We start from the raw sequence: 270,366 nt of genomic DNA, 5'->3' as shown, positions 1-270,366 counted from the left end.
CAGGTCAACTTCATGTGAAACAAACACATATACATAGACACATGTACGTGCAGATACTTGACATGGTTCTTTTCTATTGTTCAAAGAACTGCAGATAATGTCCAATTAATGTCTTGTTCTTTTGAAGGGAGCTTTGTGTTAAGTTGTGGGTGAACATATCAGACGACACAGCAATTCTTCAAACAGCTCTTGTTTATTCACAGGCCAGAACAGAACTGAACTGAACTGAAGGGTTCAGCCAGCCTGCTTATATAGAGCTCCAGTACAACGTAACTGTAACAACTTTCTGAAACTATCCAATCACTGAACGTCACTTTCAATCCCTTCTTTGCTTATGTGGACCTGAGTGAAAACTATGTACAGTATCCCCCTGCTGGCCCAGGGTGAGAACTTCAGTACATAACACTTTGATTGCAACAGTGATCACTGAAGCTGTAGACCAAGGAAGGAGGTAAGAGAGCCCACATATTGCTTCACTCATTTTTTGCCTCTGGCTCCACACACTACAGTCATGCTGGAAAGGTCTCCCCGGCTTTGGTGAGAAGGAAGGGAGTGGAAAATGGTGCTGGAATGTCAAGTCACTGGGTATCACGTGGGGAGAGTTCTGCAGCACCCATGTCCTGCTTATGGGCTTCCCTTTGAGGCAGCTATTCTGCCACTGAGAGGATGCTGGGCTAGATCAGTCTGCTTTGGCCTGAATTAGCCACTGGGCTCTTTTTATGGTCTTAATGCTTGGCTATTTTTTACTCTACATCCATAAACTTACCATCTGAAGATCCCACCTCATGCACCTGACCAAACGGACTCTGGTGGATCAAAAGGAGTCTTTTGACTCCTGCTTCGCCCCCTGGAACTACTTTGTTTTGGGGGTGCCTTTTCAATATTTTCTAAATGCAAATTCTCAAGTCACTGTTCTTCATCTTTCATCCTGCTTCTCCAGGTCACTGGAAGTTAAAACTCAGCACAGAGTGGCAAAATTTATCTTGCATTCATTGTACATACATGTAACAGCAGGCACATTTGGATCTGGAATAATAATATTTGGATTTGATATCCTGCTTTTATCACTACCCGAAGGAGTCTCAAAGTGGCTAACATTCTCCTTTCCCTTCCTCCCCCACAACAAACACTCTGTGAGGTGAGTGGGGCTGAGAGACTTCAGAGAAGTGTGACTGGCCCAAGGTCACCCAGCAGCTGCATGTGGAGGAGCGGGGACGCGAACCCGGTTCCCCAGATTATGAATCTACCGCTCTTAACCACTACACCACACTGGCTCTCAGTAAGGAACCCCTGTATCATCTGTAAATTCATATGCTGTAGCATAGGTGGTGATAACCTATTAAATACCAATTCTGATTCCCCCATCCTCTCCAAATTGATCTCATGCAGCAGGGATTAATGTCTACTCTACATGGCTCTGCTGGCTGGGGCTGATGGGAATTGTAGTCCAAAACATTTCATGGACTGCAAATTGAGGAAGGCTAACCTATTACTTCAAATAATGCATCTCCCTCTAACCAATGCTTCCCATGGTGGGTGGTACCAACTTCTGGGAGGCTGTGGGATTATCTAGGGTGGCACTAAGAGCCAAGGGGGCAGCAGTGGAACGCTGGAGGTGTAAATGACTAACAGGCTTTGAAAACCTGATATCATTGGATCAAGTTCATAAGTTTTGTTTGATTGATTCAACTAAATAGTTTTAACTGACTTTTATATACGGTAAATGTGAAATTAATTGTTACAGCTTTGAATTGTGTTATTTTCTTTCTTAGTGGGTTGTGTAAAGTGCTAATATGAATGATGCTTTTTATAGGGTATGGGGCACTGGGGATGAGTAATGGAACCAAGAGAATGATGGCTTAAAAAGGATTGGGAACCACTGCTCTAATCCATTGGTCTTCAGATGGTGGGTGGGCCTAACCAAAGATTAGCAGTGCTTCTGCCTTGAAAACATATATTGGAAAATGAATAATTGGTTCCCTGAATGCATGCTTGGGCTAAAGGGTGGCTCCTTGGTCTCAAAAGGGTGAGGACTATTGCTCTTTTCAATGCAGGCCAGGTCACAAATCCAAAATACAGTACTGCAGGCAAAAAAGGGTGGGTTGCTCTTTTCGGTGTTGCTCTATAGTATTCATTAACATAAGGTTTAAACTGGTTTGATGCTATTTAGTTGTTTCTTATTGTCAGGCAGACTGAGGAGGGCAAACATGTTATATAAATAAATAAAACCCTCTTGCTGTTCATTAAGTGCAATTGCATCTCCCTAGTTAACGACTCGTTTTTCCTCCCTGTATTCCTCCACAGTCCTCTGGGGCTTTTCAGTTTGAAATGCTCTGCCTTATGTATATAAATGAAGGCCACCAACACAGCAGTAGGTGCAAGGATTCTTCCTTGTTGCAAACCACAGCCAGCCTGAATTTATTCAAATTCTTTAAAAAATTAACATTTCATCCCCAGTAAAGCTGAGTATGTGTGGTGGCAGCAGCAGGGGGTGGGGGATATTTCCACTCTGAGCCCCTGCTGGTTTGCCTGCTGGGTGCTCTGGTGGCCCCCCCATGATGTTGTGCAAGATGTTTATGGCATCCTTGAGAAAATTGGTGACATTATAGGAATGGGATGAGAGTGGCATCCTGTAGCTTCAAATGTTCCCTTTCTGCTCCCATCTGCCTCATTTGCACTTCAAACCTTGGCCTGCCTGGGCTTGAAGCAGGAAGCAGCAGACAGCCACAAAATTATATCCCCCTGATTTTCACCCCCACTCCTCTGCTGTTGCAGTCCAGCTGGGCTCGCATAAATGCTCTTGATGAGTTCACAAAGGACTCTATGGAACAGTTATCCACCTCCCTGCCCCCACTGCCTGCCTAGTGATGGGGTGGATGTGCCTGTGACAGACAATCCAAATTTCACCCCTGCTTCCCCTGCATGTTCACAAATATACCCCAATTCAATTCTGTTTACTTCTCTTTCCAGAAAATTGCTTCAAGCATCACAGAACAGGGAGATCAGATGAAGAGGTGGCAGGTTTCACTCTTCTCTGCTGCACACTCCCTTAGCAGACTGATATGGCCAACACGGTGCCCATGGGCACTAATGACCCCACCCATGCCTCTCTATGGTTCCCGCAAAAAGTCTCTGTATACATTCCCTGTAAAATGCACAAAGGACTATTTGCTACTCCTGTTCAGTGGCCGCCAACCCTGATGGCTATGTTCCACCTCCACTGTTGGAGGCAGTGTGCTCCAGAAAACCACAGGAGGGGGAGAACGCTGTTGCACTCAAGCCTGCCTGCCTGAACTATTCATGGCCTTGCACCGCTACGGTTAAATCAGCATGCATCATAGAATCATACCTGAAAGCCACCTCAAAAGCTAACTTTGTGCCAGCACTGGACGTTTTATTTTGGGGTGGGGTTTTTTGTATTTGTTTATTGTTGTTATTGCTGCTGCTGTTATCTCACCTTTCCTGCAAGGAGCTCAAGGTGACACATGGCTCTTTCCAGCCCCATTTCATTACAACATGACAGAAGTTAATAAAATCATGCATGGCCTAGAGAAAGTAGATAGAAATTGATGTAGGTACCACCTTTTGGTGTCCTTCTCCCTTTTCTTTCATTCAGAAGTGACAGCCATTTAGTGTTAAACCACACCCTTATGGCAACCATTTTGTGACTGACACCCGTAGCACTTTTTCAGAATTTACTATGTGATCATCCACTGGTTGATGACAGCTAGAGTAGATCCTACATCCCTATTTAGATGTGAACAGGGCAAAAACATGTCTAAGGGACACATGGTTAGCCTGCCTGGTGTCACTAGCCTTACAAGAAGGAAATGCATGGCTGTATACATACCATCCTTTTAAAGCACATTTGAATCACATTCTTTCCCTTGAAGAATTATGGGCACTGTAGCTTACCGCTCACAGAGTTACAATTCCCAGCAGCAACCCTTAACAAACTGCAGTGTCTAGAATTCTTGGAAGGAAAGTATGTGCTTTGAATGTGCTTTAAAGGCATAGTCTGTATACAGCCCTAGTTATCCATTCCCTCCCACACTGCAACCCAAAAACCCGATTCCACCCTCTCATAAAAAGGGTTTGTCTTGGGACTGTTGCCTTGTATGGTCTTTATAAGCTTCTCTGATTTTCCTGGCATTTATTATTTCTGATGCATATCCCTCTTTAAGTTGAGCAGCCTATACATCTTTTCATTGCACTTTCAGTACAATGTTCCCTGCTTGAATCTGGAGAGCCATTCCTGCCAGCCAGTGTGGACAATACTGAGCTGGATGGGCTACTGGTTTGATTCAATAACTAGGCAGATTCCTGTGATCCTAACATCACAACATTTGGGGGTCTGGAAAAACTTCTCTGTGTGGTGACTTAGACAGAAATGTGGAAACATAGAAAGCTGTCATGCTGAATTGTGACTTTTGGTCCATTTAGCCTCTGTATTGTCTACCTTGATAGGCAGCCACTTTCCAGAGTGTCAGCCAGGGGTGTGCCCAGCCTGCCGTTGATCCTAGAGTCATCCTTCCTACTCCCTAACCATAGATCACCTGAGCTGCTTACACAAAGCCCTAGTGGGCAGTCCTTGGAAAGGGCTCCAGTAACACCCCCTAGTGACACCTTCTGTCCTCTAACTGTATGGGCTCAGGTTGCTGCCACCCAGGCCCCCTAATTCCCCTTCCCCATTGAACAAAGGCGCAGCTGGGTCTCCAGCAAAGCGGGCCGCGTGAGTGCGGTCTCCCCTGTAATCTGATAGGACGTGTGCACAGTGCGTGGCGGTGAGCTGGGCTCTGTGCACAGCAAAAGGAATCTATTTTCAGCCCAAGAGCCTGATTAGGAGAGACACAGAAGCCAAAGCAATGGAATCTTCAGTGAGAGAGAGAGAGAGAGAAATCCTTCTTCCTTCATTTTCCCCAAGATACCACTGTAGCTACTATTATATGGTTTATAGCGAGACAATTATTGCCCATGACAGTAAGAGTTGGATAGATGCCAATATGATGTAGAAAAAGGAAGCTTGCGGCATTAGATAACAAGTAATTAAGGTTGTTGTTGTTTATCAGACTTCTTCAACTAACAAGCACTTACCTCAAAGAATCCTCAGAATTGCTGTTTGTTCAGGGTGATGGGAATTGCAGTTCTGTGAGGGGTTAAACTACAGTTCCTGGGGGATGTATTTTACATTTATTATGCATATGCAGTCTTAATCCACTTTTCTCCCAACCCCTAATAGTGTGACTACTATTTATTTAGAAACCCCATCATGAGTGGGCTAATGATGCGACTAACATCCATTCTGGTTTGGCCCTGGGAGGTCCGTGAGCCAGGTGTGATGGAAACAGGCGACGCTGAAGTTGGTTCCTTCTCTGTGTGCATGTTCAAAATGCAGCTCCATCAGCCAGCGGTTTGCTGCAGCAGCCATTCTTCATAGCGGGCGAGGGACTTGGACCCACTCCCATTTCTGTTGGACTACAACTCCCAGAATCCTTGACCATGCTGCAAAAAGTTCCTTACTACAAAAGGTCTGGGTTTGGGGGAGATGGCAGTGCAGGCTTTTTCTGCATGAGCCGTAATCAGTGTTAACTGTGCAACCTGCATTTCTAGGTAACTTCTACAAAGAGAAGACAAAAGGGTATAGAAAAGAGCCTCTGTACCATAAGTGTACCTGGGCAATTCCTGCTTGAGACACAAAGGGCGTCCCTTTGTGATCTGCCACGGAGTTGCAGGTGCCACGTAACTCTTCTTCTGAACCTGTAAGTAAAAAATATTTTACTGTGGCAGCACCCAGCCTTTGAGACTCCCTGCCTCTTGACATCAGGCAGGCACCTTCTCTGTTTTCTTTTCAGCACCTATTTAAAATATATTTGCATAGGCACTCCTATCCAAAACATATTTGCATAGGCACCCCTATCCAGATATGTAGAATGCTGAAATGTGTTAATCTATTTTTGTTTACTGTTGATTTCAATAATCTCTTGAATATTTATCAATACCCATTTTAAAATGTTGTCTATTGAGAGTTTTAATGTGTTGTTTTTTTTGTAAACCACTTTGAGGGGTTTTTCTCCCTGTCAAGTGGTGTATATATATTGCCATGAATTTTCTAAAATATACAATTCTTAGCTCCCATGGAGAACTCCCATCCACCTTAATTCCCTAAAACCAGCTTACCTGGAAAGGAGTGGGGAGGTGGTCACCTGAGAAGGGATTTTGATTACTTTCCTGTAAAGTGTTTAGTCATCATCACCACTCAGTGAGGCACAAGCAGAGGCAGAATGCCAAACATCTCAGGCCTCCCAAAGTACTTAACACCACTTAACTCCTGGGATAAGAGCAGAAATGGGGAGGGGGAGGAAAAGAGGAACTGGCACGTAGCTCCCACCTAGCAGGTGGTGAAGCAGGAAAGCAGATCTGCTGCCAACAAGTAAGCTAGTTAGGAACACATCTCACAAGATGGAAGAAAAAGGGATTGAGGCAATATATGCCAGGGTGACAGATTCCCAATTCACACACAGGATGGATCTGTGATAGTTCCTACACTGTCCAAGCAAGTGGCAATCTTGAAATGAAACTTAAGTCCTCAAAATACAGGAACTTGCCTTGTACTGAGTCAGACCCTTGGTCTATCTAGTTCAGTATTGTCCACGTGGACTGGCATCAGCTACCCAGCATTTCATGCAGGGAATATTCCCTGGCCCTACTTGGAGATGCTGGTGGGGATTAAACCTGGGACCTTCTGTATGCAAAGCAGCTGCTTTTCTACTAAGCTATTACTCTTCCTCAGACTGTTAAAGATGCAGCTGTTTTCATCGCATTTTCCTCCTAAACAAATATGTTTAATACTTTTTTTCTGAAAGCCTTATCCTCTTGTGGTGGTGAGTTCCATCAGTTAATTAAGCATTCTACGAAGAAACTTTTCTCAACCCTTCATGACACATTGCACCTGCCCAAATTCCTTCTTCTACACAACTGTTCAGGTGCCCTCTTACCATCCTTCACAATCAATTGCCTTGCCTTGCACAGGATTTGCTTTAACTGGAGTGGAAGGGAGCGGTTGAGGCTGAAGCACAAATAATGCACAGATTATTGCCATTTCTTCCAGACTCCCAGTAAATGGCAACGGTCTGTTGTATTAAATATATGAATCTCCCTTCCTACAAGTCTCAAGGGAATTTACACTCATACAATAAAAACAATTAAAAATGAGTTTAAAACAATAGAAAAAGACAACTAAGGATTTTAAAAGCTAATAAAAACCAAAGCAAAGACCCCCAAAAGAACAAATAAAATCTCCAAAGCTTATAAAACTGGAAAAGCTTATTGAAACAAAAATGTCTTCAATTCTTTCTGAAAAAAACAGGTGAAAAAGGTACTAAGGAAGGGGTGAAAAATGTCTGGAGAGACCATCCTGAGTCAGTTGCACTTCAGTTGACCTTCATAGAACAGAAGGGAAGCCTAGCTGCTGAATCGGGCCAAAGGGGGCCCATCTAGTCCAGCCATTCCCTCTGCCCAATTTATTTTCAAGCCCTCCAAGTTGGTGGACATTGCTTCATCTTGTGGGAGTGAAGCCTACAGTTTTAGCTATGTGCCGTGTAATAGAATCATAGAACTGTAAATTGCTTTCTTTTGTTCATCTGGAATCTTCCAACATTCAGATTCATTGGATGACCCCATTAGGTTCTAGGGAGAGAAAAAGCTCTCTGTAGAAATTCATAAGGGAAGCAAGACCATCTCAGAACAGTTCTCCTTCAGCCAGATTAAGACCGAGTCTTATCCGTGGAGCAGAGTATTGTAACTACTCTCCTGTGATCCTTTGAAACCCTTTCTTTCTGTCTGCGACCATCTATATTCTGCCCTGCGGGGATTTTCTCAGTGCTCCTGTTTGCACTGCTAGATGTGACCTTTTCATGCAGCATATATCACAAATCATAACATCCACACTTTGTTCCATGTTTTCACAAAGCCTGTGGCCCTTTTAGCAAATGCCAACAGTACCGCAGTTATTTGGTTGAGGACGCTGGTGGGAGAATGAGATTGGGACAAATCTGCTAGGTGCGTAAGGCATGCCCCTGGGAGTAAGGCAGTGTAAACATGCCCAGAGGGTGTACAAGAATACAAATGGAGGAGCATCTTTCTGGCAACACCTGTACATGATACTATCACCTGGTCAGCCAAAGTGTGGTCAAATTGGCTGTTGTTGTTGCTGGCGTTTACATAAGTCTTTGTGATTATGGGAAGGCAACCAATATCCTTTCTGCATGGCTGTTCCACCAAAAGCATATTTTTTCATCCTAAAATAACCTCGACTGAACACACAAAACAATCTGGCTAAAATTAAAACAGCCATTTGAAGCCTCCGTCTGCTGTTGCCTGAAGCTTTTTTGTCATCCTCCCCACCACCCTCTTTCCTCATTCTCCAAGGTCACTGAAACAGAAATGAACATCCGCATTTGGGCACATTGTCCTGGAGCCTAATGGACTAAGAAGGATTCCATGTGAGCCCCTGCGGCCCTGTCACCCCACACACTTGCTTTGTCTCAGACCCATGGCCTCAAACAAACCCCTTCTCTGACCCTTGTCGCTAAAGATAAAAGCCTTTTTCTAGAGTTCTCATTCAACCTCTAGCCTTACAAGCCAGGTGATAATTAGATAATTCAAAAATCTGCATTTTTCAAAGCCATTTTGTACACGCACGCACGCACGCACGCACGCACGAACATCCCAGCCCTCTGGATTCCCCTTCTGAAAGAGCATCTGTTCCTTCTGCTCAGTGGACCGGTCGGTGGGTGGGAGCACACACACGATAAGCCCGTCATCCCATCTGCTTAAAAAGGTCCACAGATGTAACTGAACTCTCCAGTGCTTTCGGTCACATGGGTAGCATTTAGAGCCTGAGGTCATAGGACGAAATTCCACTTGGGTCCTCTTCTGTGTTCTTAGCATGGTTGATGTTTAGTTGAGCCCCTTGCATGCAGCAGCTGGCCTGACCTAGCTGGGACTCAGTCATGCTTTGTGCAAAAAAAGAAGAACGTATTTGCACAAAAAAATGGCATGTGTACATTTATATGTGCAGGTGGAAATTTAGAAACAATTGCTATAATTTAAAAGTGAAAACTAAAAAGTTCCATAGACTTCACAAATCTGAAAATGCCTTTGAGATAGAAAGGTGCCATAGACTGAGTCAGACCATTGATCCACCTAGCTCAGTACTGCCTACACTGACTGGCAGAGGCTCTTCAGAGTTTCAGAGAGGAGCCATTCCCAGCCCTACCTGGAGATGCCCTTGGGGACTGAACCTGGGACCTTCTGCACACAAGACGGATACTCTACTACTGAGCTATGGCCCTTTCCTATCCTTCTCAAAGCCATTGGTCCATAAATCTATTATTCACACAGCTCAGAGGGATATGGCAGGAAGACAGGCAGCCTGGCATGACCTTATCTAATCCATTCCTCCCAACATGGGCTTCCAGCAGGGCAGAAGTAACCTTTGGAGAGATGAAGCACAGTAGCCATGGATTGGCTCCATACTGGGCTGAGGCTCTGATTGGTAGCCAGAGGGCCCTTAGCTTGTGCTGGTGTCAGCTTAGTGCCCAAAAGATGCCAATCACTGACAAGCCAGGGTGCACAAATCTAAAATGTGTGTTTGAGCAACCTCGACAAAGACCTAGCCATCTGTCTCTTCGAGCCTCAATCAAATCCCAGCCATTACATACCACCAACAAACTAGAGGCTTTTTTTTTGGGGGGGGGGTTAGACTGCAAAGGGGATGCAGCTAACAAGTATTGGTTGAAAGGGGGGGAACCCACATACCCACCTTTTCATTCTGCCTCTGAGTCGATTTGGCAGTTCAGGATTTGCACATTAGAACCCATTCGGAATCTGGTTCAGAGGGAGGAAATGTATTGAAGGAGCATCTTCTAAAATTAGGCCAAAGAAGACATTGAGCCTCAGAGGCACCCAATCCACTTTGGGGGGGGGGAGGTTTGCTTTAAAAAATATGTTTAATATTCTCAGCTCTTTCAAGACATGTTTGCACTTGAGTCAAAGGAGCTGGAAAGAGCTGTCACTTTTTCTAAGTCAGCTCTTCATCCAGGAAAAAGCAATGGCATCGGACAAAGAAATATATATTTTATTTTTAAAAACCCCAAATCTATCTTGTAGCCTTCGGTTGATGGACTCCACCAGCAGCCCTAGAGGGATGGGAGCTTGCAATGGCATCAAGGATGATTTGTGCTTGCTATCGGCAGGTCACACGCTAAGGCTGCTGGGCCCCTTGAGGAGCTGGATGTAGTTCATCACTCTAGTACTTAACTCAGGCACTGGACTGGAGGTGCCGACCTGCTGCCCCTTGGATGGCACCCTCTAGAATAGCTGGCTCTGCATCCAAGCAGTTGATGTTATATCGCATAAACTCCTGATACCCAACCAATGGGGATGCCCTAGAAGCGAGCACAGCGTTCCTTCTTGGAATGAACCCAGCTATTTTAATGGGAGATGATTTGGGCCCTGCGTTCTCCAACATCTTCTAGGTTGCCTGAAGCACAAGTTCTGTCTTCTGCTTCCAACACTATCTGTACTGTCTGGGTTTACCTTCTATCCGCCTCAAAACATCCCCCTTTCCTGCTGTATTTCCCCCCCTGCCCATCATGTGCTGATAACCAGAGATGTCATTCTGGCATTAGAGAAGCCAAAGAATCATTTTCTTTGTTCACTTTAAATCAGTTGTATGTCCCAGCACTCCCAAACCGAGTGCCTTTCAGAGGTTTTAGACCCGAACTAAGGATGGGGAGAACACCTTGGCTCAATTCACATTTAGATGTGACTCTATCAAATTTACACTTAAATCCACATTTCTCCGAATTTTGAGAGGCAGTTCTCCAACCAAATTCCTACACCTACAATTCCTGCTGTGATTCCTGCATTCTTTAGCTATGATTCCAGCATTGCAGGGGACTCGACTAGATAGCTCTTTGGATTCTTCCATCTCTACAATTCCTTGATTCTGTGATTTGATTAATGTATACAAAAATGCATATATCAGAAAGGAAGTGTGCAAGAGAGAGAGCATATAGGTTGTAGACTTATAAGAAAGGACATGTAAGTTGCTTTAAACTGTTTTTAATATTGTGTTTTAATGTTGCAGCCTGCCTTGGGACCTTCGGGTGAATGCTGGGTGATAAGAATAATAATAAAAAAGTATTGGTGAAAATAGCACACACAAAAATGTGTGTATTAGGAGAAACTTGCACTAAAATGCTGTTGAATCATTGTGAAGGCTTTTGAAAAATAATAATTGCAAACTGATATAGAAATGTTAAAAACTAAACTTGAAAATGAGATATTGGAGTGAAATTGACAATTTCACCCATCCCTAACTATAATTCCCATCAGCCCAAGCCAACATAGACTGCTCCCATAGCACACTGTATCATTTCTGGGATGCTATTGCCCTCCTGCCTCTGATGTTGGGCAGGATATGGCCTCCATCTAGATGGGTTGCAGAGAAGAGCAAAGGGAGTCACACCAGAGTCCTTGCAGCATCCTGGTGCTCTCTCCATTCCCCCCATTTGGTAAAGTTGGCCATTTTGGAAGTAAATAAGGTAAAGGTAAAGATAAAAGTGAATATCTAGCAGAGGCAGGGAATCTCTCTTATGTGCAGCCTTGCAGGGGTCGCATGCCAGAGGTAGGTGTGACCAGAAGCAAAAGTGGGAGGGGCAAGGGATGTGATTATTACCTTCTGTACAGATAGGTAAAAGTAAAGGACCCCTGACAGTTAAGTCCAGTCGCAGACGACTCTGGGATGCGGCGCTCATCTCACTTTACAGGCCAAGGGAGCTGGTGCTTGTCCACAGACAGTTTTTCCAGGTCATGTGGTCAGCATGACTAAGCTGCTTCTGGCGCAATGGAACACCAAAACCAGAGCAGCGCACGGAAACACTGTTTACCTTCCCGCCAGAGCGGTCCCGCTGGAGCGGTCCCTATTTATCTACTTGCACTTTGGGGCGTGCTTTTGAACTGCTAGGTTGGCAGGAGCTGGGACAGAGCAACGGGAGCTCACCCAGTAACGGGGATTCAAACCACCGACCTTCTGATTGGCAAGCCCAAGAGGCTCAGTGCTTTAGACCACAGTGCCACCCTTGTCCCTGGCCACCCGCATCCCTGATATGTTCCCAATAAAGTCAGTTTTCTATTCCTCCCACTCTCATATCTCCATCTTCCATCCAGACAAGCAGGAGGCATATCAGAGTTCAAGGATGCACTCCAATGACAAAAGCACTCAAGAATGCCAGAGCAGGGCCAGTGAGAAGTGTTGCTTTGGGAGACGTCAAGGGTCAGATAGAAAGGCCTGGAGGTGCACATTAGGTCCATGGGTCTAAGGTTCCCCACCCCAGGCCCAGATATAAATGTTGGAATAAGCATTGCTCTGGATATCTAGTAACAACTTGCACTCTTTCCCCTGGCTGATGATGTTATAACACCATTACTTCCCAAATCCAGTCTGATGTGCTCTTTCCTATGACTCATAAGCTTCTCTTCTTAATAGCAATCAACCTCTTCACGGTTTTTCATCGGGGGGGGGGGGGGGGAGAGGATTATCAAACTTTCTAAGTAGCTGAAGTAATTTTGCCTTGAGCCTTTGGTCTCCAGAAAAGCACTTGTGCCTAATTACCCCAAAATGGGACACCTTGTCTGTCATGTCTTCTAGTCAGCTCAAGGATGTAAGGCCGCCCTGTCAGAAGCTTCTGCGCCTCTCAGGACAGGCTAATCCTCCTCCTCTTCCTGGCGCATTAAGGTTCCTGCATAAGTAACGGCAAGAGCGCCTTTCAGCCTTGCTTTTGCATAATTCCCACAATGCAAAGCAGATTTGTTTCCCAAAATCATTAATAAGCAATAAGGAAGGGACATTATATAAGCTGTGCACTTGCTTCCCCCCCCCTTGCTTTTTTATTTAAAAAAGGAACCTCAATTCAAGTCCCTGCACAGCTAAGATGAAAGCAAATGCTGTCCAGGGAGGGACAGAGAAGAAGCAGATGAAGGATTAAGCTAAATGCCACCGTGGCTGAATTTGCATGTGATGCTTGGATAATACAACAAAGGGTACATCAAAATTCCCAGCAGGGAGGCCTGCAGGAAGGAGCCTGCGTGGTGGTGGTGCAGAGACAGACTTGTGCCAGTTTGGCTATAGAGCAGGGGTAGCCACCAGGGTGACCTCCAGATGTTGATGGACAGTAGCTATGTACACTTTACTGACTTAAACCGCAGCTAGGCTGTTCCTTTGCTGCTCGTTTGCTGGGGAAATGCATCAAAACACAGTATTCCATAAGAAATGGCAAGATGGATCTATATTATTGCTAATGTGGTGTCTATACCATTTCCCAAACCAACGGTGGGAGTGCACTAGATGCAGCATAAATGTGAGTCTGTATACAGCCTAATGCTCCCACCAGCATAGTCATGCTGGAGTAGAAATAACACTGGTCTGGTGGGAGCTATACATCTGTCCAACACATCTGGAGGGCACCAGGTTGGCAAAGGCTCAGTTAGAGAGTGGTGTGCCGCCACCAATTCCTGTTGCCACATTCCACTGCATTGCCTTTTGGTGTGGTGGCCAATGTAATAATGTAGCACCACATTGTTGTGATACAGTGTTCCTCTGGCCAGAGCAGCTGTCTTTTAAACCCTGCCACCACCAACAAAAATATTACAGTTGCTGGTGCAGTGGCTGAAAGGATTTCAGCATCGTGTATGTGCTGCCATTTCATACCATTGCCAGCTGAAACACTTTTTTGGACAGACAGAGGTAATCAGAGTCGCCTGTCATGTGGCAACCCGCCCAGGCTAGATTGCTGTAATGGCTGTCCTTGATGACTGCCCAGAAACTGTCACAATTGCTGAACTGGGACAGGTCTTTGGGACCACCATGCCACTAACAGAGCTCCGTTGGTGATTCCTGGTCAGTTTCCAAGCATATTTTAAACTATCGGTGCTTACTTTTGAAGACCTTTACAGTTTGTTTGTTTGTTTGTTTGTTTGTTTGTTTGTTTGTGTACCACTTACATGCCCAAATGCCATCTAAGACCACTGTAGCTCAGTATTCTCAAACAATGCCTGGCAGCAGGGATTCTAGACACTCCCAGCCCAACCTGGGTTTCAGGAGAAAAGGCCTAATTGCTTCCCATTTCAATCTCACCAGCACTCGATGGTAGCTCCTTGTTTAGTTCAGACTTTTTGAAAGGTTGCAGAAATATTCTGCATTTAAATTGTACATACCTTGTCCATGCCCCTAACATAAAAGAAGCACTTTAAAAAATATTAAATGCACAATCTGCAGTGCTTTTCAGCATATCCATCATTAAAGTAAATGTTTGCATGCATCTCTTATGTAATCTGTTTTTGTGCACCAGAATGTCTCCAGGATTTCAGGCAAGGTGCATTCCCAGCCTTACCTGAAGATACCACTGGGGATTGAATCTTGGACCTTCTGCATGCAGAGCAGATGCTCAGCCACTGAGCTATGGTCCTTCCCTTAAAAACAAAGAAAGATTCTAGCACTCAAGCTTCTGAATAAAGGGATGATTTAAATAGGAAGCTGTCTTATACACAGAGCAGAAGTGGCTCTCCAGGATTTCAGGCCTGGAGTCTGTCCCAGGCGTTCCTGAAGGTGCTGGGGATTGAACATGGGACCCTCTGCATGTAAAGCAGAAGCTCCACCACCAAGCTATGGCCCTTTCCCCATAGATGTTGGAGAGATAGGGCGATCCCTTCCTGTGGGTCAGCAACTGGGTGCAAAGGAGCAAGGCCTGCTAGCGTTCTGAATGAATGACAGCCGTGGCAAGTAGCATTAATGGGCTGCTGGCTTGTTCCTAAATGGAAGATATGGGGGAAGGGAGTCACCTGTCAAGACTAATTTCCCTCCTAGTTTGCAGCAGCCCAGTGGGATGAGCATTTCCTTGCTATTTTGCTCTCCCTCACATGTCTGAGCATGAGGAGGCCGCTAGGGAGGAGGAGGAGGAGGAGCAGGCAGCAGCAGCATAGAGGCACTGGGGGCCATCAGGAATAGGAGGGCAATTTAGCAAAATGATTAAATTACTGCAAACATTTATTAATAGTACCACCACTGCCACCCCCCAGCTTCAGTTTCTCTCGGCTGCTCTTTGTCAGGGAGGGGGCAGCTCACACATAAGAGCATAATAGGAGCCTGCTGAATCAGGCCAATGATCCATCTGGTTCGGTATCCTGTTCTCACAGTGGCCAACCAGATGCCTGCAGGAAACCCGCAAACAGGACCTGAGCACGAGAACTCCCTCCCTTCCTGTGGTTTCCAGCAACTGGTATTCAGAAGATTTACTGCATCTGACTAGGCATGCTAGCAGAATGCTATTCACTCTGGAAACTGGAAGTTCCATTTAAAATGGGGTGCGATTGTCATGCAAAGTAAGAGATCCAATCACAGGGAGCACAAACTCCCATCAAATCCTGCCAACTCCAAAGCCTGGGAGAATTGTGTTTAGGTCTCAATTCCTTGGTTGAAAAATGTGGGAGTCAGTCTCAAAACCCCAAATTCAGACAGATTCCAGGTCCTTTGCAACCTCCTATAGGTGGTAATTGGACCTCATTCCAGAGCTCACTTTGGAACTGAGTATTTTCTACACTGACTCCAAGGCAGGGGACATTCCCAGTTCTATCTGAAGATGCTACCAGGGATTGAACCTGGGACCTTATATGTGCAAAGTGGATGCTCTTCTCCTGAGCTGCAGCCCTTCCAGTAATCTGGGATCCCTCAGGCCCCTTTAGTTGTTTACACACTTTAGCACTGGGGCATTGCTTTGCCACAATAGCTGGAAATGGAACTGCAATAGAAATTCCAAAGACACAGAAGTTTAATGTCATGCCATAATGCTGCTGCTGCTGCTGCTGCTGCAGCAGCAGCAGCAGCAGCAGCAGCAGCAATGCCTTTCCCTGTGGCCACATCCTCTTATAGCGTTTACTTATAGATAAACCTGTTTAGCAAAGGTCCAGGGCAACTTTAATTAAAAGCTTGTTGTTTGAAGGTTCGGTCTGCTTTATTTCTCCCTATTTATCCCTGCTAGGGGATTAGTGATTATTTGCCCCCCTGGAACAGCCTCTCTCTCAGAATTGTCCCCAATGTTAGTTTGTGTTCCTGCATGTGAGGAGGTTTTAATGAAATAGTCACTTTTCATATTGAAATTGTGCTTTAAAAAGAAAAGAAAAGAAATGGGAGGAAATAAATAATTAAAGCCTTCTTACACACAGGAAGAGAAACTGAAGCTAAGGCAATTCAGAGAGAGGTAGTTCCAGCAGGCAATTCATAAGCTTTTTACTTGCAATCACACTGATGTTCTCAGTAAGAAGCAAGTAGGATAATTTTCTTTGAAGGCCCTGAAAAGCCTCAAAAACGTTTTGTGCAGCTGGAATGTTTTTGCCAGTTTGGACTGTGTGAAATGTGATAATGCCTTTTGCTTGCATGGATGAAGAACAGAGGTGTGTGAGAGTGTCTTTAGAATTTTTCATTCTGTAAAAAGGTAAGAATTGCATCCATTGCTCCACCCACTTTTGCCTCTGGCCCTGCCCACCACTGGCATGTGGCCCCCAGAAGGTTGCCCAGAAAGCAATGTGGCCCTCAAGCTGAAAAAGGTTCCGTATCCTGACCTAAAACCTTCTACAACCAATGTCATGAATATATTTTGAATCCATTTTAGGTTTCACCCCAAGAATTTGTGGACAGAGGGTGTCTTATTAATGGAGCTTCCCCCCCCCACACACACCTTGTTGGGCCAGGCCACTGCTATTGGGAGAAGAGCCATATTTTTGGTGCAGTGGTTTGGGGAGCGCCACGGAGTTGGCAAAACTGACTCATTCTATCTCAACGGCTCATTTGGGAGCTGCAGGAAGAATCTATTTATAATCAGGCCTTTCAGGTTTGATGCTTAAAAAGAAGAAGAAGGGCAGCTTCCGGTCCCACCTGCCTTAATGGAGGCAGCCCCCACGAAAGCGGGGGATTGTTGGTGAACAAAAACAAGGATGACAGAGGGTAAATCATCCTTGCAAATTCCCTCCAGGGACAGGAGAATTGGGCTTCACTCACAACAGACCAGTAAAAAGAGATTGAGAGTTGTGTGTGCTATTGGCGGAATGTAATCTAAGATAAAGTTTAATTGGGCCATAAATCTCTTGTTGGAAGGAAAAGAATTTTGGGGCTGTGATAAGAATGCTGCAGAGATTCTGGGAGCTGGAAAAGAGTATTAAATCTTCAGTGCGTTCGAAAACTGCCCACCTTTTTCTAGGCTGAGGGAAGATCTGTGACATATTTTACTAGTGAGACAGAATGGTTTCTAGCAGACTGTCACCTGTTCTGAGACACCGAAGCAAGGGACGGAGAGATAAGACCTCTGAGAAACTTTGAGATTCATTTCTGCCCCAAGCCACGATGGGAGAAAACAGCAGCTGGGAAGTGAAAGAGACAACACCATATATGGACAGTAGGAATCTCCATGGATATAACAGTTTTCACATACAGGGCAGAATAAAGATAATAGTTTGAGTTCCTCACTTAAAGTTTTATAAATTTATATATTGTAACATCACTAATGGAAATCATTAATTATGTAGCTGTTGACTAAGGGATTATTATTATAACTGATATGTAACTGACATTAATTAAGATGATGGAACACAGTGATATAAGATCAGAAATGCACCCAAACCATCATGTGGGGAGCCACTTTAACAAAAATGCATTAATTGGAAGTTGACTGGCACTTTGATAATTGTATAATTTGGGAATTAATTGCACTGGTCAACAACAAATTTGTTGTCTGCATTTTTTCAGTTGATTTAGGACAAATCTGATGCGCTGAATCCAAAAATCACATTGGTTTTGTTCAATCAGGTCAAGTTTTTGAGTTATGGCCACATGTCCTTTTTTTACATTTTTGTTCACATGTACGCTTGTGTGGAGCATTTTAGAAGAATATGGTGGGGGTAAAATGCCATGTCGAATAATTGTTTTGATTGGAAATGATTATTTTAATGACAAGAAGTATTCAGGTCCGATAGTTCTGGGTGATTATGTCGAAAAGGGATCAGTTTGAAGTCATAAAACCTCGAAATCTTCCATAAATTGGTGTTGGGGGATCAAAACTAAGTTAATGGGGCAGCCACCTCACAAAGTGTATAGGAAACTCCACCCGTGTATGCGCCTACTTATGGCATCCAGATTGAAGGAAAAAAAACATCCTCTCTGACAGTGCTCGCATCAGCTTCTTCCGCAACAGGCATCAAGAGTACCACCGTTTTTTCTCGGGAGAGAAGTACTTGGTGTACTGTGCAGATATTGCGCAGCTTCTGCTCAAGCTTGGAGTGCCACAGTATGAACCCAAAGATTGGAGATTGTTCATTTACAGCAGCAAGCGATCACTGAAATGTGTTCTGCTACACAACTGCAACCAGTTTGCCTCTATACCCCTGGCTCACTCGAGTACACTGAAGGAGAACTATGAAGCAGTGAAGTATGTGCTGGAGAAAATTGGTTATGATCAGCGTAAGTGGTTTATTTGTGTTGACCTGAAGGTGGTGAACTTTTTGTTGGGACAACAGACTGGCTTCACCAAGTACCCATGTTTTCTGTGCATGTGGGATAGTAGGGACCGTGCTCAGCATTACACGAAGAAGGACTGGCCTGTGCGGGTTGAATTGGTGCCTTGCAGAAAAAGGAACGTCATCAACGACCCTCTGGTGGACAGAGACAGAATACTCTTCCCACCGCTGCACATCAAGCTCAGCTTAATCAAGCAGTTCACCAAGGCTCTGGACAAGGATGGTGACTGCTTCACTTACTTGTGCCAGGCTTTTCCAGGATTGACCATGGAGAAGTTGAAAGCTGGCATCTTTGATGGTCCTCAGATCCGTCAGCTCATCAGAGATCCAGAGTTCGGAAACTCAATGAACGAAGTGGAACTGGAAGCGTGGAAGGCATTTGTTCTGGTAGTGAAGAACTTTCTTGGCAACAATAAGGCCAGAAACTACGCAGAACTTGTCAACAACAAGCTGACTGCTTTCAGAAACTTGGGCTGCAACATGAGCATCAAGATGCACTACCTATTTTCACATATGGACCGGTTTCCTGAGAACCTGGGTTCAATGAGTGACAAGCAGGGGGGGGGAGATTCCATCAGGACATAAAGGAGATGGAGACCAGGTATCAGGGTTGCTGGGATGCAGTCATGATGGCTGACTACTGTTGGACTCTGAAGAGAGACCTCCCTGCCACTGAGCATTCCTGGAGTTCCAAGAAATGGAAGTTCAAGCCCTGAAGTTTGAAAAATGGTGAAGCAACATGCAATTTACGTGTACTTACCTTTATCAATGCCCACCATTCAGTTTACAGTAAACCTGACCTGATGGAGAGAAACGGATGCCATTTCCTGATTCAGCAGTGCAAAAATACCCTAAATCAGTTGTAGAAATCTAGACAACATTCAAAAAGTAAAAAAAATGTTGCCCAGTGTTGTTATTGTTATAAATTGGCGATTATTGGGGGCTATATTTGAAAACTAAATTATAAAAGAGAAGACGAAGGGGTGTCTTCAACTCCAGAAGATTTGTTTTGCAGCCAAAAATAATAAGAAGGTGGAATATTCAGCCCCTTTGCCATACCGGAAGGGCAAACATACAGCCAACTCAGTGTCAGTTCCCACCCATTCCACCCTGGCAATATGAGGAATAATAATAATTCTGGCTTAATTTACTGGTGTGTGACTAGCCTTTGGGCCTCCATATGTTGCTACACTACAACTCCCATCATCCCTGACCATTGACTGTGCTGGCTGGGGCTGATGGGAGTTGAAGTCCAAAAGAATTCTTTGAGGGCCACCCCTCTTGTAAAGGAGTACAGCCAGATAACACATGTGAAGTCCTTTGAACACTTGAAAGCCCTGTACAAATGCTAAGTAATGTTAGTTTGTTTTCAATCAAAGATCAAACAAAAGAGCAAGGCATCTGCATGTATTCTTGTAACAGGAACTTCTGTCCTTGAATCCTTTGCGCATAAAATGATTGTCTACTTGAGGAAGCAACTATTTAGCTATGATCTCACAGTGCTTGTGTTCCTCTGGGCAATCTGCTCCCTTGTCCCCTCCATCCTTCTTCTCTAATGCCTCCTAGATTCAGAAGCAAGAACAGGAGGAGGCTATCTCAGCATCTGGCCATCAGCACACTTTATGACAGCAGATTCCTTAAATTAATTAAGCATTGTGTGAAGGAGGGCTCCCTTTTGTTACTTGGGAACATCTTGCCAGTCAGCTGGATGACTCATCCAAGCAGGACCCACTAAAGGTTTTTATTTTCTTTTTTAGATGCCCTGAGCAAATTATAATCTTTCCTCCCTCCTATCTTATCCTATGCTAATGAGCAGGATGATAGCAGCTGATCAAGAGTTGCCTGCGATGTGATTGTCACAATTCCATTTATGTTATCCCTTGCTTCTTCACCTCCTCTTTGAATTGCATCAGTGTGCCAGGTGGCAAGTGGAGATGAGGCCAGGAAAACTCTTCTCAGTCCAGTCCCCTGGAATTCTGGGTTTCACCCACAAGCTGTCATCATGATGCCCCAGGGTGCCACCTCTAAATGTACAGGCAGTGCTTGTCTGCAGGGTATTTTCCAGACAGCAGAGGCAGGCCCCAGAAATCTTGGCACACAGGCAGCTCCCTAACTTACCTGAGTGCTATGTAATGTTCATAGGAATATATTGCCTACTGAAGGAATGCAGGAGGAGATCCTGATCGGTTTTCTATTCACTCTTCACACCTGCAACTCTAAGAGCACTTCCAGGCTTGTTTATTGGGCACTCATCCTAATTGGTTTGCAGGTAAAATAGGCTAGCCTGACTACATAATGAGCATTCATTCTGATTTGTTTGCAGAGGGATTAGGGGGTCACATCCACACCCTAGATTTTATGCACAAGACTTCCCTAAAATAATATTGGGAACTGTAGTTTACTCTTCCTGGAGTAGCAATTAGCAGCACCCTTGAAAAACTACAGTTCCCATGATTCCTTGGTGGGGGGAGCCGTGTGTTTTACATGTAAGGTGTGTGATTGCATCAAAACAAGTGTTACTTCATACTTTCCAGGGTATTTTCTCATCACTCTCTTTGGTACAAAAAGGGACGTTTTTACTAAGAAAGCAAGTTTGTTGTGCAAGGGCTCCCAACAAACTGATTTGTCCAGTATGTCCAGTATGGTGGCAGCCTGGGAGCACCCTGAGCTAGTTGAAGCATGCTCTGATTTTGTGTAAGGCAGCCTCCTGTGATATCACTATGATGCTCCTTTCATTCCTCTTTGGTAGGCAGTTGCAGGGAAAAAATCCCCAAAGATGGTGTCTTGTCTATTTGCCCCACTCAGCTGCCCAAACTCCACTGTCTCACTTTGCCTCATGATACGACGTCCTCAGAAAATGCCTGAAGTTGCCTTCAGAAAATGCCTCAAAGTGAAGCCCATAAGCAGGACCTGAGTGCAATAGCAGCATTCTCTCTCCCTGTGATTCCCAGAATCTGGAATTCAGAGGTGTTCACTGATGGTGGAAGTAGAACCTAGCCATTGATAACCTCCTCCTCCTCCATGAGTTTGTCTAATCCTCTTTTAAAGCCGGTCATGTTGGTTGCCATCACTACGTTTGCTTTTTCATTCCTCTCTTTGGGGGTCTAGAGGTGGGGGGAGGATTTGCAGCCTACCCAATTTGCACTTCTTAAACCAATACAAGAACCAAAATGTACTTCTCATTGCGGTTCTGCAACCCCAAAAAATAATGATGCATACCAGACTGCAGATGTCTGGGGCAAATGGAGATAAAAACTACATTTACCCATGAAAACAACTTTCAAATGCATTAAGTGAGAGAGAATGGACAGATTTGTCCATTCCACTTGTGGATGCATTGAGGTTCATGCCAACCGTTCCTCTGCGTTGAGCAAACAAGACTCTTGTGTTGAGCGACCTGCACAATTTGGCTGAGGATTGAATCCCCAGTCAGGGCCACCACCATAACCTGGAGCCTGAAGGAGCTTCTGAACCCTATCAGAGACTCAGGAAGGATTTGCTCCCTGCCATTCCAGCCTTGCTCCTTTTTTTCTCTGTCACTGGGGGAAAATCCCTTTTGACAGCCCAGGCAGAGAACTTCTAATTCCTGTCTACAGCTCATTTTTTCACTTGAATCCCTCAGCTAAAGGATTTTAATGCTTGATGGATTCAACCTAAATTATTTCCGTTCCATGGCTTTGCAAAAGCCGTGTGTGCGCGTGTGTGCATGCATGCAAGGGTCAGGCAGCCGGGAGGAGGGAGGTCTTGTTTGCATGACATTCTCTGATAATTTCCCCTCTCCAAGGGAATTGCACTCTGTAGCTTGTCTCCAGAGCTCCTTCTTGATGACAGTCCCCCTTTCTTACTCCTGCCTTGGGGTCCCAGGACTTCTCAGGATCTCTCCATCAGCTTGGACAGCTTTAAAAGAGGATCAGACTAATTCATGGAAGAGGAGGCTATCAACAGCTAGTAGCCACAGTGACTATGTTCTGCCTTTGCTCTCAGAGCCAGCAAATGGCTCTGAAAACCAGTTGATGGAAGTGGAAGCCACAGGGCTGGGGGGGGGGTTGCTGTGCACAAATTCTACTTGCCAGTTTCCCACAGGCATCTGGTTGACCACTGGACTAGATGGGCCACTGGCCTGATCCAGCAAGCTTATATTTTGTTTTCATTTTGAACACGGGCTACTTGTGCTGCTCTCTGCATGTCAGGTGTTGCACTTTGGATGGTTTGCCCCAGAAAATGGCTAGGAAGCCAGATATATCAATGCCCTGAGCATTGGTGGCTGGTGCTTATAGGGTTTGGTGGTGAGGAAGGCAGGGAGATCGACAGTAGGCAGGACCATAACAGGTGGCAGGCAGAGACAACTAATTCTGGTGTTGCCCCATCCTAGCCCTCCTCCCTACTGAGTTCAACAAGGGCAACACTGATAAAAAGAAGGAAGCTGTATCCCCTTGGACTGGTTGTTAGAAGGCAGGCAGGTCTAGGCTAGTTGAGGGCAGTCTGAGGCTGGTGTGGAGCAGTGCTGCTTTAACCCTAATGGAGCAGCCTGCACCAGCTGAGCTAGGCCTGGACCTAGGTGACGCATGAAGTTGAGTGTGCCTGCCAGCAGTCATGTATGGTGACTCTCTTTAAAGGTTGATTAGCCACATTTGTGGGGCATGCTAGCACAGCCTTCTTTACCAATCTGGTGCCCTCCAGGTATGTTGGACTACAATTCCCACTAGCTTTAGCCTGCTAACTGGGGTTAATGAGACTTGTGGTTCAACACATCTAGAGAGTACCAGGCTGGGGAGAATTGGTCCAGGAACAGCTCTTTGTCATTAGATCCCAATGGAGCCTTCAGGTTCAGAGGAGTGGATCTGGGAAGCAGATGTGTACCTAGGCTCCCTTGCGCCCTTAGCAAAGAACTGTGTCAGCACCTCCGAAGCCAGGAGAGACCATGGACCAGAAAATCAAAAAGTTTGCTATTTGTTTCCTTTCACACTCTGCCAGTGACTTTCTTCACAGCCATCAGGGTTGGGTCTGCTTTGTTCTGCCTCCCCTCCTCCTCCTCCATTGGTGCATCTTTCTTCCCTTTAGCCTTCCTCCTTCCCTCCCTCCACTGCAGAATTTTCTGAACTGTGTGTCGTGACATGTTAGTGTGTCGGCTGCAGTATGTAGATGTGTTGTGCAAACGCTCCCTGCACTCCTCCCGGGGCTGGAAAGGGGTTAATTTAACCTCTGGTTTGCTAGTAAAACTGAATTACTGTGTCGCGAAATGATGCATGTCTAAAAAGTGTGTTACTAACAAGAACAGTTTGGAAAGCTCTGCTCCACTGGCTGTTTTCCCTTCTGCCTCCTTCCTCCCTCCCTTCCCTTTTCTTCTTCCATCAACTCTCATGCTACCTCCAAGCCCCACTTTTTCTAGAAAAAGAGGTGCAGGAACTTCTTGACCTTTTCTTAGGGGAGCACCTAGCCTGAGTTCCTGAGCTTCTCTTCTGGTGCTGCTGCCCTCCACCGCATCAATCATGCCAGCAATCAGATTCTTCCACTGAGGCAACCATAGGAGCTTGTGTCTTGCCCAGCTGCCCAGAAGAGCAGCCCAGGGAGCATGCAGGTTGGCTTCTAGCCACTCCAAGCCAGAGTGGAGAGACACAATTTTTGTGGCACCCACCCCCTGGGCCTATGCTCTTGGTGAGGGCCAACCTAGACAATCCCTAGGTATGCCCCTGCTGGGTGGTCTCACTACTGTGGATGAACAAAGACACAGATGCTCTGCTTGCAAGTTTTCCCAGATTGTTACCTCCACTGCTAAGAAGTGCTGACTTAGGGCTCATCCACACTTCTCTTGATTTCTAGGTGTGGGTCCGAGAGGTTTTTCTTTTGTCCTGCCACTTTCCCCTGGAAAACCCACAATTTACTGCTGAAACAGAACAAACATCGATGCACAAAAAAACTGATTGATGAGTCCTCAGATGAACTCTTGGTCTGACCTAGCAGGGCTTTCCTTATGTTCCTGTCCTGGGGGGGGGGGTATCTATGATGTCACAAGCACCCTTAAAAACCTGTTGGGTTCCTCACACTCTCGGGGCTTGTCCCAGGATCACATACCTCATCTTTAGTCAGATAATATTGGCTGTGTCTGTATTCCTGCTTTTGCTCAGAAACAGGAAAACAATTCTGACACTCAGCCTCAAACCCTGCCACTGATGCCAAAGTTTAATCCATTTAATAGCTGGAAGGATTTCTCTCCCTCTCATGCGTAAGACATTTATTAACATTCTGTTTTAATTGTCTTAGATTCAGTGATATCCGGAAAGGGGTGTCTTATATAACCTCCTTATGCACACTCAGCTTGTCAGATCTGAAGTGCCCAGGAACGGTTTTTGAGTTTGTGCGTCCTGGCTTGCTCTTTCGCATAAAGCCATGAAAAGTGTGCAAGTGTTAAGTGCTTGAGCCTGTTTCAATTTGTATTTAAAGGCCAAATCCCTTCCTCTGATGCAGAGTCTGGTTTTGGCCATCTCCTTTGCATTGCAAATGCAACCGTAGCTCATTGAGGAACAGAAGATTGCCCCAGTTTCCATGCTGCCTAGTGGTTTTGCATGCCACCCCCAAGGGTGCCTCTGGCTGTGACTAAGCATGGAGGGACCATCAGTCCATGCAGCGGAATCAGAGCCCAATGAAATGTGGAGTTTTGTGAACTGGAGCCCATCCACAGCAATGGGGGGATGATTTTTTCGGAATATGGTACCCCTTATAAAATATTCAAATGAATACTCTGATGACTGGCACCACAGGCTTAAGGCAAAACCTTAATATTCTGCTCTGGGGAGGGGGAGATGGGTAGAACTGGGGGAAACTTAATGTTTTGTTTGTATTTGGTTGGAAAGCAATAAAATGTTTTATTTAAAAAATACAGCCCAGGGGCAGCTAACATATTGCCCTCCAGATGTTAAGAAAATCAGAAGAGCCTGCTGGATCAGGCCAAGAGGGCCCATCTAGTCCAGCATCCTGTTCTCACAATAGCTACCCAGATGCTTGCAAGCATGACCCAAACACAAGAGCTTTTCCTCTTCCTGTCGTTTCCAGCAACTGGTATTCAGAAGCATTTACTGCCTCCGATGGTAGAGGCAGAGCATAGCCACTGTGGCTAGTTGGTGCCTGTCACTGCCTCCCGTAGGAGCGAGTTGCTAGACTTCATCTCCCATCAGCCTCAGCCAGCAATGCTCGCAGACTGAGACAACGGGAGTTGTAATCCAACAGCATCAGGAGGGCACCATGTTGCTTACCTCTGAGACAGCAGAGCAGCGTCTGGTCATCAGGCTAAGCAGGCACACAAGTCACTCACCTGGTTTCTTCCCCGCTATGTTGAGATGTGTCATATTTCTATTTAAATTAGAGCAACTGGGTTGTATCCAAATGTTAGTCGTACTCAGAGTAGACCCATTGGAATGAATAGAATGAACACAATCCTTTATTTCTCAATGTGCATCTATAGATATAAACCACCACGGGCACTTTTTTTATGCAAACTGGTCTCTTTTTTTCTGTAATGCATAACAGGCCTTACTATTTCCATGCTATCATTGGCTCTTGGCCATAGACCAAGAGGATATCCCTTCTTTTAAACCACATGGCTTCTTCCAAAAGGAAACTGTGGTTTATTAAAGGTGCTGGGAACAGTAGCTCCATGAAAGGTAAACTACAGTTCCTAGGATTCTTTGGGGGAAGCCATATAATTAAAAGTATGTTGTGGGGAGTCCAGTTTCATCATCTCCCGAGACGGGTGTGCTTCGCGGAGGCTCCACGGTAAATGCAGCTGCTTGAGGGGTTCTGGGGTGGATGCGGTGGCTATGCGACTCCCTCAAAGGGTATCTGAAAGGTATCTGGCAGCATCAGTGGCAGACCTATATTTTGGGGAGCTCTGAAACTTGAACTGCTGTGGGGGCCCTTTCGCAACCAGCAATCCTATGCCTTTAGGAAAATATACATGCATGATGCCTTTTTAAAAGCAATTTTTAAGAAAGCAATGTGGACTAAAGTCTCTTCTGGATTAAAGTCTCCAGGATTAGGGGCCCTGAAGCTTAAACTTCATTAGTTTCATGGTAGATCTGCCCCAGATCAGAATTGTAGAGTTGGAAGGGACCTGAAGGGTCCTCTAGTCCAGTGTTCCCCAACCTTGGGCCTCCAGCTGTTTTTGGACTACAACTCCCATCATCCCTCGCTAGCAAGACCGGTGGTCAAGGATGATGGGAATTGTAGTCCAAAAACAGCTGGAGGCCCAAGGTTGGGGAACACTGCAGTCTAGTCCAACCCCCTGCAATGCAGGAATCACAGCTAAAAAATCCCTGACAGATGGCAATGCAGGGAAAAATCTCCAGGGAGGGAAGGAGAATCAACCACCTTCCAAGGGAGTTCATTCCATTGTTCAATAGCTATTGCTGTCAAAAAGGTTTAGTCAGAATCTCCTTTCTTCTAACTCAAATCCATTGGTTCAGGTAGACCGCCCTAAGCTCTGATCCTCACAATGTCTCCAGCCAACCTTCCCCACTGGCTGGGTACAGTGAGCCCTTGGCTGCTCTCAGGCACTCTACCAGTGTAAATCACAATTTGTGTGGGGATTAAAGCCAGCACACACACAAAAGCCCCCAAGTCTTCTTTGCTGTTGGGATTATTCTCCTGTGAAGCGAAGCCTGATGTGCTGGGCAGCAGCAAATAACTCTCCAGCTGTAAATGGGCTGCACTGCAGCCTCCTCCCTGTCCCTCATTATCGTTCAGTGGGAGAGCATTCCTGTGAATGCAGAAGGTTTGGGGTTCAATCCTGGGCAACTCCAATGAAAAGGATTTCAGGCGGAGTGGGAAGGGAAGTTAAGAAAGACCTCAGAGTTTGCTTCAGAGAGCATCTGCCAGAATGAAAAATAAATATATACATACTGAACTAGATGAGCAAATCCAACCTAGTATAAGGCTACATCCATGGCAGGGCTTGCCCAGCTGAATTCATCTTTGACACCCCTTCTTCCCCCCGCCAAATATTAATAGGTCCAGTACTGACTGTGTACTTTGTGGCTCCACAGATGCAGCACTGGACACTGGCTGTCATTTCCTTGCAACTCTACTTCCATTTATTTAAGGAGAACAGGTTTCTAGCACTTAGATGACAAAGAGTTCCATGATGAAACGCTGTGGCAAAAACGGTCAGGTAAGGTGCACACTGTATTATTAATACAAACCTGCTCATCTTGCACATCGGTTGATAACAGGTTGCAGTGTCCAGCTTTTCACAGTCACAGAATCCTGTTACTGTTGTTGCTAAAGTAAAAGCGTTCCTTCCTAATAGGGCTCCTCTGCATTTAGAAGGGAGAATTTCTGTGAGTGCAGCTTCTGCGATCATTCCATCATTCAGATGAGAAAGGTAGGCCTGATATAAAATAGTATCTGTCCTCATGCTCCACCAATGCAGGAACAAAACGAGGCCTGGAAAATGTTTCAGACTTTACTTGCATCACCGTATGAACAGTCACATTAAGATTTGAGGGACACCCTTCAAGCATCCAGGGCAGCTTTACCGTAAAATCTTTTTATGGTATTTATTTATTTATTTATTTATTTATTTATTAAATTTGTATACCGCCCTTCAGCTGAAGATCACTGGCTAATTCACAACATAAAAATGTAAAATGAGAACAAACAACACTTAATGGAAATAAAAACAAAAACTAACCAATACTGGCCAGGCCACCCCAAGTGAGAGGCACTGCCAAGCAGCCTTAAAAAACTGCCTTTTGGGGAGGTGATGTTTAGGGTTCTTCATAATAGTCAATGACATAGCTAGCAAGTGTTGTATGTTGGGAGTACAACACACAGCACCAGGGCCATCCCAAATCATTCTGCTGCCTACAGTGAAGGCAAAGCTTCAGGATGGGTGGATCTGTCAATTTCAATGTCTCTCAATTTCTAATTTCTGCTTTTTAAGTTTAGTTCTCCACATTTCCCAGTTTTGTTTCAGCCCTCGTGAAAATTCACCAGTCTTTTAGTGTGAAATTGTCCCATGTTTGTATGCAATTTCCCCCAATATACACATTTTTGCTAAGCAACTTTGGTATGTTCTTTCCACTAAACTATGAATTTTTGCACACATTACTTGGCCAGAGTACTGCACCGCAAAATTCAGAGAAGTGCACAATTTGAAGCTTGGGATATTCTAATATTGTTTTAGAAAGCACAAAATGGGTAAGGTAAGATTGCCTATACATGTGAACAGAATCAGATTTCTCCCGCATCTCTAAATGAGCTGATGCTCCCATTCCACATACAGAATTCTACTTGGCTGGTGGCTGAATCTGACTTCAAGGCTGTGGAGCGATGTCCTCCTCTGTACTTGGGGGCAGTAGACTAGCTCAAAAGGTAGAGAGGAGGCTTAAATGACTTGAGTGGGGGGCAGTGGAGGGACAGCTGCTGCCCCTGCCATCTGCCCCCTGAGACAGCTCCCTTACTCTGCCTTATGGTAGGGCCAGCCCTGCACAGAAATATCCAGGCCAGCCCTACCATAAGACAGAAATGTACAGTAGGTACATCTACACACACACACACACAAACAAACACACACACATATCCCAGAATGCTAGGAAAAGCATCATTGTGCAGATCAGGCTGCTGTTAAAGGCCCAAGAGCAGGAGTAGTAAGGAAGCAAACAAAAACAGAACAAGGATGCCTGGTAGCCATTATGAGGCCCTCTAATCCTATGCTGAGCAGAACAAAATTGAAGCTGCCGCCTCTACCCAAAACAGTTACTTAAACTTTATGCAAACACTATTTGTGTGAGATGGTGTTCCTTGGGAAATGGCCCAAATTCCATGCATATGCAAATTGGCTGTACGTCCAAGTAAACTTCAAGTCATTGCTGCAGCAGCTAATTTCTTATTCATCAGTTTTGATGGCACTGTTTTGCCCTGGAGAGGATGGTAGTTTCTGCCTTTACTGTAACAAGCACCTTTAGCATCCAAGAGATTGCCAGGACAAAACCCAACTGAAATTCTCATTGCCCACGGTCTCCTTTCCTGTCTGTACAATAAGTGATCCCAATGAACAGCATCAAAACCAAATGTCTCTTCTCTTTCTGAACGATTTTGCCAAATAGCATCCCATTCACATTTAAAGTTTGCACACTCCTTTACAGGTTTTATTTTCAATTTAGCATTTCTGCTCATTTTATAAAACAAACATACTTATCTGGAAAAAAGGCAACAAACAAAAAGAAATAGAAAAATATGAAAGGATTGCATCAACTATTTGGTAGGCATTATAATATAACTATATCACTCTTGAGGTCCTCCTCTGGAGGCTCTGAGCCCTCTCTCACTCTAACTCCATGGTCATGAGTTGATGAGTGTGGTCACCTTTTTGTCCCTTGAAATGTACCTACAGCTGAAGGAGGAAGTTAGAAAAATGACATTCTTTCTCACTTCCTCTTTCATCTCTATGTAATTTTCAAGGTGCTGATTAATTCTACTGGATCTGACTTACCGAGATCCTTTGGAAAACTGAAGTGTGTGAGTGTGTGCACAAAAGTCTTTCTGTCTTTCTGTGGGAGGGTTCTCATCTGTGTGTGTGTGTGTGTGTGTGAGAGAGAGAGAGAGAGAGAGAGAGAGAGAGAGAGAGAGAGAGAGAAAGAGAGAGAGAGAAGGGGGTGTATTATATCATCTCAAATAAATATTTTGGATCTTGTGGAGAATGTGCTTGGTTAAAGACAGCATTCGGTAAACACTTTCCAGTTCTATCTAAACACAGAATTGTAGAGCTGGAAGGGACTTTCCTCAATTGACTCTTAATAGCTTTGCCATAAGTGCCTATTTGTACAATTTCCCTTCCCATTCTGTTAGGACAGGAATTTGAGCTTTCCTCCAGTGTTCCAATATCTAGCTAGCACAACACATTCTTGCTGTGACACTCATATAGCATATTCATTGGTTAACCAGCAGAATTTATTCCATAAAGCAAATCTCCCTGTTTCTGAGCACTCTCAAAGCATTTCCAATCAAGTAATGATCTTTAGCACCCTCCAGACAATCTGTTTCAAGGAACATTTTTCTCTGTGGACCTACAGTCAGTCTCAGGGCCCTTTCAAGCACTCAGTACCTAGGAAATTAAAAGTTTGAGAAGACAGCTAAAAGGGTATTGTGTGCTGAGCTGAATGACATAGCAACACAGGAAACTGCCTTGGACCAACTCAGACCATTGGTCCCTCTAGTTCAATTGGTCTACACTGACTGACAGCAGCACTCCAGGGTTTTAGGCTCGGGATGCTCTGCCACTGAGGTTGTTTTCCTCTCTCCCAGCAGCAGCTGAATGCCACCGTTGCAGACAACACAAAGGCAGATTTAACTGTAATTCCTGCATTGCAGGGGGTTGGATTAGACGACCTTTGGGGCCCCTTCCAACTCTGCTGTGATTCTATTCCTTTTCCCCCACCATCGGTTTTCTCACTGGTTCATTAAGTCAAGAGGTTTGACTTTTTTGCAGTTCAGATGAAAAGGAGGTCATGTGCATGAATCAAGGTGAAATGATCCTTCCTTGGAATCTGCCCACAAGATATTTTGGTGCCCACATGAGGTGGAAAATTCAAATGGCCCATCCTGCCTCTGGGTAATTAAAATGGGCCAAATTGCACGGGAAGTTTGCTGCATTGAAGTAAATGGCTACTGCACCCTTCTGCTTTCATTCAAGTCCCATTCAATTCAATGAGGTTTGTGGTGGAGATTTTACCCTGTGTGAATTAGCCAGATAGGGAAGGTACTATCTGAATATGAACCACATTGAAGCTGAGAAATTTCCAGCCCCTAGAACAACCCCTGCCACAATCTTGCACTACACAGGAATATTGGAAGCTGCCTTACAACACAGCATGTCATTGCTCCATGTAGCTGAGTACTGGCCACACTGACTGGCAGCAACTTTCTAGGATATCAGACAGGGGTCTCTCCCAGCCCTACCTGGAGATGCCAGGGATTAAACCTGGGAAGTTTCTGCATACAAAGCAGATGCTCTGCAGCCCCTCTTTACATTGCCCTCTGTGTGAGTGATGTAATGCTGTCCTAAGTTGCTGTACCAATGATGCCTTGTCCTGTTTTGCTGCACTAGCATCTGGATGCCATGACTTGCAACCCCACCTTAGCGGCATCAAGGGTAGGTCTTGCCTCTGACTTTGTATGACGTTACTTAATGAAATGTTTGTTCCACCTTGGGAAGCAAGCAGCGAATAAGCGTATTATGTAAGATATTAAGTGTCTTGACAATTCTGTCCAGCCAGATGGCAAATAATCCATACTCCCTCTGGAGAGGCGGTTCTTGCAGAGAGCAGTTTAGCAGTGTTAGTTTCTTTTCCTCCTTGGGCTTGTTCCTTGGTCTGGTTCAATCCAGCCAGCCAGCCACCTCTTTTGCATTCCAAAAGTATAATGTCCTTCTCCTGTTATGTGCCGATCTGAAATTAAACACGGTCTTCAGGAGGAGAGAAGCTGAGAACATAAAAAGTAAATGAGCCAACATGGGAAGTTTGACTCCCATTTATGACCTGTTTTGGACCAGGTTACAGCAGGCCCATTAAAATGAAGTCATTGCAGGAGACATTCCTTGTGCCTGGGCTGGACCTGGGCCTTGTGCTGTCAAAGAGACTGTGATCATAACCTGGAGTATAATAGAACACAGCAGGTGTCCCCAAACTGATGGTTGTGCTCTGCCTCCATGGTCACAGGCAAAAACACTTCTGAATATCAGTTGCTGGAGATCACAGGAAGCGAGGGTTGCTGTTGTGCTCAGATCTTGTTTGTAGTCTTCCTAGAAGAGGCATCTGGTTGCCTATTGTGATAGCTCAGTTAGTAGAACATGAGACTCTTAATCTCAGAATTGTGGGTCTGAGCCCCATGTTGAACAAAAGATTCCTGCATTGCAGAGGGTTGGACTAGATGGTCCCTATGGTTAGACCCTTGTGGTCCCTTCCAGCTCTATGGTTCCTTGATTCTATGGACTTGATGAACCTTTGGCCTGATCCAGCAGGGCTCTTATGTTCTAGTGGCAGAGCATGTGCTTTGTATGCCATTAGCCCAGCCAACATGACCAATAGTCAGGGTCACAGGAGGAGTTCAGCAACATGTGCAGGGTAGCAGGTGTTCCAGCCCTGTGATAAAGTATCAGTGGGTTGGTTAATCTACCACGGCCTCCTTGATGTAGCCTTCCTCCTGGGAAGGAGTGTTGCCCATCTGCTGCCAGTGGAACTTTTTGCTGTATTGATCCCCGGAGGGCTTTCCAAAGCCAATGTCTCGTTCCTATTTCTGCCTCAGTGATTTCTTCTCTATTAATAAGGCAACTGCTTTCAACCCTGATGAGGTTTCCAGCTGGAAAGTAAAGCTTCCTTGAAGCAATTACTACTTGGAATCTGAAACATTGCTAGATCTAGCTTGGCACTGACTGCATCAGCCTTCCCCAACTTGGTGTCCTTCACGTACCTTGGATGACAACTCCCAGCAGCCCCAGCCTGCATGGATCTATGATGCTGGGGCTGATGGGAATTGTAATTTAAAACCTATGGTGGGCCCCAGGTTAGGGGAGGCCAGACTATGTTATATCGCTGGACCTCACCTACCATGTAAGATGTGGGAATAGCCACCAGCTTTGATGATAACTTCAACAGCAAAATGGAACCTCTCTCTTCAGAGGCAGTCTATGTTTCTGAAGTCTGGGCATCAGAAGCAAAAAGCCTGGAAAGGAGGTCATTTTCATATCATGCTGGAGGGCTTCCTGGTGGTGTGGTGTATGGTCCAAAGGACCTACACTCAATTTGAGTCTCAGATGGTTCCCCTGACATAAAAATAGCTGGCAGGGAAGCTAACTCCACCAGGGAGAGATTATCTGCCTGGATGTTTGTCAATAAGGTACATGAGAATGACAAGGGTGGAAAAGGGTGTGACCTTTGGCTGCTGATATTGGGTATCTACCTGGACAGTTTCCACATTTACTTTTGCACAAGAGAATCCAATTACATGTTAATACCCTTTCCCCAACCCCTGAGGGATAGTTAACCCAAGATTGATTACACTACAGAACTTGAGAACTTGATGAGATGTTCCCAGTCAGGCATCTTGGGCTTCACAATGGATCTGAGCCAGATCACCTGACCTAATGAATTTACAAGTAGACACCGTTGCAGAATAGCTACAGGAAGGGTGGGGAACATCCAGCCCATGGGCCAAATATTACCCTCCAGTCTCCTCTGGCTGGCTCTCAGGATTCCCTCCAAACCACATCCCCTCCCCCTGGGTTACACCAACATTGTCCCTGTTCTGCACCCTCCTAGAATGCCTTTCCTTGATGGGGATGTGGCCTCCATGAAGTGCAATAATGCCTCCTGCTTGCGTGATTGTTGCTAATTATTTTTTACTATTAATTTCATTTTTCACTCACCCTTCATTCTAAGATCCCAGGGCAGTTTACAATAATTTCAAGAATTTAGCACAGGTAAAAGAAGTTACAGGCACAGAAACAGAGGCTGTCCTGAAAACACACCTCTCAGGTGTCAAAGGCTAGAGTAAAGAGGTGCCTCTTCAGCATCCCCCAAAAGCCGTAAAGTGAAGGTGCCAGATGCACCTCTGTGGGGAGAAGGGAGTTTTACAACTTAGGGGCTGCCACAGAGAATGTCCTCTTCCGAGCCAACACCCTCTTAACTTCTGAGGATGGTTGAACTACCAAGAAGGCCTCCTCTGTTGATCTTAACTTCTAAGAGGATTTCTCCAGAAGGAGGCAGTCTCTCAGATATTTGTTGCCAAAGTTATTTAGAGCATAAAGCACTAATGTGAACACTTTGAATAGGGCCCAGAGCTCAGGGGGTTGCATAACCAGTTGGAGGATGAAGAGATGTGTGTGGAGGGGAGGGAATGGATGTAAAGAACTTTTGACTTTTGCTTGACTGGAATGTGGCCAAGTGTGCAAAGATAACAGCCGTGTCTGTTGCTCTGCCTGATTTTGTTGCTAGCTCAGATCACCACTGGTTGTCTAGGCTGTCCTTATCAATCACGAGGAGGTTCTCAGCTATTTCCAGCCTAGGACTGGATTTGAAAACCTGTACTTGCCAACCCAGTCCCCTCTAGATGTTTTGGACTACAACTCCCATGGGGGGGGGGACCAGGTTGGCAAAAGCTCCTGTGCCTCACCTTGAGCTCCATGATGACTGTCATAAATGAATGTCAGTGCAGGCCCCCTTCGGACTGAATGTGGGGGGTGCTCACAGAACAGGGTGGCAGTCACACCGGTGGGGCTTGTGCCTGAGGATGTCCCACTCAGTTTTGACCCAGGACTCTGAGGCCTCCCACCCTGATGCTCTCTGTGACATCCACATTCTGTTTCCTGAGCTGATCATAGGGAAGCAGGACAGGCAGGCTTCAGGATACACCTCACCCCTGTGGATGCCAAGAGTACTTATTTATCTCTCCTAGAGCAATAGAATGGTCTTGTGACAAGGGTGCCATTCTTGGGACCCTTTAAATCTGGCTGTGCCAAGCGACAGGCCCCCCCTCCATCAGGGCGCTGTTGCTGCTGCCATTCTCCTCCTCCTTCTCCTCCTCCTCTGCTGGAGCTCTCCAAAGTGCCTGTCTGCCTTCATTCCCCATCTACGAGTTCATGCTCTGGTCCAGGGTGAGCCTGGCGTTGAAAGTTGGCTGACTCCACAGGTGAGGAAGCGAGGAGAGGGGGGAGGAGGGAGGGGATCCGGTGTCTGCTAAGGCGGGGAGTGAGGGGGAAGCTTTGGTGCATCTTTTGGCAAAGGTCTCCCCACCCTCCGCACTACTCCTGTTTGGGAAGTGAGGGTCGCCTTCCTTCCTCCCTCCCTCCTCGCCTCTTTCCTTCCCAAGGCCAGCGCTGCGCCTTCATCCCGCCGCCGGCGCGGCGCTTCCCACCCACTGCCGGGGCTCCCGCGGGGTTCGGGGAGCCGATGCGGCGGTCGGAGGGAGGGAGGGAGGCTGCGGCTACTGCGGCGGCGGCTCTGCGGGGCGAGGAGCTTCACCTGCGGCTCTGCCTGGCGTAGCCTCTTCTCTCCATTCACGGCTGCTGCTGCTGGCGCTGTCCGCGGGCGGTGGTGCTGAAGTGCGGCGGCGGCAGCTTCGCAGGCGCTTCACCTGCGGCGGCGGTTGTGCCTGGCGGCGCCTCTGCTACTATTACTGCTGCTGCTCCGGGCGCTGTCCGAGGGCTGTGGTGCTGAAGTGCGGCGGCGGCAGTCGCCTCCAGCTCAGGAGCTTCCCCAGGCGTGGGGCGGTGGTGGGGGGGAAAGAAGATATAAAGACGCGTCCCCCCCACCTCCTCCTCCTCCTCTCTACCCCCTCCCTCCCGGCTTCCTCCTCCTCCCGGCGGCTTAAGAGATGCTGGTCCGCTGAGCGGCGGCGGCGCCGACCATGAGTTCCTCCTCGGTGCGCAAGAGCGAGTCCAAGACGTCCTTACTGCGGACGGGCGGCGGCGGGAGCGGCAGGCGGGCGCCCAGCGAGCCGCAGCCGCGCAGCTCCGGGGGCCGCACGGAAGGCAGCCCCGAGCCCAGCGCCAGGAGGCCCCTGTGCCACCCAGGAGCCGGCGCCACAGTCTCCTCCAACGGCAGCTTGAAGAGGTACCAGCAGCAGCAGAATCGCCTGGGGGAGCCCGACGAGGCGGAGGCGGCTCCGCGGAGACGCGGGAGCGGCCGGGCGCGCGGCTCCTCTCGGAGTGCCAGCCAGGAGGCGGAGAGCGACGGGGTAGCGACGGCGGGTCGGGGGCAGGACTTGGGCGGCAAACGAGCCAGCCGAGAGTCCCTCCAGCTGCCCGACGGAGCGTCCCCCAAAGGCACATCCGGCGGTGGCAGCAGCAAGAGCTCCGCCGCCTCCAAACCCGGCGCGGAAGTCGACCCACTCTTCCACCAGCTCCACCCCATCCTCAGCTCGGTCTTTGGCCAGGTAAGGGGCCCTTCGTCCCTCCTCTAACTCCGCTGCCCCCTCCTTGCCACTCCTCTCTTTCCTGCGCTTCCTTTTGGGACGGGATGCGGGGTTGGGGAGGAGAGAGCTCGGAAACTTCTGGCTGGAAATGCGCTGCTTCGGGGCTGCCTGGCAGGAAACTCCAGCGGAGCTATGCTGGAAGGGAAGGAGGGGGCGAGAGGGGGCGAAAACAGACGCCGGAGCTGCTTCCCTTCCTCCTCCCTGCAAAGCCCCCACTCCAAATTCTCCTGGAGTCCTCCCTGTGCACTTTTCCCCAGGTTCTCAGGAGGAAGCAACCGCCGGGTCAGAAGTGTGCGTGCGCGAGAGCACCGGTAAAGTGATGCAAGGCAACCGCCGGGTGAGAGGTTTGAGCGCGGGAGAGCACCGGTAAAGTGAGGCAGGGCTAAGCAGCTAGTCCTCAGGAGTCGCCAGGGAAAGGAAGTGGGTCGGGCAGACATTGGCAGGGACCAACAAGCCACCTAAAGCAATCCCCGTGGAAAAGAAGCTGGTGAAGAGCAAAAGAACGCAGCAAACGGGAAGGGGTCGTGCTCAGCGGTTTGGTGTGTGTATGTGTGCGAATTGTGCCTGAGCGCACCCCTGTGTGTTGGGTATCGGCCCCGAAGCTTTGGGGTCAAGTGAACCTGTCTTTCTGAATGAGAGGAGAGACACGGCTTATGCTTCAGTCCTCTGTGTTGCTGGGGCGGGCTGAAGGTTGGAAAGACTGTAAGTGCAAAGACGGTGAATTAGTGAAACAGTTAAAAATAATACATTAAAAAAATATGCAATAGACACTAAGCAAACCTAAGGATGGGTTGCCTATCCCTTTATTTGTCTTTTGAGCTCCTGTAGCTGACCTTCGAATATTGGGTTTGATTTTAACACGTCCACTGGTGACCATTTTCACATAGATGCACCTTGAAGGTGAGAAAACCTCCCTTGCTTCTTTTTTCTGGGTGTTCCACTTGTGAAAACTGTCTCAGGACCAAGTCTGGGTTGGGTGCCAGCGGCACAGGATGACACCTATGCAAGCTATGCAAGGCTTCGCCAACCTGGTGCTCTTCAGATGTTTTCGATGACAACTCCTGTGAGCTCCAGCCAGTATGGACATACTGATGGGAGTTGTAGTCCTAAACATCTGGAGGATGCCCCGTTGGCAAAGTAAGAGGAGGCCCAGTTGAACAGGAAGGTCTCTTGCACAAGTCCCATTGAAATGAACAGGGGATGCTTGTGCAAGAGAACCTCAGCAACTTCCATCTCTATCTCTTTCTCTGCCACCTTTTAATAGTGCTGATAATCTTCTCCCTGCAGGTGGCCCCTGTATCTTTCCACCCAGAAAGGTTTGACATTTAAGTTTACGGGAGTGACAAATGCCAATTCCAGCCATTTAACTGACCCTTTTTAAACATGCATTTTTATTTTGATGCGTCAGCCAAATAAAAGAGCACCAGAATTAGGCATGGTGGAGAGAGCGGGACAGGGAGTGTTTGCTTCAGTTGCTAAATTGTGCTCTGGGTCCAATCCCACACTGCCACTCGCAAAACATTTGGTTGATAACAGCTCTCTCTGCATGAGTATTTTTTTAAAAGTCCTTTTTATCCAGGTCTGAAGTCTTCAGACAGTCAGGATTTTAAACTGAGCAGGATGCATAGAATGGTTTGTTTGTTTGTTTATTGTTAGTTATTTATTGTTAGATTTCTTTCAAGGAGGTCAGGGTGACATACACTGTTCTCCTCCTCTTCATTTTATGCTCCTAACAACCCTGTGAGATAAGTTAGGCTGGCTCTTGATGCTGTTGTGTCAAGTTGGTGGCGTCCAAGTGTTCTTGCTGGGAATGAATCCTCCCTATGTTATGGAGAGGCTAAAGAGAGAGGGATTGTCTCTAACCTGTCCCTTTCTGCAGCCTATCTGTAGGGATGGAGCAGGAAGGGGCAGGAAGACTGCTCCATAAGATGCTCCCTCCCAGAAGTATTCTAGCAAGCTCTTCACCAACTGGCTGCTCTTCAGATGTTTTGGACTACAACCTCCATCAGCCCCAGCCAGCACAGCTGGGAGTTGTAGGCTGAAACATCTGGAGGTCCTTAGGATGGCAAAGGCAGGTCCAAATTAAATTCCTGAAAACTCTGAAAAAGAGGGAGGTGGAAGGAGGAGTTAATTTCTTTCCTTCACAATAAGGAAGAAAATTAATTTTACGGTTTGTTTATTTATCTATCACATTTATATCCCACGTTTTCTCCAAGGAGCTCAAGGGTTCTCTTCCTCCCCAACATATCCTCACAAGAACTCCATGAGTTAGGTTAGGCTGAGAGATGGTAACTGGCCCAAGGTCACCCTGGGAGTTTGCTGGCTGCGTGGGGATCTGAACCCTGGTCTTCCACGTCCTAGTTCAACAATGTAACCAGTATGCCACCACTGGCTCCCCTCCGGGGAGAGAGAGAAGCATTAACACCCCCAACTGTTCTGCTCAGGTTTCATACAACCTCTGTCAACCTATCTCAATATTGGTGGGGCTACAGTTTGTAACTTTTAACCAACCAGTCCTGACTTGGTGCTCTTCAGACATTTTGGACTACAGCTCCCATCAGCCCCAGACAACACACTGTCCTAGCACAAGCAGTCCATGAAACCAAAGTGAGGATTTTTGAAATGCAAGGAGAGAGGGATTTGGCTCTCCAACGGTGCATTGTATCACAAGCCCAACCTGTATTTCTCATGCAGCCGGGGACTGGGAAGAGGAGATGACAGACTAGGAGTTGGGGGTGTCTCCAGGGAGATGCAGAGTAAGTGCATCTAAAGCTCTGTGTGACACAGTTTGTCTTCTTTGGGGAAGCACCTCATACATTAGATTGGCGGTGTGTGCGGTAATGTCTGCAGGAGCAGTTTTCCCAATCTATGCGCTCTCCTTGAAGTGTGCTCTTCGGAGTACCATTTGGTGGAAAGGCAGGACACCATTTTTTCAGACAAACTAGGGGGAACTGTAGCTTGATGGTGGAGCATCTGCTGTGCATGCAGAACGTCCCAGGTTTAATCCCTGGCATATCTAGGTAGGGTTTTAGTGACGAGATTCTGGAGGCAAGCAATTGGGGAGGCTGTTCAGACCTTACTTGTGGACTTCCCAAGAGCATAAGACCACCAGAAGAGTATGCTGGATCAGGCCAGTGGCCCATCTGCCCAGTGCCGGATTTAGGGTTGTGTGAGCTGTTCCCCTGCACAGGGCACTGAGCCAAAGAGATGCAAAATTGAGATACATTCGGGGGCACCAAATGTTGGCCTCACACAGGGCACTGTACAGTGGTACCCCGCAAGACGAACGCCTCGCGAGACGAAAAACTCGCAAAACGAAAGGTTTTTTCGTTTTCGAGTTGCCTCGCAAGACGAATTTCCCTATGGGCTTGCTTCGCAAAACGAAGCTTCCCCCGGGGACAGCGGGTCTTCTCTTTTGAAGCAAGGGGCTGGGGGGAGATAGCGATCTCCCTGCAGCCCCTTGCTGCAAAAGACGTCAGGGGGAAGCGGGGAAGCGAAGCGCTTCGCTTCCCGCTGCCCCCGAACCTCTTCTGAAGCAAGGGGCTGGGGGGAGATAGCGATCTCCCTGCAGCCCCTTGCTGCAAAAGACGTCCGGGGGGAGCGGGAAGCGAAGCGCTTCGCTTCCCGCTGCCCCCGAACCTCTTCTGAAGCAAGGGGCTGGGGGGAGATAGCGATCTCCCTGCAGCCCCTTGCTGCAAAAGACGTCCGGGGGAAGCGGGAAGCGAAGCGCTTCGCTTCCCGCTGCCCCCGAACCTCTTCTGAAGCAAGGGGCTGGGGGGAGATAGCGATCTCCCTGCAGCCCCTTGCTGCAAAAGACGTCCGGGGGAAGCGGGAAGCGAAGCGCTTCTTCCCCGCTTCCCCCGGACGTCTTTTGCAAGGGGCTGCGGGGAGATCGCTTCTCCCGGTGCTCCGAAGCCGGGCGGGGGGCAGGGGACACCTCCCGCCACCGCGGGGACACCTTTTGAAGGCAGGCGGGGGGGGGAGCAAAGACTTTCGCCCCCCACCCGCCTTCAGAAGAGGTCCAGGACCTCTTCTGAAGGCTGGCGGGGGGCAAAAGTCTTTGTCCCCCCTGCCTGCCTTCCCAGGGGCTTTTAAATCGCCCCGGACAGCGGAGAAGTCCTCCGCTGTCCGGGGCGATTTTAAAATGCCGCCCACCAGCATTTTAAGATCGCCCGGACAGCGGAGAAGTCCTCCGCTGTCCCGGGGTTTTTTAAAATGCTGGGGGTGGGAAGAAAAGCCCTTGTCCCCCCCCCAGCCTTCAGAAGAGGTCCGGGGACAGACTGTCCCCGGACCTGGTCTGAAGGCGGTTTCCCTAGGAACGCATTAATTGATTTTCAATGCATTCCTATGGGAAACCGTGCATCGCAAGACGAAAAAACCGCAAGACGAAGAGATTTGCGGAACGAATTAATTTCGTCTTGCGAGGCACCACTGTATTACGAAAGATTACCAAAGTCTGCCCCTACTCTAGTCCAGCATCCTGTTCTACCAGTGGCCAACCAGATGCCCCCAAAAGAAAGCCTAGGAGGGGAACCTGAGCGCAACAGCCCTCTCCCCTCTGTGGTTTTCAGCAACTGGTATTCAGAAGCATTACTGCCTCTGACAGTGAAGGCAGAACATAACCATCAAGGTTTATAGCCATTTGGAGCCTTATCCTCCTTATGTTTATCACTAAGCAAAGTTAAAAAAAACAACAGAACTAAGTTTTTTAAAACAGAGGGGAAGAAGATCAGGGGCCCAGGAGAAAACACCCAGGGCTCATGCAATCCCCTAGCAACCCTAACACAGGAGGAACCAGCAGGTTCATGACGGCAGAACTGGAGCAAGTAGGGTGGTTAACTGTCCATCCGCATGCACTTCCCCCATACACAGAGTTATGGAGATGTGAAATGGTTGCCTGGAGGAGTTTGTGGAGAGGAGTACTGAGCACCTCAGGGGGTGCCTTAATGATCAGGATTGCAGAGTGCCAGTCTCCTCTTATTACATGTGTTATGTCAAGGAGAGAAACCATACCAGCTGGCAAACTGGTCCCCCTCCCTGCATCAGTCTTGTAGGAAGATAGGAAGCTGTCTTATATCACTGTGTACTGGTTCACTCAGCTCAGTAATGCCTTGCCTGCCTCAGAGGTAGGGAACCTGTGACCCTCCAGGTATTGCTAGACTCCCATCCGCTCCAGTCAGCATAGCTTTTTTGTTTCGTTTCACTAGATTGAAATACTGCTTGGTTCTAAAAAGTCCTCAAAGCACTTTACAAAGAGAACAAAACAATGAAATTGTTAGTAAAAAAAATAATTCAAAAATAATTTAAATCAGTGATAAGCTAAAAACCAGGTTAAAGCACACGTCAACATTCTACATCTTTTGGATAGGCTTTGACTAAACAAAAAATTGTCTAAACAAAAATGCTTTTAGCAGGCACAGAAAGAGTACAGTGAAGGCACCTGCCTCGTGTCAATAGGCAGGGAGTTCCAAAGGGTAAGCGCTGCCATATGAAATGATGGAGTTCTTACAAATGCAGAATGGGTATCATATGGCACCCATAGTAATGCTCATTCTGCTGATTAAAGTGGATGAGAGGCCACATGTGGGGAAAGGTTATCTCATAGTCCTGGTCCCAAGTTGTTAAGTGTCTTGAACTTGGCCTGGTAGCAAATCAGCAACCAGTGCAGATCTCTGAGCACAAATGTTATATGTTGACAGGGTCTCCTGACAGCAGTCATGCTGCAGCATTCTGCACCAACTGCAGCTTCCAGATCAAATGCAAAGCAAGCCCCACTTAGAGCATATTGCAGTTCAGTAGAACCTCGGGTTACGTACTGTCCTCCTTACGAACGCTTTGGGTAACGAGCTCTGCTAACCCGAAAGTAGATGCTCCTGGTTGCAAACTTTGTCCCGGGATGCAAGCAGAAGTCACGTGCCGATGGTGCGGCGGCAGTGGGAGGTCCCATTAGTGAAAGCACGCCTCATGTTAAAAATGGTTTCGGGTTAAGAATGGACCTCTGGAACGGATTAAATTCGTAACTGGAGGTACCACTGTAATCTAATCTTAAAGTAACCAGTACATGAACTACTGTGGCCAAGCTTTCCCAGTCCAGGAACGATTGTAGGACTTTACCAGTTGGAGCTGGTAAAAGGCACTTCTAGCCACTGAGGCTACCTGGGCTTTCAGTAACAAAGATGGGTCCAGAATCACCCCCAGACTCCAAACCTTCTCCTTCAGAGGTAGGCAGTTGACCAGTTTCTCAGACACAGGAACCACACATCCACAGTGTCCCTATCTTGCCAAGATTCAAGCTCATTTTGTTTGTCCTCATCCATCTAACCACTGCATTCAGGCACTGGTCCAGAGGGCTGCACAGCCTCTCCCAGTTCAGATGTTATGGAGAAATAGAGCTGATGGCACCTTGCCCCAAGATTCCTAATGACCACTCCCAGTGGCTTCATATAGATATTAAATAGCATTGGAGATAAGATAGTGCTCTGCGGCACCCCATTAACGTAACTACCCAGGAGGTGAGAAGCACTCACCTAATGCTAGTCTCTTGATTTGGTCCTGGAGTTAGGATTGGACCCATTGTAACTGATTCCCTCCACATGGATATTGAGGTCACTCAAGACAATCATCCTGAAATCCAACAATACCCCAGAGACTACCTTGGACAGCCCAATCAGGGATACTGCTGGGCAACAGGGCAATAAATAGACCAGGAGCATACCCAAGTGGTCTCTCTAAGACCCTCTAAGTCAGCCTTTCTCAACCTGTGGATCCCCAAATGTTGTTGAACTACAACTCCCATCACCCCTAGCTAGCAAGGCCAGAGCTCAGGGATGATGGGAGTTGTAGTCCAACAACATCTGGGGACCCACAGATTGAGAACCGCTGCTCTAAGTCCAAGATCAATAAGTTTTCTGGCAAAGGAGTTGGTGGTAATATGGACAATAGCAAGCCTCACCCTCACCCTTGAACCCCTAGTCTAGACTGGTAGATGAACATGGTCTTAATTATGGACCCATCCATCAGGGATGGTCAGGGATGAGGGGATCTGTAGTCTAGCAACATCTGGATGGCTACAGTTTCCTAACATTTGGCCTATAGTGACCAGCAGCCCTTCAGATAGGGCGTCTCTCCTAGCCCTACATGAGGATTGAACCTGGGGGGTCTTCTGTATGCAGAGCAGATGCTGTGCCCCTGATCATGCAGATGACTCTTAGTGAGCAAAATGGGCGGTTTCTTCCTTTCTATAAAAGCTCTACAGAAAAGAACTCCTTGAAGCACACATAAGTCCCGCTACTCTTAGCATCAAAATACATCACAGCCCAATAGTGTACCTCTCCCCATCTGAGGAGAGGAGGGAGCCCAGCTCCTCCTGTTAGTTCTGCAACAGTATGTTCCGCCATTGAGTGGAACGCCCCAAGCTGGAGGGGTGATTTCACACAGTGTGCTATCGAAGCAGTGCGAAGTGTCCCTGAGCTGGAGAAGAGGGCGTCCCAAGGAGAAAAGAAGAGGCTCACAGTGCAGGCAACAGGAGACAGAGTGAGGCATCTCATCAGTGCTGCAGTGGTTGTCTCAATAATGGGCTTTCTGAGACGCTTGGCCAAGCTGACAGTCCTGGCACAGCTCTCTCTCTCTCTTTGCAGCGGAGCAATACCAGGGGGGGAGGTGGGGGGGGGAACAGATGCTCTGTCATTGTGCCTGAGCACCAGCCGCAGTGTCGCATTAGGCTAATGACAGGTTAGGGTGTGGGTGTGGTGGAGCATAATTGCTTAATATTAGCAAAGGGCCTTGGTGGAGGTGGACCCAGATGCTGGCATTATGATATGTGAGACGTGCACAGCAAGCTGAAGTGGCCCTCACAGGAGCTAAAGTGAAGCTGCTGGTTCCCAGGTTTGGGGTGTATCAGGAGATGGGCCAATCTGACTGATGGGGTGCAATCCACTGGGAAATGTCTGTCACAGGCCCCGCTTTGGAGGCCTAGGCAGTGATGTTCTGAACACCAGTTGCTGGAATCCACAGGAGGGGAGAATGCTTTTGTCCATGAGTCCTGCTAGGGGGCTTTTGAATAGGGGCATCTGGCTGGCCACCATAAGAACAAGATGAGCCATTTGCTTGATCCTAATTTGTATTTTCTGAAATAATACACAAATCGAAACACAGCCACCCTTTAAAACCTTTACTTCTCCACATGTCACAGTGCAGTTCTCCAGCCAAGTGATGTGAGCAAAAATGCATATACTGGCATAAAGTATGCATATAATTGCATATATTAGGGGAAATTGCATTAAAAAATGCATTATATCCCGGGAAGCTACTTTGAAAATGTGTATATTAAGAGAAATTGAAACTAAAATGCTGGTGAATTTTCATGAGCAACTTAAAAAATAAATAAATCTCAAGCTGATGTGGATATGTGGAGAACTGAATCTAAGATTTAAAAATAAGCACGTTGGAGACACAAAAATCTACAAATTTGTTGATTCCCAGCACCAAGGTCCAAAGGGGGCACTTCCTGTGGACAGCTGAATTGCCAGCTATTGTGGTGATTTTGTTTTATAGAAATTTGTTTTTTGCTTGTTTATAAAATATATTTGTATATGAAATATACCGTATTTTTCGCTCTATTGGACGCACCGGACCACAGGACGCACCTAGTTTTTAGAGGCGGAAATCAAGGAAAAAAATATTATCCCCCCCCCAGCCCCAAAGAGCAACGGACAGGCTGCATGCAGCCTGTCCACTTCTCCCAGAGCTTCTCGGGGCTGCGGGGGAAGCCCGGGTTACCCCCCCCCCAGCCCCAAAGAGCAAAGAAGCCAAGACAGCGCACGGGATCCATGGCCGCGCAACCTCTCCAGCCAGGAGCTAAACCTCTCCAGTGCAGCTAAAGAAGACAAGGCAGCAAGCGCGATCCATCCCGCTCACTGCCTTGGCTTCTTCTTTAGCCTTGCACAGCATCTTTAGTCTTGCGCAATGGGATGGATTGCACCCGCTGTCCACCGGGGCTGGACTAGATGACTCCTGGGGTTCCCTTCCAACCCTGCAATTCTATGACCTCGGAAGGTGTTTGGGGTCTCCACCACTGGAGGCTTTTAAGCAGCGGTTGGGGGACCATCTGCCTGGCGTTCTTTAGCTGTGATTCCTACATTGTGAGGGGGCTGGGCTAGATGACCCTTGGGTGGCCCTCCCAACTCTATACAGTCCTACAGTTCTGCGGCAGGAGATCCACAGCCACTTCACACAATGCCCACTCCCAATTTGTACCCCCCTACCTGCCACACTTCCCCCACCCCACTTAAGCTGAGGGAATTCCTGCCCAGAGAAACTCCCAGCAATCAAGGAGGAGGAATCCGCTGCAGCCGTGAGCAGCGGTGGATCCATGGTCCCCTTCCTTCTCTCCTCCGTAGTTGCTTTGAAGCAGGAAAGTGGGAGAGGAGCTGCTTACACGAGTGTAAGCTGCTCCCCTCCCACTTTGCTGCTTCAAAGCAATCACGGAGGAGGGAATCCGCTGAAGCCTCCAGCAGGGGAGGATCCATGGTCCCCTTCCTTCCCTCCTCCGTGGTTGCTTTGAAGGAGGAAAGTGGGAGAGGAGCTGCTTACACGAGTGTAAGCTGCTCCCCTCCCACTTTGCTGCTTCAAAGCAATCACGGAGGAGGGAATCCGCTGAAGCCTCCAGCAGGGGAGGATCCATGGTCCCCTTCCTTCCCTCCTCCGTGGTTGCTTTGAAGGAGGAAAGTGGGAGAGGAGCTGCTTACACGAGTGTAAGCTGCTCCCCTCCCACTTTGCTGCTTCAAAGCAATCACGGAGGAGGGAATCCGCTGAAGCCTCCAGCAGGGGAGGATCCATGGTCCCCTTCCTTCCCTCCTCCGTGGTTGCCTTGAAGGAGGAAAGTGGGAGAGGAGCTGCTTACACGAGTGTAAGCTGCTCCCCTCCCACTTTGCTGCTTCAAAGGGAGCCCGGGAGGAGGGAATCTGCTGCAGCCTCGAGCAGCGAAGAGGATCCATGGGTCCCCTCTTTCCTTCCTCCGTGGTTGTTTTGAAGCAGGAAAGTGGGAGAGGAGCTGCTTACACGAGTGTAAACTGCCCCCCTCCCACTTTCCTGCTTCAAAGCAATTACGGAGGAGGAATCCGAAAGTGGGAGAGGAGCTGCTTACACGAGTGTAAGCTGCTCCCCTCCCACTTTGCTGCTTCAAAGGGAGCCCGGGAGGAGGGAATCTGCTGCAGCCTCGAGCAGCGAAGAGGATCCATGGGTCCCCTCTTTCCCTCCTCCGTGGTTGCTTTGAAGAAGGAAAGTGGGAGAGGAGCTGCTTACACGAGTGTAAGCTGCTCCCCTCCCACATTGCCGCTTCAAAGCAATCACGGAGGAGGGAATCCGCTGAAGCCTCCAGCAGCGAAGAGGATCCATGGTCCCCTTCCTTCCCTCCTCCGTGGTTGCTTTGAAGCAGGAAAGTGGGAGAAGAGCTGCTTACACGAGTGTAAGCTGCTCCCCTCCCACATTGCCGCTTCAAAGGGAGCCCGGGAGGAGGGAATCTGCTGCAGCTTCCCCCACCTCCCGCAGAAGCCGTGCGCTCTTTAAAGGGGCTGTGCGACTTCTCCTGGCTTTTCTGGGAGGTGGGGGAATTCCCCCACCTCGGAGAAAAGCCCGCAGGAGCCGCGCAGCCTTTAAAGAGGGTGCCGCTCTTGGGGGCTTTTCCCCCAGGAGGGAGAAGGGACTGCTGCAGCCAGTCACTCCCTTCTCCCTCCTAGAGAAAAGCCCGCAGGAGCGCACGAAGCTTGTGTGCGGCTCTTGAGGGCTTTTCCCGCCTGCCTCCCCCCTGCATTCGCTCCATAGGACGCACACACATTTTCCCTTGCTTTTTAGGAGGGAAAAAGTGCGTCCTATGGTGCGAAAAATACGGTACAAAATATATTCATAGTAGATGAAATCTGTTTACAGCACTAAAAACATAAAACCATAGAGTTAAAAACATACAACAATTAATTATTATGGAAGGCTATATTCTTAATCGTAATTTAAAAAGGGCCGAGGAAGTGGGGGGGGGGGGCTGACTACTTTTTATCATTTGATTTAGGAGGGGAAGTTTTGATAGCAGAGTTTCGAATTCAAAATAACTATCTTATGTCAGTAGAAATCAAAATTGAATTAGGAGCATTTCTTTTCTGTATAAATAAATATCTAACTCCCTCCTACTAATAGTATGTCGCTGACCACCAATGTTTAGTCAGGTTGAACATCCCTACTAGAGCAGATCAGCCATAAATTCCCCATAGCATTTGTACTTTTTAGTGCACATTTTAATGCCTCAGTTGTAGCAACTGCAGAGGGTCTCTTGGTACTTTTACGCTTAGACTCAGAAGATATTTTCCTAACCTCACATTGTTCTTTGGACAAGATGATGCACGCACAGAGCCTGAAACTGTTGCAACCAACATAATTTATATGTTCTTCACAAGAGTCCTCTAGACATATCTAAGGGTCAATATGCTTATTTGAACAAGCATGCTGGAAGTGCTATCAATCACATTATAGTCTCTCCTTCATTATTCACTTTTGTAGGGGACAGGGGTGGCGCTGTGGTCTAAACCACTGAGCCTCTTGGGCTTGCCAATTGGAAGGCAAGCGGTTCAAATCCCCGCGACGGAGTGAGCTCCCGTTGCTCTGTCCCAGCTCCTGTCAACCTAGCAGTTCAAAAGCATGCCAATGCAAGTAGATAAATAGGTACCACTTCAGTAGGAAGGTAAATGGTGTTTCCGTGCCCTCTGGCACTTGTCACGGTCCTCCATGCACCAGAAGTGGTTTAGTCATGCTGGCCACATAACCTGGAAATCTGTCTGTGGACAAACGCCGGCTCCCTTGGCCTGAAAGCGAGATGAGTACCGGAACTCCATAGTTGCCTTTGACTGGCCTTAACCCTCCAGGGGTCTTTTACCTTTACCTTTACATTTTTATTCACTTTTGTGAACACTTTTGAAGTGCTAGAACAAACAGAAAGCAACTGCTTTCCAATATCAGTGATCCTATGTCCTTTAACAGAAAACATACTAGCTACCAGGGCATGACAAACTTGAGTCAACTTTTTGTGAGCAAATCTCCAAATTTTGTTGATGTCTTCCATCAAATTGTCACAGAACCCAGGCCCTATTTGATAGCTTATATAATTAATAACAACGCAAAGACAACACGCCTTGACTGGTTTGATGGTCAGTGCAAAGTAGCTAAGAAAGTTCTGGTTAAAGCAATTAGGGATTTGCATAAGAATTCATCAGAGACTTCCACAGAAAATGTGATCAAACATAGATTGGAATACAAGACTCTGCTCAAAAGCAAGAAAGCTGAATATATGAAAACCCAGTGGCAGGAACTGGGACTAGCAGTAATGGAAAATAAGGAAGACAGATTCTGGGAACTGGTGGCCCAGAGTTTAAATGAAGTGAGATCATTACAAGAAGCCTCAATTCCTCCCTTTAATTGTGTTAAATGTTTCTCCAACATATTTGGTGGCCAATATTTGGCCACCTCATGAGAAGAGAAGACTCCCTGGAAAAGACCCTGATGTTGGGAAAGATTGAGGGCACAAGGAGAAGGAGACGACAGAGGACGAGATGGTTGGACAGTGTTCTCGAAGCTACGAACATGAGTTTGACCAAGCTGGAAGACAGAAGTGCCTGGCGTGCTCTGGTCCATGGGGCCACGAAGAGTCGGACACGACTAAATGACTAAACAACAACAACAACAACAACAAAATCTGGGCAAACATATGTACCAGCAGTGTTTAAGTATTTCTCAAACCTACCTGATTGGCAACCTGGAGAAGATATTCTTCCACCTGAGCTCTATAAAGAATACATGGAATCATGGAAGTCTATCCTGGCTGGCTTATTTACCACCATAAACCACACAGGCCAAATGTCCTCTGGGTGAAAATTGAGTATTATTTTCCTGATTTATAAGAAAGGAGATAGGAAGAATCCAGAAAACTATCAGCCAATTAGCTGGTTAGACACTTCCTCAAAGCTATAGGCATGGTATCTCCGTCAAAATTATCAAACTAGTTGCAAAATAGCAACATTATTCGTGAAGAACAAGTGGGATTCAGAGGAGGGCACAGCATCAATGATCGATGTTTTACTCTTAACCACAAGGAAATAAACTAAGAACATTAAGAATTATCCTTATGTAGCCTTTATTGAGTTTTCTGCAGCATTCGACTACTAATTGAAATAGACAGGGAGAAATTTCGAATTGCTAACATTGACTACAGAATTCTGCTGTTCATCCACGAACTATACAGCAATACAAAAAAGAGGTTTAAATGATGGCATGACTGATGCTTTTAAAATGTCATAAGGAGTGAAGCAAGGTTGCATTCTGGCTCCCACTCTTTTTAACTTTTATAGCAATGATTTGGGGAAATATTTAGCCAATGCAAGCTCCACCTCTCCAGTAATTAGGAACAGATAGATCTCCTTGTTGATGTATGCAGATTAATTAGTTCTCCTCTCTCTTTCTTGATTGGGCCTCAAAAATCTCTTGAGGGGTGTTTAGCACATACTGTAAACAGGAAATCCTATCTATAAATTACTCTTAAGACCAAGATTATGATTTTTGGCAAAGACAGTCCTAGGTATAAGTGATGTTTTAGATCAGCAAGCTATTGAACAAACTTACTCATTTAGATACCTGGTTGTACACTTTAGTTAAAGCCGTTCTTGGAAGTATCATATGGAAGCAGTGAAAGTTAAAGCATAGAAAACCATGGGGCATTGATGAAGTTCTTTTACAATAAAGGAGGGCAGTTGATTAAACCTGCCATAAATATATTTGGTAGGAAAGTGCTTATTCAAATGCTCTAAGGTTTTGCAGTCTGGGGCTCTGATTTGAACTCCAGTAAAGTTTCAGAAACTGTGCAGAATATATTATATCTAACTAACTAACTATAGTCTACCATCAGGAATATCAGAAGCTCTTCTTCATACATAATCCTCATGGCCAACAATTAAGGCAAGAGCGGACAGTGCTCCTTTAAAGTATATTTTAAAATTTGCTACTATGCCTATTGAGAGTTTTCCTGTGCTGTATGGACTTGGGTGATAACCAGCTCTGGAAAGCAGCTTGTCAAGGTGTTTTAGAAATGAGCTTTGCTTTGACATTGAATAAGTGTCAGTTAAGGAATTGGCTTTTCTGGACAGAATCCAGGAGTGACCTATAACTAAACTGGAAACACCAGATTTCCCCCTTGGCATCACTTTTGAGAAGAGAGCATTTTAGAGTATGACCAAACTCTGACCAGTTTCCTTAAGAACTGCATTTATTGCACTGTGTTTCCAAGTGATGACCACTGCATTCTTGGAAGGCTACTACAGCAAGGTCCCATAAGCAGACAGCCTTTGTATTTGTGGTCAACCGCAGGTGAAAGACTTCACTCATTATCTGTTAGCCTTAAATAAAGACTCCAGAGATTGCTTTCTGAAACCTTTGTGCACACAAGCAAGCAGGCAGAGCCCGAAAGAAATGGTTCAATTTCTTTTGAGTGGCAATAATAGCTTTGTAACACACATGCATTGGCTGCAAAAAAACAAAACAAAAATGCAGGCAAAACAAAACAACCATGGCAAAAGGAGTTAGATAAAAAATATATACATTGATGTGGTGATTCAGAGATTTAATTTGACATCAAGCTGGATTTGAGTTTGTTGGTGTCTCTGGTAACTTCTCTCTCTTACACCATGGATGTTGGCAAATTGCATTTTAAAAAGGCAAAATAGTATTAGAATTGGAGCTGTCAGAGATGCACAAGAGAAGCTGTGTTTTAATGCTCAGAATCTTACCAATATTTTTTTTTATGTTTTGCCTGTATGTTCTGAATTATTTTATTAATACTATTGCTTAATACAAGTTTGTCATGGCCTTTGTCTCTAGAACAATAAACTTATGAACTGAACTTTGTACTCAGAATAGAAAGGTTTTAATTGCTATCTAAACAAGGATGTGGCCTCAATAATTGGCAAAGATTGTTAAATGGTAAAAGCCATGCCTATGAAGATGACTTTGCTCACTACATTTCCAACATACTTCATCAGGCTCACAGAACTTCATAAAAATGCCAGATGCAGAGAGCGCTTGACATCTCTGGAAAAAGGGGATGTGTGTGTGTTCGTGTGTGTGTAAATAATTAATTCCTTTGCAAATGAGGAATTCCAGTGTGGTTTGAGCAGACTGCTTTATGTCTCCCCCAAATCTCTTTGAAGCCAGGGACCTTTTAAAAAACACACAATGCACAGCGTGATGTGAAGCCAGCCTGTTGGTCATAACATCAACAGCTGCTCCAGATGGACTGGAAATGCTATTGGCTGCTGACGCCAGACCCTTGCAGAAAGTGCTCCAGTGTTCTGCAAAGAATCAAATGTGCTTCAATCTGCCTTTGGGGTCAGATTGCACTTCCCAGCAGCAGCAGTGTGGGGGATCTTTGCTATGTCATTGCCATAACATTGAGAAGAAGAAAAACTCTGTCATGACTCTCAGATTTGGCCCCTTTGTGGAAGATTCAGGCGGCAATGAAACAAGGCTGCTGCATTCAGAGGATGATCCTCAGTGCTTCCCCCTTGGTTCCCCTGAGGAGGGAGCTATTCTGCCTTTCTCAGACTTGGGAGGTATTTCCACACCTGCTATGGTGCAGAGGTCAGCCCACAGTTGAACTATGGAACTCGCTCACACAGGAGGTAGTGATGGCCACCAACTTAGGTGGCCTTAAAAGAGGATTAGACAAATTCATGGTGGACAAGGCTATCAGTGGCTACTAGCCACAATGGCTATGCTCTGCCTCCACAGTTGGAGGCAGTAATGTTTCTGAATATCAGTCGCTGGAAACCACAGGAGGGGAGGGGGCTCTTGTGTCCAGGCCCTGCTTGCAGAGTTCCCTTTGGCTTATCTGCTTGGCCAGTGAGAGAACAGGATACCTAACTAGATGGATCATTGGCTGGATCCAGAAGGCTCTTCTTATGTCTGCAGAAACAGATAAGGTCTCCTACACATGGCACAAACAGCTCCCCAAGGAAGTGGGTCATAGGAATGTAAACCTTACACAATGTCAAAAGCTTACTCCATCCAGTTCAAATTGCCTACAACGACTAGCAGCAGTGATCAAGGATTTCAGGTTGGGTGTCTCCTAGCCCGACGGGCACTGAACCTGAGGCCTTCATGTAAAACAGGTGCTGTGCTATAGGAATCTGCCTTCTACTGAGTTGGACCTTTCGTCCATCTAGCTCAGGATTGTCTACAGTGATTGGCAGGGGACGTTCTCAGCCCTACCTGGGGATTGAACCTGGGACCTTCTGCATCCAAAGCAGAAGCCGTACCACTGATCAATGAGCCTTCTTCTTGAGGTCAGCTGCGGCACAGGGCTTGCTAGCCTACTAAGTCCTCTGATGGAATGTTTCCTCGAATTCTATTTATTTATTTAAAAACATTTACAAACCACTTAATATTTAAAAAGCACAACGCAAAAAGTATAAACATAGAATAAAAATACAGTATAAAGCCACTAGAACATGTGTAAAAGCATATAAATGGGGTTTTTTTGTCTGCCTGGATGGAGGAAAGGGAGGTGCTCTCTCTCTCTCTCTCTCTCTCTCTCTCTCTCTCTCTGTGTGTGTGTGTGTGTGTGTGTGTGTGTGTCAGAGAGAGAGAGAGAGAACTAGCTTATTGTACAAAGGTAAAATTTGCATCAGTTGCTCCACCCACTTTTGCCTCTGACTCCACCCACCACTGGCATGTGGCCCCCTGGGAGGTTGCCTAGGAGTGAATGTGGCCCTTGGGCTGAAAAAGGTTCCTCAGCCCTGTTCTACACTGACTGGCATCAGCTTTCCAGAGTTTCAAGCAAACACCCTTTCACAACCCTACTTGGAGATGCAGAGGACAGAGGGATGGACCCTGAGACCTTCTGCATGCAAAGAAGATGCTCTTCCACTGAGCTGGGAGCCTTCCCCAAAAGTCTTCCCCAAGTTTATTACGGCATCAGCTTTTTGTGGACCAGAGCCCACTTTGTCAGAGGCATGACGTAGGGAGTGCAGATGTTCAGATTCTTTGATAAGGGGGGGTGGACCGATCAGACAGCCTCGGAAGGCAAGGAATGGTGGCCAATGAGTCACATTCTCCAGGCAGAGCTCAGACAAGATTGGAAAGAACGGAGTGACCCAGCCCAAGTAGCAGCCGCTGGGTCGCAATAAATCAGCAGAGCAAGGAAACAAAAAACAACGGGAGCATTAAAACCCGAAAGAGGACAGCAATTTCCTCTAGTGAGCCATGAAATATGGATTCCAAGTAGCAAATGTGCTGATACGATACGATACGATACAATAATCTTTATTGTCATTTTCTCCATAGAACCCTCATCACCCTGAATTACAGCTCCCATAATTATTTGGGGGAAGCCATGCCTGTCTAAAGTGTATCATAGTGCTTTAAATATATGGTGTGAATGTGGCTTTAGCTGGTTCCACCAGTCATTGACTCTGCCTCTGTCTGCCATTGGCTCTGGCTCCATCTACTGTTGGACTCCATGCCTTCTGCTCTACCAGGGCACTGGCCGCCACAGGCTGACGCACTGAAGTCCCAGAATAAACCAGCAGAGAGTCCTCAGTTGCCCCTTTTGGCATCCTCAGAGGCACTGGTCCTTAATAGAACTCCCAAGCAGAGTTGCCACCTTCTTGTCCTTCTGGACTGCACTGCCTCCCTCTCTGATTGCTTATTCACAACTTTACCAAGATGCACTGAATCTACCAGAAATCACTGGTGGCTGTGTGGCAGAGCACATGTTACGCATGCAGAAGGTCCCAGGTTTTATTCCCAGTTACTCCAGTTAGCAGGGCTGGGAAATACCTGCCTGCATGAACTCCTGGAAGCCAGTCAGATCAGACAGTCCTGAGGTAGACTGACCAATGATTTGGTGGAAGGCAGTTTCCTATGTTTACGGGTGACTCAGGAAGCTGAACAGTGTCTGCCGGCCACTACAGCTGCAACTGGCCTCATGGCTTGGAAATTTGATTTTATCACACCAGTTCTACATAATTTGCAGAAGGCTAGAGATCTGGGTACCTTGGGGGCTGCCTTTTCCTTGCACGCTCTGATTGACATCTGAGGCCCGGCTTCAAATCCCTCAGCAGGCAAGGGTGGAGTCAACTATGGGCAGAGCTTTGTCTGCTGCATCTCCTACCCTATGGAACGCTTTCCCAGGTGAGGTCTGTCAGGCCCCATTGCCACTGAGAAACTTTCAGTTAATTGTGTCATTTTTTTCTGGTTCAGCTCAGTGTTATTTTTGTGCCGCTGCAATTTGTTAAACAGGTTGGATAATGTTAACTTAAATAGGAGCCTTGGAGCTGCAATGTGTTGACATCTCAGTGCATATCTTGTCCTCATATTTTCTCTCTCTTTTTTTGGCAAAGAAATGAAAAGGAAGCAATTGCTTTCTTCCGCAAAGCTTCTGATTTCTGTAAATAAATTAAAAGGGAGCAATTGCTATATTCTGTAAAGCTTCTGATTTTGCTTTAAAACATCTATGTTTTTATTATGTATAATATTATGAATAAAATAAAAAAATAAAACTAAAGCCTAGGTGGAGCTTAAAAACATTTTTAAGGGGTTATGTTTGTTTTGCTTGGTTTATTGTTATGAGCGTCTCTTAGCTGCCATGAGTCTCTTTGGGAAAATAGGGTAGAAAAACTGAAATAAAATAACCAAAGGCACACTGTTACAGAAGAGAGTGTGTGGTGGCGGTGGTGGCAGCTGAATTTGGCTTCTGCAAGCCTGTTACAAGATACACACAGAGGTTTCTTCTGCTACATGATCTCCAGACCTGAGAAGGTAGTCAAACTCAGACCCGGAGCAAACCCCTTTGTAATTAGTTCAGATTCTCAGCTACTGCTTAAAATGACTCATACGGCTAGAGGCCTTGCTGCTGCTGCTCCTCCTCATGTTCTGTGCACACATTTCTACAAGTCAGGATCTGAGCATCTGCTTCTGTCAGCCACCATCCATTTCTCTCATCCTTATGGGCACCAGTTCAGAGGAAGCACTCGCGCCAGCGATGCCATGGTGGCACCAACCATTCCAGATCTGCCTTCAGGGACTCATGTGCCCCAGAGGTCTGAGGGTATGCTATCTCTCCCTATTTCTCTTTTGCCCTTCTCTCTTCTCCCAGGCCCATTTTCTTGTCGGTGCTGTGATAAGATAGGAAACCACTTACATGAAGTAGGAAAGGAAACGCCATCTCAGGCTGGCAAATGCTGTGGGTGGATGTAGCTCCGTCGTAGAGCACGTGGGCTGCAGCTCCAGTTACAAATGTTGGGAGATGTAGGAGAGGCAAGAGGAAGGACTTCTTGACACGGTGCATAGTTCAGTTGTGGAATTTGCTTAAAGAGGAGGCAGTGATGGCCACAAACCTGAATGGCTTTAAAAGAGGGTTAGACAAATTCATCTTGATGGCTACTAGCCATGGAGGCTATTGTTCTACTTCTACTGTGAGAGCCACTAAATGCCTCCAAATGCTGGTTGCTGGAAGCCACAGGAGGTGAGAGTGCTGGGGAGCTCAGGTCCTGCTTATAGGCTTCCCATTGAGGGGTCTAGTTTGCCACTGTGAGAAAAGGATGCTGGATTAGATGGGCCACTAGCCTGATCTGGCAGGCTCTTCTCGTGTTCTTATACAAGGTTCTCAGGCTCTAGGAACTTGGGCTCAAACTTTTTCGGCAGCCCCGTATATAAATACTTCAGCCACTTAGTTCTGGCTTCATGGTGTATGCAAGGCTTTGGGTTCCAGGGTCAATTACAGATGGCTCTCAATTTCAAGTATAGAGCTGGGAGAAAGCAAGGGGAAGAGCCATAGCTCAGTGGTAGAGCATCTGTTCTGTGTGCAGAAGGTCCTTGGTTCAGCCCCTGGTGTCTCCAGATAGGACTGGGAAAGACACCTGTCTGAAACCCTGGATAGCTGCTGCCAGTCAGTGTAGAGAAAATGGACCCCAGTGTTCTTACTTGGTATAAGGCAGCTTTGTATGTTTCTGTGATACAGAAAGAATCCCCAAAGATAGAAAGTCTAATTTTGTTGAGTAATCCTCTGCTTTTCAGCAGATTCATGAACTGATTAAATTCACATCAATTTGCACATTTAAACACCCATGTAGGCTCTGTTTTCAACTACTAGAGGATTTGTGAGATAAATGATGATGTTGTATAAGCAAAAGCTGCCGTGTATTACTAGAGGGGAAGGGCATCCTTCATACTGGCATATTCTATTTCCTTTCACCAAAACCCAAAGAGCCCCCAAATGCAAACACTTAGCTTACATCACCCTCAGCCACTACCAATTAATCAACCAAAAATTTAAGTTGATTAACTTGCTGGTGAAACTGTTCAAAGCCTAGTGTAAAATATTGGTTTTGTCCGTCCCCCTTACAGTGTGTGTGTGTGTGTGTGTGTGTGTGTGTGTGTGTGTGTGAGAGAGAGAGAGAGAGAGAGAGAGAGAGAGAGAGAGGGTGGGGAATGAATCCCCCAAAAGTTGGAGGGGTAGGGTCATTCCACACCTGTCCGTATCTGTGTGATGCAGGCCCTGCTCAAGGAGAGTTTTGCCAAACCTCTCAAGAAGCCCTGCACTGGTGGTGGATGTGTTCTGTTCATCTGTTTTCTTGCACTCAATTTGCTCAGGCCCTTCTTAGCGCCTCTAAGTGGATTGCGCTCCTCCCAGCTGTCTTCTCTGGGCATCGAAATGCTCAGTGTTTGAGGGGATAGAACAGAGCACTGTGGCAGTCTCTGAGCACTGAGGGCAAAGGTAGAAACTGACTTCTTGTGGGGGCTTCTTTGCTCTTCATCCTCCCTCCAATGAGTCAAACCAGATTCCTCCTCCTCCTCCTATCCTGAGTGGTGGGAGGGATCAGAACTTTAATCTGATGTAGATTATATCCATCCACCCCCTCCCTCCTTCTCTTCCTCTTTCTTTCCTTTTCTCCCTCCTTCCCTCTCTGCTGCTGCTCCCCTCCTTTCCTTTCCCTTCCCTTCCTGCTTCATCTCTTCAAAGAAGTGAGCATAAAGTTAACAAGCAGAAAGAAAGAGAGGGAGGGAAGGAAGGAGATGAATGAGTGAAGGAAGGGAAGAAGAAGAGAGCTCTCAGAAGAGAGGCGCCCTGCCACTTGTGCCCAGTGGAGCTCTAGATTTGACTGCTGCCGCCTCTCTCCCTTTGCTCCTAAGGACTGCCTTTCATGGAATCAATTGCCCGCTTCCCTTTCTAAGCCTGTCTCCCGGAAAGGCAGCTTCAGCATATTATGGGCAACTGTGTGAAGTCTCCACTGAGAAACCTCTCAAAAAAGGTACGTTTCCCCCTACTGCTTAGATGTGCGCTGCTTGGGTCGCCATCCCAGCATCTTTGGGACAGGGTGACCACTTGGTGTCGCTTAAACAGGTAGGGAGGGCTGGTGGGAAGCAGGTGGAGATGTGTCTCCCAAACTCCCCACCTAAAGTTGGTCATCGGTCGGGCAGCGCAGAGGCTGAGAACAGTCACTTGTGGGTGTTTGTGTGCATGAAAGCATGATCCCGTCCATGTGCAGTTGTGTGTCGACACAGAGGTATGTGCAGTTGTGGGCACCTGTTTGCAAAACATGGGGCATGAGGCACTAGGAAGCACTCCAGCACAAGCTGCATATAAATGATCAGGAGATGCTCCTCTTGGTATAGGTGCCATTAATTGCCTTGAGAATTGTGCAGGAGATCCTTTCGGGATTGTTGTGCCCAGTGCCTTTTTTCTGGGGGGACGCATACCCCTAAACGTTTTGTGAATCTAAGTTTGGCCTCATTGAGGGACAGTATTTCAATACTAGTAGGAAAATGAGTGTATCCCTAAATATTTTTTAAGAAAAAAGCACTGGTTGTGCCCCTTGTTGGTTGATTACAAGTGTGTTCACGTTTCTGTACCTAAACATAGTAGCATAACAGATGTTTTGTACAAAGCTACCAACTGAAGCATCTTTCTATGGGTGTAGGTTCACTTGTGGCTTTGTGCATAGATGTGCAGAGTGCAAATCCATTAGTGCATATTCTTCATTAGGGACACAACTAAAGGGTGTCGAGTTTGCGGTGCATTTTGTTTCAGCCACAAGCACATATCCTGGATAGGTTGTCCCCCGTGCTTCCATGAGGGTCTGTGATCTGTCATCCCTGTTGAAACAAAGATTTTAGGATATTGCTAGCAGCTACTGCACTCTGGGACAGGGGAAGATGTGACTTCCTTCCCAAATCCCCCTCTGCCCTTCCCCAGTTTTCTGTTGGGAGGTGGGTCCAGCCGCTGTTTCTTCAGCCCCACCTTCTGCATTAATGTAGGTCAGCCCTTCCGGCAGTTATGTGCCAGTCCTCACTTACCCTGGAAGAATCACTTCCATGGTAAACAACAATGACCTTTAAAGCATGAAATGGACTGGATTTTGCATCGTTTAGAGTGCACATTTTCCTATGTGCTGCTTCACACCCCCTTTTCTCTGAGGCCTTGTCCTGTCTCCCCCATCCATGAGGGTAAGTTGCTGGGCCTTTTCTGGGATACTTTGTACCCTTTGGAATTATTTGTTGGGGGAAAGCCATAACGTTAATTTCAGCACACTGTCGATGCTTTTTTAAAAACACGTTTTTGAGTAGTTAATCATAACTGGCTGTTGATGCTGCTGTTAAGTTCTGTGTTTATAACTCGGCTGAGGGTTTCAGTGGGTGTTTTCGTCTATAGCGAAGTGTTTGGATTTTAGCTGCGTGATCAGTTGTGCTCAAGGTTCTTCTCTCTCCCCCCCCCCCATACATTCTTATTGAATCTTCCTGTGATTTTCTGCTGTAATCACTTCAAGTAACTTTTGGCAGAGAATGCAACAGATAGGCTTTATAAATAAAACCAGCAATACAGCAGAGCACCCACATAGCATTTACTGATTCCCCGCTTCCCCTTCCATTTCTATGCTCTGGCAAAAAGGTATATTCGTGGAAATAAGTAACACACACACCCTGCGACTGAACTGTGACTGGAGTTCAACCTGGAAGGTGGCCACACATTTGCCCAATAATACAACCAGGCACTTCCAACTTGTGGCATCAGTGGCAGTGCGTGAACAGTAGCCATCTGTTAGTAATTGGATGATGCTGGTGATACAGGGAAGGGCCATAGCTCTATGGCAGAGCACCCACTTTGCATGCAGAAAGTCCCAGGTTCAATTCCTGGCAGCATCTCTAGGTAGGGCCAGGAAAGGTTCCCTGCCACCCAGCGAGGACAATACTGGTCTCTGTATAAAACAGCTTCCTGTGTTCTTAACGACAAGTGGAGCAAGGGATTATTGAAACAGAAGGGAAAAGTGAAGTGAGCCCACCCTGTAAGCAGATGCAGATATTTGCGCAGGTTCAAAAGGGTGTGAGTTTGTGGGATTGTGCAGATGGTGCTTGGGATGAACGTCTGTGCTCCTCTGCATGTATCTGTGCGCACATTGATCCAGTTATGCACAGTGACGTAGCCACACATATGGACAGATGCTCACATCTATGCCCCACACCTATCTCTGTGGGGTGGCCTTCTCCTCTATGAACACATGTCTGTCCTGGCATGTGTTTAAGCTTCCCCCACATATGTGCTCCTGGTATGTAAATGTCTGTGTTTCAGATCCCTCCCTCTCCCAGGTGGTTTGTGTGAGTGTTGGCATTCAGCCAGTGGACTGCTTTACGTTGAAGTGCTCAGAATAGTTTGTGGACACAGCAGCAGCAGCAGCAGTAGCAGTAGCAGTGTAGCGCTAACATGGGTGGCTGTTGAGCTGGCAATGGAGCTGATTCCCCACCATTGCAAACTTCAGAATAAACTTCTGGGCAAAATGCTTCCTAAATTTGCTTGCTGAGAGTCCTAGCAAATGGATATTGAACCGACTCACAAGGCTTAATTGATAGATTAATCAAAGTAAAGTTTTAGTTGACTGACTGGTTGATGGAGCCAATTTTTACTAATGGTTGAAGTGCTTTTGTTCAGGGCAGGCATGTCTTCCTAGATAACAAAAAAAGAAGAAGCAAACTATCCCATGTTCCAATGAACACAGCCTTTGTTTTGACATGCCGTGTGCTGTCTTGTGCTTCCTTTAGTATCTCCAAGAGGCACCCCTGGTACTATCCAAATGTATTTAACCCATTAATTGTTTGTGGGGCAGGTCAGATGTAAAATGCTGACATCCTACTGGCCAGATACATCTTACTAATAATTTTCTGAATCTCTGACATAGGATTCTAAGGTCAGGGCCGATGAAATTCTCTTTCCAGAAGTTTCAAGCCAATGAAAGGAGGAAGTGCTCTCTCTTAGTGTGTGTACACTCACCTATCTAATGGTAGGGCCGGTCCTCTGCCTAATGGTAGGGCCAACTGACACTCAGGTTATCCTACCAATGCCTATGATGAAATAACTTTTGCATTGTTTCGAGAGCCTGTTTTGGGTTTCACCAGAGACAACATAGAAAAACACACACACACACCTGTCTGTTCGGCATGGAGCACGATGCCATCCATGCTTCCCTCTCTGGAAAACTTTGTTCTCTGTCCCATGTAGCAAACAGAGGGACATCCCTTCTGCTGTGTGGCCACGAGGACACTTCTGTTCCGAGCCGTGTACTTTGCTTTCTGTTACATATGTGTTGTTGTGGATTCTGGCCTTGATGCTATTCTTGCACCGTGATGCCAATAGCATCATACCTTGGCAGATTGACTCAGGGCTGTGTGTTTTTGTTAAAAAAAGAAAAATGCCAGCTCCCATCAAGCTGGATATGTGTGTCGTGCAACAAACACACGTGGCCTCTAAACACAGCCGTGCATGCAAATCTGTGAGCATCTGTGTCCGTGTTCTCAGCCCTGCCAAAAGGAGGGTGCAATGCTTTGCAGCACTGCCTTTTTTAATTTTGGGAAGGAGATTGCCCAAAGCTGCCAGCAGCACCATGAAGAAACGAGCTCCCTTTCCCTGTCTCCCATGAAAACAACGATGGGGTTGTTAATGTTTACTGCGTACGATCCAAAGGTCCCTGTGAAGGGAAGATGGCTAGCTTTTTATAGCTGCATGAGAATGTCAGGATGAAACGTTTCTGCCAGAGCCCAGGCCGATGCATTGCTATATAAGGCAGCCGTTGCTTCTCCAGTGGGGCCAGGAACTCTCAAGACCAGATTCCACTCCGGGGTCCCAGAATGCTGCTGGGAGGTGCCTCTTGTGAAAACAAAACAAGACAGCACCCCATGTAATGTGGAACAGAAGAGGGTGGTGGAGGCTGAGCGGGATTTCTGATGGTGAGGGAGCCGAACAGGCCTGCACTAGGTTTGACTGAATGACCAAAGGCCCACTGTGCCCTTTGCCACTGATTCTGTAATACTTGATATTTTGCTAAAAAGAAATACGCTCGGCATTGAAGCCCTGCTCTTTGAACTCCCGATCATATAAATGCACAGACAGTCACTTCTGGAATTTCAACAGGCACTGCCCTTCTGCTATCTTTCTTTACACATACATATATATATATATATATATATATATATATATATATATATATATTTGCTTTCTAGTAACAAGAAGCCGAAAAGCACCAGCCTGAAGATGACGAGTGAGACCTCGTTGAAACGTCGCCTAGACACCCCAACTCTTACACGGGAAGATACCCGAAAACACCAAAACCTGCATATTTGCTTTCGTATATATATTCCACTATTTTCAAAAACGAAACCCAAAGCATCTTTAAAAAAAAGAACATTAAAAACAAGGATAGAACAAACTGAAATGCACAAATAACATGTAGGTAACTTTAAGGACTAGAAACTTACTTTTTAAAAAACCTGAGTCGCAGGACACTTACCTCTGTGGCCATTGCCCATTTTGTGCCTGTTCCCATATGGCCAGACCTAACTCCTGATCAAATGACCAAATAGTGTGTATTGAATGCATGGAGATAAAGGTGGGATTATGGCCCCACTAGAACACCAGTTTATTCATTGGCTCTTCTGAACAGACCCCTTAAGTCTGTCCTTACGTCTCCTGCATACAGACAGCTGTTGAAATGGAGCAGGGAAATCCAGCTGCGATGCTGGTGTTCCACACAATATCTTTTCCTAGGTGTCACCGAGAGTAGACACAGATTGGAGAGACGCAGGTGGGTGGCACCTGCCCCTCCAACGCCCAGTTTGGGCCTGAGGCCTCTCCAGCATCCTGCTCTTTCTCAGGCTTCATAGAGACTAGCAACTTTGGAAATCTTTCCCTTTTTTAAAAATGCCCACCGACATTCTCAGGGAACTCAGTTCTGTATGCAGTTCCGACATTCCAGCGGTGTCACCTTGGGAATACCAGGCTGCCCTGGGTATTGTAAGCAAACTTATATTGGTACACATGGGAAGCGCTGTGGTTACTCATATGCAGCTGCTCCAAGTGTCTTGCCAGGATGTACGGGCCGCCCAATTCATGTTCAGCAGGAGCCCCAAGAGACGCTTCTGTCATCAGCCTTCTCTTGAACTCACAAAGAGCTACGCCTGTGCCTTGCAGGCTAGGCATGATTTCACCTCCAATTGTTTTGGTCCAGGCAGCAGACGAGATCAGAGAAACCCTTTCTTCTTCTCTGCCCTCTTTCTAGTCTGTTGCTGGAAGGACGTCTGCAGTGCACAGAGGGCTTTTGATGTCATTTCCAAAGTGTGGGGGGGGGACCTTTGTTGGCCGCTGGAAGTGAATTCTAGTCCCTGGCTGCTCAGAGCTGTAACAAACAGAAGGGGTGTGTATGTGTGAAGTGGTATGTATTGAAAGATGAGGGGTAGGGGGTGGGGGAGACAGACGTAACTTACTAAGCAAGGTGGAAATGGTTTATACACATCTTTGCTGTCCTGTACACACATATACCTCTCTGGGGAGGGGAGAAAGGTTCTGCAACTTCTTAGCAAGTCCTTGCAGGGGAGGAGACAGGGGTAGGTGCCGAGCACCTACTGGCTAGTACCCGAATGTCTCCAGCATATTTCCCCTTGCACAAATCCCTGTGGTACATTTTCAACAGCTTTACAGTTTTCAGTAGTTTTAGAGTGTTATTTAGGGGTGGGTGGAGATGGTGTGGGGAAGGGCGGGGGGAAATGTGATACTTAAAACATTTCAATATTCCTTAAAAGCACAAGGGAAGCTCAAAGAGTCAGTCCACTGTTTCTGCTTGCGCTGCAAATGGTGACGCCAGGTTCCTGTGGCAGGAAAAGAGCCTCTGTTCGGATGGTTACGTCTGTCTTCCCCTTAAGTCTGGACTAGCCTTCGCCAACCATGTGCCCTCCAAGGCGTTTTTGATCACAACTCCCATCAGCCCCGGCCTGGCCATGCTGGCTGGGGCTGATGGGAGTTGTGATCAAAAACGCCTTGGAGGACACATGGTTGGCAAAGGCTAGGCTGGCCTCTCTGCTCACTGAAAGCATTGGAGCAGACCTGGGAGGAACCGGGAGGTAACTTCCTCTATTGTATCATTTGCTTGCTGCTGGTTTGGCGGAGAAGATCCACCATGAGGACAAGACATGCTATACAGCTGTCCAGACGAGCGAGGAGGGGTCAACAGCCGGGGAGTACCAAGGCCCGCTCATGGTGCTGGCCCAGAACTGCGCTGTGATGCACAACATCCTGGGGCCGGCGTGTATCTTCCTCAGGAAGGGATTCGCAGAGAACAGGCAGCCAGTACGTAAGTTGCACCCGGACGGGCAAGGCAAACACTGCAGAGCCCAGAGGGTGTGTGGAATCATGTGCCCTCGCCCTCCTGTGGATTGAAAGCAAAAAAAAAAGCATGTCGCCATCTGGGTCTCAAGAGATCCCCATCACCTCCTTCCCAGCATGGAATGGTTGGGGTGTGGGGAATGGGGGGAGAAATGGTCAGCACTACGTCCAACAATTGCTTCTCCTCTCGTACCCGTGGTTCAATAAAACACAATGCTAATAAAGCAAACGTGCAGCCCTTTCACAACACCCAAAATCAGCTGCTCAAGGCAGCTGCCTCATTCTGGCTCGTGGTAGGGCCAGTCCTAATGGTAGGGCCAGCTAAGTAGCATCCAAAACCTGTCACTTCACTTTGCCACATCAACAGGGCCAACTTTGAATCATTACATCGGTCAATCTGTCATGGGTGCTTTAGCTGAGATACCTGTGTTGCAGGGGGTTGGACTAGATGACCCTGGGGGTCCCTTCCAACTCTACAGATCTATGATTCCTGAGACACCTTACAGCAGTGGTGAGGAACCTCAGGCCCAGGGGTCAAATGTTCCCCCCAACATCCCTAGCTGTCTCTCAGAACTCTCCCCAGCCAACACCCCTCATTGCCCGCCTCCAAAGTGTTTTTGGCTGGCTGGAATGTGTCACTGATCTCTGCTCATGGCTCTTGCTTCCCTGGAAGGAGGGTATATAGGAGGGCTGTGAGTGTAGAAACTGGCTGACTGTACAAAGGTAACATTTACAAGTGTTGCTCCACCCACTGTTGTCTCTGGCCCTGCCCACCACTGGCATGTGGCCCTCTGAAGCTTTCCCAGTAGGGAATGTGGCCCTCGGTCTGAAAAAGGGTCCCCAACCCTGTTTTATGGGGTAAAGTTGGACATCTATTGCTCCAGGTTTGTCAATGAGAATAACCCTTACTTTGGCCCTTCCTATGTCATGGGGAGGGGAATCCTTAGAGAGAGAGAACCAGGCAAACTGCCACTAAGGTTTACTGCCGCCACCCCTTCCGATCAGTCTAAATAAAAGCAGCAGGAGAAATTGGATAATGGCACACTTTGAAATTGCTGGCTTGGTGAGGGAGATTTTCAGCTCAAGAGATCCTCCTCCGACAAGGAGAGAGGAATCTTTGCTTTGGCTAGGGAGCGGGCAGGAATGTGATTAATTTCTCCTTGAAGAGTGAATCCTACCTAATTTGCATATTCCCAAACAACATACAAACCAAAACACGGCTGTCCTTTGAAAAATCCACATCTCTCTTAATTTTGCAATGCAGTTCTCCAGCTAAGCAACACATGAAAAATGCTTATGCGAGTCCAGAAAAATGCACATATTGTAACATTAAAAAATGCATTATGTAAGGGGAATGCTGAATTGCAAAAATGTGCTACATTAGGCAAAACTGCATACAATAATGAGTTGATTAGGATAAATTTACATTAAATTGCTGATGAATTTTCATTAGGGCTTTTGTTTTCTTAAATAACAATCACAAACTGATGTGGAAATGCAGAGAACTGAACTTCGGAATGGACAGATGAGCAACTGAGAGAAACTGAAATGGAGGGATTTCCCCAGCCCTATCTCTGGCCCACCCCTCTGCAACCCAGTGGGCTTGCCCCACTGCAAGGAGACTCTGAGCACCTGCTGTTCTTTCACAAGCACAGGAGTTGGTGGGGAACTAGCTTTGTGGGCTTGAGACCCAGGAAATGGAGGACACCCTTTTGTGGGAACCTGCTGTGGGCCTAGAGCAGCTTGATGGGGGCAAGGAGGTAGAGACTGAGAACTGGGAGTGGTCTGCCCACCTTCCTCTGCCCTCAATTGCCTGGAGATCTGGAGATGTTGCCCCTTCTTCCTGGGCAGCCAGCAGTGCATTTCCAGCCTGGGCTTTCCTTTCTCTTGCTGCAGCTTTCTCCACCCATCCCATCTACCCTTGAAAACAAAATGTTGGGCGTTTGCAAGTACTTCCTGCCTGGGCTGAATCATTGTCTCATGTTACCTTTGTCTGCAGATGCTCCAGTCTCTCTCAGGAGCTGCCTTTCTGCCCTAGGCATCTGAGGAATGGATGGGGCCATAGCTTAGTGGTAGAGCATCTGTTTTGCATGCAGATGGTCCCAGGTCCAATCCCCAGCAGCATCTCCAGGTAGGCCTGGGGGAGACTTCTGAGTCTGAAACCCTGGAGCAGACGTGGCTCTCCACTGCCAGTCAGGGTAGATAACTGTGAACTAGATGGACCCAATGGTCTGACTCAGTAGAAGGCAGCTGCCTAGGTTTCCTGAGATGGTGCCTACAGCTTCCAGAGCCCCAGTTTTTTCCTACTAGCCAGGGTTTGTTTGTTTTTTGAGATCTCAGGGCAACATGGGAGGGGCTCAACTGGCACGAGATGTTTCCACCAGTTTAGCCGGCTGCTGGGAGGGAGGTACCAGCAGCTCCCAGCTCTTCCAGGCAGAGCTCATCATGGCCAACAGCCTAATTCTGCCTTCCACTTTCTGTTCCTGGAAACAAGGCAATCTTGGCTCTCTGGCATGAGCATCTCTAATGAGCTGGTGTAAATCTGAGATGTGGAAGAACATGGCTAGTGGGATAGGCTTCAGAAAGGCAGCTCTTTCTCAGGTTCACTTGCTGGGAAGGATAATGTCATGGGGTTTTAATTCTTCCATGTGCCTTTTTGCCTTGGGAGAGAGACAGTAGGCCACTGGCAGAGCACCTGCTTTGCATGCAGAAGGTCCCAGGGTCAATTCCTGGCAACATCTCCACTCAACATGCTCTCTCTGGAACCAGGGCCAGAAAAGAACCCTATGTCCCCACCTGGGATCTTGAAGATTTGCTGCTGGTCAGAGTAGACCAACTTGGCCAACCTGATGCCTTCCAGATATTTTGGACTATCATTCCCATCAGCCCCTGCAAGCATGGACCAATGGGATGACATTGGCCTCTACATATGCTCAGAGGCTCCTGCCTTAACCCTGATTTCATCTGAAGGAGCTGGCTTTAATCCCTGATGTTGTTCCCTTGCAGGACAGAGAGCTACGGCCAGAAGAAATAGATGGTAAGGTTCTTGATTGTCTTCTTTATACCTATAAAAATGGAGTAGATAAATTCATAGTGGGTTAAGACTGTGACAGCTAGGCGTGCTGGCTATATGATACCTCCAGATGAGGGGCAGCAGGCCAGCTGAATGCCAGCTACAAGGCTACAAGAGTGGGAGCAGGGCAGCTGCAAGTGGCATCTAGTAGTCCCTGTGAGAGGCTGGACTACATGCGCCTTTAGAATCACAGAACTTCAGAGTCGCAAGGTGGATCCAAAGGGTCATTTAGTCCAACCCCCTGCAGCGTAGGAATCACAGCTTTAGCCTGATTCGGCTAAAGGCCAGCTCTGATGCTCATATGCTGCTTTTGCTGAAACAGCACTGCTGGCCTTCTGGGGTTTCCAACAACGAGATGCCAGCCACCCTCACTTCCTGGTTTTGTACCGACCTGAATGATAATTCACAAATTATTTAAGAACATAAGAAGAGCCTGTTATATCAGGTCAGTGGCCCATCTAGTCCGGCATCCTGTTCTCACAGTGGCCAACCAGATGCCTGTGGGAAACATGCAAGCAGGACCTGAGCACGAGAGCCCTCTCCTCTCCTGGGATTCCTACAAACACTCGTACCTTGGATCCCGAACGCCTTGGCTCCCAAACAAATTGGCTCCCAAACGATCAAAACCCGGAAGTGAGTGTTCCAGTTTTCGAATGTTCTTTGGGAAGCCAAATGTCCGATGGGGTTTCCATGGCTTCCGATTGGCTGCAGGAGCTTCCTGCAGCCAATCAGAAGCTGTGCTTTGGTTTCTGAACGTTTTGGAAGTCGAACAGACTTCTGGACGGATTCCATTTGACTTCCAAGGTACAGCTGTATTTGGAATCATTACTGCCTCTGACTGTGGAGGCAGAGCACAGCTATCCTGCCTAGTAGCCACTGATAGTCCTAGCCTCCTTGAAACTGAGGAAGTGTAAGAAGTTGCATTGTCTCACTATCCATCTGGAGGTGCATGCTTTTATTTAAACTAGGGTAGCTATGTATCCTACTGCACCAGAGGTGGGGAACCTTCTTCAGACTAAAGTTCACATTTCTTTATGGGGAACAAACAAAACACCTCTCTTCTCCATCCAGACTAGCAAGAGTTCCAGGGCGCATTGTCAGAGACTGGCAGGGGTCCGAAGAGTGTGTGGCAAAGGCCGGGGGCTAGGAGTGCAACTCAGGAGAGGGGACCAGCAATTAATGGGGTCAGGCGCCACCCACAAGGCAGGAGCCAAGCCCATGGGAGGAGGAAGAGTCAGGGCAGTCTGAGACAGAGGAAGGCAAGCAGGATGTGGTAGAGGAAAAGGAAACTATTCAGACAAGGGAACAGCCGGTCGACTCGCCACCTAGAATCAAGAGGCTCTTGAAGAGGGAAGAGCAGCAACGACTTCCATGTAGGAGAAGTCTCAGTTTGCGGGCACACAATCCATCAGAGGAGGGCATATAAGCCAAAGGAGGGGAGTGGACCCACTATTTCTGCAACTGCTTCGCAGGGTCCAGATCTGTGGGCAGCTGCCCAGAGGCTAAAAATATGGGTGCATGTGTATATCTGGAGCACTGGGGGAGCTGCTGTAGGTGCTTCACTTGTCAATAAAGAGACAGCTATCAGATGTGTGCCTTCCTTAGCTGGGGCAGCAGGCCATGAAATGCATTCCAGTCAGGTGAAAACACTCTCAGAGACTGTGAACTGGAGTCATGGAGAGGTGTGGCTAGTGAGGGTGTGTGGTTCAGGGAGAGAGTCCCAGGAGCTGGATAGAAAGGTTTAGAGGGCCATATGTAGCTCCTGGGCCTGATGTTCCCCACTCCTGTACTATGAGAAGCACAGCCTTGGTATTTGAAGGCATTCTTTCTGTTTCAAGGACTGTCCAGTTTACTTCCAGTTCAAAGAACCATAAGAAGAGAGGAGGGGCCAAGGATTGGTCTAAAGCAGGCGTCCTCAAACTTGGCCCTTCAGATGTTTTTGGCCTACAACTCCCATGATCCCTAGCTAGCAGGACCAGTGGTCAGGGAATTGTAGTCTCAAAACATCTGGAGGGCCAAGTTTGAGGAACCCTGGTCTAAAGTCTCCTCTAGCGTCAGGAGAGCCCTGAGAAGATATCCCACAGCTTGAAACCCCAGGACCTAGAAGCAGAAAGTAGTAGCCCTTTACTGGCCAGATGCAGCATACAGGGAGTAAGGCTTCTGGCCAATGAATACCTAGCACAGGCTATAAAGATCTCCTAGTTGCTCCAGGACACTGCTGAAACAACTTGTGTGTTGTGTCTCAGCTGTAGGATTACTGACAATGTTCCTGAAACTCACCTATATGTCCCTCTCCAAGGTGCTGATCTTGGTGCCTCACCTTCCTGTCTGCTTGGAACTCCTGGCCTCCCCTTCCATGTGGATCAGACACATGGTAGCACTGGGCTGGGACTGATGAGAGCTGGAGTACAAAACACCTGGAAGGCACCCGGCTGGGGAAGGCAATGCTAAAATACTCTGTTGCCACAGACCTTTCACACACTCCTTTCTGTCTCCATGCCAGCAACATGTCAAATCATACGGCGCGGTCCATTTTGTGGACACCTCACACAGCTTAGCCTCAATTGCAGTAGGACCTAGACAACAAGATGATGCAGGACCAGGGCCTGTGACAGAAAATCCACAGGGTATGTTCCTCCTACTCATTAATTTGAGGCACAGTCAACCCCAGCGGTAAGGAAAATAGCTCAGTGGTAGAGCATCTGCTTGGCGTGCAGAAGGTCACAGGTTAAATCCCTGGCACTTCTAGGTCAGACTGGGGGAGATTCCACTCTTGAAACCCTTGAGAGCTGCTGCCAATCAGTGTAGATGTTACAGTAGTACCTCGGGTTACAAACTTAATTTGTTCCAGAGGTCCATTCTTAACCTGAGGCTTGCTTTCACTAATGGGGCCTCCTGCTGCCAGCGCACCGCCCACGCACGATTTCCGTTCTCATCCTGGGGCAAAGTTCGCAACCCAGAGCAACTACTTACGGGTTAGCGGAGTTCGTAACCCAAAGCGTTTGTAACCTGAGGTACCACTGTACTGAACTAGATGGACCAAAGGTCTGATTCAGTATAAGGTAGCATCCTATTTAAATCACCCCTTAGTTGAAAACATTGAGAACACTGTCAACACTGACTCCAGGGTTTCAGACCAAGGAGAAATTTCTAGCCCTAACTAGAGATGCCACTGGGGGTTGAACATGGCCCTCTCTGCATGCCAAGCAGCTGCTCTGCCACGGATGACCTGTGGCCCTTCTTTTCCAAAGTGGGTTCATTCCAGGCCATGTTCGTAGCAAGGAACATGCCTTGCCCCCTCCACTGACAGCCACGTTCTCTGATTGGATTCACCTCAACAGAACTGAGAGAAGCCTTCAAGGAGTTTGATAAGGACAGGGATGGCTACATCAACTGCCGAGACCTGGGCAACTGCATGCGCACCATGGGCTACATGCCAACGGAAATGGAACTCATTGAGCTCTCCCAGCAGATCAACATGAACCGTGAGTGCCAGCCACCTGCCAAGGGGGCATCCCTCCTCCCTCCACAGTGCCACTCTCACTCCTGGTTAGGCTTTTCCAGTCTTCTGGGCAATGTCTTCCTCAGTGTGGTGTAGTGGTTAAGAGCAGAGGACTCGTAATCTGGTGAACCGGGTTCGCGTCTTCGCTCCTCCACATGCAGCTGCTGGGTGACCTTGGGCTAGTCACACTTCTTTGAAGTCTCTCAGCCTCATTCACCTCACAGAGTGTTTGTTGTGGGGAAGGAAGGGGAAAGGAGATTGTTAGCTGCTTTGAGACTCCTCAGGGTAGTGATAAAGCGGGATATCAAATCCAAACTCTTCTTCTTCTTCATCTCCCTTTGGGCTGCCTTTCTGCACAAGCACAACTCCCCAGGCCACTTCTAGACTAGGCTTATGCTTGGCTGCTGTACTCCACACTCTGGCAAACTTGCAGACTGGATTATTCCAACTAGGGTTGTCAAAGAAATCTGTAGAAAGTTGACCTGGGGTTGTATCAAACTAAGTTCTGCTAGTAACAACAACAACAATTTATTATTTATATGCTGCCCATCTGACTAGGTTGCACCAGCCACTCTTGGCAGCTTCTAACAATTTAAAACAGGCATCCCCAAACTCGGCCCTCCAGCTGTTTTGGGACTACAGTTCCCATCATCCCTGACCACTGGTCCTGTTAGCTAGGGATGATGGGAGTTACAGTTCCCAAACAGCTGAGTTTGAGGATGCCTGATTTAAAACATCAAACCCACAAACAGGTCCTGAGCATAAGAGCATTCTCCCCTCCTATGATTTGTAGCAACTGGTATTCAGAAGCATTACTGTCTCTGGCCATGGAGGCACATCCATCCATTTCAGTGGGTCTACTCTAAGTAGGACTGAGTTGGGTTCAGGCCGTGGATGCAATATTCCCTTTTTTCACAGTCAGGAATGGGACCCCTTCCTGTGGATGCTTGGCAGTATTTGAAAACATGTTTCCCCTGAGTCCTCTCCAGGGTGAACATAACTGGCTCTTTCTCCTTGCCCTGACAGGACTTGTTTTCCATACAGCTGACCATCTTCGTTGCCCTTCCGCTGAACCCATTGCAATTTGTCTGTATTCTTCTTAAAATGGTGGTCAGTATCTTACTGTACTCCCTCCTCACTCTGTGTTCCTAGAGGGTGGCCACGTAGATTTCGATGACTTTGTGGAGCTGATGGGACCAAAGCTTCTGGCAGAGACGGCAGACATGATTGGGGTCAAGGAGCTACGCGATGCCTTCAGGGAGGTGAGAGCCAGATTGTGCAGCCCCTTCAGTGTGTTGAAAACTATCTACAAGTTCAAGGTGGTATACAGCTTGGGATCAGGATACCTGAAAGATCATCTAGCTCCTTATATGCACAACCCTTCTCTGTACCCTGCAAATGGATCAGGCATCCTGCTTCCCACACTAGCCAATCAGATGCCTTGTGGAAGCTCACAGGCAGGGAATAAAGGTAAATCCCTGAGGTGGGATGAGGCCAAATGGGGCTCATCTAGTCCAGCATTCTGTTATCTCAGTGGCCTACTAGATGCCCTGACTGGAAATCCAGAAGCAGGACCCGAGCACAGCAGGAACTCTTGTAATTCCTAGTTACTTGTAATTCCCAGCCACTGGTATTCAGAAGCACACTGCCTCCAACATACGTAGCCATCATGGCTCGTGGCCATGGAGAGCTATGGATTTCTCCAAGGACCCCTCCAGACACTCCTTTTTTTGTATGCATTCATGATTTGTGTTCCTGGTGACATCAGGGCAGTTATGTGTGATCCCACTCTCAATACTTTTGCAAAATTTTCAGGATGCACATATAGCTTTGCTTTCAGTCAGTGCATGTCCTATAACTTCCTGCTGAAAGCCTGTAACTTTCCTTACCACAAATGTTTGGGGAGCATTTGTCCCACATTTGTTGTGCTATACTGCAAGGGTACATCCCAGATGGCAAAAGTGCAGTACAGTGGTACCTCGGGTTAGGAACTTAATTTGTTCTGGAGGTCAATTCATAACCTGAAACTGTTCTTAACCTGAAGCACCACTTTAGCTAATGGGGCCTCTCATTGCTGCTGTGTGATTTCTGTTCTTATCCTGAAGCAAAGTTCTTAACCCGAGATACTATTTCTGGGTTAGTGGAGTCTGTAACCTGAAGCATCTGTAACCTGAAGCGTCTGTAACCCGAGGTACCACTGTAATGGGGAAGCATCTCGGAACAACTAATAAAGCTGAATTGCATGTGGGCAGTCTAATATAAATCAAAATGTGTGTTTTAATCTTCCTCTGTGCCCTCCTCCAGATATTGCTAGACTTCTCACCATCCAGAACATTTAGCAGAGCTTGGTGGGAGCTGGGGGAGGGTGGGGGTGGACAGGTTCCTCCCTACCTTTGCAATGCACCTTTAAAGTGTTTTTCACAAAAGGCAGGATATAAATAACTTAAAGCAAAAAGCAGAGATACCAGTCTGGTTTCAATCAGGTGATGTTCTTGCCAGAGTGGCTCAAGAGGTGAGAAAGGACATTGGAAACTGTGGACATGAGAGGGGTGGGTCCTGAGAAATCTGACCAGTTCCATCCTAACAGTCCCTGACATCTGTTGCTACCTTGCAGTTCGACACAAACGGTGATGGAGAGATCAGCACCAATGAACTACGAGAAGCAATGAAGAAGCTGCTTGGGCAGCAAGTGGGGCACCGGGACATAGAAGATATAATAAGGGACGTCGACCTGAATGGAGACGGACGAGTGGATTTTGAAGGTGAGAGAGAGTGAGTGAGTGAGGGGTTTCCCACTGGACAAGTAGCAGATCTGCACCTGGTTCCAATGAAGGGCATGCCCAACGTGAGTCATGAACTAGCTGGACTCAGAGGAGTGGTAGCAGGCACCAGCTGGGTAAACCTCAAGGGAATGCCCTCCTACTGCAACCAACTGCCCTCCCCCCCAGTTTCCCAGGATCAGAAGAGGCATGAAGAGGGTGGAGCAGAGACAGACCTGTTGACTGAGTCTCAAATTGCTTGAGAAGGACCCAGGGGATGAGGAGGCTGAGGCATCTATGGGAAGGCAGGGGCCTTCAGTCCTCACAACTGCCTCATTGGGGCAAGATCTACCAGGAAGAGTTGCTGTGCTCGTTAAGCCTGGCCTCCTGAGCTATTTGTTTCTTTGAATAAAGAGTCAGCTTCACTGTGAGTTATTACTGACCTGCTCCTGGCACTCACCTGACAATACGTCCCGTCAGGAATTGTCCTTGCAGGAAACATTGGAGGCAGGCAAAAGCACTCAATAATGGTGCGGAGCAGGGCCTTAGGGAGAGTCCTGAGGGCCAGAAAGAGAGGCTTGGAGGAACACATCCTGGATATTTGTGGCCAGGCGACCTCTGCCCATTGGGGATCTCCTAAACTTGTGAAAAGTGTTTCATGCCATGGACATTTGGACCTCCAACAGGAAGCCTGGATCTGACAATAAAACACACATACAGTGTAAACCTGATCCTTAAGGGGGCATGCAACCCCCTGCAGAAAGGGCCAAATCCACTCCCTGGTCAGGCAAACCGTTCTTCCACAGAACCTCCTTTAGCTTTTTGGCTCTCATCCATCTGTGACCAATCTCAACTGAGTCAGCTCATGATGTCAACATTTCTAAGAAGCTGCTATCTGGAAGCTGGTGAAGACCAAAGAAAGATTTTTTTTTTAAAAAAATGTCCTAAATAATATTCAGTGCTTGAAGCAGCAGGTGATTGATTATTCATTATCACTATTCCTGCACAGCCCTCGGATCATCTAGTGCTTTACAGCTGCCTTCTCCAACCTGATGGCCTCCAGATGTCTTGAACTGCAACTCCTATCAGACCCTAGTATGGCCATTTGATGCTGGGGTTCATAAGAGCACACACTGTGCTGACTGGGGCTGATGGGAGCTGTAGCCTGAAATATATGGAGGGTACCAGGTTGGCGGAGGCTGGTGTAGGCAGTGGTGGTTGGTGCCCATTGGGACTGGTAGGGCCAACATTAGGTGGCACCAGAGCCTATAATAGTTAAGTACAGTAATTCTAGTTTTGTCCCCCTGCTGAGTTCTACAAGGGGCAACACTGAGACTAAGGAGGAGGAGGAAGCTGACAAACAGGGCCACCACCTGGCTTAGTTGCAAGAAGGCAGGCAGCTGGAAGAATATCTGAGGTCGGCAGACTGAGACTAGCAGAGCAGTGCCTTACTTGCCTTAATCGACCAGCATCCTGACTCAGTATAAGGCCACTTTCTACACACCTTCCTTCTCTATTGTCACACCCGTACCATAAGTTTAAAGCAAATGACACCCCAGAGAATCCTGGGAACTGTAGTTTGTTAGGAGTGCTGGAAATTGTAGCACTGTTAAGGTTAGGGCTGGGTGAAAACTGGTTTTCAACACTGATTTATCACCAGCTAAACATCGCAATATATCAATATATCATGATGTCTGAAATAAAGATGGAGATATGTAGAGGCATTGGCAGGCTTCATGGTTTTTCCTGCATTGTGATTTTTGCTGGTGCCTGCTCTTGTGATTTGCTGTCTGCTACAGGAAGCAGGGGAGAACTGAGCCAGCAGTTAACAGGGGCTGCAGGAATCGCGAGAAGCATTGGCTGGCTTCAGAGTTTCCCCCACACTGTGATTTTTGCATAGCATACACACACATCATGATTTGCGATATATTGCCAGGTCAAAAATTATGAAACCGATATCAAAATATGGACTTCAAACCAGTTTTGGATGACATATCTCATCATCCTAGTGAGGGATGCACTACAGTTCTCAGTATTACTGGGGAAAGCTAGGACTGTTGAAGTGCTACATTAATGTGTTTTAAATGTATGATGTGGATCTTTTTTCCTTTTTCTCTTTCCTTCTTGCCTGCAGAGTTTGTCAGGATGATGTCCCGCTGAGTATGGTTCTTGGGCTGAAAATGAATCAGCAGCTGAGGGAAGACGAGGACCTGAATGGAGCGCCCAGCCCCAATGTTCCTATGCAAAGGCTGACGCACTGGCTGCGCTTGAGACAGTGCAAGACGCCAACCTGCCTCTCTGACCCAAAGTGGCCCTGATGCTCCTTCACCCTTCCACACTGTGAAAAAAGACGATCTCCAGCAACTGGAAGCGTTCCTGGGTGACGCTGGGCTCCAGGACCAGCCACGTTTGCAAGCGAAGGTGACAACTCTTTCCCTGCCTTGACTCTTCCGGCAAGCACTGCAAAGGTGAAAGAGAAGGAAGGGGTTCTCTCAAACTGGTGGCTTATGGCAAAAAGCCACCTGGGATTGGTGCCTGCCACGGATTGCACTCTTTTCCTTGGTGAACTGACTGTGTATTGGCCTCATGCCTCCTTGTGTTGTTAATCATCTGTGTTGAGTTATTTATAGCCTCCCCGGAATGTTCTTGTGTCTCCCTGCGGTTATGTTAATGAGAGCAAATATATCTTTGAAATGCAAAACATAAATAACAAGAGCAAGACTTTGGTAGGCCTGACTCTTCTGTGGGAGGAGGAGAGGTGGCTTGAGGCAGTGGGGATGGCGACAGCGATGGAGCCGGCCCTACCATTAGACAACTGCTTGAGACAGCAGGTGCGAGGAGGAGGAGGGGGAGGAAAGCCTCGTTGGCTCTGTCCTACCTCCATTGTCAGAGGCAGTAAAAGCCCCCAATGCCAATCCTGGGAATCCCAGGTGGAAGAGTGCTGTTTTGCTCAGGTTCCATTTGCAAGACATCTGGCTGGCCACTCCGAGAACAGGAGGCTGGACTCCATGGACCACTGACCAGATCCATCAGGGCTCCTCTGATGAGGAAAAGGCAGCCCCTCCCCATCTGTTCCTCTTTATCCCTCTGTTGAAACCCAGAGCTGTGTGTGCCGCACAAACTAACCAATAGCCCTTAGGTGCCGTGGAGGATGCTCGCTTTGCTAGTGCCGAAGAGAGAATCAGCTGCTAGTCCACTTGGCTTCTGTACATCAAAATGGGGGGAAAGGGTACTAACATGTCCTTTGCCTCACTGGCTGCATCCACACCATATATTTAAAGCACACACACACACGCCCCAAAAAATCATGGGAACTGTAGTTTCCTTCTCACAGAGCTACAATTCCAAGCACCCTTAAACTACAGTTTCTGGGATTCTTTTGAATTATTTCCACTACAGTTTCTGAGGAATGGGTGGGGCAGAAGTTCTGTCTGAAACCAGCAAGCTTGATGCCAGGGGTCACATTTCCAAGGCAGCCTTAGAGCCTGGCATAATCAAAGTAAATTCCAGCAGTCACAGCTATCACTTGCCTGATGCCACAGATAGCAGAGGAAGCATGTTAGCACACGTTGATCTCTTGTCCATTCTAGTGGCAGTCACAACACACCAGGCAGCACAATCCTGAGCATATCTCCTTAGAAGAACTGTCTATTGCAGGGGTCACTAACCAGCAGCCTGGGGGCCTGATCCAGCCCCCTAAGTAAACCTCAAGACCCCATAGGGTTTGGTGGCAGCAGAACAAAGTGAGGGGGAGGGAAGCAGACACAGAGCTACAGTGTATAAACTATAGTTCCCAGGATTTATTGCAGAGACACATGGGGAGATGTGCTTTAAGTCTTTCCCACCTGATGCTGTAAGGTATATCTTGGGTTTCTAGTAGGGGGGAAACCAATCACTGAGTAGATCTGACAAGCATGAGGTCTGCCCATGCCTGCCCTGGGCCAATGATCTTTTCAGCTGGTGGATTAGAACCCACAGACGGGTCTCAGCTTAACCTAAGCTCAGTCACAGCCTCCGCATGGAAATATATGGTTTTTAAAAAGCAATGAATTAAGAAGTCCTCAAATGAACGTTTGGACTAAAAGTGGGTCCCAGGTGTGAAGAAGCTGAGGCACTTCAGGTTCCAGAGGGCCTGTCAGCAAGATACCTTCCATGGACCCCTTTGCTAAGTGAGTCTAACCGTTCCTCAGGGTGTTGTAATCACCAGTTGTTGTTGTTGCTGCTGCTGCTTCTCCTCCTGATCATCATTGGTACTACCTGCTTGCTTGCCAGGCAGAGCCCAGTGAGTCAGCAAGCAGACCAGGGGCATCTTCTGACCCTCCTTCTTTCACCACTGCCGCAGTCTGGGTCAGAGTAAGAGTAAGAAGTGGATGAACCAAGCAAGCAGGCTGCAAGGGGTGGAGGGGAGGAGCAGGATCTTGTCGGCAGGTCCTGCTGCTGGGGTGTAAGCCCTCCTGACAGGTGCTAGATCATGCTGAGCCTTGATGCCAGCCCAACCATTGGGCAAAAAAGATGACAGCCCTCTACCTCCAACATGGATCAAGGAGCTCCTGGGCCTTTTCTTTCTAAACTAGAAATCCCTGGTTATGCAGGTAAGAGGCTCCAACTCCTGGCTGATATTTCCTACCCTTTTCTAACAAACTGTGGTTAAGGAGGAACTACCAGAACAGTTTGCAATATTCTAAATGCAGCAGATTCCCATCCCGTGTTCTTTCTGATGGTACAATAACTGAAAAAGGGGCGGGGGAACCATAACTGAGTTGATTGAAGATATGCCCTGCAGCTCTTACATGTGTCAGTTTGCACGACTCACTAAGGAAGATAATTGCACCATAACATTCAAAACAGCAACAATTAATGCACATTTATTCAAAATCCAGTAAGTTTTATCAATTCAACAAAACTGACAAACTTCATCCAGTGATTTTCAAAGTCTGAAAGCCATTTATACCTCCAGAACTCTGCTGCCACCTGCTTGACTCTTATCACTTCCCTAGGTAGCCCCACCGCCTCCTGGGAATGCAAATACTGCCCACTTGGGGAACCCCCGCTCTAGATGTATTTATTATTATTACTTTGATTTACTACGCACCCTTCACGCCGAGGTCCCGCAACAGGTCGCAACAAATAAAAATGCAATATTAAAAACAGTTTGAAACAAATCAGAATAACAAGAACAGGGTGGGTCTTAAAATACACCTCTCTAGTGGGAAAGGCCAGCAGAAAGAGGTTTGTTTTCAGCTGTTGACAAAAGCTGTACTTTGAAGGCACCCGATGCACCTCTGGGGGGAGAGCATTGCACAACTAACGGGGTGGCACAGAGGATGTCCTCTCATGGGCCACCAGCCCTTGAGATTCTGAGGACAGTGGAGCAACCAAGAGGCCCCCTCCGTAGCAAGCACATCCCTGACTGTTGCTGGCGAGGGATGATGGGAGTTGTAGTCCAAAACATCTGGAAGGCACTAAGCTAGCGAAGGCTGGTTTACTCGGAGCAGCAGCAACTCTCCTTGGACTGACTCAGCCAGGTATCGTCCTCAGCTGCAACCCTTTTAGGTGCTGATACCACTGGGCCTGCTGGCCTTCAAGGACGCGCTCTACTTCCAACATACATTATAAAGCACAGTTCACATCCACTGGTGGTGCAGCCACCCAGCCCTCCTGTACCTGCCCAAGTATTATTGGACCAGCCTTAGCCAAAATGGGAATAAGCCAGAGTGTGAGAGTTGCCCTACCATTCTGCAGACCAAAGGATGGCTTCCTTCTCTGTATAACTCAGTCTCCGGAAGCCAAATTCAGCAGGAGAGAGGCTGTTTTCTTGTACAGGCAGGTTCAGGGATTAAACCTTCAATCTAATAATCTCATTGCAGGGATTATTCCTCTGCTTTCATCTCCCGGCCAGCACTGGGAGAGATTCCAAGCTGCCCTGCAGACAATACACAAGTGGAGCAAGGATCCACCCAGCTAGGCGGCTCAGCATGCAAGCGCTGTGTCTCCATACTAGTGTGACTTGCCCCCATGGTTCTGCCTTTAGCTATGTGCTGCAGCTAGGAGTGCAGCCAGGAAAGTTTGGACCCTGGTCTTAACAACCCGATGGTGCCTCCTTCAGACAGCTGTGTGTATTAGTTGTGAGATGCAGATAAGAAACACTTCTCTTGCCACCCTGCTGCCATTCCAAACTTTATGCCTGCTTTTACTTTCCTGATAGGTTAGAGCAGGAGTGGGGAACCTTTTTTTAGCTCAAGGGCCACATTGTGCTCTAAACAACCTTCTGGGAGGCCATATACAAGTGGCAGGTGGGGCCAGAGGTAAAAGTGGGTGGAGTAACGGATGTAAATTTTACCTTTGTGGAGAACGCTGATTCCTACACAGATTTTCACTCCCTCCATTCAGGCAAACAAGAGGTATTAGCAGAGCTCAATGACACAGTCTACCTAGTTAGGCAAAACCACTCAGGGCCAGTGAGGGGTTTGGTTATGGCTGTGGAGAGTGCTGAAGGCCTACAGAGAAGCCGGGAGGGCCAGATTTGGTCCTCAGGCCTGTGGTTCCCCTTCTCTCTCTCTCTCTCTCTCTCTCTCTCTCTCTCTCTCTCTCACACACACACACACACACACACAGAGAGAGAGAGAGAGAGAGAGAGAGAGAGAGAGAGAGAGAGATGCCTCCCAAAGCAGTTTGCCAACCCTGATGAAAATAAAAAGAAATACTCTTGGAGCATGTGCAATATTGCATTTTAAACTCATTCACCATCATGAATGCAGGAATAAGACGGTGTTTGGTTCTGCTGCCCTGATGTTAAACCCATTTATTTGGGGATTCACACCATTTTGTTATAGAAAAGGCTAATATATTTGCACCTAATGTTAGTCGAACTCAGAGTAGACCCACTGAATGGACATGGTTAACTTAGATCCATTACTTTCAATCTCAGCGGACCTCTTTCTACCGGTGTTAACACAAAGCAGTGGACCTTTTCTAAAGGGCATGCTGGCTGGGCTGATGGGAGTTGTAGTCAAAAGCATCTGGAAAGCAGTAGGTTGGCCAAGGCTGGTCTGGTGAAACAAGCTGCCTGGGAACCTGGTGGACTCTCCTCCATTAGAAGGGGTTTTTTTGGGGGTTGGCTGGCCACTTATTTGATGCTGTTGCAGTGTAAACCAGTATGGTGCAGTGGTTTGGGTGCTGGGTGAGGGCTTGGCAGACCAGAGTTCAAATCCCCACTCAGCCATGAATCTCACTAGGTAGGTGACCTTCTCTCAGCCTCACCTATCTCAAGGATAAACCAGCATCCTCTTCTCCCACTGGCCAAGCAGATGCCGCAAAGGAAAACCAGAAAGGAGGACCCAAGCATAACTGACTGTGGAACCCTCTTCACGCAAAGCTTGTGTATACCACGAAACCACAATAATAGAATCATAGAACTGTAGAGTTGGGAGGTTCCCTGAAGATCATTTGGCCCAACCACCTTTGATGGGAGGCCCATAAGCAGGAACTGAGCTCATCAGCACTCTGCCCCTCCTGTGGCTTCCCACAACTGGTTTTCAGAACTGTTACGGTCTCCAACAATGGAGTCAGAGCATAACCATGGTGACTGCTAACCACTGATAGCCGATAGCCTCTTCCTCCATGACTATGTCCTCTTTTAAAGGCATCCATGTGGGTGGTCCTTACTGCCTCCTGTGGGAGCAAATTCCATAGCTTAACTCTGTGAAGAACTTTCTCATCTGTCCTGCATCTCACATCATTCATCTTCACTGAACGCCTGTGAGTTCTAATGTTATGAAAGAGGGAGAAAAACTTTTCTCTAACTTCTTTCTGCATGCCATGTGTGATTTTATAAACTTCTGTCAACTTGTAAAGAAAGGGGCAGAGAGCTACGTTTGTCACCTTGAGCTGCTTGCAGGAAATATGAAATATAAAGATAACAACAACAGCAACAGCAACAGCTATAACACCAACAATAGATTACAAAATACAAATAAAATTTAAAAAAACAAAATAAAATGTCCAGTTCTGGTAAAGGGCTAACTTTTGAGATGGCTTTCAGCTATGATTCTATGACTCATGCTGATTTAACCACAGTGGTGCAAGATCAGAAACAGAGGCCTCTGAGCCTTTCACTTGTAGGTCACTAGCACAAATCCAGAGGAGCTAAGGCGATGCGGTGGCTAAGCATGTTAGCAATAAACAGGATACAGAGGTGCTGTGTAGTGTGCAGTGCTGATAGTTCAATATTCAGAGTGACTGGCAGCATTTGAAGAAGAAGAAGAGGAGTTCGGATTTTATATCCTGCTTTATCACTACCCGAAGGAGTCTCAAAGCAGCTAACATTCTCCTTTCCCTTCCTCCCCCACAACAAACACTCTGTGAGGTGAGTGGGGCTGAGAGACTTCAAAGAAGTGTGACTAGCCCAAGGTCACCCAGCAGCTGCATGTGGAGGAGCGGGGAAGCGAACCCGGTTCACCAGTTTACGAGTCTACTGCTCTTAAACACTACACCACACTGGCTCACTCACTGTGACCCTGCAGGTTTGGTTGCTGTACCCCGAATCCCCAGCCGCCTGCATGGCCAATGATCAGGGATCATGAGTGTTGTATTCCAGCAGCATGCACAGGGACACATTGTCTAGTAGTCTATGCAGGAGGCTACACCGCTGACAAGCTCTGTTGCAGACTTGGTCGCTCTCCTGGTGAATCCCAGCATCAGTTCCACCACCTCTTCCTTAAGCTGATAGGCTGCAATGGGCTTGGCTCCCATTCACAGGGACACAGACAATTTAGGCATCGAAAAACAATGGAGAGAAACACCATCACTTATTACTGATGCCCACATATTAAGCTGCTGTTCAAAGCACAGCTGCAGTGACCAACTGAAAAGGTGGCAACCTGTTTACAGCTCCCAAGTTGCTGGCAGGTAATTTGGCTACTTTAGACCTCACAGGAAGCTGCCTTATACAGCTGGTCCATTCAGCTCAGTACTTTCTATGCTGATTGGCAGAGGTTCTTTGGGATTTTGGGCAAGGAGCCCTACCCGCCATTGGGAATTGGGACCTTCTGCAGTGCAGATGCTCTAGCACTGAGCTATGGCACTTGCCCAAGAGAGTCTATTATGTCAAAATGTGGACCATTATTGAGAGGGCAATGAAAGAGCTTTGTTTCAGCTGCAAAGTTGTTCCTGCTGCTGTTATCATTATTATATTAATTTTATTTATGCATCACACTTAAAGAGCCCTGGGTATTGCAAAGGATGAACAGCAGAATCACATCACTGATTTAACACAAACACAGCACGAAAATATTCATCAAGTAACAGTCCTACATAACACACGTTGAGCTGCTCCTTCACCCTGGGGGACCGCTGGGGCTTAATTTCCCTTTCTCAGCTAATAACTTGTTCCACTGACCTGTCACCCCAGCCGCGTTTAAGTGCTTCAAAGCCCCGTGGCCGACCTGGACTAGTCACAGCTTAAACTGAGAAATCTTCAGGGATTAGTGAGGATTGGCTGTAATCAGTGCAAATGAGCCCTAACAAGGCCTGCCTCTGGCCAGCCGGCCTGAGATTTTTTGCTGCCTGAGATGGTGCCACTTTCATTCCACGCAGAGAAACTGGCAACACGGGCAGCTGAGCCTTATTTCAACACTGGCAAAGGGGCAGCAGAACATAGGAAGAGCCTGCTGGATCATCTAGTCCAGCATCCTGTTCTCACAGTGCCCAATCAGATGCCTCTGGTAAACCAGTAACCAGAATCCGAGCACAAAAGCAATGTCCCCTCCTGTGGTTTCCAGCAACTGGAAATCAGAAGCATAACTGATTCTGAACATGGAGGTAACACATAGGCGCCAGGGCTAGTAGCCATGGATAGCCTTCTCCTCCATAAATTTGTCTAATCCTCTTTTTAGAGTCATCCAAGTTGGTAGCCATCACTGCCTTCTGTAGGGTGAAGCAGCCCTTCCTTTTGTCAATCTTGCAACATTCAGCGTAATTAGATGTCCACAAGTTCTAGCCCTAGGAGAGAGGGAGAGTCACTGCCAGTTATTGTAGACAAAACTGTTATAGATTTTTTGGGGGGTGGGATCCCACTAAACCCTATAAATTAATAAATGTGGAATTTGGAATGTGAAGGGAGAAATAGAAGCTGCATGTGCAAAATGACCTAGTCAAGCCAGGGTCATTAAGAAACAATACAGGGCAACTGAGAGCCATTGGAAATGCAAGGAAATGCAGGGAACCCCCTTGCCCTGAGGTGTGAACAGAGACTGGGAGTTTGTAAGTAACTGAGTGTGAGGTGACAGGAAAAGAGAGTTCCTTAGTAGGGCGTTCTGGGAAGAAGAAGGAAGAAGAAAGACTGGGCTCCATCTTGGGCAGGCTGGCTGAAGGCTGGCTGCACTGCTGTAGGAGACAAGCCCCTCTTGAAAGGACCATGCTGTAAGATCTGGACTCCCTCCATGAAGAATGAAGGTGTAAATAGGTGAATAAACCATATTTCTTAAAGCTACGACAGTCTCCGCTGTGTCTCAGTTCTGCAAAGCAACACAGACCCTGGGTGAATGTCTGAAACCCCCTATGGCCTCTTGCTACCGCTCGGCAGAGAGTGGGAGGCACCCAACTTTTGTAACAATACTGAGCGAGGTGAACAAAAGGTCTGATTCAGTAAAAAGCAGCCTCATGTGCTCCTGCATACATACATGCTTGGTTGCTTTAATAATTTTAAAAGATGTTCTAGTGACCAGTAGTAGCTCCTGAGTGTCTATGTAGGAATAGGTGCTGGTTGCCAGGTCTGTCTGCTGCTGTCGCCATAAAATGCTGTTATTTGGGCTGTCATTTGTGTAGGGGCTGGGCTGTGGGGCCATGGAATTCTACCAATGAATGCCTGATACCTGGAAGATCTTTTTTTTTTTTAAAGCCTGCAACTCTGCCACCTTCACCGGGGTCCTAAATCTGTCTCGCTGTAGGTCTCTCTCCTTCTGGGGATGACTGTGCTTTGACTAACTTTGTACCAGGATCTGAGCAAACCTGGAGGGGCTTGCTTCTGCGAACTTGAGCCAGTATGACATGGGTTTTGCTGCACATACTAGGCTATTCAAGACTGCTTTAGGACCATCTTCTTTGGAGGTTGCTCGCTTGCTTGATTAAAAACAACAACATGCCTTGAACAAGTGATTGCTAAAGCCTTTCTTCCGAAATCTGCAGAGGGCATGGAGCGATTGAGTGGGATTTATAACTCCACAGCGCCACCAAGCACCCAATCTGTGCATTTCGAGTACCGGCTGCCCAAATTGAATGAAAAGGTACATTAGGGAACGCTCTCCTACATTCATTACAAATGCTTTGGCTCTTGTGGAGGCTTCCTTTCACTAAAGCGACTCAGCTTTTAGGGCATTCCCCACAGACTTTGGAAATGCTGCTGAATAATTTACTGGAGAGTCTGAAAAGTCAAAGATCAAACACCTCTTTGAAACCAGAATGTCATTGAAGGAAGCATTAAGTGCACTGCTTCACTTTCCACTCTCACCTCCCAACTTCCCTTCCCTCTTAATTGGCTGCCCACCACCACCAAAAGAACCGAATAAGTTCACCGGAAGAAGGGCCTGATTGGGCTTGAGTTAGCCTATGGATCACCTTGTCTGCTGAAGCAGGGAGAGAAGTGCATTGTTTGAAAGTACCTGCCGCAGCAACACCTTCACTGATGCTAAGCAGGCCTGGGTCTGATCAGTGCCTGGATGGGAGACCTGTCTGGGGGCCCTGTGTGAGGCTGGCTTGAATTCCGCTGCAGAAAGATGGGGTGCAAATAAATAAAAAGACATCACAAGGCACTATTTCCCTAATGTGGAACTCCCTCCTCATGGAGGTGCATTTGACACCTTCGTTATGCAGCATCCAGTGGATGTTGAATATGCCTTTGGCACTAGAGGTGCATATTTTTAGGACCCACCTTAGTTTTGTTATTGTGAGTTGTTTTAAACTTTTTTGAAATTGTGTTTTAATGTTCTAACCAGTCCTAGGACCTTAGGGTGAAGGGTGGTTAATTGATCATAATCCTCTTGATGTACAATATATTTTTTCCTGATCTTTTCCCAGTGGCAGGAACATAGGGGGGTGGGTCTTATCACTGAGTAGACATGTATAGGACTGCAGTATCATTCCACTGCTATCCACTGTTTAGTAGCTGTAAAAATAGAGGCTCCATCCAGGGCTGTCTTAAGCATATGTGGCACCAGGCTGCAAAGATCTGCCTGGTGCCCTCCCCCCCCCCGATTGCCCAGTCCCAGGTGCGCAGGAGAGCGGAGCCGGCCAGCTGCCTCAGTGTCTCGCTGGCTCGGTCACCCCCGAACTCGCAGCACAGAAGGAATAATCCAAACATCATGAACCTTCTGCTTGTTTCTTTCTCAGAGAAGCTTCCAGAACCCCCTTGAATTAATCAGAATAGGAAATATCTCTACACATCATATCAATGCTTTCTGCACTAAGTCTGCAAACTGGCATCTTACTTTAACAAGAGTTTGCAGACTGCCAAGTGGCCGTAGAGCTATCAAGAAAGGCAGGAGACAGATCACCTTGATGTGAATCAGTTGGGGGCTTTTCCAGTCCCTCTCCAGGGTTTCGGTTTTCCAGCAATTTAATTTTTTATGAAATTTATGTCAGAAGCTACAGTAGCAAATACTTTTTCCTTTGGCTATTAACTAGTGATGAACAAACCAAAAAACACCCAAACTGAAACACAGGGGAAATCTATACCCAGCCTGTCAATTCGTTATACAGCTTTTCTACTTATTCAGAGATGGTGGAAAGAAATGATTTTGTCGCCTGAGAAAAATACTATCATAAATGGGGGCTTATGTTTTCCTCTGAGCTTGCTTAAATCTGTGTTTGAACTATAATAAGAACTATTGGAATATATTTATTTATTTATATCCTGCATTTTACTGATAAAATAAGAACAGCTAAAACATATTGTGGGGGGGCAACAATCACTGAAAAACAATTAAGTATTAATAAAATTAAAACTGTATAAGATCTATTTAAAACATACAGAAAATCACAACAAAAACAGCAAGGCACCAGCCTCCTCATTAAAAGCAGAAGGAAACAAGGAGGACAACAAGGAGGGAGCCAGTCTAACATATCTAGGGATTTGCCAAGTCTGGAAGCAGCCACAGAGAAGGCTCTCTCCCGCATCCCTACCAAATGTGCATGTGAGAAGGGACTCCCCCCAAAATCTCTGAGTCTCAGCATGTTTTTATGAAGGAATATGGTCATTCAGATAGCTTGGACCAAAGTCATGCAGGGCTTTACAGGTCATAACCAGCATTTTGAATTGTGCCAGAAAACAGACCAGTAGGCAGTAGAGCTGCTGTAACCAGTGCCAGTCAACAACCTGTCTACAGCTCTCTGAGCTAATTTGAAGTTTCTGAGCACTTTTTTAAAGGCAGACCCACATTATAGCAATCCAAATGGGATGGAACTAAGGTCTGTGTCACTGTGGCCAAATCAGGCATCTGGAGAAACAGGCACAGCTGGTGCACTAGCTTTAACTGTGCAAATGCACTCCTGGCCAACACAGCGACCTAGGCATCCAGGCTCCGAACAGAGTCCGGCACACCCAAACTGCAAGCCTGTGTATTCAGGGGGAACACTGCCTCATCTAGCACAGGCTGAATCCCTATTCCCTGGTCTGCCTACCAAACGACCAAGAGCACCTCCGTCTTGTCTGGATTAAGTTTAAATTTGTTTACTCCCATCCAGGCCATTATTGATAGCAAGCACTGGTTTGGAACTGAGACAGCTTCCTTGGATTTAGAGCAGGGTATCATCAGCGCACTGGTGACACCGAACCCCGAAACTTCAGACCACCTCTCCCAGTGGTTTCATGTGGATGTTAAATAGCATGGGGGACTGAACACAAGCCTGAGGCAAGCTACCAAGATGCAGGCAAGCTACCAAGATGTCAAACAGGAGTCCCCCAGCACCATTTTCTGGGTTCACCCCTCCAAGAAGGAAAGGAGCCACCGTAAAACAGTGCCTCCAAGTGCCATTCCAGCAAGGTGGCCCAGGACACAATGCTCAATAGAATTGAAGGCCACTGAGAGATCCAGCAGAACCAACAGGGACACCCTCATTCACCAAGGTGCCGAAAGCAGTCTCATCTCATAACAAAGCCTGAAATCAGATTGAAGTGAATCTGGATAATGTCTCCTTGAGAAACCCCTAAAGCTGAGATGCCACCGTGCCTAGCCCCAAAATGGGATGTTGGAAATTGGCTGATAATTATCTAATATGGTGGGATTCAAGGCAAATCACAGGTATGTAATATCATGGAGCTCAGGCTAGTTGTGAAAATGTGCATGTGTAAGGCTATCACTGTGTCCGCCCTCAGATTTCTGTTGTTATTGCTCTGGGGCAAACTGAAATTGGTGTCTCTCCGCCCCACTGAGTCCTACTAAGCAGCATTACCTGCACACTGAAAGATCTAGAGTTGCCTCGGATATGATTCTTGCAATTCCATTCTTGATGTCTTGCTACTTGCTACTTCATGCCACTCCCTTTGAATTGCATCAATGGATCCATGTGGTTAATGGAGATCAGAACAGGCAGGCTCTTCTCAGCTTGGAATTCGGAGTTTCACCTAGCCTACAAGCTGTTACAGTACCTCCTCCTCCTCCAAAAATACTGGCAGTGCTTGTCCCTAGCCTAGGGCATGCACACACAGCTGAGGCAGAATCTTGGCATTTTTGCACTCCCAGCATCTCAATTTACTTCCACCTGCCCTGCAGCTCTGCTTTCCAGTATGCACAGCCCATTTACCAAACTATTGTGACATTCCTGCGTGTTGCCAGTGACCAGCCATTCCTGTTCAGCTGCTCCATTCCCGAAAGTTCTCCTCTGAGTACACTGCTGCATACAAATTGCTTGGAATTGCAAGTGGGGAGAGGGCAGTTGCATTTTAATTATGTATGGACTATATTTATTAATAATGGATTTTATACTTCTAAACTGCATAGAAACCATTTTGGCATGCAAGAGGTACATAATAATTCAGGTGCTGCTTGTGGGCTTCTTTGGTGAATCTGGCTGGCCACTATAAGATCGGGGTGCTGGACTAGCCCCCCATCCCCTTCCTGCTTTGGCCTCATTCAGCAGGGCCTTTCTTCTTCTCCTGAAGCTGTTCTGGACCTGCTGTTATAAAAGGTTAGCGGCAAGGCCTTTTCCATGGCAACACCTATGCTGTAAAATACCCCCCTTGGGACATGCAAATAGCCTTCAGACAAGCTACCAGCTCAATTCCTGTCTTTCTGGAGGCCTAATCCCATATCTGCATTATTTGGCTAGGGGATGTGGGTGGTGCTGTGGTCTAAACCACTGAGCCTCTTGGGCTTGCCGATCAGAAGGTCAGTGATTTGAATCCCCACAACGGGGTTAGCTCCCATTGGTCTGTCCCAGCTCTTGCCAGCCTAGCAATTCAAAAGCACACCAGTGCAAGTAGATAAATAGGTACCGTTGCGATGGGAAGTTAAACAGCTTTTCCGTGCGCTCTGGTTTCCGTCACGGTGTCCCATTGCAGCAGAAGCAGTTTAGTCCTGTTGGCCACATGACCAAGAAAGCTGTGGACAAATGCCGGCACCCTCAGCCTGCAAGTGAGATGAGCACCACATCCCAGTCACCTTTGACTGGACTTAATAGTCCAGGGGTCCTTTACCTTTACTTATTTGGCTATTTTGAGCACTGATCCCACATGAAGTCTCAACGGGCTTTACTCCTGTCCTAAAAGTGCAATTTTGTGCATGGAAGCCCCACCGAGTTCAATGAAACTTCCTCCTATGAACTTCTAACCACCATTGCTCAGAAGTCCCATTGAATTCAATCGGGTTTATTCCCAGGTATATTGAGTTAGGGGCTGCAGCTGGTTTAGTCTGTATACTTTAAAAAATAGTTCTAAGGTATAATCGTTCTAACAATTTTTCTCTCAACTTTCTGAGATCAGTTCCAAGAGTCCTGTCATCTGTTGTTTGATCGTTTAGTCGTGTCCGACTCTTCATGACCCTATGGACCAGAGCACGCCAGACACTCCTGTCTTCCACTGCCTCCCGCAGTTTGGTCAAACTCATGTCAGTCAAGAGTCTTAACACTCAAGAGTCTACAGGACTATAAAAACTGGCTGGTGGAGGAGTGGAGTCGGTTGCCATGACTACAACTAGGCCTTCGAGGGCCCAAGCGCCGGCTTCCGGCTGGCGCTAAATCCCCATCATTACCTGCGCTCATCGGCCGCGCTGTAGCTTTGTGATTGGTCGATCTCGGGGCTTACCAAGACGTTCAGAGGAAGGGGGGGTGAATTCCTAAGGGACCGTTCAAGCCAAATGGGATGCCAGGAAAAAGGCAATGCCGTTTCCCCTCCTCTCCTATCATGGTTTATTTTTATACAAATTTTATACAAACAGTTTAGGCATTCCGAAGTAGAAAGCGAATTGTTTCCACCGCGTTAATAAAATGGACCACATCACATGGAACGTGCCACCCACTCTGAGAATGGAAGGCGGGAAGCGCGCGCGCTGTGACGGTTGAAACGTTTTCTCTCTCCCCCCCCCTCGCGTCATTGAGCAAATGGTACACCCCAACCGCCCGTTCCTGCTCCTCCAGAGTTGCCAGTCCGCCAGCCCGTCTCCACTTCCCACGACTGGTGCGCTCTCAACGCAACTTGCTTCTTCTTCTTTCTCCCTCCCCGCGCGCGCTCTGCCGATATGCAAATAGCGGGGCTCCGGCAGCCAACGGGAAGAAGAGAGTCCGCCACGCCGCACGGCGATTGGCCGGCGTCGCGGGCAGCCGGCAAAGGCTAGCGGGTTAGGGTGCCCCCTTGCGGCTGAAGCCGAAGCGGCGGTGTCGGTGTGAGGCGCGGGCGGCATGAGCAGGAGGCACCGCGGCGGCGGCTGAGGCCGCGGCGGGGCGGGACCGTTGCCGAGCTGAGGAGCCAGGAAGGAGCCAGAGATGGCGGTGGTGGCGGCGGTTCCGGTGGCGGCGGCGGGTTCAAGCGGGCCGCCGCTCCTGGCCGCTTCCGTCCTCCTGCCGGCGCTGATGCTCTTGCTGCTCCCGCCGCAGCCGCCTCACGCCGTGGAAGGCGCCGGCCTGACGGAGAACGTGATCTGGGCGGTCAACGCGGGCGGGGAGGCCCATGTGGACGTCCACGGCATCCACTTCCGGAAGGACCCCCTCGAAGGACGGGTGGGACGAGGTGAGAACGTCCAGACGGGCCTGGTCAGCCTGTGGAACTCACTGCCACAGGAGTTGGGGGAGGGGGCACGCGTAGTTCAATATCTCCCATCAACACCACCAGGAATAATACACCTACACGTGAAGGATTGTCCTTAGCAATCATAGTCTCTGCACCCACATTTTAATTTTTTTTAAAAGGACCTAAGGCAGCCAACTGACTATAGCAGGGAAAGGGATTCTCCCATAGGTTTTGCACTACTGCCCCAAAATGGGGAGTGGTAGCCCAAAACATCTGGACCAACCCACCCCTTTCCTGGAAAAAGGTTGCCTTGGGTGGCTTCTGTTAAAAGCAGCAGGGAGAGATGGGGTGGTTTGTTGGGTGTAATAGTAAAATGCAGCTTTCATGCGCAGGGGTAGGATGCCTGATGTGGTAGCGGTGAGAACAACTATGGCGTCCTGCATACCAGCTCTTAGAGCATTTGTTGCAGACACTGGGTGCTAGGTGGTCATCAACCTTTTTTTTGACTCTGCACCCACCTTTAATCTGGACACGTGTTTGGGGGCCCATTTCTTAATTTTCTACAGTATATTTCTATGGTGGAAGTGCTGCTGCTGTGACTCACCTTGGATCAGGCTGTGACCAGGTAGGGTCACAACCCACCAGTTGAAGACAGATGAGGGTAGAGGCCTATAAAGTTATGCATGGTGCATATAGTTGTTTTTTCTTGTTTGGTGCTAGAATTCAGAGTTGTCAATGGAGGCTATTGGCAGATAGGTTCAGGATTAGAAGGAGCACTTCTTCATATAGCACATAATGTGGACTTTGACAATTTGGTGCCCTCCAGTTCTTTGGGGTTGATGGGCATTGTAGTCCCAATCAGCACATCCATGTATGATGCTGAGGCTGGTGGAAGTTTTAGCTTAAAACGACTAGGTCGAGGAAGGCTGCTATAATGGAACTTGCAGTTGTTAGAAGGCATGGCATAGCCAGCCACTAGGTGGTTTTGTGTAGGCAACTTCATGGATTAAGATAAATCTTATCAATTGCTGCTTGCCATGTTAACTACGTGGAACTATATGCAGAGGCAGCACATCTGTGAATGTGATGCAACTAGAGTGGCTCCTTTGGAGATAGAATGCTGAACTAAGGGGGCTTTGGTCTGGTTCAGCAGGGCAATTCTTTATATTATTACTCCAGCAAGTCTGCTGCTGCTTCCTTTCCTAAGAGTCCTTTCCACTGGAATTATAAAGCCATGCTCTTGTTTAGCTCCAGATTGACTGAGCTGCCTGCTAACATGAATTGGAAGCACTAACTGAGAAAGAAACTACCCTTCTCTTAACAACAAAACTCTGGCTAAAGTGGGTTATGTGACCCTATCGTTACTGTATGATGCAATAGTGGTTAATAATAGTTTGGAGCTGGTGTAGCAGCTGAGATGGTAGCCTGGAAAGTCCCCAGTTCAAATATTACCCCAGCAGTGAACTCCCTGGGTTGCTTTAGGCAAGCTATTCTCTGATGCACAGCCAGTCTCTTACCCCACCCACTGAGGTGCAAACTTGGGACAATGGCCTACCTTGCACGTTGTTCTGATGGTTCTGAGAGAATGTAGGCAAAATGCTTAGAACACTCCAAAACACTAGAGTCAATTGCAAAAAAATCATATTATTTGCCATATAAATTCTAGTTTTCTTTATGCTAGAATAAAGTATTGTCTGCTTTTATTTTTTTACTTATTGAAAGCATTCTTACCCCCAATCCCCCAATTTTCAGCTTTAAAAAGCCCTCAGAGCAGCTTACAAATCAGTTTAAAAAAGAGAGAATCCCTGTCCTCGGGGGGGGGGGGTTGTTCTCTGGGCTCCTGCCTTGTCTCCTGGGCAAGTTGTCTTTTTGTCCCACATTCCACTTCTCCTGCACCCATATTTGCATTCACAGAACCCCACCATATTTCCTATGCTATCATGATGTCAACTCTCCTTTCTTTAGAAGTAGAAATTCAAAGCAGCACAATATTATTCCACCTTGCCACTCTCTTGAGCTATAAAATGAAGGGAGTGAACACATGCTTAGGGTAACCCATCTCCTGTGACCTTGAAAGGTTGCTCCCACTGTCCCTCCTGTTTGCTGCAATGGCCTGCTTCCCTTCGTTCTGCTCTTCCTTCACCCAGGACTGAGCCAGCTTCTGTCTCTTTTGCTCCACACAACCACTCCATTTGTGTCCTCTTTTCACCCAGATCCCTTTCTAAATGCACACTGCATTGGCCTCTCTTGTGGCTGGACTTTGTCCCTTCAGGGGCTGTCCCCCTTTCCCTTATAATCCGCATAGCTAGCTTATGAACAGGGAACAGCAAACATGGGGAACTGGACACTTAAAGAGCATGTGGTCTGTTCCCATTTTGGTTGGTGCATGACACAGGGTGGGGTGGGTTTCTGTAGAGATGGGTGGGGTGACTGCTGACTCTTGCTAAAATGAGTTCCATGAAGGTTCCAGGTGCTTTTCTTGGGAACCGTTTGTGGTTACTGTAAGCCGGAAGCTGCTTATTATCAGACTCATAGCTGCTTGTGTTACAAGACGGCCCCAACCATTTTTTTCCTTTTTTTTAAATGATATTTATTGAAATTTTGCACATTTTTTTCCTTTTTATTTACATATTCACTGTTAACCTTCTCCTTCCTTCTGTGCTGTGCTGATCCTTTCAGGTGTTGGAGGACAGCATATGTTAAGTCATTGCTCAGCTTCTTAAAGAGAGCCCCTTGTGTTCGCTGTCATTTACCCAGAAGTTCACTATTCTTCCAGGCTAATTTCACCAAGGTGGATGTGTGTGTTGCTTTCTCTCTTGCTTGGCTGCAGTTTTTCTTCTTACATCTAATCCAAACTCTTGGCTTACGCTGGCTGCTGGCGTCTGTGCCTGCTAATTGTCAGGTAGCCAGCCAAATCTAGGCTGAGAGGCAAACTTCTGCAAGGAGATTTCAAGTGTACAAAGGACTTTGCCACAAAACTGCAGTGCACAGTTGTACACTTCCGTCTTGTTGGGGTGGGGAGGCATGCTGGGGAAAACATCTTAACAGACTCCATGATTGTGCAATACAGGTTGTAAGCTGCAGTCATGTTTCTAGTCTACCATGCATTCTAGTATTGCTCAATATCTTGCTTAGCAGAGGGTGGAAATTTCAAGGAAGCACATTTGGATGAAATGTTAAGAGACACTTGCTAATGATTAGAGCTGTTTGACAATGGAATAGGCTGCCTTGGCAGATGGCAGGCTCTCTGTAAGCAGAGGTGGGATGGTTCTCTGAGGTGTTGTAAGATTCCTGTACTGGGTATTAGGGTTGGACTAGATTACCTTTAGAATCACTTTCCAAATTTAAAGTTCTAGGATATGGTTTTGAAGTATATCCCTTTCTTGTAATCATGTTGCAGAAGCTTCTTGTCTTGTTTCAAATATTCTTAGCACCATTGTACCAAGTAAAAATCCAGATTTCTCACTCAGAGCCATGCCAAGTTAGTACAAATATTGCTTACCTTGAATAGTTAAGTGTCACTGCACTGAAGTGTTGCTAAAGATTTATTTTTTCTGCAAGTACAACCTGCCTCCTCCCTTTCAAATTGCTCTGTTCGGCAAGAAATGAGGACTAAAAACAATTTCTTTTACAAGCAAGAGCAATTCTGATTGCTGCACCTCAAAAGTTATTGTAGGACTGGAATAGGTTCAGAAAAGAGAAAACAAAATGATCAAGGCTGGAACAACCCCTCCTACATGAGGAAGGTTACATTGGTTGGAGCATTAACTTTAGAAAGAAAATATAGTGAGGGCATTAAAAATTTTGCATGGTATGGAGAAAGTGGACAAGGATAACTTTGCCTCCCACTCTCATAATACTAGAACTCAGAGCCAATCACTGAAGCTGAATGTTGAAAGCTTCAGGACAGAGAAAAGAAAGTACTTCTTCACACGGTGCATAGTTAAACTCTGGGATTTGCTCTCACTAGATGTAGTGATGGCCACCAACCTGGATGGCTTTAAAAGGGTTTTAGACAAAGTCATGGACGACAAAGGCTATCCATGTGTACTGGCCACAATGCCTATGCTCTGCCTCCAGTGCTGCTGGAAGTCACAAGTAGGTAGAGTGCTCTTGCACTCATATCCTGATTATGAGCTTTCCAGAGGAGGCATGTGTTTGTCCAATGTGGGAACAGAGTGATGAACTCGGTAGACCTTTGATCTGATCCACCGGGCACTCTTTATGTTCATCGGAGTAAAGTACTCCCTTGCTTAACTTGTAGCGTGGGTCTGTGACAAATGTCGCACACTCTCTCTCTCTAGGCTTTTGATAGGGACTCTTCTTTTACTCTTTAGATCAGGGTGTGTATGTACTATAAAATTTGCTGCTTGCTTATATTGTAGCTTTGCTGTCCGAAGCAGCATCTGTATATTCTGCAACGTTCATTTCATGCAATAAGCCAAACTATTCATTTTGCCAGATAATTTCTTGTGGGTATAAGGTTATGGGCAAACACATATTCATAACAAACACACATTGTAACTATAGCAAAAGGTCCTAAACCTCTTGGTAGTGTTTGCAGGAGTACACATAAGTGCAGGACATCCATGTGGGTTCAGACACACCTTGTCACACTGGTTCTGAGCACAGCCTTCCTGGTAGCTAAAATAGCCAAACCAACAACACATCTATTTCCAAAGTGCTATGAGGTGGGTGGGAAGGAAGGAACAGACTGTCAGTGAACTCAGGACCATTGGTGTCACTGTGCTCAGGCAGGTGGTTGAAGTGGCATAGGGCTAGACCGCATGTAAACCTCCTTCAAAGCTCCATCAAAGGTGGGGCTGGTGGCAGTTTCCTCCTGTATTTACAGCTGCAGAGAGGGGTTTGGCTCTGTACTCAAATCTGTAGCCCAGCAGAAACACAGAACTCATACATTAACCAGTCTTTATTCTGAAAGAAAAGTCAAGAGAGGAATTGGCCTGTTTTTCTTGTGGGTGATCCACTCATCCCCACCGTTTGCAGTTTGACCATTTCCCCCTCCCCAAACTATGCTACTCATTGCTAACAAAAGCAAGGAGGTAGTGATGGTTTTAATTTTCTATCATTCATACAGGCTTTCTTTGGAAGAGCTATGTTTGGCTGCTTCTAGAAGTATTTCTCTATGAGTCCACAGCTGTTCTAGCTGCTCGGCTTGTATGCACACTGCAGTTCACAGCAGGCCTTTCTCAAACTGCTGATAGTTGAGGCATCCCCCCCACCCTGGAAAGCATTACTTTTAGAAGGAAACAATACACACTTTCATAACCCTCAGAAGAGCCCAAGCTCTGTGTTACTTGGCTCATGCAGAGGTGCAGTGGGCAGCCTCCCCTGAAGGAGTTGTTTGTGGTGTTTCTGCACTCGGGAGTCTTTGGATTGTTTAGTCACTCCCATATAGCCGAGTGGTCCATCCATCAGAAGAGGCTGATAGAAAGGAAAGCAGATTGGAGCAGCTGATCTGGCAGGTGCCCAGCAGTAACTTCTAGGGGTAGTGTGTTGGTAGCCCTTAAATTTGATTATGAAAATTGCAAAGACTTCTGTGGAAGCTTAACAAACTTCATGCTTCTGCTTTATCGTGGTAACGTAGGCCCAGGGACCTGATCATGAAAACGTGTGTAGTCCAATATCATTTCTTCAAGATACATGGAATTCCCCTAAAGTACAGTTACCTTGGGCCCTGTAACACTGTGCATAAAAGCTTTTACTTCCTGGTGGTTCTCCACACACCTTGCCCCAAATTCAGTGAGAGAGACTAGTTGCTTCTGGCATGTAGAGCAAGACTCCAGTGCCCTGCAAAACTGTGAAGTGACTCTGTGGGCTTGTGTCAGAGGTCTGCTTGGAACACAAAAGCTGCTCAAAGATCATCTTCTTGAAAGAGGAACATGTAGAGGGGATTATCATTGCTGACTCAGACCCAACTGAAAGCTCAGCAAGTGGTCCCCAAAGAGGACCGGTTCACCTATGTGTTTGTCACTTGTGGATCGCAGCATCAAGTGTCTCTTTCATGTGAGAGTTTGTCAGAACTTCTACCCAAGGAGTTCATTTGTGTTCATCACTATCATTTCAGATAGTGACATCTAGAAATGAGAAATTAAGGCATATATGTGCATGTGTGTCATAGTTCAGGGGTGGGGATTTCTTTCAAATTTCATGGTCCAGGGCCAAATTTCTTTGTGAGTAAACTTGGCGTGGGGGGGGGGGTATGCCAGTGGCTGGCAGAACCAGAGGCAAAAGTGGGCAGGCTGTATTCCATCCATGCAAAAGTCAATGGTTTCTGCATACTTACACCTCCATATCCAGGTAAGCAAGAGGCATTGTTAGAGCACAAGGATACATTCCACCCAGGTAAAAACCCTGAAGGTGCAGAGCAGGACATGGAGAGAGCCCTGAGGGCCAGGCAGAGCGACACAGGGCCACATTTAGCCAATGGGCCTGAGGTTCCCCACCCCTGCTGTAGTCTTTCTCACAGAGTGTTCCAGGCACCTGATCTGCCCCCTGATCTAGGACTTTGCCCTTAAAATGCTGAGTTTGGGTGAGGAGCTCTCGGTAGGGACAGGTGTGTAGCCAGAAGTGTGGGAAGGGGGGAGGGATTACGGAACAGAGGTAAACTCCAGCAAGTATTTTGAGAGTGTTGCCATTTATTTTTGGAATCCAGCCTCCGATTATGGCATGAAACTGCCGATCTTGCGATCCAACCCAGAGGATCAGATTCTCTACCAGACGGAACGCTACAATGAGGAAACCTTTGGCTATGAGGTCCCCATCAAGGAGGAAGGAGACTACGTTCTTGTGCTGAAGTTTGCCGAAGTCTATTTTGCACAGTCCCAGCAGAAGGTAAAACAAAAAAGCACTTTGTTCTGGAAGGACTCCCTTGAGTAAAACCCATCAGTGGTTGGGTCAAGTGCCAGAGGCCTGCTGCTTTTGCCATATGAGTATGTGGGACTCAAGCATGCACACCTTTCACGACACGGGAGTGCTTGCCTTCACTCTTCCAGCATACAACAGAACTCATGTCCCCCCCCCCCGCCCCGAAATGAAGTATCCTGGAGTCACACACACAGATGCTTTTTCGGCGGGGGGGGGGGGCAGACCAGGACCTATCAGCACCATTTCTGCTGGTGGAAGTCACTGTTACCAGTTGGTTAACTGACCTTTGTCATGGGTATATAGGAAGTTACTTTCTTATGACCCAGGCCATTTAGTTCATTAGCATGTACCCTGACTGGCCACAGCTCTCCTGAGCTTCAGACAGGGGTCTCTCCCAGACCACCCTGGAGGCACCATAGATTGAACCAGGAACTTTCTACATTCAAAGCAGATGCTCTACCACTGAGCCAAGACCCTTCCTATACAGTGTCATCCATTGCACTAGAGATCAAAAGACAACCGTGTGTCCTTCCAGCTCTGAAATATGTTTTTGCTGCTGCTCTTTCTAGTCAGTTGTATTGACAGGTTGTGGTTATAGAATTGTAGAGTTGGGAGGGACTACGAGGATCATCTAGTCCAACCCCTGCAATGCAGGAATCTTTTTGGCACTTGAACCCATGACCCTGGGGCAGCCCTCTCACCCAACCCCCCTGGCTGCTAGAGGCCCTACCACTGAGTTCAGGCCCTTTCCCATAAAATAGAGACCTATTTTACAAGCAAAACTAAAAGTTGCTTGTCTTCTTTATTTGACCAGCTAAGGAAATTGCTTTTCTGCCAATAGATGAGTTCCAGGTCTTGGCACAAACACACTCCTCCAGCTGAGATCCAAAATCAGCCAGGCAGCATCTCTCTTAGTTCAATGACTGTTGGTAGCATCATATGTAGGCTTTTTTTGTTACACAGGACTTTTCACTGGGCAGTATGGAAAGGCAGCTGCTTCCATCCTCCCTAAGAAGTTTGTGTGAACTTGAAAATTTGTATGCTGCTACACCTTGAACGATGTCAGTTAGGCTTCTCTCCTGGCCCTGCACAGTAGCAAGGTCAGGATGATTTTCCTGCATCGGCATTCCTCCAATCCATAGCTTGTTGTCCTCCCATCTTTGCTCCTAATCTGACTTCTACTCTGCAAGAGGCCTCATTTCTTTGCCATATTTCTTTCCAAAGGTTTTTGATGTGCGCTTGAATGGCCATGTGGTGGTGAAGGACTTGGACATTTTCGACCGAGTCGGACACAGCACAGCGCATGATGAGATTATTCCAATTGGCATCAAGAAAGGGAAGCTGAGCGTCCAGGGAGAGGTCTCAACTTTCACAGGGAAACTCAACATTGAGTTTGTCAAGGTAAGAAAAGGCCATTGCTCACAAGTGGCTTCTCTCTCTCTCTCTCTCTCTCTCTCTCTCTCTCTCTCACACACACACACACACACACACACACACACACACACACGGTATGAATTAGGAAGGTTCACTCATTCCCTGGCCCAACTATCCTCAGGAGGAGGCTTAGGCAAGAGCAGGTTTGATTCTCAGTGATGATGGGTTTCGTCACGTTCTTGATCCAGCCTCCCTTTATTCAGGTAAAGGGCTACCATTCATGCCTTTTGAGAAAGGTTAAGTGCTGAACATGGAGAAATGTTTGTAGGGAGGTCAGATCTGACGCAGCCTCTGCTGGCAAAGGTCCTGAACATAAGAAGAGCCTGCTCAATCAGGCTAAGGGCCCATGTAGTCCAGTGACCTATTCTCACAATGGCCAACTTATATTGAACCCCCTATGTCTATGCCTATGTTGAACCCCCAAGCAGGATTTGAAGCAAGGGCTGCAATAGGACTGCACCCCCAAGCTGTGTGGGCAATCTTTCCCTTGACATACTTCCCTTCCTATGTCTAAGAGAAAAATATCCCTCTTTTAAAAGATCAGAAATCCTATTGACAATGGCATGATGTCAGTGAGTAAGCAAATTTCCACAACATTTGGACTATCCAAAATAGTCTTCCAGGGCCAGATTAACAGATTTAAGGAATTTCACCCCTTTCCCAGATGGATTAAAAAGAAAATAAATAAAAAATGTAAAATGTCATAATAAAATGTGTTGACATTAAGTGTCCTTACATAACTTGGTTTACAATTATATCTACATGGAATACAAGCATGACATGGAAGTAAATCTTCATATGTTTGCTTGGAGTATTTGTGCTCATCTACTAACCAGAGTTCTCAAGGTGGCTTTCAATATGTGTTTTAAAATACAACTAAACAAGCAAGAGGTACAGAGATGTGTACAGGTTTTGCTCTTGGATATTCCACTTTCCGCTTTGCTGAATTATTTTGGGCCACGGCAGATATCAGATGAAATGGCTACTCTATTTACTTCCATGTTGTGGAAATGGACTGTCCTGCTCAGTAACTGCCAGTTTGTGTGTCTAGGAGCTTCTGAGCACTGAGCCTTCATGGCTCTTTCTTCAGAGCCTTACATGTACATAGAGAACTGAATAGTTGCCCTGAGGCTGCGGAAGCCAAGAGAAGCAACCCATGACTGCAGCTGTTAGGCAGTACAGGGGCCTAGGACTACTGGAAAGTTCTTTGTGTACACACACACACACACACACACACACACACACACACATATCTGGCTCCTAGATAGAGCATCACAAGGGGGAAACAATTCAACCATTCTGGCTCCATTCCACTAGCCAGGGAAGCCGCATTCACCCCTGCCAAAAAGAAAACACTGCCTGTAATATTTGGATTGCAAAAATGAAGAGAAACATGCTCTTGCCTCTGGCACCATCAGGAACCACAGCACCCCTTTCAGCACCCATCAGCAAGGAGAGATCAGCCTGGCTATAAATGCCTGCCTGCATCTCATCGCTTTGTTCTGACATTGTCCAGCTGGTCTCCATCCTCTATTTTCCCCCTCCACATCCCTTTCCTTGGATGTCTTGTCTCCCCCACCCCCTGTAAACCCATGTTGACCAAAGCTTCTGTATATTACAGAAGGCACATGGATTGCATGCCCAGAGGTTTTTGGTTCTGCATAGCTGCAAATAGAAACATTTTATGTGTATCTAGTAATCACATGAATTTGTCTGTTAAATCTTTGAATGAGTAAGTTGAAAACTTGATATAAATTAGTGCTTTTTTATTACAGTAGTACCTTGGTTCTCAAACTTAATCCATTCCGGAAGTCTGTTCCAAAACCAAAGCATTCCAAAACCAAGGTGCGCTTTCCCATAGAAAGTAATGCAAAACGGATTAATCCGTTCCAGACGTTTAAAAACAATCCCTAAAACAGCAATTTAACATGAATTTTACTATCTAACAAGATCATTGATCAATAAATGAAAACAATAATCAATGTACAGTATTGTACATGATAAAAATTAAAATTATTACTTTTTCTTACCAGCACTGATGATAGTCATTGTTATGATGGGGGGCTTTTATCCATTTCTGCAGTCACAATCAATCAATCAATCAATGAAGAACAAGCCACAGACACAAAAATGAAAAAGCCACACAAACAAAAACGCAATTTTTTTTAGCAAAAACAAAAGTACCAAATATAAGCTCCAAATATCACCTCAGAACACTGCAATTGGAAATGGAAGGCTTTGATTACAAGGGGCGGGACACAAATTAGCAGCGCAACAGTGAAAACGGGAGGAAAAAGGCTTTGATTACAATGGGGAAGGATGCAAATTAGCAGCGCAACAGAGAAAATGGAAGCTCAGGAGCACGCTCAGCTTCTGAAGCAAAGTTCACAAACCAGAACACTGAATTCCGGTTTTGCAGCATTCGAGTTCCAAGTTGATCAGGAACTGAGCTGTTCAAAAACCTAGGTACCACTGTACTTTAAATCAGTGGTTTAAGCTGCCTTTATTGGAAGTGTTACTGAATTTGGGAACCCTTGCCTTCCTCAAATTTGAATATTCCCCTAATATTCAAACTTTGATTCCCCTCCTCTTTTTGCCATTCAGACCCATAGATTTCAAAGGCTTTAAACTTACCTTTGTTTTTGTTCTAAATAAAGGTCTAATTTTTAAAGGAACTGACGACTTCAAACTATTTTTCTATCTATTTAGTCATTCAATCATTTCAAGTATTTATATACCACTCAATATTCAGAATTTCTAAAACCTGTATGGTTTATATGAATCAGCATTGTAGACAATTTCAGAGTAGCTGACAGAGAATGAAGCTCATCTCTGCTTCTTTCTTTCTTTACAGGGGTACTATGATAATCCAAAAGTCTGTGCACTATACGTCCTCCGGGGAACAGTGGACGGTAAGTTTATTTCTTATAACCCCTCTGATTTCAACCTCCTCCTGGTCACCAGTTGCCTTTTCTGTTACTGAAGTCAAAAAGTTTGCTCAAGTAAGACCCTATTCCTCCCTTAGACCCCATTCCATGACACCCTCATAGGAACAAAGGAAAGCTTCAGCTTGCCTCTGCTAGAGGTTCTCAATATTCTGAGTATCTGTGTCTGGGGAGCAACAGTGGGAGAGAGCTTTTGCTATTGGGCTTTCCAAGAGGTATCTGGGTGGCTATTTTGGAGAAATTAGTCTGGCATCTGGTAGGCCTTTTGATGTGGTCTAGCATGGCTCTTCTGCATCCTTGTGGATCTTGCAGGACATTCTCTGATTTGGACCAATTTCCATCTGTGCATCTCTGTACAGACACCCACATTAGACAAATGTTGCACCAACAAAAACAGATCTCTCTGCTTAGAATAAATGATGTGTGGCAACATTCTTACTAAATGTGAATTTATTTGGCAGCATTCATGAATATTTGGTATGTTTGGTACAAATATGAACCTTGAATTCTACTGTGGAATATATTTTACACCACTCATTCTTCTTTAATCTTTCTCTAATTATTATGATTATTATTTTATTGTCTTGTGGTTTTATTTTTCCTGTTTCAAAGACTTTTTTTTAAGCAAGCAATATACTGAAGACCAAATGTTTTTAAATGGAAAAAATTAAAAGAACGCTTTTAATTAATTTGCAGGATTTACATGCAAAGTCAGTGTCGGGTAGTAATTAATCCCCAATAAGCTCGCTATATGAAGAGTCTCAAAAGTCTCTCTTGCTAATTATGTGTTCTTTTAATGTTTAAAAAAGTATTAAACTTCAAAAAAGAGAAAAGATTAAATGATATGGTTCAGTGTTAACCAGTTTGGATGGCAAAACTTCAGTTTTTGCCAAATTTGGAATAATTTTGGGAAACAGAGTGGTTTTCCTGAAGTCGGAGAAGGTTTTTCTAGGACACTCCAGTTGGCTTTGTTCTGTGTACATCACAGACCCTGGCATTTCTCCTTCTCTTCCCTCCCACAGATGTCCCAAAGCTACAGCCCCACCCCGGCCTGGAGAAGAAAGAAGAGGAGGAAGACGAAGAGGAGTATGAAGAAGGCTCCAGCACTAAAAAGCAGACCAATAAGAACCGGGTCCAGTCAGGCCCCCGCACACCAAACCCCTATGCCTCGGACAACAGCAGCCTCATGTTCCCTATATTAGTGGCCTTTGGTGTCTTCATTCCTACCCTCTTCTGCCTGTGCAGGTTGTGAAGGACGAGACTGCAAGGCCAGTGGCAGGCCAGAGGGGAGGAGCTGGACCAAGCGCGGAGGCTGTTTCGGTTTCTCATAATTTAAGGAAAATTTTAAAAGGTTTGTTAAGGAGCAGCAGGTACAATAAAGGGCAAGTTTGCATCATCCTCTTTGAGGAAGGCAGCCTTCACCTACCCACCCTCGCAGCAACTGCCACCTCCTTGAGCCACCCAGCTGCACCATGAGCCACCACCTTTCTGGTCCAGAGAATCTTGAAAGCAAAGCCTGGGTAGTTCTGGCTCTAAGATGCAGATGAACTATCTTCCCAGAGAACAGCAGGATGGAGGGGCAAGGGCGAGCAGCGGGGAGAACGAACAGGGAGGGGCACGTCTCCAAATGTTGGCATGAAGAAGCAGACTTTGCCATCACACAGCCTTGGCTGGAATAATCCACGTTTGTGCTAGGACTGCTTGCGGGGGTGGGGGAAATAGGCTGGCTTTTTGACTCCTGCTGAAATGTTTGTAACTCAACCCATGGTACTTCTTTTCTTTTCTGAAGGAGAGAGAGGCTCACCCTTGCTATTTGGGTAGAAAGGCTTTTGGTGACTGGAGCAGGATGAACAGGTTGGTCTTGTTCAGCTGCCCTGCCTGGGAGAAATGTTTTTTCCATGGTCACTGCAGCATCTGACCGGCCACTCTGGAAAGGCTTAAGCCTCCAGAGGGCAGTTTCTTTTCTCGACACAGAACTCTTTGTTTGTCCCTGAATGGTTCCCACTTCCCATTTGCTTGTCCTTGGGGGATTTCCTCTAATGCCCCATCAATTGTTGCTTTAAATGTCCCTCTATACTAATGCATGTGCGTGCACACACACGTACACACACACACCTGTTTCGACACTCAGGACCCCTTTCCATTCTGCATGTCCCTGATGAGAACTTGGTACGTAAAAATTGGAGCTCTGGCAAAGATTTAGCATCTTTTTGATTTCCTTGGTGGCCTTTTAATCTTCCTTGTTCCAGGAGACCTGCCACCTTTTGAGCTGAAGAAGGCGTTTTTTTCATTTGTTTTTAGGAGCACCAGCGCAGGGAGACGTCTGTCACAACTTGTCTCCATGCCCCTGGACCTCCTTGAAATGCTTCAATTGTGTTATGTTTGTGTATTTGTGTTTTTAAATGGACTTGAAAAACCAAGTGCCAGTGTTTTGTTTTTGAATTATCAGGTGTATCTCACTTTCACTGGTTTGCTGGCCACCAGTTTCTGGTTGTTTCTCTTCCCCCATCCTCCCCAGTTCTGGGAAATTAACATTAACAGTCTGAAATAGCCCTTAAAGAAAGGAGTACCATCCCAAGAACTGCAGATTGTATAGTGGCAAATCCTGTGCCGCCATAATAGTTGTGAAGCACAGTGAAAGGATGAGCCAAGTAGGCATCTTCTCCTTTCCTCGTTTTGGAGAGGCAGTTTCAGAATATGACCAAGAGAGATGCCCACTTTAAATCTGTACATTGGGTTCTTGTGGCTTTCTGGTTTTCCATTGCTGTGACAAGAGAGTGAGAATTGGCAGTCCAGTTCAGGGACAAAACACCATAGAGAAAGGCCTTTCATGGGGAAACTAAACAGAGGGCGCATCTCCAGTTGTTGGCTTAAAGAAGCAGATTTCGCTTTTTGTCTTGTCTTTCGGCACAGTGAAGATTCTTGCATAACTGTGAACTGGGCATTAGTTGGCACTTGACAACTGGCAAGGCTGGAGCCCCCCTTGCACCCATTTTTTGCAGGCAATCTTTCTCCTCATGTCACCAGCCGAAGTGGTCTTCCCTAGACCAACCATTGTGGCTGATCCAGACTGTCGCCTCTTCATTGTGCTCCTTCCCTGTACCCTTATTTCCCTCTGCTCCAAACACACACACAATAAACTTCCTGCCATTTCCTTACACAGTCACTTGAGGATGTCTTAGTATGTGGCTGGCAGCTTTTTTGTGTCCTCTGTCCTGCAGTCCTTGGCAAGACTGGCCTAGTTTGGGAGCCCTGAGCCCTGAGCAGCTTCCTTCACCCCTTCTTCAGAGCGCAGAAGTTTGCAGTTTGTTACTATAAGTTGTCCTGTGTTAACAGTTGGGGCACATGCGCCCCTTGAGGTCCTCTGCTGATTTCCTCCCAGGTACAGTCTCGATGGGGAAATTGTATCTGAAAGGGGCCTTTGTTTCACATTGCCAATAAATGCATTAAACTCAACCAGATACTTCTTTTCCTCCACCCAACCCTTAGCTGCTTGGCTTAAAGGAGAGCCTGTCCAGATTCAACCTCCTGCTGCGTCTTTGGCCCCAGTGAATGCTTCTTCTCTTTCACCACCACCTGTCTGCCCAGTTTTTGTTCTCCATCGTTGTTGAGCCTCATCTAAACACATAACTGCAGATACTGGCAGGGATGTGGAATAATCCCTGGGCTTGGAAGCCGGGTGTCCCATTGCACTGTCATCCTGCTGTTTACTCCTTCCATCTGCCCCTTCTCCCAGCACTAGAGCTTGCTATACAGAGCAGGGAAGCAGCGCTGTGTCTTTTCAATCCCAGCTCTTTTCCAAAGGGATTGATTTGAACTCAGCCACAGTTAGGTCTGGCTGGCTTAATCTCTTCACAGCAGGAAGGCGGGATGTGAGCTCAGGTACATGGCCTTGAGTGTGGGTGGCTGCTTTTGTCTTCATACCATTCGTGCATTATGATCCTGCATATTTAACTTCCTTTTTGACAGCTGCTTATTTCTGGGCCCGTTTGGGACTGAGATAAACAGAACTGCTAGCATGTCATGAAGGCAGCCTGATTCCTCTAGAATTGCAGGATTCCATCCCAGGCAGGGCATCTTATGTCCTCTGAGAGTCGAAGCAGGGTGAAGTGCAGGTTTAACCTCCCATAACAAGGCTAGAGTTTTAAGAAAAAACTGCAGCTAGTACAGGGTTCAAGCAAAATGGTGCCACAGGAGAAGAGGACCATGCAGCAAGTCCTCTGCCTGCCAGGTAACTCATTGATAGCGTTGGCCTTCCCCAACTTATTGCCCTCCCTCCAGATGTTTCGGAGCCCCACTCCCATCAGACCCAGCACCCTACAACTGTACTGGCTGAGGCTGATGGAAGTGGGAATCCAGAACATTTGGAGGGCAACAGTTTAGGGCCAAGTTCCCACTACCCAGTAGGAACTTACAAGCCCACTTTCATCCCCTTTTCTCTCCAGCCCTGTACCTTCTTGCTTTGAGGGCACTGATGGGTACTAACCGTCTCCCTGAATGTGTCTGTGTTCCCATCTGTTTCATTAAGAGGGAAAGATGCCATTTGATGTAAGGCAGGACTTGAAATGTATGCAGTGCGGTTGAGCAGGATTTGGTGGTGAGGTCAGAAATTGGTCCTTGCTGCAAGAGCATTTGCACGCAGTGAGGAAATGATGTGATTTTGTTTCTCTCCCCTATAATCTTGAAGGTTCTCAAAGGCGATAGAGTACTGGCTGATTCAAAAGCTGTCCCATTAAAAAAAGATTCAGTGAGAGGGCTGAGATTGTCTTGAGATTCCCATGCTTGGGATATGAAAAATGATCTGGTCACTTTGCCTACAAAGACACCCTCAGCTCCAGTTGCTGTGCAATGAAAAGTTTGGGTTTGCCAAATGCTGCCCTTGCTTTGGGAGATCTGAGAAAGAGCTCCTCTGATAAGCTTGCTCTTTTTGAATTAAGTTGCAACAAGACAACTTGGGCACTTTCTTCCTTTCCTAATGTTTGGCATCTAAGAGGTAGCAGTGAGCTGCACTATTTTATTTTATTTTTATTTTGGAGGACGTTGCAGGTGGAAACCGAAGGAATGCCAAAGTTGAATCTTATGTCTCTCCATCTTTTTTGTGCCTTCTTTATTTTTCAGGTAGTGAAATGACAACAGGTTCTGCTTGTAATGAAGCTTCTGTTCTAAGGAACTTCTGTTTCCTCTTTTTCAAACAGACAAATGTGTGTGAGATGGGTGGGAAAGCAGTCTCCTGTGAACCAGACATTCCTCATTTACAAATGCAAAAACTGCGGGGAAGTTCAGCCTCTGTGCATCTTACTCCATGCATTGTCAGGAAATGCTGGTGAGCTAGGGAGAGCTTGCATTCTTACACTTCAAGTTTAGTTGTGCTTCAGAGAAGGCAAACTGGCAGGTGCCACAAAGCACATCTAAACCTGAACTGTAGAATGAAAGCTTAATTCCTCAGCAATTCCAAATGTCTTCTGAGTAGAACCCTCTGGTCTAGCCTTCGCCAACCTGGTGCACTTCAGACACGTTGAAATACATCTTGCATCAGTCCCCAATGGGAATTTGTGCTCCAAAACATCTGATGGGCACCAGTTAGCAAAGGTTCCCATAATATAATCCCTAACTATTGGGCAATCTGGTTGGGACTGATGGAAGTTACAGTTCAGAACACCTAGAAGGATCACTTTGGGAAAGGCTGATCTAAACAGTCATTGATCGAGACTATCCTGATCTACAACCGGGACTTGGCATCAGTTCAGAGCATGCATATTTCTATTCAGTGCCTGTCAGTGGTTGGGCTTTCAGATTGTTCTACCCCTATGTTGGATTCTTGTGTTGCAGGTACTGGGTTAGAGCAAAATGGTAGGAGCATGGGGCCAGCCTTCTGCCTCCCAGGTGATTTGATGTTAATGTCCAGTTCTACAAGGCACTGGGATTTGCTAGCACTCCATGCTGTGACAGCAGGCAAGACTTCCTCCCCAGGACCTTGCATTGTCTTAGCACTAATACATGCCCTCCTGGCAGGTAGAGCAGGTTGGTGCAAGTGCCCTTTCCTGTGCTGGGACACAGCTATGAGAGTTTGCTGTTTTGTGAGGCAGTTTGAGACTCCTCCTGATAGGCACCATCTCTTACAGCATGTTGGGAGCATGTTGTTCCCATATCATCCTGAGATCACGGTGCAGTCATATGATTGGATTGAAACAGAATCCTCTTTAAGTGCACCATGAATCAAAGCATCCAGAAAATGAGATGAAGCTGTTGGATCAGGCAGCCTGGCTTTATATATGCTGAAGAGAAAACGAGGGTCAGGATTTGGGAAAGAAACCAGTCGCAAAAGTGTTAGGGCAGATCCACACCTGTACATTTGAAGCACATGACTTCCTCCAAAGGGTCCTGAGAACTAGCCCCCCCCCCCGAGCTACAAGTCCCAGCGCCTTTAAAGTCATGTGCTTTAAATATGCATTGGAGGTCCTTTAAATGTATGATATGCTTCTGTTCTTGGTCTCCCAAGACATCCACAAGGGTAAAATCAACTGAGCCTCTGAGCCTAAGCTTCTTCCAATGATAGTGTTGGATGCAGATTAAAGCACTGCTTCTTTCTTCAGTAATGATGGTTCAACATAAGCTTGCAGGGTCAAAATACTGTCTGAACTTGCAGTTGTTCTCTCTCCCCCCACCCAATGGGGAACAAGAGGAAGTTTTAGTCAATAGACTATTGTCTTGGGGGTCTGGCACTTCCTGATCTTAGCTTAAGGAAGAAGGAGTGTGTGTTTAAAGGCCACTGGAACTCATGACCATTGCAGCAGCAGCACCAAAACATTTTCATCTTGATCGCAACTGCTGGCATTAGCATAGAGCAGTCTTCACCAACCTAGTGCCCTTCAGATTTTGGGGGCTATATCCCCCATCAGCACAGCTGTGCTAGCTTGAAGCCGATGGAAGTTTTAGTCTGAAAATCTGGAGGGCACCAGGTTGGGTAAGCTGTTGTAGAAAGGATCTCTGCCAGAGCTGTGGAGGTACTTATAGTTAAACATTAGAGAAATGGTTTTGAAGAGATGAGATTCTTTTATGGGGTGTTGCATATACTTTGTCCGTTCAGAAAGGGCCAGTGTTGATCAAATGCTTTACCACCACCCCTTTATTACTGTCCCTTCTTCCCCCCTGCCTTGGGCAGATGCTTTATTCTAACAAACTGAAGTGCTTTCCACCCTCCCATGGATGCTTTTATGTTCTGGTACCTTGACTATCTCGCAAAAGATCTCTCTCTTGAGGAGGAAATTGTGGGTGTGTCAGTGTTGTCTGCAGTTAAGGAAAGGTTTTACTGAAACGGTCTGCCTGCAGCCTGTTCCCTTAGAGGCTGACTGCTTTGTACGGGTCTAGAAACACAGAACATCTCAAGACCCAGAATTCTTAAGGCATCCTTAACCGCAGCCTCTTTCCAGAACTCATGGGGCAAGTTGCCCCAGTCCTTGAGGTTCATCACCCGCTCCCCCACAAAGCTTCCTGACTGCCCAGGGAAACCTGGTGTCTGAAGGACTGAGTGATGGAAGGGGAGAAAAGCAGGAAAGAAGACTAATAATCTGTAGGGCCAGCTGGGGAGGCTTTAAAAGGCTATGCATGCCTTCTTTCACTGGAAAAAACTTGTGTCATGAGTGCAGTGAAGATCCAGGAGCAGATTAGTGGCCTCTGACAGGGACTATTTTGTCCTCCTTTATTGAACACATCATGGGATTCTCCTGTGCCTTTCACATTTACGTGGGGTGATCTTTGGGGTGCCTTTAGGGAGTGCCTTCTGTTACTCCAGAGGAAAGGCCATTTTCCTCCCCCTCCCCTTTACTTCCTAAGCAGGTAGGGTCAAAGTTAGACCCCTGCCCTGTCCATCAGTTGTTCAGCAAGATTATACTCTTTATCACTGTTAAAGCAGGTGGGAACTTTGAACTCCTGCAGTTTTCAGATGATTGAGGCCCATCTTGCTTTACCTTGCTGGGATCCTATTAATCTCTCCCACACCACACATGAAGCTTGGATCTGTGCCCCTGCTTACTTATGAGGCATTGATGTGCTTTCAGGCAGCTGATCTCCTGGGCTCTTAGGACAAGCCAGATGTAAGCTTGAAGGTTACAAGCCTAAGCTTTATGGAATCAGTTTCTGTACTGGTAGTTCTGTAACTTCAAAGTTAATTCCTGATTTTGAAGGAGGGTTGTGTCTTTAACCATCTCTTGCTTTCTATGTCTAATCATCTGCAGCTTTTCTTATTGGTGTATGTTTTGTTTTTTAATAACTTTGGGCAAAGGGTAAAAAGCACAGGTGTGTGTGTGTGTGTGTGTGTGTGTGTGTGTGTGTGTGTGTGTGATTGTACTGGCTTTGCAAAAGGACTACCCCCAAAAAAAAAATTCCTGGGGAAGTGGAACAGGTATGAGTGAACTATTCTTGCTTTATTTCTCTTCTCCCCATTTTCACTCCTGATACATTTAGCTGGTTGGGTTTTTTTAACAAATAAAATTTTCTTGGGTTTACTTTTCTTTCTCCCAGGATGTCTGGTTTGAGGGGAAATGTTCAGAAATCTACTGGCTGGCAGTTTTAACCAGCAGTGTGTTTAAAAATAAATAAAAACAAAATTATATTGTCACTCAAAGGAACTGGCGTTTTTCTTACAAACAAACAAATATATGAGGGACTTTATGTCAGAGAAAATGTTCATAGCGCTCAGCTGTATGGAGCCAGAGGCTTAAACCGCACTGCAGCAGCTATTGCTGGCTGCCAAAGAGACTTAATTCTTAAAACCCCATCACCACAACTCAGAATTATTACAGCATCCGAGCAACTCTGCTCCTGCCTCTGCTGAAAACTGTCCTGTTGCTCATCCCTATGGGTGGTGGCATCTCATTTCTCTCTATTCTAGTGGCTTGTGCATTTAAACTTTCCTGATCCTGAGTGGCTCATGTGTGAGTTGGGGGTCCTATTCCTCCACATCAAATCCGGTTCTGTGAATGGGTGCAAGCATACATTTGGTAAATAGTGGGTCCAATTTTTAATAAGGGGAAATGTATTTTGTAGAGGGTATGTGATAATAAAGCTGCAGCTGGCTGAATTCTGTTGTGTCGCCTTAGATTCGGAAATGGATTAGACAGTACCCCAAGCTTAGGAAAAGCAAAGAAGTCCATTCCTACCTGTCCCTTAAATCTTGAATTGGCCCAGTGGCTGGGCCTTGTCCAATTCTCTCTCCTGTCTTGTGCCAAGGCCCTGGGCATGATCAATGTGTGATTCATCATCCCCTCTTTGGAAATATTTATTTTGTTATGCACTAGAGTAGAATAGTCACATAACAGAGCCTGATTTAAAGTGGGCTTCACCAGCACCATAATTTTATTTCTAGCTTCAATTTTTAAGAGAAAAAGCAAAAGACGGAAGGTGAAACATTCTTTTTTTAAAAAAAACCCAAAACACCCCTGGCTGCCATGTCATAGGGAGGGTGAGATGTGAGTGCCCAGTCAGCAGTGACTGAAAGCCAGTGCTGGTATCATAGTGTGCAGTTTTGTTACTTCAGTCATTATACCACATGGAGAAGAGAAATCTGCTGCTGACCTGCTGCTATGTGCAGCCGTAGATGACTGTCGGTGGGTTCTTGGTGGTGGCCCAGAAGCAGCCTGCCTGGCCGGAGTTTGCAGCCCTCCAAGCCACTCTGGCCTTGTCTGAGCTGTGCCGCGTTGCCTTGCCAGGCAGAGCAGCCGGGTGGAAAACACAAAAATGTGTATGAAGTTTGCACGTGATGATTTGCATGTGTGGACGCAAACGTAGAAACAATGACTCACAATGAAATAGATCTCATCGTAGTGGGGAAGACACGTAATCCGTCTTGCCATAGCAAAAGAAAAAAAGCTAGTAATAATAATATAATAATAATAGTCTTATTTATACTCCGCACATCTGACTCGGTTTCTCCTGCCACTCTGGGCGAGTTTCAGCACAGAGAAAAATATGATAAAAAGTCAAACTAATTAATTTAATAGCAACTGAATGGGTAGTTCCAAGGCCCCTTTCTGGTCCGCTTTTTTCTGGCAAGGACCCGGCAGCTTTTCAAAACACAGGACTGTCCTCTACGCGCGGCTATCTTTCCCTATGAAGCATTCAGCTGCGGAGGAGGAAAGTCCTGCAACGTTTCGGTTTCGCTGCCCAAAATCCGCCTTACGGAGATTTGCCTGCCTGCCCTGTCCAGATGCGCCCCAAACCGCTTCGCGCCGCGACCCCCTTCCAAAACCGCAACAGCCCCTCCGAGGTGCTTCCTTCCGGAGTGCGCGTGCGCGCGGCGTCCTTCGCCCCACCCACCACCCCTACCTCCCACCAACGTGCCTCCTTTGGCTCCGCCCTCCTCGACCTCCGTCAACGGCGTCCTCCTGGCCACGCCCCCCTCGCTCCCATAGCTACGAAAGGAGGCGGCGGCGGAGGCGGCAGCCATCTTGGCAGCGGCGGCGGGCCCGACGGGGCGATGAGCGGCTCGAAGCCCAGGGTGGCGTCGGGGGCCGGCGGGGCGCTGAGCCGCTTGCGAGGCCGGAGAGGCTCCGGAGACGCGTCGCCCGCGGTCGTGGCTCCTCTGAGGGCCGCCGTGTTGCCCCGCACCGAGGCGGAGCTGCTGGCGCTGGACGCGGTCCGGCCCGAGCACGTCCTGGGGCTCAGCCGCGTCACTGAGAGTGAGTAGCAGGGGCGCCCCCGGAGGGGGGCGAGGAGGAGCAGGAAGGAGGAGGCCCCCGGGCGAACCCCGACATTGTGCCAAGCCCGCTCTGCGCCCCGGTATCGACTCCCCAGAGCCCCCGCCCCACCCCAGTTCGTGGATTCACTTAGGTGGGCACCCATGTCTCTACCCTGCCCCCCCTCTCCGTAGGCCAGGGGAATTCGGAGGGGTGGTCCTCACGCTCCCCCCAAAATCTTCTCTTGCCTCTGAAGGTTGCCCCTTCTATGGACTCTTCTGGGCACTCCAACATCGATTATGCTTTTGCTCTGAATACAGTGATACCTCAGGTTACATACGCTTCAGGTTATAGACTCCGCTAACCCGAAAATAGTGCTTCAGGTTAAGAACTTTGCTTCAGGATAAGAACAGAAATCGTTCTCCGGCCCATTAGCTAAAGTGGTGCTTCAGGTTAAGAACGGACCTCCGGAACGAATTAAGTACTTAACCCGAGATACCACTGTAGTCATGTTCTTTTTCCAATCAGGGCGCAGGAAATTGGGAGCGGCGGAGCACATTCTCCCTTTACACGCCCGCTAGCATTTTGCTCCGAAGAAACCTCCCTTTAATGGCCCCACCGGCTAGACCCATAAACTAGGGCCCCCAAGTGTCTGTTAGGTTTCCATTTCCTTCCTGTCCCTGAGCGCAGGAAATTTGTGGGAGACAGAGCATGCACCCTGCTTTCTTGTTTCACTCAAAAAAATCTATCCCCCTATTTGCAACTAAGAGAAACTCAGGATATGTATATTTAACTGCTCAGGGCTTTGTCTAGCCCCAGCTGTAAGGCTGACGCAAATAAAGATTCATTCATTCATTTAAAGAATTGATATGGATAACTTCTCACTCCTGGGTGCCCCTGAAACTGGGAAACCCTGAGTACACCAGCATCAGCTTTCTGTGTTGCTGCTGCCCCCCACTTCATGTGCACAACCTCTCTAGTTACTTACCAACTAGCCAGTCCCTTTTTCTGTCAGAGTAACTCCACCAAAGACACAAAAATCTGGGAGCCCCAAGGCACCCGAGCACCACCCTGCCGCATATTAGTATATCAGGTACTCTGAAGAGCATGTCCATCCCCCCCCCCTTTGAATAGTCTCTTTACTCCCTATTACTTAATGCAGTACTTTCAATTAACAAGATGGTAATAGCTTCCCTATGCTTTTCTACTTGCAGAACTGTGAGCACACCTGAAAGTCATCACTGCAGTGATAATTCTGAATAACTTCTTTTCTTTCTGCCGTCAGTCTTTTCTGGCTTAGAATGACTTTCTCTCTGCAGTCTGCCTACAATCGTGGAAATACAGGGTTGCCCAGGCTTGTATTTAACAACTCATGTAATAACCATAGGGTGTTCCAGTATAACGCTAATCAATGTGTTCTGTCAGTGCAAGAATTTCCACTTGTGCATCAGAACTTCCCTACTTCTCTCCTCTCCCCCCCCCCCAAGCACACCCCCTAAATCTGTTCCTTCAGAGTAGATATGGTGAGAACATAGGGAGATGGAGAGGGAATTTGTGGTGTAAACAGAAATCCTTGTACTGATGTAATGCATTCAATGGGTTCCACTCCATACCAGGAATTCCCTGCAGGCCAATGACCAGCCCATTCCTCCTCTGAGTCCTTTCTTTGATTGATTGATTGATTGATTGATTGATTGATTGCATTTATACCCCACCTTTCCTTCAATCCTAGACGTACGTTAGTGAGTTGCTGGCCAAAGGTGAGCTTCACGGCTGAGTGGGGATTTGAACCCCGGTCTCCCAGATCCTATTCCAACACCCTAACCACAACACCAGGGACTGCGGGTGGCGCTGTGGGTTAAACCACGGCGCCTAGGACTTGCTGATCGGAAGGTCGGCGGTTCGAATCCCCGCGACAGGGTGAGCTCCCGTTTTTCGGTCCCAGCTCCTGTCAACCTAGCAGTTCGAAAGCACCTCACAGAGCGAGTAGATAAATAGGGACCGCTCTCCGGTGGGGAGCGGGAAGGTAACGACGTTTCCGTGTGCTGCTCTGGTCCGCCAGAAGCGGCTTAGTCACGCTGGCCACGTGACCCGGAAGCTGTTTGTGGACAAGCACCGGCTTCCCGGCCTCTTGAGCGAGATGAGCATGCAACCCCAGAGTCGGTCACGACTGGACCTGATGGTCAGGGGTATCTTTACCTTTACCTAACCACAACACCACACACTGGCTCTCCGTGTCTAACATTTTTCTCCACAACCAATATGATAAGACAGAGGGCTGGTGGAGAAGGGACATTGGAAGCTCCTCGGTCAGACAATTGGTCCGTCTAACTCACTATTGTGCACGCTGGCTGGTTGCTCTATCCTTCCTTCTTCAATAAACCTGGGCAAGGAAAGGCAGTACAGTGGTACCTCGGGCTAAGTACTTAATTCATTCTGGAACTGAAACTGAAACTGTTCTTAACCTGAAGCACCACTTTAGCTAATGGGGCCTCCCGCTGCCGCCGCGCCGCCGTAACACGATTTCTGTTCTCATCCTGAAGCAAAGTTCTTAACCCGAGGTACTATTTCTGGGTTAGCGGAGTCTGTAACCTGAAGCGTATATAACCCGAGGTACCACCGTACTAGCTTGTCAAGTGGCTAGAAGCCTGTGTTTTTGTGCATGCTTTATACGAAGCTAGTACTTGAGAGCAGGCTAGTAACATTTGTGGGCTTATTTGCAGTGTTGCCGCAATATCTACTCTCCTTTCTTTTATATACAGGCGGCAACCATTTCATGCAGGTGTTCCATTCCTGGCCCCCACACTCGTCGATGGAGCACATTTAAGTGCGCCCCGATCCTGTTCTGCCTTCTTGCGGGTCCAAAAGGACCTGCGTGTCAGCGATCGCACGTCAATTGGACTCACCTAAAATGGTGACCGCCTGTATATAAAAATGAGGTCCTTGGGTTTATGTATGCATGAAGCTTTATTTCTAGCAGGACGGACCCATCAGATTGGCAGTAGCCCTCCAAGGCTTTGGGCTGCGATGGCTCTTCCCAGCTCTGAAGCCCGAGCTCCCTTTATCTCTCTCGTCTTTCCCAAATGGTAATCCCCCACATGGGACTTCTCAGGTTTCCTTTTCCTTTGTCTCCTAGACTATCTCTGCCGACCAGAGGACAACTTTTACAATATTGATTTCACCAAGTTCAAGATCAGGGACCTGGAGACAGGGACGGTGCTATTTGAAATTGCCAAACCTTCAGCTTTAGGTAAGTGGGCTGTGAAGAAGAAAAAATAGAGAAAGTTAGAGCTTGTACATAAAGCCTAAGGTCCGGTCTCCGTCTAGAAATTGCTGGGATTTCAGAATCTAAATAGTTTCTTCTAAAGAAATGAATGATTTCTGCAATTCCGCCTCTTTTTCTCCTTCCCTCCCCCCCTTCTGACATTAAAGTTCCCAACAAATATTTTAAAGGAGAAGTTTGCAAATTTTCTATAGGGATTAGGAAGGCAACTTAATAACTTTTATATAAGCTACTCTGCGTGATAATATTGCTCACCGCTAATATAGACAAGCTGGTGGGAGTTGTAGTCCAAAGCATCTGGCAGGCACCAGGTTGGGGAAAGGCTTCTTTACATTTTCTCTTGCATGCAGTATACGGCACAATAGGGCCCTGATTCTGCTGTCTCTAAACACCACCAGCTTTGCCCACCCTGAAGTTCAGCCTAGCTGAACTAAATCTGTCTGTAACATGACTCAAGTCACCAGCTTAGCACGTCACCAGCAGATAGAGAGCTGATTATTGCTATCATTGTTATTGTTATTAATTTCATTTATAGACCATCTTCTGTCCATGGCCTCAGAGTGGTTTAAAATACATGAAGAATACTAAAATGCAAACAATTTCTGTTGCAATCAATAACGCACAAAACATTAACACCAGTAGTGACCGTAGAGCAGTAAAAACAAAACAAAGACACCACAGTGTGATTGATTCAGCATGCAAAATGTCACCAACCTCGGTAAATTAAAACTGTTCAACTGATGTTGGGGGCTCTGCATCAAAAGTGCTTGGTGCAGTTCTGGGAGTAGCAAGGTGCTGCCACAAAGAAGGCTCAAATATGAGCTTGGGTGGCAGACCATGGTGGCCTCATGGGAGAATCTGCCCCCTTCCTGACGGGTGTGGCTGAGGGAGTGCCAACAAAAGGTGTGCATGATATCTCACGGGTGACTTGCTTCTTAAATGTCGCTTCTTACAGAGCAAGAGGATGATGACGGCGACGCCGGGGAGGTGGACACCAGCGCAGGGCGCTTTGTCCGCTATCAGTTCACGCCTGCCTTCCTGCGCCTCCGGACAGTTGGCGCAACGTGAGTAGGAGCTTGTGGAGTGATGTGGGAAAGGGGGCTACCCTGCTAACCCTGTGATTGCAATCAAATGATTCTGAGATTGTCTAAAGCAGGTTCATCAGCTCACAAAGAATGTATATTGGAGAAGTGGCTGTGCCTGGGGCTCGGTGTAATCTGTGATTCACAATAAAAAAATAGTTTAAAAAAGGAATGGGTTGTATCCAGCTAAGTCCTACTCAGGGTAGGCCCATTAAAGGACCTACATTAAGTCTGGTTCATTAACTTCATTGGGTCTACATGGAGGAGAACCAACGCTGGGTACAACCCAATATATCTGCAACACTAGAAGTGGCATTGTGCAAATTGTAAAAATTCACAACATGCTTGATTTCACTTCCTTGTCACAACCCAGCCATCTTCATTAGTTTGCATAATTTATTTGGCTAGTTGTGGATAGGAGCAAGGAGCCCTAGGCTTGTTTGCTGCAAATAGTTGTGAGTTGCTGAGATGTCATTAAGCGCTGCCTCATTTTTCAAACATACCTTCACAATCATAGGCACTAGGAACTTTTGATTCTATTATTCTGTTTAGGAAATGAAAGCTGTTATCTTTAGGAACAAGTGCTTGTGGGCAGCCCATGTTTTGCTCCTGCAGGTTAGTTACAGCTCTGTCTGTGCCCATCACAGGCAGCATTGCCTCCAGGGCTGGGTCCTTGCAGAAACCAAGTTTTGGCTTCTAGTCAGGAGACCATCTTGACCACCTAACTGGTTGTTGTTCTTCTGTTTCCCTCCTGTCTCTGAAGCGTGGAGTTCACAGTAGGAGACAAGCCTGTGTCGAATTTCCGTATGATCGAGAGGCATTACTTCAGAGACCGCCTTCTCAAGAATTTTGACTTTGATTTTGGCTTCTGCATCCCCAGCAGCAGGAACACTTGTGAGCACATCTACGAGTTCCCACAACTTTCAGAGGACCTCAGTAAGTATCTCTTGTGTGACCCAGAGCTGGCTCAAGACCAGCCTGGTCTCCTCCAAGTCATTTTGGACCATAAATCCCATCTGCCCCAGCCACTGCAGGCTGCAGAGTGGGGTTGATGGGAGTTGTAGTCCAAAATTGGAGGACATGACGTTGAAGAGGATACAATAGACTTTGCTTCAGTATCAGCTACCAAACGTCATGCATTGCTTTAAACCTTTCAAACTGAGTTGTACTCAGAAGCTGGTTGGTAGCCAATGGAGTTCTTACAGCACCAGCAATAGCTGTTCAGTGGTCACTCGTGGTTAGTAACCCAACCGCTGTATTCTGCACTAACTTTGCACAGTCTTCAACCTGACCTAACCTCTTCCTGCTAGCTGCTTAAGCTGTTTTTCACAAGGAAGAAGATAGGGCCAAACAGAACTTCACACAGAAATCTTAAGTGTGAACTTGATATATTTCAAATACCATGCCTTTTAGAATTGTGGCCACCACAGCCTAAAAAGAGAGAGAAAAGTGGGGAGTATTGCTGCTAATTTCAGTTTGAGTAAGCACAGCTCACTCTCTTCAAAAGATTCCTCATTCAGGGGGGAAATGTGGTTACGCAGAAGCACTGAATTGGTTGACTTCTCTGTTCGTTACAAGCTCTGGGTGTTAAAAATATGTTTTAGAAGGTCATAGCAACCTAGAATTGTTGAGTTGGAAGGGATTCTGAGGAACATCTAGTCCAATCCCCTGCAATACAGGAATATGCAGCTGCCCTGTACAAGGATCAAACCTGCAACCTTCCAACTGAGCTATTTAAAACTCTTTTTTGGGAAATTTTAATTGGATTCTTATTGATGTGTTTGCCACCTTGGGCTCCTTAGAGGTAGGTGCAGGATATAAAGTCAATAAATAAACATTTGCTTTCCATTCACTGGCTGCACTTATGTAGTTCAGTTGCTCTTGCACGTAAAATAAGCAATCTCATGTAGCACGCCTCAATTTTTTAGTAAGTGGTCAACAGGGGAGTTGTTACATATAGAGATCTCCTTACGTGCTATGTTCTATGGCTGAGGCTAACTGACCTGTCTCTGTCTCTCTTCCTCTTTCTCCCCCCTCCCTCTCTTTCGCCCCACACAGTCCGTCTGATGGTCGAGAACCCCTACGAGACCCGCTCAGACAGCTTCTACTTTGTGGACAACAAGCTGATTATGCACAATAAGGCTGACTATGCCTACAACGGAGGGCAGTAGCCGCCGCCGCTGCATCCCCCTCCCCCCCTCCATTGGACTTTGCACTACCGCCAGCCATCCTGGTCACATTGGAGGAGAGCAGGGAAGCTGCCCTGGACTCCGAGGCCTTTTGCGGAAAGCTCTGTGAGGCTCAAGATGTGATGTTGAAGGGGCTGAGGTGGCAACTTGTGACAGTAAAGGAGCTCCCCTGGCAAACCCGAACCCTTTCCAGCCTTGTTCCTTTCTGGTCCTCTGCTCGGTCCCCAGTGGCACCTGGGTCAGGCTACAGGTTGGACTGTCTGTTAAATGTTAAACTGATGTAGCAGTTCTTGTAGTTTGGCGCACTTAGCCTGTATTCCTTGTATGTTCTTCCCCTTTCCGGTGGGCAAAGGGTCCTCCGACACAAAGCTGTTTCCTCTTCCAGGTAGCCCATGAAACGTAGATAGCAGGTTTCCCCCCTTTGGAGGAGTGTGGCAGGGCTGGTGAATCACTTTGGCAAAATCGGTGACCCAGCCTGTATGATTGACTGTGAAGGCCCACCATTCACAACCAACCGAAAAACAAAACCAAAAGGAAGAGAGGTGTTGTGTTTTTTAAGGGATGCTCCAGATTGTGGCTTCGTTCTGTGGTCTTGAATGTTCCTTAAACGCTGTTGGGTACCGGTTGGCAAAAAAAAAAAGGCCTGTGTCCCACTGTGAGGTCTTTTGAGGCCTTTTCTGCCAACCAGCTTAGGGGGAGGGAGACTGAGATGCGCCTTCAGCCTAGGTTCCGTTCTGCATCTCAGAACCTTCCTTGAAGGTGGGCAAAGGTTACCGGGAGCCAGGAATTGCCTGGTGGAGCCTGTCCAAGCAGCAGGGCAGATTTTCCCAGGACAAATCTTCTGTTTGTGTCTCAAAACGTATTAGTGTAAGAAATGGTGGTGTTAACCAGCTTGTATTGCCTGCCTTGGTTTGCGCCACTATTGAAGTGGACTCCATAGGCTCCCCAGTGCAATGAGATGTAACAGAATCAGCATGGCTGTGAAAATAAGGGACTTTTCCCTCTTGAAATCTGTAGCTCTGAGCTTTTACTGGCTCCATTTAAATGTGTAGGAAACCAGCCAGCTTTTGCTGCTGAGATGCCGCTATGCCTGTTGGTTAGGCACATCCGAGGAAGGAGTACTGGATGAGGGCCTGGGGAGGAGGGTGTGTATCAGCCAGGGAAGCAGGAATCTTGCCCTGAGGCGGCTGTCGGCAACTACAAAGCAGGTATTTTTGTTGCTGTCGGACTCCACTCACAGGCCTTTCTCTCGCTTCAAAGTTAAGCTGGTGTTCAAAGGCCTTGCAGTCAGGGGCCGGTTCTGTGTCAGATGCTAATTCAGCCTGCACGGGAGAAAGCCTTCCAGGCTCTTGAGACTAGCCCTTTTTGGAGGGGGTGGAGGCACACGCACATTACCCTGAAACAAACCCTTTTAGAGAGGGGAGGAGGATAGTTACAGATTAGAGCGTTGTAGGAGGCGAAATGCAAGAGGAAAATGGCTTGGACTCTTTAGCTGTAAGGTAGGATGTTCTTAACCACTCCCAAAATATTGGGGATGTAATAAAGGTGAAAAGGGCAGAGCTTTTTGTCCCTGTGTAGCCACGTTTGTGGGTTAAAAAAAAGAAAACCCTCTGTATTTTTGTTCCTGTTTTCTTCCTAACTTGTGATGTTCCAGCTCCTGCACTGTGCGGCCCAGTTGTCTCTACCGCTTGATGATGGTAGTCAGTTCTGCTGCAGTCTGCTTGATGCTTTCCACAGAAAGGTGCCTTTTCTCCCCATGTCCAAGGCCACATTCCCAGAGGAACAGTTGAGGGGAAACACTTCCTCATTCCACAGGAGGAGGTGGTGGTGATATGGGGTTCCAGAGTCAATGTGATTAAAAACACCAGGTGCCTTTTAAACATCAGTCTTACTATTGCTCAGGCTCCTTCCGAGGACGTCCCGTCTTTGCTTTCTTATGAATTTATCCCAGGAGCAGTTGGGAAGGATGGGCAGCAATCTGAGCCAAGAGCAGGTACCGTACTTTGCAATAAACTCCCAGCTGCTGGCCCCCTTCTCTGGGCTCCAGATTCTTCTCTTCTCCTCCTTCTCACTTCTTCTTTCTCAAAAACTGAAACTCTCTGCCCCCCCCTTCCTTCCGAGTGTTAATACTCTGTGTGTCCTTTGCAAGCTCCCATCTCTTCAAGGAGAATTGCGAAAACAGTAAAGGGGCGAGGGGCTTGCTTGTCAAATTCTGCCTGTTGCTGCTTCTGCCTTGCGGGACCAAATATGTGAAATGGGGAAGGAAGTGTGGGGCAGCGAGAGACAGGTATCCTGATGCCCCAGAGGACGTGCCCAAATGTGTGGATTTGAGCTCTCTGGAACACTTTGCGCCAAGAGAGAGAGGGGGGCTCTTTGAATTGCCCCACCAGATAGAAGTTGAACCTGCCCTTGTCCAGCCGGGGCTTTTATCTGTCACTCATTTGGCTGCTGCCCCTTGGGACCACATGCTGCCTTCCTGTGCGGAAGCCTGTCTCTCCCTCCCCCACCCCCTGAGCCATCTTCCTGTCGCACTAACACTGCATCCGTGGGTTGCATATGGAAGAGGAGGGGAAGGGTCTGCTTCTGCCATGTTGACCATAGTGTTAGTGCAGGGTGTGGGGGGCTAGATACAAGAACAGCATTTATCCAAAGACAGGGGCACCTAAATTTATAACTGGAATAGATGGGCCATCTCCCCCAAGCGGTTACTTGCCATTGGAAGGTGTCAACGATTCTTTCTTCCTCCCCAGCCATAACCTGGGGTACGGGGGCTTTCTCGTGGCCTCTGCTAAGTTTGGCAGGCCATCTCCCTGGCTTGATTTCAAGCCCTTGTCTTCCTCTTTGCATGTCCTCGTCCCTCTGGAGAATTGTTAATGAAACTGAGCCCTTCCCTGTTGAATAAACCACACAGGACACTTGAAAGCAAGAAGTGTCTATGAGGAAGGGAAACTGGAAATACATTGACTTCTGTATTGTATGCAGATTGATACTGATGACAGGTTTGCCATGAAAAGTATCTGCCTTAAAAGCATTAATCTGTAAGGTTCACTGTTGCCCTCCAATGGTGTTGACAGCGGCTGCTTCCATCTCATACTCTGTGGCTGTGCAGGCACTGAAGTCCTCGCATTGCATTGTCTGCTTGCCCCACCCTAACTTATGGAGAGACCTGGTCATAACAGGGCTGCTCTGTTAACATTTCCCATTTGGTGAAGCACCAGCAAACATGTTTGGACCTCCTATGTATTTTTTTTTAATTAATGGGGGTTTTTATAAGGCCATCAGACCCAGGCAAGGGGATAGTTTTTTCTCAGTCCCACTGATTTTTCAGAGATGTTCCTGGGATGACTGGAAAAAGAAAACTTTTCTGGTATCCTGCGATCAGTTTACCAACAGGGAGAAGAACATTTGCAGGACTGTGACAAAATGCATCTTTCTCCAGTTTGTCTCTGAATTGGCCATTGGAAAGATTTCCCCTGCAAGATTTGTTTTTAAAATAGGGTTTTCTATTCCATTGTGGTCCTTGCCTGACAATAATATACCCATTTTTGGTCTGTCTGTGTGCATCTGTGACCGTTTGAAGAGTGGCAGGTTGTTCCTTTTAAACTTGTGAATTCCAGAAAAGAGATCACGGACGTTATATTTTTCTGTCAAGGTATTTTTCCATAGAGGATGACAGGAGTGTCCCAAGAAGTCTGTGTGACCATTACGATCACCACATTGAACCGTCGCCATGCTGTTGTCATCTTGTGTGTCTCCTAAACCTACAGTATACTAGCTGACTCGTTTGTATAAAATGTTACTTTGTTGAAAGCAATAGTAATTAAAAACAAAAAAGCAAAAAAACTATCAACACACAGCTGCTGTTGTCTTATTTGTTGCGTGACCTTAGTGCTGGGAGCTGGGTGGGTGGTGACCAGGCAGGTCTTGCGTATTGTGGACCTGGAAAACTGAGAACCCTGAAAATACAAGTGGGTAATAAAAAGGTCCAGATCACCTTAGAATAGGTGCTAGCTGTTGAAAAGAGGCTAGGCAGGAGATAGGGGCTCATCAGTGTCCTTTAATTCCTGGATGAGGTTATGGTGGGGGCTGTTTCTGGACTAGAATAGGAGCAGCATTTCAGAGGCCCTCTTGGTTCCAGCATCCAAATATAATGTGGCTTTGTCACTGCTCCAACAACACGAGTTTGCATGATTTCATGGGAATACCTTTTAAGAGGACATAAAAACTGCATTGGTTGAAGCTCCATCTGGCTCAGGGGGCTCTTCCTGACACAAGATCAACCAGTTGGCTCTGGGAAATGACCACGTAGAGCATGTAGCAATAGAATCATAGCGTTAGAAGGGACCCCGAGGGTCTTCTAGTTAAACCCCCTGCAATTGAGCCCTGGGTGGGCTCAAACTTCCAACCTTCTGGTTAGGTGCCAGGCGCATTGCACCACAGGAGAAGCCATTACTTGTTTATCCCCTGCATCTGTCAATAAGATTTATCACGGATTGTGTGATCTCCATGATGTGCTCTGGAATGTCAAGATTCATATTCTCCCGTCTGTGGAATGCTCTCCCCAGAGAGGCTCCTCTGGCATGTTCGATACATACCTTTTCGCACCAGGTGAACCTTGCATACACGTGCTTGGGTTTGTTAGTACAGTATTTTGCTTCCTTGCAGCAAATTTTAAAACTTTACATTCTTAATAAACGCCTGTTAGCACTTTCCAAGAATAAAATCCTCAAATGTGCGGTTGCACAAAATGTAACATTTGAAATAGGTAAAGGTAAAGGGACCCCTGACCATTAAGTCCAGTCGTGGCCGACTCTGGGGTTGCGGCACTCATCTCGCTTTATTGGCCGAGGGAGCCGGCGTACAGCTTCCGGGTCATGTGGCCAGCATGACTAAGCCGCTTCTGGCGAACCAGAGCAGCGTATGGAAATGCCGTTTACCTTCCCACTGGAGTGGTACCTATTTATCTACTTGCACTTTGACGTGCTTTCGAACTGCTAGGTTGGCAGGAGCAGGGACCGAGCAACGGGAGCTCACCCCGTCACGGGGATTCGAACCGCCGACCTTCTGATCGGCAAGCCCTAGGCTCTGTGGTTTAACCCACAGCGCCACCCGCGTCCAACATTTGAAATAACCTCAAATAAAACGCATCTCATTATTTCATAAAAGTTATACACCGCTTGATAGTAAAAACAACTCAAAAGTGGTTTACGAAAAAGAAACGTAAGAATTATCAATAATTTAAAGACTTGAAAAGTTAAAAAAAAAATAGAAACTTGCATCTACTTTATGGGTTATTAAACATGATTAAAACCAGCATGACAGGCCCAGACCTTTCACTTTCTTTCTCATCCCGTTCTAGGTGGGGGGGGAGGTTTAGCTTCAGGCATTTTTTTTCCATTGCAAAAAAAATTAAATGAACCGACCCAGTGCAAAGTGCTGAAAAGTGTTTTTTTAAAAAAAGCCTTCCAAAAAAATAAAAAATCTTCCAATGGTTAAAAAAAAAGAAAAGTTGGGGGAGGGGCTGGGAGCTTATTAATGCTAATGAGGAGGCGGAGCTTAATGAGGCAGGCAGGAAGGGCAGCAAAAGAGGGCGGTCTATTCCTTGGCTCGGCATGGCGGCAGTGACGGGTCTCCTCGCGCGGCGCAGAGGCGGCATTGGAGGTAAACAGAGGCGACCAAGTTTAATTGTCTCCCCCCGCAACTTTTGAGCGCTCCCCTTGGTACACGCCGGGAGCCGCACGGCTTTTACGGAGGGGGACTGGCACGTACCAAGGAGGGATGGAAGCGGGGGGTGGGGCTAGATGAGTGGGAGCAAAATACTGGGGAAGACTCCTTTACTTCGTGAGGGGCAGCAGCAGTTGGGGTGGGGGAGGGAATCTAAGGAGCGGCTCCCATTCTGGGGGCTTCTTCCACACACCCCTGGGACCCTTCACATACCACTGTGGGATAGCTCAGAGGATCCTCCATGGACAGGGGCAGTCTATCTCAAAATAATACCGGCTGCAAATCACAGCCACCTTCACGCCCAGATTGCAAGTATCCAGAAGCTGCACCCGGGCTCAGTGGCCCTTTGGATCTCAGTTGGCAAGCCCGCTCACTCTCTGTATATGTCTAAAAATATACTGTATTGAGCTCTCCGTGGGCCTGCCTTTGAAGACTGTTTGGAAACCTTTCCTGGTGCAAACTAGCTGAGCAAATGCTTGTCCAAACGCCAATGTTGCACCACCAGCCCCACTTGTGCATTTCCAGACTTAGCCCAAGATGCTGTCGTTAAAACCTGAGTGGCCATAAATGGCTTGGAGCCAGCACCCCTAAAAGCCAGTCTTCAACTGAGTGGGACTACCAGGTCACAGCCTTAGCCAAGTGGGGGTTTGCATCCCCAACACTGGCACCATACAAATACAGTGATACCTTGGGTTACAGACACTTCAGGTTACAGACTCCGCTAACCCAGAAATAGTACCTCGGGTTAAGAACTTTGCTTCAGGTGAGAACCGAAATCTTGCGGCGGCAGCGGGAGGCCCCATTAGCTAAAGTGGTACCTCAGGTTAAGAACAGTTTCAGGTTAAGAACAGACCTCCAGAATGAATTAAGTTCTGTACGGTGGTACCTCAGGTTAAGTACTTAGAGGTCTGTTTATTTAGTTTTAAATAAATTAGGAGTCCCCAAATGCATGTTCTCTGGTCCATGGGGTCACGAAGAGTTGGACACGACTAAACAACAACAAAATGCATGTTTGAGTAAAGAAGCTATAGCCCTTCTATAAATACAGTAAGATTCCAGTCCTCATTGTTCAGAATAAAGACCTGGTTTAAATAGTAACAAGGAAGCTGCCACCTTACTGGTCCATCTAGCTCAGTATTCTCAACACTATCAGAAGCCAGGATTTCAGGCAGGGAGCCTCTCCCAGCCCTCCCTGCCAGGGATTTAATTTGGGACCCTCTGCATGCAAGGGGGTGTTGTTTGATGTGCGGAAGGCATGTTTCTAATGTAGGGTGTTAATAAGACGGCAGACTTGGCAAGGCCAGCCAGGAAAATGCAGGCCTTGAGGCCTTGCTTGCTTTCTCACCTCTAGCAAGGGGGCTCCTTTCACCTTTCCGCTCAGTTGGCCAGGAGCCCATGGGCGTCTGTCGGTTTGCTGCTCCCTCTCGGATTGCAATTCATCTCCCTGCAATTCCTCTTCTGTTCTTTACAAGCCGGGTGTCTTTTACAGGCAGATAAACTTTTGCCCCTGCTGTAAAGTTGGACGCTACTACTTGTCTCCTCTGCATTGGGTGCTGTAAAATGAAAAGAGCCTGAGGCGGGGTGCTGGGTGTGCAGGTTCAAAGCAGCTTCTGGGTGCTTGAGTTTTAGGAGCTTGTGTCACCCCCTTTGTTTTGTGAACTGAGGACTTTAACCCTGACCTCCCCAGTGGAAAGGGACAGGGGCAGATCTTCAGCCTAGCCTAGCCTGACTAATTCTTCTGCTCACTCAGCAGCTAATGCCGCAAGAAACCTTGCAGACTCTTTTGTTAAACATGGCTAGAGACATCTCTTTTTTTCTTTTTGCCCCTTTGCAGAGACCAGAATATAGACAGAGTCAGAGCATTGGTACATGGAGCTCAGTAATGTGTAAACTGACTGGCAACAGTTCTCCAGGCTTTCGGAGATTCCCAGCCAAATAGGCGGGGTATAAACAATAAAATTACAGTGGTGCCTCAGGTTAAGTACTTAATTCGTCCCGGAGGTCCGTTCTTAACCTGAAACTGTTCTTAACCTGAAGCACCACTTTACCTAATGGGGACTCCCGCTGCCGCTGCGTCACTGGAGCCCGATTTCTGTTCTTATCCTGAAGCACTATTTCTGGGTTAGCGGAGTGTGTAACCTGAAGTGAATGTAACCTGAAGCGTATGTAACCCGAGGTACCACTGTATTATTATTATATTACCTAGCAATGCTGTAAGGGACCTTCTGCTTGCCAAGCTCGTAGAGCTTCAGCCATTCCCAAGTAGGATTGCAGGAAGTTGCCTTATACCAGGGGTCGGCAACCTAAGGCCCATGGGCCACAAGCGGCCCATGGGGGTCGTTTAACCGGCCCATGGACCCCTGCCGCCCGCTTGATCGGCTCCCGTGCGCTGCACTAAACCGGAGCAGAGCGGGGACTGCCTTCCGTGATGCTGGCCGGCTTCCCATTGACTGCAGGAAGCTCCTGCAGCCACTGGGAAGCTGTGCACACCTCATCCACGCTGGAAGTAGCTTTTTTCTATGCGTGCATGCTCACATGCGTGCACACTCCAGTCCACTGCGGCATCTGCGGGACTGTGAACTGGCCCAAGCCACAAAAACTTTGCTAACCCCTGCCTTGTGCCATTGGTCTATCAAGCTCAGTATTGTTCATCCTGACTGGCAGGAGCTCTCCAGGCTTTTCTGCGGGGCGTCTCTCCCAGCCCAGCCTAAAAATGCTGTAGATTGAACCTTGTACCTTCCGCATGCAAAGCAGATGCTCTGTCACTGAGCTACGGCCCGTCCCCAACAGGGTGTCCTGTTTAGCAGCCCAGCTCTACGTCTTCTGGGCCAGACTGAAAGGGCTCTTCATGCTTTTTCCATTTGCAGCTTGGACATTTCAATGTCTGCGAAGGCTGCACACTGTATACCAGACGGTAGAATTGCCGGAAACTCACCAGATGCTTCGCCAGACATGCCGGGACTTCGCTGAAAAGGAGCTGGCCCCCATTGCTGCTCAGCTGGACAAGGAGCATCGCTTTCCTGCAGAGCAGGTATGTATGTGACTCATCTCCGGGTAACACAGGTCCCCTGTCTGATATTCTGAATGACCCTAAAGGCCTGTCACAATCCAGCAAGTTTGTCCCTGAGAAGAGCATCCATGTTGAGACTGAGACCTAATGCCCTGGTCTCCTTGACCATTGGGATTTTTAGCTTGGTCTCGGCAATGCCCAAGGCAGGCACAAACTTTTAATCCTTTGGCTCATATACACTTGATTACCGTCAAATCTTGGTTGTCGAATGTAATCCATTCTGGAAGTCTGTTCGGCTTCCGAAATGTTCGAAAACAGAGACATGGCTTCCGATTGGTTGCAGGAGCTTCCTGCACTCAAGCGGAAGCCGCGTCAGATGTTTGCTTCTGAAAAAATGTTGAAAACCGGAGCATTTTAAAAAATAATTAAAAAATTGGCGTTCAGGAGCCAAAACGTTCCAAAAAGGAGGCATTCAGGATCCAAGGTTTGACTGTATTAGAACCAGAATTCTGCATCCAGAAAAGCTGAATTCTGCAACCTGTATAATGCAGGCTGTTTACCTTATTATGCCCAAATTTGCCTCTTTGATTCTAAGAACATAAGAAAAGCCTGGCTGTTGAATCAGGCCAAAAGGGGCTGATCTAGTCCTGTATCCTGCCTGTTTTCATAGGGACTAACTAAATGCTACAAGCAGGACCTGACCACATGAGCACTCTGTTAGCACTGAACCCATTCCTCTTGCCTGCTTATTCTGCTATCCTCCTGGCTTCTAAGATGCTACCTTCCTCATATGCTTTCAAGCATGTTTTCTCTACCATGAGGGCTAGGAACTTGATTTGTTTAAAAACAAACACCTCCCCCCCACACACACATTGAAACACCTTTTTTCATAAACCACTTTGAGATTTTTTCTGCAACCAAGTGGTTTGTAAATTTTATAAAATGAGTAAAAAAATAAAATGAAAGCCAAGATTCACAAAACTGAATTGTGCTTTCTCTCATAACCAGTTTTTCTGTCCTGAGAAACAGCAGCCATGCCCATCCTAGCTGCCGGCTCACAAATTACCTTGTTTTGTATTGCACTGGCTTCACACTCCTTAGATTTTATTGGTAAGGCTGCCTTGCACAAATGTTCTTTCAAAGAGCAGTTTAATGTAAATAAAAGAATGAATTGCACGACGTGTGGTACACTTTCTCCTGGCAGTATGTGCTGTTCTGTAATTAAGTAATTGCTATGGTTCTGCTAGGAAGGGAAGAAGTTATGGCTGCTGCTGGATGACTGACAAGGGCAAGCGTAATCCAGTGTGGAATTGCTTTAATTCGGCTTTCAGCTGGGTTGTTTCTGCCACTGTGCTGCCTCCCCTAATCAGCTTTACATCATCATTTCCTTCTCCACTTACAGGTCAAGAAAATGGGTAGCCTTGGACTTTTTGCAATGGACGTACCTGAGAAGTATGGAGGAGCTGGTCTTGATTACTTGGCCTATTCCATCGCTGTTGAGGAAATCAGCCGAGGCTGTGCATCTACTGGCGTGATCATGAGTGTAAATAATGTAAGAGATTCCCACAGATGTTAACCTTGATTAGCATTCATTCATTGTACCTAAGAGTTAGTGGCTTGTTGTTGTTTAGTTGTGTCTGACTCTTCGTGACCCCATTCCAGGCACTCCTATCTTCCACTGCCTCCCGCAGTTTGGTCAAACTTCGAGAACACTGTCCAACCATCTCGTCCTCTGTCGTCCCCTTCTCCTTGTGCCCTCAATTTTTCCCAACATCAGGGTCTTTTCCAGGGAGTCTTCTCTTCTCATGAGGTGGCTTCTCATGTGTGGCTAAGATACAATCAAAACAAGGCAATCTCTGACCTGGTGGGCTTACAATCTAAAAAAAACATGGCACACAAGGCAAAAAGGACAGGGAGGGAAGAGGAAAGCCATCAAAATTCAGGCACAAATTTCTAAACAGTTGTTCCTACACTGACCAGCCGGCACAGTTGGAGTGCCTGATGCTTGAAGTTCATGCAAAAGTGGTACCTTACCCTGTTAAAGTGATCATATATTTATAGGAATGTTTCAGCAATTTGTTGACAGGAATGTAGTGAAAGGGATAGCTATAAACACATCTAACAGGCATGTGTCAGGGTAATCAGTGTTCCAAGTATTCAATGAAATGGACAGACTTACGTGGCAGTCTGTTAGGAAGAACCTGTCCGCTTGCTCTACTAAATTTATTTGCTGATGATAATATGGACTTGAGCTATTAAACCCCCTCATAGGATACTTTTTGGTTCCTGCACTTATGACTGTCGCCACTTTTTAGGAGGACCTGAAAGGAGCTAATTTAACAGCACGAAACGCAAGGGTTCAGCAGGTAGCTCTAGTTGAGAAACATACATGTAGACTAAGGATAGTTAGAGAAATAAAAAGCAGAGGCGCATTTGCAAAAGGCTGGTGGAGCCTTATTGGTTTGACTAATATTTTAGGCAATGAAAGGAAATCCCCTAGAGTGTACTCCAATATATCAATTAAAATACTGTACCTCTGCATTTATTAGAAAGTTTTCTGCAGAGTTTGTACATAGAAACCTCTTGGGGTTTTTTTGTTTCTAGTTTCATTCAGTTGTTTGTGGTTTAGATTTCTGTAGTATTATTTTTTCCTTCTTCTAAGCTTTGTTATGTTTGTTGTGCCACTTAATAAAAGGTTTTTTAAAATTGCAATAATATTAAGGCCTCCAGGAGCTGTTCCATGCAGCCTCCTCCAGTGTGTCATCTCTCCCTCGCCCCTCCACACTGAATAATTCTTCTGAGGGATGGAGTTGGTTGCTTGGCATTCTGGTCAGGGCGGTGTGTAAATCAGTATAACTCAGGGGTTGGCAAGGCTTACCTCGCCTGGGCTGGTACACTCCAGTGGAGATCCCTCCGTGGGCCGGATCACCCGCGATTTCCGATGTCTGCACAGACGTGATTTCCGGCACCACGAAAGCAAGTCCCCGTGCTGCGCTGCGCCAGTTTAGCGCAGCGCATGGGGACTCAGCGAGCAGGCGGCTTGATTCGGGGGTGGCTCGTGTGCCAGTTAAACGACCCCCATGGGCCGCTTGTGGCCCATGGGCCTTAGGTTGCCAACCCCTGGTATAATTTGTCTTACCTCCCCTCCCCATTTAGTCCCTCTATTTAGGACCAATTTTGAAGTTTGGGTCTGAAGAGCAGAAACAGAAGTGGATTGCACCTTTCACCAGTGGGGAGAAAATAGGGTGCTTTGCCCTAAGTGAACCAGGTAAGTTTGGCACACAGGTAATACCTTGGGGTCCTTAAAAAGAAATTATACTCAGCTTCCTGTAAGAGGGAGTGATGGCCACCAGCTTGGATGGATTCAAAAGAGGGTGAGACAAATTCATAGAGGAGGAGGCTATCAGCAGCTACTGTCTATATTCTGCCTCCACTGTCAGAGGCAATGGATCCCTCTGATACTAGTTGTTGGGAATCAAGTGGGGAGAGTTCTGCTGCCCTCATGCGGGTTTCCCATTTGGGCATCCGGTTGGCCACTGTGAGAACAGAATGCTGGACTAGAGGATCCCCCATTGGCCTTATCCATCTGCAGAGCTACTCTGATGCTCTTAATCTAGAATCTGTGTCCTGCATACATTACACAAATGAGCATATTTTGCATTTAATAATAATAATAATAATAATAATAATAATAATAATAATAATAATGCTTTATTGGTTTTTTAAAAAACTATGTAACATATGTAATCCACAGAAAAAAGATCATACAAACAAACATTCGTTCAATAGTTAGTGCTTGTATGGAAAGGAGACGCTATCTCATCCAAATCAGACTGGCAAAATAAGATGCGATCATATTCAGAGCTAACCAGGAAGGTTCCGAGATGTTACCGATGAAAAATTTAATAGAGAGTGGGAAATGTACGGAGTTTATCTAAAAGAACATTGCAAAAATATAAATCCATTGGCAGGTCTGGACTGACTTACCTGCGTGTAATAGGAGAATCCTACAAAATTATTGTAACTGGAATAACCTAGAGGAGATAAAGCTTAGTGTGATATGGGAACCACAAATGAGCATATTTTGCATTCATTCTGTTCCCCGCAAGTTGTTATCCATTCCCTAGGCATGTGGAGCATTAAGGAACTTGTGTTATGACATTTAGTCGTGCCATGGGTCCCCAGAGGTGGTTGAACTAGTGACTGCCATCACTCTCAACCAGCCTAGCCAATGGTCAAGGATGGAGGGACACACACACACAGACAAACAACTGGTGGTGTCTCTAGCTCAGGGTGGTTGTTTATTCTTACCAACAGTAGCCAGAAAGTCTGGTCTGGCGGAGAGCGGTGGGTATGTTAAAAAGGCTTATTCTGCAATTGAAATACAGCTGGAGGATGGGGCTGCACGAGGAGATGGGACTCCTCTGCTGAGTCAAGACTTGAGTTTTCACAGTCCCCTCTCCAAGAGGGAGCAGCGCCAGGTCTTTGGGTCAGAAACCCTTTTGGTTTTCTCTTGCTAAGGCAACGGCAGCGACGCCGGAGCTGCTTCAACAGTTGCACGGCTGGTTGGGGACGAGTGGGTCCTGAACGGCACCAAAGCCTGGATCACAAATGCCTGGGATGCCTCTGCAACGGTGGTCCTTGCCACCACAGACAAGTCTCTGAAGCATAAGGTGAGTGTAGCCCTTAGGGTCAGTCTTCACAACCAGGAAAGCTGGGGCTGAGCTAGGTCCCCACACAAAGGGGCTTTGTCCCATGGGTGTATTGGTTTGTTTTTAAATGCAGCCTTTCCCAGTGATGTAAGAGGGACCTAGAAACTTTTGACTCTGCTGCTAGCCTTTATTCCCTGCTCTGCCCAGCAGAAGTAGAAATGGGATAGATGGTCTCGATCAGCCTTGCTCAACCTGTGGGTCCCCAGATGTTGTTGAACTACAACTCCCATCACCCCTAGCTAGCAAGGCCAGAGCTCAGGGATGATGGGGGTTGTAGTCCAACAACATCTGGGGACCCACAGGTTGAGAACCGCTGGTCTAGATGCATTGGACTTACGACTCCCATAAGAGTATGGCTCCCGTGCTGGCTGAAGCCAATGGGACTTTTAGTCCACAATACTTGTCTCTGGTTCGCCAGAAGCGGCTTAGTCATGCTGGCCACATGACCCGGAAGCTGTACACCGGCTCCCTCGGCCGATAAAGCGAGATGAGCGCTGCAACCCCAGAGTCGGTCATGACTGGACCTAATGGTCAGGGGTCCTTTTACCTTTACCTTTTATCAGGTTGGGGAAGGTTGGTTTATAGCCAGCCAGGTGGTATAGTGGTTAGAGTGGTTGGACTAGGATCTGGGAGACTAGGATCCAAATCCCCACATGGCCATGAAGCTCACTGGGTAAACCAGTCACTGCCTCTCAATCTTGATAATCTCACAAGGTCATTGTGGGGATTCAGAGCTACCTTGAGCTGTTTGGAGGAAAAAGTGGAATGCAATGCATAAATAGCCTGCCAGGGATCCCAGCTCAGGCAGGCAGGAGAAGAAGAAGAGTTTGGATTTGATATCCCGCTTTATCACTACCCGAAGGAGTCTCAAAGCGGCTACCATTCTCCTTTCCCTTCCTCCCCCACAACAAACACTCTGTGAGGTGAGTGAGGCTGAGAGACTTCAGAGAAGTGTGACTAGACCAAGGTCACCCAGCAGCTGCATGTGGAGGAGCAGGGAATTGAACCCGGTTCACCAGATTATGAGTCTACTGCTCTTAACCACTACACCACACTGGAGAGACTTGTCAAGCCACTGGTGGATCACCGGTCATGCCAGCAGACCTCCTTCTGCGTGAGCAACTTGCCAACGTTGTTCTGTCTTGTCACGCAGGGCATCAGCGCCTTCCTCGTCCCCATGCCAACCCCTGGCCTGTCCCTGGGAAAGAAAGAAGACAAGCTGGGGATCCGAGCCTCCTCCACCGCCAACCTGATCTTCGAGGACTGCCGGATCCCCAAGGCCAACCTCCTGGGGGAGCAGGGGATGGGCTTCAAGATTGCCATGGTGAGTAAATTCTTTTAACGGTGAGGAAGAGGAGAGGGAATGAGGTTAAGCAGTACCGTCTGCCTGCACTGGAAGCACAAAGGGTGGCGGTTCTGGCCTTCGCACCCTCTTCCCCTCCATGCCCTGTTTTCAGCCTTTCAGGAATTTGGCGGATCACTATGTTGCTGTTTTCTTTTAAAGTGTGTGTTGGGGAAGACCCGTGTCCTTCATGCCCTCTGTCTGGCCCACAGGCCCCTCCTTAGACAATGCACCCTTTCACTGCCTGTCTGTGAACTCTAATAAATGCCTCTTGCTTGTCTGGATAGGTAGCTGTTGCCCAAGTGTACGTAGGAACTAGCCTATGTCTATGAGAACATCTGTGATTTTTTAAAATTTGATTTTCTGTTTTTGCTAATTTTTTATTACACCTAGCGTTTTTTATTGCTATTTTTAACAAATGTTTTATACAATTTTGTAAGTGGTATGTAAAACTTGCTAAATAATAATGTGTATCCCCTGGCTGAGGAAGGGGGGGCACCTACTCCACTTTGGGAATTAAACTCTGGAACTCACTCCCACAAGAGGCAGCGAGGGACAATAACATGGATGACTTTAAAAGAGGTTGGCGCCAATGTTAGCTGTGTTTTACCTCCACAGCTGGAGACAACAATGCTTTTGAATACCAGTTGCTGGAAACCACAGGACGGAAGAGGGCTTTTGTGCTTGGCCATGGGACACGGGTGGCTCTGTGGTCTAAACCACTGAGCCTCTTGGGCTTGTCGATCGGAGGGTCAGCGGTTCAAATCTCTGCAACGGGGTGAGCTCCTGTTGCTCTGTCCGAGCTTCTGCCAACCTAGCAGTTTGAAAGCACACCTGTGCAAGTAGATAAATAGGTACTGTGGTGGGAAGGTAAATGGTGTTTCTGTGTGCTCTGGTTTCCGTCATGGTGTCCCATTGTGCCAGAAGCTGTTTAGTCCTGCTGGCCACATGACCCAGAAAGCTCTCTGTGGACAAACGCCGGCTCCCTTGGCCTGAAAGCGAGAGGAGCGCCACAACCCCATAGTCACCTTTGACTGGACTTAACTGTCCATGGGTCCTTTACTTGAGGACTTTCCATTGGGGCATCCAGTTGGCCACTGTGAGAAGAGGATGCTGGACCAGATGGGCCACTGGCCTAATCCAGCAAAGGCACCTTGTGTCCTTATTAAGCATCCTTATAAAGAGACCATTGGTCCATCCAAACTCAGTATTGTTGGCAGTGATTGGTAACAGCTCTCCAGGGGATTTAGGGATGTTTTTTTCCTTCCTTGGCTCAACCTGGCCATGCTGCCAAGGGACTGAGCTAAAGGCAGAGATTAAAGCAGTGGGAGGCAGTGGGAGAGGAGGTCCTCTAGTATGTGCCCCTTCCGAAAGGTTTGTAGTTCTGGGGAAATCCAAGAGCTGCACTGTGGTTTTTTAACCCCCCATTTAAGAATGTTCTTGCTTTTCCAAATTGGTTCATATCATAAATAATAGTAATGGAAAGAAAGGCAGGCAGGCCTTGAGATTAGTCTCTTGTCATAGATAAGAGATAAGGTCAGGTAGATCACAGTCTGAGACAGCAAAGCCTGAAGCCATAATCTACTTACACTGGTATAATACTGCTTCCACCCCAACGATTGTGAGAACTGGACTTCTCTAAACATCCTTGCCAGACTGCAGTTCCCAGGAATCTTCTGGCAAAGCCAGGATAGTTTTAAAATAGTGTAAGACAATGTAAGTTTGTACTGTGTGCATGGGCTTTGCAAAGTCTGCCCAGTCATTCCATAGTCTTAAGATTAAAAAGGTAAAGGTACCCCTGCCCGTACGGGCCAGTCGTGACCGTCTCTAGGGCTGTGCGCTCATCTCACTCAAGAGGCCGGGAGCCGGCGCCATCCGAAGACACTTCCGGGTCACGTGGCCAGCGTGACGAAGCTGCACTGGTGAGCCAGCACCAGTGCCGCACACGGAAACGCCGTTTACCTTCCCGCTATAAAGCGGTACCTATTTATCTACTTGCACTTAGGGGTGCTTTTGAACTGCTAGGTGGGCAGGAGCTGGGACCGAACGACGGGAGCTCACCCCGCTGCGGGGATTCGAACCGCCGATCATACGATCAGCAAGTCCTAGGCACTGAGGTTTTACCCACAGCGCCACCCGCGTCCCTAGTCTTAAGATTGTCTTCAGTTAAAGTTGGCTTTTTCTGATGTGGCTGGTCGTAGTGCACAAACTCATTTTTTTGTCTTTCCACCTTCCTTTCAGCAAACCCTGGACTCTGGGAGGATTGGAATTGCATCTCAGGCATTAGGAATAGCCCAGGCAGCTCTCGATTGTGCTGTGGATTACTCTGAGAAAAGGGTGGCTTTTGGCTCCCCCATTACTAAGCTGCAGGCCATTCAGGTACATAGATAGATCTCTCTCTTACAGGGGCTATTCTCTTTGTAGTTCCAGGACTCATCAATACTTAAAAAAACAATAATAATAATCAGGGAGGCTAACCTGCAGCCCCACTGTTTTTGCTGAACTAGAGCAGGAAGGCTTGCCTGGCACCCTTGTTACATATACTTAGGTGCTGAGCAAAAACATTTCTCTTCTCCCAGGCCTTTGGCTAATTAAACAATCTTTGGCACTTTAAACTGTGGGGGGTATTTGTTTTCATTTGTTACCGTGTTATGTATTTTTGTGTTTTTATATTGTAATCCTCCCTGTGATCTTTGGATGAAGGCTGATACAGAAATGTTATTCTTGTTATTATTAGTGCTCCTATCAGCTCTGGGCAGCATGGAAGTTGTCCTTCAGCAGCAGCTGATGGGCTGCAGGTTTGCCAATCTGTTTTAGAGAAAAATGTCAAAACAGAAGAGCTGGAATTCATTGTGTACTTGTTGCACAACTTGATTACTTTGGGAACATCAATATCTTAAAAGTGAAATGGTTTCCCTGACCAGGACCAGCCCAGAGGGCACACCCTTCCTCCTATAATTACATGGGGCACAAGGGCATTCAAAGAACCATCATCCTCAGTGTATGGCTCCACATGGGATGGATTTCTTAGTCTTCCACTTGATGTTCCTGCAAGACATTCAAAATTAGTGAGACAAGGCATATGCTTTGTTTATTCAGAAACTGGATAGTGGTTGAGCTTCTGTTAAGTACTTGCTGTCTTCATTTTGATGCATGCAGAACCAGCCTTGCCTTTCGATGTTTTGAACTGCACCTCCCGTCAGCCCCAGCCAGCGCAGCCCCAAACAGGAGTTGTAGTTCAAAACATGTGGACAGCACTGGCTTGGGGAAGGATGGTGCAGAATATCTAGGGCCGCCAGAGTTATTCAACCTACCATGGTGTTTTGTGTCTGTAGTTCAAGCTGGCTGACATGGCACTGGCCCTCGAGAGCGCCCGTCTGCTGACATGGAGAGCCGCCATGTTGAAGGACAACGGAAAGCCCTACACAAAGGTAATAGTGCTTGTCTTCACAGATAACGGACAGGTTGCAGGCACCCTAGAAATGTGTGCAAAGGCAAAAAAAATGTTCCCTGGGCTATAGAAAATCCCCCACCCCACCCCGTTTTGCAAGGTGGGCTGGTGTGGCAAGTGACTCTCCTTATCACCACGCAACACTTAGGGCTGTGGGGTTAGGTTTGCCTGGACTGTAGCACTTTTCTCTCCTCTACTCCAAACAGGAAGCTGCGATGGCAAAGCTGTCTGCCTCCGAGGCTGCAACTTCAATTTCCCATCAGGTAAGCCTGTGCCTCTTCGTGCCCATGAGCACAGAGGAAGAAGCTCTCCCCTTCCGTACAGCTGGCACGCTGCTGGCTTACATGGAGCAAGAGACACAGCCGAAATCTCTCTCCTTGGACCGTTCTGTCACCGTGGCCACAAACGAGTCCCTGTAGGTTTGTGGGGCTCTTAAATGACCCTGGCAAATGAACAGAGCATGCGGTAGGGGGAGTGAGTGGCGTACTTCCTTTCCATCTCCTGGATGTAAGTGCATCCCTCCCCATTTTTCATCTCTGTTGCCGTGCTGCAGCCACAGCATCCAATGCTGACGCACTTGGGATGCTTTTTTATTTCAGGCGATCCAGATCCTGGGAGGGATGGGCTACGTGACAGAGATGCCGGCGGAGCGCCACTACCGGGATGCTCGGATTACGGAGATCTACGAGGGAACTAGCGAGATACAGAGGCTGGTCATTGCAGGGCAGCTGTTGAAAGCTTATCGAGGCTGAGGGGGAGAAGATCTGTGTTTCAGCGCCTCCTACTTTCTTGCAGAGATGCACATGCGATTAGAGATGGTAGACCCTGGGTCTGGTTACAAACCAACACAGAGCCCCATTTGCCAGAGTCTGGGCAGAGTAGGAGACTTGGGCCGCCAGTCGCTGCATGCCACAGCATTCACTGTGAGAGTTGAACAGTAAGCCAGAGCGGAGAGTCTCAAGACAGCAAGATAAAAGTGTCCTCTGCCTTTAAGGTGCCTTAGTTAAAGATATATATATATACATACACAAAATGAATAAATTGCACTACCAAGGGTTTGATTTCTCTCTCCTCACCCCACTTTGCACTACAGCCTCAGGTTGCGTTTAATGGACATTCATTTGTGTGATGTTTCTTTAAACTACTTCTGTCTGCAGCAGAGATCAGGAGTGCAGAACTGTTGTGTGGATAAAAGGCTAAATGAAAACTCTTCTCCAGCATCAGATACTGCCCTGAATGTTAGTCGGGTGCAGGGGGGGGGGTGCACCCACTAAGAATACCCATTGAGACCTGTGGGTATAGGGTAGTATACAAATTTAATAAATAATAATAAATACTAATCTGGAAGCATAGTAATTATTGCCATGGACCATTGGCAATAAATGGAAGATTATGTTCATGTTTGTTAATAGTGGCAACAGATAAAAGTCACAGCTGCTCTTGGTACTTAGGCAATGTCCTGCTGGTTGGTGAAAGGCATCCTCCTTATCCTCTCTGCGATGTGAAGTGTCTGGGAAAGAAACTGAGATGCCTGTGCATCTTTTTCTCACATACAATACGGACTCTTGCCAGCATTCCTTCTGCTGGGGTTTCCGCCATGTGGGTTCTCGCTTGCAGGGGGAGAAAGAGACCAACCTTGGACTCTGCAAAGCTTTCCACATCTCAGCCTGGATGTTGGGTAGAGTACAGCGCTGATAATGCCAAGGTTGCAGGTTCAATCCCCGTTTGGGGCAGCTGCATATTCCTCCATTGCGAGGGGCTGGATCCTCAGACTCTACAACTCTATGATTCGATCAAAGAAGTTAAGGCCTTTGACAGTGTAAAGCAAGGGTCGGCAAAGTTTTTGTGGCTTGGGCCGGTTCACGGTCCCGCAGACGCCGCGGTGGACCGGAGTGCACATGCACGCATGCGCAAACACTATTTCCAGCACGGAGCAGGCGTGCGCAGCTTCCCATTGGCTGCAGGAACTCCTTGAGTGGGCGGCAGGGGTCCATGGGCCAGTTAAATGACCCCCGTGGGGCACTTGTGACCCATGGGCCGTAGGTTGCTGACCCCTGGTGTAAAGAGCAATTAAGAGTAACTGCTATAGCAAATGCTCTCACAGCTAATGGCTCCTCTTCAGTTGGGCAAGGAGATTCAAGATGCAGGCCACTTACTCCACTCTAAAAATACAACCAAACCCCACCTCCTTGCCCAATTTCTAAAATCAATGTTTAGAATTACACACAGCCATCTGTGGCTGATTTCCACCTTACCTACCATGGATAACAATTATTACAATACAACATTGTACATACAGGATGAGGTGTGGTGGCTATTCAGTATGACAACTAAATAGAACAAACTTCAAGCAGCAGCGGCACTCTAAACAATCACCTGACATTCAGAAGACATCTTAAGGCAGCCCTGTTCAGGGAAGTTTTTAATATGTAACGCTGTACTGTTTTTAACACTTGATTGGGAGCCGCCCAGAGTGGCTGGGGAAACTCAGCCAGATGGGCGGGGTATAAATAATAAATTATTATGATTATTATTATCATCTACCTTTTACTATAGGATTTTAGCACTAGACAACTGATGAGAGAAGTCAGCTTTCTAACCTGTTTTATGAATGTGTCGAAAATAACTTGCTGGTTACAACGGAAACTGTTCTGGACTTGGTGGCCCTTTGGTCTGAAGCAGCAGAACAAGCTCTTAGTGGGAACATAATACTCTCAGCACCACTTGCAGTAAGAAGCCAGGGTAGAAGTGGCCATCCCTGTTCTGTATGCAAATCCTACTTCCTCCACACCAGAAACACTCCTCTGGGGACACTCACGCCCAACAATAACCTAGAAAGGCCATAAACATGTTTAATTTGATGCCTGAGAAAAATCCCAAAGCTGCTTTTTTGTTTACTTGGGGAATTAGTCTGCCTGGCCTCATCTAAAGCATGAATGAAAGATATGGCTTCCGGCAGAGTGCATTGTGCTCACAAGCCAACTTGGGCTCCCAGTTTCAATTAAAAAAACAAACCAACCAAACTTAACCCAACAATTTAACCCAATAATTTAAAGAGGGCAATAGCAACCAGCGTAACTTATTCAGCATTTTATCAAGCTTGCTGGATCTGCAGTTCAGTTTGTGTGCCTCTTTCCTGGGAACTATGGAGCAAGCAACCTGTCCATTATTTTTTATACCACCCGTCATCAAAACACAAGTAAAAGCACAAATAAATAGAACAAAAACAACACCCTCAACACACACACACACCAAACATTTAAAAGGCTGTAGAATGTTAATCATCCAAAAACCTGGTTGAACCTTTTCACAAGGCACCTAAAGATATATAAGGTGCCAGGCAAACCTCTTTAGGGAGAGCATTTCACAAATGGGGAGCCACTGCAGAAAAGGCCCGTTCTCATGTTGCCACCCTCCAGACCTCATTGGAGGCACACAAAGAAGGGCTTCAGAGGAAGAACGCAGGGCTGGGATTGGTTCATATGAAAAGAGGCAGTCTTTGAGGTATGGCGGTCCTGAGCAATTTACAGCTACTGCTTTGCTAATATCTTCTTCTTCTTTGGCAATCCACTCATAGCAGAGTAAGATTGTCTTCCATAAACACGGTTTTAACAATGAGTCTAAGTGACTGTGAAGGCCAATTCTGGATCCACATGTCCTTTCACAGTGGGGACATTGGTTTCCGGGCAGGAGTTGATCACGGTGTGGATTTGCCAAGCGTGCCTTCCTCCTAGCACATTTCTCCCTTGCGTCCTGAGTTTGAGTGTCTTCAAACCCATGACACCTTTGGTAAGGGCTGTTCTCCAACTGGAGCGCTCGCAGGCCAGTGTTTCCCAGTTGTCAGTGTTTATACTACATTTTTTTAGATTTGCCTTGAGACAGTCTTTAAACCTCTTTTGTTGACCACCAGCATTACGCTTTCCATTTTTAAGTTCGGAATAGAGTAGTTGCTTTGGAAGACGATCATCAGGCATCCACACAACATGACCAGTCCAACAAAGTTGATGTTGAAGAATCATTGCTTCAACACTGGTGATCTTTGCTTCTTCCAGTACACTGATATTAGTTTGCCTGTCTTCCCAAGCGATGTGCAAAATTTTTCAGAGACACGGTTGATGGAATCTTTCGAGGAGTTGGAGATGGCGTTTATAAGTGGTCCATGTTTCACAAGCATATAGTAAGGTTGGTAGTACAATAGCTTTGTAAACAAGCATTTTGCAAATATAACCCTTGTGGGGCACGTCAAGTGATTTCTGACAGTTTTTGCTCCTCAAAAACTGTTGGGAGACATTTCTCCCCCAAATAGTTTACCGCCAGCTCTCAGTGCTCTTCAGCTGCACGGTTTTACTTTCAAACACCAGCCTCTGCAAGCTCCAAGCCCATAGGGAGAATGGAAAGATAATCATGACAGAATCAGGATTCACGATTACCTTAACTGAAGCCCTTGGGAAAACTGGACCCAAACGAACAAGATTAATTTAAATGGGGACAAGGCTCTACACCTAGGCAGGAATAACCAGCTGCACCAATATTAGATGGGGGACACCTAGCTTGCCATTATTACATGTGAAAAGGATCTAGGGGTTCTTGGTAGACCACAAGCTTAACATGAGTCAACAGTGTGATGCAGTAGCAAATAAAGCTAATACTATTCTGCGCTATTCTATGGTTTTGACCTATAAAGCTTTAGACAGCTCAGGACCTCAATACCTCAAAAACCACCTCTCCCCATATGAACTGATCCAGACTCTGCAACCATCATCTGAGGCCCTTCTTCATGTTTCCTTCCCCCCCCCCCCACTGGAGGTTTGAAGGGTTTAAACACGAGAATAGGCCTCTCTTTTTTTGCGCTAGCTTATTTTGGGGAATGCTCTCCCCGAGGAAGCCCGCCTGGTGCCTTCATTACATATCATTAGGCACCAGGCAAAACCTTTCTCTTCACCCAGGTGTTCGGCGACGCAGCAGTTGAATAGGTTTTCAGCAAGAGACATTTCAACAGCACTGTGTGCCCTTAATTCCCCAAGGCGGTGCCAGTGAAGCAAGCAAAGGGCTTCAGGAACTGCACAGGACTGCTGAGTAAAGCCCTAGACTTGTCAACACAATACAATGAGGTTGGGCAGGCACTACCCTGGCCAACGCCTCCTGGCCCAATCCCAAATTACACAACAGTGGGATTAACAGCTGCCGCTTCCACAGGAAAACCTGCTTTGTAAAGATACTGGACAAATTGATTACGGTGAAGTTGGCATCGTGATAGCTCGTGTGGCAAAATGGCTCCAAAGACTGCTGTGAATCAGGGAGCCTCCTGCTTCAGTTCCACCAGCAATGAGCACACAACAGACCACTGCCCCCCTCAGCAGGAGGGCACATAACAGGGTGATATTATGGCTGTTCAGGATAGAAAGAGAATACAAAGGAATATACTTAAGCCCTATTTGAAGTATCACTAGTAGTGGAATAAATGAATCCATCTCTTACAGAACTAGCTTAAACCCAGTTAAACCAGATGAGAGTTTTAAGTGATCATAAATGCACAGCAGGTACGTAATGTTGAAGGTTGTGGAACATCAACTATAAAATCACACCTTCCTTCTGCAGTGGAAAGTCAAAGCAGAAAATGCTACCTGTCTTAAGTAAGGGCTGTTATTTAACCCACTATTGTACAGTGTTTCGCCTCCTTATGTGCTGAGAGAGCTGGTTATTACAAAAGGTTTTTTAAAAAGAATTCTGAGTAAACAGGGCCTTGAGAGTCAATGCCTCAATTATGTATAATTTCCACACAGTTGGTTTTAGGAAATCTTAAGAGAACTACAGGCAGCAAATTAATGGGCACTCTGGATGATGGTGGGGCATTAATTACTGCACCATGACAGAGTCAGATTCCACTGCTATATAATCCAATTTGAAACTGCTGAGTTTTAAAGTAAGATTTACATGGCATGGAGAGCCTTTCCATCAGTTTGTACTACATGTAATCTGGGTTTATAATGAAGGCCACCAACCTTGATGTCTTTGAAAGATTAGACAAATTCATGGAGGAGAGGGCTATCAATGGCAACTAGCCATGAAGGCTATGTTCTGCTTCCACAGTTGGAATGCTTCTGAATACCAGTTGCTGGAAACCAGAAGAAGGGAGAGTGTTTTTGTGCAGAAATCCTGCCGGGAGGTTTCCCGCAGACATCCGGTTGGTCACAGTGAGAACAGGATGCTGGACTAGATGAGTCCCCTTTGGCCTGACGCAGCAGGCTTGTCTTAGGTACTGAAGGCTGCTTCTACCGAAGGTGGCCAGACCTGCTTCCTGCATGTTTTGAAGTGTGCTTGCCACATGCAGCTAGTGGAGGAACAGGGCAGGAGGGCCACAGCAAATTACTATCCTCTTGGGTTGGCCCCCACTGGTGCCTTTGCTACTTGACTCAAAACACAGGCATCCTGCACCAATTCTAAATTCACTAGAAAAGCCCATCCTCACAGGAGCACTGATCGTTTGGGATATATATATTTAAGCAACAAATAGTTAATTCATACTGACAACTAGGCTGCTAAGCTGAGGATGAACAATGCTATGATGCTGTCTGAAAAAGTTAATGACCAGGTGCTTTTCATTTTAAAAATTACAAATATATCCTTCACAACTGCAAGTAACAATTTGTAATTACTAGGACAGCAAATCAATAAAAGTTCCGCCATTTGGAGGGGGTATGTTGGCTGTTTGGCCGTATTAATAAAACATTCATATTCATTTAGAGGGGGCTTCAATGGCCCTTTGTCCTGCCCCCCATCCCACTGCCAGACCTCCAACCTAGTATTGTCTTTCACATACCCAAATCTGAGAACAGCTGGCTCATGGCTCACACTTCCAAAGTCTAGGTACTTTGGCTTAGGGGTGCGCAAGTTATGCAAAGCAAGCACATGTTAGAATAAATTAAATGGAATGTTTAGGATACAGAACTCCCAGCAGAATGTAGGAAATGGGTGCTCTTCATACACAACTCTTCTGTTCCTTTAATAAAAATCTTACCTCTCCGCAGGTGACCAAACAGAATGAGTCTTCAGTATTGTGGCATATAAGTGGACCTTGCCAATCCCCACAAATGAAACTTTTGAACACAGCCCTCCTTTTTTGCAAGCCAAGTCTCCTGCTCTGCCGGCTGAACAAACCAACATGAACATTATTTTCAATGTTTGTGGCTTTGCAAAAGAACTTTACACTATGATCTGTTCAAATGAGGTTCCTGAGCATGTCTCCTGAAACAATGCATCTTAAAAAATAATAATAATCCTAGTGTCCACAAGGATGGTTAAGAACTGTTCCTGGCAAAAGAACTTTAGGATAAAGCAGGGCTTAGTTAATTCTGTGTGGAGTCGTATGCAAGAATTGTATGCAGCTGTTCCCTAAATCATTTAGGAACGACCCAACCAATCCCAACTTTTCAGCTCATAACCTTTGACACGTAAAAAAAAGGCAGCGGTAGATGGGGCTGAAATAGCATTTCCTTTAAGCATTTCCTTCCAAGATTTTGCTTGTCCTCAGCATGGTATGAGGGCAAATGAAGAGAACTCAGCAGGTCTCAGTCAATGCATGGGTGGAGCAAGGAGAAGACCACCTCAGGATCCCACATTTGCTGCCCTGAGCTCCACGATAGAAGAAAGGGTACGATATAAATGTGGTAAATAAACAAATAAAAATATGTGGTTTCCATAATTATTTATTATCTTCTGGTCCTGTTTCCTCCCTCAAGGCAGCTTCTAAATCATAAAGCATAAGACCAGCCCTGCTGGATCAGGCCAGAAGTGCACCCAGTATCCTGTTTCCCAAGGTAGTCAAGCCAGATGCTCCTGGAAAGCTCTCACGGGACATGAAGACACAGCCCTCCCCAGAAAGAATTGAGGAAGCAGCAAGAAAAGGGGGGAAGGGGAGAAAATATTCAGTAAAATGATTCCCTAATCTGGTCTAGGACAATAAGGGTCTTAAAACCACCACCTAATGCCAGGAATTCCCAGAATCTGGGCTAAGCTAATACACACCCCAATAGAGGGGCAGGTCTTTTAAACCAGTGGGCAGAAAGGAAACTTTCATTTTTGACAGGAAAGATAAGTTCATCTTAGGAACCTTTGAAACAGTTAAAAATAACATAGCCAGGACAATTTGTTTAGAAAAGTCCACGTTTTAAGAGACTCCCAGGTACAAAGCAGTCATCACAAACTTTGACCAATCACAACAGCAGAGGACAGGATTCTCTCTTTCTCTTTCTCTCTCCCTTTTTTTTTAAACGTAAGGGAATGGGGGGAAATACAGCACACTAATCAAACAATGCAAAAAAAAAAAATACAAAAAATAGAAAATAGAAAAAATGTATTTACAAGTCATACATTACTATGATCAGAACGCACAGAGACAACAGCTGCTATAATACATGCACAGGGTCAAGAGGGGAGCTACTAAAAACCTGTAATGGATTAAGTTGTAAAAAACAAACCCACAAACAAAAATAGGGGTTCGGCCGGGGGGGGGGGTCAAGGGCTTCAGCTTTCTCCCTCCCCTAAGTCTGCTACATTGATTGAAAAATCAAAGAATCCCCTAAAATCCAGGAGCACACTAAGTACAAAATACTACACTGGTTGTTGTTTTTTTTAACTGAAGCTTCACTCATGGAGGGAAATGGGAAAGACAGCAGCATATTTGCAGATCCATATACAAGAAAGCCCAGAGTAAACTGCTCTACATGCTAAAAATTACAGCAAGCCCGTCAGCTACAAAGCATGATCCTAGCAGGTTTTCCCATTGCATGTGTGTGTGTGTTTCTGTGTATGCATTTGTGTGTGTATAAAAGTCGTGCCCTTGTTCACTGCAACATGACATCTGGGTGGAAATGTAACTTGTTTACAACAAAGTCTTTATATCGTGTACTGCAAGAAGTCACTCAAATGTCTGTGGATTTAATAAGTCACCTCACACCACAGAACATATTTAATAAATTTGAATGGGGGAAAAAAAAGATTATAGCGACAGAAAAACCTCTGTCTCAGTTCTCTCTGAAACCGGAGTCCAACAGAAAACTGGTCTCAAAGTACTTGTAGGGTTTCCCAAGAAACTCCAAGCGCAGTGACCATTTGTCTCCTCTTAGTGTTCACAAGTTCCTCAATGACTCTATGCCGTTTTCACCAGAAAGTGTCTGTCAGTCTGCCTCCTCCTCCTTCTCCCCTGAGGAACACCGGATGGCCTAGCACTAATCCGTAAGGAGGAGGAGGAGGGGAAGGAAGAAGAGGGAGGCGGCTGCCATGGCAAACTGTCTCCAGTTCCAAGAAGGGAGGGGAAAAGCCCCCACTCCCTCGACCACCACCACCAAAACGCCTTTGCTCTTTCCTCCTTTTCCCAGAAAGCAAGTCCATTTGTACAAGTTCCACAAACTGGTAATTCTCTCCTGAGTACCAGCCCAGCCACAGGGACGGACAACCAAGCTGTGAGCCACAAAAAAAGGACCAGGCAGAAGTTCCGGTCACTTTCCATCCGTTCCATCATACCTCCAGGAAACGTGAGCTGCTGGTCTTGGAGTGGAATGGTTCAGACCACATGCGACGCAGATCTCCCTAAGGAAAGGGACAGAAGAGTGAGCAACTGAGAGTGCACAGACTCACAGAGTTCAAAGGGGCTGCTCCTGCACCCAGATTATAACAGGCTGCTAAAGCTCCCTTTTGGGGCAAGGGGCTCAAAGATGGCAGAATTCAGAAAGTGAAGCTGGACGATGACTATTTTGCTCTGTAACATTTACGCCAGGGGGATCCAACATAGCGCCCTCCAGATGTTTGGGGCTACAACTCCCATCAGCCCCAGCCCACAAGGAAGGGCCAGGCCTGCAGTGCTTCCATGGTATCAAGTGCCCTCTGGCAGCTCAGGTTGATATAGCAGAGACCTGTCTGGATGCACCAGCTGGAGGTACGACAGGCAGCGACAGGTAGTGGCATCACCCAAATCAGGGAATGCTCCCCTAGCACCCATCTTGACATCATTTCATTACCAGACAACTGTGAACTTTAATACCTGCTAAGTGGGCTTTTATGCTGACTTTCAGGTATTTATTTTATTGTATTTGTTTAGAGGAGTTGTTGTTGTTGTTCTTGTTGTTGTACAGGCAACTCCCCACTTACGCAGGGATTACATTCCAGACCCCCGTGAGCATAAGTGAAAGGTAAGTGGGGAACCTTGTCAGGGCAGGGAACTAGGGTGATTTCTTCTTCTTTTACAACAAAAAAGTTCAGAGCTCTTTGGAACCCTACATAACAAAAAGCAACCTATACTGTATCTTTGCCTCCAGATCGCCAGAACGGACAGGGAACAGGACTGAGCCCGCCGCATTACAGTTTCCTGCCCAACAGCTGTTGAGCGGGCTAGCCTGGCAGCAGCAAGGGCTCCCGTGCACTATTTTGAAGCCCACAAGTTTTTTTTTCTGCCTTTAAAACCTCTTCAGGCTCTGGGGAGTGTCTCCTTGCGAGTCACAAGGACTTTCCAGCTCTCTCCCACCATTTCCAGGTTTGAACTGATTTATATTTCTTTATTTCGTGGAGTTGCCCTATATGCGGTTGCGCCCAAGTCAAGCACGTGTAAGTGTGGAGGTATATAGTATATACTGTATAGTATATACTGTATATAGTGGTAGTATGTTGTAGGATGCATATATCCTAACAAAAATAACTTCTCTTTTTTGCTGCTTTCAGTGGCTGTGCACAGCAATTCAAAAGGATGGGCCTTGCAATAGCACAGCAGATGCTAGGGAGGGGAGGGGGTTAGACAGTACATCACTGATGTGCCCAAGGAGATTCCCACAGACATGATTCCCAACACTCCTCTCACCTTTAAATAGGCCATAGTGAGGAGTGGCAATAAGGTGAAGGGTACCAAGTAGAGGAGGGCGGGCTGAGCTGCCCGGTGGATGCGAGAAGCGACCGTCGCAGTTAAGAGGCCTGCAATATAAGAAAAGACAAGATGACATGACAGCACCCAAATGGGCGCCTTTCTCTCTTAGTTGATGTATTTGCTGTCTTGTTTTCTCTTGAGAGAGAGACACTGTGTATCATGGCAGGATGATTCCACAATGCAAACTGCACCAAGGTCAAGTGAACGGCTTCCTGAACTAAAGTTCTGTTAACAGCTTTTAAATAATAAGCCTCTGCTTTAACTTTCCAGAGCAAATGGCTTCTAATCTCATGGTAGTGAGGAAAAACTTCAAAGCACAGAAATGATCTTTGTGGCAGAGAGACAGAAGGCAAAGGCAAAGAGACAGAAGGCAAGTTAGCCTCTGAGCTCTTTTGCTCCTTCCTTTAATTGCCCTCTGCCCTCCAAAACCAATTTCCTCTTTGCAAATCCCCTAAACACACATGTTTTGTACACATACTTTGCAAGCAGTCAACACATCAAACATGCATGGCTATTCTCGGTATTTTGCTTTCAGTATCTAAATTTAAGATACCCTTTGTTGGAAAGTTTTTTAAAAAACATCAAAATCCTGCTTGTAACAAAGACAACTTCTCAAAATAAAAACAAGTTTGCTTTAATTCCTGTTCCAGAAGCCTATAAATGGAGCTCACGTGTTTACAAAATAGTTCCCAATGAAATTTTAAGTCTTGCAATTTAACCATTCCAATTCTTTAACAGTCACTGCCAATGGAAGACTTCTGTCCTCTTGTTTTTCCAATATCAGCCTGATGCCAAGTGACTGAATTCCATTCACTATTTGGAAAGACAACTTTAGCACACCCCAAAGTGCAACCGTTGCGCTGTCTCTCAACCCCAGAAACTTATCCTACAGCACACTTTTAAAGCTTCCTCTTCTATCACTCTTCAGTTCAGGTTTACAAACAGCAACTTTGTCTACTCGCTTTTGGCAAATAAAACCAACGTGCTCCAAACCAAGATGTCTGCGTGAGCACCTTCTAACCTTTAGGAAAAACATTACAGTTAAAAACATCTTGCACACAATTGCAAGATACATCAAACTTTAAAGGTGGGGGGGAGATTCATCCAGACTGCACTCACCACATCAACTTCTGCACACGTCCCTCCCCCTTACCTACGAAGTATCCAATGAGTGTGCAGTGAAAATAGGAGACTTTCTGCATGCGGCCAGAGATGTTCCCTGGTCCTGGAGCACCACAGGAATCGCTGTTGGCTTGCTTCTTGTAGTTATCATAACGCAGGACAAAGCAGAGAAGGAGGCCAGGCATCACAATGTCTCCAATTCCCAGCATGGAGAAGTGGCTGCCTGTGGAACTGGAAAACAAGGAGCTAGGTTAACCTTTCTTCTCTGACCAACCATCAGCACACAGACCCTCGGGTTAGGGTGCAAGCAAAAAGGAAACCACTTTCCTAATTGTGGCCCCAAAGCTTCTTGGGTTCTTCTTAAAACAGCATATCTACCACAAAACAATTTCCCAAGAGCAAAATGTAAAGAAGCCTCAGTAAAGGATGTGAGGCAAAAAGGTGACTCCTACCTTGGAAATACAAGTTTGCCAGGCAGCGACAAGCGGGGGACATCTCGACCCACATTTGGTCCAAGGTGGAGCTTCCGTGATAAAACATCAAGCGGATTATCAGCTGGTTGTGTGGCCACTTTCACCATAACATTGCTATTGAAGATGTAGGCGGAAAAGAAGACCTGGGGGGGGGGCAGGGGAAACACAAAAGCTATTTTTGATCACCTCAAAAGCTATAATAATAATAATAATAATAATAATAATAATAATAATAATAATAATAATAATAAATTTTATTTATATCCCACCCTCCCCAGCCAAAGCCGGGCTCAGGGCGGCTAACAACAATCAAATAATCAAACAATCAAATAATCTAACATTCTAAAACATTTCATTATAACAATTAATTAAAATCAAATTAATGGCAACCGTTAAGCAAAGTTCTGTGCAGGTTGCCAGAGGAGGGAGTCAGGCTGGGCCCTGACCAAAGGCCTGGTGGAACAACTGTGTCTTGCAGGCCTTGCGGAAAGATGTCAGGTCCCGCAGGGCCCTAGTCTCTTGTGACAGAGCGTTCCACCAGATTGGAGCCGCAGCCGAGAAAGCCCTGGCTCTAGTTGAGGCCAGCCTAACCACTCTGAGGCCTGGGACCTTCAGGATGTTTTTATTTGCAGACCGTAGGTTCCTCTGTGGGGCATACCAGGAGAGGCGGTCCCGTAGGTACGAGGGTCCTAGGCCATATAGGGCTTTAAAGGTTAAAACCAGCACCTTAAACCTGATCCTGTACTCCACCGGGAGCCAGTGCAGTTGGTATAGTACCGGATGAATGTGATCTCGCAGCGAAGACCTCATAAGGAGTCTCGCCGCGGCATTCTGCACCCGCTGGAGTTTCTGGGTCACTCTCAAGGGCAGCCCCACGTAGAGCGAGTTACAATAATCCAGTCTGGAGGTGACCGTCGCGTGGATCACAGTGGCTAGGTCAGGGCGAGAGAGATAAGGGGCCAACTGCTTAGCTTGGCGGAGATGAAAAAATGCCACCTTTGTTATAGTTGTAATCTGCGCCTCCATAGAGAGGGAGGTATCGAAGATTACACCCAAACTCTTAACGGACGGTGCTGGCACTAATTGCACCCCCGCAAGAGATGGGAGTTGCCCCCCCAATCCCACATCGTCCCGTCCCAGCCAGAGGACCTCTGTCTTCGAAGGATTTAACTTCAACCAGCTTCCACGTAACCATCCAGCCACAGCTTCCAAACATCTGGTCAGTGTGTCTGGGGCCGAGTCAGGATGGCCATTCATCAACAGATAGAGTTGGGTGTCATCGGCATACTGATGGCAACCCAGCCCAAAACTCCGGACAAGCTGGGCGAGGGGGTGCATAAAGATGTTAAAAAGCACCCTGAGGCACTCCACACACCAAGGAGTGGCGCGATGACAATTCCCCCCCAAGCGACACCCTCTGTCCCCGACCAGAGAGAAACGAGCGCAGCCATTGAAGGACTGTGCCCTGGATCCCCACGTCGGCAAGGCGGTGGTCCAGGAGTTCGTGATCGACCATGTCGAAGGCTGCTGACAGGTCTAGAAGAATCAGCAGCCCCGACCCGCCTCGATCCAGCTGCCTGCGGAGATCATCTGTCAGGGCGACCAGAGCCGTCTCGGTCCCATGACCAGCGCGGAAGCCGGACTGGAATGGATCCAGAGCCGATGTTTCATCCAGAAACCTACCAAGCTGTTCAGCAACCGCTCTCTCAATCACCTTACCCAGGAATGGAAGATTCAAAACCGGGCGGTAATTGGATAGATCTAAGGGATCTAATGATGTTTTCTTTAAGAGCGGGCGCACCACTGCCTCCTTCAATTCCCCTGGAAATATCCCAGTGCCAAGGGACAAATTGATGATATCCCCCAGGGGGGCCCGCACCTTGTCTGGACACGCTCTAATCAGCCAAGACGGGCACGGGTCAAGAGGACAGGTGGTGGGCTTTCCAGCTCGGAGGAGTCTGTCCACATCGGCTGGGGATATCCGATCAAAGTGGTCCAATACTGGACCCGAGGACAGTCGAGGGGCCTCCAGTTCCTTTATTGTATCCAAATTGGCAGGGAGGTCATGGCGGAGCAACAGGACCTTCTCCGCAAAAAAGCTCGCAAATGCCTCACAGCTGTGTGTCAGATTGTTATTTAAATTTGGCTGTCCTTCAAGGGACGTTAAAGACCTAATTATACTAAATAATTGCGCCAGGCGAGAGCTAGCGGATGCAATGGAGGCCGAGAAGTAAGACTTCTTAGCGGCCTTCACTGCCATCTCATAGGTTTGCATCTCTCTCATTATCCAGCCTAGGATCAAGAGAACCTGTGAGCCAGGAGACCAGTAAGTGAAGCAAGTAGATGAAACGATACAGGATTTGCAGATTTGCCAGTTCCTAGTGACATGGCACTAACCCTTTTGCTTCGTCTCAAGAGGGGCTGATATACATGATAACCTTATGTTCCTTAAGAGACAGAAGCCCACCTGCATCTATAGGAGACGCAAGATGGCAGCAGTGGACACACCCACAAGGACACTCATGTTTGCTGGCTCAAAAGGGACCTGTTGATACCACCCACACAGGCGAGAAACAACCCTTGCCCTTTGGGGGCACCAACCAATTGTGCCATTTATTTATTTTTAATATGCTTTTTATTAGTTTTCTTACTTAATAAACACACACAAGAAATTAACAAAAATGATAAAATAATTTAAACAATCCATCCATCCATAAATCCATATGTTCTTACAAAAGAACTTATGCTACCATGTTCTTAATTCCCAATTCCTTACCTTCCCCAATAGACTTCTGTCTTCCTCAAAGCAGGTCTCTCTTATCTGTTTACTAAACTGCTTCTTTAATCATTTTGTCACTTCTTGTTATCTGAATACTATACTTATAATCCATATTGTGGTTTGCGAAAATTAATCAAAGCATGTCCAGGTTTTAACTTGAGGGCACTGTTTTTTAAAATATTCTTTATAAATTTCTCACTCCTTTTTGAACTTTTGGTTTGCCTGTCTCCTAATGGTTTCTGCCATTTTTGCCAGTTTGAGATACAGTGGTGCCCCGCAAGACGAAATTAATTCGTTCCGCAATTTTTGTCGTCTAGCGAATTTTTCGTCTTGCGAAGCACGAAATCCCATAGGAATGCACTGAAAATCAATTAATGCGTTCCTATGGTCAAAAAAAGTCGAAACAAAGCCAAATTTGGTACAACAACAGTTTATTAACTGCTCTTTAAAGTCACACATACTGTAAAGAGCAGTTCAAAAATTGAAGGGAAAATAAATTAACTTTATAAACAAAACATGTCTTTGTTTTTAGACAAAGGAAACAAAGCCGCGAGACGTTTTCGTCTTGCGAAGCAAGCCCATAGGGAAATTTCGTCTTGCGAGGCAAATCAAAAACGGAAAAACCTTTCGTCTAGCGAGTTTTTTGTCTTGCGAGGCATTCGTCTTGCGAGGTACCACTGTATTGAAATAATTTATCCTGCCATTCCTCATTTGTTGGTACTAATTCTCCTTTCCAATTTCTGGCAATTAATATTCTTGCTGCTGTTGCAGCATATAAGAATATTATATTTTTTCATTTGGAATATCTGAATCTAAAATGCCTAAGAGTAAGGCTTCTGGTTTCTTTATGAAAGTTTGCTTAAACATTTTTTTTAATTCCTCATATATAATATCCCCCAAATTCTTAATTTTTTTGCAACCCCACCACAGATGAAACAGTGTCCCTTCTGCCTGTTTACACCTCCAGCACGTATAAGATCTCGTTTTATACATTTTGGATATTTTGCTGGGAGTTATATACAACCTGTAAAACATCTTCAAAAGATGTTCCTTTAGTGTATATTGTACCATCTAGACCTGGTGGTCAATAACACATTGCCAGGACGATTGGGTGGAGGGCACTGTGGCCACTGCAAGCCTCACAAAGACGTAATCAACAAGAGGACAGGGTGAGAAGTTTTCACACCAGTTCCCCCAGAAGCTCCAACAGCTTCCTCCACAAGAGTGTTCAGGAAAAAAAGAGGTGTTGATACCATCTGACCAATGTGGCCTTCAAGATGCAATGAAACGTGAAAATCAAAAAGTGGAGCTATATGGTTGCCATGTTGCATTTTTTAATTGAAAAGCCACATATAAATTTTCTAAAGAGGCAAATTTCTCTGACTGCCTGGGGGTGGCTGCTGGGTGAGACCAAGGTGGTACCCTCTAAGGTGTGCCAAAGTCTGTAATCAGCCCCTTCCGGACAGTGGGGGGATCTTCATCACCTATTTCCTACACAAAGTTGAATTCGTTAATTAATTAAACTTATAGGCTGCTAGATTGTAAACAAACAAACCTCAAAGAAGTTTATGAAAAAGATAAAATTGAGTTGGGGAAGGTCCCGGGAGTGATATGGAAAAATACAATGTAAGTGAAGGGGAAAGCCTTTTAGAAAGTTATGACTGAAAGATGCAGCAACAAAATGGGGTGTGCCTATAGATGCCCCCTGGTACCCAGTGACAGTATTTCAAGATGTCCAAGGTGATGGGTGCTGTAAGCCTGCCATCAAGGTCAGAAGAACTCTTTGTCTGGTTATAGGGATGCATAAGAAACTAGAAGAAACTCACCCAGAAGACATCATAAATTAATAGCCCCGAGAGCAGCAGACAGGAAACCTTGAGGCTGGGCAATCGGACAAAGGCGATCATTGCAACGCACAGGCCCATGGCCAGAGCTACAAAACAGAAATGCAACAAAACAGTTGGATCACTATGCAAGGTGACAGTTGCTGGTAAATAAGCCTAAGACTACAGACAAAACATCTACTGTACCCAGACACACCAGAGTAGGGATACTTCTTGGAAATGAAGTGACAGCTTGAAAATGGAGGAAAGTTGCCAGTGTAGACTACGGAGATATATGGTTATGTGTATTTGGCCAAAAAATAAATAAATCTAATTTCTGCAAGGCAGACATCCTCTTTTGTCCTCTGAATATGTTGTGTAAATTTGTATATCCAAGCAATTAATCTGCTTTCATAGTTTAACATGCTTCTCTAGATCAACCTCTCAAAAATCCTAAATTGCTTTGGGCAGGGAACAAAATGGGCGAACGCAAGGGAATGGTTTATCTCTCTGAATCTTAAGGCCTAGAAACTTGCTCTTTCAGTATTTGTGTAAGCCAACTATGTCAGTAATATTAACACGATGTAACATTTTCAAATGTTAGAGATTAAGAACGATTAAAAGCAAAGAGAGTAGAGGACGAAAAGCATTCAGTAAACCTGCAGCAGCATGGAATGTACACAACACTCCAAGATTCATTAGCCAAAATTTACTGACATGCTCCATATAAGCAATAATATTTTGGTAATTTTGACATGAGACACACTGTTCAAGACAAGACACAGCAATGCAAAAGTGCCTTTGCCAATTCTTTATACAGGTTGGGAAAGGTAAGACTCATCTGGAATAATTATCCACATGTGGGAAAGGCAATCAACCAAATGGTAATGTTAATGGTTTGATCACAACCATGAGAAGGGCTGCCTGAAGAGAAACATGTGTGACTTTAATAATTAATTTTCAGAACAATAAGAAGAACACTCTCCCCAAGCTACTTGTAAAACTGAAATCCTCCTCCACAACAGACAGGCTTGAGCTAACATTAGCATAGACTTGAACTATAGTTTCTGCAGAGAGAGAACTTTCTTGTCTGTTTGCTGTTCCGCCCCTTGGAAAAGCGGCTGAGGCCTGTGTGACAAGTGATGGAGGCTGCACCCTTTCTGCGTCAGGTGCTACATGTAAAAGTACTGGAGACACCAGCACTTCAAAAATGTTTCACTTTGCTAAGCTTGTTGTTGTATTTGAGCCATGACTCATTATGTGTGTGAATGTGTTCTGTCTCTGAAAATCAGTCACTAGTCTGCACAACTGTCTACTCCTCCATGAGTGCACCAGTGAAGCTGTTGCCACTCCTAAGAACCTGGAAGTTCTGCACTTCTCCTTCTCTGCAGATTATTACATAATGACAAGTGTTAGATTGACTAATTCTAAACCCACACCCCACTTTGGACAGAAAAGAGCACTTTTCTTTGGCTCACAGTAATTGTGTGAGCTTTTTCTGAGCTTCTGATAGCTTGGACACCCCCTTTTTTCTAAATTAAAAGTGGAAGAACTTCATTCCTCCTTATATATTTGCTTTATATGAAAGTCACTAAAATTATGTCATAGTACAGATCTCCATATTTCTTCCTGCTTCTTTCCAAACCCTGAACAGTTTCTGCTGCTGACATACAACAGGCAGTCTCCTCTAAGGGTGGACCATTCTGCTGCCTGCCTGCATCAGGAACAATTGAATGATCAAGATTCTATGATTACTCGTAAGATTCTCTTATTCTATATGGATGTTTCAGCAGAGATTCCTGCACTGAAGGAGGTTGGATTAGATGACCTTTGGGTGCCTTCCAAGATTTTAGGATTTATCACATCCCATGCAGTCAAATGAAAAAGTAGTGAATCAGGCAGAGGCACAACAACAGCATACTCTCTGGATGGGGACTTTGTGTTCATAGGGACCTTCAGTTTATTAATCTCTCTTGCCACACTACTTGGAAAAAACTGCCTTACACAATGCACACACACACACACACACACACACACACACACACACACACTTCCATGGCAAGTATAGAGTTCATTTTGAGTAAAGAATGCAAGAAAAGTTTCCACTAACAATTTTTCAACCTGTCACTATTATACGCAAGTAACCAGATCCACATATTCAGCAGCACTTACCGTCCATGAGGAGCCAGTGACCAGTTAGGACCCAGATAAGGACAAGCATCACAGAGAGGGAGAAAGAGAGCAGCTCAGCAGCTGTAAAACGCCCACAGCAGCCAAAAGAAATCCTGGAAAACACCACCAGAAACACAAAAACAATGAAGGCTCTTCTCTGGTATGTAGCGAGAAGGAGGTGGGAGGTGGGATCTCTTGCGGCTCTTATTTGGACTGGGTTCAAGAGCACCAGAAATGCCCTAGTGACAAGGCTTTTGTCAAAGGAAAGGTGCTGAAGGCATGATCTCAAGGATCTCCCCCACAAACCTGACTCATTTGCCAAGATCCTAAAATTAGACGAAAGGGTTATTTTGGCTACTCTATTCTTGGGCTTTCTGCTGAGAGGGTGTCAGAAGTGTTCTACCCCTTCATGCCAATTTGGGGGTGGAGGGTGCAGTTTTAAGATACAGCTTTCAGAAGACAAAGCTGTCATAAAAGCTGGACTTTTTTTTAAACGTTCCCTATGATCTCTAGAGCCAGTGCTTGTGACCAGAATTCTTCCCTCCCCCTGCAAAAAAATGAATTTCAACTGTGTTTCTGTCCCCTAGCTAGAAAAGTACCACCACTATGAACCAACCCTACTGGCGTCAATCCAAACAGGTCATTATTTCTGCCTATAACCATATACATCAGTTTTGGCACGGTGAAGTGGTGATTCCTGAGAAGCGGCCGAAAAAAGAGAAGTAGTGTGTGTGACACTTTTGCCCCCACCCCTTCTGCTGTAAGATCAAAAGCAGGAGCCTTGCAGGGGTGGGAGCAACACATTGTCCTCAAGACCTGGGGGAAGCAGCTGTCTCAAGCCACCATGAGCAGGCGAGTGGGAATTAGGCAGCTGTGACTCCCAAGGCAAAGTCTGCTTGGATGCTCTTCTGAATATGAAAGCCTTGAGATGAAGGAAAGTTGTGCAAGCTCCTCTTCGTTCCTGTGCTATTTGTGCAGGAGAACTTCCCAAGAGACCGTGCCTCACATTAACTGTGGGGAGGTATCAAATGTGGGTCGGCCCTGTTTAGAGCTCACCGCAGAAGAACTCTGCAATACCCTCTTTGTGCATTATAAACACAGGCGTGGAAAGCAGGGGCAGGACTGTATTTGAACTTCTTCTCAGAGCCAAAAGCTCTACCAACAACAGAGAGGCCCATCTTGTTGAATCAACAACAGGTTCTTTGCACTGCACAGAACAAAAAAATAACAACCTTCCTTACTTGTTTTGAGGTGAACAAGGTCGTGTTAAATACTGGCACATTGGGAGCAGAAGGAAAGCAAAGGCTATTGTTGCGAGAACTGGAGAAATGGAGAGAGAGAGAGAAAAGGCAATGTTAATACAGACCAATGTTGCAAAAACTCCAAGACAAGCACAGAAAACTAACACATGTCAACATCTGTGGCCAAGGATGTGAAGGGGAAAAAAATCTGTGGCCAAAACACAAGTTGAACTTTAATTAAAACGTCTGTGAAGGGCTTTTTGCATTTTGCTGGAAAACATCTGAAGTCCAAGCAATTTATCAGTAAATTATAATCATGAAACTAGTACCGTATGTTCCTAAGGTGGGGAGAGCCCACACAGAATGCTTTGGTCAAAAGACTGACCCAAAACATTTAAGTCTGGCTAGGAAACTCTTCTGAAATGCCACATTTTTGTCAGTGGGCCAAAGATGTGGAACGCAGAGACTAATTTCCATGGGTAATATTTAACTGTTGCAAACGTCTAAATGCATCACCACATATTGAGCACAATCCTGCAGGAAGTCCTCCCATGCAAATCCCACTGAAACAAACAGGGCTCTGGCCCCTTGCATGGCATTTATTTAAATGGGTATTCTACAGGAGAACTTCTCAGAAGAATGTGCCCATTGGCTTTGGAGAATTCTGCAGTTCTCTTTTTAATTAACCTTCTCATGAATTTATACCGCACCTCTCAACAGGTTCTCAGGGTGACTTGCAAATAATTCAAATTACAGAGGAGGAGGCAAATGTAAAGACAAAAACATTAACACGATAGCAGAAATAAAACAAATACAAAAGAGTGTAAAAGCAATCAGCAGAGATAAAAGAGGCAAGATAAAAAGCATGGGAAAATAAAACTCTCTTTGTCTGGTGCAAAAATGAGTTGGAATCACTAAGCTGGAAGTGGCTTCAACATCCTCTAGTCCAGGGGTGGCCAACTCCCAAGAGACTGTGATCTACTCACAGAGTTAAAAACTAGCAGTGATCTACCCACTTTTGAGGGGTTCAGGTCAAAGTTGTTGCGCTTTTTAAAGGGATTTACCGCAGAAGTCCAGTGATCTCCTGGTAGATCACAGTCTACCTTTTCTACCTGTTGGACGTGCCTACTGTAGTCCAACCATTTGCCAAAGTGCAAAAAAAACCCCACTCTTACAAACCCCTAAATTAACATCCAGTTTCTGCTTAAAATCCTCTAATAGAGGAGGTACTGGGGTGAGCCTCCCTAGGCAGAGGATTCTACTGGGAGGGCACCACCACTGAGAAGGCTCCTCTCCAGGTAACTACCTACCAAATCTGATAGCTTGACAGATTACATCAAGAGAAATATAAGTTAAAGTCTACTACAGACACTGAAATTTGAATCAGCAACTTGAGTTTATTAAATACAGTGGTACCTCGGATTACATATGCTTCAGGCTACATACGCTTCAGGTTACAGACTCCGCTAACCCAGAAATAGTACCTCAGGTTAAGAACTTTGCTTCAGGATGAGAACAGAAATCATGCTCCGGCAGTGCGGCAGCTGCAGGAGGCCCCATTAGATAAAGTGGTGCTTCAGGTTAAGAACAGTTTCAGCTTAACAACGAATTAAGTACTTAACCCGAGGTACCACTGTAAATCCTCCAAGAATTTGTTTAATCCATTTTTAAAACCATTCAAGCTGGTGGCCCTTACTAAACCCTGTGGTAGAGAATTCAATCATTTCTTAGAATGAATTGTTGTTAAAGATGTTAGTCAATCATCTCTTATCAATATGCCCATTTCTATTTGTATTTCCTGTGAAGGAAGTTCAACCAATCTTAATGGAATTTCTATGCAAATATGCATGGGACTGCCAGTTTATTTATTTAAAATATTTTTAGCCACTGCTCATCACAAAAGCCATTGTAGGGCAGGAAGCTGACCAATGAAACCTGTATTATGAACAAACACAATAGTTCTGGAGAAAACCCCACACCATACTCTGTTTATAGGATGCACCAAAAGGCACCATCTTGGAAGATTTATGCCCCTGTGAGAAAAAGGAGGAAGTGCCTCTAAGAGGATCCAAGATGCCTGTGATTTTGCAAGTACGTTTAACAAGACTTGTTTTTAAAAATCTGCTGCTCAGCTAAAGTGGAGAAAGTTGTAACAGAGAAAAAAAATATTAAAGCAAGTATTGGACAAAACACTGCAGCCTCTATGTGCTTGACTTTATATACATTGACAGGTAGTTTCTAGCTGTTATATACACAAATAGAAGGAAACCACCAGTATTTCTACAAGCAGTTTCTTCATATGACATCCTCAAAACTGTGTCAATTTCCAACAACAATGAGTCCCCTATGTAAGATGGGGGAAAGTGAAGAGAAGGCAGTTACCTGCTGTACATATTGTAAAGACAACTTGAACCGAGTCGAAGAAGAAGAACATGACTAAGAGAGACACAGATGCCCCAATGGGAAGGAACAACGCCTGTGTTGAATCAATGGTCTGGATACCTGCAGGAATTTTATTTTATTAGTTTTTAAAGGAAAGGAAACATTTGTTATTTGGCATCACATGGCACACATTTAACGTTGAGGTGCATTCCTACCTGATGTTCACCCCTCCCCCTTTACAAACAAAGCTTAGGCCTAACTAGGCATGATGTTATATATACTTTTGCAGTTGGTGTGCCCGTGCTTTGTGAGGAGGGGAGCTGATAATAATCAGAGATTGCAACAGGCAGTGGAGTTAAACCATTTCCTTTCTTGCTGCAGTCCCAAAGCTGCTATTTGCACTGGGAGAAAATTGCCTCAGGGTGCCAAGGGGAGCTCTCCTCTCAATGCAAACTGCAGCTGCAAAGGAGAAATTTTTGTCAGGATTGTGAGCACGCGCGGATGTGCACAGAATCCACCCTCTACACACTTGCTCACCTTCTCTTTCTCGGTAACACCAAATAGCAAACTGAGATAACCGGGAGGGCAAGGAGCTGACCACCCCACCCACCCTCAAAGCATACTGTCAGTGTTCATCAAATACACAGATTGGGTCTTGCCTGCATCAGATGCGCTTACATGTACCTCCCAGACATGTTTAAATTGGGCATAGGCTCCACAGTGAGTCTTGCTTCAGAGTAAAGTTGCATAGGATTGCACTATTGGTCTCTACTCTAAAGAAAAGGCAATGGAAATTGGAGAAGCAGAAAAAGGACACAGTGTATCTTGCATGGAAAACTAGATATAATATTGTATACTGTACTGAAGTGGAAAAAATGTGTGTGCTTGTGAAGGGGGAAAATCTGTGACTCATCAGATGACTGATTAATGGAGTAGAACAGCAGGTAAAGAAAGACAAATGTGCCTCAGAACTAAAGGAGGTAGCTTTGCCCATCTCTACCAGTTTAGCATTACCTGTCTCAAACAAAACTTTATACTACAGGCACCAATGACAGAACCACTCATCTACAGCACATACACAGTGCAATGTTGAACTTCAAGTCAACAATGCAAAACAAAATGAATTATTACAAGACTTTGTAATCAATTATCCACCCTTCAATTTGGCAGGGCTTGTACAGGACAGCCATGTTATGTGGTTCACACCCAGGAGGGGTAGCCCTGTTCCAACAGCGGGTAGGATGGCCTCAATCACAAGCCTGCAAGACCAAGGTCGGTCCAAGTTCTGCATCCTCAGCTTATGGAGCAAGAAGTTCTTACTGTTATTTGTGCTGTTGCCATTGAAGGGCCCAGATGAGCTGCTGCTGTCCTTTTCTTTGTCTTGATTCTCAAAGTCCATGTTAAGGGACCTACAGACAAAAGAATACATGTAAACCTTCTACTTTATATTTGCAGTGGTTACTGAAATTTAATACATAGCTTTGATATAATTTAACGCAAAATTTAATGAGTGTTACTAAGAGGCTGCCCAAAAGTTATACCCCCTCTACTTTTCTGGAGAACATTCAGAACAGCTTACAAACATGAAACAGTAAGCAGAAAAAATTACAAAGGCAATGTATAAACAGCTGCAACAAAACCTTAAAAGCAGCAAACGTAAGAACAAGCTTAGAAGCAGAAGTCAAAAGGGGGAGAAAAACCACTGAATTCAGCAGAACGTTAAAGGCCTGCTGAAATAAAAACATCAACAGATATCTAAAAGCAAAGAGAAGGGAAGTCTAAACAGATTATTTATTCATTTCTTTATTTAAATTGTAAGATTTGTATCCTTCAAATGTATAGAGCGTCAGAAGTGGAGTCAAGAGCATGATTCCATGAAGTAAAGTGATTAGTCAAGTCCAAAGCAAGCATTGAACATGCAAGGATGGAGTGAGTCGCTTGTCCCAAGAGTCTCTCTCCCCCACTCCCCCAGTTGACAGTCATCCAACAACCAAAGGTGGAGATGATGCATCTGCACTCACATGAAATTGCCTTGAAAAAGAATAGCAAATTCAAAATGATTTCAGTAATTTTGTAAAAAAAAAAAAAAATACCCAGTCTTGCCTGGCAGCTCTGGATGCTTCCCTTCTGGATCCGTCCACCAAATGATTCAAAAAACATGTCACTCCATCCCCCTAAACAATCTTAAACCTTCCAAAATGAAAGTGATGTGTGTCTAGAAAGCAAGCCTCCATGCTCCAGGATGAGAACTGGCAAAATGTTCATTTTTTCTTTAAAATACAGCTTTAGCAAGTCATGCTCAAACTGAATGTTGCTTCACCTACCATTTCCACCCCCTTTAGGTACATAGAATATACCTAATATATTATGGTTCTACAAGATTACCTTTAGGGAACATTGCATCAACATACGGCCAGCAATTCATGACTTTTCTTTTGGGGGCGGGGTTGTTATATATACCAAAGAAAATAATCGTACCTGAAGCTACCATAAACTATGAGGAGAATAGAAATTAGGAACGTAGATACTTGACTGGAATCCACAAGGGAGTAAGCCCTGGAAAGCAAGACAGAGAGGTACAGTATATTATTATAGAACCAAACTGATAAACATTTGTTCAGTTTTTAAATTATCACAAACCCAAACACGTGTCTAAACACAACAGTAAGTTAAACAAGCCGGGAATTTACTCATTTTCTCATTGTTCACCCACTCACATGACTGGATTATCACCAAAGACAGATAACCCAGAGGCACTTTGTTTTAATTCCAGAGAAGCAAACTCAAATAAAAGGTGGGGGCAGGATTTACAGAAGCCTTGTGGCCTGAGGCCAGGACATAGCCATGTGAACTATTCTGGTCCACCTTCAGGCACAGAAGGGAAGAAGAACAAGCAACAGCAGCTCCTGCAACTAACAAGCAAGATTTCAATTAGTCTAAGTCTGAGTAGGACTAGCTTTGGATACAACCCACAAACCTGAAGCTGGGGGAAGAGGGAACGATGCCAAGTTACAATTTATGACCAGAAATCTGAACGGTTTTTGGATAAGATTACTTGTTCCCACCTACATAAAAAGGACCACCAGTCATCAATACCATCTCCGTATCACTTGGTACAAGACCCAAGCACAGGAATTTCTAAGTCACATCAGCACACATTCCACTCTAGGCAGGAGGCTGCTGACAGAATGCCTGCCTGCTTGTTAAATCTAGGTATCTAGTACTTAGGTTATAGGGATCAGTTCTCTCACATGCATAATACAGCAAAGTAACCTGTTTGACCAGAGGAGCTCCACATTAAGCCTAAGCTTCTCTTGCACAATACAATGCCCATGTGTACATGTGTGTTTCGGTTCTAAGTACCCAAACATCTGACGACTGAGCCAACAACATCAGGGCTGTCAGAGTGACACATTAATTCCAAAGAAATGAACAGCAATAAAATAAATTCTAATACACAGCAGTAATGCAAGTGAAGCATGTTTATTACATACTGTTGATTCAAAATATACAGTAGACATAATGCCAAGCTTCAGAAGTATGTGCTAAGCCAGTGTTTCCCAACCGGTGTTCCGCGGCACACTAGTGTGCCGCGAGATGTTGCCTGGAGGGAGGCGGGCGAGTCCAAAAAAGGTTGGGAAACACTGCTCTAACACACGCCAGCCGGGGTCTGCCTCCGCGTTGCATCAGCTTCCTCGCTCTCGGCGCTCTGCTTGCCAGCCTGGTGGCCTCTGCCCCGCCCCGAGACTGGGGAGGGGCGGGGCTTCCACTGCGGCTGCGTCTCTGGCTCTTTCGACTCATTCCTCCTCCGAGTGGGCTTGAAAGAGCGGCCGATGGATGAATCGGCCGGCGACCCTGAAGCCTTGTGCAAAGTAGAGGAGGCGGAGAAGCGACGGCAGGGAGCTTAGTCGCCGCATCCGGCTCATTGCGGGAAGTCAAGATGGCGGCGGGTAAGTGTGGGAAGCAGCTTTTTCCCTCCGCCGCCCCCCTCTCACCGGGAATAAAGGGGGCCCCGCTGGGGGGTGACGTTGTAGAACGCAGAGTTCTTATTTTGGGAAGGTTTGAGGGGTCGGACTAAGCGGGTTGGGGGCTGGTCTGGGCTTCCGCTCCCTCCCCTCCCCACGGAGTGTACCTGCGGTGCAAGGAGGCGCTCTGAGCCACTGCTCTGGGAAAGGAAGGAGGGCGAGGCGGCCTGGCCAAGTGCAGGGGAGACCCGTAGTGGGGAGCAGGGGGAGGAGGAGGCACCGAGGAATGGAGGCGGGGGAGACTCCCTCGCTTTACAGAAACTGCAAAAAACGAGGCAGGAATTGGGTTTGTTTTTGCAGCTCAGGACGTGCTTCGCTTCTGGTGTGCCTAAGGCGGCCGCCCCAATTATCCCCTAGCCCGTCTTTCCAGGTGCTGCCCCCCCTCCACAAAGGGCCATAGAACTGTAGAGTTGGCAGGGGTCCCAAGGGTCATCTAGTCTTAAGTTTCTCTTTCAAAAAGGAAACGTGGGTTAAAGCGGTGACGCCCCCCACTCACTTTCCTGCTCTGACTTCCCTAACAGTTTTCCGAGTTGCGTCACTGGATCCAGCCCCCTTTTCCACAGGTGACACGGGGCTGGAGGGAGGGAAAGAGGGCTTTACGTCGCGCACAAAGGCAGCCTCCTAGAAGCGCTCTGGGCCGGCGCCGTTTCGCCGAAGGCGCCGGAGGACCCCCACCCTCAGCTCCTTCAGAAAGGACTGGAGCGGAATAGCCCTTTCTCTTCTTCCCCAACCCTTGTCGTTGGAGGAGTCCCTCAGTCCCTCGCTTTGCTGCCTCCTCCCCCCCCCACCCCCAAAGCTTGGAGGTTCCCCGGCAAGGGGGAGGGGAAAAAATTGAAACTTACACTTTCATGCGTCCCTCCCGGCGTGACGCTGCGCGCTGACGTCACGGGGCTGTAATGGTGGTGTGCCTCGAGATTTTTTTCATCAAACAAGTGTGCCTTTGCCCAAAAAAGGTTGGGAAACACTGTGCTAAGCTACTTGTTTGGAAACCACTGTGGTGAAATTACATCATGGGTTCTCAGCAGGGTGACCTGATAACCTTCTTTTCTCTGTAACTACATGGGAAAGAAGCCTGATTAAGCCTCACCTGTCAGCAGAAGGGAGTTATCAGGAAGAGGCTGAGCCCCTGGAAACACACAGCCTTCTGTGAGCTGGAAAAGAACTAGCTTAGCAGGAGATAATGACTGAGGCAACCTGGGCTGCTGATGAATTGATGGGTTGCCTAAGTGAATGCAGGAGCAGGCACAGCAAGGAATGACAAAGTATGCTTGCTTGTTTATTTCTCTTAGGCAGACACTCAGAGAAAGCATAGGATGGTTGCAATCACCCTGCAAGAGCCACAATAGTAAGGATTACTGTGTTTACAATAAAAAATGTATATCACAGATTGATGAGCAATGACAAGGAAAACAAACCCATTGGTTAAGCAACTTCTGTTCAGCAGACATGCAACATTCTTTAGAACAAACTGCATAGCCGCCACTTTCTACCTGCATACCTGTTGTTTTTATTTATTGAGTTATTTTAAAAACTTTTGATTACACAGATCAATAACAGGGAGCGTTAACTACCCTGCCTCTTCCACATGTTGCTGAACTTGCACAGGTGCCTTACTTGCTTATTACCAAGACACTTTGTCACTTAAGCTGACACAGTGCTTCAGCTGGGACTCCCCACACAAATGAAGAATGAGGTCTCTTTGTACTTGCATGGCTGGCTCTCTTGCTACCTTACCCTAAACATTTAGCCGTGGCTAGCTTTTTCCCAACTAGCACTGCAGTAAGATTGAGGGGCTCATATACGGAAATGAAATGAGTATAAATTCAGAAGAGGCAATTACCGTATTTTTCGTTCTATAGGACGCACATTTCCCCCTCCAAAAATTAAGGGGAAATGTGTGTGCGTCCTAAAGAGCGAATGCAGGCTGCGCCGCTAAGCCCAAAGCAGAACAGGAAGACGGAGCACTGCGGAGCGCTCTGTCTCGCTGCTCTAGTTTGGGGACGGCTGCGCGCAAACCTCTGCAGGGCAGTGGGGTGCCTTCACCCCGCTGTCCTGCAAAAGCTAGCAAGGCTGTTCCCAAGCCAGAACAGCGAGACGGAGGGCTACAACTGTTTTGCAACTAAAATTCAGCTCCCGAGTTATAATTTTTTATGGAATTATCCACACACACACACACACACACACACACACAGGATTTACCTGCTGGAACAACACCTTCCCTGTGGAATTGCTTCAGTTTCAGCTAATGTTTTAATAAATATATAATATTTTCCTTCTCACAGGATGCCTAACTCACTTGTTACACCTTGATGTTTTGTCACATTACCAAGATTCTGCTTTTGCTGGGGCTCCCCATGTGCTTGAAGAACATTCTTTTCTTAAGCAAGAGGCCAATCTCAGGGTCTTTTACAATTAAGGCACAGCTAGTGTATGTTCAGTGATCATGAGTATTTATGTTTCCTTTGCATATGAACACACAGATTGGTAAACAACAGGATTCTAAATATATATAAAAATTGTCCAGTAGCACCTTAGAGACCAACGAAGTTTGCTCTTGGTATAAGCTTTCGTGTGCATGCACATGAAAGCTTATACCAAGAACAAACTTAGTTGGTCTCTAAGGGCTACTGGACAATTTTTTTATTTTTATATATCTTTTGACTGCGTCAGACCAACATGGCTACCTATCTGAAACAGGATTCTAGTTAAGAGTAGAGAAGACTAAAGTCTAAAATCTGCCCGCCTCTGGTGTTACAGACTCTGTTAGCTACTTTGTAAAAAAATGTGACCTTATAAGAGCTTTAATGTATTCCTCTCCTCCCACCCTAAATAGTACTCCCACCCTAAATATTAAGTGTTTCTCCATAAAAGGTGCCACCAATGGCTGCCTGGGCAAAGAATAGCTGAACAGTGAAAAGAGAAGTTTACAATGTGCTGCTCTATCCCAGGGAAGACCCCCTGGATGATGGTGGCTTGCTAATGACAGAAGGGGGGAGAGTGCTACACGGCCCCGCGAGGGGCAAGCCCAGAGGCACACAACAAGCACTGTTCTGCAACAGCTCCGGGTGTCAGCCTCCCATGTTTTACAATGACCTCATTCTTGTCTACACAACAACAAACCAAGCAGTTAGCTCTCTAGCCTGTCACAGACAGCTCCACAGATCTTTACCTACAGAACAATTCCAAGAATGACTCGGCTTCTCACATTGCACAGCTACATGGCTCCAAAGTTTTCCAACGTGAAAAATATGTCCTTCCAGACATTCCAACTCGACCTTTCTAGCAGTGCACAATGAAAATGGACAATGTCAGAATGAATGGTAGGCAGAGAAAGAGCAGCTGCTAGGGTCAAATAGCTAGCCAGTTAGCTAGTTTGGGGGGGCGGGGGCGGGAGAGAGCTTCCAGAACAAATTAAACCATGTTACAGCCTTACAAATAAGTTCACTGAAGTTTCTAGCCCACAACCATTTTTACTGATGGCCTGAATTATAGGGGGAAACAAAACAAACACTTCTCTCATTTACAAATGTTTCCATGCCTACTCTCAACTAGAGGTAAAACAGCCAACTGAGCAAGTGGTTACTTACTTGTTTGCCACATTGGTAAATATCAATTTCCAAATTCCCCCTTGGACACACAGAACTATCAGTGCTCATCCTGGCCCTTACTAGCACGAAACATCCAAACCACCACACAGGGGATAGTAACCGGCAGCCCTGAATCAAATCTGTTGAAATCTGTGTCTGAGTGTCACAAGTGGTTTTCTATTACAAATAAACTGGGGGAGGGGGGAAATCCTATGCAAATAAGGGCAATTTGAGGGGGGAAAGTTTTGCAGCCCATTGTGATAGCAGCCTGAGAGGTTAAGTGGACCAACTGCATCAAAGGGGTTAAGAAGTTCCACCACTTCTCTAAAAATTAACTATTTTGCAGATATTGTTCATTTGTTTCCAAGCATCTCTCTGAAATCATGAAACATTTTCTTTTGGTTTTTTTAATGAAAACAGTTTCCAGGTTTTGGTAACAGTTGTCAAACTCTGCAGATCTGCTATATTCTGCAAAGCATAGTTTGGGGACTGGGGAGAAGATCCCACAAACTTTTTCATCTCAAAGCAAACAAAACTGAATGAGGAGGCAAGTCTCAGAATGTCTTACATTTTCGATATCCATTAGCAGCTCTATCCTGGCTATCCAGGCAAGTTGGTCCTTTCAAAGAAGTCCTGGAGTATCCCATTTGCTATTCTCCCTCTCCACACCCCTCCACCCCACATTTTTGTCCCACATTTTGGCCACAAGGATGATCCCACAAGGCGGCTATAAAATTCAAAAATTACAATAACAATAAAATAAAGCAAAACAAGTTAAAACCAGACAAACCAGAAGTTCCGTCATGCTGTGGCTCATGCACCCAAGGCCATATTCTAAGAATAGCAAAGTAATTAATCCTACAAACGCACATGGGGCGGGGGGAGCCCCATGTAGCAAAAATTAAATAAATTACAATTATATATTTGCAGGTTTCTCACAGGGTTCTGGTTGGCCACTGTGAGAACAAGAGTGCCAGCTGGGTTGGACAGGCCCCCTTTGGCTGGATCCAGCTGAAGGACTCTTATGTACGTCTTTGTATATACAACCCATCTCTATTGGTACTTGCATTGAAAGTCATTTGTGCAGAACATTCTCACTTAAATGATTACTATGGGTTATCATGAGACATGGGAAATTATTGTACAGGCAACGACCAATTAACGTTCATCCAAAAGACGCATGACTGCGCACACACGCACAGTGCTGTAGTAACCCAAAAACATCATTCAACATTTCACAAAAAGGGTGGAATGGGGGCATGGCAGGGGGAAAGGGGGCAGGGCTGAATGTAGCTGAATACACTTATACATGCTCCTCCAACGCACACAGGGGCCAGGAACAGAACTCCTGCACAAAATAGTTGTTGACTGTATTAGTGTAGTGGTGGACTTGTAGCCTTCTCCTTGCTGCTTGACTCCACTCCTATCACCCGACCACTCACCATGCAGGCTGGGGCTGATAGAAGTTGGAGTCCCAACTAATATCTGGAGACCAGACACAGGTCCCCCCACCCCTGATGATTTCCCATACAGTATTTACTTCATCACCTTAGAACTGTTTCTATATACCCAGCATCATTAATGTGTGTTGTGCTTTACAAGTATAACAGCAAAACAGCAGGTGCCCATCTATGCTTTGACAGTGAGAAGGACAACAAAATAGGGAGAGAGATGCACAGCAAGAAGCAACTGTAAGAAAATCCAGTTACACACACACTTACACACTAGGAATATGTGGAAACTACTGTGAGAGTAAATCCAATGTGCAAGCATAAATGAAGGCTTTGGGCTTTGTTACAAGTGAGCTGCCAAAAGTGGGAAATAAATATTATAAATACTTAAATCAGGGCAGTCCAACTTTTCATACCAAGTGGACCTCAAGAGTACTTCGACACGGGACCTTTGGGCCACACATTGCCTTGTCACAGGGAGAGGAAAGGCCAACATTTGATATACAACCCAGCCTTCATGCTGCCTTCCCAAAGTCAGCTATGTGAGGTGCTGGGCTTTGGGAAGGAGGTGTGAGGCTCTGGCAGAGTCCTGGAGTCTTCCCATCTCCTTCCCAAAGCTGGGAAAGCATTTTGGGAAGGAGGCAGAAGGACTCTAGAACCCTGTAAGAGTCCTTACACCTCCTTCAAGGGCTATGCAGGGCAAGGTTCAAATGTTGTTCACTATGCCCCAGAAGACTCTCATCCCTTCCTTTCCTTTACCTCACCTGGCACAATAATCCAACCACTACAGCAAAGGAAAAACTGCAAACAGGCAGGCAGACAGACACCAAGCCCAACAGCTAGAATGTCCTTCAGAAAGATGCTATAGTCACCATCATCTATGGTCAGGTCTTCAAGCTCCCTGTCTTTCTCCTGCTCTCCTTCAATGGCTAGGTTGCTGTAGTCCAGATGAGACTCCAACCACCACCCTGCTAGGAAAACGAGAGAGCAGAGCCAAGACAGTTGCCACATCAGGCACCCCTGTTGCTGCTTCTACACACCCATCAGCCTCAACCACAACCCTCAATCAGCTAGATCGCAATCTCAATTTCACTTAAATATCTGTCACATCAGGCAAATGATGCAAATACAACTCAGTGCTCTGTCTCATCCTGCACTTTTTGTACTCATGGAAGGAGTGGGGCCAGAAGGCAAAAAGTTTCAGAAAATGCAGCAGGAGCATTTGTCAAGTGCTTGGGTCACCAGGCTCTACTCCTGGGCTATCAGCCATCTGAGTACAGTGGTACCTCGGGTTAAGTACTTAATACGTTCCGGAGGCCTGTACTTAACCTGAAACTGTTCTTAAGCTGAAGCACCACTTTAGCTAATGGGGCCTCCTGCTGCTGCGCCGCTGGAGCACGATTTCTGTTCTCACCCTGAAGCAAAGTTCTTAACCTGAAGCATTATTTCTGGGTTAGCGGAGTCTGTAACCTGAAGCGTATGTAACCTGAGGTACCACTGTATTTTTTCCATGTGGTGCACAGTCCCTTTTTTCTATCTGTAGAAGGGGAAAGGATAGCAATGGAGCACACAAGAAGGTGCTCATGCAGCTACAAGCCTTTGAGTTCCCCCTTACCCATTCCACTGTCATAGAGGGAGAGGGGCTGACTTTTTAAATCTTTGAGCTGTAGCTGGAAGTAGTGAACTCCAACGTGAAGGGGCCCAGGGGTATTTCCAGAGAGACATGATCTACCTAAGATGCAGACTTTTAGTCTTAAAGAGCCAGTAGCTTTTTAGAACTAGAATGGGGACTCATCGGGTTGCCAAAGACAAGTGGCTACTTACAAGTCTGTGTTAGCCTAACGTACCACCCTTTGCCATAACTATTCCTATTGCTTAGGGTGAAATACACAATGTAGCCAGCCTATGTTTTAAAATGAATTACTGGGAGAAGAAAGTACAAACACACAAACTTTCTCCAGTGGCTTTTCACTTTAAGGATACAATTACAATATGTTTTCACAAAGCTCTGGTTACCATATGCACACACCAAAACCTAGCATTTGTGCTAAGCCCATCCTGTCAGTACAGTTAAAAATATTTTGGTGGTTTTTACTGTCTATTCTTGCAACTGACTTCTTCAGGACAGAGTTCTTTTCAGTGGAAGTCAGACACTGGCAATCTGATGTAGCTAGAATGGGAGCGAAGGAGGCAAAATCTTAAAGGCCACAAAAAACTTATTAGGAGGGGCAAATGCAAGCCACAGGTTAGGCACCTGATTAACAGTAACTGCATTTTGAAATAATGACAACTGCATCTGTTTTCATGGGGAAATAGTATTTGTTAGCTGATTGGCGACATTATAGAGAAATAGCGTACACAAAGCTAGTGAACAAATATAGCACATAACACAGGCTTACAGATCATGCTGTACTTTCTCAACAGATGTTTTAATTTCTAACAAAATAGGAACGGACAAAAACATGAAGGGACAGCTAATTATCTAAGGCAATTACCATAGCATCCTAAAAATAGATATCTGTTAGTTATCAAGTTCAATGAAAACTCTCTGATCATTTTACTGCATTCTGTCATTATCTATTACAGGAATTCATATCTCGCCCTTCCAATAGATCCCAATGATGGCTTAAAATACCACTGGGGCATCCAGTAGTCTTTCCTCCAAAAACTGATCATGTCTATTGTTTCAGCTTTAGCAACCCTTCCAGCTGCTCTCAGTCTAGCCAAGATAACACTGCCCATCTCTGCTCTTAACTCAAATCATCATACTACAGTCAGTCTCATCACATATCTCTATGAATTCTGTGATTCTCTGTTTTCAGTCAAAGGTTCTCACACATCTCTATTTATATAACTCATAGCAAAAATGCCCAACAGCAGGACATTTCAATGCTTGATTAGTCATTTGCTTGAGGCTACAGTACATACTGCCTTTGGTACACTGTCAGTTGCTGGACATCTAGTCAACCAGGTGATAGCAAATATGTCTTCCCTTAAATGTCAGCCCTGGCTAAGGTAGGAAGAAGCACACATGTGCTTCATTCTAACCAGCAAAGCAATTTGTTCTTCTGTGGTAATGGTACAGAGCATCATTTTGCTGGCATGGTTTTCTAAAGAAATGAAGATGTTGTAAGACAGACACCCCATAGTTATTAGAGTCAAGTCACATTTTCATTCTGCATCTTTATGGCACATTTGTTCAATAGCTTGATCACATGCAATTGAAGATGTTATACGCCTTCTGTGACTCTGAAATGCTATCTCCAGAAAATGGAGTTCTTCACAGTCAGGTTTACATTTCCAGACAATGTGATGGATTACACCTGACAGTTTAAAAAAATATCAATCAATAATCATATTATAGCATTGTAAAGGTATTCATTCATACAATTTATATTCCATCCTCCATCAATACCATTGTTTCCATCAGAATGCTACATGACACTATCATGAATAGGAGAAAAATGCAAAGTGCAAGTGGAAAAACACAAAAGGCAAAATGATTTCAACTGCTATGTTAAAAAACACAAAAAGTTTGGTTCTCTCACCAGATGATGGTATTTCAGAGGTTAAAACTAGCACTTTAAATTAGGCCCAGAAAAGGACAGACATAATGTGATCATAAAGTCTAGCCTCAGTTAGTAATCTAAAAGACACATGGCACTAACTGGTTTCTAAACAGTCTTTAAAGGCAGTCCCATGTTAAGCACATTACAGCCTCTATTCCAGAGACTACCACAGCATGGACAACTGAAGCCAGGCTCCCTCCGTCCATGTACAGTTGCAACTGGTATACTTGCCCAAGTCTGAAACGCTATGTACTTACTTGGGAGCAAATCCAATTGAACTCAATGTGGCTTACCTCTGAATTAACATGTATGCAAAGGGTTTATTATATGTGTTTTTACATGATGCTTCTACTAAGTAGCATATTGTGGGATTTCTTTTAATCATATCAAGCCTTTGGAACTTCCCAAACTAAGTAAAAAATGTAGACCAGACATCCCCAAACTCAGCTCTCCAGATGTTTTGGGACTACAATTCCCATCATGCCTGACCACTGGTCCTGTTAGCTAGGGATGATGGGTTTTGTAGTCCCAAAACATCTGGAGGGCCGAGTTTGGGGGTGCCTGGTGTAGATGCTACAGCCACAGTCTCTCAATCCATCAGAATGCAAACATTTGTGTTAGGTCTGTGCTTTAATGAATATAGACAAAAAATTGAAGGAAATTTTGTGAAGAACTTCAGTGGTCAGCAGGGTTATTCATTACCTAAGTACACTGAGGAGCAAGTAGTTTCCAGCTGATGGAACAAACTCAAAAACAAGTCTCATCCAATGTCCTAGTAGACTCTGTAGCCAATACTAGCATGAGATCCCATATGAGCAAACACAAGAATGACTGCAAGGCAATTAAGATTTAATACATTTGTTCTAACATGAAACTTTACTCAACTTTTAAGTACACTGATTTCTTGTTTTATTATTTTCCCCCACCCAATGAAGTTGCACAACATATTCAAGTTATTATAAAAGTCAACTATGAGATTCTGTCAACAACCAGAGTTCTAATCTTGAAACAATAACCAAGCAGGTGAGCAATTATTAAGTTTTGCTGTAGGAAAGACAACCATTTTCCTTTGCTTGTTCTTTGCCAATCATGCTTTGAGTTGCAGCCAACATGTGGGAGGCTGTCTGGAAAATGTCTGAGTTCAAACACAATTCTTTCTCACTTGCAACGCCACAGCACCAAATGCTTCATCATAGACACAATTGTAAGGAGATTCAACAATTATTCTCTTATTTTCAGAACAGTTGCATCAAAATATAGGAAAAGATTTCTTTTTTATTCACAACTGTTACTCTAGAAAAGTCCTCCAGCATTTTAATCAGTTGTTTTAATATGAACATTGTGAAAGAGCAAATCAAAAACACCCTGATAGTTACTGCAATCTTATCTATGCAAATCATTCTATCCATGAACACCTTCACTATTTTCACACAATAGAATCCTCCCTAACCTATACAGTGTACACTGTCCTTGCAAGCCCAGTGATTAATATTCATACCAATCAAGGCAGAGCAACAGGTCTATTATTTGCAAGCTAGGTAAGGACTGTGCCCTGGAATCTCCAGCATCCTAGTAACCCTGAGCTACAGAGGCTGGAAGCCTTCTAGATAGAAGGATGCTGCTCAAGATGGCTGATTTACAGGCTGTTGGCTGATTTACATCTTACACACCTTTTAAATGTGTTTGTGGGATGAGGGGGAGGGGGTTTATTGCTTTCTGAGTTTCTTTTGTTCTTTTGCTTTTATTATGTATTTCATGATTCAATATTGTATTTTTATGTTGTGAACCACCTCCCTGAGATCTATGGATGAAGGGCAGTATACAGTGTTAGAAACTCATATAAGCTAGGAACCAAATGGCTCCTGAAACCAAGGTTACAGTGACAAAAATATGCCCAAGCATCTTCACTTGGTTGCAAGTGGCCAATAGCCAGGTGCAAAATGCACCTGGCTAATTTCAAACACTGGTGCTACACTAAATAAATAAATGTAGATTCATGACTCCCTCATCAAATATATTTATATATATAATTTAAAAAAAACAAAAAAACAGTCTTTGATTCGCAGAACAAACAAGTGGCCAGTACCTTTTGCAATCAAGTATTAACATTTCTCCATGGTGCTATGATTCTCTATGTGGGATGTGTGTACAAAACAACACATAAACTAATAAATAATACCACTTTTTATTTGCCATGTTTGCCACGGCAACTGTGCTACCACTTTATGCCAAACAGGACAAGCAACCAGATTTCCTCCCTTCCCAGCATCATCCCAGCAGTTACATGGCAATTCCATCTCCCTTCCAAATGCAAATGCTGGGAAGAAGGATGGGGAGTTGTTTGGTTGTTTAGTTGCTGAGGTACCCAGCACACATTGCAGCAGTCAAACCAGGGTTCGAAATTAGCAGGGCACCATGCACATTTTGCACCTAAAGATTCTCCATTTGTGAGCACCTCAAAAAGAGGTGTGATTTTTTGCACTGGCTGACACTCAAGCATTATTGAAACGCACAGTCATACCTCAGGTTAAAGTTGCTTCAGGTTTCTTCAAAGTTGCTTGAGCGTTTTCGGGTTGCGCTCTGCGGCGACCAGGAAGTATTGGAATGTGTTACTTCTGGGTTTCGCTGCTTGCGCATGCGCAGACGCTCAAAATGACATCATGCACATGCGCAGAAGCGGCGAATCGCGCCCCGCGTACACGCGGGTAGCGTTCTCTTCAGGATGCGAATGGGGCTCCGGAACGAATCCCATTCGCATCCAGAGGTACCACTGTATGTGCTTTGAAGCCTCGAAGTATATGTTAAGGACAGACAATATGTTAAGGAGTTTAACAATAAAGAGTGTTTTGAAAACTAAAGTACGGTACCAATATTTTTATTATAAACACCATTTTAGACATGTATTAACAATTTCTGCTACAAATGTCATATTAACAATGTTTCGCTTATGTGAATTACATATTAGTTCCTGCTTATCAAAATAATAATAAAAAAGTGTCACTGACACACACACACACCCCCGGCAACTAGACATTCTGTTTTGGCACCCACAACCCAGGTCCCTTCTATCCCAGTTTCTAACACTGAGCCAAACAGGCATAAACTTTCCTGGTTGGTCACTATGCAGGACCAACTCAGTTCCTGGTGACTACAATGTTGGACATGCCTAGCACAGGTAGACAAAAATTGTCGATCCCTATACATCAGGTCATATAATGTATTTAGTATTAAATATTCACAATATTAATATAAAACACCATGCATCGCACTGAAGACACTGAATACCAGTTTTCTCAATTAAGAATTTTCTAGAAACACACCCATGCTAACATACACATGGAGCATCTTTTTAACAACATGACGTGAGGGAGACCATTTCTCAGAGGACCAGAGAATGACATTTCTTGCACCTCATGTTTAGCAATGGAAGACAAGCATAACAACAAACTCAAAGCTATTTTCTGGCCCTTTATAGGGCTTCACAAATGGGATGGGGTACCATGAAGTTTCATCACAAGCTACATAACTAGCATTCCCAACAAAGGCAAATAACTTTGTTAAATTAATGAAAATATTTGCTGCAGTAAATCTCAACACCGAAGTCAAAGCCTATTAGCAAACCCTTATGCCCCACTGCATCCCATGTATAATAATTTGAATGCAGAAAATAAATGTCTCACTGAGCTTTCCCCTCTCTTAAAATGTTGCTTGGGCTGTAACACAGAAGCCTCAACCCACAAAAGCTCCAATGCACAGGGTAGGAAAGTAATCTATTTCCACTACAAACTAATGGAACTAGGTCTAATAACTAGAAAGAACAGGGGTTAACAGCAGCAAAAGAGGAACTATTCATCTTTGTGAAATCCCAGCATAACGTAATTTGTATCAGAATTTTTTCTGATGCCCTAGAAAGTGATCTAATCTTGTAAATAAAGCTGAAAACTTTAATAAGCTCACCTAATATTGTATTTGCAATTGGTATCCACTCATTTTTACTAAAGAATTCATGAAATGGAAAAATTTTCATGGAAAAATAAAGGATTGGTATATGTTCTGTTCCATATCATTGTACACATCTGTATCTTAAAAAATGCAGGGTTTCGTAGGTTAAGAGGAGAAATAAAACAAGAGAACAAAGTACTCCACTTTTAAATTAGGTTGCTGCATGTGTGTGTGTGTTTTATTTCATTTGGCCCTGCATACAGGAATTGAGGTCCAGCAAGCCCTGCATCACAGAACAAAGGAGAGGCAATCAAGTACAAGACAAGTACTGTACAGGTGAAAGTCAAATACAGATTTTTCCATGGCATTTTTGACTACTGTCTCATCAATACAAAAGGAATTTAAGCTTTAGTAATCTACTGAGTATTTAGAAACAATGTAAATCCAAGCTGACCGTTATCTTCCTTTGCTCCATGGATAGACGATTGAAGAGCTTATCCTCAAGAGATTATAAATTTAGAACCAGTGTTTAGTCTATTACATTAAAAACAGAACCTGAAGCACCCACTAACCTTATTTTAAAAAATTCAAAATGAAGAGAAAATGTTTTAAGATATCCAGAAACACTTGGCCCATCAGCTGATGATGAGTTAATTCTACTTGGCTGCTATCTCCATGGTGCGCCAACTTTGGAAGGTGGGCAGGGCAACCAACATGTCAATCACCTGATATTATTACATCAGATTATTCATAGGTGTGTTCCAGCCCAACTGTCAAATACTGGTCCACAGGTGGCAGGAGAGCTAGATGAAAGTCTGGCCCAGAAGGCCAAAAAGGTTTCCCGCCCTTGATCTAGTGAGTTACTTCACACGACAGATGTCAAAAGTTAGCTAAGAATATTATAAATTTAAAAAAAATTAAAAATGCAGTTGGGAACATTATCTTGGTCTTTTGTTTGAGGCCTAAAGTAGGAACTCAGCTTCAACTGCAAAAGTAGGGTGAGACTAAGGATTACTATTAGCCCTCTTATACACATCTTAACTTTTAAATATTAATTCTCCAACCCTTAAATAACATTTCTCCCTTTCGCCACTAAACTGCACATGGTGCCATCATACTTTAGACATACCTTTAGATTTGTCAAATTTTCAAAGGCAAGGAAAACTCTACAACTGCTCCACAGAGCACTGTAGTGATTTAGTATTTTAAAATTGTATAGCACTTTCAAGTGGTCAAAGCACTTCACATGCATTAGCTAATTGTAATCCTTACCATAACTCTGTAAGCAAGTCAGTATGATTTTACATAGTAACATAATGATTAACTCTTTTCTACATATTGACACTTTATAATTTCAACAACAAGCAATTCTCTGAAACTAGTACTATATTTGTTCTGTGAAAAACTATACATGTCAGGTGTGCTGCCACAGTTTAAAAGAAAATTTGGAGTGCTATATTAGGCTGTGATACTCTGGAATTAGTGTTTTCACTTCCAAAGTCACAACTTACTGGCTAACCCTGGTCTGTAAAATACTGCTAATCAGCATTCTGAGCAAAAACAAAAATATGAGATACAAAAGATAATTAAGTATTTGGAGAAACCTGAAATCAGGAACATCCGTTCTTTTCTAGTTCTAGCCATCCTGTTACATTTTATCCAGTGTTCGAAACTAGCCAGGCACCAGGCACATTTTGCACCTGGCTGTCAGCCACTTGTGACCAAGGGAAGACGCCTGGGCGCCAGGATGACATCTGACATCTCCACCATCTGGAGATGCATGCCTGAAGATCACTGTATCTTGACTGTTTTCAAACACTAATACCACATCCCGTAGAATTCTATCAGTTATTTTTTATCTTCACAATCAGAATGAATTTCAGGAACCAAAATGTTTTTTTCCCCCTATGCAGCCTGAGCAGGAGCAGTGAACATTATAGTTACTTGTTGTAGCTTGTTTTCACTTACCCCACCCCAGTGCTGTACTCTCAGTTGTGAAGAATATTCTTATCTTATGGATGGTCTTTGTCACCATTAAGAAAAAGAGGTAGGAATAGGCCAATATATAACTGGACTGCCCCTGGATCAAGTGCCTGTTTTCTTTATATTCTCCAAGTTCTTAATCTAGCTGTTATCAGGTACTTAACTGACAATCAATCACAGTCAGTCCATCATTTAAAAAATAAACTTTAGAGCTGTCTTACCCAAAAATGGCAACTAGACATTCTGTTTTAGCAACTGTAACCTTGGTTTAAGGAGCCATTTGATGCCTATCTTATAATATATGAGTTTTTAACACTGATTTTATCTGCCTCAAAGCAGAGTTTCAGCATAATAATTCTACAAAGTATTTTAGGCTGAGATTTAGATATCAAGAAAAAACCAGTTTGCCCAGCAGGGTTAGGCCTCAGATTTATGCATTCCCTCCTCTCCAGTTCATGAAAATGATAATTGCCATCTGATAAAAGTGGATTCTGGTCCACAAAAGCTTATACCATTATATATGATAGTTTTTGAGGAGCTACATGAGTCTTTGTTGTTTTTTTGCTGCAACAGACTTAACACTGTTACCTCTCTCAGTATTAATTTGCTGAGACATCCAAATCATGGCTACTGCAAACCGTAAGTCCTTTTCAGATGACAAGCTGAGGATAATGAATGCACACTTGAATGGAGGGAAGTGGGATCATAGCAACAGCTCCCACCCACTACTTACATTCAGGTTATAAATAGATCCTGCACGTGTAAGAGGTGTATGTGCATAAGGACCAGTGATTTAGGGGGGGGCTCTTTTTTTAGAAGAAAATTCATTGCTATATTTTTGGCAAAACAATATCCATGTCTATTTCAGGAAGTCAGTTAGTAATATAACAAATCAGACTGGTCAACTGAAATGCCTACAATATTATTTAGATCTAAAACTACAATTTTAATTAATGCTTTTCCCTAGAAATCATATATATTTCTGTGAAGAGCTATTCATGCTTTCTAATATTATTATTTCCCCAGTTTATATACCACTTAACACTTCAGTCTCTAAGTCGTGTACAGTAAACAGATACAAGAAAAATAAAACAAGTTAAAACTAACCTTAAATCAAAATACCTCCTTAAACTGCCTACTCCATGTCTCCCTTAAGCTGAGAGAGCAGCCAAAGGGCGCCTTCATAGGTAAAAAACTGCACTCAAAAGTAAGGGTACTTCATGCACAAGCTCCTTGCAAATTCAAAAAAAAACCCTGACCTGCGGTTTTTGGACTGGTGTCTGGACTGGAACATAGTTGATTTTAGTACGCTAACAGTTTTCAGTGTCTTCAATTTTTGATTTAAAATCTAAACTATGTAAGGGATGTATAAGCTATTACATCTTAGTATTCCAATAAAAAAAAATCACATAAGCCTCTGAATTTGTTTGATTATCATATTTAAATCACACATGCCTATAGGACTGCAGCACAAGTGAACATTACTGAGGGAGGAGAAGCCTAATATTTCAATTCAACTACTTTTGGCTATTTGTGGGGGAAGCTTTTCATGTGTTTATTAAGGATGCAAAATTAGCATGACCTTATTTCTTACTTTGGTTTATGACTTTGCCTCTTTTCCATTCCTCCTCAAAACTCAACCTTCCTGGTAAACCTTTTCATCACCCTACTAGCACATGTCATTAAAGCAATCCTGTGCCTTCCATTTCCAACCCCCTTCCTTTGTTGTTTCCTTGTGTCTATTTTAGACTGTAAGCCCCTTTGGGCTTGAGACCTGTCATACCTGTTCTTTGTAAAACAGCATGTACAGTAATAGTGCTGTAAATAAATATATAAATGCAAGTCAACTAAACATGCTTAACAAGGCCCACTTAGCTCTGTGTAAAATTGCCTTGAAGGCTTTCTAGAAAAATTTCTAGAAAACCCACTAAGTTTATTCTTGGTATGAGCTTTCATTTGCATGCACACTTATTCAGACACCTGAAGAAGTATCTGAAGAAGTGTGCATGCACACGAAAGCTCATACCAAGAACAAACCTACTTGGTCTCTAAGGTGCTACTGGACAATTTTTTTTATTTTATATTTCTACTGCATCAGACCAACATGGCTACCTACCTGAATCTAGAAAACCAACATTACTGACTTTTCCATACCATCAGGAAACCTGCTTCTTCAGCACCCCCAGTACACTGAAAAAGCTGTGCACACATATCCTTCCTTCTACATTTTATTTAATACCAGGATGCACATAAGAGCTATTTGGACACTATTCAGAATATACATCAGTCAAGGGTAGATACTTTCAATGAAATATCACATCTCCCCATCAATTATCCCTGGTTTGTTACAGCTATTGGTTTGCTTCCACACCAAAACAGAAACTATAGTTAGAAATCTGATTTGGAAGCAAACTTTGGTTTGCAATAACCATAGCTTACCTCAAGGTTGGCTCACCTTTAGACCTCTAGATATTGGTCAACTACACCTGTCACCATCCCTGGCCATTGGCCATGTTGACTGGAGCTGATGAGAGTTGGCATCCAGCAACTTCGGGAGGGCCACAGGTTCCCCATCCCAGTTTACCTGATTTGGGCATCACAGCAAACTACAGTTATAGCAAAGCAAAGTGAAGGAAGAAGTCCAAGACACGAGCCTAACCATCAAACATGGATTGACGGCTATCTGTAACATCTGAACCAGGTCACTGCCATGTGCCCAAGACCAACCAATAAAGTTCATAGTTAAAAGCTGATTTGAACCATTATCTTCCCCATCTAAGTCATCATCCAGAATTCACACACCATTTCTTGGACGATCACATCACTTTAAAACCTAGCTCCCTGCAATTTTATTATGAAACACTATATTTAGAAGAAGTGTGCTTGTGGGTACCAGATACTAGGAGGAAGAGAAGATGGTACTCCCATCACACCCTCTTGGGCAATTTCAGAGGCATCTGGCTGGCAACTGTTACAAACTGAAAGTAAGTCTAGCTAGCCCTTTAGTTTAGCAAAGGGACTAAGAATATGAACCACCAAGACCCTAGTTCAAATTTTACTTCAGCCAGAAGTCCCTAGACAGTCCAAATCAGGTCATTCACTTAATCTCCTACTGTGGGATAATAACAATGTCTGATAAGAAACCAACTCCATCCTATATAGGTTGAGAACTTTCAGTCAGTGCTCATATCAACCTAACATGACTTAGTAGGTTGTTGCAATGATCATAAAGATAATGTATAATAGAAGGCACTAAGTAGAAAACACTTATTTAGCCAACAACAGGTTTTTTTCCCCTTAAGCACTTTGTGTGACATTAGCTCCAATGTTATCCATCCACATTGCATTCAAGCCTATGGGACTTACATCCCAAGCAAATCTGCTTCGGGTCAGGCTGCAACTATGCATAGCTGCTCAAGAATAAGTGATATTTACTTTTCAGTAAATATGCAAAGAAATAGGAATGCTTTTTTTTCAAACACAATCTCTTCTATTACAGCAGGGAGACATCAGAACATGACCACATCTGCAAGGTGTGTGACAAACTATAGAATATTTCACAACCCGCCCTTCACCAAAAGCTGATACTGGAGTTGTCCTCATGACCAAGCAAATTATAACCACCACATCATCAAGACAACATAAGCTTATAGTATTTGTCTTCTTCCTTTAATCCAGGTACACTGCACCTGAACCCTGAGAAAGATGCTTCTACACTTCCGCATTTTTAATGTAAGAAATTATCTTCTCAGAGACACATTTGTGCTCTTTCACGACCAGGCTTCTAAATAACAACTGGCTGATGGCAAAATAGATTGCACCATACAGACAGGTGTCTCTAATTCAGCCTAGCAAGTGGTGAAATACATCACCACCCCAACGTTGTGCACCTGGGATTTTGTGGCGCCTTAAAACCCAAGTAGTTTATTATACCAGGATCTTCTGTAGCAAGCACCGCGGGGAGGGGTGAAACTAGTGTATATATACACTTGTAAATTTTTTCATGGTATGAGAATCAGATTTTGCAAGATGCATAAACACATACTGAATACACACCAGCCAAACACCACTGCCCACTTACTTCATGCATCTGAATCAGGAGGCTCTTCACAGTAATTTGTAAAATGTTCAAGTTATCAAAAGATCATTATTACATGGCTACTTTTCAAGAACTTGGGAATTAGGAGACAACTATGCATGAATCCCACCCCCATAGTATGCTTTGATACTTCCAAAACACAAACAGCCCAAAAAGGAGGCAAGTGAGGTTGCCAAGCCACTCGCAGGAACCAGCAAGGGCAGCTTTGCCAGGAGCCTACAGATCCCACTGCTCTCTCTCTCTCTCTCTCTCTGACACAGTGTCAAGTTTGGACGAAATAAACTTGGGGGTGGGGGGTGCGCAAGGCTGCCAACCTCTCAACAGGTTGCTGCAGCTCGGCCTTTCCCCTGGGCAGATCTTTCCTGCTTGTTTACGTCCTATCGCCTCATGCACAGCAATGAACGTCCATTGTAGGAGGCATCCTTCGGGTCCAGCTGGTGGGTTTAAAGCGGGGTAGGTCAGGAAAAGGAGGGGGGAGAAATAGAAAGGAGGGGTGGCGGCTGCTAGATGCCAACTTCCCCACGGGCCTTTTCTCCTGTGCCTTTAACAGCAGCAGTAGTAGAATATAGAGCCATCTCGCTCAGGGGGGTGTGGGGAGAAAACTATTCCTATGGGGGAAAGACCTGCCCCGCTCGCTCTTCTTCCCTTCAGCCAAGGGCCGGAGCCTGCTTTTGAGGCCGAGAGCTCTCGCTCCCATGGCGGGAGGGAAGAGGCCGAGGCGGCGGGGATGGGCATTCCATGGAAGCCCCTCCATAGGCAGGCAGAGAGATGCTCCCCCACTCGGGAGAGGCCTAGCAGCAGCGGCGCCTCCTCACCAGGAGTAGGTCTGCTCCGCCATGGCGCCGGCGCCGGCCGCTCCTCTCCCTCCTCGTCCTTCCCGTCGTCGTCTTCGTCGTGTCCTCCTGGCTCCCTCTCCCCTTCTCAGAGGGCTCAGCGGCGGTCCCGCTGCGGCTCCCGGCCCAACATGGCGGCCTCGGCGGCGGCGGCGGCTGAGAGGCGAAGAAGGGAACCCCCTCCGCCCGGGCGGAGACGCCTCAGCGGCAGCCGCGCCACACGAACCGCAGCGGCAGCAGCTGGGCCGCGCTCCAGCGACGGCGGGCGGGCCTCATGACCGACGGCTACCACGACGAGGAGGCGGCGGCGGCGGCGCTGGCCGAGGTGTGTGAGGGGGAACGGGCGGCCAACGAACAACTCCGAAGGCGAGACCGCGCTTGCTCGCTCGCGCGTCCTCGGGCGGCGGGGGGGGGGGAGAGGAGGAGAGAGCGCGAGGGGGCGGGGCTTGATAGGTAGCGCGCGCGCACCAAGCCAGGCTAGCGACGCTGGCGGGTCACGTGCTCACAACAGGCTCACGTGTTTCGACGCAGCAGCCTTTGAGGAAGGAGTCAGAGAGAGGGGAGAGAGACGGGTTTTTTGTCGTCTTTATGTGTTTGTTTGGAGGCCCGGCGCGCAGCACGCTGTGGGATATTGTTGGGATGAAGGTGAACCGGCAGATGGAGGCGAGTTTAAGGAGAAGAGGGGGCGGGGATGATGAAGATGATCTCATTGCGCCTGCGCGGCATCCACCCGCGGTGGATAGAAGGGATTCTTTTTTGTTTCCCCCGCCGGGAATAGACGAAGCTTCCTCGGAAAATTCAGGCGCGCGGGCTGTTTCTCTCACTCGGACCAGCGAAAATTATTAGTATTGCTTTGTTATTAGCACGTGCTGTTTACAAATTGTTCTGTTTATATATGAGCTGGCAATATACATTATATAGCATTGTTACTATTATTTATTAAATTTATTAGGCGGTGTTTTTCTGCCATAGCAACTTAAAATATGTTAAGCGAAAAACCACACATATATATACATTGAAACCAGCGTTTTAAAAAATCAATTGTTTTTTGTAAAGATTGTTTTATATTATTTCTTTATTATTTTTCTTTTTAGGGATAATCGTTTTTTGTAAATGAGTTTGAATTTTTGTCTTTTAAAATGCTAAAAGAACTTTCAATAAAATTGCTATATATATAAAAAAGAAACCAGAATTTTTTAAAAATCTAGGAGTATTGTATTATATTTGTTACCTTTGCATCCTGCTTTTTCCTCAAAGGCAGCATACATGGTTCTCTCCATTTAATCCCTACAACAAGCCTGTGAGCTAGGTTGGGCTGAGAGTTCACAACTGGCCCCTAAGGTCGTCTAGTGAGCACGTGGTGCTACGGAACTTACCACCAACCTAAAGGGACCCCTGACCATTAGGTCCAGTCGTGACCAAATCTGGGGTTGCGGCACTCATCTCCCTTTATTGGCCGAGGGAGCCGGCGTACAGCTTCCAGGTCATGTGGCCAGCATGACTAAGCCGCTTCTGGCGAACCAGAGCAGTGCATGGAAACGCCGTTGCCTTCCTGCCGGAGTGGTACCTATTTATCTACTTGCACTTTGACGTGCTTTCGAGCTGCTACGTTGGCAGGAGCTGGGACTAAGCAACGGGAGCTCACCCCGTCGAACCGCCAACCTTCTGATCGGCAAGTCCTAGGCTCTGTGGTTTAACCCACAGCACCACCTGCGTCCCACCACCAACCTAGATGGCTTTTAAAGTGGGTTAGACAAATTCATGGAGGAGAGGGCTATCCATGGGAACTAGCTATGATGGCTATCTTCTGCCTTCGGCAGCAGCAGCAATGCTTCCAAATACCAGCTGCTGGAAATCGCAGGAGGGGAAAACGCTCTTGTACTGGGGTCCTGCTTTGTGGGATTCTCCATGGGGCATGTGGTTGGCCACTGTGAGAAAAGGGTGCTGGACTAGATGGGCCATTGGGCCTGATCCAGTAAGCTCTTCTTATCGGCATCCACAGCAGCTGAAACATCTGATTGTAGGCTTTGGAGATGTCCATATGTGTGATTTTGTTTTTAAGCTTCAATTTGGGTTTTTATTTAAATTTATTCTGTTCTAAGAGATGGTGGATGAACAGTGGAGGCTGGTCCATTAGGGCAAATGGGGTACTGCCCCACCAACCATATTCCTCTCTCAGCCAGCTCCCACCTGCCTGCCTTCTCTTTTGGAACTGGCTGTCAGTTTCCTCCTCCTCAGTTTCAGCATTGCTCTTGTTGAACTCAGCAGGAAAGAGGATTGGAAGAAACCTATAATTTGTTGGCTCTCCTACTTGTTTGCGTTCCTTTCGTTCCACAGCCATCAGTGAAGACCAGTGAACTGTGTTGTCCTTCCTCCCTACTTGTGCTTCCCGAATATTTTTCACATTTACTGGAAGCGCAGAACTATATCCAAAGATGCTGCTGGCATACAAAGTGGACGAGCTGTTCCTTCAGCCTACGTATATTATACATAGGCCTTCTAGGTGTAGATTCAATGCAATGGTGTAGTTCAAACGATGGGAACATAGGAAGCTGCATTATACAGTGGGAAAGAGGATTTTGGAAATATGTAAACCTTTGGTCCTGATCCACCTAAAGCTCTCTGGAGTCTGTGACAAGGACTCTCCAATTAAGAAGAAGAAGAAGAAGAAGAAGAAGAATTTGGACTTGATATCCCACCTTTTACTCCCCTTAAGGAGTCTCAAAGCACCTAACAATCTCTTTTCCCTTCCTCCCCCACAACAAACACTCTGGGAGGTGAGTGAGGCTGAGAGGCTTCAGAGAAGTGTGACTAGCCCAAGGTCACCCAGCAGCTGCAGGTGGAGGAGCGGGGAATCGAACCCAGTTCACCAGATTACGAGTCCACCGCTCTTAACCACTATACCACGCTGGCTCTCTTTTGGAAGACAAGAAGAGCCTGCTGGATCAGACCAATGGCCCGTGTAGTTCAGCATCCTGTTCTCACAGTGGCAAGCCAAATACATGTGGGAACCCTGCAAGCAGGACCCAAACACAAGAGCACTCTCCCCTCCTAAGATTTCCAGCAACTGGCATTCCGAAATATTATTGCCTCCTAGAGCATAGCCATTGTGACTAATAGCCATTGATAGCCTTATTGAATTTGTCCAGTCTTCCTTTAAAGCCATCCAAGTTGGTGGTCATCCCAGCCTCCGGTAGGAGCAAGTTCCATAATGTGCTTTCCTCTGTCCTAAATATTAACAACATTCAGTTTCGTTTGATGTCCATAAGTTCTAGTGTTATGAGAGAGGGAGAAAAACCTTTCTCTTATCAACTTTCCCGATCCCATGCATAATTTTATAAACTTCTATCATGTTCCAACCACTGATGTCTTTCCTGATAGGGGAGTTGCTCCATCCCCTTTATCATTTTGATTGCTCTTTTCTTAACCTTTTCCAATTCTGCAATAACCTTTTTCAGGTGAAGCGACCAGAAGTATACACAGCCTTGTTCTGGATCTCTGGACACCCACTTAGTTTAAGAGGAACAATCGCAATGACTGCTTAAAACATGATTATTTATTACTGCATTTATATTCTACCTTTCCTCCAAGGAGTTCAAGGTGGCACACATAGTTCTCCACCTCCTCATTTTTTCCTCACAACAACCCTGTGAAGTAGGTAAGGTTAAGAGGCAGTGGCTGGCCCAACGTCACCCTTTGTACTCTTATAATGGTGGGCATATTCTACATTGCCATTAAAGTCAGTCACCAAGTCTGTAGTCATCTTCTGCCAATAAGCAGAAGCATCATCACTCTTAACCATTTTTACAGAGAAAGAAGTGTTTTCTTTAAACGATTGCACTGTTATTTGACAGGTGTCAGGTGGTTTAAATTTCTAAGTGACGCATTTGATGGTACAAAAGATGCCAGTGCAGATGACATACAGCCAAATACAATTGGAATTCAGGCTACAGAAGGCAGCACCTGCAAGACACCAGAAGGAAGATCAGTTTTGACAGCTGTTAAGACTTCCCCAAAAAGTTATATGGCTTTAGCCATGGGTTTAGTTTCAGGGATAGTGAATTCATTTGCAGTTTTGACTCAGGTTTTGTCTCTTTAATTTCAAAAGATGCCAACAGGTATCCCCCTTTGTTGAAGATTCTCTAAATTTCATTGGGGTGGGGCGTTGTTAGATACTCTTCTTTACTGCTTTTCTTTTATGTACATTTCCCCCCACAATGCTGGATCTACTGGTAAGATAAAAATAATACACTTAATATATCTAATTGAATTAATTTAATAGTTAATATAACTAATATTAATTATTAGTTATATTAATTGCTTGCATCCACCAAGACCTTGACTGCTGTTACAGCAGATGAATCTCATGGGGCGTCCCGAGTACAGTCTAGTCCTGTTGTGTTGGATGAATTTCAGCTGGTAAGGCTCGAGAATTTGCTGCCAAGGAGTGTGGTGGAGTCTCCTTCTTTGGAGGTCTTTAAGCAGAGGCTTGACAACCATATGTCAGGAGTGCTCTGATGGTGTTTCCTGCTTGGCAGGGGGTTGGACTCGATGGCCCTTGTGGTCTCTTCCAACTCTATGATTCTATGATTCTATGAATGTGGACAAGGTGCTCAGATCAGTCAAGGCAAGCACTTGCACTCTAGACCCTTGCCCCTCTTGGTTGATAAAAACCAGCAGGGAAGGAACAGCTGGCTGGGCCAGGGAGGTGATCAATGCCTGTTTAAGAAAGGGCGTGGTCCCTGCCTGTTTGAAAGAGGCAGTGGTAAAACCACTCATTAAGAAACCTTCCCTGGATTCAGAAAACCTAAGTAACTACCAGCAAGTTGCTAATCTTCCTTTCCTGAACAAGAGGTCGCAGACCAGATCTAGGTGCTTTTGGTAGAAACTGATTTTCTGGATCCATTTCAATTGGGGTTTAGGCCCGGTTTTGGCACAGAAATTGCCTTGGTTGCCCTTTATGATGACCTCTGTTGAGAGAGAGACAAGGGAAACCTGTCCCTGTTAATTCTTCTCGACCTCTCAGCAGCTTTTGATACCATAGACCATGGTATCCTTCTGGAGCGACTGTCCAAACTAGGGTGGGTGGCACCGCTTTGCAGTGGTTCCAGTCCTACTTGGATGGTCGTTCCCAGAGGGTGTTGCTTGGGGGATGCTTTTCAGTCCTGTGGAACCTACAGTGTGGGGTTCCACAGGGCTCAATTCTATCCCACATCTACATGAATCCACTGGGTGGGGTTATCCAGAGATTTGGAGTACATTGTCAGCAGTATGCTGATGGCACTTGGCTCTATTTCTCCTTTACATCTGCAGGTGAGACAGTGGAAGTGCTGGATCAGTGTCTTGCCTCGGTAATGGACTGGAAGAAAGCCAACAAACTGAAACTAAATCCAGATAAGATTGAGGCACTGTTAGTGGCTGGTTCTCTAGACCAGATGGCTGGGAGGTCACCTGCCTTGAAGGGATTACACTTCCTTTGAAGGAGCAGGTTTGTAACTTGGGGGTACTCCAGGATCCTTTGCTGTCGCTCGAGGCTCAGGTGGTCTCAGTGGCCCAGAGTGCCTTCCATCAGCTTTGGCTGGTGGCCCAGCTACGCTCCTATCTGGACAGGGATAGCCTAACTACTGTTGTCTATGCTCTGGTTACTCCAAGGTTAGATCACTGCCCTGCGTTATACGTAGGGCTGCCTCTGGAGACGGTTCGGAAACTTCAGCTACTGAAGAATTCAGCAGCCAGGTTGCTCACCAGAGCAAGACGGTTTGAGCATATTACACCGATCCTGGTCCGACTGCACTGGCTACCAATTAGTTTCTGGACCCAAATCAAAGTGCTGGTTTTGACCTATAAAGCCTTGACCACAATACCTCAAGGATTTTACTTTCCATATGAACCTACCCAGATCCTGAGATCATCTTCTGAGGTCCTTCTTCGTATGCCTCCTTCTAGAGAGGTCCGGCGGGTGGCAACACGAGAATGGGCCTTCTCTGCAGTGGCTCCCATCTGTGGAATGCTCTCCCCAGAGAAGTTCACCTGGCACTTTCATTATATACTTCTAGGCACCAGGCAAAAAAGTTCCTTTTTAACCAGGACTTTGGTTGATTTGACTGATATCCTATGCCCTTTTAAAATGTGGGTGTTTTTTGGAGGGGAAGTTATTGGGTTGTTTTTATTTCGATTACAGTGGAACCTCAGGTTACATACCTCTTTGGTTGCATATTCTTCAGGATACACACGCAGCGAACCCGGAAGTAACAGGAAGGCTTTCGGCGGCCACACCTGCACAGGAGCAGGCTCCTGCCGGCCGCACATGCGCAGAACAGGCGCGTCTGGATACGGATTTTTTGGAGTACACACAGACCCCTGGAATGAATTAAATTTGTACCCAGCGGGTCCACTGTATATATTTTGTGCTTTTATATTTTGATTTTGTTCTGTGAACCGCCCTAAGGCCTCTGGGTATAGGGCAGTATATAAATTCAAAGAAGAAGAAGAAGAAGAAGAAGAAGACATAAATTTATACTATCATATCATATATACAGATTTATATTATCTGTAATGAAATAAATATTTTTCAATTTAAACAATGTATTGTATTTTTTAAAAAGTAAAACTTTTTTGTCATTTTTCTCTCTCTTTACACTGACTTTCACCAAGGTTGATAATACTGGGAGGCAGTATGCTTCTGAAAACCATTTGCTGGGAATCACAATTGAGGAGAGTAGTGCTGATGTTCTCTGGTCCTGGTCGAGGGCTTTTCTTTGGGGAATCGGGTTGGCTACTGTGAGAATGGTGCTGAGCTGGGTGAGTTCCCCTTTGGCCTTACCAGCAGGCTCTTGCGCTCCAAATCAGCTTTCATTATGCACCCTTAATTTGCTGCAATACAACTGAAGATAGTGATAGTCAAGTGTCCTCAGGGTAGGTCTACTGAAATTAATGCTCAGACTAATTTGGGCCCATTAATTTCAATTGATCTACTCTGCGAAAAAATTTAGTTGGATAAAACCCAGTAGAACTGCCATTTCTGCAGTTTTAATAATACAGAAAAATAATGCATTTCCCACACCCACCAAATGATTCTGTCTATCAAAGAGGAGGGGCTGGAAAAGATATCACAACACACACAGAGAGAGGATGCACACTCCCTATCACTCCAGAACCCTGAAGTGAACACATTAAACACAGTCTCTTCCCACTTCTTACCCTTGAGAAGTGTCCAAGGGACTTTAATAAGACTACTTCAGAGTAAATGGTTTGAAGATTGCAGCCTGTATGACCACAGCATCATTATGATGTGTCTGCATTACAGCACTCGCTGGCTCTCTTGGGGAAGTTGCTAGAAAGGTTAATGGCATAATTACTATTATTACCATAATGATAATGAGTGGAATTGCTTCATCTACTTTAAACACTGTTAAGCTTCATCTGCTCCTCCTCAGCAGTCTTTTTTCCCCACTGGGACAGGATGGAAACTGGGCTCGTCGTCGTCTGGCTTATGGCAAATGAATATTTCCCACATTGAAGGAAGATGGGGGGGGGGGATCTGAAGTGAAACAGGCTGGAGCCCAAGTTTCACAATTTTGCACATGTCTTTTAACTGCTGCTCATTTTGCACTTGTTTTACTGCTGACATAAGCAGGGCTGCTTTGAGAGTAGTTCTGGAGGAGACAGCTCTGCTAGGCTGCAATCTTGCCTTGGGGCACCAGCTACAGGTTGATTCATCAGTGGGAACCAATTTTAGTGGTTTGATAGTTAAGGGCACTTGTGTTTGTTTGAGGCTGCTTGGGTTTGAAATGATTCCTCTCCTAGAGAATGGAAAGGTCAGTACACAACGTGGCTTCCTTTTTTAACAGGGAACTGAATCTAACACTTGAGTAGCAGCCTTTGAGCCCCTCCTCCAAAGTCCATTTTATCGTGGGTCACAATGACTTTTGCTCATGATGGCATTGAGGTGATAAAAGACCTGTCCGCTTTCAATGCTGTCTGGACCAGGTGTCAGCAGACTTTTTCAGCAGGGGGCCACTGTCCCTCAGACCTTGTCTGGGGCCTGACTATATTTTTTTTTGGGGGGGGGGGAAATGAACGAATTCCTATGCCCCACAAATAACCCAGAGATGCATTTTAAACAAAAGGACACATTCTACTCATGTAAAAACACACTGATTCCCAGACTGTCTGCGGGCCGGATTTAGAAGGCAATTGGGCTGGACCAGCCCCCGGGCCTTGGTTTGCCTACCCATGGTCTGGACTCTGGACCTTTGATAGTTTAACTGCATACATAATTCTTTGTTTTGAACTGGGCATGTCCTGTCGCTTCCTTAAAATATAAGAAGAGCCTGCTAGATCAGACAGAAAGCCCACCTGGTCCAAGATCCTCTTCTCACATTCAAAAGGCATTTCCGCCCCTCCCCGCCCGCCCGCCCCCAAATATTATGGGTATAGTAGTTTGGTATAGTAGTTATGGTAGTTTCTCGAAGCTACCAGCATGAGTCTGACCAAACTGCGGGAGGCAGTGGAAGACAGGAGTGCCTGGCGCGCTCTGGTCCATGGGGTCACGAAGAGTCAGACACGACTAAACAACAACAACAGTTTGTTAAGGCTTGTTAGAACTGTAACTCTGTGAGGGGAAAACTACAGTGCCCAGAATACTTGGGGGGGGGGGAGGAATTTCCTTAGCATGTGATTTCAAGGTGCAGTAAAATGTAAAAAATATAAGAGAGATCTACACAATTTTAATATACATTTATTTGTTTAAAATGTACCTCACTATCCAGTAAAAAAACCCCCACAAATCTCTCGAAATGGCATTAAAGTTAATAGGTGAGATCCAATTATATCCACAGTAGGACTGGGTGATATATCCTCCAAAACCGTTTTGAAGTCCACATCATGATACTGGTTTCATAGTTTCTGACCTGGCAACATACTGTATTGTGAAACAGTGTGTGTGTGCACACGTGTGCTATGCAAAAAAACAACAACAATACAGTGGTACCTCTGGTTACGTACTTAATTCGTTCCGGAAGTCCGTTTTTAACCCGAAACTGTTCTTAACCTGAAGCACCACTTTAGCTAATGGGGCCTCCTGCTGCCGCTGCGCCGCCGGAGCACGATTTCTGTTCTTATCCTGAAGCAAAGTTCTTAACCCGAGGTACTATTTCTGGGTTAGCGGAGTCTGTAACCTGAAGCGTCTGTAACCAGAGGTACCACTGTATGGAGAAAACTGTGAAGCCAGCCAATGCCTCTACATAGCTCCATCCTTCTTTCAGACATGGTGATATATAAATACATTGCGATGTTTAGCTGGTTATATATTGCGATGTTGAAAATCAGATATCACCCAGCCCTAACGTGCCCTTGAATTCCGATCATGCCTCTTGCTTGTCTGGGTGGAGGAGAGAGTGAGGTGTGTAGAAGCAAGCCTACTGTACAAAGGTAAAGTTTGCACTCATTGTTCCACCCACTTTTTATTCTGCCTCTGGCCTTGCCCACTTTTGGCATGTGGCCCTTCTAAGGTTACTCAGAAGGGAATGTGGCCCTCCGCTTGAAAAAGTTCCTCACTCCTGCATCTGATGCATCAAACAGGCTGTTTTAAAGTAGTGCAACAGGTCAGTTTGGCCACTAAGTGGCACTCTTCTTTCTGATACCAACAATGTGCACATCCTATCCACATTTTTTCTTCGGTCTTCTTGCCTTTCCGTCCTGGATAAAAGAAGAATCAGAAAGCCGGCAGTGGAGGACAGAAACCCCCAGCCCTGTGTTTCTCGGATTTGCTCTCTGCTTCTAAATTTCTCTAGCCCCAACTCAGCACCTACGCTGAAGCAGTTGCATGTGTTTGCTTGGCTGCATGCACCTCGTACATTTAAAGCATCTTTTGCACTACAGCTCCCATCAGGCCCTGCCAGCCCAGCCGTATGATGCTGGAGTTAATGGAAGCACAGCCATGCTGGATGGGGCTGATGGGAGATGTAGTCCAAAAAACATGAGTGCAGGCATGCATCAGGTTGGTGAAGACTGATCTGTTGTAAGTCGCCATCATAGAATGTTAGAGTTAGAAGAGACTCAAAAGGTAATTTGGTCCAGCTCCCTGCAGGAATCATAACTAAAGAATCCCTGACAGATGGCTATCAATATAGATTGCCTTGAGGACCAATTGACCAAAAACCTTTTAAACCATATGCCAAGCCCTGGACATGGCAAGTTTCCCTGCGGAAAGCTGGTTCCGGCCAGGTTGTATAAGTTACCTGTCAGCTGCTGAGGACAGGTGGGCGTAGAAACTTTGGGTGGAGCTACCAGCCTAGTCATCAAGGGAGACGCCTGGCTTGGTTCTATAATGGGATAATCACAGGCCAGGAAGTAAATGGGCAGGATGAGATCTGTCAAGATCTCTTTCATTTTGTGTACCTGAGCCACCAAATACACAAATAATACACAGATTGTCTATTAAAGCACCAGGGCAAAGGTTTTCAACCAGTGTGCCGTGGCACCCTGGGGTGCCTTGAATGATGGTCTGGGAAACCACGGCCAACACTGGCCTCAGTCCCTCTTTCCTTCCTTCCCTCCCTCCTCTGATGTCCTCCTGCATCTCTGCCTCCCAAAGGCTTGTTTGTGCAAAAGCCCTGGCTACAAGCTCCCCAGGCAAATGGTGCCTCTGCGGCTGGCCAGGGGGTGCTGGTTGCCAGGAGCTCAGGTGGCCTTGGAGTAAGCAAGCAAGCAAGCAAGCAAGCGGGTGAGGGATCCCATCCAGTCCACCAGTCCTTGCTGCTGGGAATGGACAGACAAGTCCCAGGCCCTTGCGGGGCAGTGGGAGAAAGCACCTCTCGTTGTGGCTGGGGGCACAGCTAAGAAACCAGGGACAGCAGCAGCAGCTGCCCAGAGGACTCCCATGGAGAGGGGAGAGGAGGAATAGGGAACACTCCACAAGGGAGGGTATTCGAAAAAAGGGTGAGAGGCTGCCAACTCTGCAAGCGAGGGGTGACATAACTGGGCTCCTGAGCCCCACAGGGGTGCCACAGAAAGAATGTACAGTGGTACCTCGGGTTAAGTACTTAATTCGTTCCAGAGGTCCGTTCTTAACCTGAAACTGTTCTTAACCTGAAGCACCACTTTAGCTAATGGGGTCTACTGCTGCCGCCGGAGCACAATTTCTGTTCTCATCCTGAAGAACAGCGTATGTAACCCAATGTACCACAGTAGTTGGTCAAGGGAGCCGTGGACTCAAAAAGGCTGAAACCTAGGGTATCCAAGGGCAGGCCACCTCCTTCAATATCAACCATCTTGGGCCTTATGATCAGCAGGGGAGGCCCTGCTGGTGGTGCCACAACATGGAACTGTCCAGTTGGTGCTGATAAACTACAGGGTCTTCACAGTGGTGGCTCCCTGTTTGTGGAACACCTTCCCAGTAGGAGAGGTGCATCTGTCTCCCTCCTTAACAACATTCAGGAAGATTTTTTTATAAAAAATAATAATCATGTTCACCCAGGCCTTTGAAGGCTGACAGATACTGGTACTGGCAACCAGGGCTTTTTTTTTCAGCCGGAACTGAGTTCCAGCACCTCTCAGGTGGGCACCATTGTCATTCTAAGAGAACAAGGGTGGCATTCATGGTGAGTTCTGGCAGTGGCACTTCCTTTTCTAGAAAAATAGCACTGTTGGCAGCCATTAAATTATTTACTGTGAGGATACTGAATTGCTTTGAAATGTTTTCAGATATTCCTACGTGTTTTTAAAAAGCTCTGTTTTCCTGCTTTATTTCCCAACCTGGGCTCTTTTGCAAAAAAGGGGTGGAAGTGTTACTAGGCTAAGTTCAAAGTGTTACTATAATAATTATAATAAATAAACAATAAGATTATGGTATGATTATCAATCAAGGGACGCGGGTGGCGCTGTGGGTCAAACCACAGAGCCTAGGACTTGCCGATCAGAAGGTCAGCGGTTCGAATCCCCGCGACGGGGTGAGCTCCCATTGCTCGGTCCCTGCTCCTGCCAACCTAGCAGTTCGAAAGCACGCCAAAAAGTGCAAGTAGATAAATAGGTACCGCTCCAGCGGGAAGGTAAATGGCGTTTGTGTGCGCTGCTCTGGTTCGCCAGAAGCGGCTTAGTCGTGCTGGCCACATGACCCAGAAGCTGTACGCCGGCTCCCTCGGCCAATAAAGCGAGATGAGCGCTGCAACCCCAGAGTCGGTCACGACTGGACCTAATGGCCAGGGGTCCCTTTATCTTTACCTAAGATTATCAATAAGAATAATTAGCAACAATACAGGAATTTAACACTTTTGAAAAGTTAAAATAATAGACTAAAAATAGATTAAAACTCTAATCAACTTTCTGAACATCTGGATAGACTTGTCTAAACCAAAATGTTGTAAGCAGGTGCCAGAGAGTACTGTGAAGGTGCCTGCCTGATAATAGAATTAAAAAATAATAATAATTGTAGAGTTGGAAGGGATCCTGAGGGTCATCTAGTCCCTCCTTGCAACGCTGGAATCTCAACTAGATCATACATGACAGATGGCCATCCATCTTCTGTTTGAAAACCTCCAACGAAGAAGAGTTTTACCACCTCTCTTAGGAGTCTGTTCCATTGTCAAATAGCATTTACTGTCAGAAAATTCATCCTGATGTTAAGTTGAAATCTCCTTTCTTGTAACTTTGAATCCATTGGTTTGGGTCCTAGCATCTGAAGTAGGAGAAAACAAGCTTGATCCATTCTCCATGTGAAAACCCTTTAGATATTTGAATATAGGGCTATCACATCTCCTCAGTGTATACCGTACTTGTCTTTTATCTTATTTTTTAAAACATGGATGGAAATGTGTAATTGCAGAACTGCCCTGGGAATTGCATTACTCAGGTTTGTTTTTCATTGGAAGTTATTTTGGTTCTCCTATAAAGGCAGTCCTACTGAATTTGCACTTTCTGAAACAATACACAGACTGAAATGCAGAACCATCCTTCAAAATGTGCACTTTTACAAATTTTGCAGTGCAGTTCTCTAGCCAGCGAATGTGAAAAAAAAAAATTGTATTGACTGGGATAAAGTGTGCATAAACATGCATACATTAGGAGAAAATAACATAGGGACATATAACATATTATGGAAAATTGCATAGAAATTTGTATATTGTTTTAATTTATTAGTCCAATTACTTTTAAACTATCATCTTTTTAGCTTTTTGTATTTCATCTGTGTTGTTTTAATTTGTGTAAGTCCCCTTGAGTAGGAGTCTGGGGGAAAGGCTGTATATAAACAGCAACAAGAAGAATAAAAAATGTGCAAATTAGGAGAAATTTGCACCAAAATTCTGATGAATTTTCATGAGGACTTTAAAAAAAACAACACAAACTGATATGGAAATATGAAGAACTGAATTTATACTTGGAAATATGAACAAGTGAGGGAAGCCCAGATCCACCCATCCCTGCTGGCAGCAGAGCGTGGGACAGACAGGTTGTCATCCTTACGTCAAATCTATCATGAACAGCGTGCCCATGCCCTTCTGCAGCTTATTTTCATTGCAATGGGGCTTCTTCCAGAAGACAACCTCCTGATGGACCCAATGAGTTAGGAGCTGAGGGAGAGAACCATTTGAGGAGGACAGGGCCATCTACATCTCAGAATGTGCTGGGCCAGCCCTTTCTATACTTTCCAGCCACATCCCAAAGATACATAGGAAGCTACCTTACACCGAGTCAGACCGTTGGTCCATCTCACCCAGTACTGTCTGCACTGACTGGCAACAGCTCTCAGGGGTTTCAGGCAAGATTATTTCCCAACTCTACTTGGAGATGCCAGGGACTGCTTCTGCTTCTGAGCAGATGTTCTGCTACTGAACTTGGTATCGTTCTATTATGTACCTTTCTAGGAGATGCCATTAAACTTCTTCCCATGCCCAGATTCTGCTCCTCTCCACCACCACCTGGTCCCTTCTTTTTCTTCAAGCGGTGTCTCCTGTGCTGCCTCATCTCCTTTTCCTCCACTCTTCTTCCCCCTCTTATTTTTCCTCTCGCTCTCCCTCCCTTCCTGGGCACTTTGTGAACTGCTGTTGCAATGCCGAAGTCCAAAGTTCAGTAACTTGCCTAAGCACACAGATAAATATGAACCTTGGAGAATTTGCATTGCTCCAATGTAAACAGATAGGCGAGGGTCCCTTTATCAGCACTGACTCAGGACAGTTGTGGGGGGCCTAAAGCTGCTTTTTTTTCCCTCTTGGGGATTTTTTTTTTTGTTGGGGGGGGGTTGCAAAGGCCGAACCTTCTGCCATTTCTATTCCGCTCCGATGGGTGGCTTCAGAAACATGGTGTAGCAAACACGGGGATCTGCGTCGAGCACGTCGGAAAAACCTCGGGCCTTAGGAGAAGCGGCCAGAACTGAAAGACCATGGTTTCCAAACTCACTCATCTTCAGGTGGAGCTGCTGGGGGCTCTCCTGGAATCTGGGCTGAGCAAGGAGACACTGATCAAAGCCCTGATGGAATCGGACCCCTACCCACAGCATGGCGACAGCCAGCAGCGGACTGCCAGCACCATCCAAGTCGAGAAAAGAGAACCCTGCACAGAACTCACGGCTCTTGCCAATGGGATGGGGGAGTCCAGGATGTCCGAAGAGGAGACCTCTGACGATGGAGAAGACTTCACTCCGCCAATAATGAAGGAGCTGGAAAACCTAAGCCCAGAAGAGGCTGCACACCAGAAAGCCGTGGTGGAAAGACTCTTACAGTAAGGGCATCTCCTGCCTAATCTCTCTCTCTCTCTCTCTCTCTCTCTCTCTCTCTCTCTGTCCTCTTTTATCCTCTACCTTCTCAAATCACCCTAACCCTTACCTTAGTGGTAGCAGCCGATCTAAAGGCATAGAGATTCATGTTGTAGCACAACAACTGGACAAGAACCCAGCTTCCCTGTCTGAGATCATTCTAAATAAAAGGTATAGTTAAAACCTAAAATTTCAGGCCCATGCCAACAGAGTGCCCCAAAGTCCAATTCAGATAAGGAGGTACTTCTTTAGGTGAGGAATAACTTTGGAACTCACTCAGCAAACATCTCTTTTTTTTATCCTGTCCGCCATTTCAGATGTTGCCTTGTAGAACCCAGAATCGTTTTTCTAAACCTGAGCAAGCAAGGAACTATCTTCGGGCAGTTGGGGTTGAGGAGCATGGGGGAACTGTCCGCATAATTGTTCCTACAGCAGAAGTGTTCAAAGATGTGAAATGAAGCGCCATAGAGTTGCCATCATGAGACATGTTCCCCAAACACACAACACTCTTGCCCTCAGTCTCGAATAACTCAGATAAGCCATCTTGTTGTTACTGGCAAAACAGGCATGCTCAAAGTATGCACTGCCAGCCTTGGACAAAGAGAGGATTCCCTAGGAATTCATGCCAATGTTCCTAGCAGGAAGGTTGTGACCATTCTTTCCCATCTCCCTTACTTTCTTTCCCACTCTTGCTAACCATAATATATCCACAACCTACTTATAAATGAGCTCCTTTGGGGGGGGGGAGTAAAAACGTTCTTTTAAAACTCCAGACTGTTGTCAAATCTAATAATATTTATTAGGGGCTGGGGGAGAATCTCTGTACGCAGGGAGGGGATTTACATGAGCTCCTATGGAAGGGCTCCTTGGGGAAAATATGAATGCAAAAACAGCCCCTTCTGTTACTGATAGGGAGAGCTTGTGAAGACCACAGCTCTGATTTTGGGAGCAAATGGAAGGCGGGTCAGTGGGGAATCTGAGGGATAGCTCATTCGGTAGAGCATGAGACTCTTAATCTCACGGTCATGGGTTCGAGCTCTACGTTGGACAAAAAGATTGACAAAAACTAAGCAAAGACCTTGCAATAGCCACCCCTGTGATGCAGATCCCAATGGAGTCACATTAATTAGCTTCTGCTTTTGCTTCTGAGTCCAGTGTCACAAGCAAAGCAAGAGGCTCTTCTTACCTGTGAGTGGAAGGAGAAAGGCCTCAAGACTCCAAAAGTCCTTTTCTTCCACCATTGTTCCTTCTTGTCTTGTATTTTCTTTCTTTCTCCTATTTTTAACCGCAACCACCCCATCGAATCATCTTTCTTTGCTCATTTCCCCTTTTTGGGGTCGATCTTTAAAACTCCCCGACTCCCAAATGACCCCTTGCATCACCCCACCTTTCCCCTCCACCTCTCCCAGAGTCTGTGTCGAGATCTAGGGTCAGTTTGATTTCCAAAGCCTCAGGACTGAGCTGGTTACTAATTATCCAGTGGCTTTATTATTTCTCTTTTGTCTTATAAATTTATAAACGAAAAGGCTCAGATAAGCTTTTTGATCATTAACTTTTGATGATTTGTCAGGTGTCTCCTCTCAGAGGAAGCCAAAGGAGTCAGGAGAACACCTGTTCTCCTCTCCTCTTTTGTGATGGACATCCGTGAAAAGGTGAAAGAGGAGGAGGATCGTGCTATTAGGATTTGGAAAGGAGCGTTGCGGGTGGGTTCACACTGGGCTCTCAAGTGATGGCAAGTTTAAAATGGCTCCGATGCTTAGCAGGCTGTAGTAAAGGCAATTCAACTAATTCATGAAAAATGGATTGAAACTATGAGGACACAACATTTCATATGGCATATTTGAGCATTCAAAGCACTTCACATGCATTATCTCAGTAATCCTTCCAGCAACCCTATTAGGTAGGTCAGTACTACTACTATTCACACGCATTATCTCCAGCAGAATATAAAAACATAACAAAACGTCAAATGGTAAAAACTTCCCAATATAGGGCTGCCTTCAGATGTCTTCTAAAAGTTGTGTAGTTCTTAATCTCCTTGACATGGGAGGGCGTTCCACAGGGAGGGCACTACCGACGAGAAGGCCCTCTGCCTGGTTCCTTGTAACTTCTTACAGTGAAGGAACCACCAGAAGACCCTCGGAGGTAGACCTCAGATCTCAGCTTATTGATGGGGTGGAGACACTCCTACTAGGTAGGTCAGTAGCATTACTATTCTCATATGCAAAGGATCAAGGCTAAGGGAGTGGCTTCTCTAAGGGGCCTCCCATATGTCCTTTTAATTTGGGGTTCATTATTATTCTTATGATGGTATTGGGCATGTTATACCTAATTATACCGATCCTGCTTTGAATACTATTTGTGCCTGCAAAGGTTTTAGGGTGGGCATGCTGATTCATTTCCATTCAGTGGATCTCCAGTAATGTCCTGGTAATATCCTGTAACTTTTTATACCACAAATGTTCTGGGCAGGGGAGGAAGGGTGTTGCACTATAGTGCTAAAGTGCCCCTCTAGAAAGCAATAAAGCAGCAACACAAGGGAAGCAGAGTAGAACAACCAATAAACTGGAATGGTTTAGTGTGGATGGCCCAGTATAAATCCATCACTGGTGCACTGTTATTGCATCAATGCTGTGTTGCAGCACACACACACACACGGACCCTCTGCCCACTGTTGTGAGATCTGAACCAGAGATGAACCAGTTCACACTTGTAGCCACTCCACCAGACCACTCCACCAGGTTTAGACAACCAGCTCTTAGTTCTACCTTTATCTGCTCGGTGCATTTTAATGAGAGGGAGTGTGATGTATTGGTCAGAGCAGCCTCCACAAATTCAGTGCCACCCAGCTGTTTTGGGCTGCAACATATCTACACGGTTGTATTATGCTGGAGTTGATGGCAGTTCTAAAAACAAAACATCTGGAAGGAACCAGGTTAAGAACATAAGATGAGCCTGTTGGACCAAGCAAATACCCCATCTAATCCAGCACCCTGCCCTCACAGTAGTCAACCAAGTGCTCCTAAGGGAAACCCTCAAAGCAGGACTCAAGCACAAAAGCACAACCACCTTCTGCCATTTCCAGCAACTGGTATTCAGAAACATGAGTGTGAAAGCAAAGCTAGTAGCCATCAACAGCCCTCTCCTCCGTGAATTTGTCTAATCCTCTCTTGGTGTCATCCAAGTTGGTGGCCATCACTGCCTCCTGTGGGAGTGAGTTCTATAATTTAACTATGTGCTGTGGGAAGATTTGGGGAAACTGAGTTAGAGAGGCAGAGTGGACCTGCGTTCAAATCCTCACTCAGTGACAAAGCTCACTTGGTGACCTTGGGCCTGTCACCAACCTTCAGCCTGACCTATCTCAGAGGGTTCTTGTGAAGATGAAGTGGAGAGGGATGGGGCTATGAACTCTGCCTTGAGCTCCTGTTTTAGGAGAGAGTGGTGTGGCGCTCAGAACCTGCTTGTGGGCTTCCTCCTTGGGGCATCTGCTTGGCCACTGTGAGAAGAGGATGCAAGATCTCTTCTGATCTAGCAGGCTCTTCCTATGTTCTTAACTATATTTAAGATGTATACAACAGCTTTTGGAGGATGCATCCAAAATGCTATGGGACTTTGGGTGGTAATAGTTGAGAGTGGCTGCCTCCTCGTTACCCTTCTAGTGGCAGGTGAAGACTTTTTTTGTCCCAAATGGATTTTGGGAACTATTTTTAATAGATTAGAGTGGCTGCCCCCTTTTTGTCCTTTTACTCACAGGTGAAGAGTTTGTTGTTCCAACTGGCTTTTAGGAACTCACTGCTTTTAACAAAAGAGCTGGCACCACACTGTTTTTATTGTAATTATCCGTGTGTTTAAAATAGATTTTTATATATAGTTTTAATTCTAACCATGTTTAATTTTAATGTTTTCCCCCCTATGTTTTTAGTTGTTATTATTTTTATCTGTAAGCTGCCTCTAGTCCCTGCCAGAGTAAAAGGCAGAGTATAAATAAATTAATCATTAAGTTCAAGCCAACAGGGAATTCTGCTGTGCAAAGCGCATAAAGTTAACAGGGATAAGGCAAGAACATAGCAGTGCCCCAGAAGTCTTTCCAAGGTTCTGCTTATGATAGCATTCAAAACCTATCACTCAGTGGCGTAGCGTGGGGGGTGCAGGGGGGGCCGTCCGCACCGGGGGCAACATCTGGGGGTTAGGGTTAGGGGGCGCAAATCCACGGGTTAGGGGGCGCAAATTACTTGCCTTGCCCCGGTGCTGACAACCCACGCTACGCCACTGCTACCACTTGAGGTGGCTGCCTCACTTTGTACTATGTGTCTCAGGCCTGATCAGTAATGCCATGCACAGCAAATCTGATGTTTTAGGTTCACAATCCAGTTCTATCCCAAACTCGGGTCTGTAACATTAGCAGGCCAACCTCTGGGTTGCTTCATAGAAATTTCATGTTCTATAGCTAACTACCTTGTGCTTCCCACAGCTCAGGAAGAGAGCAAACACATACTCAGCCATGCCAGATGATTAGTTTGCTCAATCCACTGAAGCAGTTTGGACTTTGGCTGTAGCAAATGTCCTGATAACACCAAAAGTACCTAGGCAGGTTTTACAGCTGAGCTAACTCACCTCACCAGGCCTTCCCCCACCCTGTGGAGAGGGTGGGGTTTTTCCCCCCATAAAGGAAAGGGACAGAAGAATAGCTGGAATCAGGCATGGCCTCACGTAGGAACCAGCTGCCTTATACTGAGTCAGGACTTATCAGCCCATCAAGCTCAGTGTTGTTGACACTAACTGGCAGCAGGGATTAAACCTGGGACCTTTGGATGCAATACAGTTGCTTTACCCCTGAGACACAGCCCTTCCCCTGAACAAGTTGTTGCCATTGCATTCACAAAGAGGACCAGGACGTGTTTGGAACAATCCTAACAACATCAGAAAAGCTTTTGGTAATCAAAAACCTTGCTGCCTCTAACTGTGGAGGCAGAGCACAGCTATACTGGCTAGTAGCCATCCATAGGCCCTATCCACCACGATAGTTATTGTACTGATACAGCACAAGAAGGAATGAGAGCAGCATTTCCATTGGTAAGAGTCGAGTATTCTGACAAGTGAAGCTAATTTAAACATCAGTGGGGAGACCGATATAGCCATCTTAAGTGCTGTAAATCTGCTCCAGCAGTGGGGGTTTTTTCCAAGGAGTGTCCTTCTGCAGAAATATTAAAAGATGATCAAGGATTCCTCTCAGGTTGGCCAAACCAATGTGATGCCCGCCAGATGTGGCTGGGGCTGATGGGAGATGGGCTCAAAAAACATCTGGAAGGCACCCTGTTGGCTACCTCCCCTCCTCTTGGGAGAGTATCAGTAATGGCAGAAAAACTTACTTGGAAGCAAGTTTTGTTCACCACTACCAATCTTACCCTACAATGTGCAGCCTCAGAGGACTCTATGCTCTGTGCTGGTAATTGCCGGTAGACGAGCGCTGAGCAGAATCCCAAAAGCCTGAAAATCTCCGTGCTATAGAGAACAATCATTTTCTGTTGCTTCTTAGTGCCATTACTTTGTTCAAATTATAGAAGCGGAGAATTAAAATGGAGTGTTTAAGATCAATTTTAAAAATGTGTTAGGATTGCGTTTTTTCCAAGAGGAAAATGTGACTATTTCCTTGAAGAGCAAACTCAAAATATTGTGTGTGTGTGTGTGTGTGTGTGTGTGTGTGTGTGTGTGTGTGTGTGAGAGAGAGAGAGAGAGAGAGAGAGAGAGAGAGAGAGAGAGAGAAGGGGGGGATTTAAAATTGCAATATTAAGTTAATCAATTTGGGAAGGCAGGAGTAGGAAAGTGGATTGTATTTTTTGATGCGGTGGAGTTTTTTAAAATTTAGATTCTGTTTTGCTGCGAATGGCAACGGCTGTTGAGGCTCTGGGCTCAAATTGCAACATCATATTTGTTGTGTCACACAGTACACAGGCCAGCCTAAAGGCCAAATTCAACAGAGAGGGGGGAAATGTTACCAGGAGGAACAGTTCTTACCTTTCTTCCTCCTCTGTCCTTTCCAAGTCCAATTTATTCAATGAAATCAACAAAGTTGCAGGCTTCAGGGTTCAAAGACCAGGGATGGTGCGAGCGGTGGTGATCCAGGGCTTGGTTCGAAGCAGGAATACCAAATTAGTTTTCAAAGGGATCAAAGGTCCTCTTTCTTGTACCAAGAATGGGTCTCAGAAACCCAGCTCAACATTGCTCAAGGAAGTGGTGGAGAATAATGGGGTGGAGAGGCAGCATAGAAAATGAATAGCAAGAAGACAGATGTTGGAAAGCGGGCAAGTTAAACCAAAATAAAAAAAGGAAACTAACATTTAAGCGAAAGGCTCTTTAGGACTGGAACAGCGAGGCATTCCCCCCCATGAATGTTGCTTTCCCAGTTCTCCGGGATTGGGTTTTCTTTTAATGCTAACAACTTGATATTTACTTTCCATTTAAATTTGTGATGCTGCTATAAATTATCAACCAGGCTCTTGTTCCCTTTGAGTTTATAACTAACTACCTGGGTTACTTATTGTTCAGGTAACAAAAGGGAGGTGAGAAGCCCTTAAAAAAAGGGACCTCAGAAGCCCAGCGAAAAGGGAAGCTTGAACTGGTGCTGGGAAAAGGGGCAGAGAAGGATAATAAGGGGCACCAGTGTCAGCCGGCCGAGGCCTAGCGGGTGGGAAGCAGCCTGCGAGACAGTGAACAGGACCACTTTGAACTGCGCTATGAAAGAACGAGCTAGTTCACGCTTCAATCATTTGAAAGAAGCTCGGGGTTTCCTTTAACTCCGTGTTTTGTTTTTTTAAAATGTGTTCCGCTGCTTTTTGAGGAACTTCCTCCACAAAGCAGCTTCACAATCTCCACTAAAAAAACCCAACTCCACTAAATAACAAAATGCAAAATACAGGAGCACAATAAAACAGCAATATGGAGTGGAGCACAGGAAGACAATACAAAACTTTTCAGCTCTTTATTATCGTCAATGACCAGTATTCATAGAATACAAAATGTAAAGCATGAGTGCAGAGTGCTCTGGTGCTCAAATCCTGCTTGAGGGTTCCTCACTGGAGCATCTTGTTGGCCACTTTGAGACCAGGACTATAGTGAGGCCCCTTTGGCCTGATCCAGGAATAGGATAGGAATAATGTGCCATAATGTTCTAAAGAGGTTGACTCAACAATCTCCATGTTGTGCATGCAACTTAATAGCTACAGTGGTACCTTGGTTCTCAAACTTAATCAGATCCGGACATCCGTTCCAAAACCAAGGCGTTCCAAAACCAAGGCGTGCTTTCCCATGGAAAGCGATGTAAAACAGATTAATCCATTCCAGACTTTTAAAAAGAACTCCTAAAACAGCAATTTAACATGAATTTTACTATCTAACGAGACCATTGACCCATAAAATGAAAGCAATAATCAATGTACTGTACTATAAAATAAATAAAACAGTATTGTAGATTATACCTGCACTGATGATAGTCATTGTTTGGATGAGGGGCTTTTATCCATTTCTGCAGTCACATAATCAATCAATCAGTAGCTGAACAGGGTTCCACACGATCACCAAAACAAATTAACCAGAAACGCCTCAACAACAAAAATGCAAAATAAATAGCAAAAACAAAAGCTCCAAACTTAATCCATTTCGGAAGTCCATTTGACTTCCAACAGCCAACAGCCACATTGGACATTCAGCTTCCGAAAAAACGTTTGAAAACCGGAACCCTTACTTCCGGGTTTTCAGTGTTTGAGAACCAAGGCATTTGAGAACCAAGGTACCATTGTATATAATAATATTACTATTACAATTAATTTATTAACCACCTTCTAAACCACCATCTCTGGGCCCTTTACACATAAGATAATGAAAAACACTTTATAAACACAAAAACGACAAATAAATTTAAAACAAGACTAAAACCCTAACAAGTAGACACTCATGGTAAATATAAATTTATTTAGCTGGGACAGCCTGCTAAACAGAGGAGACTGAACAGCATCTTCTAGTGTTGACCCAACATCTACTACCAGAAATGTCATTGGTTGATTCTCCTTGCTTCTCAGGACTCATAGGCAGAAAGGACATGAAGGGTCATATACTGTAGTCCAACCCCCTGTAACCCTCTTTCATGTAGTGTGTGCTTTATATTCCTTCCAGAGAGGATCCCTGGAGGGTAGCCAAGATGGTGAAATCCTACCTACAGCAGCACAATATTCCCCAGCGGGAGGTGGTAGACACCACAGGCCTGAATCAATCCCACCTCTCCCAGCATCTCAACAAGGGCACACCCATGAAAACTCAGAAGAGGGCTGCCCTCTACACCTGGTACGTCCGCAAGCAGCGAGAGGTGGCTCAGCGTAAGTACAGCAACCAGCAGCTCTTTCCTAGCCCCAAAGCACGTACCAGAGCAAGGCCATTTTGTACCTGCTCAACAGCAGCAGTGCCGGTCATCCCAACATTTGCAAGGGATTCTGGGCCAGGTTGCAACACTTGTGTGCCATGATGCTTGCTGAATTTCCATGCCTGCAAAATGTCGCTCCTGTTAGTTGGACAAAACATGGCCAGCAGCTTCAAATGTGCTGCGAGAAATAAATGAATTCAGTGACTGAAAGTTGCTGCCCGGGGTGCGCCTGGGGTTGGCAAGGTTGGCCCCTGTCAAGGGTGCAGGCCTAGCAGGCACAAAAACTGTGCCTCTCCACTCCTGCTTGGAGTGACTAGGAACCCGCCAGCCAGCTCCACCGCTGCCCTGGACAGCCAGCCAAGGTGGGTAGGCTCCTCTGATTTTCAACATTGTGCTATATCAACAGCTAAACATCACAATATACTGATATATCACCATGTCTGAAATAAGGATGGAGCTATGTAGAGGCATTGGCTGGCTGCACGGGTTTCCCCACTTTGTGATTTCTGCATAGCACCCACCCACACATATCATGATTTGCGATATATTGCCAGGTCAAAAATTACGAAACCGATATCACAATATGGACTTCAAACTAGTTCTGGATGATATATATCATCCAGCCCTACTGCCAAGGGTGCAAGGGATGGGGAAGCACTGATACAGGTGCTTGCCAAAGGCACAAGGGAACCTGAGCCTCTGGTTGCTCAGAACCCAAAGGACCCACTCCCAAAGAAGAGGCTGACCATGGATCCTCTGCCTGGGCCTGTCAGTCAGCCTGCTGTGGGGATCATTCATTCATTCCTACTGCAGAACCAAAAGGAAGTCTCCATCTATTAGATGAGGCTGCCTGTTGCGTTTCTAGATGAATGATCCGGCTCAGGGGAGCATTCTTCAACCCAGCCTTAGAAGATACGCAGGGAGCAACAACTTCCTGTAGGGTGGGCTTCTGTCTTTGGGGATGCTAAAAATAGTATGAACCAGGAAGTGACCTAGCCAGACAATGAGATGGGGTTTTTTCCCTACACTTAACACATGCTTTTATATCTATGTTTCCATGCAGAATTTTTTTCTGGGGGGACGCAGGGGTACACATACCCTAAACATTTTGTGAATCTTTGTACTTTTGTCCATTTACTGTATTTATTTCCCCCAATTTGACCTATAAAACGGTGATTTTCTTGAGTCAAAATGAGAGTACCCCTAAACATTTTTTAGAAAATATTCTAGTGACTCCATCCCCCCCCCCCAATGTGTCATCCCTGCCGCCAACTCATTCAACTTTCTATAATTCTGCTGAGTTGCTTTTTAGACGCCTTGCTTTGTTTGCCCCCCCCCCGGCTCCTCCCACCTGGTTTCTTCAAGAAATGGACAGTTTATTATTATTATTATTATTATTATTATTATTATTATTATTATTATTATTATTATCATCAGCCTTCAACCTACGGTCAGACAACAATTTAAAATACAACATTAAAAACTGTTTAAAACAATTTAGAACCACAAGGATATGGTGGGTCAGATGCTAAAGTCCTGGGCAAAGAGATGTGTGTTTGACCAAAAAAAAAAAAAAAAAGAATAATAAAGGAGGGAGTTCCACAACATAAGGGCTGCCCCAGAGATGGTTGCACCCCACCCTTTCTGTGGTTCCAGAATTCACCCACGCTGGCCAGGGCATTATGGTGGAAGATGCAATGGGAGAGGACCTGCCAACGAAGAAAGGCAGACGCAATCGCTTCAAGTGGGGCCCAGCTTCACAGCAAATCCTCTTCCAAGCCTATGAGAGGCAGAAGAATCCCAGCAAGGAGGAACGGGAAGCCTTGGTGGAGGAGTGCAACAGGTGAATGGAGGAAGCTCCCTCTTTTAGGAACGTAAAAACATCAGAAGACGCTGCTGGATCAGGCCACGGGCCCATCTAGCCCAGCATCCTGTTCTTCTAGATGAAAAAACTAATGCGATACATAGCACTTATCCACAATTACCTTTTGCCCTGATGTTTCCAGGCACAAGTCTGTGCTTAAAAGTTCCTTGTCCAAGCATGGGTTTGTTTGTTTGTTTGTTTTGCCCCAGAGTTTTCCCTGCAAAAGCCCACATTTTAGCACTCCATTTGAGAAAAAGTCAATTCTGGTTTTTCGCAGATTGCTGTTTGCTCCAAATGAGCTTTAAAGAGTGGGTTTTCGCAGGGCAAGCACCAGAGCGGAAAGAAAGGGACTTGGACACGGATATTTAAGGTGCGGACTGTGCCTGGAAAGGGCTGGTGAAAGGTGAGTTAGTTAAACTATGGGGATTGCTCCCTCTAAAGGCAGTGATGGGCACCAACTTTGATGGCTTTGGACAGAGGATTGGACAGATTCATGCAATGATAAGCCTATCAAGGGCTACAAGCCACGGTGGCCATGCCCTGCCTCCATAGTCGGAGGCAGTGATGTTTCTGAATACCAGTTGCGGAAAACCACAGGAGGAGAGAGTGCTCCTGTGCTCAAATCCTGCTTGCGGGTTTCCCCCAGTCATCTGGTTGGCCACCGTGAGAGCAGGATCCTGGACTGAATGGGCCATTGACCTGATCCAGCAGGCTCTTACTTATGTTACACAAAGTAGGGGGTGGGAAGAAATGGGTGGGGGAAGTAAATTATTGGTTTGGGCTGAGCTGGGACTAATAATTCCTTGCTCATTCTGCCCCCAGTTTAACTATTTCACCCCAAATTAGACCTAAACATATAATCAGCTGTGAGGTCTAGATGAACCTCAGGACTAAAAATGCAAAAGTACAGAGAGATCTGAGCCAACTATGGTTAGACTATAATTAATGCAAAGGAGGCGCCAAAAGTAATTACCTGAAAGTACCTCTACAGTCAGGGACGATAGGATTCTTTTGCACCCTATACTGGGATCTTATGAAATGCTTCATAGCTTAGGGGCTGTCAGCCTATGTGCTCCTCACACCTTTAAAATACATCCAAAGCACATTTTTCCTTCCTCAAATAATTCTGGCCATGGTGGTTCACCCTTCACCAAATTATAATTAGAAGCAAGAACTCGTAACAAACTACAGGGCTCAGAACAGTGGTGTAGCGTGGGTTGTCAGCACCCGGGGCAAGGCAAGTAATCTGCGCCCCCTAACCCGTGGATTTGCGCCCCCTAACCCTAACCCCCAGATGTTGCGCCTGGTGCGGCCGGCCCCCCTGCACCCCCCACGCTACGTCACTGGCTCAGAATCCTTTGGGGGGGGAGTAGCTGAAATATCACCCCAGATTTCATTCCATGATTTTCTGGGGAAGCGGGAACAGACGTATTTTCCTAACATAGAAAGGAGTGCTAAACGTCCACTAGGTTCTGCTAGATTTCTGGAAGCGGCCTTTACATCAAGTGAAGGGTCGCATTAAAGGAGAAAACTCTCAGGGAAGAAAACATTGGGAAAATGGAACAAAACACATTCCCACAGGAGGCAGTGATGGCCTCCAATAGGGATGGCTTTAAAAGAGGATTGGACAGATTCATGGAGGAGATTCATTGTGAGAAGAAAATGATGGACTAGATGGGCCACTGGTCTGGTCCAGCAGAGCTCTTCTTATGTTCTTCATGCAGCTCACATATCTTTGGAAATGGTGCAACAGACACACCACTCCATTAATTTGAAGGGGTTCCCTTTGGAGAAATGGTTTCGCCTTAACAAACCCCCGTCCCCAACCTGACAAATCCATGGCCTTTCTTGGCAGGGCAGAGTGCATCCAGCGCGGTGTCTCCCCTTCCCAGGCCCAGGGTCTGGGCTCAAACCTGGTGACTGAGGTGAGAGTTTACAACTGGTTTGCCAACCGCCGGAAGGAGGAGGCTTTCCGGCACAAGCTCGCCATGGACAGCTACAGTGGGCCACAGCCCGGATCTGTGCCCACCTTGGGCTCTTCCTCGCTCCAGTCAGCAACGCCCCTCTCCCCAAGCAAGGTCCATGGTGAGTGTCAGGCACTATTTATTTATTTGAAATCTCTCCCCACCCACACAGCTCTTAGACTTCAGCCAAAATGACTCCCAGAGTAGCTTACGGATCAATCCCCACCACCACCACCAGTTCCTGCCCTCCAGTTTAGAATCTAAAGGACACAGCCCAAAAGGAAAAAGTGAGGAGGAAGGAGGGAGGATGGGGGAAAAGCAAAGTCCAGGACAACTTGTTACAAGTTACAGTTCACACAATGGCCAGTTGCAATGGAAGCATTTCAGATCTTTCTTTCTTTCTTTCTTTCTTTCTTTCTTTCTTTCTTTCTTTCTTTCTTTCTTTCTTTCTCGTCCATCTGGCTGGGTTTCCCTAGCCACTCTAGGCGGCTTGCAACAAAATATTTAAAATACAATAAAACATCAAATATTAAAAACTTCCTTAAACAGGGCTGCCTTCAGATGTCTTCTAAAAGTCAGATAGTTGCTTATTTCCTTGACGTCTGATGGGAGGGCGTTCCACAGGGCGGGTGCCACTACCGAGAAGGCCCTCTGCCTGGTTCCCTGTAACCTCACTTCTTGCAGTGAGGGAACTGCCAGAAGGCCCTCAGAGCTGGACCTCAGTGTCCGGGCTGAATGATGGGGGTAGAGACGCTCCTTCGGGTATAGCCGGATGGATTGGCTGCTGCTGGGTGACAGTTGAAGAAGAGTCCATGACATGTGGTCTCTCAGCAGAACCAGTGGAGGAAGAAATTGATGATTTAAATAAACTGCCGTCCCTGTCTGAGATCAGAGCTAAGCGTCCTCAGCTTAAGCACAAATTACTAAGAATTATCTCCCCCTTCTTTTGTTTCTTTATAGAACAATCCCCTTTGCAGCAGCAACAGCAGCAGCAGCAACAACAACTCTCCTTTTCCGACTCCGGCATGAGGTACAACCAGCAGCCCGTCAGTGAGACAGATTCCTCAGATGGCAACCAGCACGGGGGAAGCAATTCCATTGTGACCACCCAGACTATCTTGCACCATGCTTCTTCCCCTGGCCTGTGCTCAGTTAGTTCTGCAGGAGATGCAAAGCTGGTGAGTCAAGCACTGCCTGGGCTCATTGGCACCATCTACTGTTGGGCTCCCTGCCTGGCACCCTATTAGTCCCAAAGGGGAACTAGCCTCCATTGGACGGTTGGGAGCCATTTTGTTGCTGCTCTTGTTGAACAACTTGGGACCAGAAATCCTTGCAGATCTCCTGAAAGTCATCCACAAATCTGCCAGTGGTTCTGCTTACTGCCAAGCGTGCCAATAAATGCAATTAATATCACACCACTTTTAAGCTATCCCAAATGTATATCCCACAATCTTGTCTCAAAAAGCATGTTGATATTCTTCCCTATTTCTCCTGTGCACAGATCTCCGCTCCGGGGGGCTCTCTCCCCCCAGTTAGCACCCTGACAGCCCTGCACAGCCTGGAGCAGAACCACACCCTGAGCCAGCAAACCCAGAACCTCATCATGGCATCACTCCCAGGCGTCATGGCAATTGGGCCGGGAGACACGTCTTCGCTCACACCAGCCTTCACCAACACAGGGGCCTCCACTCTGGTCATCGGTAAGTGAGGAGAGACACGGGGAAGGCATGCCATTTGCACACAGTAGCAAAAAATAGCTTTCTAGTCCTCATTGTGCAGCAAGACTGTTATGTACTGAGTTGAATAGGATCCAAATTGCAGCAGTCTGATTGGTCCTAGAACAATAGGATTCAGAATGCAGCAGTCTGATTGGTCCTAGAACAATAGGATTCAGAATGCAGCAGTCTGATTGGTCCGCAGGAGCCACCCAATCCAACTCCAGGTGGAAGTGAATCCGCAATCTGATTGGCCTGCAGGAGAATCCCGGAATTAGCCAATCACGTGGGGCCCATTGTGTAAATAATGTATATAAAGCAGACATTTCGGGGGAACTTCCATTCCTCCTCACTACTATGAGCTGAATAAAGAGCATGAAATCCACACTCAACTCTGAGTATATTTCAAAGACCCACTGAAGTAAAGCTGCAGAACAGTGCTAGGATGCTTCAAAACGACAAGCACTGGTTCTCGCTTTCCACCGCTGCAAATTTCCTAGAAAAAAAGGGAGGGAGACTTTGCTCCCTGGCTGGCTGTTACTAGCTGGTGTTTTTTGGGAGGGAAAAATGAACCACTGAAGATGCTCTTTCCTGTCTTCCAGGCTTGGCCTCCACCCAGCCCCAGAGTGTCCCAGTGATCAACAACATGGGCAGTAGCCTCACCACCCTGCAGCCAGTCCAGTTCTCCCAGCAGCTGCACCCATCGTACCAGCAGCCCATCATGCAACAGGTCCAGGGCCATCTCAACCAGAGCCCTTTCATGGCCACCATGGCCCAGATCCAGGCACCTCACGGTAGGTTGGGGAGCCAGTAAGGCAGGGAGGGAGGCTCCCTGGAATTGTGGGCCAAAGACTCACGACAGGCCTTGTTCAACTCAATGTGGATAATTTGGACTCCATGTCCCATCATCTCCAGCTAGTCAGCACAGCTGTGTTCTCATCATACAGCTGTGTTGGGTGGGGCTGATGGGACTTGTAGTCCAAAGCACTTGCAGTACATCAGGTAGTGGGTGGGGGGGAGGAGGGAGGCTGGAGTGGAACATTCCTGCCTCAAGATGCGGTGGTTTAGAGAAAAGGCAGATGCAGAGAGGATGAACCTACCCTTGGCTACTAGACTTGGCAGCTAAACTGAGCCTCCATGGGCAGTGGCAGTCTGCCTCCGAATATCAGATGCTGCAGCGTTTGGATGGAAGGATATGGAGAGGCTCCTATAAGCCACACAGAGCTTTGCAAAGGAAGATCAGCCTGCCCATTTTAAAAGGAACACACGGATTGTGAGGAAAGCGTAGCTAATTGCCCCCGCCTTGTTTTATTATTATGCTTCCTTACATTTATTCCCCACCATTCCTCCAAGGAGCACAATGTGGCGTACGCGGTTCTCTTCCTCGTTTATCCTCACAACAATCCTGTGAGGTAGGTTAGGCTGAGTGTCGGTGACTGGCCTAAGGTTACCCAGTGAGCTTCATGGCTGAGTGGGGATTTGAATCCAGCTCTCCCAGGTCCTAGTCTGTTAGTCTAACCACAACACCACACTGGGCCTCCCTTCTTCCCCCTCCTCTTAACCCCCACGCCTTTGTACGGCCATCTTGAAACAGTTCCCATCCTTCCCCTGGTCGCCTTCTGAAATAACACCCTCCTCCTTTTTCTGTCAGCCCCAGGAGGATATCCTCAGAAGAAGAAGCTGTGGTGGTGGTAGAGAGAGGGAACCTACTCTGCAGGGATGTTGTTCAGGATGAAACAAGAAGGGCTCCCTTATTAAGAGCACTGAGCTTTTTGGACGAAGGAGAGCAGGGTACAAAGGATGATTAAAAAGTAAATAAGGGATAATGGTCACCCTAGAGATGCTTGGAAACCGGAGTTAACTCCGTGGTTCCCTTCTCCCTCAGGAGTCCCCCATATACGGTAACCTCTATTCTCATGCCTTTTTGGTCCCCTAGCTCTCTACGGCCACAAACCAGAGATGGCTCAATACGCCCACACTGGGCTGCTGCCGCAGACCATGGTGATCACAGACACAGCCAACCTCAGCGCCTTGGCCAGCCTGACGCCAACCAAGCAGGTAAGATGGGCTGATGGGGAAGCCGGGAAAGGAGGAACCTGGGAAAGATGCCCTGAAATCTGAACTCATCCAACCTCTGTTTAAACACCTCCAAGGAAGGAGAGTCCACCACCTTCTGAGGCAGTCTGCTTCACTGCTGGACAGCGTTTACCATCAGAAAATTCTTCCTAATATATAGCTGGAATCTCCTTGTCCTTTGAACCTGTCAGTTCAGCCATCCATCGTGCGCTACCCTCTGGAGCAGCAGAAAGCAAGCTGGCTCCATCTCTCATGTGACAGATATTTGGCTATCCTATCACCTCTCAATTTTCTCCAGGCTAAACATACCCAGTTCCCTTAACCGTTCCTCATAAGGCTCTGTTTCCAGACCCTAGATCATCTTGGCTGCCCTTCTCTGCACACTTTCCAGCTTGTTGATATTCTTCTATTCAATCAATATAATTTTAATTTTAATTTTAATTTTAATTTTAATTTTAATTTTAATGTCTGAAATTCCCAAAACCAGCAGTTTCCATATTTCTTATTGTGTTGTTAATCTCACTCTCCCTCCCACATTTTACAGGTGTTCACATCAGACTCTGAGGCACACACAGAGTCTGGGATGCACACGCCCCCCGTGCAGGCTTCCACCATTCACTTACAGAACCAGGATGCCACCATCCAGCACCTCCAGCCCAGCCATCGACTCACCTCTAGCCCTGCTGGTAGGTGGGGGTGGGGAGCCCTGCTTTGAAGAATGCGCAACTGAAGCTCCTGCCAACGTTGAGGGCTTTCCATTCTTTGGTGGAGCAGGTGGATTTCATAAACATTGTATCCTCAAGACAGTAACTTGCATTGTTTATTGATTAGTGTTGGGGCAGTCCATGTGGACTACGACCCCCATCAGCTCTATCAGTATGGCCATTCACCAGGGATGATGGGAGTTGCAGTCCACTTCTGGTGGGCTATCCCTGGAGTTTCTCCAAGCCGTCTCCCCTCAATCTGATGCCTGCCCAGATGTTTTGGACTGCAACTCCCATCAGCCCCAGCCACCACATCTCTGCTGTGGGAATACAAAGAACCACCTTATAGGTTGGCCCATTGAGCTCAGTATTGCCTACACTGACTCACAGCTGCTCTCTCTTCAGCTCCAGTATCATATAGTTGCACTGGCCTGGGCCAATGGGAGTTGGGGAAGGTTGTACTAAGCACTGCAACCCTAAAATGCTTGGGAGGGGTGGGTGTGTGCATGTGTGTACAGTGGTGTCCCACAAGACGAATGCCTTGCAAGACGAAAAACTTGCTAGATGAAAAGGTTTTCCGGTTTTGCGTTGCTTCGCTAGACGAATTTCCCTATGGGCTTGCTTCGCAAGACGAAAACGTCTTGCGCTTTTTTAAAAAAGCCGCTTGAAGAGGCACAGTTGCGACGGACCGTGCTTCGCAAGAAGAAAAACATCGCAAGACGAAAAGACTCGCGGAACGAATTCTTTTCGTCTTGCAAGGCACCACTGTATATTCCCTTTTGCAAGTGTAGGAAGTGAAGGAAGGGCTGTAGCTCCGTGTCAGAGTGCCTGCTTTGCCTGCAGACGATGGCTGGTTCAATCCCCAGTATCTTCCAGTATGGCTCGGAGCAACCCCTACCTGAAATATGTTGCTGCTGGCTAGTGTTGACCCTGCTGAGCTAGATGGACCAATGGTCCATCACAGTGTAAGCCAGCCTATCTTCCTAAGGAAACGCAGTATAAGGTAGTCTCTATGGGAGTATATTGTATTTAATTATGGGGTATCAGAGTTTTTAGGGGGCTAAACAGGTTGGGATATCAGGCTTGTTGGTTTTTGAATGTCTGATGCAGGTTTTTTCAATTTCGTTCTTCTGTATGGGACAATGACAATAAAGATTATCATATTAGCGCATTATATCAAGTGATGATCTCTCCCTGCTTACACTCACATGTGCTTATGGGTGTTTTCCCCTCCCCTCTTCTCCTTTCCTTCCAGTCTCCTCCAGTAGCCTAGTGCTCTACCAGAGCTCCGACTCCTCCAACAGCCACAGCCACTTGCTGCCGTCCACTCATGGTGTGATAGAGACTTTTATCTCCACCCAGATGGCCTCTTCCACCCAGTAGCCTGATGACCACCCAAGGACCCAAAATGCAGAGAAGCCTCAATCGCAGCTGCCACCACCCGCTGATGTCTGCCTGCCTGCCTAGGATGGAGGGGGCAGCCAGCCAGGGGGCCTTTTTTCTCCTCCAGGACAGTGTGCATACACACACACCCTTGTTCCACACCCCAAACCCTCCTCAAGAGGTGAAAATATGCGCACAAGGAACGGAACGGACTCCCTTCGAAGGTGGTGGACTCTCCTTTGTTGGAGGTTGACTGGCCATCTGTCAGGGATTCTTTAGCCATGATTCTTAGGTTGAACTAGATTAGCCTTCTCTCAGACTCAACTGTTTTATGAATGCCAAGAGGAACTTTGTGTCTTTTCAAACAAGAGAGGAATGGCTGGCTGGCCCATGCTCTTTGACTGCCTTCAGGACAAGACTGCAATACAAGCTGCAGCCCAGCTTAGACCAGGCAAGAGCCAGCCAGCCCTGCAGGCAGAAGCAAGGAGGGCTTGGCTCCGGCGGCAGCGAGAGACATGTGTCCTATACATTTCTGCCGACAGGTTGAAGCTTCAGGCAGACCCTGTGCAGGTAGGCGCATCTTGGTGCAAAATGAGAAAGAAAATCATCCTCTTACTCATTGTTCCTGCCGATCATCAAGATACAAGCTTGCCCGGGGTCAAGCAAATGCCCTTGAGGAGAAAACTCAGGAGCTCAGCCAGGCCACGAAGCCAACGGGTCAGAGCCAGAGACTCTATAAAGTCTCCTGCTCATCGGCGTGAGAAAATAGGACTTTGGCTCTTGGCAGCCACAGATCGCCTTACAGGACCCACGTGTGACACCTTTGCAGGAAAAGGGAGGGGCCCAGCATCAGCTGTGATTTCTGCAATGTTGGACTAGATGAACTTGCTCTAAAGTAGTCTTTAATAGGAAGAACGTATGATACAGGAAGCATTTTCAGAAGCTCAATTTTGGGTGTGGCAAGAAGCAAAAGCGCATGGGGCAGCGGAAGTGCCTCTTACTTTTTTGTGATAGGTTAACATTTCAGCCACACACAGAAGTCCCTCCAGCCAGCCAATCAAGTGCAGTTCAGAGACACATTCCAGCCAGGCACAAACCACCTAAGGGCACTGAGCAAGGTCAGTAAGGAATGTGACCTGACAAGAATTGTGAGGGCCAGAAAGAGGAGGTTGGAAGTCCGCTTTCCCCTGTCCCTGCTACTGAAGGAAGCATTCGTACAGGCAAGCTGTGAAACCTAGAACATGCAGTTCAGGTGCAGAATCTGGTAATGCGCGCTGCATTCTAAGAACCTCACTTTGCTCTTACAAAACAAGCAAACCAAGTTGCCAGTCCTATTGGTAGCTAGAAAAAAACAACGCCCAAAGCAAAGCCAAAGATTGTGTGAGCAAGGGCATTGTTGAAGCTTCCAATAGTCAGGGAGTAGGTCTTCACACATGGAAACCTCGACCTCCCCAGTTATCTCCACAGCAAGCCCCCCTACACCCTAACCCAGTGTTTCTCAAACTTGTGTCCCCAGCTGTTGTTGGACTATAGCTTCCATCATCCCTGACCACTGGTCCTGCTAGCTAGGGATGATGGGAGTTGTAGTCCAACAACAGCTGGGGACCTAAGTTTGAGAAACATTGCCTAACCCGAAGAACCCCTAGTCTCCTTTCCCAGCCTACACAGAATCCCATTTACGGCATTAACTGTCCAACACACCCTGATAAAGACACTTAAAATGCGTAATTTGCACCAGAATCAGCCCCTCTCACCACGAGACATTACTTTTTAAAGTACAGCATTTCAGTTCCTCCCCCCGCACCCTAGTAGCTCTCATCATTCCTTAGTTTGAAAAGCACTCAGGAGAGAGAGAGAGACGCATCATTGGCCTAGCAAGAGAAGGAGAAGATCTGAAATGTGAGCACACCTTCCCATCCTAAATCATGCCAGCTGCAAAGTTGGCAGAATTCAATTTTCCTCCCTGTATAATTTCTTGGGTGGGGGGATGGCACCCCTTGGACTCTGTGATGATGACCGATTTCTCAAGTGCCATGCCAGAGCAGGAAAAGCCCTTTTTGGTGGCTAAAATGAATCCAAAATGTGCCACAGCTGAGGGGCTGGGGGTGGGGAAAGAAGCAAAATCAGTAGTATTCAAGCACTGCAAACAGAAGGGGGAAAATAGCACCCAATGATACCCACCCAATAACCCCCGGGAACTTTAAACCATCACCCTGCTTATTTGGAGTCTCAATAAAGCAAGCATCACTGCCCAAAGGGTTTGCTGTTCCACACAGTGCCAGAGGCCTCTTCCGGCCATCAATTGCCAGTTTGGCTCTATCTTGTAAATATATTTAAATTGTCAGTAAATCAAACAGAGGGTGGGGCAGGGATTGTTATGTATAAGACTACTATGTCATGCTGCCTGTTTATAAAGCTAAGCAAAGCTGTGGCTCAATGGACTTTTAATAGCTCCCTCCCTGCAAAAAAGTGCAAGTATAAGGTTTGGTAAGATCTTTGTCCAGAGTTCCATTCCTAAGGAAAACGGAGACAAAATGTTTGCCAGTTGCCAAGAGACAGAGAGGAGCCATATTTTAGCATTGCATCTTTCTTTTTTCTTTTTTTGGATTCGTAGCAAACATGGTGCCCTCCAGATCTCCTTGGACTACATATCCCATGAGCCCCACCCAGCAAGGCCATATTATTTATTTATTTCAAGCACTTTTTCACCCCACCGTATAGCCAAAGCGGCTCTCAGAGAAGCTTAAAGGTAAAGGGACCCCTGACCATTAGGTCCAGTCGTGGCCGACTCTGGGGTTGCGGCGCTCATCTCGCTTTATTGGCCGAGGGAGCCAGCGTACAGCTTCCAGGTCATGTGGCCAGCATGACTAAGCCGCTTCTGGTGAACCAGAGCAGCGCACGGAAACGCCGTTTACCTTCCCGCCAGAGCGGTACCTATTTATCTACTTGCACTTGGACGTGCTTTAGAACTGCTAGGTTGGCAGGAGCAGGGACCGAGCAACGGGAGCTCACCCTGTCACAGGGATTTGAACCATCAACCTTCTGATCGGCAAGTCCTAGGCTCTGTGGTTTAACCCACAGCGCCACCCGCATCCCTCTCAGAGAAGCTTACACGCAATCAAAACAAGACTGTCCCTACTCTCAGGCTTACCATCTAAAAAACACAACACTCCAGGGAAAAGGGACAGGGAAGATAGGGTGATCTTTGCCTGGTGGAGCTGGAAATTCTGGGGTTCCATCCCCCCCCCCACTCAAACAGCACTATGGATCACTGGTTTGCAGGACTACTTCAGGAGAACCCAAGAGTGTCTAAAACGCCTCTCCAATGATGTGCCCAAGCCAGGAAATTACCTGGCACTGCTGGGGGGCGGGTCTGTGTCTGCTCCTTTTACTTCATGGCATTTGAGGCTGAAGACCAGAAGGAAACCACTTTAGTTCCACTTGAGGGAACCTGGTGCCTGGGGAGAAGATCCTGGGAGAGGCTGTCACCGTGTTTTCCTTGGCAATCCTCCTGCACTTTTAACTTCAGACAGGATGCAGAGATTCAGTAAGCAAAGGGGGCTGTCAGAACTCCCTCATGTGAGGGGTTTTTTATTGCCTTTTGGTTTTGCCTGCTGTGCTGCAGTTACAATAGGAAGCTGATGTTTGAGATGGAAGAATCAGAAGAAACGGTTGACGCCTCTACTGGAGCCACCGGTCATTTCCTCTATCAGTGCCCATCAACTGGACTGCTCGGAGGGGGCACTGCTAAGGGCATCTCATGTCCCAGAAGTTCCCTTCGTTTAGGTGGGATTCCTGCATTGCAGGGGGTTGGACTAGATGACAAAAGCAGTTTACAAAAAGAATAAAGCAGTAAAATTATTAGTAAAAGCAATTATTAAAAAAATTAAAACCAGCAACAAACTAAAAACACAACAGCGTTCTTGTTGCTATGGCCGATGGCTAACTAACGCACATAAAGTTTAATTCATTCATCCATCCATCCATCAGCGTTCTAGATATTGGGGTAGGTAGGCTTCTTATGAAAACAGAGTTAATTCCCTTTTTACCTCTATCAGAGTGTTTTCAAGAAAGACAAAATGACACAGTTCTCTTCAGATTACAACCCTTTATTGATTAACAAGTAATAAGCACTAAGCAATAAGGACTCATTCATTCATCACTCATTCCTTTCATACCTACCAAATGGTAAGACTCACTGAAAGAATTGGCCAGGTTCTTTTATGAGTCTCTGGACGGCATCCTCTGCAGTAGAACAGCACGCAAAGTTCCGAAGGCCTTCCAGGTCCTTATATAGTCTCAGGTCCCCGTATGGTTACATTGTCTTGTATTGAAGGGGGTTGGACTAAATTCATATCTGCATTCAGACCCATCAAACATACTAAATATATCACATTTGCTTCTCGCAGAGTATTCCTATGACTTTAAAACATCTTAGTAAATCACATATATTCTGTAAGAGATTCAGCATATACCTGAACTGTTAAGTTGTGGGTGAACATATCAGACGACAGAGCAACAGCTCTTGTTTATTCACAGGCCAGGCCAGGACAGAACAGCAAACAGCTCAACTGGCCTGCTTTTATAGGCAGCCGGGTGTCAACATTGTAGCAACAACCCAGGGTTTCCCGCCTAAAATAACTGACGTGGACCTGAGTGAAATCTACACAATACTCCTGGTGGCTAGGGTGAGAACTTCAATACATAACACCCTTCCCCACCGACATAAGGCATTAGTTACAATCATAACGGTTCCATTACATACAGCAATACCCTTATTGGTTTCAGTGAGGCACATAAGCATTATTGTTCAGTGAACATAGTCTCTTAAATGAAACCCTGCTGGATCGCCGAGGGCCAGTACCAGAGTCCAGGTGGCCTTGCGGATTTCCTGGGCGGAGAGTTCAGCAGCTTCTGAGGCCAGGGCCTCCTCAATGGTTTTCTGCAGCGTGAGGTCTGGCTTGGTGAGGAGACACCGTTGCAGATGGATGTCCCGGACCCCGCAGACGATTCGATCCATCAGGGCATCGTCTAAGTCTCGGAACTCGCAGTGCATTGCAGCCTGTCGCAGGGCGGTGGTGTAGTTGTTGATTGACTCCCCCTCTGCCTGGTTCCGGTGGTAGAACACATGGCGGGCAACAATCTTGGACGGCTTTGGCGCATAGTGGTTGCGGAGCTTCTCTTGAACCGTGTCCCACGGTGCTGCCTGGACTGCTACAGGTGCAACCAATGCTCAGGCTGTCTCAAACACCTCAGGCCCACAGAGGCTGAGGAATAGGCCCCGCTTCCGCTCCTGTGATACTTCTGTCAGCTTGTTGGCTTGGAGGTAGCAGTCAAACCGAGCGAGATAGGAGTCCCATGATTCAGAGGCTGGCACAAACGGCGGTAGAGGCACAAGTGAAGCCATGATTCCGATGCCGGCGTGAAGGGCGATGGATGGAACACAGTGCTCTATCCAGAACAGTCAGCTCTGAATTGGTTTTGCTCCGTGATTTCGCTCAGTGATTCAGCTCAGAGAGTGGTCGCATCTGGCTGTGCTCTGATGTCCATCGATCCCACCTTCATCGCCAGTGTTAAGTTGTGGGTGAACATATCAGACGACACAGCGATTCTTTAAACAGCTCTTGTTTATTCACAGGCCAGGACAGAACTGAACAGCAAACAGCTCAGCCGGCCTGCTTTTATAGGCAGCTGGCTGTCAACATTGTAGCAACAACCCAGGGTTTCCCGCCTAAAATAATTGACGTGGACCTCAGTGAAAACTATCTACACAATACTTCTGGTGGCCAGTGTGAGAACTTCAATACATAACATGAGCATTAGTATTAATATTGTGTCATGAGGTTATGCGGATTCCTTCCTATCAATTCTTGTAGTTCAAGGAAGCTGCAGGTTCCCCATGGCTGGTTTTAAGAGATCAGCTGGATAGAACCCTATTTCTGGCACATACAAAAATGGGTTTCCTGCAGGGCTCACTACTAGGAGCTGGATAAAGAGCATGAAATCCACGCTCAACTCCGAGTATAATTCACATTTATTAATAATAATAAATTTTAATAATAAATTTTATTTATATCCCGCCCTCCCCAGCCGAAGCCGGGCTCAGGGCGGCTAACAACAATAAAACAGTATAAAAGTACAGCATAAACAACACTCTAAAATCATTCATTATAAAATTAATTAATTCAAGCCACTGGCAACCATTAGGCCAGAGCTCCGCGAAGATTGCCGAGGGAGGGAGTCAGGCTGTGCCCTGGCCAATAGTGCCTAATAGTGCCTGCCCGGTGCCTGCCCCCTCTTTCTGCAAAACAGTGGCCAGAGCGCATGGGGTCACAGGCGCCAACAGGTGTCCCTTTGGAGAATAGAAGACACTGTGGAGACTCTTGTGCTTTAAGAAATAGGGTTTATTCACCTGTTTACACCCTCAGTCTGCATGGAGGAGGTCCAGAGCTTACAGCATGACCCAAAGCATTGCAGGCAGTCCTTCCTTCTACCTCACCAAGATGGATCTCGGCCTTTCTTCTTCCCAGAAGCACCTTGTCCTTCCACAGAACAGTTACCCTGGCAACCTTCCAAATCTCAGTCCCTGGTCACACCTGGGACAAGAAGTTCCTGAAGACCCTCAATGGCTCTCTGTTGTAATGCTCTTCCCTCAGCTAGCCAGGCTGGTTTGCATACGGCAGCCCAGGAATTCCCTGACTGACACAGCCCTGCAGTTTATGTTTTAATCCATATCCCAGTCAAAATCCTAGTATTTATTTGTTCCTAGTGTTTAGGGGGATCCCCTCCTATTTCTATAACAATAGTAATCCCCCTTCCGTCTCAGTCACAACAGCGACTATATGAAGAAATTGTCTTAATGCTTTAGATTGAAGTATACCTTGTGGTTATGAGCATATATCTGTAATATAAAATATTTTCCAAGTTTCTTTTTATGCCACATGGATAGCTGCATACTGCATACAAAATAAGTCTTAACATTTGTGTGTATCTGTGTATGAATAGAGTGAGCCTGTGACCTGGACTCAGGAATTAAGTATTTTTCATCACAAAAGAGTGGCCAGACTGCCCAGGTAATGCAATTATCGACCATTATCAGGTATTCTGGCAGACAGATTAACAGGTTTTCTGCTGCAGACCACACCCCTGTGATGTATTTCTGCTGGGGACCACCTCCTCCTGTGATGTATGTATTGGGGGGTAGTACTGAGCTACAGGATGGCAATTTCAAAGTCTATATAAGGGGGCTTTCACACCTTTGTTCTGGGTCTCCTCCTCCCTCCTGCGTGTGGGGGAGCACCCTGTTGCAACAGCTTTAATAAAGATCAGGCTTACTAGCTGCTTTGCTTCTCAATATTCTCTGGTTGGCCTCTGTAGGCCTCAATGGTTAAGTACTGAACCATCAACAATGCAGAAAAGGTTGCCAAGTTCCAAATATAACATGCAAAATTCTTTCCACAGCTAAATATCAGAGTTCTCCCACGCTGAATTGTCTCGTTGTTGTTGTTGTTGTTTATTGTTTCATCAGGTTTTGTTTTGTGTGTATATACCTATGCATTATAGGAACATCATTCCTGACAGAGATTTTCCAGGAAATAACTTTTCATTTCAAACAGGATACGTGAACCTCTAGGAAGACTCAAACCCACACAAGGAAAATGTTTAATAACTTCTCATTTGTGTCCAAATTAATAAAAGTTTTATCCCTTCGTTTCTTCCACAGCCAAGTGAAGGCTAGGGGCCAGGGCTCGCTCCTCCTCAGGGGCTTCATTCAGGTGTTGCACAAGGTTCCCGTCCTCAGATGGTTCTTCCATTTTAACTGTTGCAAAGAAACAAGGGGGGGAGAGGAACCAAGGTCAAAGTGGAGCCAGCTCTCATCTTTTCTCTCCCCCCACCTCCCACCCTGCCTGAGAATTTCCGGTACTCCAAGGCAAACCATATTCAGATCAATTCCTTTAGGAGGAACAGAATCCAAACATACATTCACACCCCTGAAGGCCCTTTGAGAAGGGACATAGCTCAGTGGCAGAATATCTGCTTTGACAGAGATAAGCTTGGTGGATCAGGGGGATGCTCTGGACGAAGTGTATCTTGATTTCAGTAAGGCTTTGATAAAGTCCCTCATGATATTCTCATGAGGAAGCTGGTAAAATGTGGGCTGAACGAGGTAACTGTTAGGTGGATTTGTAGCTGGTTGACTGACCAAACCCAGAGTACTCATCAATGGTTCCTCATCATCCTGGAAAATAGTGACAAGTGGGGTGCCGCAGGGTTCTGTCCTGGGCAAGTTGTTGTTTAACATCTTTTATTCCCCTGGGGATAAAAAGAAGCACCAGTGTGGATAAACCCAGAGTTAACCACATTAGAGCTATGAGCCCATTGAACCTTGTCCCCTTCCACCAGGCACTGGATTTAGCAACAGGAAATATGTCCTTGACGTAAACAAACCCCACAGCTTACACACTGCAAAGATGTTCCCGTCCTCCGCCCCTGACCAGCTTCTTTTCCTGCCTCTTTCAGTCTGGAAGGTGGAAGAGCGACCCGAGGGAACAACCGGACAGCTGGATCCACCTTGTGCAGCAGCATTTTCCAGGCTAGGGGCAGGCAGCTCCTCATCCTCTTCATCCAATTTAACTGTGCACAGAAATAAGGAATCAGGACCATATCAGACTACCAGTACTGCCCCCCAAAAACCACCAAGGTGAAATTGGGTCCCTAACTCCCCAAAGGTTTGAGACCCATCAGCTACCCTCACCTGATTTAGCTGGCCAGTTGAAGTCGTTATTGGGTTGAGGTATTGTTTATTTGCTAATTAGTCAGCCAGTTTCGTTTATTATTTGAGTTTTGATAATGTTGTTTGCTCCTCTTTATATGGATAGTATGCTTTTTCCACCCTATGAATGTTACGCTATACGATTTTCCCCATTCCTCCTCCGCCCGCCCCCCCATGGTATTATGGCTGCCAAGACCATATAACACCAGTCATGAAAGACCTACATTGTCTCCCAGTACGTTTCCAAGCACAATTCAAAGTGTTGATGCTGACCTTTCAAGCCCTGAACAGCCTTGGTCCAGTATTCCTGAAGGAGCGTCTCCACCCCCATCGCTCAGCCCGGACACTGATGTCTAGCTCCGAGGGCCTTCTGGCGGTTCCCTCACTGTGAGAAGTGAGGTTACAGTGAACCAGGCAGAGGGCCTTCTCAGTGGTGGCGCACGCCCTGTGGAACGCCCTCCCAACAGATGTCAAGGAAATAAACAACTATCTGACTTTTAGAAGACATCTGAAGGCAGCCCTGTTTAGGGAAGTTTTTAATGTTTGATGTCTTATCATGTTTTTAATATTCTGTTGGTAGCTACCCAGAGTGGCTGGGGAGGTCCGGCCAGATGGGTGGGGTATAAATAAATGGTGGTGGTGGCTATTGTTGTATATTTTTCTTTGCTGTAAATCACTTGGAAATAAATAAATAAATAAATAAATAAATAAATAAATAAATAAATGTCTTTAAGAAGATTGTTCCAAAGAAACTCCCTTAAAAGAATCAAGTTTTTTTTGTCCTAAGAAAGTCTTAAAATCCTTCTAAAAAAAATAAAAAACTTAAAAAAATTGTTCAGTAGCACCTTAAAGACCAACTAAGTTTGTTCTTGGTATACCGGTAAGCTTTTGTGTGTATGCACACTTCTTCCGATATAACAGCAGCAGCAGCAGCAGCAGCAGCAGCAACAACAACAATGGAATTGTAGAGCTGGAAGGGACCCCCAAGAGCCATCTAGTCCAACCCCTGCAACGCAAGGAAGTCCAAGCAAGGTGCTAGGGTGGACCAGAAGGAATTGCTGGGTATCCTTAAACCAGAGTGTGTTTTTGCAGTGTTCAGACCCACCTTGGCCAGGGGGAGACCCACAGGTCCCTTTCCTCATCTTCTGTTGCAGGGCTGACTGCCAGCTGCTATTGTGGTTCCTGCGGAATATGTGAGGGGGGTGGCTGTTAATCAGTTCCTTCAGGCGCTTCAGCACCCCTTTCAGGGGCTTCTCCTTTGCCGCCGTTTCTGAACAAGAAGAATAACAAGCCATGTCATTGTTTGGGGAAGCGGCACCAAGCCAGGCTGGGAAAGGAAGGTGAAGAAGACTCAGGAATTTCACCGCTATCCAGAGGGGCAGTGCAAACAGGTCAGCATTCATGCGTCCCAAATGGGTCCCTGCCAGATGTTTTGGACTAGAACTCCCATCAGCCCCCCAAACAGATGTCTTCAAATATCTGAAAGGCTGTCCCACCATGGAAGATAGAACAAGAGGGCAGGACCTGAACCAATGGATTCAAATGAGGACAGATTGGGAGAGGCTATGGAAAACAGATTTGAAATTCATGGTATGTTGTTCACTAAAAGAAAACTACAGGAAAATGATATACCAGAGGTACTTGGCTCCTCTTAAATTAGCAAAAATGTACAGAACGAGTACAAATACTTGCTGTAAATGTAAAGAAAAAGATACCTTTTATCATATGTGGTGGACATGTAAAGTAGTAAAGAAAAAATTGGGAGATGATGTATAATGAAATGAAAAAAGGTTCAAAATAACTTTTGTTAAAATACCAGAAGCTTTCTTATTAGGAATTACAGGTACCAAGTTTCCAAAGGATCAGAAAAGATTGTTTATGTATGCTACAACACCCACATGGATGCTACTGGCCCAGAGATGGAAGGAAGAGACAACACCGATCAGAGAAGAATGGCAAATCAGGATGATGGACTATGCCAAAATGGCAAAATTAACTGGGAAGCTCAGAAATCAAGAAGACAATAACTTTAAAAAAGAATGGGAAAAGTTTATAATTTATATACGAGACCATTGCAAGCAGGTTAAAACATTGGCAGGATTTTAAACACACTTGTAATGTAAAGGAAACTATGGACAATTCAGCAGGAAAAATATTTTGATAAATATTGATATGCAGTTGTAATTATTTTCATTAGGACCCATGGAAGGGATGGGGGAAAGTCAGGAGATTCAGAGTAATCTCAGTATTTGGATTTTGAATTGTTGTTTGTTGTATGTTTATATTTAAAAAAAATATCAAATGAAAACAATTATTAAAAAAACAAAAAGAGAAGGAAGGAGATTCTGACTCAATTACAGAAATGACTTTCTGACGGGAAGAGCTCTTCGATGGTGGAACAAGCATCGCAGACCACAGCCAAGAGAACAGGTCCATTCCTTTGTCCCAAACCACCTCCTCCCCAAGTTTACAAACCTTCTGCTGCTCCTTCTTCCTTCCAGGACTCTAGCACAGGTTGGTGGCCAGGATCTGCAGCAGCTTCTGCTGAAACAAAAGAAATCAAGGAATGCATCAGCGTTTGGGCTGTCCTGCTGGAATTTTAGGTGTAACTCTTTCCATTAGATGGGAAGAAGATAAAGCCCCTCCCAGAGAAGAATGGCAGGTCAAGTTGATGGACTATGCCAAAATGGCCAAAATGACCGGAAGAATCAGAAGTCAGGAAGACCAAAGTTTCAATAAGGGATGGGGAAAATGTATAGCCTGTCTTAAAAACCATTGCAAACAGTTAAAATCGTCAGTAGGATTGGAATATCACTTGCAGTTTAAGGGTGAATTTTGGACACAATGGAGCTGTCAGAGAACTGCCATCAGAGGCACGGGAGAAGGAGAGGGTCTCTGATTCTGCAGGGGAAGGTCCCAGCGCTAGAGGGAGACTCAGCTGGGAAGAAGGGGAAGAGAATGAGTGTAACACCAGGGATCCAGGAGAGCAACGGGACAGGGAGGTGCAGGGGCTCCAGGACTCTTCTTTGGAAGTTAGTGAGGAGAGCCCAAGCACCCCGCTGCCCACGCCCACCCTGCGCAGGAGACTCCCGCGCAGTGAGAGGCGGAGACGATTAGGTGTCAAACAACTCTTATGCTGGCAACGCTTTAAGAAACGCCCACAGACAGATTCTACGAGTGACTAAGGGCAGCCACGCTGAGATGGGCTGTGCAGTCCGGAGGGTTTAACCAGGCAATCTAATGCTCAAACGGAGCAGGATTACGCACGAGTAACTCCCAACCATTATAGGAGCTGTAAAAGATGTGGATTATCATAAAAGATGCAGGAGGAAATGATCAACAGTAGCACCCACAAAGGTGAGGAGGGAAGCCCAGGAAATTCCTTAGAATCTTGTTTCTATGTTGTATGTTTGATATGTGACTGTAAAGTTTGAATCTGAAAAACCAAATAAATAAATCTGGGTGCAACTCAGCATGCTGAGAGGGGTTTGCATGGGGTAACAGGGTTCGTCATTTTAGGAGGTGAAACTTAACTGTTGTTCATTTCTTCGGTGAAGGGTCTTAAAAATATGTTTCTGGGATGTGAGGAATTCAAATCCGCTATTATTTTTGTGATTGGACAACATTTAGCTTGGCCACTCTACATTTGACAAAGAAACACATGAAGCGTTTTCGGAAAACCAAAGAATTTTAATTGTACCTTCTGGAAATGTCAGGTAATGCTAAATAATAAAAAATAAAAAATAAAATAACCTAGAACTGCAAGTACTTGGCAATCATTTTTAATGATTTCTATGCCATTTTACACACACTTTATGTACCAAGCAAAACTAAATTGTATTAATTTAAACAAAATATCTGTTGAGTTTCCAAGTCACGTTGCAACTTTTTAGCACCCCTTGTTTTTGGAAGCTGGAAGCTGAAGAAATTCAACATGCCCTGATGGGTTAATGGAGTGGGGGACCCCCAGCTCCCCTGGACCATCTGCTCTATGCTGACATCTCTCTTATCTCTTTGATGTTTAGAGGGAGAAACCTGAGGTTGCATCCAGCTTTACGATTCCCTGCTCCTCTTCCCATTCTTAATCTGGACCTCCAGGGGGAGAGGTCCTCTTGGATCTACCTCCTGAGAGGAAAGGGGCAAGGCCGCCTTCTTTGTCTCTCCAACCAGACAGCCAGGACTATAGAACTCTTTCCCTAACCATTAATAAATGTAGAAACATGAGAAGTTTGCTGGGTCTGGCCAATGGCCTTTCTAGCCCAGCATCCTCTTCTCACAGTGGCCAAAGAGATGTCTGTGGTAAACCCTGCAGCAGAATCCGAGCCCAAGAGCTCTCTCCCCTCCCGCGGTTTTGAGCAATTGGTAATTCAGAGGTGGCAGAGCAGAGCCATCCTGGCCAAGAGCCCCGGCAGCCCTCTCCTCCTCCATCAATTTGTCTAGCCCTCTTTCAAAGCCATCCAAGTCGCTGGCCATCGCTACCTCCTTTGGCAGGGAGTTCCACAGTTCAACTTTGTGCTGTGGGAAGGACTTTGTTTTATCTCCCCTGAGTCTTCCAACCTTCAGATTCACGGGACATCCCTGCACACCAGTGGGGGAGGGGGAGAACTATCCCCTCTCTCCATGCCAGGCATCAGTTTATCGATTTCTACCATGTCGCCTCTTTGAACTGGACTGTGGGGTTCCCTCTCTCCTTCTACTCCATGGGGGGATCCTTCAGGACCTCCTCTGCTTGGCTCCGCCTCTCCCGCTGCAAGACGGTCCAGAGGGTCGGTGGGCGTGGCTTGAGGAGGAGGCTTGGCTTGGATACATTTTGGGTTTTTACCTTGTATTTTTATGTTATGAACCGTGCTGAGATCTATGGAGGATGAACAGCATACTAATGAATGAATTAATAGCAAGGTGCAGGTCCCTGGTCAAACCTACTGCCATAAAGGTCTACCCACAGCCTCACTTACTTGTGGGATGTGATCCAACCATCCCTTGCCAGGATCCCCTGGGTGCCCCGTTGCCCAGACCATTGGCATCGCCAGGTGGGATGTTGGAGGGGAACAGCTGGCTCATGGCAATGTTGGCCAGGAATCTCTCCAGGATGGGGAGCGGGGAGGCTGACGAAGCTTGGCTGCCCATGGTGATAAGCTCTGGTTCTTGGGTGGAAGGAAGCCCCCTTTCCTCCTCTGGAGTGAGCAATGCGCTCCAAGGCCTGAACGCCGTCCCCTTCTGCCACAAAGTCCAATCCACCTTTGATCCAGTGTCTAGGAAGAACAAAAACACTCCAACTGAAGGCGCTGAGGGATGGGACGCCTCTCCTATCCTATCCTCTCCGAGGCCTCAGCCCCTGGCTGTTTTGGAGCTACAGTTCCCATCATTCCGGACCACTGGACATGCTAGCTAGCAATGATGGGAGTTGCAGTCCAACAACAGCTGGGGACCCAAGGTTGAGAAAGACTACATAAGCTGGTAGCAATGGTTCTCCAGCATACTGCCTTGCCAGGGTGGCACATGTTCTGGCTATCTCCCTCTTGGACTACTGCAATGCGCTCTACATGGGGCTACCTTTGAAGGTGACCCAGAGACTATGATCAATCCAGAATGTGGCAGCTAAACTGGTGCCTGGGAGTAGCCACCAAGACCACATAACACTGGTCCAGAAAGACCTACATTGGCTCCCAGTACGTTTCCGAGCACAATTTAAAGTGTTGGTGCTGACCTTTCAGGCCCTAAATTGCCTTGTCCCTGTATACCTGAAGGAGCGTCTCCACCCCCATTGTTCAGCCCGGACACTGAGGTCCAGATCCGAGGGCCTTCTGGTGGTTCCCTCCCTGCTAGAAGTGAGGTTACAGGGAACCAGGCAGAGGGCCTTCTCGGTAGTGGCACCCACCCTGTGGAACGTCTTCCCATCAGATATCAAGGAGATAAAGAAGTATCTGACTTTTAGAAGACATCTGAAGGCAGCCCTGTTTAGGGAAGCTTTTAATGTTTGATGTTTTATCGTGATTTTCATATTCTATTGGGAGCCACATGGAGGTGGCAACCCAGCCAGATGGGCGGGGTATGTATGTATAAATAAATAAATAAATAAATAAATAATAATTATTATTAGTACCCAAACTTTTCCATGGGATCTGGGTCAAAGTCAGATCTGATAGAATCTGCGCCCTGAAAACCTCTATTTACTTTCCAAGAGAGAGAAAAGATAACCTCCTCAGCCCTTCACAGCTAAAGGTGTGATGTAGGTGTTCAGAGGCTTTCCAGGTACTGATGTCATGTTAGTAAGCTCCGATTTAAATGTACACCTGCCCTACCAAGAAGGTGCAAAGCAGGTGACATCACCTGCCTCCACCACCATTGTCTGCCCTTCCCACTGCCTTGCTAGAGGTGCAACCCCAGAGGCTCACCTTCCTGGGCTGAACTCAGGGCCTCCACCTCCTCCATGGTCCACGGGTGCTGCCTCTCCGGGGAGCTGTTGACGGAGAAGCTGGCAGTTGTTAACCACGGCTGGCTGGGGGAGTTCTGAGGCAGCTCCCTCAGGGACCGCTCCAGGTCTTGCAAGGGGGCGCTGTTCCAGCTGGGTCCTACCGAGAAAGGGCACGCAAAGCTGTCGGCTACACAACTGCACCATGCTGCTGTTCCTTTATTATCTAGGTACCAATTTTCATTCCAAGAAGAAATACCAAAACAGTCAAGGAATCATGGAATCACGGAGTTGGAAGGGACTCATAGAGTCATCTAGACCAACCCCATGCATGACGGAGATAGTATCTTAAGAAAGGGCAACAGCAAAACGACACTCAAACCGATTTCAGAAACATACTTGGAATTAAAATTTACAGTAAAACAACAGGTTTAAAACATGCATAATTAAAATATACAATGTACAAGTACATTAAAACACTGTAACAATTAAAATAGTTAGACTAGCCGTTCCCTAAAACATCAAACATTGAAAATTATTATTATTTCTGAAGGCAGCCCTGTATGGGGAAGTTTTTAATGTTTGATGTTCTATTATTGGGGGGGGGGTGTTATTGGGTTGTTGTTTTTATTGATTATATATGCTGTTTTTATTGTTGGGTTGTTTTTATTGTTGGGTAGTTGTTTTTATTCATTATATATGCTGCTGGAGGAGGGCAGGGTGTGGCTTTATTTGATGGGGTGGAGGGAGGGAGGAGAAGGTAGGGTCTATATCAGATAGCTGCCTGCACAGCATTCTTTGATGGGGGTGGAGGGAGGGAGAGTATTTTCACACCGGGTACCACCTGACCTTGCTACGCCACTGCCTAGAAGGGCACAGGCAGTGGGACATCCAGTCAGTGTAACTGCCTGTTCCACTGGTCTGGATCTTCTCCTCCTGCACGTGATCTGGGAGATGCGCCTGGCTCTGGCTGACTCCATAAAAGAGCCGAGTCATGCAGCCATTTTCTTGGTTGTTGTTTTTCTCTTGTCTTGCTTGCTGATCTTTTGCTGCCACGCTGCTCTCCTGCAGCCATTTTGTGATCTTAATGTGATTTTGCTATCTGCTGGCTCTCAGCCAGCAGCACATGAGTTCTCACACAGTTTCTTTGTGTAACTATCAAGCAAAGTCTGCTTTTCAGGGATCATATTGCAAACTGAAATGTGTCAACTTTTTGTTACTTTACTCAGAAAGACTCTTGTGTTGTTATTCTTTTAAGAGGGATCAAAAGGGAACACCAGAAATAAACTTAACTAAGAGATTAATAATAATAATAATAATAATAATAATAAATTTTTATTTATATCCCGCCCTCCCCAGCCGAAGCCGGGCTCAGGGCGGCTAACAACACTAAAATAGTGCCACATTATACATCTGCTCTGCTACATCACTTACTAGTGTGAGGGAGGGAAATATCTTTTAGGTTGAGGTTCAAGTATAATTATTACTCTACTTTTTTAGCAGTCAGTCGTGTTTTCATTGTTCATCAGCTGATTATTCACTATCTTCTCCATTTATGGGCTGTTGGTGTCCCCCCCCCCAAAGTTCTTTCCAGTATTTTATCCAGAAGATATTAGTATCCTTTACCGTTTCAAATCGTTTTCTTTTCCCTTTGAAATAGAAATTCCCTCTGGAAATTCCCACCTAAAATCAATAGACTTAGCTTTTAATGCCTTCGCTAGAAATTGAAATTTGTTTCTTTTCTTAAGCAGACAGGGTGGGATTACCTTTAAAATTATAATCTCCTTTCCATTGATTTTTATTTCATTTCTCTACTTGTCATTAGTATCTTATCTTTAATCCAATTTGAAGTAAACCTTACAATACAATCTCCTGGCCATTTATTAGCTTTCACTTTCACGGAGTTGACTCTGAATATTTTTTCTGTGTATCTGAGTACGTCCTCTTTCTGTAATCCTAACCAGGTGGTTAGATTCTCTATTATTTTCTTCTGTAAATTTTCCCAAAGTTCCTCGGGTATCCCTCAAAATCTCAGTATTTTCTCTCTACAGTGGTACCTCGGGTTAAGAACTTAATTCGTTCTGGAGGTCTGTTCTTAACCTGAAACTGTTCTTAACCTGAAGCACCTCTTTAGCTAATGGGGCCTCCCGCTGCTGCCGTGCTGCTGCTGCGCGATTTCTGTTCTCATCCTGAAGCAAAGTTCTTAACCCAAGGTAATATTTCTGGGTTAGCGGAGTCTGTAACCTGAAGCGTATGTAACCTGAAGCGTATGTAACCCGAGGTACCACGGTACTTTGCATTTGTAGCTTCTTGTTTGATTTTAAACTCATCTATTTCTTTTTTAAATTTATTACATTCTTTCCTTGATTCTCTATTCTCTTTTGTTATTTTCTTCGCAACTTCCTCCTAACCTTGAGTCTTGTTTTTTATTTCTTGTATATTTTTTTAGTATTCTTTGTTCTGTACTGTAAGCTCATTCACCTGCCCGACAAATGCTTCTGAGACTTTTGAGTTTGCCTCCATTCTTCCTTCCATTCTGTCTAATTTCTCTTCTAGTCCTTTAACCCTTTCATTCATTTCTTTTTTCATTTCACCTAGATCTTTTTTCATTTCTCCTTTATCTGTTTTCAAGGCCAGGATGAGCCCCCTTGGTGGAACACAGGACCTGGCTAAGTGTGGACAAGCATAGATCCCATCTGCCTTCTCAAGTCACTGCAACTGCATCACTCCTCTCTTCAAATACCCTCCCACCCCATGTTTTCTGAACCAACCAGTCCAACCGCCCCACCCTGTCTGGACTCTGCCTCACCCTCCAAATACGGGACCCATATCCATAGGCCAATGACTGTCTCTGGGCTGCTGTGAGCAAGGGCTCCATCAGGGAGGCTAGAGGCCAGGTCTTGCTCCTCAGGGTCTTCCTTCAGGTCTTGCACAAGGTTCCCATCCTCAAATTGTTCTTCCATTTTAACTGTTGCAAAAAAAACAAGGGAGGGGGGAACCAGGGTCAAAGTGGAGCCAATCCTAGAATCATAGAATCATAGAGTTGTAATAGACCACAAGGGCCATCGAGTCCAACCCCCTGTCAAGCAGGAAACACCATCAGAGCACTCCTGACATATGGTTGTCAAGCCTCTGCTTAAAGACCTCCAAAGTAGGAGACTCCACCACACTCCTTGGCAGCAAATTCCACTGTCGAACAGCTCTTACTGTCAGCAAGTTCTTCCTAATGTTTAGGTGGAATCTTCTTTCTTGTAGTTTGGATCCATTGCTCCGTGTCCGCTTCTCTGGAGCAGCAGAAAACAACCTTTCTCCCTCCTCTACATGACATCCTTTTATATATTTGAACATGGCTATCATATCACCCCTTAACCTCCACTTCTCCAGGCTAAACATGCCCAGCTCCCTTAGCCGTTCCTCATAAGGCATCGTTTCCAGGCCTTTGACCATTTTGGTTGCCCTCCTCTGGACACGTTCCAGTTTGTCAGTGTCCTTCTTGAACTGTGGTGCCTAATCTTTTCTCTCCCCCATCACCCACTCTGCCTGAGAATTTCTGGTAATCCAAGGCAAACCATATTCAGATCAATTCCTTTGGAAAGAACAGAATCCAAACATACATTCACACCCCTGAAGTCCTTTTGAGAAGAGCCATAGCTCAGTGGCAGAATATCTGCTTTGACAAAGTTAAGCTTGGTGGATCGGGGATGCTCTGGACATAGTGTATCTTGATTTCAGTCAGGCTTTTGACAAATTCCCTCATGATATTCTCATGAGGAAGCTGGTAAAATGTGGGCTGAACAAGGTAACTGTTAGGTGGATTTGTAGCTGGTTGACTGACCAAACCCAGAGTACTCATTAATGGTTCGTCATCCTGGAAAAAAAGCGACAAGCGGGGTGCCGCTTGTCCTGGGCAAGTTGTTGTTTAACGTTTTCTTCAATGACTTGGATGAAGGAATTGAGGGGATGCTCATCAAATTTGCAGATGACACCAAACTGGGAGGGGGTATCTAACGCCACAGAAGACAGAATCAGAATTCCAAATGACATTAACAGATTGGAGAACTGGGCCCAAACTAACAGAGTTAATTTCAGTAGGGACAAATGTAAAGTTCTTCACCTAGGCAGGAAGAACCCGATGCACAAATATAAGATGGGGGACACCTGGAGCAGGATCAAGGAGCCTTGGTGGAACACAAGCTTAACATGAGTCAACAGTGTGATGCAGCAGTAGCAGCAGCAAAAAAAAAGAAAAAAGAAAAGAAAAAAAGAAAAGAAAAAAAAAGGGAAAAAAAGAGGGAAAGGGGAAAAAAACTAATATTATTCTAGTCTGTATCAACAGAAGTCTAGTGTCCTGATCCAAGGAAGTAATAGTCCCTCTCTTTTCTGCCTTGGCCAGACTGCACCTGGAGTCATATGTCCAGTTCTGGGCACCACAATTTGAGAAGGATGTTGACAAGCTGGAAGGTGTACAGAGGAGGGCAATCAAAATGATCAAGGGTCTGGAAACCAAGCCTTAGGAGCAGGGGCACCGACTTATAAAAAATATTGGGGGGGGGCCCATACCGGCGTCCATACTGGCGGCAGGATGGCAGTGGTGCTTTTGCATGCAAGAACCGGCCTGCCCTCCCCAGGCTTCGCGCCGGGAGGCGGCCACCCCCTCCTACCAACGTCACCTTAGCCGAACCCAGAAAAAAAGCCCCGCTCCGGCGGCGGGAACTCCCGTCCCCTCCATTCTCCCCTCACCCTGGTCCCTCGCCGGCGACGAATACGCCGTTCCTCGGCCCCGCGGCTCCATTCCTTTCTAAAGTCCCGCCGCTGGGGGTCTTCCTCTGACTGACCGACCTGCCCGCCCCTTCTCAGGAGCTCCCGGTCACTTTGGGAGGCGCGTGCCGGAGTCCCCTGCGCGGTTTTTGGCAAGGTGCCTAATAATTTTCTTAAATTATTGGGGGGCAGAGCCCCCCCAAACGAATTTTTGAGGGGGCTCGGGCCCCCTCAGGCCCCATGGAGTCGGCGCCTATGCTTAGGAGGAAGGGTTGACGAAGTTGGGGATGTTTAGCCTAGAGAAGACTGAGATGTGATAAAATAGCCTTCTTCAAATAACTGAAAGACTGTTGCATGGAATATGGAGCAAGCTTGTTTTCCGCTGCTCCAGAGGGGGGGGGGGTCACCCCAACCAATGAATTCAAATGACAAGGAAAGGGATTCTGAAAGAGACACCAGGAAGAACTTTATGATAGTGAGAACTGGCTGACAGTGGAAGGGGCTCCTTCAGAAAGTGGTGGAGGTTTTGAAAACAGGTTTACGAACTTAATCCGTTCCTGAAGTCCATTCTTAAACTGAATCCATTCTTAAACTGAGGCACATTTTCCCTAATGAGGCCTCCTGCCAGCGGTGCCCTTCCACCGTTTGGATTCCGTTTGTAGACTGAGGTAAAGTTCACAAACCAGAAGACTACTTCCGGTTTTGTGGAGTTTGTAAACCGAATAGTTTGTAAACAGGGCTGTTTGTAAACCGAGGTACTGCTGTATAAGCATTGTAATTCACAATTACCTCACCGTTTGCAATCCTACTACCCAGATTCAACTTTTCTGAGACCCTTTGCTTTTACGGAAAAGTGACATTTCCCTTTCTTACAACTTCTACCATGTCACCTCTTTGAATTGGGCGTTGCATGGCTACTACTCCTGTGTAATTGTGGAGTTTTTTGGCCTGGGGCTTACTCCAAGTCCCCTCCCTAGTTGCCGCCCCTCATTCCTAGGTCCCAGTTTGGGATACAACATTAAAACGCAGTATTAAAACAACCTACAAGCGTTTCTGTGCGCTGCTCTGGTTCGCCAGAAGTGGCTTAGTCATGCCAGCCACATGCCAGCTGTACACCGGCTCCCTCGGCCAGTAAAGCGAGATGAGCGCCGCAACCTCAGAGTCGTCTGCGACTGCACCTAAAGGTCAGGGGTCCCTTTACCTTTACTTTACAAGTGTAAAAATGAGCCAGGTCCTAAAAACAGACACCTCAGATGTCAGAAGCCGGGTTCTAGAAGTGCGTCTTCAGTATCCTCTGGAAGCTGTGTAAGGAAGGTGCCAGGAGTACCTCTTTGGGGAGGGAGTTCCACTGTTTAGGGGCCGCCACAGAGAAGGCCCTGCCCTGGGGGGTGCCCCACTGCAAGCCTCTGAGGGAGGAGAAATTACCGAGAGGCAGCACCCAAGAGGGTCTGTAAGGAAGGAAGGTTCTGGAAGGTAATGGCTGCGTCAGTTTGCTGCTGGGAATGAAGCATTCCTGAGCATTCCATTCTCACACAGTTCCATAACTGCCACCTTGGAGACAGCATCATTTAACTGGTTCCACAGCAACTGGCAAAAGCAAAGGAGGCCGGAACTTTTTGCCACATGAATCAAATTTCTCTCTTTTTTAATTTGTTTATTGGGTTTTACAGTTTTATGCCAACATAGTCATAAACAAGGGGAAAAAACAAGAATAAATCCCATCCTCCCCCCCCCCCACCCAGCGACTTCCCTCAACTTCCCCTTCTGGTTCTTTAAGTATTTGCTGCTTCTGCTTACATTCTTTTACCTTAATTTCAAAATATTTTAACTAAATGCTCTTAATTTCTTATCATCATGCTCTTAATTTCTTAATTTCAAAATCTTTTAACTAAATGCTCTTAATTTCTTACCATTCATATACTTCTCCCAATCTTCTGTAAATATCTGGTCCCGCAGGTTTCGAATCCTTCCTGTCATTTTGTCCAGTTCTGCATAGTCCATTAATTTTGTCTGCCATTCTTCTTTCGTCGGAATTTCAATTTCTTCTTGTTTCCATTTCTGGGCTAACAATACTCTTGCCGCAGTTGTTGCATATAAAAACAATTTAACATCTTGCCTATTAATGTCCTATAATAATACCAAGTAAAAATGCTTCTGGTTTTTTTTTTAATGTATATTTCAACATCTTTTAAATCTCATTATATATCATTTCCCAGAAGTTCTTTACTTTTTCACATTCCTACCACATATGATAAAATGTTCCTTCTTTTTCTTTACATTTCCAACATTTATTATTTGTCTTATACATTTTAGCTAATTTCATTGGTGTAAATGAAATTTACATCATTTTCATCATATTCTCTTTCAAAGCATTACAGGCTGTAAATTTTATCCTTTCATTCCGCAACCTTTCCCATTCTTCAAACTGTATATTATATCCAAAGTCTTTTGCCCAATGTATCATTACCGATTTCACTTCCTCATCTTTCAAATGCCATTCCAACAGTATTTTATACATTTTAGACATTGTTTTACTTTCATTGTTTAATATTTCTATTTCAAATTTTGATTTTTTATCACCAAATCCTTTTTCCTTTAAATCCTCTTTATATATTTCATTGACTTGGCGATAGTGCAACCAATCATTTACATATTCTTTAACCTCTTCATATGGTTTCATTTTCCATTTATTTCCTTTCCCCCCCAACAATTTCTCATAGGTAACCCAATTTTTACTCATATTTATCTTTTTCACACTCATAGCTTCTAATGGAGTTTTCTTGGCAGGGATACTGGAGTGGCTTGCCGGTTCCTCCTCCAGGTGGATCACGTCTGGTCAAAACTCTTCACTATGACCTATCCATCTTGGGTGCCCTGCTCGGCATAGTTCATAGCTTCTCTGAGTTATTCAAGCCCCTTCACCACGGCAAGGCAGTGATCCCTGATGTTGGGAAAGATGGAGGGCACAAGGAGAAGGGGACGATAGAGGACGAGATGGTTGGATAGTGTTCTCGAAGCTACCAGCATGAGTTTGACTAAACTGCAGGAGGCAGTGGAAGACAGAAGTGCCTGGCGTGATCTGGTCCATGGGGTCACGAAGAATCGGACACAACTAAACGACTAAACAACAACAACAAGCTTCTAATGGAGATAACCACCACGGTGTTTTACGTTCTAATAAGTTTTTATACCTGTCCCATACCTCATATAAAGATCTTCGAAATATGTGATTACCAAATCCTTTATGGATTTTTGTTTTATTATACCATAGATATGCGTGCCAACCAAATCTATTGTCATAACCTTCCAAACCCAACAAATCTGTATTTCTTAACAGCATCCATTTCTTTAACCAACAGAGGCATACCGCTTCATAGTACAACTTCAAATCTGGCAGGGCGAAGCCCCCTCTTTCTTTAACATCTGTTAACAATTTATATTGTATTCTCGGTTTCTTTCTTCCCCTACCAGACATATCTTGAAATTGCTTTTTGCCATTCTTTAAAAATTGCTGCCCCCTTGATTATAAGAATTGAATCTGTTTATAATTTATCTGTAAATATTCAATAAACCATTTCCATTCTTTTATTAAAAAATTTGTTATCTCAATTTCTTATTCGTCCGGTGAGTTTCGCCATTTCTGCATATTCCGTAAGTTTTTCTATCCATTCTTCCTTTGCCAGGCCTTCTGCTTCTTTCCATTTTGGGGCAAGTAACATTCTTGCTGCTGTAGTTGCATACATGAAGAAGTTTCTATATATTTTAGATAGTTCTGTCCCTATAATTCCCTCTAACACATGCGATTTCAATGCCAAAGCATTCAGATAATTTCTCCATAGAAACCGCCATTCTGGCGGTTCCCTCACTGCAAGTGAGGTTACAGGGAACCAGGCAGAGGGCCTTTTCTGTACTGGCGCCCACCGTGTGGAACGCCCTCCAATCACAATGTCAAGGAGATAAAGAAGTATCTGACTTTTAGAAGACATCTGAAGGCAGCCCTGCTTAGGGAAGTTTTTAGTGTTTGATGTTTTATCATGTTTTTAATATTCTGTTGGTAGCTGCCCAGAGTGGCTGGGGAGGTCCGGCCAGATGGAGTATGTTGTTGTTGTTGACGGAGTATAAGTTGTTGTTGTATATTTTTCTTTGTTGTAAGTCACTTGGCAAACAAATAATAATAATAATAATAATAATAATAATAATAACAATAATAATAATAATAATAATAATAATAATGGAATTGTAGCGCTCTCTACAATTCTCTCCCTAAGAGGAGCACTCTCCCTAAGAGGAGCAGGCTAGCTTAAGGGCTGCAGGGCACACACAGCTCTGCTCTCAAACACATTCTCTCTGCAGCACCTGCAACTTGAGGCCATTGTCCAACAGTAGGGCCAGCTCTGCAGAAACCCTCAGAATTGTCACCATGCCTCCCTGCTGCTTCTAAGTGGGTTATGATATTGAGGACAACCAAGTTCCCATTGGAAAAGTTGCCCTGCATTAGTTACCAGGCGTCAGAGCAAGCGCAGTGAAGGTAGTTTAAAGAAAAAAGGATGAACCTCTGTGAAAGGAGATGGAGAGAGATGGCTCTGGTTAAATTTGACAGCACTTCAAGCAGATTTAATATCATACAAAAATAAATTTGATAATGGGTCGGTGGGCAGGAAGGACACAGAACCAACTACAGAAGGCCAGGGATGGTTATGTGAGATCTCATGGGAACTTTGACGGCCCCACGAGATCTAACAAGACCACCCCAGAACCAGCATGCTCAGTGGGTCTTGCCCCTCTAGAAAGGCAGAGAGCTAAAACTCCTTTTCAATGCAAGCTTAACTACAAGCAGCTGAAATCCCACAAGTTAATTGTGCATAAGGTTCAACCATTCTGTACACGCTACAGTAAAACTGTAGCTGCAGCAGACACTAACTGGAACGTCAGAAACATTTGTGAACTAGGCTGCACACTCCCTTCTGACGGCTTTCGAGCAAGGACACTTTCAGCAGTCATTTCAGCACCAAAAGCTGAAGTAGCCGCTTCTGCATGCCTGGCAACTGCAGCCAAAATTACACCATGGAGCTCATGGTCAGAAATATCCCTGAGACCCACAGACAAGTAAATGAAATCTTCAAAGAGGATAACAAGAGACGATTCACTTACACAGTTTCCAAATTCCAAAAGGATGTTATAGATGATAAGTCCAAATTATTAAAGAAGGCGTATAATATACTTTTGGAATGGGAAACTAAAGATGAAGAAGTTAAATCAGTAATGATTAAGTGGGCACAGGATATAGGTCACAATATACCGTACAATTTGAGGATTGGATAAGGCTTTGGAAAGTGAATTTGAAATTTACGGATTGTATATTGTTGAAAGAGAACTATATGAAGATGATGTATAGGTGGTATGTGACACCAACAAAATGGGCAAAAATGTATAAAACAGAATAAACGAACTGTTGGAGATGTAAAGAAGGGGAAGGTACATTTTACCATATGTGGTGGGATTGTAAGATTATTTTTTAAAAATGGGAAATGATATAAGATGAATTGAAAAAAATGTTTAAAATAACATTTGTAAAAAACCAGAAGCTTTTCTGTTAGATATTTTAGGACAAGAGCTGCCGAAAGAAAAACGGACATTATTCATGTATGCTACAACAGCAGCAAGAATCTTAATGGCACAAAACTGGAAGACTGGAGAAATACCATCAAAAGAACAATGGCAAGAAAAGTTGATGAACTATGCAGAGTTGGCAAAGTTAATGGATAAGCTGCATGAAAAGGACAATAGTGATTTTGAAAAAGAATGGGAACCTTTTACAACATATTTGCAGAAACAACAAAAAAACGGACCTGCTGGCAGGATTTAAATAAACATTTATAACTTTATTTACAGAGATCAAGAAATTTAACAATGTGACAACATAGTACTATATACAAACAGCAGAATGTAACATTTGATGTAATAAACCAGAAATGGAAGCCGAGGGAAGTCAATAGGGAGGGGGGAAATTGGAAAATGAATGTTATTGATATTGAATATTTGTTATGAGAAAAAGAAAATCATTAAAAATTATTATTATTGTTTTAAAAAAGAAATATCCCTGAGACGCCTGGCAGGAAGGCACCATCCACTGCCATTATCAGTGTTTGACGAGGACGACCTCTGTTCAGCCTGCCCACCAAGTTGATCATAGCCCACTGGCCACATGGGGCAGATGAGCTGAGCAGGGGCCTGATGAACTTCTTGGTTTTGTGGCTTGAGAATATAAAAGTAGAGAGAGTTGTTGAGCACTTGGGAGAACTGTATCCATGGCTAGTGGGTGTCAGTATATGGAAACATCACAGCTGCAGACAGCCAGATTGTTGACATCACATGATGCGGCTATCTGTGGGAAAGAATTTCCCCGGACGTTCACAGGCTGGATAAGTCTTTGTGAAGAGTGTAATTTGAAACCTTCCGACTGCGCATGCTCAGGAAGTTTGTCAGACTTGCTAGAAGAACTGAACTGAAAGGAAGTGTTTTTCTCTAGTGCTGTAGACAGAAATAAAAGAATGTAAATAGACGTTTCTGTCTGTCTCCTTTTCCCTGCTAGGGAAGAAGCAGGAAAAAGGGGTGTGCATTTTACCCACTCTTGGGAAAATGTCGCCTATCAATATCTCCCTGGTCTGTCCGGGAAGTCAGCCAGAGGAGGTTACCGGTGAGCAAGCTCTGAGGACAGTGAGAGGGGCCAGCCTCTGTGGAGGGGGCTTGCAAACCGACAGTGGGCAGCCTGGGAGGTCACAAGCTGAGCAGGCCCAAGAAAAAAAGATGGGACCCAGGAGAGTCATCCACGGATGTCTTATCCACCCACTGCCCACCTGAGCACTCCAGTAAGCAGCTCCAACAAGTCCTCATCCTCTGTAACATGGGGAGCTTCCCCTGCGTTTTTACATGGCAGGGAGTGCCAAACTAAGTTCTTTGATTCCATAAAATATAAAATTCAACAACTGTGTTTCCTTAAATGCAGGCCAGACCAATCAAGAGCCACATCAGGTAACTCTTCCTAGTACCAAGTGTCTGTAAAACATCACTCCATCCTTATTTCCGCTTTCCCCCTTTTCTTCTTCTTCTTCTTCCTCTTCATCACTGCCATATCCTCTGTACTCGCGTCCTCTCCTCTCCTGCTTGCCCCATCGAAGCCCGAGGGCCCCTCAGTCCTATGATGTGCTCCTTCTCTGGCCTCCTGCTCATTACTGTTCTCTCCATTCACTTTTGCCTTCTTTTTCCTCCTCTTCTTCTTCTGGCTGGGCTCCGTGGCCGGGCAGTGGTGGTCCTGGCTGGAATTCTGGAGCGCCGCTGGGAGGCCGCTATGTTTCAGGATGTCTGCTGCTGTCACCGTGGCTTCCTGGCACCTCTGCCATTCTTCGTCACTGTCCGGCTCGCTGGAAAGAGTTACAGGCAAAAGGGTGGTAGAGTTAAACCCTTGGAATTCGCTCCTGCAATATGCGGCAGCGGCCACCAACTTAAGATGGCTTTAAAAAGAGGATCAGACCAATTCACAGAGAAGAGGGGTATGGATGGCTACCAGCCATGCTTATTATAAATTAATCACTATCGACACACCTGGGAATCCCAAGTGGTGGGGAAGGGAGGGGGTAGCCTTGGGAGCATCGCAAGGGTCAGACACAGCGGGGTGGGCAGCCTGGGATCCCCACCCCCTGCTGCAGCATGTGTAAAATGCTGGACCTCCCCATCAGGGATGAGTCCTGCCATCAGCTGCAGCCTCCAAGCCAGCTGCCCTGCTGGCTAGTTCCACCTCTGTCATGCACACCTGCCACAGCAGCATCTCACCTGGAGCTGCAGTACCGCTGCCGCCGCCTCCCTGCAGTCTGAGGTTCTGGCTTCCCACAGTCTCCTGGCACTGATGAGGAGAAGAGGCGGAAGCCTAAGACATTGGAAGAAAAGTGGAGAAGTTATTAGGGCACCCTCTGTGTTGGGGTCAGACCAGGACCGCATATCCAAAGGGCATGTAGGAGTTCAAGTTCTCCAACCCAGCTAGGCATTTTGTGTTTTCGCTTTGTATTTTTGTGCTGTGAGCCACCCTGCGATCTTTGGATGAAGGACAGTATATAAAGTTAATAAATAATAAAAATAATAATAAAGTCTACAGTCATACCTCGGGTTAAAGACGCTTCAGGTTGAGCGTTTTCAGGTTGTATTCCGTGGCAACCCAGAAGTAATGGAATGGGTTACTTCCGGGTTTCGCCACTCGCGCAAGCGCAGACGCTCAAAATGATGTCACGCGCATGAGCAGAAGTGGCAAATTGCGACCTGCAGACACGGGTTGCATTCTGCTCAGGATGCGAACGGGGCTCCGGAACAGATCCCGTTCACATCCAGAGGTACCACTGTATTGGAGCGAGAGGCTGGGAGTGCAAGTGGGCCTCGCTCTGTTGACCAGCAGGGCAGCAGGTATGGCTTCTCGGAATTCTACCAGGCCTCACCAAACCTGTCAATCTGCCTGTCAATCTGAGAGCCTGGTGTTGCAAATACCTATCCCTTACTGTGCCTGAAGAGTGTTCCACAGAGTACTGTGTTTGCCATCAGAGGCCAAGTCTTCTGTGGCATGGAGGGTGGTGGCACAGAACTGGCCTTTTCGGTGGTGGCTCCCTACCTCTGGAATGGTCTTACCAGGGAAGAATGCCTGGTGCCATTGTTGTCTGTCTTTAGGCAACAGGCAAGAAGACACTTGTTTACCAAGCCTTTTAAATTTTTGATTGGGAAGGTACTTAACGAGATTTGTGCTCATCCTTTAACTGGGGCAGGAAAGGAATTGTTCTTTTAAAATATATTGCTGGGTTAGTATTTTAGTTTGGGGGTACTGTTGTTTTTCTGCCTGGTTTTAATGTATTAGTTATTTCTATTTTTATTGTGGAAGTTGCTTTGAGACACCCAACTACAAAAATGTGACTAATAAACACAAAAACCTAACAATAAAATATTTGAGGTTTGAGGATACGCAGCCTCAGGCCCCAAGGTCCTTGCTTCAAACTCCACAGTTCCTGACACAGCAAATTTAGCATGCACAAACACACAGAACCAAAGCAACACTTAAGTTGGTGTAAAGCGTTTTAGATTATGCAGAGAACCCACTCACCATCATCTTCAGTCTCTGAGCACTGCAGATTGTCCTGTGCAGGTCCTGGAGAATGCTTCAAAATAGTAATGGAGCTAAAAGAAAGAATTACAATTGCACAACGAGAAGGGAAACCAGGGGTCATGTTAAAATACTGGCATGACACAAATGATACAGCAAGCCTAGGAGACTCCTCAGTTGGTTGGCTAGACAATCTGGTAATTATTTGCTGGTCCAGATTCCCAGTTTTCATTATCATGCTTGTTTTTTGTTTTTGTTTTTAAAGAAGCAAGTCTTTAGCTCTGATTCCTGCATTGCACGGGGTTGGACTAGATGTCCCTTTGGATCCCTTCCAGCTCTGTAATTCTATGATTGTAAAACCAGAGCTGAAATGTGCAGGCATTATTCCACCCACCTGCTTTGGGGAAACTCCCTGCTGCAGTCAGCTAGGATTGACCAGGAAGCAGCAATAATACCCACAGAGACAGTAAATTCTAGATGTAGTCACAGCTGCCCAGAGATTGAACTCCCTGGTTTCTTTCATAGCTATTTTCCCCTCTCACCTGGAGTGGAAGTAATTTTTTTAGTCCAGGATTTTAGTATGCCTGTGATTGCATGACCTGCCCCTCCCTTCCTCCCTCAAACAAAAGTAAAAAAGACCTCCAAAGAAGGAGACTCCACCACACTCCTTGAATTTTATCTGAGGGAAGGTCTCAAGGAGCATCAATGTCACACCTTTGAGAACATATACCTGTCCAAAATTGCTCCCAATTTCTTTGCAACATGAGCTCGGAATTCTGGAGTGGTCTGCAGCTCATTCCCATCCTGCCCGTGATCGGAGACCTTCTCTCTGTTTAAAGAGAACAAACTACTAAATTATCTTGGAAGTTTGTAGCAAACAGTTCCCTTTGCCTTGAAAAGAAGAAGCTGGAATCAGATCCTGAAAACTGTAATGAGCCAGCCAGAGGGCTGTGCAGTATGAAAGATCTGGGTTATGGCCTCAGTGCGAATGCCAAGCAGAGAGGCCAAAGATCTTATATAAACACATTTGGCACCAATTCAGGTTGTCTAATACACGACATGGAGGTATGAGAAACAGACTTATAACTCACCTAGGGTTTTTTTTGTTTTTGTTTTAAGATCCAGGTAAGTACAATCCTGCTATCCTACCCCTGTGCTGGGTAAATTGGAGAAAAGCATAATTAAACCTAGAATTATGACCAGCTTTCTGGCAGAGCACTCAGGGATGCATTTAGACCAGCATGCCTGGTGAGAGCCTCTTGGGGCTAAAACATGTCACAAAGAATGGAAAAGGTTGTAGAATAGAGTGTTCCCTTGTTCTGAGTGTTTTATTTATTATATTTATATATATTATATTTATTATATTTCTTTATCCTCAATAAAAACTTTATTACTGGGGGTTCTGGGGGTTCTTGACTTTGCACAATTTTGCCTTTGCGTGCAGACCCCTGGAACCAAACTTTCACATAAGTGGCAGGCCAAATGTACTACATGATTCTTATGGCTATGTAGCTCAAATTTTAGTTTCTAGTAGAACAGAACACAACGCTCAGTAAACTTTCAAAAAAGCAAAGTTACCTGATGCTAGGTTCAGCGGATGGCAACTTGCTCTTCTTAAAGTTACCTGCAAAAAGTTAACAATTAGGCCCAACATGGAAGCGACGTTAGTTCAGATTCATGAGCGAGCCCTTTACAAAAGCAGTTTACAAAAATAATGGTGCAATAAAATTATTAGCAAAAGCAATTATTAAAAAAATTAAAACCAGCAACAAACTAAAAACACATCAGCATTCTAGATATTTAGGTAGGCTTGCCTAAATGAAAATGTTCTTAGCAGGTGTCGAAGAGTAAGAATACAGTGATATTCCAAAGCGTAAGTGCTGCTAGAAGACTGATTTTTGACAGATTTTTGTTGGAGCTGCAAAAAAGCATCAAAATCTTTGTGGATCATTTTTCTGAGTCACGTGCCTCGTGCCAATTGATTTTATAGGCTTCTTATCCGTCAAGCTAAGGCAGGCATATGTGGCCGTTCACTTTTGGAGCCCCCAGCCTTCATCAACTGCAGCCAGGGATGACAGGGGTTGCAGTCCAAGGAAGCTGCAGGTTCCCCATTCCTGGTTTTAAGAGATCAACTTGATACAGCCCTATTTCTGCCACACACAAAAATGGGTTTCCTGCAGGGCTTTTTTGGGATGGGTAAAGTTTCTATCTAAAGATAGGAAGGTGCTAGCAGGCCTGCCGCTCAGGGCTCTCCCTACCGCCTTTGGGCACCAGCAGGGCCGCTGCTGCTGCTCGCTGCAGCACCGGGTCCCAGGCAGCCTCCCGGAGGCGCCCCAAATCCTCCTCCTCGCTGCTGCTGCTGCTGCTGCCTCTCCTGGTAGCCGACATGATGGAAATCCCCATGGTCGCAGTGCATCCTGGGGAGTGTGGTCCAACGCCTCGTGGCTCAGCCCTTCCCTAGCCCGGTGCCCTCGGAATTGGACTACAACTCCCAGTAGCATAGCCAGATGATGCTGGGTCCGATGGGAGTATTACTGTGCTGGCTGGGGCTGATGGGAGTTGTAGTCCAAAACTGTTGAATGGAGAAAATGACCCTAAATGTCTTCATTGGGCTGGTCAGCATATGTGTGGAATACAGAACACAGAACGCTTAATTCACCGTCAGAGAGTGATAAGAAAAATAACAAAGAAAGGCGGGTTTGGCTTAATTTATATTATATATAAGCCCTGCTGTTAGCTTTAGATCGTCCATCCATCACATAGGTGGCCTTCTCCTCAGTCTTTTGAAATTGTAAGGTTTCCATACTGACACTGCTTTTCTCCACTGGCCTGAGGCGCCTCGTCACAGGTCTTGCATATGTCCATCTCAACTTCGCATACTTTTTGGCTACACATAAATTTCAATATTTGTCTCACCCAGTTATTAGTTTAATGATATTACTATAACATGGCACATTCCATGGCATGCTGCGTTGCTCTTACGCTGCTAAGGCTTGCCCAAACAAAAATGTATAGCAGGCGTCAGAAACAGCAGCAGCACCTCATCAAGAGGCAGGGAGTTCCGCAGTGCAAATGCGGCCACACCGTGTCATGAATCCTTCATTCTCCTCCTCCTCGTCGTCTATTTCCATACATTAAAGTGACGTGGCCCTGGGCTCGGCCCCACCTTTCTCACAGAGCTAGGCCCGGGCTCCGAGGAAGCAGCCGCCTCCGTAGAGCGGCGGGCCTTTTGGCAGGCGGAACCTTTGTCGCGGCTGCCTCCGGGGCAGTAGGGAGAGCCCTCGCGCTGGGGGACGGCGTGTGCCCTTGGGATAAGGGACCCCCTTTCCTGTTGTGGGGCCGGGCTTCCGGCTAGGGGAAGAAATCAGGTGACAGTTGCCGTTCGGGCGGAGGTGGAGTTCGAGAGAGCGAAGGGCCGCGAGCGGCGGAAGGCGCCAGCCGGAGGAGCCCGCGCCGACTCCGGTGAGAGCCCCGCAGGAGGCAAAGGGGGAGGCCCTCCGAGGTCGGCGAAGGGGGAGCTTGACCTTGGCCGGGCCGGGGGCCTGTCAGGAGAGAATTCCCGCCTTGGGAGCAGGTGCCGGGGCTCCGTCTCGCCTCCTGCACTCTGTGGGGTGGGGGGGTATAGGGGTCGAGGCTGCTGGTCAGGCTCGGTACGTTGCCTTTCATCATCCCCTCATGTACAGTGGTACCTCAGGTTACATACGCTTCAGGTTTCAGACTCCGCTAACCCAGAAATAGTGCTTCAGGTTAAGAACTTTGCTTCAGGATGAGAACAGAAATTGCGCTGCCACACTGCGGCAACAGTGGGAGGCCCCATTAGCTAAAGTGGTGCTTCAGGTTAAGAACAGTTTCAGGTTAAGTACGGACCTCCGGTATGAATTAAGTACTTAACCCGAGGTACCACTGTAAAGGGGGGGGGGGGACTCGTCTGGCTGACCGCTGTTGGAAACGGAATACTGGAATCTCCATGGATCCCAGCTTGGCCCAATCCAGCTGGGTAGGGAGGGAGAGCCTATCAGTGGTAGGATAGCCGAATACAGCCTTATTTCCACCAACGTTATTGTTGTTGTTGTAGCTGAATACTGTAGAGCCTTATTCTCCCCAACATTGTTGTTGTCCCCAACATTGTTGTTGTTGTTGTTGTAGCTGAACAGAACCTTATTTCCCCCAACATTATTACAGTGGTACCTCGGGTTAAGAACTTAATTCGTTCTGGAGGTCAGTTCTTAACCTGAAACTGTTCTTAACCTGAGGTTCGACTTTAGCTAATGGGGCCTCCCACTGCCACCGCACGATTTCGGTTCTCATCCTGAAGCAAATTTCTTAACCTGAGGTACTATTTCTGGTTTAGCGGAGTCTATAACCTGAAGCGCCTGTAACCTGAAGTGTCTGTAACCCGAGGTACCTCTGTACTGCTATTATTTATTATATCCTACCTTTTCTCCAAGGAGCTCTAAGTGTCTGGCACGTTCCTCCCCTTGTCCATTTTATCCTCGCAACAACCCTGTGAGGTAGGTTAGGACTAGAGAGACAGTGACTGGCCCAAGGTCTCCCAGTGAGTTTCATGGCTGTGGTGGGATTTGAACCTTAGTCTCTCTCCCAGGTCCTGGTCCAACACTGTAGCTGCTGTGGTATACTGGCTGTCTCATGCCGAAGACTTGGCATGTTTGCACTGTGGCTTTTATTTGTTTCGTAGAATCTATATACTGTTTGATTGTAAAAAAAAAAAGGGGGGGGGAAATGCCTGAAAGCAGTTTACTCTCTTTCTCTCCATATATAATGATTGTTAAAAACAACTGCTTAAAACATTTAAAAATAAAACCATTGAAAAACTACAAACAGATTAAAACTCGCACAAAATCTTCACACTTGAGATGTCATTCTTTTTGGACCCTCTTTATTTCTGTGATTGTAAATGGTCTGCAACAGGAATTGCAGGATTTGATGCATTCAAGGAGGAGGAGAGGTCTGCAGACATTTATTGGCCATGGTAGCAAATTGGAACCGTCATGTTCAGGGACAGTATCTACCTCTGAATATCAGTTGCTATAGGGTATGGGGGGTGGGCTGTCAACTTCAAGTTCTTTTAAAAAACACACTTTGCTGGTATTTAGGAAAGTGCACAACTTCATGTCCTTTCTGAAAGCACCAAGGTGACCATGTTTGAAAGCAGGATACTGGACTAGATGAACCAACAGGCCAGCACACTACCTCTTTTACTTTTTATTGTTATTATTTTTAAATAATTTTTATTAACCGGCCAATCAAATCAAATTAAATCACATCACATAAATTCCGAATTACAAAGCCGGATTTTAAATTTTGTTGGGGGGACCCATATTTCAATATCTTTTACTTTTTAAACTTTAAAATGTACTTCTTGCCTTGTAGTGCAGAGTGAGGAAGAGAGGTGCCCCTCCCCACTCACTGCATTCCTGTGGTGATCAGTTACAGGGAGGCCTAAAAAAACCAAAGATTTTGGGATTCAGAATAGTGTGTAGACTTCCATGTTATCAGACTGAAGTGTTTTTTCCTGCAGTTTTCCCTCTTGGGTCTGTGCATCACTTGGGTATTCTCTGATTGTAGAGTGGCTAATAAATTCTGAAATAAAATAGAATAGAGTAGCAGCTTGGAAAATGAACCCTCTTCTTGTAATGAACAGATTACAACATTAAAAGACTAGCGATATATCCAGCACGATGTAACCAAGCCAGGATTGCTGTCAGTATGCTTTTTAATGGCATGTAGCTTTCAGTTCTAAACTTTTAAAAGGCTTGTTTTTTGTGTGTTTCCCAAAGACTCCATTTCCCCCTGTATCAGGCCGTATAGGCAAAAATTTGCTGTTATCTTGAATCTCTCGGGTCGCCCCAAGCCTTTACATCTTGGTGCAGGCATAGTGCAAGGCTCTTAACTGATACATGAAAAATATTGAGTGAACTGGTCTTACTTAATTCCATTCAATTAGTGTTGTTCATTGTTAAGATTGTTTATAAATTCTGTGTAAGTGCTGGTGATTTATTCCTATGTGTTTCTTCATTTTTATCCATTCAAAACCAGAGCATTTTGCAAAGACTGTTGGTAAAAGCTGCATTTGACTTGTGGACTTTTCTGATGTTGTTCCTCTATTCTTCTTCAAGAATGGCCTTTGTGTGTCTCAGTTAAATGGCACAAATATTTTCCCAAAAGTAAGTGCCATTGAGTTCAGCAGGGTTTACTCCCAATTAGTTACTCCCAATTAGCTGCCTTTTTAAAACAACCACCACCACCATGCTTGGGCATGTGCAGATAATGACCTTACTTTGTTGTTTCAGGAATCTGTCTGGCTCGGGAGACAATGGAGGAGTGTGCCTTTAAGGGTGAAGTCAAAAGACTTTACTATAAATGTATTAATGCAGAACTATTCCAGACATGGAGATAATTTACATGCATGATCTAACAGGTTAAATTGGATGTATATTTTTTCCAGAATAAAGGAATAATGCATGCTAAATGTTTTCTTAGGAACTAGATTCAGGTAGGTAGCCGTGTTGGTCTGACGCAGTCGAAATACATAAAAAAAATAAACAAATTATCCAGTGGCATCTTAGAGACCAACTAAGTTTGTTCTTGGTATAAGCTTTCATGTGCACACGAAAGCTTATACCAAGAACAAACTTAATTGGTCTCTAAGGTGCTACTGGACAATGTTTTTATTTTCTTAGGAACTAGTATGTTAAGAGCGTGAAACGAAATGAACATCTGTGCAGGAGATCATATTGAGGTGATCTGGGCAGCCCCTCCCAAAGTTATCCAGTAATCCAGTCTGGAAAAATGCTTTGGGTCCCTAATGTTCAGCCCTGCAAAGAGACAAATAAATATTTGAAAAATCATGTGTGTCAAAATACAAAATTTAGCTGCCTGGATGAGTGACCACCTGAGATTTTCCCAACCCTATTCCACAGGCATTGATTTTGTTTTGTTTTTGATGTTAGCTTGTTTGCTTCTAGTGAGCTGTGCATAATTAATTCAAAAGATTTTGTAGTCACAGATGACCAGACTTTGTTACAGTGCTTATACAATATTTTATTTAAAGACTATTTAAATAAAAATCATAAACATATTTACTATGGAGTAAGTCTATTGAACAAACTGGGGTTACTTCCAAATAAGCATAGATAGGATTGTGCTGTCAAAGTGGCTTGAAGGCTCAGGATAGCTGAGAATTGCAAAACTGGAGCAAAGGTCCAAGGCAGTATAGTAAAATGGGAAATAGAGCCTCGAGAAGTCAACATGTAAAGCAAGGTGTATGTATATCCTGGGTGCAGACACTTATATAAAAGGGTAACGTCCAGATTAGATAACTTCTCTCCAAAGCAGGAAACCACTAGAACGTTCATAAGCTTGCAGCTTAATGTTTCATGAGAAGTGCCTGGCTTAATGAAGGTGTGTGTGTGTTTTGCCACTTTTTTTCATTTGAAATGCATGCATGATTTTACTAGCAGTGGCTGAACCACTGAAAAATCTAGGCGGACTTCCAGGGTGGCGCCACCGGCAATGGCGGACTCCCTCTGAACTGGAGGGACTAGCTCCGCATGAAACGGGTCTTTTCCGCTGCGGCGTAGCGGGGACCCTTCTGGAAATCACAGGCGGATGAAGCCTGTGACCGTGGGACTCGGCAGGCACCCTTAGCGCCCCCCAACCCACAAAGGAACCCATAAACGGGCTCTGAAGTGAAGAGGGGGAAGTGGCACGGTGCTGTGAGTTAATTGCTTTTTCTGTGGAGTGAAGCCGCATAGCCGTTGCCGGAGAGCGCTGCATTTTTCCTGGGACAATTTGGCATCTAAAATAACCAACCGTGAGTACTGGAACATTAAATATTTGGACTTCAAATAAGAACTGGCGAAATAAAAAGGAATTTGGACTTTAAAATTAACCCTAATTTGGTACTGAAACGGGAAGGTTTAAACAGGAAGTCACCCTTCCGTTTCCTTGTAGTCAGAACAAAGCAAAGACAACGCAAACTAGAGCCTTAAAAATCACTTTTAAAGGATCGACTTTCATCATTTAAAATCGCTGAACCCCCCTTCGGTAGCAGGAGAAGAAGGGGGACTTTTTCCTGAGCCGTTTAAACCTGCAGAAGTGAAGCTAAAGCAAAGTAATTTTCCACCGTCCTGACCCTGGAGCGGGGTGTCAGATTTGATGTTTGAAGCTCATTGACCAGAAATAAATGCTTTGACAGATAGTTAAAAGAAGAGAAACATTGTGACTCCATTGTTTTCTTTTGCCTTTTAAAAGAACAAATATGGACAAAATATCTTAAAAAAGAAACTTTGTTGCTATTGTTTTCAAGGAAAAGAACAACAAGAAGTTTTTCCCCCTAGAGGGGAACTGTGAAATTGTAACTAAATCCTGGGAACTTGCAGCTGTTACTGATTACAACTGTGGGAAAGGATTTGTGACCTTGTAGGACAATGCCTTCAGAAGCACTGTTGGGTGCTTTCTGTAAAATAAATGCCCTATTGGATCAGTTAAGTCAGAAGACTGATTTTATGACTAATGCGGCCAGAACCTTTGAACAGGTAGTGGGAAACTATACGGAGCCCACCCAGGAACTAAAACAGGAGCATGCCATGACAGAATAACTGAAAGAAGAGGACCTTGCTGAATCTTGGGCGCCAGGGATGGAGGGACTTTTGGCCCAGCAGGAAAATGAGCCTTTGGATTTGACAAATGAACTTGGAAAAAACCAGATTTGGAAAGACAAAGTTTGGCTGGAAATGGGGGGGGGGTTGGACTGACCCCCCTATGCAGGGATGTTTGGACTTTCCGAATCTGGCAATGGGCCGTCAGAGGGTTGGAGCTGTTGGGACTTCCAATCTTGGAGGGAATTTGAAACATGTTTTAAAATACCACATGGAGTCTAGTCTGGACTAAGAGAAAGGGGCTGATTTGTTGAAAGGGTCAAAAACACTACCAAGCTGGAGTTCCCACGAGTGAAAGGAAAATATGAAGAAGAACTGCGGAAGGGACATGGAAGAGATTTGAAGGCCTCGGATATAAGATCACCAGGTTAATGTGCCAGACTAATGGGATAAAAAGGACTGACAATCCCGGGACCGAGGGGAGGGGACGCTGGAAGAAGATTGGGTTGTTTTTATTCTCTTTTTTTATCATCAGAAATGTTTTATGAATGTTGCAAAAATGTTGAAATGAAATTACTTGGCTCTTGTAAGAATGTTTAAAGAACTAGGTAAAAAGGTAATGGTTATGAGAAGCTGGTAAAAATAAGATTTAAGTTTTAAGGTTCTTTATAAGATAAGATGAAAATAGAGCAAGGTAATGTAATGACAGAATATTATGAATTATGGAAAGGATTTGCTGTGACAATTATTAATCAAGATACAAGAGATGAGAGGAGGAGGAGGTCATGGAAAGAAGGTAATGAAAGTGGAGAATTTGAAAATGATGGTTTTATTTTTTATTTTTTTCTGTTTTTGTCTTTTTTCTCTGTAATTTTGTCTTTTTTTTCTTTGTAATTTTAAAAATTCTTTTTCAATAAATATCATTATAAAAATAAAAAAATGAAAAATCTGTAGAGCTCAGAAGCTGCATCTATTAAAGCTTGCTAGCTGATTGCAAGGCTGCCCTTTGGGAGTCCCCTGCAAAATGATGTAACTGAATGAAAAGAGTTCTGTTGAAATAGGTGCCTCCTCTTTCCCACTTGCCAAGTTCTGGTGATGTGGGCATTAAGCTGCTCTGGACCCACTGTGGAGCTGCGTTCCCCTATGCAAAAAGCACCATTTCACAGGAGCCAAGTGGCGATGCGGATAAGGTCCCGGTTCAGTACTTGTGCTTTCTCCTTTGGCATTTTTGCAAGGAAAGGAAGCAGAGAGGGGCTGAATTCGCTTCAGGTAAGCGAGGCAAAATGCTAAGATAGCAGGGAGGGGATTCTGTTTTTGGAAGAGCCGCATAGTGTATTAAGATGGGGGTCCCCTTGTGTAAGAAGTGGACTTCTCAGCTGCTTACACACTGCTGGGTTTTACAAGTGCTGTAAGCTTTAATTAGTAGGGTAATCTACGAAAGTTTGATTAGTCATTTGCCAGCAGGTAAATTATAATTGGTGAGCCGAGTTTTCAAGAACACCCATGTTTATAGATGTTTTGGTTTGTTGACGTGGCAGGAATGAGAGGGAGAACCTTTCTTTGAACAATGAGTGGGAGGTTCCTGTTTGTTAAATTCCAGGTTGTGTTTTCTTTGATACCTTTGAATTTTAATAAATTCATTGAGTAGTTGGTTAAAGTGTAAATGATTCCTCAGTTTAAATTGCTGTCATTTTTTTCATGCATAAAACATGGAGCTGCCAGATGAAATCAATTATTTTGTCTAATTGTTGGTGGTTTTTAGCTTTGTTTTTAGCTTTTGAATGTTAGGGTGGATGTTGTTGCAATAAGTGGGCCAGTATATTGCTTTTACACCCTGAGTTGTAGACATATGGTGGCTTGTCTGTGGATTTTGTTAAGTTGGAAATGAAAGATATTAAGATTAATTGAATGAATACAAATTGAGAAAGTTTTTTTTTTTTTTAGCGTATTCTGTTAATTCTCAAAGGTGTTCTGCTGTGTATCCATGCATCTTTGTTAAACCCATCCCCAGCTTTAGCTGTGCCAAGCCCACTGGGAAGTGCCATGAATTAAAAAACCAAAAAAGGCTTTGGATGTATTAATATTATCATGCACTGAACTTCAGGGAGTGTTTGTAAACTGCTATGCTAAATGTTGTGGGGCTCGGTTAAAAGAAACAAGCAGGGAACTCACTGGGAGGCCTAGAGATTGCTCTGGTCCCATCAGTGCCAGTCATGAGGGTATATTAAAACCAGGTTGTCGCTCAGCTTGCCCAAGATTTCTCTGGACTACGATAAAAATGGCCTGAGGGCTTTCACTGTACAAAAATAAACACTATAATTATTTTCCTCAATCTGGTGCCCTCCAGGTGTTTGTACTCCAGCACCAGCCAGCCCAGCTTTACTCCAAAACCTGTGGAGGATGCCAGGTTGGAGACATACGGTAGTGCCACCATCTCCTCCTTGGGTCTGGATTAGGGAAATAATATAATGGCGTCCCCTAAATTCATTCTTTCTTTCTTTCTTTCTTTCTTTCTTTCTTTCTTTCTTTCTCAGAGTTCAATTGCATTAAAAATTTCCTGACTGGGTGTGACAAGAATGGCCAGCAAAGGGCCAGCAGCTTCTACCTCCACCGAAAGCAACAATGCTGGCGGGACCAGTGGCAACAGCAGCAGCGGGGACGGGGCAAGCCAGGACAGCACTTTCGAGTGCAACATCTGTTTGGATACAGCCAAGGATGCTGTGATCAGCCTATGCGGGCACCTCTTCTGGTCAGTATCCTGGTGCTCTTGGCCAGTTGTTCATCTGCTTTCTACGCCAAGCTCTTGAGTTGCCTACATAAATGTTAGAAAAGTTTGTGTGGGTTGTTTTTTTTTTTAAAAAATCCTCAAACAAATACTGCTTCTCCACTCCCACTCCTGTGTGTGCCCCTCACTCGTCTCTCTCCTTGGCAGTGCCCCTGCCAGCCAGGTGTCAGTTGGGAAGTTCAGTTCCCCACATCTGGCTCTTTGCATTCTTCCCATGAGAATGAATGGCAGCCGTTTAATCCCATGAGGGTGTATGAAAGGGGTGCAGTTGTGGGCACAGTGATGCCAGGCGTGCTAGGATCAGGCCCCTGCTGTGGTCTGGGATGCACTTGTTCATGGAACTCAATGAGAGCCACTGTAAGACCTGCTTTCCTAGTGCCACACCTTTACCTGGAGAGCCCTGCCCTCAGTGCTGTGGCAGAGCCTGGGGACTGGCATGAGTGCCGTTTTGCTGTTTTACGTATTTGATTGTGAATGTATAAACTGTTTAATATAGAATGCCTTAAGTGGTGAATGAATGTGTATTCAAACATGTATGATAAAATCGGCCATAAGACAAAGCGGCTATGGAAAAATCATCATTATTCTTGTTCTTATTGGGAACATAACTTCCATTGTCCCTGAACACTGGCTAAGTCGTCGTATGGAGGGGACGCCAGGTTGAGGAAGGCCTTTCCACAGCGCTGGTGAGAAGCCAGTTCTAGATGCTGCCACGCCTGTGCGGAAACAACTTTCACCCAAAATACCCTCGTGTGGTCCTGTTAGTTCATGCTCCATTTGCATACTCCAGTTTCACTGTGTTGGGTTCTTCTTTTTCTGAGGCTGCTTGAATGTAAAGCTCAGCTGCCTCTAGGTAAAGTTGGGGTGATTATCTCCACCCCTCTGCCTCGTGCCCATTTCAGAGTGTGTGCCCAGGACAGCTGTATAAGCCAGATTTTCCTTCTCCCTCCATTCCTATCATTACTTAAAATAAAATAATGCATGAACAGGAATTTCTGATGCACTGGGGAAATCTGCCACCTGAGTGCAATGCAGGAATGCTAAAGAACCCCTGACAGACTGCCACCAAACCTCTGTTTAAAAACCTCCAGTGAAGGAGAGTCCATCACCTTCCGAAGGAGCCTGTTCCACTATCGAACAGCCCTTATTGCCAGAAAGTTCTTCCTAATGTTTACTTGGTCTAACCTTCCTTGTAATTTGAATCCATTGGATCTGGTCCCACCTCTGGAACAGGATAATGCAAGCTTGCTTCATCTTCCATGCAACATTGCGACAGCACTTTAGATATTTGAAGATGGCTTTCATATCATATCTCAGTCTTATCCAGGCTAACCATATCCAACTCCCTCAACTGCATAAGGCTTGGTACTACCTAGAAGAGAAGCAAATTGTATTATCTGGAAGTGAAGCAATTAAAAAAAAACAACACCACCCCTAGCTGCTTTCTTACTTAAATATTATTGTTTTAATACTCAACTGTGGAACCGGCAGGGCTGGATTCCAGTCTATTGCTTGCTCAGTGTATTTTGATCTCTCTCCCTTTTCTCCTCCTGCCTCTACCGCTGCTCTCCTCCTGCCCTGTGAACAAATCATTCTGGGATTCTCAACAGTTGGCCTTGTTTACACCAGGTAAGGCAGCTTTTCTTTTGCTTTGTCTTTCATCAGCTCCTCTTGCTCAGTCAACCCCTCAGCTCTCTGGGGGAACTGAGAAGGTGCAATATCCCTTTCAGTTTCTAAATGGTGCCTGTGCACCAGAGATCTCTAGGGCAACCCAATCTGCTAATAACCGTTTGCATGCAATAGTTTGTAATCTGCAGCTTTTTCTGTGGGGCTGATTGTTCTTTGTTGGAAGCTTCTATTGGTTTCAGTGAGATGGCACAGATAAATAATAAGTATCTGCGAGGTGGCTGAGTGTTCAGAACACTTTTGTACATTCTCTTGGTGCAACAGCTCTGTAAAGGTAGGTCAGTATAAATATGAAAATGAGGTTATGTCAGTGTAACCTGCTTTTGTCACTGGCAAAAGTGAGGAGTTTCCATCTCTGTGCCCTGCACCAACTTCCAAATACTGGGGTGGGAGAGGCCATATGTTAGTGTGCAGCTTAAAGGCCTGAGGCAAGAGTTGTGCCTGTTGTATGTTAAGGGATGCCGAGGAAAAAGTGTGGGTCAGGCCACAAAAGTGGTAGAAGAGTTTGCATGCCACACAATAGCCTTTGTCAACCTGGGGCCCTCCAGATGCTGTAGATTCCAGGTCCCACTGGCCTAAGCCAGCACAGCTATACAATGCTGGGGAGTTGAAGTACATGCTGGCTGAAATGAAGGTGTTTTAGAGTGAAATATCTAAAGGGAGCCAGATTGGGAAATTGCTGCCCCAGAACCATGCAGTAAAAATGGTCCCAAAGTGCTGAGAGCATGAGAAGATGTTTGGCAGTGGCGGAGAGGCGGAGATGATTCCTTGTGCCCAGAAGATTTTGTGAATGGCACATGCGATGACACTTAGCATATGCTTTCGGTGGTGGTATTATGATTCTGATTCGTTAATGTATTTAAATCCCACCTTTCTCCCAAATTTGATTCAAGAAGACTTACAGCATTTTACAAACCTTGTTCTAAAACACAAAGGGATGAAAACAAACTAGTTAAAAACCATATTTAAAATAAAATAAATCACATTCAGAACCAGCATTAAAATACTGATTGCACCTCGTTTCCAAAGGCCTTTCTGAACAGGGAGGTCTTGGGCTGCTGATGGAAAGGAAGGAGCCAGATTAGCCTCTCTAGGAAGGGAATTGCACAATAGGGAGTCCTGTGTGCTTCATGCAAGGCACATCTCTAGTCTCTTGCTCAGGTTTGTTCGTTCTTTCCTGCCTTTTCAGTGGTTAGAGACCAGGCCCAATCGGCAGGTGTGTCCTGTATGTAAAGCAGGTATCAGCCGCGACAAGGTCATCCCACTTTATGGAAGGGGCAGCACCGGACAGCAGGACCCCAGGTAAGAATGTTGGAAGCTATTTCCTACAGCTGTAGGGGTGTGGAACCTGCGGCCTTCCAGCTGTTGCTGAACTATAGCTCCCACTGGCCCGCAGGAAGCATGGCCAATGGTCAGGGATGATGGGAGTTGTAATTCAGCAACATCAGGAGAGCCAAAGGTGCCCCATGCCTGTGTTACAAAAACAGCCTTTCTTTTGTGGGAGCCACAAGCCCTTATGGAGTGGGATTTGCAGAAGTGAACGTGGTGTGTTTAGCTGATATTGTTGCCAAATGCCTGCAAAGCCTTCACCCATCTGTAATCTTATCTTTTAAAATCTCCCTGCTTGAACTGTCTGTAGCAGTGGTTCCCAAACCCTTTTGGGCTGCCCCCCCCCCTGGTTCCATAAACTCATCCCCAATGCCCCCTAGTGTACTACACTATTAAAAAAAGCATTATACAGAATGGCGCTTTGCATAACCCACTAAGGAAGATAATAACACCATCAATTTGAGAACAACAACAATTAATTAATCCAAAATCCAATTAAAACTATTTAGTTTAATTTGTTAACCTGTGGAAATAATTGGAGCTGGAATTGGAGCATTTGCCTGTGTACGAGAACTTCGCTATTCCCCTTCACTGCAGGCTGATAGACAAGGCTGATTAGAGCATGAGAACTGGGCAACACTGTTCATGAAAATGCATTTGAGATCCTGAGTGTTTCTAAGGATTTAGAATTATGCAATGTGGATCTGTAGGAATAAGTAACTTGAGATGCTCTTTAAAAGAAACCAGTCTGATAACATCAGCCCCAATAGGCACATCAGTGCAAAAGACATTTCATTATGCTATGAAGCATTGCTGTAAACTGTAAAAGTGGCAGTGAAAAGTGTTGTGACTCATATACTAGACTATCAAACGTTCTCAATTCCTGCCTGGCAGGGGGCTGGACTAGATGAGCCTCGGGGTCCCTTCCAATTCTACAATTCTGTGATTCCTTAACTGCGAGAAGTGAGATTACAGGAAACCAGGCAGAGAGCCTTCTCGGCAGTGGCACCCTCCCTGTGGAACGCCCTCCCATCAGATGTCAAGGAGATAAATAACTATACAACTTTTAGAAGACATCTGAAGACAGCCCTGTATCGAGAAGTTTTTAATGTTTGATTATGTTTTTATGTGCGTTGGAAGCCTCTCAGAGTGACTGGGGCAACCCAGCTAGATGGGTGGTGTATGTTGTTGTTGTTGTTGTTGTTGTTGTTGTTGTTGTTGTTGTTATTACTACTACTACTACTACCAGCTTATTGAAGTCTGATAGTCATTTGCAGCTCCATCACCCAGCTGCTGCCCCCTTGCCTCAAATGCAAAGGTTCAACCCTTGGCATTTCCAGTTAAAGCTGGGGAAAGATTCCTTCCTGAAACTCTGGAGATCTGATGTCAGTCAGGGTAGGCAATACTGAGTTGGATGGGTCAGTGGACTGACTCAGTATAGTGTCGGGCTGTCACTCAGTGGTAGAACATCTGCTTTGCAGACAAAAAGTCCCAGGTTCAATTCCCAGTGGCCTTTCCAGGGAGGGCTGGGAAAATACTTCCTGCCTTAAACCCCGAAGAGCTGCTGCCAGTCAGAGTAGACCGTAGTGAGCTAGGTGGAGCAATGGTCTAACTTGATGTCAAGTAGCTTCCTATTGTGAAAGGTCTCCACCCTCTTACAGTCTGTGATGGTCACACTGATGCAACACTCTCTGTCTCTCTCTCTCTCTCAAATAATAATGATAAGAGTTTCAACATAGGCCAGCAATTAAAGAGGAAGATAGGCATGGGAACACCTCTTCAGCTACCCCACCCCCTATGGCTGGACTGCAGTGGAAGGAAAGAAAGGAACTCTTGGGTCCAGGTGGTGTTCATCAGGTCCCAGAGTTGACCAGAGCTGGGCTGGGCTTGACTGAATGAATTGTCTCTTGCAGAGAGAAGACACCACCACGGCCTCAAGGCCAGAGACCTGAGCCGGAAAACAGAGGGGTGAGTAAGCTACGATTTGCAGCCTTTGGGGGTTACTTCTGTATCTCCCAGAAGTACAAATGAGACAAAAAGGCATATTGCTCACCCTTAGGGCTATGAAGTGCAACGTACAAGCTTAAACCAAAGCATCAGAACAGCCTTGTTCTGTCTGGTGCCTTCCAGATGTCTTGGACTACAGCTGCTATCAGCCCCAGCCAGCCTGACAGGGCAAACCTACAGGAGACAGTAGTCTGGGTGACCTGCCACTCTCCCATACTTTTCCTTGGGTTGGAGAATGATTTTCCTTCTCCTCTGGGCCCCTGTTGGCCCCTTGTACATTCTTTTAGCCCTGTGGTTAGGAACCTCCAGCCCGTGGACCTAATTTGGCCCATGAGGCTGTTTTCCCTCAAGCCACACCCATCCGCCTCACATGTCATAATATATTGCATCAGGTGCGGAGCAAGTAAAAATACAGTCACAAAGAAACCACTGGAAGCCTTAAAATGTGCTCTGAATAGTTTCTTGGCAAGCACAGTTCTTAAATTCAGTGTCACTGGGATTGATTCTGCTTGAGAGCTCCCAACCAGAGGTCCTGAACAAAGCCAATTCCTGCCAAAAGTGGGACTTGAAGACAGCACTGATCACCTGTCCCACTCTTCCTCATCCTCACAACAATCCTGTGAGGTAGGTTAAGCAGAGAGAGTAAATGGCCAGAGGTCACTCAGTGAGCCTCATGGCTGAACAATGGTTTGAACCCTGGCCTCCTAAGGTCTCTTAGTTTGATTCTGTAAACACTGCACCACACTGGCTCTCAGTAATCATGTTTCCTTTTTGTAGGATTTTATAAAAATGTGGATTTTGAAAGCCTGTGGGGACTGTGTATGTAAACAGCCTCTGATTATAGTTGGTCTCCAACAAGTCTGTGCTACTGGGGAATGAAGATTGATATGTGTAAACATACAGTGTGTGTAGACATGGGGGTTATAAATAGTGTGGGGTTGAGAGATATTGGACAGGCTGCAGAATTTCCTAGCATGAAGATGGGGAGCACACCTGACCTGATGAAATAATTGCATTTTTCCATGCAAGGCAGCTTGGAGCCTCCAGGGTCTACCTGTGGGCCTCATTGCTTCAAACAAACAGCTCTGTTGGGTGTCATTAAGAAGCCTTTTTCTTTTCTCCGCACTCCCTGCAGAGTTGGTGGTGCCTTATTAAATCAGCAGCTGAACTTGAGAGCACCTTTTTAGCAGATGCTGCTGCCAGCACTAAGACTGCTGGAGCAAAAAGGCCTTGCTTGCATTCTGCTCTACTGGCATGGCCTTGAGGATCAGCACAGAATGCCCCGTCTCTGATCAGGTGGCCAGCAGCTGGTAGCACAAGCCATGTGGCCTGTCCCACGTGAAGAGAGAGAGGCTCAGCTGTGGCAAGCTCTCTCATTGGACTGCAATTCCCATCAACCCCAGCCAGCATATGTGATGCTGAGGCTGATGGGAATTGTAGTCCAAGACTATCTGGAAGGCTCCAGGTTGTGGAAGGCTGGTGTAATCCTGGTGCAACATTTCCCACATTCTTGATAGGTGTGTCACACTTATTTTCTGGATCTAAATTGGAAACAAACTCCTTCACCTCGAAAAGGATTCCTTTCAGACTGTAGTAAGGAGGAAAGGAGCTGGGTCCCTATGTTTCTGCCTGTGTTGTGGCTTCTCTTGGCAGGCCTTGTAATTTATAAAGATGCATAGAAATAATGGTCTCTAAGAGCAGGTGCCTTACTGCATCTCTGCCTCAGAAGTGACAGGGCAATCCAGACGTCCCCATCAGAGGCTAAGTGGAAAGAGGCGAGAGCAGGAAATTGTGCAGAGATACAGTGAGCAGGCTCTTCTTTGAGGGGACACTTTGGGCTCATGAGAGAGGTGCGGGTGGGTGTGAGTGGGTGGGTGTGTAAATCATGGCACACAGCCAGGGGCCAGTCATAGTAAATCATAGGCAAACAGATCAGCATTTCACTTCATAAACTAGCATGCTTGGAAGGTTTCATTATTCCCTCCCCCATTTGTGGTTCTTCCCAGGGCTTCCAGGGTTTTGGGTTTGGCGATGGAGGCTTTCAAATGTCGTTTGGAATTGGGGCGTTTCCTTTTGGTATATTCGCTACAGCATTCAACATAAACGACGGTCGGCCTCCCCCAGGTAAGGAGCACTTTCGAATAAAAAAAACCCCAGCAAGCCAGCAAATCATTGGTTGCACTCACCATAATTATAGGACTGGCAGATAAAAAAAAAGCTGGCACCTGTCCATTGTACTTACGTTGCTGTTTGTGTAACCAGGGCTAAGTCCTGATGTTTCATTTGTTTAGAACCCTTTAAATATAGATAAGCTATTCTGTTTTTAAAACTTCAATCAGATGAGTGCCGCTTATCTTCTGTTCCATTTTTGTTTTGCTTTTTAAGTACAAAGTGAGAACAATACATTCCTGCTTAGCAGTTCACCTGTGAAGTGCTTCTCACTGGTAGTTTGTAAGGAACAGCCTCCAAGCTGATTAGCATCAGTGCTCTCTATATGGAGTAAAACCAGTTGAGTCACTTTCGGTGGCCCTGAATCCTGAGCAGGCCCCCTCCTTTGTGCATGAGCCAAAGCCTTTGACATAACTTTGGGGCTTTGGTGGCCCTTGACGTAAATGTATTTCATGTCCACCACCAAATATATTAAGTTTCCTGTCTCTTATGTTAAGATTTGAAAGCAAATCTGAAAACCCTTGTGGGTTTGTACTACTTAAGAATTAATTTTTTACTCTGCCATTTGCTAACAGAGACTTCTTAAAACCAACGCTTTCAACTTGAAATGTGCTGGGTGTTTTCAGTGACAGGCGCGCTATCCTTACTTGATCACCTTTCTGCTTTTTTCATGGACACTGCGGCTGTTGCCTTGTCCTTCTTAGCTCTGGCTATATGCAGGGAGTCACAACAATACAAGATGTGGGGATATGACTAGTAAAGGGACCCCTGACCATTAGGTCCAGTCGTAGCCGACTCTGGGGTTGCGGCGCTCATCTCGCTTTATTGGCCGAGGGAGCCGGCGTACAGCTTCCGGGTCATGTGGCCAGCATGACTAAGCCACTTCTGGCGAACCAGAGCAGCACATGGAAACGCCGTTTACCTTCCTGCCAGAGCGGTACCTATTTATCTACTTGCACTTTGACATGCTTTCAAACTGCTAGGTTGGCAGGAGCAGGGACCAAGCAATGGGAGCTCACCCCATTGTGGGGATTCGAACCGCCGACCTTCTGATCGGCAAGTCCTAGGCTCTGTGGTTTAACCCACAGTGCCACCCACGTCCCAGTAGGGGATATCACTATTATTATTAATTTTTTAAAAATCACAGGCTGACTTTCTGAGCAAAGCTCCCCAGGGTGGCTTATGTAATATACATTTCCAGAATGTAACAGCAGTGCAAAACGCAACGTTTCAGCAAATTCTGAGCCACTATAAAAGTGAAATGATCCAGCAATAATAAAACACGTACACAACCCAGAACCAAAACAACCCGGTTTATCCATTTCACAGAGCAAAAATATAATGTATCGTTTGGTGAAACAGGGTCTTCAGAGCCTTTTCAGAGGCCTGCAGTGTGCTAATCTTTTGAATGTTGACAGGCAGCAAACTGCAGATCCAGGGTGCTCCCACTTAAAAGGCCCTGTCACCCCTGCCATTTTCACTAACTGAGGCCATGAGCAAATGAGGAAGGCTGCCATTGTTGATATGGGTCCAAGCAATCTTTCAGATAACTTGGGACAGTTGAAAGGGCCTAGGGAAGTCTTATAATCAAGATGCAGAATGGCGGCTGATTCCATGCTTTTCTGCTATTGGATCTGGAAATACACTGCTTTTGTTTGCTGAGAGAGGTTCCCTTTTCTTTCTGTCTTCCCAGCGGTTCCAGGGACTCCCCAGTATGTGGACGAACAGTTCCTGTCCCGCCTCTTCCTGTTTGTGGCCCTGGTGATCATGTTCTGGCTCTTGATCGCTTAACCTTGCCCTGTATTGTACCATGGTTTGTGGGGCTCTGAACTGGTCACAGACGACTGCTTCTTCTTCTCCGTGCCCCACTGCCAGCCTCTCGGTGTCTGGTTCCATAGCTCATGGGCTCCCGCAAGCCCCGATGTCTGCTGCAGTGGGAGGAGGACTCTTGCTTATTACGCCAGAGTAAATGGAATTAAAGGTCTCTCTTTAAAAGCATTCTAAAGTCCAGCCATGTGTCACGCAACAGGTAACTGGCTAAGGCTGTGAACCTAGCTTTGAGCTCCACATGCCAAGAGGGAGCATTGTTTGAAATCATGTGCCAAGCCGTTAAACCAGATGCTGGCCCTGGAGGGAGAGTGGGTGGCAAGGCCAGGCATGGAAACACTTGCCCTGTTTCTCAGATGAGCCTTGCAACCCAACAGCACTGAAGGGAAGGAGATCAATGGACCGACTGCTTCAGAATCCAGTTGCATAGATTGACCGAAACCCAACTTGCTCCTGGAAATTGTCTTCTTATGTGAGTACAACTTGGGAAGACCATCAGGCGGCAGGTGAGGTCAACTTAGGAGTATTCTCTTCCTGCTGTTTCCCACCTGGCTGACCTTTTCCCAGGGATATTTAAAATAAGTTAAGGGATAAGAGACTCTCTCACTCTGAAACAATAAAATACCTAAACTTCCTGGAACCAGATGGGGCAGGTTCTCTCATCTCAGGGCTGGGGGTGGAGATGTTGGACACCAGAGGGGTCCCCTCTGGGCTTGTTGCACAGCACACTTCCGCATGGATGAAAGCAGTGTTGTTTTCCTAAAACTTGTATAACAGCTTTCAGCTCTTAATTTGGATATAGAGAGTTCTGGTTACTGTAGTCATTGACACTCATTTGCTCCTTCCTGAGATGAATCCAAAATTGTCGTCTCCCCGTCCCCCAACTTCTTGGAATGGTTAGTTTGGGAAAAGTGGAGGACAATCTTCTTTTGAGCATTTTGTTCTTCCTCCATAAGAGTTTCTGCATAGTGAGAATAACAGCCTAACTTGGGGGCTTGTTCTCAAGCTCCAAGGGGTCATTTGTTAGTGTGTGAGCTTTTTCCGATGACCAAAGATAATATTTTGAAGGGTCGATCATGAGCATGAGCCAGCAGGAAGCTCTCCTACACAAGCCCCATTGAAACAAATCAGAGCTATGCTCCGGTTTCCACCTTTCCTGGCCTTGTCTCTCCATATGTTGTAGTCCAGGAGTGGGGGGGACCTGCGGCCCCTCTTAGCCACAATGCATATCACCAATGGCCAGGGATGATGGGAATTCTTGTTCAACAGCATCTGGAGAGCCAAGGGTTCCCCACATTTGTAATCCAAAATCTCAGGAGAGCACCAGGTTGGGGGAGCTGTCTTCTTCGTTTCAGTGGGACCCACATGGAAGAGCATCCCACTTAAATGGATCTGAACTATTTACACAAGGGATTCCTTTGCAGGAGTGGAAGAAGCCTGGGAATATTGCTTTAAAACTGTTGCTGCTGAATCCTGGGAGATTCACAGGACCAAAAATGAACCTTCCTCACTCCCTGACCTCACACTTTCTTGTAAATCTAAGGGTCTCTTCTCAAAGACTCCTGGGTTTCTCTCTCGTTTTGCAATGCTTTTGATCTCGTTTTTTTCTCCCTACTCCTTTCCCAATTTCTGTAGCAGCAATTTTTTATGAGTTGCTGAACAAATCACAGCCAGCAATACTGAAAAGAACAAATTGCATAAGGGGGCTTCTTTTTTTTGACTAAGGACTGATAGCATAGTAAAAACCAGTCATTGCATTCCCAGTAGTCACAGTGAGAGCGTTTCCCTTTTTTAAAAATGTAAAATCCTTCTGTCAATGGTTTTCCAAAAAGTGCTCAAGGGCCTGTCAGCGACATAAAAAAGACTGTAACCTGTGCTGCCTCCTAGAACCTGCATATCTTAGATTTGTTTTGTTGGGGGGAAAGATGGTGCCACCTGCTGTTGATAAGGTAAACTGAATACCATCATAGTATATAAGGGATCTCTGGCATTTCCTTCTTTTTACAGTTCATGAAAATGAGAACCATGGAACTAAAGCTGCCCTTCTGAAAGCAATCTTGTTAAACGGTTTGCTGTAAAGCTTTTTTTTTTTTTTAAAAAAGAATAAAATCTGTGGCAATCGGGAAAGAGAAAATTGTTATGGATTTAAAATATTAAAGCAGATTTAACTTCCTTGGATGGACCTTTTAAACATGTGGAGTATTATAGTTTTGCCAGCTGCTACCTGAGCAGAAGGGGATCTGTCAACCAAGGTGACCACAAAAGTACCTAGCCTGATTCAGAAGGTGCTGGATTGGGGTGAGTCCCACTGATAATGGCTCATGTGGGTTGTATATTTAATGTTCAAATGGTCCAGTCTCCATATTTTCCTGAAACGGCAAAGGGTCTTGTGGCACCTTAAAGACCAGCAAGTTTATTGTAGTGTAAGCTTTCATGGACTCTACATCCCCACTCTGTTGCCTGCATCTGTTGGAGTTGTCTTTAATGGGGGCAGAAGATTTTGCAGTCTAGCCTGCTTTTTAAGGTGCCAGAAAAACACTCTGCTGTTTGGATTTCTGCATACAAACACGGCTTCCCCTCTGGAATGTCATATTTTACTTGCGGGTTTGAAATGGCCTCTGGAGTTCCCCTTTCCCCTGCTGTGTTTTTTTTTTTTTTTTGTATTTGTATTCTTTCTCTCCCCCCCCCCAAAAAAAATAATAATAATCATGTATTGATTGTACTTGGCCTATGGTTAGCAAAAGATGGCACCACTGTGCAACACCATTGTGATTCACTAATTTTCACTGTTGTGAAAGTAATTTAGAATAAACACATTTTTACATTACCTTACGTCTGCGTGGAATTCTTCTTGTTACTGTCATTTAGTCATCTGCAGCCATAGGAATGTTGCTGAAGAGGCAAGTCAGCCATATTGTTTGAAGTAAAGGCTCTGCTTATACACCTTCTGATATTTGGGGTCTCTTAAGTCTAATCAGCATAATAATGTTGTTACTCATATGCAACGTGGTACTATCACAGTTGCCCCTGAGGGAACTTCAGAAGGGGTGGAGGTCTTGTGAATGAAATGATTTTGAGAGTGGGGTGAGTGGGGGAGTGAGAGCCCTTCAGCTTGATCAGGCCAAAAGGCCGATTTAGTCCAGCATCCTGTTCCCACAGTGGCCATCCAGATTGCCCAACTGGAATCCTGCAAGCAGGACCTGAGTTCAAGAGCAACTCTCCCCACTTAAGATTCCCAGCAATTATGGAGGTAGAGCATAGTTGCCACTGGTAGCCTTCTCTCAATTTGTAGGCAAAGGAATTTGTGGCAGCAAATTCCAGGTAAAAAAGATCAGGCATCCAGGGATTCTTTAGCTGTGATTCCTGCATTGGAGGGGGTTGGGCTAGATGACCCTTGAGGTCCTTTCCAACTCTACAAATCTACGGCACTATATTTCAGTAATCTGTATGTTGCATTTCAATATATAGATAGATAGATATAAAAATTAAAATTAAAAAAAAGATCAGGCATCAGAGTTGTTAGTTACAGAGTTCCTAAAAATACCAGCTAGAATGGGAAAACGAATCAGGGTAAGAAGCCCAAAAGGTTGATGGAGGAGCCTTCTTCCCATCTCTGCTGTAGCATGATGCAGTGTCCCAGACTACAAGTCCCATCAGTCTTGGCCAGCGTGGCTATGTGATGCTGGGGCTGAAGGGAAATGTCATCCAAAACACCTGGAGGGCACCAAGTTTAGGAAGGCTGAGTGGCTGCTGTCAGGTGACAGTTGAGTGGGACAAATCGGAACAAAGTGGTCTCAATTTCGCATATTTCATTGAGAGGCCCTGCAGTCATTTAAATTCTTTTTATGATAGTTTAAACTCTGGGTGGTTTTTTTAAACCATAGTGCCGATTTTTAAATTGTATTTTTATTATTTCCCGTGTGTGCCAGGAACAAGTATGTACCGTTACAAGTATGACAGATGATTGTTGTTAAAATCAGGGGTGGGGTGTGCAGTTAA

At 45.9% G+C, this 270,366-nt stretch overlaps 8 protein-coding genes and 2 long non-coding RNA genes across 28 annotated transcripts; 5 read left to right on the top strand and 5 right to left on the bottom strand.

The window, feature by feature from the left end:
• Window positions 1-27,709: 27,709 nt before the first annotated feature.
• Window positions 27,710-76,379, top strand: CABP1 (calcium binding protein 1). Of its 10 annotated transcripts, none has more exons than XM_081175032.1 (8): window positions 27,710-27,790; window positions 57,814-57,932; window positions 64,112-64,288; window positions 67,331-67,361; window positions 70,739-70,882; window positions 72,052-72,161; window positions 73,514-73,661; window positions 75,793-76,379. In XM_081175032.1, exons 2-8 carry the CDS (start codon window positions 57,888-57,890, stop codon window positions 75,816-75,818), a joined length of 681 nt encoding a protein of 226 aa, XP_081031158.1. In that variant the 5' UTR covers window positions 27,710-27,790; window positions 57,814-57,887; the 3' UTR covers window positions 75,819-76,379. The 10 variants fall into 10 exon arrangements, with proteins under 10 accessions (XP_081031158.1, XP_081031156.1, XP_081031160.1 ...); XM_081175029.1 differs by lacking the exon at window positions 27,710-27,790 and adding an exon at window positions 35,216-35,307; XM_081175031.1 differs by lacking the exon at window positions 27,710-27,790 and adding an exon at window positions 36,491-36,552.
• A 14,135-nt stretch (window positions 76,380-90,514) lies between these two features.
• MLEC (malectin) lies at window positions 90,515-110,754 on the top strand. Its single transcript, XM_081174545.1, has 5 exons — window positions 90,515-90,873; window positions 97,547-97,725; window positions 98,983-99,159; window positions 102,047-102,104; window positions 103,160-110,754. The coding sequence occupies exons 1-5, from the start codon at window positions 90,630-90,632 to the stop codon at window positions 103,387-103,389; spliced, it is 888 nt and encodes a 295-aa protein (XP_081030671.1). The 5' UTR covers window positions 90,515-90,629; the 3' UTR covers window positions 103,390-110,754.
• Window positions 110,755-112,595: 1,841 nt separating this feature from the next.
• Window positions 112,596-138,659, top strand: ACADS (acyl-CoA dehydrogenase short chain). 2 transcript variants are annotated; one of them, XM_081175012.1, is made up of 13 exons: window positions 112,596-112,813; window positions 115,947-116,060; window positions 117,049-117,157; window positions 117,939-118,111; window positions 127,956-128,119; window positions 129,501-129,650; window positions 131,255-131,366; window positions 132,620-132,771; window positions 133,964-134,134; window positions 136,394-136,531; window positions 137,488-137,583; window positions 137,810-137,866; window positions 138,203-138,659. In XM_081175012.1, exons 1-13 carry the CDS (start codon window positions 112,612-112,614, stop codon window positions 138,353-138,355), a joined length of 1,791 nt encoding a protein of 596 aa, XP_081031138.1. In that variant the 5' UTR covers window positions 112,596-112,611; the 3' UTR covers window positions 138,356-138,659. The 2 variants fall into 2 exon arrangements, with proteins under 2 accessions (XP_081031138.1, XP_081031137.1); XM_081175011.1 differs by lacking the exons at window positions 112,596-112,813; window positions 115,947-116,060; window positions 117,049-117,157; window positions 117,939-118,111 and adding an exon at window positions 124,913-125,025.
• A 6,632-nt stretch (window positions 138,660-145,291) lies between these two features.
• SPPL3 (signal peptide peptidase like 3) lies at window positions 145,292-184,382 on the bottom strand. Of its 2 annotated transcripts, none has more exons than XM_081175036.1 (11): window positions 183,979-184,382; window positions 162,986-163,063; window positions 161,828-161,916; window positions 160,508-160,627; window positions 158,126-158,204; window positions 156,885-156,997; window positions 154,716-154,822; window positions 150,090-150,253; window positions 149,669-149,868; window positions 148,453-148,562; window positions 145,292-147,191 (listed from the first exon to the last, which is right to left on the bottom strand). In XM_081175036.1, exons 1-11 carry the CDS (start codon window positions 183,999-184,001, stop codon window positions 147,120-147,122), a joined length of 1,155 nt encoding a protein of 384 aa, XP_081031162.1. In that variant the 5' UTR covers window positions 184,002-184,382; the 3' UTR covers window positions 145,292-147,119. The 2 variants fall into 2 exon arrangements, with proteins under 2 accessions (XP_081031162.1, XP_081031163.1); XM_081175037.1 differs by lacking the exon at window positions 183,979-184,382 and adding an exon at window positions 177,536-177,558.
• Window positions 177,701-219,294, top strand: HNF1A (HNF1 homeobox A). 4 transcript variants are annotated; one of them, XM_081174897.1, is made up of 12 exons: window positions 177,701-177,936; window positions 182,564-182,597; window positions 182,743-182,796; window positions 206,915-207,114; window positions 208,815-209,001; window positions 210,878-211,107; window positions 211,947-212,164; window positions 212,488-212,686; window positions 213,304-213,495; window positions 214,638-214,759; window positions 215,322-215,463; window positions 216,737-219,294. In XM_081174897.1, exons 4-12 carry the CDS (start codon window positions 206,940-206,942, stop codon window positions 216,862-216,864), a joined length of 1,593 nt encoding a protein of 530 aa, XP_081031023.1. In that variant the 5' UTR covers window positions 177,701-177,936; window positions 182,564-182,597; window positions 182,743-182,796; window positions 206,915-206,939; the 3' UTR covers window positions 216,865-219,294. The 4 variants fall into 4 exon arrangements, with proteins under 4 accessions (XP_081031023.1, XP_081031024.1, XP_081031022.1 ...); XM_081174898.1 differs by lacking the exon at window positions 182,564-182,597; XM_081174896.1 differs by lacking the exons at window positions 177,701-177,936; window positions 182,564-182,597; window positions 182,743-182,796 and adding an exon at window positions 198,248-198,711.
• LOC308576063 lies at window positions 193,201-197,844 on the bottom strand. The gene is made up of 3 exons (XR_014003041.1): window positions 196,595-197,844; window positions 196,032-196,218; window positions 193,201-193,695 (listed from the first exon to the last, which is right to left on the bottom strand). It is a non-coding gene; the product is annotated as an uncharacterized lncRNA (long non-coding RNA).
• LOC308576124 lies at window positions 218,878-223,072 on the bottom strand. The gene is made up of 2 exons (XR_014003110.1): window positions 222,677-223,072; window positions 218,878-221,339 (listed from the first exon to the last, which is right to left on the bottom strand). It is a non-coding gene; the product is annotated as an uncharacterized lncRNA (long non-coding RNA).
• Window positions 223,073-224,512: 1,440 nt separating this feature from the next.
• On the bottom strand, window positions 224,513-238,359 carry LOC308575904 (uncharacterized protein). Of its 4 annotated transcripts, none has more exons than XM_081175038.1 (8): window positions 238,233-238,359; window positions 234,859-235,017; window positions 232,033-232,209; window positions 230,593-230,889; window positions 228,113-228,181; window positions 226,743-226,907; window positions 225,325-225,498; window positions 224,513-224,683 (listed from the first exon to the last, which is right to left on the bottom strand). In XM_081175038.1, exons 2-8 carry the CDS (start codon window positions 235,010-235,012, stop codon window positions 224,565-224,567), a joined length of 1,155 nt encoding a protein of 384 aa, XP_081031164.1. In that variant the 5' UTR covers window positions 235,013-235,017; window positions 238,233-238,359; the 3' UTR covers window positions 224,513-224,564. The 4 variants fall into 4 exon arrangements, with proteins under 4 accessions (XP_081031164.1, XP_081031167.1, XP_081031166.1 ...); XM_081175041.1 differs by having other exon boundaries at window positions 225,329-225,498; XM_081175040.1 differs by having other exon boundaries at window positions 228,113-228,178.
• A 5,185-nt stretch (window positions 238,360-243,544) lies between these two features.
• LOC308575962 (protein CUSTOS) lies at window positions 243,545-248,443 on the bottom strand. The gene is made up of 6 exons (XM_081175141.1): window positions 248,202-248,443; window positions 247,522-247,567; window positions 246,674-246,772; window positions 245,944-246,017; window positions 244,638-244,731; window positions 243,545-244,228 (listed from the first exon to the last, which is right to left on the bottom strand). The coding sequence occupies exons 1-6, from the start codon at window positions 248,344-248,346 to the stop codon at window positions 243,874-243,876; spliced, it is 813 nt and encodes a 270-aa protein (XP_081031267.1). The 5' UTR covers window positions 248,347-248,443; the 3' UTR covers window positions 243,545-243,873.
• Window positions 248,444-249,162: 719 nt separating this feature from the next.
• RNF185 (ring finger protein 185) lies at window positions 249,163-269,194 on the top strand. Of its 2 annotated transcripts, none has more exons than XM_081175206.1 (7): window positions 249,163-249,405; window positions 257,099-257,313; window positions 258,960-258,978; window positions 260,225-260,337; window positions 262,278-262,332; window positions 264,378-264,495; window positions 266,234-269,194. In XM_081175206.1, exons 2-7 carry the CDS (start codon window positions 257,141-257,143, stop codon window positions 266,329-266,331), a joined length of 576 nt encoding a protein of 191 aa, XP_081031332.1. In that variant the 5' UTR covers window positions 249,163-249,405; window positions 257,099-257,140; the 3' UTR covers window positions 266,332-269,194. The 2 variants fall into 2 exon arrangements, with proteins under 2 accessions (XP_081031332.1, XP_081031333.1); XM_081175207.1 differs by lacking the exon at window positions 249,163-249,405 and adding an exon at window positions 252,003-252,128.
• Window positions 269,195-270,366: the final 1,172 nt, after the last annotated feature.

The sequence above is a fragment of the Podarcis bocagei genome, assembly GCF_964188305.1.
Source record: "Podarcis bocagei genome assembly, chromosome: 16".
Classification (NCBI taxonomy): domain Eukaryota; kingdom Metazoa; phylum Chordata; class Lepidosauria; order Squamata; family Lacertidae; genus Podarcis; species Podarcis bocagei.
This window is presented reverse-complemented; position numbering and strand designations above follow the sequence as displayed.

Excerpts from the sequence above, each read along its gene's own strand:
- SPPL3 (XM_081175036.1), bottom strand. The coding sequence starts at position 184,001 with ATGGCGGAGCAGACCTACTCCTG. Across the intron at positions 161,917-162,985 it reads ATAGTTTATGGTAGCTTCAG|GTCCCTTAACATGGACTTTG; the intron begins GTACGATTATTT and ends TTTTGTCTGTAG. Across the intron at positions 154,823-156,884 it reads TCACTGGCTCCTCATGGACG|CTCTGGCCATGGGCCTGTGC; the intron begins GTAAGTGCTGCT and ends TCTGTTTTGTAG.
- LOC308575904 (XM_081175038.1), bottom strand. The coding sequence starts at position 235,012 with ATGGAAGAACAATTTGAGGATGGGAACCTTGTGCAAGACCTGAAGGAA. Across the intron at positions 230,890-232,032 it reads CCTGAGTTCAGCCCAGGAAG|ACACTGGATCAAAGGTGGAT; the intron begins GTGAGCCTCTGG and ends TGTTCTTCCTAG. Across the intron at positions 226,908-228,112 it reads GGAAGAAGGAGCAGCAGAAG|AAACGGCGGCAAAGGAGAAG; the intron begins GTTTGTAAACTT and ends CTTCTTGTTCAG.
- MLEC (XM_081174545.1), top strand. The coding sequence starts at position 90,630 with ATGGCGGTGGTGGCGGCGGTTCCGGTGGCGGCGGCGGGTTCAAGCGGG. Across the intron at positions 90,874-97,546 it reads CGAAGGACGGGTGGGACGAG|CCTCCGATTATGGCATGAAA; the intron begins GTGAGAACGTCC and ends TTTGGAATCCAG. Across the intron at positions 97,726-98,982 it reads TTGCACAGTCCCAGCAGAAG|GTTTTTGATGTGCGCTTGAA; the intron begins GTAAAACAAAAA and ends TTCTTTCCAAAG.
- CABP1 (XM_081175025.1), top strand. The coding sequence starts at position 36,025 with ATGAGTTCCTCCTCGGTGCGCAAGAGCGAGTCCAAGACGTCCTTACTG. Across the intron at positions 67,362-70,738 it reads ACGGCCAGAAGAAATAGATG|AACTGAGAGAAGCCTTCAAG; the intron begins GTAAGGTTCTTG and ends TCACCTCAACAG. Across the intron at positions 72,162-73,513 it reads TACGCGATGCCTTCAGGGAG|TTCGACACAAACGGTGATGG; the intron begins GTGAGAGCCAGA and ends GCTACCTTGCAG.
- HNF1A (XM_081174896.1), top strand. The coding sequence starts at position 198,374 with ATGGTTTCCAAACTCACTCATCTTCAGGTGGAGCTGCTGGGGGCTCTC. Across the intron at positions 213,496-214,637 it reads CCAGATCCAGGCACCTCACG|CTCTCTACGGCCACAAACCA; the intron begins GTAGGTTGGGGA and ends TTGGTCCCCTAG. Across the intron at positions 215,464-216,736 it reads ACTCACCTCTAGCCCTGCTG|TCTCCTCCAGTAGCCTAGTG; the intron begins GTAGGTGGGGGT and ends CTTTCCTTCCAG.
- RNF185 (XM_081175206.1), top strand. The coding sequence starts at position 257,141 with ATGGCCAGCAAAGGGCCAGCAGCTTCTACCTCCACCGAAAGCAACAAT. Across the intron at positions 260,338-262,277 it reads ACCGGACAGCAGGACCCCAG|AGAGAAGACACCACCACGGC; the intron begins GTAAGAATGTTG and ends TGTCTCTTGCAG. Across the intron at positions 262,333-264,377 it reads CTGAGCCGGAAAACAGAGGG|GGCTTCCAGGGTTTTGGGTT; the intron begins GTGAGTAAGCTA and ends GGTTCTTCCCAG.
- LOC308575962 (XM_081175141.1), bottom strand. The coding sequence starts at position 248,346 with ATGGGGATTTCCATCATGTCGGCTACCAGGAGAGGCAGCAGCAGCAGC. Across the intron at positions 246,773-247,521 it reads TCCGCTGAACCTAGCATCAG|AGAGAAGGTCTCCGATCACG; the intron begins GTAACTTTGCTT and ends CTCTTTAAACAG. Across the intron at positions 244,229-244,637 it reads CAGCGGTACTGCAGCTCCAG|CGAGCCGGACAGTGACGAAG; the intron begins GTGAGATGCTGC and ends AACTCTTTCCAG.
- ACADS (XM_081175012.1), top strand. The coding sequence starts at position 112,612 with ATGAGCGGCTCGAAGCCCAGGGTGGCGTCGGGGGCCGGCGGGGCGCTG. Across the intron at positions 137,584-137,809 it reads ACGGAAAGCCCTACACAAAG|GAAGCTGCGATGGCAAAGCT; the intron begins GTAATAGTGCTT and ends TACTCCAAACAG. Across the intron at positions 137,867-138,202 it reads CAACTTCAATTTCCCATCAG|GCGATCCAGATCCTGGGAGG; the intron begins GTAAGCCTGTGC and ends TTTTTATTTCAG.